The following is a 216,175-nucleotide window of genomic DNA, read 5'->3' on the forward strand; positions in this document are numbered from 1 at the left end:
GGTACGCTTCGAAGCAGCTTAGCCAGTGCTCGAATGATGCAGTGGCGTCGGCTGCCTGTGGGTCCAGTTCCAGGCGATCAGGCTTGAGCGATTAATTCATCTTAGTAGTTTAATTTATTAAATTGATGTGCCATCAATGAACACACGACGAGTGGTGAACGTAAATGACGCTTTAATAAACTAAACAGAAAGCCTCCTGGCCTCGGATCCCGAATTGAGGCAGCGGTGGAGACCAGCCACCTTTATACCGAGCCCGAGGGGAGGCGGAGCCAGCAGGCAGTGGTTTACCACATTACATGTAATACAGTGGCAGTTTACCACAATACACATATTATATACTACAGTGGTTCAGAGCCAGCAGGGTCAAAGCCAGTCATGTAACAATACAACAGTACAATACAATACAGTGGTTTACCACAGGTGCTGAGCTAGTGGGGGCGGGGGTGCGGGGGGGGGGGGGTGTGTGTGTGTGTGTGTGCAGGGAGCAGTGTGATGTGTGTGGGAGAGTTTAAAAGTATTTGGGGAACTCTGTCGATTTCAGTAAATCTGGTAACCCCGACCCACTCTCCTCAACTGCATACTCCCAAATGAGTGGAGACATAAGAGATCAAACGCCTTCGCAGAAAGCGTTACCATTTAACAGCTGACATATTCATTAACTGTCGTGACTAAAAACACCGACTGCCACAGAAGAGGCAGAAGCTACTTGTCAAGTTTGATAATTTTATGCATCAATCCAAATTCTGTATCAAATTTAATTGGTTATGTACTTCATCCAACACACACTGCACCCCCACCCAACGCACACACTGCACCCCCACCAAACACACACACACTGCACCCACACCCAACACAACACACTGCACCCACACCAACACACACACACTGCACCCCCACCAACACACACACTGCACCCCCACCCAACACACACAAACTGCACCCCCACCAAACACACACACACTGCACCCCCACCCAACACACACACTGCACCCCCACCAAACACACACACACTGCACCCACACCCAACACAACACACTGCACCCACACCAACACACACACACTGCACCCCCACCCAACACACACACACTGCACCCCCACCCAACACACACAAACTGCACCCCCACCAAACACACACACACTGCACCCCCACCCAACACACACTGCACCCCCACCCAACACACACACTGCACCCCAACACAACACAACACACTGCACCCCCACCCAACACACACACATTGCACCCCCACCCAACACACACACTGCACCGCCACCCAACACACACAATGCACCCCCACCCAACACACACACTGCACCCCAACACAAAACACACTGCACCCCCACCCAACAGACAAACATTGCACCCCCACCCAACACACACTGCACCCCAACAGAACACACACTGCACCCCTACCCAACACACACATTGCTCCCCCACCCAACACACACACTGCACCCCCACCCAACACACACACTGCACCCCCACCCAACACACACACACTGCACCCCCACCCAACACACACACACTGCACCCCCACCCAACAGACACACACTGCACCCCCACCCAACACACACACTGCACCCCAACACAACACAACACACTGCACCCCCACCCAACACACACACACTGCACCCCCACCCAACACACACACACTGCACCCCCACCCAACACACACACACTGCACCCCCACCCAACACACACACTGCACCCCCACCCAACACACACACTGCACCCCAACACAACACAACACACTGCACCCCCACCCAACACACACACTGCACCCACACCCAACACACACACTGCACCCCAACACAACACAACACACTGCACCCCCACCCAACACACACACTGCACCCCAACACAAAACAACACACTGCACCCCCACCCAACAGACAAACATTGCACCCCCACCCAACACACACACTGCACCCCAACACAACACACACTGCACCCCTACCCAACACACACACTGCTCCCCCACCCAACACACACACTGCACCCCCACCCAACACACACACACTGCACCCCCACCCAACACACACACACTGCACCCCCACCCAACAGACACACACTGCACCCCCACCCAACACACACACTGCACCCCAACACAACACAACACACTGCACCCCCACCCAACACACACACTGCACCCCCACCCAACACACACACACTGCACCCCCACCCAACACACACACTGCACCCCCACCCAACACACACTGCACCCCAACACAACACAACACACTGCACCCCCACCCAACACACACACTGCACCCACACCCAACACACACACTGCACCCCAACACAACACAACACACTGCACCCCCACCCAACAGACACACACTGCACCCCCACCCAACACACACACTGCACCCCAACACAAAACAACACACTGCACCCCCACCCAACAGACAAACATTGCACCCCCACCCAACACACACACTGCACCCCAACACAACACACACTGCACCCCTACCCAACACACACACTGCACCCCAACACAACACAACACACTGCACCCCCACCCAACACACACTGCATTACAACACAACACAACACACTGCACCCCCACCCAACACACACACTGCACCCCCACCCAACAGACACACACTGCACCCCCACCCAACACACACACTGCACCCCAACACAACACAACACACTGCACCCCCACCCAACACACACACACTGCACCCCCACCCAACACACACACTGCACCCCCACCCAACACACACACTGCACCCCCACCCAACACACACACACTGCAACCCCACCCAACACACACACAATGCACCCTCACTCAACACACACACTGCACCCCCACCCAACACACACATTGCATCCCCACCCAACACACACACACTGCACCCCCACCCATCACGCACACACTGTACCCCCACCAAACACACACACACACTGTACCCCCACCCAACACGCACACTGTTCCCCCACCAAACACACACACACTGTACCCCCACCAAACACACACACACTGCACCCCCATCCAACACACACACACTGCACCCCCACCCAACACGCACACACTGTACCCCCACCAAACACACACACACACTGTACCCCCACCCAACACGCAAACACTGTACCCCCACCAAACACACACACACTACCCCCACAAAACACACACACACTGTACCCCCACCAAACACACACACTGCACCTCCACCAAACACACACACACTGCACCCCCACCCAACACATACACACTGCACCCCCACCTAACACACACACACACTGTACCCCCACCAAACACACACACACACACTGTACCCCCACCAAACACACACACACACACTGCACCCCCACTCAACACACACACTGCACCCCCACCAAACACACACACACTGCACCCCTACCCAACACATACACACTGCACCCCCACCTAACACACACACACACTGTACCCCCACCAAACACACACACACACTGTACCCCATCAAACACACACAACTGTACCCCCACCCAACACGCACACTGTACCCCCACCAAACACACTGCACCCCCATCAAACACACACACTGCACCCCTACCAAACAAACACACACTGCACCCCCACAAAACACAACACACTGCACTCCCACCCAACACACACACACAGCACCCCTACACAACACACACACACTGCACCCCCACCCAACACGCTGCACCCCCAGAAAACACAACACACAGCACTCCCACCCAACACACAGACACTGCACCCCACCCAACACACACACACTGCACCCCCACCCAACACACACACACTGCACCCCCACCCAACACACACACACTGCACCCCCACCCAACACACACACTGCACCACCACCCAACAGACACACTGCACCCACACCAACACACAATCACTGCACCCCCACCAAACACACACACACTGCACCCCCACACAACACACACACACTGCACCCCCACCCAACACACACACTGCACCCCCACCAAACACACACACACTGCACCCCCACCCAACACACACACACTGCATCCCCACCAAACACACACACACTGCACCCCCACCCAACACACACACACTGCACCCCCACCAAACACACACACACACACTGCACCCCCACTCAACACACACACTGCACCCCCACCAAACACACACACACTGCACCCCTACCCAACACACACACACTGCACCCCCACCTAACACACACACACACTGTACCCCCACCAAACACACACACACAGTACCCCCACCAAACACACACACACACTGTACCCCATCAAACACACACAACTGTACCCCCACCCAACACACACACTGTACCCCCACCAAACACACTGCACCCCCATCAAACACACACACTGCACCCCTACCAAACAAACACACACTGCACCCCCACAAAACACAACACACTGCACTCCCACCCAACACACACACACAGCACCCCTACACAACACACACACACTGCAACCCCACCCAACACACACTGCACCCCCAGAAAACACAACACACAGCACTCCCACCCAACACACACACAGCACCCCCGCCCATCACACACACTGCACTCCCACTCAACACACACACACTGCACCCCCACCCAACACACAGACACTGCACCCCACCCAACACACACACACTGCACCCCCAGCCAACACACACACACTGCACCCCCACCCAACACACACACACTGCACCACCATCCAACACACACACTGCACCCACACCAACACACACTGCACCCCCACCAAACAAACACACACTGCACCCCCACCCAACACACACACACTGCACCCCCACCCAACACACACACTGCACCCCCACCAAACACACACACACTGCACCCCCACCCAACACACACACACTGCACCCCCACCAAACACACACACACTGCACCCCCACCCAACACACACACACACTGCACCCCCACCAAACACACACACTGCACCCCCACCCAACACACACACATTGCACCCCTACCAAACACACACTGCATCCCTACCAAACATACACACACTGTACCCCCATCAAACACACACACACTGTACCCCCACCAAACACACACACTACACCCCCAACCAACACACATACACCCCCACCAAACGCACACACACTGCACCCCTACCAAACACACACACTGCATCCCTACCAAACATACACACACTGTACCCCCACCCAACACACATACACCCCCACCAAACACACACACACTGCACCCATCAAACACACAGACACTGCACCCCCACCCAACACACACATTGCACCCCCACTCAACACACACACACTGCACCCACACCAAACACACACACACTGCTCCCCTACCGAACACATACACACTGCATCCCCACCTAACACACACACACTGCACCCCCACCCAACACACACGCACTGCACCCCCATCCAACACAACACACTGCACCCCCACCCAACACACACTGCACCCCCACCCAACACAACACACTGCACCCCCACCCAACACACACGCACTGCACCCCCACCCAACACAACACACTGCACCCCCACCCAACACACACACTGCACCCCCACCCAACAGACACACACTGCACCCTCACCCAACACACACTGCACCCCCACCCAACACACACACGCTGCAACCCCACCCAACACACACACAATGCACCCTCACTCAACACACACACTGCACCCCCACCCAACACACACACATTGCATCCCCACCCAACACACACACTGCACCCCCACCCATCACGCACACACTGTACCCACACCAAACACACACACACACTGTACCCCACCCAACACGCACACTGTTCCCCCACCAAACACACACACACTGTACCCCCACAAAACACACACACACTGCACCCCCATCCAACACACACACACTGCACCCCCACCCAACACGCACACACTGTACCCCCACCAAACTCACACACACACACACACACTGTACCCCCACCCAACACGCAAACACTGTGCCCCCACCAAACACACACACACTACCCCCACAAAACACACACACTGTACCCCCACCAAACACACACACTGCAACACCACCAAACACACACACACTGCACCCCCTCCCAACACACACACTGCACCCCCCACCAAACACACACACTGCACCCCCATCCAACACACACACACTGCACCCCTACCCAACACATACACACTGCACCCCCACCTAACACACACACACACTGTACCCCCACCAAACACACACACTGTACCCCCACCAAACACACACACGCACACTGCACCCCCACTCAACACACACACACTGCACCCCCACCAAACGCACACACTGCACCCCTACCCAACACATACACACTGCACCCCCACCTAACACACACACACACTGTACCCCATCAAACACACAGAACTGTACCCCCACCCAACACGCACACTGTACCCCGACCAAACACACTGCACCCCCATCAAACACACACACTGCACCCCTACCAAACACACACTGCACCCCCACAAAACACAACACACTGCACTCCCGCCCAACACACACACACAGCACCCCTACACAACACACATACACTGCACCCCCACCCAACACACACTGCACCCCCAGAAAACACAACACACAGCACTCCCACCCAACACACACACAGCACCCCCACTCAACACACACACACTGCACCCCCACCCAACACACAGACACTGCACCCCACCCAACACACACACTGTACCCCCACCAAACACACACACACTGCACCCCCACCCAACACACACACACTGCACCCCCACCAAACACACACACACTGCACCCCCACCCAACACACACACACTGCACCCCCACCAAACACACTCACACTGCACCCCCACCCAACACACACACACTGCACCCCCACCAAACACACACACACTGCACCCCCACCCAACACACACACACTGCACCCCTACCAAACACACACACACTGTACCCCCATCAAACACACACACTGTACCCCCACCAAACACACACACACTACACCCCCACCCAACACACATACACCCCCACCAAACGCACACACACTGCACCCCTACCAAACACACACACTGCATCCCTACCAAACATACACACACTGTACCCCCATCAAACACACACACACTGTACCCCCACCAAACACACACACACTACACCCCCACCCAACACACATACACCCCCACCAAACACACACACACTGCACCCCCATCAAACACACAGACACTGCACCCCCACCCAACACACACATTGCACCCCCACCCAACACACACATTGCACCCCCACTCAACACACACACACTGCACCCACACCAAACACACACACACTGCACCCCTACCGAACACATACACACTGCACCCCCACCTAACACACACACACACTGTATCCCCACCAAACACACACACACAGTTTCCCCACCAAACACACACACACTGCACCCCCACCCAACATACACACTGCACCTCCACTCAACACACACTGCACCCCCACCCAACATAACACACTGCACCCCCACCCAACAAACACACACTGCACCCCCACCCAACATAACACACTGCATCCCCACCCAACACACACACTGCACCGCCACCCAACACACACACTGCACCCCCACCCAACACGCACACACTGTACCACTGCACCACCACTCAACAAACACATCTCGATCACCCCATCCCACAAACATAACCACCCCACCGCACCCCACAAACACTCTCACACACTGCACTCCTGCCCAAAACCACCATACACGCAAACAGTAGCCCCACTCCACAGATACACAAGCACACACACACTGCGCCCCTACCCCACACACACAGCAGCCCCACCCAACATATACTGAAATACTGCATCCCCTCAGGTTTAGCTCAGTGGGCTAGACAGCTGGTTTGTGATGCAGAGGCCAGCAGCGCAGGTCCAATTCCCGTACCGCCAGAGGTTATTCATAAAATATAATAATCTTCATTGTCACAAGTAGGCTTACATTAACACTGCAATGAAGTTAGTGTGAAAAGCCCCTAGTCGCCACATTCCGGCGCCTGTTTGGATACACAGAGGGAGAATTCAGAATGTCTAATCCACCTAACAGCACGTCTTTCGGGACTTGTGGGAGGAAATCGGAGCACCCGGAGGAAACCCACGCAGACTCGGGGATAACGTGCAGACTCCGCACAGACAGTGACCCAAGTTGGGAATCGAACCTGTGACCCTGGCGCTGTGAAGCAACAGTGCTAACCACTGTGCTACCGTGCCGCCCCAGTCCCGCCTTCTCAACTTTGCCCCTCGCCTGAGTTGAGATGATCCTCAGATTAAATCACCAGCAGTCAGCCCTGGGGGAAAGCAGCCTATTCTCATCTGGGACTACTTTACCTTAACTTAACCCCTCCTGACAAAAACAAACACACAGCAACCCCCCCCCCCCCCCAACAAACACACACACGTTGCACACCCATCCCACACACACTGCACCTCAAAGAGAACACATACACAGCACCGCCACCCCACAAATAGTGCAACACCTACCCACAAACACACACGCACATCATATCCACCCCACAAACACACACAGACTGCACCCCCACCCAACAAACACACAGGCACACAGACTGCAGACCCACCCCATAAAGAAACACGCACACCACGACCCACAAACGCACATGCATATCACCCTCACCCACAAACACACCCATGCACATCACCCTCACCCACAAACACACGTGCACATCAGCCCCACCCCACAAACTACACACAGCAGCCCCTCCCCAAAATAGACACAACGCTCAACTCCCCCCCACACACACTGTGACCATCCCCACAAACACAACACCCCAACCCACGAACACACACATAACACCCTCACTCCACAAACACACACATCACCCCCAGCCCACAAACACACACACACACATCACCCCCTCACTACAAGCACCCCCCCACCACTCAAAAATACCCCACCCCCACCCCACAAAGACATGACCACACCCCACAAAAATATGACCCCACCCCAAACACACCCCCCACCCCCACCCCACAAACACATATACACATCACCCCAACCCAAACACACACAAATCACTCCCACCCCACAAACTACACACAGCAGCCCTCTCCAAAAACACAAAACACTCAACCCTCACCCCACAAACACACACACAGACTGCACCCTCCTCCAACAAACACTCAGGCACATCAACCCCACCCACAAACACACACATCACCCCCCACCCCACAAACACACACGCACATCACCCCCACCCCACAAACACACACACAGACTGCACCCTCCTCCAACAAACACACACGCACATCACCCCCACCCCACAAACACACATGCATTTCACCCCCACCCACAAACACACACATCACCCCCACCCCTCAAACACACACGCACATCACTCCCACCTACAAACACACACGCACATCACCCCCACCCACAAACACACACATCACCCCCACCCACAAACAAACATATCACCCCCCACCCCACAAACACACATACACATCACCCCCACCCACAAACAAACTCACCACCCCCACCCACAAACATACTCGCACATCACCCCCACCCACAAACACATCACCCCCCACCCCACAAACACATCACCCCACCCACAAACACATCACCCCCACCCACAAATATACTCACACATCACCCCCACCCACAAACACATCACCCCCACCCACAAACATACTCGCACATCACCCCCGCCACAAAAACACACACATCACCCCTACCCACAAACACATCACCCCCACCCACAAACATACTCGCACATCACCCCTACCCACAAACACACACATCACCCCCACCTAAACACACACACATCACCCCCACCCACAAACACACGCATATCACCCCCACGCACAAATACACACGCACATTATCCCCACCCACAAACACACATGCACATCACCCCCACCCATAAACACACATGCACATCAACCCCCCCACAAACACAGACGCACATCATCCCACCCACAAACACACATGCACATCACCCCCACCCATAAACACACACGCACATCACTCCCACCTACAAACACACACCCACCACCACAAACAACCCCCACCCCACAAATACACACACAGACCACGCAACCACAAACATCCCCCACCCTAAGAACGTACACACAGCTCCCCACCTCACAAACACCCTAATAAACCACCCCCACCCCACAAACACACACACATACAACCCACACCCGACAACCACACACTGTGCTCCCACCTCGCAAAAACACATCACCCCACCCCAGAAACATACACACATACCACACCGCCACGACCAACACCCACCACACAAACACACACAAAATGCAATCCTACCGCACACACCCCCTACCCACAGACATAGAACCACACACAACACCCTACCACAAACAACCCCAACCCTACAAACACGCATATCACCCCACCCCTGCGACACACACACACATCACACCCACCCCACCACCCCCACTCCACAAACACACACACACACCATCCCCACCCCACAAACACACATCACCCTCACCCCACAAACACACTCCACCCCCACCCCACAAACACACCACCACAAACTACCCCTACCCCACAAACTCACATACAGAACCCCCACCCCACCATAAGACGAGAAGACATAGGAGCAGAATTAATCCACTCGGCCCATCGAGTCTGCTCCGCCATTCAATCATGGCTGATATTTTTCTCATCCCCATTCTCCTGCCTTTTCCCCATAACCCCTGATCCCCTTATTGATCAAGAACCTATCTATCTCTATCTTAAAGACACTCAGTGATTTAGCCTCCACAGCCTTCTGCGGCAAAGAGTTCCACAGATTCACCACCCTCTGCCTGAAGAAATTACTCCTCATCTCTGTTTTAAAGGATCGTCCCATTAGTCTGAGATGGTGTCCGCTGGTTCTATCACCCGCACCCCACAAACACACCCCGCAAACACACACTGCACCCCTACCCACAAACACACAGCACGCAACCCGCTCCACATGCACACACACCACCCACAAATACACACACATCACCCCCCACCCCACAAACACACATACACATCAACCCCACCCAACAAACATACACATAAACTCACCCACCCCAAAAACAGACACACACCACCCCGACCCCACAGACACACACACACAAACACACATCACCCTCACCCCACAAACATGCACACATCACCCCCACTCCAGACATACATACACACGCACATCACCCCACCCCACAAACACACACACCACCCCCACCCCACAAACACACAACCACCCCCACCCCACAAACACACACACACCACCCCGACTCCACAGGCACACACACACAAACACACATCACCCTCACCCCACAAACATGCACACATCACCCCCACTCCAGACATACATACACACGCACATCACCCCACCCCACAAACACACACACACCACCCCCACCCCACAAACACACAACCACCCCCACCCCACAAACACACACACACCGCCCCGACTCCACAGGCACACACACACAAACACACATCACCCTCACCCCACAAACATGCACACATCACCCCCACTCCAGACATACATACACACACACATCACCCCACCCCACAAACACAAACACACCACCCCCACCCCACAAACACACAACCACCCCCACCCCACAAACACACACACACCACCCCGGCCCACAGGCACACACACAAACACACATCACCCTCACCCCACAAACATGCACACATCACCCCCACTCCAGACATACACACACACACACCACCCCACCCCACAAACACACACCGCCCCACCCCACAAACACACACACCATCCCACAAACACACCACTCCCACCCCACAAACACACCGCCCCACCCCACAAACACACACACACACACCGCCCCCACCCCACAAACACACACACACCACCCCCACCCCACAAACACACACACCCCACCCCCACCCCACAAACACACGAACCCCACCCCAAAAACACACCCCACCTCACCAAGAACTCCCACCCCACAAACACGGACACATCACCCCCAACCCACGAACATACACACACGCACACATTACCCCACAAACATACACACACACACACACATTACCCCACATACACACACTGCACCTCCTCCCCACAAACGCACAGCACTCAACCCACTCCACACACACACACCACCTCCACCCACAAACACACATACACACTGCATCCCACTCCCTAACACACACACACGCTGCACCCTCACCCCACAAACACACACACACTGCACCCCAGCCCTACAGCCTCTATGCTGCCTTTCACATCGGACTCAGCAGCTCCTCCACACTCTGAGAGATTGTCGCCTCAGCACAGTTCCTAGTCCAGAATCATGTGCCCTGCTGCTTCAGCATTGCAAACTACTTGGAGCAGAGCTGCAGTTACGTTTCAAATGATCCCAAGTCGAACAGCTTTTGGGGAGGGAGGAAGATCCCCGTGTTGTTTTGGTTACAATGCTGTCACTGGTAAATTTCAGCACTTGTCTCTGAACACATGTAGGAAGCACATAGCTTGTTAAATATTCTTCATGAAAATACTTCCCCTTGATATTGCATAAACCTGTTTCTATGCAGTGTGAGCATTTCATGAAATGGAGTTATCAGCTCAGGAAACGTGTTGCCTGTAACCAGAGGTTGGAGAATAATTGTACCCAATGTCTGTGAGCAAGCCCAGGCAACTAGTCGTATTCATTACTTCAGGATGTTACTAGAGTGTTGTGTTCTGCTGCTTCGGATAACACAGGCTGCTACTTGATGCAGTCTTAACTAAAGGATGCTCCAGACGCTGAAATGAGTTCAACGTGTTTATTGAACTATTAACAGTTTTCAAATGAGTTTGACTCTCTGCTAATCTAACTGTAGTAACTCAGTCTAACTGTACCAGCTTGCTCTAAACCACGTGCTGGGGTGTGATGCTGCTGGTCAACCCTGTCTAACTCTCTAGATGTCTGTCAGTGGAAAGAGGCAGGGTGTGAGTGCCTCATCCCTTTTACAGTGTTTATGTCATGCCCCCTTGTGGTGATGCCACCTCTGAGTGTCCAGACTGCACATTGGCTGTGTCCTATTCTAAGTGTTCATTGGTTGCACGTTTGCATATCATGACATCTCCCCTTTTTTTTTAGATGTATATACATGTGAATGCGTCTGTCTAATGTGACTGACTGAGGAATACAAAACAGAACAAACAAAACAAATGCTCATAAGTCCAGTCTCTGAGGCTTGCGTCTGATCCTCGTCGACCGCTGGAGAGGTGGTGGAGGGGATGACGGTGTCTTGACAGGCGAGTGGGAGGCACGACTGGTGGCCTCGTGGTTCGAGGTGTCTGGAGGTGGCAATTCGACATGTGGAAATGGAGGGGAATGTGGTTGTGGGCAAGCAACCTTTCGCAGTGCCCTTCGATTCCATCGCACAATAGAGCCATCAGCCATACGTATGACATAGGATCTGGGCGCGGCCTGTCGAACAACGACAGCCGGAGCAGACCACCCACCATTCGGTATCTTGATCCTGGCCGTGTCTGCCGGGGATAGCACGTCCAGATCGGTGGCATGTGCGTCATAGCCCTGCTTCTGGCTGTCGCGAAGCTGCTGCATCTTCTGCAGCACTGGGAGGTGATCAAGTTTGGGCAGCTGTATGGCTGGAAACGTCGTCCGCAGGTCCCTGTTCATCGGGATTTGATCTGGCGGCATGCCAGTGGACAAGTGAGTTGCCCGGTACGCAAGTACATATGAACATAAGAACATAAGAACTAAGAACAGGAGTAGGCCATCTGGCCCCTCGAGCCTGCTCCACCATTTAATGAGATCATGGCTGATCTTTGTGGACTCAGCTCCACTCTCCGGCTCGTACACCATATCCCCGAATCCCTTTATTCTTTAGAAAGGTACCTATCTTTTTCTTAAAAACGTTTAAAGAAGGAGCCTCAACTGCTTCACTGGGCAAGGAATTCCAGAGATTCACAACCCTTTGGGTGAAGAAGTTCCTCCTACACTCCGTCCTAAATCTACTTCCCCTTATTTTGAGGCTATGTCCCCTAGTTCTGCTTTCCCCGACCAGTGGAAACAACCTGCCCGCATCTATCCTATCTATTCCCTTCATAATTTTATATGTTTCAATAAGATCCCCCCGCATCCTACTAAACTCCAATGAGTACAGTCCCAGTCTACTCAACCTCTCTTCATAATCTAATTCCCTCAACTCTGGGATCAACCTAGTGAATCTCCTCTGCACTCCCTCCAGTGCCAATATGTCCTTTCTCAGGTAAGGAGACCAAAACTGAACACAATACTCCAGATGCGGCCTCACCAACACCCTATACAATTGCAGCATAACCTCCCTAGTCTTGAACTCCATCCCGCTAGCAATGAATGACAAAACTCGATTAGCCTTCTTAATCACCTGTTGCACCTGCACACTAACTTTTTGCGACTCGTGCACCAGCACACCCAGGTCCCTCTGCACAGCAGCATGTTTTAACATCTTACCGTTTAAATAATAATCCATTCTGCTGTTATTCCTCCCAAAATGGATAGCCTCACACTTGGCAACATTGAATTCCATCTGCCAGACCCTAGCCCATTCACCTAACCTATCCAAATCCTTCTGCAGACTCCCGGTATCCTCTGCACTTTTTGCTTTACCACTCATCTTAGTGTCGTCTGCAAACTTTGACACATTGCACTTGGTCCCCAACTCCAAATCATCGATGTAAATTGTGAACAACTGCGGGCCCAACACTGATCCTTGAGGGACCCCACTAGTTACAGGTTGCCAACCAGAGAAACACCCATTTATCCCCACTCTCTGCTTTCTGTTAGTTAACCAATCCTCTACCCATGCTACCACTTTACCCTCAATGCCATGCATCTTTAGTTTATGCAGCAACCTTTTGTGTGGCACCTTGTCAAAAGTTTTCTGGAAATCCAGATATACCACATCCATTGGCTCCCCGTTATCTACTGCACTGGTAACGTCCTCAAAACATTCTACCAAATTAGTCAGACACGACCTACCCTTTGTGAACCCATGCTGCGTCTGCCCAATGGGACAATTTCCCTCCAGGTGCCCCGCTATTTCCTCCTTAATGATAAGATTCCAGCATTTTCCCTACAACCGAAGTTAAGCTTACCGGCCTATAATTACCCGCTTTCTGCCGACCTCCTTTTTAAACAGTGGTGTCACGTTTGCTACTTTCCAATCCTCTGGGACCACCCCAGAGTCTAGTGAATTTGGATAAATTATCACTAGTGCGTTTACAATTTCCCTAGCCATCTCTTTTAACACTCTGGGATGCATCCCATCAGGGCCAGGAGTCTTGTCTACCTTTAGCCCAATTAGCTTGCCCAATACTGCCTCCTTAGTGATTACAATCATCTCAAGGTCCTCATCTATCATATCTTTATTTCCATCAGTCACTGGCATGTTATTTGAGTTCTCCACTGTGAAGACTGACCCAAAAAACCTGTTCAGCTCCTCAGCCATTTCCCCGTCTCCTATTGTTAAATCTCCCTTCTCATCTTCCAAAGGACCAATATTTACCTTAGCCACTCTTTTTTGTCTTATATATTTGTAGAAGCTTTTACTATCTGCTTTTATGTTCTGAGCCAGTTTACTTTCATAGTCTACCTTACTCTTCTTTATGGCTTTTTTAGTAGCTTTCTGTTGTCCCCTAAAGACGTCCCAGTCCTCTAGTCTCCCACTAATTTTTGCCACTTTGTATGTTTTTTCCTTCAATTTGATACTCTCCCTCACCTCCTTAGATATCCACGGTCGATTTTTCCCCTTTCTACCGTCTTTCTTTTTTGTTGGTATGAACCTTTTCTGAACACTGTGAAAGATCGCTCAGAAGGTTCTCCACTGTTCCTCAACTGCTTCACCATGAAGTCTTTGCTCCCAGTCTACCTTAGCTAGTTCTTCTCTCATCCCATTGTAATCGCCTTTGTTTAAGCACAAAACACTAGTGTTTGATTTTACTTTGTCATCCTCCAACTGTATTTTAAATTCCACCAAATTGTGGTCGCTCCTTCCAAGAGGATCCCAAACTATGAGATCATTAATCAATCCTGCCTCATCACACAGGACCAGATCTAGGACCGCTTGTTCCCTTGTAGGTTCCATTACATACTGTTCCAGGAAATTATCCCGGGCACATTCTATAAACTCCTCCTCAAGGCTGCCTTTACCAACCTGGTTAAACCAATCGATGGGCAGATTAAAATCTCCCATGATAACCGCTGTACCATTTCTACATGCATCCGTTATTTCTTTGCTTATTGCCTGCCCTACCATCCTGTTACTATTTGGTGGCCTATAGACTACTCCTATCAGTGACCTTTTCGCCTTACTATTCCTGATTTCCACCCAAATTGATTCAACCTTGTCTTCCATAGCACCAATATCATCCCTTACTATTGCCCGGATGCCATCCTTAAACAACAAAGCTACACCACCGCCCTGACCGTCCATTCTATCCTTTCATATAGTCTGATACCCTTGGATATTTAACTCCCAGTCGTGACCATCTTTTAACCATGTTTCAGTAATGGCCACTAAATCATAGTCATTCACGATGATTTGCGCCATCAACTAATTTTCCTTATTTCGTATACTACGAGCATTCAGGTAAAGTACACTTCTGCAGGTTTTTATGTCTTTGTTTTGAATCCTAACACCTTGATCAGTAACTTTTCGCAATTTATTTTTCCTCTTACCCTTTCTCCTAATTTTCCTTGCCTTTGAACCCATATCTCTACATAATAACCTGTCACGTAACCTGCTGCCTTGATCTCCATTAACCATTATACTGTCCATAGCTTTACATTTCCCTTCCCCCCAACTTGCTAGTTTAAAGTCCTTGTGACCAACCTATTTATCCTATTCGCTAGAACACTGGTCCCAGAATGGTTCAGGTGAAGACCGTCCCAACGGTACAGGTCCCTCCTGCCCCAGTACTGATGCCAATGCCCCATGAAATGGAATCCCTCTTTCCCGCACCACTCCTTTAGCCATGTGTTAACTTCCCTAATTTTCTCAACCCAATGCCAATTGGCACGTTGCTCGGGTAGTAATCCAGAGATTATAACCCTGGAGGACCTGCTCTTTAATTTAGTCCCTAGTGTTTGATAATCCCCAAACAGGTCCTCTTTCCTAGTCTTACCTATGTTGTTAGTCCCAACGTGGACCACAACAACTGGATCCTCCCCCTCCCTCTCCAAAATCCTTTCAAGCCGATCAGAGATGTCCCTCACCCTGGCACCGGGCAGGCAACATACCATGCGGGACTCTCGATCTAGCTTACAAAGGATGCCATCAATCCCCCTAATTATAGACTCCCCTACAACTACCACTTGTCTTTTTGCTCCCCCCTCTTGAATGGCTTCCTGTACCACGGTGCAGTGGTCAGTCAACGCATCCTCCCTACAGCCCTCTTCCTCATCCACACAGGGAGCAAGTACCTCATACCTGCTGGACAAGGTCAAGGGCTGAGGCTCCTCAACTCCTAAACTCAGGATCCCCCTACCTGCCTCCCTTGCAGTCACACCACTCTGTCCCTGACCATTGTCCGAATTAACAGTACTTATTCTACCGGGTGTGACTGCCTCCTGAAACAAAGTGTGCAAGGTGTATGTCGGAAGCGGAGTCCGAGACCTTGCGGATGAACTGCTTAACGATGTGCACCTCTTTTTCGACTTTGCCATTGGACTGCGGATAGTGTGGACTGGAGGTGATATGCCTGAAATTATAGCTCTTGGCAAACGTGGACCATTCTCGACTGTGGAAGCACGGGCCATTGTCACTCATGACGGTGTTCGGGATGCCATGCCGTGAGAATGTCTCTTTACACGCTTTGATGATGGTCTGTGAGGTGAGGTCTGGCAGCTCCAGTAACTCAGGATAGTTCAAAAAGTAATCGATGATTAAGATATAGTCGCGACCATTCGCGTGGAATAGGTCAATGCCAACCTTGGACCACGGAGAGGTCTCTCGACCATGTGGTTGGAGCGTCTCCTTGCTCTGCGCTGGTTGGAACCTCTGACAGGTTTTGCAGTTCAGGACCATGTCCGTGATGTCCTGGTTGATGCCGGGCCAGTAGACAGCTTGCTGGGCCCTGCGTCTGCACTTTTCATTGCCCAGGTGTCCCTCATGAATCTGCCGCAGCACCATGCTCTGGAGACGTAGCGGGATGACTATCCTGCCCAGTTTGAGCAGGATGCCGTCGATCAGCGTCAGATCGCACTTGACGTTGTAGAATTGAGGGCATTGCCCTTTCTGCCAGCCATTGCTGAAGTTGTGGATGACTCGCTGCAACAGGGGGTCTTTGGCTGTCTCTTCTCGGATGAGAACGATCTTCTCATCTGTTGCCGGGAGAGTGCTTGCACACAGTTGTACCTGCAATTCAATGTGCTGGATGATCTCCAGTGGTTCACTGGGTGAGTTGACGGAGCGGGACAATGCATCGGCGATAATGAGCTCCTTCCCAGGGGTGTACACCAAATTGAAATTATACCTCTGGAGTTTGAGCAGAATTCTCTGCAAACGAGGTGTCATGTCATTCAGGTCCTTTTGAATGATGTGGACCAGAAGCCTTTGGTCCGTCTCAACAGTAAATGTTGGCAAGCCGTAGTCATAATCATGAAATTTGAGGACGCCGGTGAGAAGACCTAAACACTCCTTCTCAATCTGCGCATATCTGGTCTCAGTGGGTGTCATTGCCCGTGACGCGGATGCTACTGGTACCCAGGATGACGTGTCGTCTCTTGGAAGCAACACCGCCCCAATGCCATCCTGACTCGCATCTGCGGATATCTTGGTCTCTCGGTCTGGGTCAAAGAATGCAAGGATGGGTGCAGTGGTGAGCGTGGCTTTCAGCTCCAGCCACTCTGTTCGGTGCTCCGCCTTCCACTCAAAGATGGTTGATTTTTTCACCAGGTTGCGTAGGGCCGTGGTGTGTGTGGCCAAATTCGAGGTGAACTTGCCAAGGAAATTGACCATTCCCAGGAAGCGCAGTACTGCCTTCTTGTCCTCGGGGACTTTCATTGCCTCGATGGCTTTCATTTTGTCTGTGTCCGGGCGCACACCGTGTTGCAAAATCTGATCGTCCTGGAAGTTCAGCGTGGATGTCCCAAAACAGCACTTGGACCTGTTTAGCTTGAGGCCATGTTCATGTATGCGTCGGAATACTTTCTTGAGTCGCGACACATGTTCCTCTGGGGTTGTGGACCAGATTATGATATCGTCAATGTAGATCTGTCCCATGATGCGATGGAAAATCTCTGATGCCGAGATGATGCCAAATGGCATTCGGTTGTAGCAGAATGTGCCAAAAGGCGTGTTGAAGGTGCAGAGCCTTCTGCTGGATTCTTCAAGTTGGATTTGCCAAACACCTTGGGATGCGTCCAATTTTGTGAAGAAGCGAGCGGGTGCCATCTCACTTGTGATTTCTTCCCTCTTCGGGATGGGGTAATGTTCCCGCATAATGTTTTTGTTTAGATCCTTTGGGTCAATGTGGATGCGTAGGTTTCCCCAAAGGCTTCTTTACGCACACCATCGAGCTGACCCAGTCGGTTGGTTCAGTGACCTTGGAGATGATGCCTTTTTGTTGTAGACTCATGAGCTCTGCCTTCAGGCGCTCTCTCAGTGGAGCAGGGACACGTCGTGATGAGTGGACCACTGGCTTGGCATCAGGCCGCAGTAGAATCTTGTACTCGTACGGCAGCGTGCCCATCCCGCTAAATACATCTGGGTACTGGGTTAGGATGTTGTCGATGCTGGCCTGAAGATCCAAATGGGACGGTGTCGTGGTGTAGACCCTTTGAATGAGGTTCAGTTGCTTGCAGGCGTGCACACCTAGCAGGGACGCCCTGTCTGGTTTAACAATCTCGAAGCGTAAGCTTGTTTGTGTGTCGGCTAGACACCTGCAGATGGCAGGACCCCAGTGCCTTGGTTGCGTTTCCATTGTAGTCCAGGAGTTTGCAGGCAGCTGGAAGGATTGTGGGGGGGCTTCTTGATTCTCTTGAAATCCACCTGCAAAATCAGGAGGCACCTGTGTCCAGTTTGAACTGGATGGGGCAGTGGTTGACCTTCATCACTGCATGCTGTTCATCCTCGGAATCCACGGCCAGGATTGATTGGACTCGCGATGTGTCCGGTGTGGCGTATTCGCACTTCGTAATAATGCCCACTCGGTAAGTGTTGTCCAGGTATTCATCACCTGGACCCGTCGCACTGCCTGGATGCGAGTCATGCATTCGGTGTTGCACACTTCTGATGCGCCGCTGTCGGAATTGGGAGCGCTGGTTCCTGACTGGTGGTGCAGATCTGCACAGGGCTGCATAGTGGTTTGGTTTCTCAGTTTAAACAGCGTTTGCCTCTTACAGGGCAGTTTTTTTAAAAATGGGCGGTGCCGCAGTTCGCACACGTCATGACGCTCAGTGCGTCGTTGCGCATGCGCGGTGCGGTTCTCGGCCGTTTCGTGTTCCCGATCGCATTGCACATGCGTCGGGCCCCGGGAAGAGCGCGCAAAATGGCCGCTTTCATCAATGTTGAGGCGCTGCATCCGGGAGATGACCTGAACACTCTCCACCTCGTGGGAGGCTTGTTTTTCACTTTCCATTTTGTACTGTGAATAGCGATTTTTAGTGTGCTCATGCACAGTACACGTTTCAATCGCGACTGGCAGGGTCATGTGCTTGATTTTCAACAATTGCTCTCGCAGAGGATCAGAGTGGTCTCCAAAAACGATTTGGTCTCTGATCATGGAGTCAGTGATATCACCAAAGTTGCAGGATCGCGCTAGCAGTCTAAGATTAGTTAGATAGGAGGTGAAGGATTCATCTTTACCTTGCATCCTCTGTTTGAAGATGTAGCGCTTGAAGATTTTGTTGGTGTCCACCTCGCAGTGGCTGTCGAATTTGTCCAGGATGGTTTGGGACTTTGTTTTGTCCTGCCTTTTGGAAAAGTGAAAGGAGTTGAAGATCTCTATCGCATGGTCACCCGCAGTGGTGAGTAGAAGAGCTATCTTCCGTGCATAGGTCACGCCATTGAGGTCAGATGCTTCCACATATAGTTGAAATTTCTGCTTGAATGATCGTGAGTTGGCACTAAGATTGCCGGTGGTCCTGAGTTAATGAGGAGCCTGAATCTTGTATATTGTGCCTGTATGCAGTAGCTGGTTGTCACGGATCTTGCTGAGTTGAACTAAATAGATTGAACAGTCACTCCTGGTATCATGTTGTGTTATGCTGCTTCGGATAACACTGGCTGCTACTTGATGCAGTCTTAACTAAAGGATGCTCCAGACTCTGAAATGAGTTCAACGTGTTTATTGAACTATTAACACAGTTCTCAAATGAGTTCGACTCTCTGCTAATCTAACTGTAGTAACTCAGTCTAACTGTACCAGCTTGCTCTAAGCCACGTGCTGGGGTGTGATGCTGCTGGTCAACCCTGTCTAACTCTCTCGATGTCTGTCTGTGGAAAGAGGCAGGGTGTGAGTGCCTCATCCCTTTTATAATGTTTATGTCATGCCCCCTTGCGGTGATGCCACCTCTGAGTGTCCTGACTGCCCATTGACCATGTCCTATTCTGAGGGTTCATTGGCTGCATGTTTGCATATCATGACAGAGATTGTCTCCGAAGGTAAGAGAGGGAATTTGAGCATCATGTTTCCTTTCAGAGAACATAAAACAGGTGGGAGACAGCTCATGTGTGCAAGTCAGGGAGACACAAGGGTGAGGACACCGTTTCGCAATTCTCAAGTGCTGAAGTACAAGTCACACATGTTCCATTATTTTGTGCTGGGTGGTGAGCCCCCTAACCAGCGCTCCAAATGTGACTGGAAACATTTTTAGGGGGAAAAGTTTGAGGGCCAGGAGGAGCAAGAACAATCTTAATCAGTGGGCAGCACGGTAGCATTGTGGATAGCACAATTGCTTCACAGCTCCAGGGTCCAAGGCTCGATTCCGGCTTGGGTCACTGTCTGTGCGGAGTCTGCACATCCTCCCCGTGTGTGCGTGGGTTTCCTCCGGGTCCTCCGGTTTCCTCCCACAGTCCAAAGATGTGCAAGTTAGGTGAATTGGCCATGATAAATTGCCCTTTGTGTCCAAAATTGCCCTTAATGTTGGGTGGGGTTACTGGGTTATGGGGATAGGGTGGAGGTGTTGACCTTGGGTAGGGTGCTCTTTCCAAGAGCCGGTGCAGACCCGATGGGACGAATGGCCTCCTTCTGCACTGTAAATTCTATGATAAATTCTATGATAATGGTTCCATTAGAAACTCATGTCCCGGGGCATCACGGTGGCGCAGTGGTTAGCACTACTGCCTCACGGCGCCGAGGTCCCAGGTTCAATCCCGGCTCTGGGTCACTGTCCGTGTGGAGTTTGCACATTCTCCCCGTGTTTGCGTGGGTTTCGCCCCCACAACCCAAAGATGTGCAGGGTAGGTGGATTGGCCACGCTAAATTGCCCCTTAATTGGAAAAAATGAATTGGGTACTCTAAATTTATTTTTAAAAAATTCATGTCCCTTGGGTAAGCCGGATGTCTCCCACCCCCAGTGCACCTCCTCACTCCATTTACTGTCCCCAGGTGGCTCAGTCCGGTGAGGGAGCTGTCGGATTTTCAATTCCCCAAGCTGAAGCTCGCTGTCTGATTTCCAATGAGGCTCAAACTTGAACATGCTACGGGCAGTCGGCTGTATTTATCAACTGATACGCCACTGAACTTACACCCGCTTTGGCGAAGTTGCACAATGTGCTTTTCGATGTCCACGTTGGGATAGTGTCGAGGTGATGGCGTAAACACAATAGCTTCCCAGCAACACGAAGCCCAGGGAAGGGAGGTGCTGTTGGAGAAACTATTGTGAATTGTTACAATACTTTCTGTTGTGCACGTATACTGAAGCCGCAGTGCAGCAGTGGAAAGTCCCGAATTGGGATTATACCTTGGTTTCCTGGCTGGTGCGGTTCAGAAACACGTCAAAAAGCTACACTTACGCACTGAGCAATCTGGGAGAGCCTTTCTTCTCTAGGAGACAATGACAGAAATTGTGAGAGGTCATGTAGAGCACACATACTTTAGTGTACCATTAACCTGTGCTGGTAAATTAATGTCTTAAACTCAATATTGATCATTTTAATATGACACAAAACATGTCGGGAATATTACCATAGCAACTGCAAAAGAAAATCACTTGTTTGATGTGAATGGCTTATTTACTGAAACTCTCCCAAGGCTACAAGGCTATATTTTGACAAAATATACCTTGCATAGCATGTTGCTATCAATTGGAATTAAGAGCTGGGTTGATTACTGCAAGGCCACGAAAGGTCAAACCATTGAAGACTGAGTAATCAGTCTGAGAGTCGGTGGCTGCTATCGTCTGGCGTTGCCTGCAGATTCAACCTTGCCCGCCTACTATCCCTGTTCTTAGCTTTTACCATGACAATTGAATGCAACAGAATATCTCAAGTGATTAAAGATGCCTCATTATTTTTAGCGGTACAATTTAACAATTCAGAGAAATAATCTACATTATTTAAATAATCCGATTATTACAATGTAAACAAATAATGCCCGGTTTGTTCAAGAGTGTGGTTGACAACTGTCCAGAATGAAGCCTTTTAACATTACTGTAATAATCAACAACCTCCCAGTCTCACATTTTACCAATTTACGAGGATGAGAAGTGCAAACACCTTTTCTCCTTGGAAAGAACCGGTGTGTTATTTCCCCCAGAAAATTGGTGAAAATAACTAAAAATGTGTGTGTCTGCAACTATTTTGAGAACAAGACCCACCTCCCCCCCCTCGGGCACTTGCGCATATTGGATTAGGTTTTTTCTCTCCTGAAGACACTCACATACTGGTTTGGTAGCATAGTGGTTAGCACTGTTGCTTCACAGCACCAGGGACCCGGGTTCGATTCCCGGCTTGTGTCACAGGCTGTGTGGAGTCTGCACGTTTTCCCTGTCTGTGTGGGTTTTCTCCGGTGCTCCGGTTTCCTTCCACAAGTCCCAAAAGACGTGCTGTTAGGTGGCTTGGACATTCTGAATTCTCCCTCTGTGTACCTGAACAGACGCCGGAATGTGGCAACTAGGGGATTTTCACAGTAATTTCATTGCAGTGTTAATGTAAACCTACTTGTGACAATAAAGATTATTATTATCAAAGTACTGCGAAACGGGTGATGGCAAATCAGCTGCGAGCTTTAAATCTCTCTCGATTTTTACTTCAATGGGTGATAATTGTAAACCGAGCTGCTGTTGTTTTGCTTTCACCATTTTCACACTGTCACATGGAATTGAGACCTGCACACCTCTTTGCGGATTAAGAATGATCAGGTGGAGAAGCCCTGATTGTTTACCCTTCCTCTCAGTTTATGGACACTGAAACCAAAAGCTGCCATGCCTGAGAACAGAGCAAACCCTGAATCAAACCTGGGACAGGTATAGTCTGCTTTGCCCAGCACAACAGCAGGTGATGTCTTTACCTATTGAACCGCTGGGATGGCAAGAAAGCCATGCATAATGCAAGTAGTTTCTTCATGGAAATGATTTCTTGATAATGATCTGTTGATGATAGAATCATAGAATTTCTACAGTGCAGAAGGAAGCCATTTGGCCCATCAAGTCTGCGCCAACCCTTGGAAACCGTACCCTACCTAGGCCCACGCCCCAAACCTATCCCCGTAACCCAGTAACCCCACCTAAGCTTTTGAACGCGAAGGGGCAATTTAGCATGTCCAATCCACCTAACCTGCACATCTTTGAACTGTGGGAGGGAACCAGAGCACCCGGAGGAAAACCACACAGACACGGGGAGAAAATGCAAACTCCACACAGTCATCCAAGGCTGGAATTGAACCCGGGTCCATGGGGCTGTGAGGCAGCAGTGCTAACTGCTGTGCCACCGTGCCGCCCCAATATTAGTGAACATGTATTTAATATGGCTGTCTGACATTCTGCAGTCCCTTATTTTTAGGCATTAACCCCATATGACATCTAATTAACACTTGCAATAAACTAGGACTGAGGAACATCACATGAATGTCTTTGGACATTAGTATCATAGTAGTGACTTTTAAGCTCCAACATGATCTTTATTTATCTCACAAAGCTGGAATAATCTGGTATTAAGTAATTAATAAAGTGTTGTAAACTATTACTGGAAAACTATTTGCTACAAAAATGTTAGCCTGTAAAATCATCTCTTCATTGAAGTCTGGTTGAACTTTTAGTTTAATATATTCAGATATTTCCTTTAAATACTCGGCAGCATTGCCACACCTGGAGGATCCAAAACGGAAAGATGTCTCTCTCACCTTCTGGTTTTTGGTGCACTGAAAGACAAACAGAAACCTGCCAATGCTTCCAAAGTTTAACACTTACTACAACAATTCTGGGTCAACAAGTGTGTATTATTTTCTGCATTTAACTTTGACCACCTATGAGGGACAGAAGTCCAACTTGGAGAGCTGTGAGAGGGTTTTGCCACCTGAATTCTGTGCTGACAGAAGTGGGTGTCGACGGATGGACTCGTAGCCCGCAGATGTTTGTGAAATGTAATATGTTTGCGATCCATGCAAACAACCGTCAATTTGCCAGTTGTCACAGCCGTTTGTGTCTGAGCCCAGATCCAAGTGTGCACATGGAGGGTTTCTGGTCCTTTTAATGCCACATTGCACCCTGGGAGGTTGACATTTGAAACCTAAGGTATTCATGTGCAATTTGCTCCACATTCCCACAAGTGTCACTTCTGAAAATAGAACTTGTTTTGGTGGTCAGGTTGAAGGACCTGTGACTGAATAGTTCAACATAGATGGCCTCAGTAAAATGTCTAAAGGAGAAAGAAAGAAGGTTTGAGGAAAGTACCTTCTGTACACAGTGCTGTCATATTCTCTCTCTCTCAGCAAAACAAAAGAAAAATGAATCTTTATTTTTGTGCAGTACTTATGGCCTTTCGGAGACCAGCACTTTCAGGTTTCCACTTCCTTCAGTACTATTTTAGGATACCAGGGGTGCAATCACACAGATTTCCATGGCCGTAGCATATTTTACCAATGCAGTAGAGATTTGCCTTTAATCTTGTTTATTTGATAGATATAGACCAGCTCTTGAGCTGCGATTTATCAATCTTATTGAATACTCACTGCATTGTCCAACAAGTCAAAAAACTTTCTAATTTGAACCGCTCATATTGATTTGCACTCTGTTCTTCTTTCAAACCCTGAAACTATTCTTCCTGCAAATTTTAAATATTTGTATTAAATTTGGTTTATGATAAAGTGAACTTTAAATAAATAATAAAGTGCATTTCTTCACCACAAGTAGCATGGTTGAATCTATAAATTATTTTTTTTAAGAAAAGAAGCCATTTGCTTGGCAGTTCCAGTCACAGAAATTTGCAATGTCGCTTGGTGTTGTATAATAAGGATACCATCTGTCAATGTCTAATTATATTCCAACCTGCCATCAATTATACAGTAGGTTTGTCAGGCATCCAGTGACACTATTCCTGAAGCACTACTGCCCCCCAGTGGTAATGCAGCATTATTACATGTTACATGGCAGTTACAGAAAGCAGCAGTCTCGAATGGTTAACTTTCATATATTCCTGAAATCACTTTGATTACCAAAGAATTTAGAGAGTTAAATATGAAAGGCGTTTTTTTCTGCATAAATTTAAATTGGTGCATCTAACCACTTAACCACCAACAGTACCCTGGAATGAAATTATTATCAATGGTGTCTAATTTTCAGTTACAAATCCAAAATTATACTAGATTTATCAACGTTTCAGCTTTGCAGAATAGCAATACAGTGCTACCTCTTGCATTGCAAGAAGGGCAGAATTAATCAGGAAGAGGTTCAATTAGTTGAATATTGTCTAATGCTTGATTTCCTTCTGCTGAGGGATTACGGATGGCTTATATCTTTTATTTTCTTCTGTTTGTTCCCTTGCCTGTCACATGGTGAAATGAAAATGAAATGAAAATTGCTTATTGTCACAAGTAGGCTTCAAATGAAGTTACTGTGAAAAGCCCCTAGTCGCCACATTCCGGCACCTGTTCGGGGAGGCTGGTAGCGGGAATTGGACCCACGCTGCTGGCTGCTTGGTGTGCTTTAAAAGCCAGCTATTTAGCCCTGTGCTAAACCAGCCCCGTGTCCCACCAATCCCGTGTCATTTTTAAAGAATATATATGTTTATTCAAAGTTTCCAACAAAATTTTTATCAAACCCCCCCCATAACAAAAAGAAAGAAAGACAACAGTCAAAAATTATACAAAACTTATACATTGGGTTTCCCCCATATGACATTCAAAGGTACCCATAGGGAAGCCCCCCCCACCCACCCAAATTGCCCCCCTGAAAGAGACACCCCCCCCCCCCTTGGGATGCTGCTGCTGACCTCCTCCTAATGCTCCGCGAGATAGTCTAGGAACGGTTGCCACCGCCTGAAGAACCCCTGCACAGACCCTCGTAAGGCAAACTTTATCCTCTCCAGTTTAATGAACCCTGCCATGTCATTTATCCAGGCTTCCACACTGGGGGGCTTCGTGTCTCCATAATAGCAAGATCCTCCGCCGGGCTACCAGGGACGCAAAGACCAGGATACCTGCCTCTTTCGCCTCCTGCACTCCCGGCTCATCCGTTACCCCAAATAGTGCCAACCCCCAACTCGGCTTGACCTGGACTTTCACCACCTTGGACATAGTCCTCGCGAAACCCCTCCAAAACCCATCCAGTGCCGGGCACGACCAGAACATGTGGACGTGATTCGCCGGGCTTCCCGAGCACCTCCTACATCTGTCCTCCACCCCAAAGAACCTACTCAACCTCGCCCCTGTCATATGCGCTCTGTGAGTAACCTTGAATTGTATTAGGCTGAGCCTGGTGCAAGAGGAGGGAGAATTAACCCTACTCAGGGCATCAGCCCACAGATCCTCATCTATCTCCTCCCCAAGCTCCTCCTCTCACTTGCCCTTTAACTCCTCTACCGAGGCCTCCTCCTCTTCTTTCAGCTCCTGGTAGATCGCTGAAACCCTGCCTTCTCCAACCCATACTCCCGAAATCACCCTGTCCTGAGTCCCCTGTGCCGGGAGCAGCAGGAATTCCCTCACCTGCCACCTCACAAACGCCCTCACTTGCATATACTTGAGAGCATTTCCCGGGGATAACCCAAACTTCTCCTCCAGCGTCCCTAGGCTCGCAAACGTCCCATCTATAAACAGGTCCCCCATTCTTCTAATCCCTGCCCGATGCCAGCTCCGAAACCCCCCATCCATCCTTCCCGGGACGAACCGATGGTTCTCCCGAATCGGGGACCAAACCGAGGCTCCCACCTCGCCCCTGTGTCGTCTCCACTATCCCCAGATCTTCAACGTCACCGCCACCACCGGACTGGTGGTGTACCTTGTCGGCAAGAACGGCAGCGGTGCCGTCGCCAGCGCCCTCAGGCTCGTGCTACACAGGACGCCATCTCCAACCTCTTCCACGCCGCCCCCTCTCCCTCCATTACCCACTTACGGATCATCGCCACGTTGGCTGCCCAATAGTAGCCGCACAGATTCGGCAGAGCCAGCCCCCCCCCCTGTCCCTACCCCGCTCCAGAAACACCCTCTTTACCCTCAGGGTCTTATTTGCCCGCAAAAAACCCATGACGCTCCTACCTACCCGTTTGAAAAAGGCCTTGGGAATCATAATGGGAAGGCACTGGAACACAAAGAGAAACCTCGGGAGGACCATCATTTTAACCGACTGCACCCTACCCGCTAGCGAGAGTGGCAGCACATCCCATCTTTTGAAATCCTCCTCCATCTGCTCCACCAACTGCGTCAAATTGAGCTTGTGCAGGCCCCCTCAACTCCCAGCCACCTGGATCCCTAAGTACCGAAAGCTCCTTTCCGCCCTCTTCAACGGTAGGTCGTCTATCCCCTTTCCCTGGTCCCCTTGATGCACCACAAAGAGCTCACTTTTCCCTCCATTGAGCTTATACCCCGAGAAGTCCCCAAACTCCCTTAGGATCCATATGACCTCCGCCCTCCCCTCCACTGGATCTGCCACATACAGCAACAGGTCGTCCGCATATAGCGACACCCGATGTTCCTCTCCCCCTCGGACCAGTCCCGTCCATTTCCTGGACTCCCTTAGTGCCATGGCCAGAGGCTCAATTGCCAATGCAAACAACAAGGGGGACAGGGGGCACCCCTGCCTCGTCCCTCGGTACAGCCGAAAGTACTCCGACCTCCGCCGATTCGTAGCCACACTCGCCACCGGGGCTCTATATAGCAATCTGACCCAGCTGATGAACCCCTCCCCGAACCCAAACCTCCGCAGCACTTCCCAAAGATACTCCCACTCCACCCGGTTGAAGGCCTTCTCCGCGTCCATAGCTGCCACTACCTCCGCTTCTCCCTCCACCGAGGGCATCATAATCACTTTGAGGAGCCTCCGCACATTGGTGTTTAGCTGCCTGCCCTTTACAAATCCCGTCTGGTCCTCATGAATCACCCCGGGACACAGTCCTCAATTCTCGTAGCCAGCACTTTTACCAGCAACTTAGCATCCACATTGAGGAGCGAGATCGGTCTATACGACCCACGTTTCAGTGGGTCCTTGTCCCGCTTCAGGATCAGAGAGATCAGCGCCTCGGACATTATCGGGGGCAAGGTCCCCTCCTCCCTTGCCTTATTGAAAGTCCTCACTAGCAACGGGCCTAGCAGGTCCACGTATTTCCTGTAAAACACGACCGGGAACCCATCTGGCCCCGGGGCCTTCCCCGCCTGAATGCTCCCCAATCCTTTAACCAGCTCCTCCAGCCCAATCAGCGCCTCCAAACCAGCCACCTCCTCCTCCTCCACCCTCGGGAACCTCAGCTGATCCAAAAATCGGCGCATTCCCCTCTTCCCCCGCTGGGGGCTCAGATCTGTACAGATCCCCATAGAAGTCCCTAAATACCTTGTTTGTTCTCACCGCACTCCACACCGTATTCCCCCCGCTATCCTTAACTCCACCTATCTCCCTCGCTGCCTCCCTCTTACGAAGCTGGTGTGCCAGCATCCGACTCGCCTTCTCCCCATACTCATACGTCGCCCCCTGCGCTTTCCTCCAGTGTGCCTCTGCTTTCCCTGTGGTCAACAGGTCGAACTCCGTCTGGAGGTTCCGCCGCTCCGAGTAGTCGCTCCTCGGGGGCCTCTGCATATCTCCTGTCCACCCTTAAGATCTCCCCCACCAACCTCTCCCTCTCCCTGCCCTCTCTCTTCTCCCTGTGGGCCCTGATGGAGATTAACTCTCCCCTGACCACCGCCACCAGACTACCCCCACCTGCACCTCCCCGTTGTCATTGGCCTCCAAATATCTTTCAATGCACCCCCGCACCCGCCCGCACACCTCCTCATCCGCCAATAATCCCACATCAAGACGCCACAGCGGGCGCTGGTCCCTCTCCTCTCCTAACTCCAGCTCCACCCAATGCAGGGTGTGGTCTGAGATGGCTATGGCTGAATACTCCGTTCCCTCCACTTTCGGGATTAGCGCCCTACTCAAAATTTAAAAATCTATCCGGGAGTAGGTTCTATGGACGTGGGAAAAGAATGAAAATTCCCTGGCCAGGGGCCTGACAAGCCTCCATGGATCCACTCCCCCCATCTGGTCCATAAACCCCCTAAGCACCTTGGCCGCAGCTGGCCTCTTACCCGTCTTGGACCGAGAGCGATCCAGTGCTGGGTCCAGCACCGTGTTGAAATCCCCCCCCATTATCAAGCTTCCTACCTCCAGGTCCGGAATCCAACCCAGCATGCGTTTCATAAATCCGGCATCATCCCAGTTCGGGGCATATACGTTTACCAGTACCACCCACACTCCCTGCAACCTCACGCTCACCATCACATATCGACCTCCATTATCCACTACAATATTCATTGCCTCAAACGACACCCGCTTCCCCACCAGTATTGCAACCCCTCTGTTCTTCGCATCCAGCCCTGAATGGAATACCTGTCCTACCCATCCCTTTCTCAGCCTAACCTGATCTGCCACCTTCAAATGTGTCTCCTGGAGCATAACCACATCTGCCTTCAGTCCCTTTAAGTGCGCAAACACCCGGGCACTCTTGACCGGCCCGTTCAGGCCCCTCACATTCCAAGTTATCAGCCGAATTGGGGGGCTGCTCACCCCCCCCCCCCCCCTTGCCGACTAGCCATCTCCTTTTCTAGGCCAGCCACGTGCCCGCGCCTCCCGCACCCTCCAGTCCCCCAGACAGCGGACCCCCGCCCCGACCACCTCTCCTACTTCCAGCTCCCCTTTGGCCAATGCAGCAGCAACCCTATATCCCCCTCTCCACCCCCCCCCCTCCCCTCCCCCCGCTAGATCCACATCTAGCCCTTTTGCTCCCCCCATAACACTCCTGCTGACCCTGGCCTCTCCCGCCATTCCATCGACCCCCCCCAGTGTGAGCATCCCCCCTCCCCCTCCCTGGCAGTCAGTGTGCGCTCCTCTCCAGCACCGTCCATCCCCCACCCCGGCCCCCACCCCCGTCCTTCCCTAGCGCGTGAAAAAGCTTGTGCTTTCCTGAGCTGGCCCCGCCCCCTCTGACGCAGCTCCTTTTGCGGCCTTACCCCAATTCCCCATCCCTGGGCCTCCACTTCCTTCCTTCGTGGGGGTCTGCCCCTCCAACACCGACGCCCACACTCTCCCCATCAAATCCCTTCACCCATCCCCATCCAGCACCCAACCAAAGGAACATTCCCTGTACGTGATAAGCACCATATACACAGTAAACATCCCCCCACAACAAACCCTCAATTTGAGTCCAACTTTTCAGTCCGTATATAGCTCCATACCTCATCATGCGTTTCGAAATAGTGGTGCCGATCCTGGAACGTGACCCACAATCGCGCTGGCTGCAGCATACCGAACTTCACCCCCTTCCGATGGAGCACCGCCTTAGCCCGATTGAAACCAGCTTTCTTCTTAGCCACCTCTGCACTCCAATCCTGGTAGATTCGGATCTCCGTGTTCTCCCACCTGCTGCTCCGTTCTTTCTTGGCCCATCTCAGGACACACTCTGTCCATAAAGCGGTGAAACCTCACCATACAGCCCTTGGCGGCTCGTTGGCCTTGGGTCTCCTTGCTAGGACCCGGTGAGCCCCATCTAGCTCCAGGGGCCTCGGGAAGGCTCCAGCGCCTATCAGCTAATTGAGCATCGTGCTCACATATGCCCCGGCATCGGGCCCCTCCACTCCTTCAGGGAGACCCAGAATCCGAAGATTCTTCCTCCTCGACCTATTCTCCAGGTCCTCAAATCTTTCCGCCCACCTTTTGTGCAGCGCCTCGTGCGCCTCCACCTTCACGGCCAGGCCCAAGATCTCGTCCTCGTTCTCCGAGGCTTTTTGCCGCACCTCCCGGATCGCCGCCCCTTGGGCCTTCTGGGTCTCCACTAGCTTCTCGATCGCCACCTTCATTGGCGCCAGCATTTTTTTTTTCAGCTCCTGAAAGCAGCGTTTAAGAAACCCCTGCTGCTCCTGCGACCACTGCGCCCATGCTGCTTGGTCTCCACCCGCCGCCATCTTGTTTTTTCTCCCTCTCACTTTTCGCTGCTCCAAGCTCACTTTTTTCACCGCTCCACTCCTGGTCCAATCCATATAATGTCTGGGGGACCTTGCTGTTACCTTCCCACACTGGAAGCCGTCGAACAATTGCCGTTGGGGCCCCTCTAGAGAGCCCAAAAGTCCGTTCCCGGCGGGAGCTGCCGAACGTGCGACCTACCTAGGCATAGCCGCAACCGGAAGTCCCCAATCCCGTATCATTGACCTCCTCTTGGGTACTTTGCCTCTGCCCACCCAAACCCAACTCATCGCTTGCAATCTGCGTTCTGACTCATAGATTAAACCCTCAAATTCCCTCAGCCTTTGTGATCGCCAAAGGGTCCTTCAAGACACCCATGTGCCTGCTCAGGAGCAGATATCCCAAGTGCTGCGTGCTCCTCTTTCTCCTGCCTTCCCACCCACTGGTCATTATCATCTCCGTCAACCTACACGAGTGTTCTCTGGCAGGCTGCTCTTAATTATTTTTCAGTAAAAATCCCATTACTGTAGTGCGGTGAATTAAATTTTTCTGAAATCCCACGTTTCCATGACATAGCCATCACCAAGATTTTTGTAACCAACCCCAACACCCCAACCTATTTTCACCCTCTTTCTCCTGAGGGTTTGATTTGAGCTGAGTTCTGATCCTAATGTGCAGCCACCCACTTTGACCATTCTTCATGGGAGAGCATCAACTGTGAGTGTTGAGAAGAAGCAGGATACCTTCCTGGTTTCATCCAGCAGGTGCACAAGACAACGTTTTACAGGAGTCACTGCAAAACAGGAGCGAGAATACGGCCTGATTTTCCAGCATGAACATGACCAGCTGAATGGCCTCCTTAACAGTTTTATGATTCTATTTTGATCCCCCTACCAAGCCCAGCAGTGATGGAAGGACCTATTACCACGTCAACAGAAATGAGCAACCTCCGTAATTCTCATTAAAAGGTGACTCCTGCTAGAATGTGCGAGATCAGGCTGTGAAGCTTTCAAATAATCGTTTGGCCTATTCCGACTCACTGGGGGTCACACATGCCCCGCTGAACTGCATCTTAGCCCTGCGTGTGACGAAGCCTCAACCTCTCTGTGATTTCAGCCCATGATTCCCATTCATAAAAACGAATGGGAGTGGGCTGCATGTGATCTATGCTCCCAGTGGCTAAGGGAGTGCGAATTCAAAAATTCAACCCTTATGATGTATGGCTCATAAGCATTCAAACAAAATAGTTTCAAGAATCCCAGGATTGTGGTGCATTACCTTTGAATTATCCTCTGCCTCAGCCATCCATCTGGCACTCTTCTCCCTCCAGCATCTGCCCACTGCCCCGCCCTGCCGCACCAAGAGCCCACTTGTGAACCATGGCAATCCCAGTAATGGCTTGGGAGCCCACCTATAATATTCAAACAACAACACCCTCAGAACTTGGGACTAAGGCAAGCTGCTGGATGGAGGTCCCATCCTTTCACTCATCTAGTGGCACATTTCCAGGACTGCAGCTTCTGGGCTGGGTATTTTGTTGTTCTTCACGGTTGAGAATGGAATTCCTGAGAACACACAGCCTGGAAATTATTCTTGTTAGTGGTATTAGAGGGATCCTTAATGTATTCTCATAGAATCATAGAATTTACAGGGCAGAAGGAGGCCATTCAGCCCATCTGTCTGCACCAGCCCTTGGAAAGAGCACCCATCTTAAACCCACACCTCCACCTTATCCCAGTAACCCCACCTATCCTTTTTTTTTGGACACTAAGGGCAATTTAGCATGGCCAGTCCACCTAACCTGCACAGCTTTGGGCTGTGGGTGGAAACCGGGGCACATGGAGGAAACCCACACAGATACGGGGAGAACGTACAGACTCCGCAGAGACAGTGACCCAAGCCGGGAATCGAACCTGGGACCCTGGAGCTGTGAAGCAACATTGCTAACCACATGCCGCCCTATTCTAGCGACTTTCCTTCGCCCTCTATTTCAGTGGAGGTAATAGTTTTTTCAGAACGAGTGAACTGTCTCTTTTAAATCAATAGGAGGAATAACATGAGGATGTATTGTGAGATTGCCTGTTATCCAAGTTAAAGTTGTGAGCGTGCTGTTTATTTATTGTGATTCTATGTAAATTCCTAGAATTGATCAATGGTGTGGATAATGCAGCAGGAGGATTGTTTGTTTTAATGCTAAATGAGGTTGTGGTACCTCTAACTTATTTAATGCTACAGTTTAGCAGAGATTAAACAGTAGCTCCACTGGCACACAGTATTTAATGCATTGGGAGCGTTGAAGGGTCTGGGGCAAGACTTCACCAATTAATTGCAATGTTATGGTGGCCTCGTTGCAGGACGTCCTGTAGAGACAAGCTCTTTTTAGAGATGAGGGCCCACTTCAATAAAGAATGTTGCTGGACTAGCAATCCAGAGACCCAGGGTAATGATCTGGGAACCCGGGTTCGAATCCCACCACGGAAGGTGGTGGAATTTAAACTCAATAAAATATCTGGAATTAAAAGTCTAATGATGACCATGAAACCATTGTCGATTGTCGTTAAAAAAACATCTGGTTCACTCATGTCCTTTAGGGAAGGAAATCTGCCATCCTTACCTGGTCTGGCCTACATGTGACTCCAGACTCACAGTAATGTGGTTGACTCTTAATGCCCTCTGAAATGGCCTAGCAAGCCACTCAGTTGTATTCAACCACTACAGGAACACAAAAAAGAAATGATACCGGACGGACCGCCCATCATCGACTCAAGCACCAGAAACAACAATAGCAAACCCAGCCCTGCCGACCATGCAAATTCCTCCGTACTAACATCTGGGGGTTTGTGCCAAAGTTGGGAGAGCTGTCTCACAGACTAATTAAGCAACAGCCTGACATAGTCATACTCACAGAATCATACCTTACAGGCAATGTACGAGACACCATTATCACTATTCCTGGGTAAGTCCTGTCTCACTGGCAAGACAGACCTAGCAGAGGTGGCAGCACAGTAGTAATCAGTCGGGAGGGAGATGCCCTGGGAGTCCTCAACATCAACTCTGGGCCCTATGAAGTCTCATGGCTTCAGGTTAAACATGGGCAAGGAAACCTGATTACCATGTACCATCCACCATCAGCTAATGAATCAGTATTCCTCCATGTTGAACACCACTTGGAGAAAGCACTGAGGGTGGCAAGGGTGTAGAATATACTCAGCGTGGGGGATTTCAATGTCCACCACCAAGGGTGGCTCGGTAGTACCACAAACTCTAAAGGACATAGCTGCTAGACTGGACTGCAGCAGGTGGTGAGGGAACCAACAAGAGGGAAAAACATCCTTGACCTCATCCTCACCAATCTGCCTGCTGCAGATGCATCTGTCCATGACAGTATCGGTAGAAGTGACCACTGCACAGTCCTTGTGGAGACAAAGCCCTATTTTCACACTGAGGATACTCTCCATCGTGTTGTGTGGCACTGCCACGGTGCTAAATGGGATAGACTTTGAACAGATCAGACAACTCAAGACTGGGCATCCATGAGGCGCTGTGGGCCATCAGCAGCAGCAGAATTGTACTCAAGCACAATCTGCAACCTAATGGCCCAGCATATCCCCCACTTTACCATTATCACCAAGCCAGGGGATCAACCCTTGTTCTTTAAAAATAAAAAAATTTTGAGTACCCAATTATTTTTTTACAATTAAGAGGCAATTTAGTGTGGCCAATTCACCTAACCAGCACATCTTTTTGGGTTGTGGGGGTGAGACCCATGCAGACAGGGGGAGAATATTCAAACTCCACATGGACAGTGACCTGGGGCCGGGATCGAATCCGGCGCCATGGCGCGGCGAGGCAGCAGTGCTAACCAGTGCGCCACCGTGCTGCTCTCCAACCCTGGTTCAATGAAGAGTGTAGGACAGCATGCTAGGAGCAACACCAGGCACACCTAAAAATGAGGTGTCAACCTGGCGAAGCTACAGCGCAGCATAAGCAGCAAGTAATAGACAGAGCTAAGCGATTCCACAACGAATGCATCAGATCTAAGCTCTGCAGTCCTACCATATCCAGGTGTGAAAGGTGGTCGATAATTAAATAACTTACTGGAGGAAGAGGCTCCACAAATATCTCCATCCTCAATGATGGAGGAGCCCAGCACACCTGTGCAAAGGTCAAGGCTGAAGTATTCACAACAATCTTCAGCCGGAAGTGCTGTGGATGATCCATCTCAGGCTCCTCCGGAGGTGCCCAGCATCACAGTCTTCAACCAATATGATTCACTCCATGTGATATCAAGAAATGGCAGAAGGCACTGGATACTGAAATGGCTATGGGCCCTGACAATATTCGGGCAATAGTACTGAACCCCCCCCCAGCCAAGCTGTTCCAATACAGCTACAACACTGGCATCTACCCAGCCATGTGGAAAATTGCCCAGGTGTGTCCTGTACACAAGAAACAGGACAAATCCAACCCAGCCAATTACCGCCCTATCAGTCTACTCCGGTGTTTTTCAAACTTTTTTTCCGGGGACCCATTTTTATCAACCAGCCATTTCTGGGACACATTCCGGCACACTTTCACGACCCATGCCAGCCGACTGTCGCAACCCATGCTGGCCGACTTTTGTGACCCACCATTTTTGCTTACATTTAATGCGACAAGCCAGCTTGGTCCTCACACTCTCACTTGCTTTGGCATTCAAAGAACGAAGAACAATACAGGAACAAGCCCTTCGGCCCTCCAAGCCTGTGCCGATCGTGTGTTCTATCTAGACCAACCGCCTGTATCCTTCTATACCCAGTCTGTTCATGTGCCTATCCAGATAAGTCGTAAAGGTCGCTAACGTATCTGCCTCAACCACCTCACTTGGTAGTGCATTCCAGGCCACCACCACCCTCTGCCTAAAAACCTTCCCCTGCACATCTCCACAGAACCTTCCCCCCTCACCTTGAACTTGTGCCCCATTGTAATTGTCATTTCCGCCCTGGAAAAAAGCCTCCAACTGTTCACCCTATCTATACCCCTAATACTTTTATAAACTTCTATCAGGTCGCCCCTCAGCCTCCGTCTCTCTAGGGAGAACAATCCCAGTTTATTCAATCTCTCCTCATAGCTAATACCCTCCATACCAGGAAACATGCTGGTAAACCTTTTCTGTACTCTCTCCAAAGCCTCCACGTCCTTCTGGTAGTGTGGTCGACTACAGTACTGTGTCCAATTCTGGACACAGTGGGCGCGATTCTCCGCTCCCGCGCCGGTTGGGAGAATCGCCTGGCGCGCCATTTTCCACGCGACATTGGTCCGACGCCCTCCCCGCGATTCACCCAAGCGGCCAGAACGGCCCCGTCGTGTTCTGTGCGGTGCCAGCCGGAAAATCGCCCGAGACACCCAAAATGCCGATTCTCCACTATCCCCGCTATTCTCCGGCCCGGATGTGCCGAGCGGCCTGCCCAATACGACGGGTTCCCACCGGCGCCGTCTACACCTGGTCGCTGCTGGCGGGAACAGCGTGGGAACGCTGGGGGGAACGGCCTGTGGGGGGGGGGGTTCCTGCACCGGGGGGGCCTCAAATGCGGTCTGGCCCGCGATAGGTGCCCACCGATCGGCGGGCCGGCCTCTCTGAAGGAGGACCTCCTTTCCTCCGCGCCCCGCAAGATCCATCTGACATCTTCTTGCGGGGCGGCCTCGGGGAGGACGGCAACCACGCATGCGCGGGTTGGCGCCGGCCAACCCGCGCATGCGCAGGTGACGCCAGTTACACAGCACCACTTTTACGCGGCGCCAATGCCCGGCACGTGCTGACAACGCTGCTTTCGCGACACGCCCCCCGAGTTCCTCGCGGCCCCGCTCCGAGCCCATTTTCGGGCCTTGAATCGATCGCGATCGGGGCCGTTTTGCGCCGTCATAGAATCATAGATGTTTACAAGCATAGAAACAGGCCCTTCGCCCATCTTGTCCATGCCGCCCAGTTTCTATCATTAAGCTAGTCCCACTTGCCCGCATTTGGCCTGTATCCCTCTATACCCACCCTGCCCATTTAACTGTCTATCTGTTTTTTAAAGGAAAAAACTATAGTCATAGATGTTTACAGCCCATGCTGTAAACATAATTTGCAAACTTTTACGCATGCCAGATGCTTTCTTTACCACCATTTCCACCTGTGCTGCCTCTTTTAAGGATCTGTGGACCTGCACGCTCAGATCCCCCTATGTGTCTATAGTCCTGATAGTTCTGCCATTTATTTTATAGCTCCCACCTGAATTGGATCTCCCAAAATGCATCACCTCGCATTTGTCCGGATTCAATTCCATCTGCCATTTCTCCGCCCAATTTCGCAGACTATCTATATCCTGTTGTATTCTCTGATAATCTTCATCGCCATTCGCAACTCCAGCAATCTTAGTATCATCTGCAAACTTGCTAATCAGACCAGCTTTGTTTTTTTCCAAGTCATTTATATATATTGCAAACAACAGAGGTCCCAGAACTGATCCCTGCGGAACACCACTAGTTACAGGCTTCCATTCGGAAAAACACTCTTCCACTGCTATCCTCTATGGCCAAGCCAGTTCTAAATCTATCTAACTAGTTCACCCCTGACCCCGTGTGACCCCAGCCAGCCACGAGGGATCTTGTCAAGTGCTTTACTAAAGTCCATGTAGACAACATCCACAGACCTTACCTCATCAATCATTTTTGGCACCTCAAAAAACTCAATTAAATTAGTGAGACATGACCTCCCTTGTACAAAACCATGCTGTCTGTCGCTAATAAGACCATTCACTTCCAAATGTGCATAGATCCTATCTCTGAGAATCTTTTCCAACAATTTCACTATCACTGACGTCAAGCTCACTGGCCTATAATTACCCGGGTTATCCTTGCTACCCTTCTTAAATAACAGGACAACATTCGCTATACTCCAATCTTCTGGAATCTCACCTGTGGCCAACGAGGAAACAAACATTTTTGTTAGAGGCCCAGCGATTTCATCTCTTGTCTCCCTCAGTAATCTGGGATAGATGCTATCTGCCCCTGGGGATTTGTCTACCTTAATGTTTTTTTAACACATTTAACACTTCCTCCCTCGTAATAATGACTTGTTCTAAAGTGTTTACATATCCCTCTGAGACACCACCAACCAACGTGTCCCTATCCATTGTGAATACCGATGCAAAATACTCATTAAGGATCTCACCTACTTCCTTTGGTTCTACGCATAATTTCCCTCCTTTGTCCTTGGGTGGACCAACTCTTTCTCTAGCTACCCTCTTGTTCCTAATATACGTATAAAATGCCTTGTGATTCTCCTTAATCCTGTCTGCCAAGGACATTTCATGACACCTTTTTGCCCTCCTAACTCTTGTTTGAGCTCTTTTCTACTTTCCCTGTATTCTTCAAGTGCTTCATTTGTTTTTAGTTGCCTGGACCTCATGTATGCATCATTTTTCTTTTTGACTAGACTCGCAATTTCCCTGGTCATCCACGGTTCCTGAATCCTGCCTTTCCTTTTTACCGGCACATGCCTGTCCTGCACTCCCATCAACTGCTCCTTAAAAGATTCCCACAGGCCAAATGTGGATTTACCCTCAATCAGCCTCTCCCAAAAAAAAGCCTCCAAATCCTGCCTAATCTGGTTGTAGTTAGCCTTCCCGCAATTTAGCACCATAACCCAAGGACATCCTCAATAGACCATTCAGTCCCTCGAGTCTGCTTCTCTATCGAAAAGACCATTCAGTTCCTCGAGCCTGCAGCACCAACCAATAGACTATTCAGTCCTTCGAGCCTGCTTCTCTATTGAAAAGACCGTTCAGTCCCCCAAGCCTGCTCCACCATCCAATAGACCATTCAGTCCCTCGAGCCTGCTTCTCTATCGAAAAGACCATTCAGTTCCTCGAGCCTGCAGCACCAACCAATAGACTAGTCAGTTTTCGAGCCTGCTTCTCTATCGAAAAGACCGTTCAGTCCCCCAAGCTTGCTCCACCATCCAATAGACCATTCAGTCCCTTGAGCCTGCTTCACCATCCAATAGGCCATTCAGTCCCTTGAGCCTCCTCCACCATCCAAATGATTGCAGTTGATCTTCTGCCTCAACTCCACTTTCCTTCCCACTCATACATATCAGGTCAAAATTGTCTCTCAGATGGAGCATCCACAAACCTCTGGGATTGAACAGATTAAAATTCCAAAGACTCATACCCCTTGAAGTGAAGAAATTTGCCCTCATCTCAGTTCTCATTGATCGTCCCGTCATCCTGAGGCTGTGCATTCATGTTCCAGATTCCCCAGCCAGGGAAGACAACTTCTCAATGTCTACCCTGTCAAAATCCTTCTGAATCTTGGCTGTTTCAAAGAGACCACCTCTCATTCTTCTAAATTCAGAGAGAAGAAACCCGGTTTACTCAGCCTTTCATCATAGGGAAACCCATTCATCCCTGGAAGCAATCTAGTTATCCTTTGCTGCATTGCCTCCTTAGAAATACTCTCTCGATCTTCATCCAATTAATATAGGGCGGGATTTTCTGGCCGTTCATGCTAGCTTGATGTTATGGTCCCACCGACGGTGCACCTCCGGTATGGGTTTCGCGACGGAGAGTGGTACATTCAATGGAAAACCCATTGACAATGGCAGTACAAGAAGTCACCCTCCGCCGCTGTTGAATACGCCGCAGAGGGTAAGGAAAGTCCTGCTCCTTGATTGTAAATAACTGAGGCAGTAGCTTTTTGAAAATGATCCATTTATCTCAACTCTGCTTCCTGTCCTTAATCTATCCTCTATCCAGAATATATAATACATTACTTCCATCTGCATGAGCTCTTATCTTACATATTAACCTTATGAAATGCCTTTTGGAAATCCAAGTATATAAAATCTACTAGTTCTCCTTCATTTGACAGCATGTCTTTTGTTTTTGCAATAACAAACATGCTCCAACTCTCACATACACATACATTGAAATGTTCACACACGCACGCCATAAGTTTCAAAGCGAGAGGATAGATTAAGTAGTTTTTGTCAACTCCAATAATAGTCTGTGGTATAAGGATTATGTAGATTAATGGCTGAACAACAGCATTTTAGTGATTCAAACAGCAGCTCCGAAGGTGGCCAAATATTTGCATGGCTGTATTGTACAAATTCCAAAGCCATTAAAAATATTTTTCCAGAAGAACCCATCAGCAAAGTTTCAGGGTTTAATGGTCTTTCAAAATTCTGTGTTGCAGTGATTTAAAGATGTTGACAAATAATTTAATTTTTTTTTGCTAGGCAGAAGCTGCTGCGTTGATTCCTAAAACACTGTCTGTGGCATGTTGTTGATCAACCAACAGGCAGAGCTCAAACTTGCAGGATGGATGGAGAGAGAGAGAGAGAGTGCAGTCAGGGACCTTCTTCTTCTGTTTTCAGCTAGTTTCTTTTTCTGGTCTGGAGGAAAAATAGTTTCTTAAAAGCATAAAATAGGGTTAATTGTCTTGTCTCATGATCCCCTCATCAACCGACCAGTTACCCAAACATGGTCATAGCAAGTTAATTCTAGGTCCATGGTTTAGGCCTGATAGATTGTGGCTGGATGAGTTCCCTTCTCAGCCACAGTCCATTATCCAAAGTGATTACATCAAATGGCTTGATCCGCACCCTGCTGAATATACAGTTTGGATGTTTTGTGAATGGATCTGGGGATGTGGCCATTCACATTCCCCTGGAGTGAATATCTTTGATGATGGGTTCTTCTAGAAAGCCTGACTCCATTTTTAATTTGGAATTTGTAAGTTACAGTCATGCAGATATTCGGCCATCTTAGGAGCTGCGGTTTAAGTCACTGAAATGCTGCTGTGCTGTCTTACAAAACTCAATCAGTGGTTCAGCCCAACAAACAAATAAGTCACTTGCAGCTTTAAAACAAGATAGTCAATTAATTTAATCTGTCCATACAAAATGCATAGGTATATTGTTGTAGGTCATTTTTATCAATACTGGGAAAAATAACCACGAGTTGCTCGCAAAGTAAGCAAACTGTACAACTGCAAATATTAGTTAGGATACGTGCACATCAATAGTTTCAGATGCATACTCAACAGCTTATGGTTTTCTCCTGCCATTAGTCGTGTGTTGTTGTTTTGCCTTTTCACACAAAGACCTAACAGACTCTAAGCAACAGTAGCTAAGGTGTAGATTTCCACGTCACCCGATAGACTGCCTACATTAGATTAGTGGATGGCAATCACAAAGGTTTGGCTCACAGGAGAGAAAGGTGACTTTCTTTTGATAGTTTTATGTTCAGGACCTGATAGAATCTCTCAAATATTTATTGTTCAGGCCAAACTTAAAATGTTTGCCAAAAGATGTTGATATCGTTATTGTATTGGAATAAAGTAACCGGCCTTGTTGCTATGGTTTGGTGGAGCAGTTAACGATTCATTCTGGATTAGGACTCATTTAATACAAGTTGCAATCTTACCAGCCGCTGAGGATTCGATTATAACGCTAAGTTACATCAGCTTAATGATGATTGACTTTCAGCCATGGAAAGAACTGTCCGTATATTTGATGAAATGCAGAGACTTTGCTTTGAGGTTCGACAATTGACAGAAAGAGAAAGTTTTCTGCTGCCAATCGACCTACACCTTAATCCGTATACATGTCGATCTGCCACAATGGCCATTAACAGTACAGGTATTTTTACAAATCCATATGCAATTGAGGTTCTGCAGAGCAAGAAAAAGGAACTTGTAGCAGGAATTATCAACACTGATCATCTTCTGGACTGGTTGGTTGAGAATTGTATCATTTCAGCAGATAAGAGATTTGCTGTATTAAGCTACAAGACACGAGAGGAAAAGAATTCCAGAGTTCTGGATATGTTGGTTTCTTGTGGCGAGAGAGCCTGCAGACTGTTCTTCTATCCTTGCCTCAAGTATGTGGAACCAGCTCTGTATAATCACATAAGAAGCTATGTCAGTAGTGTGTCTGGTGGCTTTGGAAAAGCCAAGAGACAGTTGGTGGGATACCTTTTGGAAAAAGATAAGGATGAAATCCCCAGGGACAGCCGAAAAGCGTCAGAGGAATTCATACAGGACATAACGCCTAAAAAGAACCCACATCAGCTACTAAAAGGAGCTGCTAGATCTCAACCCAACCAAGTTGAAATCACCGAGCTCTACCAAGCTGCAGCATTAGGAGATCTTGCCAGTCTGGATAGAGCTTTTGGAAACAGTGATGTAAATGGCACCAATGCTTCCAATGAAACCCTGTTGCACATTGCTGCTGCTCATGGGCATGTTGCAATTATTGAATATTTATTAAATAAAGGAGCAAAGGTAGAGGTGAGGGATAACAGACAACAATCACCCCTCCACCGGGCTGCAGTGGAAGGGCATTTAGCTGCAGCTAAAATGCTTCTCCAAGCTGGAGCACATATCTATGCTTTGGATAAAGAATCCAGAAGTCCATTGCACTTAGCTGCAGCCAACAGTCATTTCTCCATGGTGAAGTTGATGTTGAAAGAAGAAGCCAGAAACCAGAAGAGTAAGAAATCTTTTTTGCACATGGCTGCACTCAGAGACGAAAGTAAATTCGCGCAAATCCTTCTCAAATATGGAGCTCCAGTTGACACTAAGGATGAGAAGAACAGGACCCCGCTGTTTCATGCTATTTCCCAAAGACATCTCAATACTGTGAAAGTACTGCTGGAGTCTGGAGCCAAGGTCAATGTTGATTTGATTCATGTAGCATTTGATAGTAATGATCAATTCCTGATAAAGCTGCTCTTGGAGCATGTCAGTGAAATTAACTCTGCTGTCTTGGTCAGTGCACTCTTTAAAGCAGTTCAGAAAAATCTATACAGAACTGTGGGCATTATCATTGAACAAGGCATCGACATCAACACCAGAAATGGAATGCAATACACCCCTTTACTGTTAGCAGCAGAACTTGGCCATGCTGAATCTGTCGATATCCTGATAAATAAAGGTGCACGTTTAGATGAAAGGATACCGAATATGGACAGTGCATTACACCTTGCAGTCCAAACTGGTTCACTTTCTGTTGCAAAGCTGTTGATGGACCAGGGCATGGATGCAAACATAATTGGCTCTGGCAACCAAACACCCTTACATGTTGCATCCTTTCATAACCAACGACCAATGATAGAAACTTTGATAGGAGGAGGTTCAAAAGTCAATGCTGTCACTAAAGAAGCAGTTACACCTTTACATATTGCTTCACAAAGAGGTAACAGAGAGACAGCTGAGTGCCTCATCCAGAATAAAGCAAATGTGAATGCCAAAGACAAGTGTATGAAAACACCTTTGCACCTGGCTGCTCTAGTTGGAGATGTCTCTATTGCAGATCTACTTCTGTCAAACCAGGCAGATCCTAATGCAGTAAATATAGAGAAGAAGACCCCCCTCCATTTGGCTGCGAATGAAGGCCATTTGGACGTTGTATCTTTGATGTTAACCAGAAGGGCCAAGTTTGCTGCAAAGGATATGGATGGGAATACTCCAATGCACTATGCAGCCAGCAATTGCCATAGCATTGTTGTCAAAGCTCTTTTATTGGCTGGAAAAAATAAAAACACAGATGTTAAGAATGTTTGGCGGAAAACACCATTGCATATAGCAGCAGAACATGGTGACGAGGACCTGGTAGAGTTGCTGTTGATTAGTGGAGCTGCCATTAATGCCTTAGATAACACCAAAGACACACCTCTGCATTGTGCTTGCAAATCAGGGAACCTTAACACTTCCCAAAAACTAATCAACTGGTCTGAAGGTGAAAAACCCAAGTTTCAGTCAACAAATAGTTTAAGAAAGACCCCTCTTCAAGTTACAGAAAGTGGAGATACAGATAACCACCGTCAAATAGCAACATTATTGAAAAAGAAAATGTTGTTAACTAGATAAGAAACAAAATCCCAATTGCCTGATGGCTTAGTTGGTCACTGCATTAGTGTGGACCTCAGATACATGGACCAGTATCATCCCAGTTTCACGTTTGTGCTGTCTGGAGTTAACAAGCTGCAGTATGCTGGAGCTCGTGGTTGTGGGGTGTCAGTTTGGGAAGCATGCGATGGAGGGTGTTAGCGTTCATGCTTCTATTTGCTATCCAGTGACCCTTTTTCAAAAATGCATGGTATAAACTTTGAGTGAGGACAAGATGAGACTCAAGCTGCTGCGACCTACCTCCAATTTATCTAGTTAACCAGCGCTCACTATTACGACTCACACTTGAAAAATGGTCACTTCGGCGAGGTACCAAATGGCTCCTGACATTTTTGAAACTTAGCCTGGCAGTGGTTTTAGAGGAATAGGGGAAGAAATTGGGAATAAAAAGCACAAAGCTCATTCTAAAGCTGTATAATTTATTGTAGTCCCCAAGTAACAAACAAAGAAAAAAACAGCAAAATTATCAATTGTAAAAGCACATGAAAAAAACTGAACTCTGGTCACCTCTACCTCCTTTTGTGAGCAATGCAGTGATGCATTATGTGTGAAACTAAATCACAGTGTTGTTTGATTAGAATTCATTACTGCTGTTTGCCTTTGTTTACTTTCTCATGACAGGAATCCATATTTAAATGTGTATTTTATATTTACTTTTTATGCCTTTGAAATTTGAAAATCTGTACAAAACAGTTAGTTGGCAATACAGCACCAGTGAGCGTACATCATATTTGGACTATCATTGGAAACTGACACCATTTGACAAAAATTCCATTTACTGATTTGTCCTCTCAAACCAATCAATAAAATTAATTGTCAGAATATGTAACAAAACTACTTGATAAGAACGTTACTTTTCTAATAAGCTTCTTACAATTAGGTTGCTCAATCAAGCAATTTACAAATCAGATGAACAAATATTTTGAGTATTTTTCCCTTTAGTTAAGTGTCTCCAAAAATAGTATTGAAGTGGTTGATACATGATATGAATAGTTAATGTAGTTTTGCTATCCAGCTCCATGAACTCTGTTCTTTGAAAAGTATTATTTCCATTCTGAAATAAATGTTGTATATTTTGCAATGGCAATGAATGCATTGTGGCTTTTATTTTAACTATGCTCAAAAGATTTTTATTCATGTTTTGTAACTTTTTTGGGAACCCCCACAGTTGTGGCAACTTGGTCATTATCATAGAATCCCTACAGTGCAGAAGGAGGCCATTCAGCCCATCAAGTCTGCACAGACCCTTTGAAAGAGCACTCTCCCCATGTCCACTTCCCCCGACCTCCCCACCCTATACCCATAACCCCACAACCTAAACTGCAGATCCCTGGACACTAAGGGACAATTTATCATAGCCAATTCACCTAACCCACACGTCTTTGGGTTGTGGGAGGAAATCGGAGCACCCGGAGGAAACTTACCCAGACACAGGTAGAACGTATACACTTCACACAGAGAGTGACCCAAGGCCGGAATTGAACGTGGTTCCTGGTGCTGTGAGGCAGCAGTGTTAACCACTGTGCCACCCAATGTTTAGTTTTCATTCTTTGCTTTAAAAGTAATAATGAAAAATTATGTTTAATTGGAGAACTTTAGAACATACATGGTAAATACCACTGGCAGACATGTAAAATTGAGAGTATTTATGACTAATGTATAATTACTCTGTATACAGAAATGCCCTATTGGTGATCCATTTTAGTGAATCTTAGTTGCATGTTGTAGTTTTAATGGGACATAAAATGTATTTTTGCTTCAAACTTACCCCTAAACCGAACACAGTAGTGCAATTTTTTTGTGGTGCAAGGGTAGCAAGGAGAGTGTTGTGGTTTTCTTTCATTTCAACCCTGAAACCCACTGAGGTTCACCTTTAGAACTTAACAACATTAAATCTATCCTCACAGCACCTTTGAATCACAGAAACGCATCTGTTTTAAGTTACACAACTAAAGATCTTTTGAAGTATTGGTAAGAACACATTAAAGTGTGGAATGAGGAAAAAAAACTATCTGGCAAATCAAACCCGCTTCTCGCAAAAGATCAAAGGTAATTTATTTAAATCCCGAACAAAACATAAATTTCAAAAGGACTTTCAAAAATGTCCTGAAGATATCCTGAAGGATATCAAACAAAACTCTGGGCATCAATCTAACATCTCAGTCTCCAGTTTGATCCTCTATGTGGCAGTTACAGGGTTGCAAGAGGAAATCAGGCTGTTTATCAAATGTCTTTTGTGATCCCTGACTCTACTTTTCCCATTGACAACATAGTGCTTATGTTAAAGTTGTTGGCGTATATGCATCTAAATGTGTTAATTGATAAACTGAAAACTGTTTCCTCAGTCGACTTCTCTATCCTTGCCCAATGTCTTGCATCATCAATCACTAACTGCATGTGATCATGTATTGGAACGCATGATGAAAAAGCAAGTTATGAGAGACCGCTTTGTGACTCAAAATTCTAAGCAATATGCATTGAATGTTCACATTTGATAGTGGGCAAAATTCTCTGCTTCTGAGACTATATTCTCCCTCCTGAGCTGAATTGCACCTGCAGATCAGGAAGCGATTCCCAATCCTTCACCATGCAAAAATCTGCATCGTGAGGATTGTAAGGAATTCCAGGGGAATCCCGCTATTGGCCACTTTGAGTGGGTGGCCCAAGAGCGAGGTTCCGCGGCTAGCCCCCCCACCCCCCCCCTCCGCATCGCAATTCAACCCTCACCGCTGGATTTTCTGGATCTCCCCCCCCAACCTTCTCCCATGTATGGGGTGACCCGAACCGCACATCCCCCACCCACAGAGACCTCCTAAATAAGCATACACCCTTCCAGAGTCACCCTAAATAAAGAGACCCCTACAGACCCTCCAGAAAAGAGACCCCTGTTAGGAAGTCCCCCAGAAAAGAGACACCTGGCAGGAAGCCTCCCCCCGAAAAGAGACCCCTGTCAGGAAGCCCCCCAGAAAAAAGACGCCTGTCTGGAAGCTCGAGAGCAGTCTAGACAGTCTCAAACACAGGAAGCACCACCTGTCAATTCCTGGAAAGAGAAACCAGTCAGCTGTGTTTAAACCCCTCAGTTCCTTGAGCTGCAAGCCATTCATTCAGTTCCCTAACTATACTGTGATAGATATCTCCCCCCCATACACACATACACACACACACACACACAGCTGTCATCTTTGTTTCATTCATCTTCCTTCACAGTTGAGTAAATTTGAAGTGCTCTAACTGCAATATTTATAAACATCAACCTCTTCAAACCGAGTTAAGTGCTTTCCAATCACCTCCCTTCCCACTTGAGTGATTTTGAAGTGGTCAGCTGGAAATTGACAGCACGTAACTCGTATTGGGGGGGGGGGGGGTGGCTCTCGGATGGATTTTGGGGGCAACTCCCTTAAGAGGTTACCCCCTTGGCCCATCCTCCACATCAGGATCATGCTTATCCATACCTGTAGTAATTCTCGCCCATGTCATTTCTGACCCAGAGGACCGGAGAGTCACATGGGCCCGAAGAATATGGTGCCTGCCCCCCCCCCCTAAGTGGATGGAAATTAGTCATTAAGACCCATTTACAACCTCTCACTGGCGCATGGGCGCAAACCTTGATCCCGATGCCAGCAGAGGGCTGAAGCATCGGAAATGGATCGATGCTGTTTTCTCCCCGATGCTGGATTCTCCGCTTCACCGGGAATTCCGCTACTAGCAACACGAAACGGAGAATTTAGCTTGGTATATTTTGTACTTTCTAATGGAACTTTATTAGTTTATGGATTGTGAGTTAGTTGAATATGATGGTTTAGTTACCTATAATTAAACTATTGTTCAAAAAGTACAACATTTCTGGGCATCAATAGAGAACTGTAGTTCTGGTGAAATGGACCTCGGTTGTGACAATACCTTTTGTGAAATTTTACTGCAATTCTCATAGATGAGAAAGATGGGAAAAATCAAGACAGTTTACCATAAAACTAAATCAAGTAAATTGAATCAATAAATAGAAAATGCCAGTCCTGTAGGGTTCATGGAAAAGTATATTTAAGTCAGACTTGTGGAGGTCACATGTACAGATCTAGTTACTTAGTATAAGGCAGTATATCACAATACTTGCAAAGCAGTTCAGCAGCAGAGCACCTGAAACCTCAGAAAATAGCACTGATCCCATTTAATGGGGATTTACATGGCACAGTAGCAATGTGGTTAGCACTGTTGTTTCACAGCGCCAGGGACCAATTCCCAGCTTGGGTCACTGTCTGTGTGGAGTCTGCACGTTCTCCCCGTGACCGCGTGAGTTTCCTCTGGGCACTCTGGTTTCCTCCCATAAGTCCCAAAAGTCTTGTTAGGTGAATTGGACGCTCTGAATTCTACCTGTGTACCCGAACAGACGATGGAGTGTGGCAATTAGGAGATTTTCACAGTAACTTCATTGCAGTGTTACTGTAAGCCTACTTATGACACTAATAAAGATTATTATTCGAGTTACGATGGACAATTCAGAGAATTCCCATGAAAATTCAGCCTCTATATATTTTTTGCAAACAAAATGACCAGGCAATTTTATTTAAATAACTCAGAAAAACATAAGTCTAATATAGTTGACAAAGTGTTACTAAATAACCTGTACTTACTAATTCCTTCATTATCAGTTTACCAGAATGGATATTGTCCTTACAGTTAAATCACATTTGCCCTGTTTACATTCATGCCTGTGAAAGAATAAATATTATCATTTTTTTCTTGAATGATTCTGTAGATGACTTTAGAGGTATTGGACACTAAGGGGCAATTTAGCATGGCCAATCCACCTAATGTGCACATATTTGGACTGTGGGAGGAAACTGGAGCACTCGGAGGAAACCCATGCAGACACGGGGAGAAAGTGCAAACACCACAGTCACCCGAGGTCAGAATTGAACCCGGGACACTGGAGCTGTGAGGCAGCAGTGCTAACCACTGTGCCACCATAACGGCCATAAGGAATGGACTTGTGGGAATTAACAGAAATAAATACCTAGTGCCCTCTGACAATGACAAAACATGAAGCAGCAGTCCACACAACTACAAAGACCATTTGTTTCCAAGACAGTATGTGAACAATATTTCTTCCCAAGGACAATCCCACAGTGGAACAATCTGCCAAAGGAAATAGCAACAGCTCCATCACTTGAATCTTCCAAGACCCATCTTTAGATTATTTCCACTTAAAAGTTTTAATTATCAGGACTAGCACAATAGCAGATCATGCCTGGTTTAGCCCGCACTACCCATATAAGTATTGGTGAAATAAGGGTCTGCGATGCCCACACAACCAAAGCATTAGCTATACCCCTTACTCCCCAAACCCCACTTCATAGGTTCCCCCACACCTCCCACCACTTTCAGACACACCATCTGATTTCAGTGGTGGATGGGGGTGGATGATGTTACCAGGCTGGTGTCATGATATGCAGACACACACATAATGATATACAGACAAGCAGTTAATGGACACAGAGAACAGGACATGAACAATAAGCAGGCAGGACACTCGGGAGAGGGGGGGGGGCGGGGTCAGACTATAAAAGACACTAGGCACTCACACTCCACCTCTTTCCACTGATGAACATCTAGAGAGTCAGTCAAAGGTGTTGTTACAATCTCACACCTCCACCGCGTGGCTAAGAGCTAGTCTGGTTCAGTCAGAGTAACCACACTTAAGTTAGCAGAGAGTCAAACTCACAGAGAACTGTGCTAACAGTTCAATAAACCTGATTGAACTAACTTCAAGGTCTGGAGTATCTTTCTGATCTAAACTGCATCCAGTTGCAGCCAGTGTTAGACCAGTGTACCGAACACGACACCAGAAGACTACTAATTTAAGGTGGCTTACCTCAGTCCGTTCCGTGGCGACCAGCACATGTATCTTGGCACCATGGAAAAGATTCAGGCTCCTCACCAGCTCAGGACCTCCGGCAATCTCAGTGCCAACTGGCGGATATTCAAGCAAAAGTTTCTGCTGTATATCGAAGCCTCAGACCTCGAGGGTGCGTCTCGTGCAAGAAAGATCGCGCTTCTCCTCTCAGCAGCAGGTGATCAAGCCATCGAACTCTTCAACTCATTTAACTTCACTGAAGGCCAGGACAAGACAAAGTTTCAGACCATCCTGGTCAAGTTCGATAGTCACTGTGAAGTGGACACCAATGAAATCTTCGAGCGCTACATATTCAAACAACGTCTTCAAGGTAAAGATGAATCTTTCAATGCCTTCTTTTTTTATTTTTTTATTTTTATTTTAAAAAATATTTTATTGAAAATTTTTGGCCAACCATCACAGTACATTGTGTATCCTTTACACAATAATATAACAGTATAAATAACAATGACCTGTTTTATAAACAAAGACTAAATATATAACAAAAACGAAAACGAAAACTAAATGGCAACTGCCTTGTCTCAGATAAACACTCTCCAAAAATATGATTTAACAGTCCAATATACAATTATTTATAGCAACGACCTATACATATTATACATATATATTAACAACCCTGAGAGTCCTTCTGGTTCCTCCCCCCCCCCCCCCCCCCCCCCCGGGCTGCTGCTGCTACCTTCTTTTCCATTCTCTCTATCTTTCTGTGAGGTATTCGACGAACGGTTGCCACCGCCTGGTGAACCCTTGAGCCGATCCCCTTAGGACGAACTTAATCCGTTCCAGCTTTATAAACCCTGCCATGTCATTTATCCAGGTCTCCACCCCCGGGGGCTTGGCTTCCTTCCACATCAACAGTATCCTGCGCCGGGCTACTAGGGACGCAAAGGCCAAAACATCGGCCTCTCTCGCCTCCTGCACTCCCGGCTCTTGTGCAACCCCAAATATAGCCAACCCCCAGCTTGGTTCGACCTGGACCCCCACTACTTTCGAAAGCACCTTTGTCACCCCCACCCAGAACCCCTGTAGTGTCGGACATGACCAGAACATGTGGGTGTGATTCGCTGGGCTTCTCGAGCATCTCGCACACATATCCTCTACCCCAAAAAATTTACTGAGCCGTGCTCCAGTCATATGCGCCCTGTGTAACACCTTAAATTGAATCAGGCTTAGCCTGGCACACGAGGACGATGAGTTTACCCTACTTAGGGCATCCGCCCACAGCCCCGCCTCAATCTCCTCCCCCAGCTCTTCTTCCCATTTCCCTTTCAGCTCATCTACCATAATCTCCCCCTCGTCCCTCATTTCCCTATATATATCTGACACCTTACCGTCCCCCACCCATGTCTTTGAGATCACTCTGTCCTGCACCTCATGCGTCGGGAGCTGCGGGAATTCCCTCACCTGTTGCCTCGCAAAAGCCCTCAGTTGCATATACCGGCATGCATTCCCTTGGGGCAACCCATATTTCTCGGTCAGCGCTCCCAGACTTGCGACCTTCCCATCCACAAACAGATCTTTCAGTTGCGTTACTCCTGCTCTTTGCCATATTCCAAATCCCCCATCCATTCTCCCCGGGGCAAACCTATGGTTATTTCTTATCGGGGACCCCACCAAGGCTCCCGTCTTTCCCCTATGCCGTCTCCACTGTCCCCAAATTTTCAAAGTCGCCACCACCACCCGGCTTGTGGTGTATTTCTTCGGTGAGAACGGCAATGGGGCCGTCACCATAGCTTGTAGGCTAGTCCCCCTACAGGACGCCCTCTCCAATCTCTTCCACGCCGCTCCCTCCTCTTCTCCCATCCACTTACTCACCATTGAGATATTGGCGGCCCAGTAGTACTCACTTAGGCTCGGTAGTGCCAGCCCCCCCCTATCCCTACTACGCTGTAAGAATCCCTTCCTCACTCTCGGGGTCTTCCCGGCCCACACAAAACTCATGATACTCTTTTCGATCCTTTTGAAAAAAGCCTTCGTGATCACCACCGGGAGGCACTGAAACACAAAGAGGAATCTCGGGAGGACTACCATTTTAACCGCCTGCACCCTCCCTGCCAGTGACAGGGATACCATGTCCCATCTCTTGAAGTCCTCCTCCATTTGTTCCACCAATCGCGTTAAATTTAACCTATGCAATGTACCCTAATTCTTGGCTATCTGGATCCCCAAGTAACGAAAGTCCCTTGTTACCTTCCTCAGCGGAAAGTCCTCTATTTCTCTGCTCTGCTCCCCTGGATGCACCACAAACAACTCACTTTTCCCCATGTTCAGTTTATATCCTGAGAATTCTCCAAACTCCCGAAGTGTCCGCATTATCTCTGGCATCCCCTCCGCCGGGTCCGCTACATATAACAACAAATCATCCGCATACAGAGATACCCGGTGTTCTTCTCCTCCTCTAAGTACTCCCCTCCACTTCTTGGAACCCCTCAATGCTATTGCCAGGGGCTCAATCGCCAGTGCAAACAATAATGGGGACAGAGGGCATCCCTGCCTTGTCCCTCTATGGAGCCGAATGTATACAGAGCCCCGTCCATTCGTGACCACACTCGCCACTGGGGCCCTATACAACAGCTGCACCCATCCAACATACTCATCTCCAAAACCAAATCTCCTCAGCACCTCCCACAGATAATCCCACTCCACTCTATCAAATGCTTTCTCGGCATCCATCGCCACCACTATCTCCGCTTCCCCCTCTGGTGGGGGCATCATCATTACCCCTAGCAGCCTCCGTATATTCGTATTCAGCTGTCTCCCCTTCACAAACCCAGTTTGGTCCTCATGGACCACCCTCGGGACACAATCCTCTATCCTCATTGCCATTACCTTGGCCAGAATCTTAGCGTCTACATTTAGGAGGGAAATAGGTCTATAGGACCCGCATTGCAGCGGGTCCTTTTCCTTCTTTAGAAGCGATATCGTTGCCTCAGACATAGTCGGGGGCAGCTGTCCCTTTTCCTTTGCCTCATTAAAGGTCCTCATCAGTAGCGGGGCGAGCAAGTCCACATATTTCCTGTAAAATTCAACTGGGAATCCACCCGGTCCCGGAGCCTTCCCCGCCTGCATGCTCCTAATTCCTTTCACTACTTCCTCTATTTCAATCTGTGCTCCCAGTCCCACCCTTTCCTGCTCCTCCACCTTGGGAAATTCCAGCCGGTCCAGAAAGCCCATCATTCTCTCCCTCCCATCCGGGGGTTGAGCTTCGTATAATTTTTTATAAAATGCCTTGAACACTCCATTCACTCTCTCCGCTCCCCGCTCCATCTCTCCTTCCTCATCCCTCACTCCCCCTATTTCCCTCGCTGCTCCCCTTTTCCTCAATTGGTGGGCCAGCAACCTGCTCGCCTTCTCCCCATATTCGTACTGTACACCCTGTGCCTTCCTCCACTGTGCCTCTGCAGTACCCGTTGTCAGCAAGTCAAATTCTACGTGTAGCCTTTGCCTTTCCCTGTACAGTCCCTCCTCCGGTGCCTCCGCATATTGTCTGTCCACCCTCAGAAGTTCTTGCAGCAACCGCTCCCGTTCCCTACTCTCCTGCTTTCCTTTATGTGCCCTTATTGATATCAGCTCCCCTCTAACCACTGCCTTCAGCGCCTCCCAGACCACTCCCACCTGGACCTCCCCATTATCATTGAGTTCCAAGTACTTTTCAATGCACCCCCTCACCCTTAGACACACCCCCTCATCTGCCATTAGTCCCATGTCCATTCTCCAGGGTGGGCGCCCTTCTGTTTCCTCCCCTATCTCCAAGTCCACCCAATGTGGAGCGTGATCCGAAATGGCTATAGCCGTATACTCCGTTCCCCTCACCTTCGGGATCAACGCCCTTCCCAAAACAAAAAAGTCTATTCGCGAATAGACTTTGTGGACATAGGAGAAAAACGAAAACTCCTTACTCCTAGGTCTGCTAAATCTCCACGAGTCTACTCCTCCCATCTGCTCCGTAAAATCTTTAAGCACCTTGGCTGCTGCCGGCCTCCTTCCAGTCCTGGACCTCGACCTGTCCAGCCCTGGTTCCAACACCGTATTGAAATCTCCCCCCATTACCAACTTTCCCACCTCTAGGTCCGGGATGCGTCCTAGCATACGCCTCATAAAATTGGCATCATCCCAGTTCGGGGCATACGTTTACCAAAACCACCGTCTCCCCCTGAAGTTTGCCACTCACCATCACGTATCTGCCCCCGCTATCCGCCACTATAGTCTTTGCCTCAAACATTACCCGCTTCCCCACTAATATAGCCACCCCCCTGTTTTTCACATCTAGCCCCGAATGGAACACCTGCCCCACCCAACCTTTGCGTAGTCTCACCTGGTCTATCAGTTTCAAGTGCGTTTCCTGTAACATAACCACGTCTGCCTTAAGTTTCTTAAGGTGTGCGAGTACCCGTGCCCTCTTTATCGGCCCGTTCAGCCCTCTCACGTTCCACGCGATCAGCCGGGTTGGGGGGCTTTTTACCCCCCCCCCCCCTTGTCGATTAGCCATCCCCTTTTTCCAGCTCCTCACCCGGCTCCCACGCAGCTGTGTCCCCCCCAGGCGGTGCCCCCCCGCCCATCCCACCCCATGCCAGCTCCCCCCTCTCCCCAGCAGCAGCAGCCCAATAATTCCCCCCTCCCAGCCCCCCGCTAGATCCCCCACTAGCTTAGTTACACCCCCCATGTTGCTCCCAGAAGTCAGCAAACTCTGGCCGACCTCGGCTTCCCCCCGTGACCTCGGCTCGCACCGTGCGACGCCCCCTCCTTCCTGCTTCCCTATTCCCGCCATGATTATCATAGCGCGGGAACCGAGCCCGCGCTTCCCCCTTGGCCCCGCCCCCAATGGCCAACGCCTCCTTTCCTCCCCCCACCACCTCCTGTGGAAGAGAGAAAAGTTACCACATCGCAGGATTAATAACATAAAACTCCTCTTTCCCCCCTTTTTACCCCCCTCTTCGCCCCCCATACTCGCCCCACCACTTTGTTTCAAACGTTCTTTTTTTAATAACCCGCTCATTCCAATTTTTCTTCCACGATAAAAGTCCACGCCTCATCCGCCGTCTCAAAGTAGTGGTGCCTCCCTTGATATGTGACCCACAGTCTTGCCGGTTGCAGCATTCCGAATTTTATCTTCTTTTTGTGAAGCACCGCCTTGGCCCGATTAAAGCTCGCCCTCCTTCTCGCCACCTCCGCACTCCAGTCTTGGTATACGCGGATCACCGCGTTCTCCGACTTACTGCTCCGAGTTTTCTTTGCCCATCTAAGGACCATCTCTCTATCCTTAAAACGGAGGAATCTCACCACTATGGCTCTAGGAATTTCTCCTGCTCTCGGTCCTCACGCCATCACTCGGTATGCTCCCTCCACCTCCAGCGGACCCGCCGGGGCCTCCGCTCCCATTAACGAGTGGAGCATCGTGCTCACATATGCCCCGACGTCCGCTCCCTCCGCACCTTCAGGAAGACCAAGAATCCTTAGGTTGCTCCTCCTCGCGTTGTTCTCCAGCGCCTCCAGCCTTTCCACACATCGTTTATGGTGTGCCTCATGCATCTCCGTCTTCACCACCAGGCCCTGTATGTCGTCCTCATTCTCGGCAGCCTTTGCCTTCACGACCCGAAGCTCCCGCTCCTGGGTCTTTTGCTCCTCCTTTAGCCCTTCGATCGCCTGTCATATCGGGGCCAACAGCTCCTTCTTCATTTCCTTTTTGAGTTGTTCCACGCAGCGTTTCAAAAACTCGTGTTGTTCGGGGCCCCATATTAAACTGCCACCTTCCGACGCCATCTTGGTTTTTGCTTGCCTTCCTTGCCGCTGCTCTAAAGGATCCACCGCAATCCGGCCACCTTCCTCTCCTTTTTTCATCCGTATCCAGGGGGGATTCCCTTCTGGTTCACCGCACAGTACTTTTAGCCGTTAAAATTGCCGTTGGGGCTCTTATTAAGAGCCCAAAAGTCCGTTCCACCGGGAGCTGCCGAAACGTGCGACTCAGCTGGTCATCGCCGCACCCGGAAGTCTTTCAATGCCTTCGTAACTAGCCTCTGCCTGCTAGCGCTGTCCTGCAACTTTGGTGATATTGCTGACTCCATGATTAGAGACCAAATCGTGTTTGGAGTTCACGCTGATCCTGAGAGAGCAGCTCTTAAAAATCAAGCATATGACCCTGCCAGTCGAGATTGAAACATATACAGTGCATGAGCATGCAAAAAAATCGGTATTCCCAATACAAATCGGCTGAAAATGAGAAACTTGCCTCCCACGAGGCAGTGAGTGTGCAGGGCCATCTCCCGGACACAGCGCCTCAGCATTGAAGACAGCAGCCATTTTGCGCGCTTTTCCCAGAGCCCCAAGCGTGCGCGATGCGAACTGGATAACGAAGCGGCCAACACCCACACTGCGCAGGTGCAGACATCTGCCAACTGCACTGCGCATGTGCAACGATGTACACCGCGTCACGACGCCGACGTCATGACGTGCCCGAACTGTGGCAACGCCCACATAAAGGGACACTGCCCTGCAAGAGGCAGGCGATGTTTAAACTGCGGGAAGCCTGGACACTATGCAGCCTTGTGCAGGTCTGCACCACCAGTCAGAGCCAGCGCTCACAATTCCAACGACGGCGCGTCCAGAATGTGCAATGACGATTACAAGATCCTGATCCTGGCAGTACAACGGATCCAGAGGACGAGTGCCTGGAGTCCCCCTACCGAGTGGGCATCATTACCACATGTGAACATGCCACACCTAACTCATCTCGCATTCAGTCCATCCTCGCTGTGGATTTGGAGGACGAATGGCGTGCGGTGATGCAGGTCAACCGCTGCTCCATCCAGTTCAAGCTGGATACAGGTTCGTCTGCCAACCTCCTGTCACAGGCAGACTCTAAACACATCAAGAAGCCCCCCCAAGGTCCTTCCAGCAGCCTGCCAGCTCCTGGACTATAACGGTAATGCCATCACGGCATTGGGGTCCTGCCATCTACTCGTCTCCAACCGGAGTACCCATGCATGGCTAAGGTTTGAAATTGTCAAGCCGGACAGGGCATCCCTACTGGGCGTGCATGCCTGTAAAAAAGCTAAACCTGGTGCAGCGGGTTTATTCAACGACATCCTCCAACGTGGATCTTCAAGCTGACATTGACGACATCCTCGCTCGGTATCCAGATATGTTTGACGGGATGGGCACTTTGCCATATCGGTACAAGATCGTACTGCGACCTGATGCCAAGCCAGTGGTCCATGCACCATGCCGGATCCCAGTTCCGCTGAAGGAGCGCCTGAAGGAACAGCTCAAGGAGCTGCAGCAGCAGGGGATCATTTCCAGGGTAACCGAACCAACTGACTGGGTCAGCTCGATGGTGGTGGTTAAAAAACCCTCTGGAGACCTGCGCATCTGCATTGATCCCAAAGGGAACAGGACATGACCAATAAGCAGGCAGGACACTCGGGTGGGATCTGACTATAAAAGACACGAGGCGCTCACACTCCGCCTCTTTCCACTGATGAACATCTAGAGAGTCAGTCAAGGGTGTTGTTACAACCTCACACCTCCACCACGTGGCTAAGAGCTAGTCTGGTTCAGTCAGAGTAACCACATTACACTTAGGTTAGCAGAGTCGAACTCAGAGAACTGATTGAACTAACTTCAAGGTCTGGAGTATCTTTCTGATCTAAGCTGCATCCAGTGTTAGACCAGTGTACCTTACACGACAGCTGGCATTTTCTCCTCAGCAGTCCCTGGTGATGTCATGGAGCAGCTGGCAATTTGAAGCCTCTGTGACTCCCATACAAGATGACAGCAGATTAGGGAGATACAAGTCCACTATCTGTGGGTGATCCATGCCCCCATTCTGGGAGGGAGGCAGGGGTAATCCTGCAGTCCACAGCAATGTTAATACTGAGAGCTGTTTTAGTGTTGTCAAGTTTGTTATAAGAAGCCCTTGGACAGTTTTGTTTTTGTCAGTTGGCGAGGTTGATATGTGCACTTGCGTCTGAGAAAACTTAGAACGAAATCTTTAAACTTGCAAATAATTCAACACACAACTAACCTACGGCCTAACCTCATCACGTGACAGACTGGTTTCAGATGTCACGCGTGGAAGTGCCGACCCTAACCCGAGGATGCCGGGAATACGGAGGACTGGATGAGCAAGGTGGATGCCGGGAAGGCGGAGGACCGGCTTGGTGTGTTGATGGGAGCAGATGGCTCGCAATGAAGAAAAGCAGCTGGGGAACCTGAACCGACTGTGGCTGCAGAGGGAGAAGGAGGGTAAAGGAAGCCGCTCCATCTCTCATCTGTTGATCGATGTGGATGTCTGTGTAATGTGGCTGGGTGACGACGAGCTGCGGATCCCCAGAACAGCTTCGTGACTCGCCTTTTTGGGCTACTTTGCCGGCGCAGCCAGAAGGAAGTTTGTTGAGGGCCATTTGAGACTGGGAGACGTTGGCATTATAATTCAGCCAAAATTCGTGAAGCGTTCTCAATGTTATCCTTAACTGCATAGTCTGGTTTGATTTGCGTGACCGGTCACCACTATTAGTGTGTATATAATTTAGCGATTTACCGACAACTCAGCAAGTTAACTGCATTCGAGTGCTGTAGCTCAACATTTGCCGTATCAAATATTTGCTTAAGAAATTCACCCTTCTTTCAACGTGCAATTTTATGCGATACGAGCTATCTGCAGCGTTCTGTGCCTTTTCTTTGACCACGACTGTATGGCCCAATCTCAGTGCTTCGCAAACAATGAAAAGCGGCACGGTAGCAGTGGTTAGCACTGTTGCACCACAGCACCAGGGTCCCAGGTTCGATTCCCAGCTTGGGTCACTGTCTGTGCAGCGTGTAACCCACTTTGACATCACCTAACATCACTTAAACTCTTTTTTCCAGCTCTTAGTTATCAGCTCTAGATACTTGAACTTAATGTGTATTACCAAAATTGGAAGGTATGGTGCCATTTTTAGTGGCTGCTGTACTCACCCGTATAATCACTAATCTACGGTATCTTTAGGTTCAGCAAAATACTTTTATTATTCTCGCCTTTGTTTCAAGAGCTCCCCCCTATGTCTGTAATTTCCTCCAGCCCCACAACCCTCAGAACCTTGCGCTCCTCTGGCCTCATAGATTCTCAATGTTCTGTGTTCCACCATTTTCAACTATAATAATAATCGCTTATTGTCAAAAGTAGTCTTCAGTGAAGTTACTGTGAAAAGCCCCTAGGCCCTGAGCTCCAAAATTTGCTCACTAAATCACTCTTCCTCTGTCTCCTGCATAGAATCATAGAATTTACTGTGCAGAAGGAGGCCATTTGGCCCATCGAGTCTGCACCGGCCCTTGGATAGAGCATCCCACCCAAACCCCCCACCTCCACTCTATCCCAGTAACCCCACCTTTTTTGGACACTAAGGGCAATTTAGCATTGCCAAACCACCTAACCTGTACATCTTTGGACTGCGGGAGGAAACCGGAGCACCCGGAGGAAACCCTCGCAGACACGGGGGCAACATGCTGACTCGCAGACAGTGACCCAAGCCAGGAATCGAACGTGGGACCCTGGAGCTGTGAAGCAACTGTGCTAACCACTGTGCTGCCCCATGAAGATTGTGTTGATCTTAGTGTTGTATATTTAAGTGTATCAACGGCATTAGTCACGTACTACAGTTTTTAATCACTTTGTTTTTGCTAATAGAAGGTCGGCTGAGAGAGATACATCAAAACAGACCCAAACTGGTGAGTAACGAAACCATTTTTTCCTGATGTCTGAAGTTGCAGTTTTATAATGGAGCAACCTATTTGGCTAGGAAAGTAAACCAAGGTTCCTGTGGTCCTGCTAATGCAATAACCTTCTACAGGTGCTGAATATTGCCATCTCTTATTTAACAACAAGACTCAAATGCTGGTTGCTTTTTCAGTTTTGGCGTTTGGGTTTCTGAATTTTAACTTTTGTTCAGCTTTTCTTCATATCTGAGCAACTTGGTAGTAGTTGGGGCAGAAGGGGGTTGTAAATTGTGTTGTATAACACTGTGCCATGATGCAGTACAGAGCAATAAAAGTCATCCTCCATTGTCCCAACTTTGCAGCCCTAACATCTGACAGTGCCACAATAGTAAATTTATTAAGAAGGTGCTTTACAAAAGCTTAGGCACAGGGAGGTGGTTGTGATTGCACATGCTCCTCTTATTACACCATACTCCACTTTAGAAATTAAATGTGTACATTAATTCTGTACCAATTTTTTTTTTTTAATGTATTTCCTCCATGCAAGATCCAAACTACATTTGTATTCAATGGCTGAGATGCGTGTTTCTTTCCTGCTGTCCTATTTCAAACAAATACAATGTATTAAAAAAAGGGAGAAACTTGCCTTTGTGTGACACCACAACCTCCGTATGTTCCACAGTTAAATTATTTTTGAAGTATATTCACTGTTTGTAATGATTCTTTATCTAATTTTGTTTGAAATAGACACGGCATGCCAAGTGAGCGCATGCAGAAAATCTTCAGAAATGGCTGTTAGTGGTACTGCAAAGTTGACAAGAAGGTTCCTGTTTTGGGGCAGGGATCTGCTGCAGAATTCATCTCTTAAGTGCCGTAGCAAAAGCCAAAGTGATATATTTTAGATTTCAATTAGCAGTGTGTATAATCTTGCTGTCCGTGTTAATGCTGCGGTTTATTCATATTTATGACTTAGTAACAAACTTTATAGGAAAGTTAATTGATTCAAGTCTGAATTCATACCTACTGAAAAGTATGTTTTCATTGCTAATAAAATAAGGCTTTTCCCTGAAACCAAGCAATACAATGCATGAAGAAATGGGCATTGCAAGTTAGCTTCCAGTGACCACTGGTGTCACTAGTGGTGATTTGAATTTGTTGTCTCTTATTTCTAGTCATCCTTGAATTCAGCTGTTGAAGTGAAAAAATGGATTCCAAGCATCAAGACCGAAATTGAGTATTACCTTCAGGTGAGTAATTCAGTTTATGAAAGGGGCACTGATAATGTTGGAAGTTCAGGAGAAAGAAATTCCCCTGCTCAGCAATATCAACCCATTTTTTGTGGTGAAAATTCAGGTTTTCAGTCAAAAATGACTTTTCTTCAGAATTGTATCAAGGGAATTTCTTAGTAATGGATCCTCCTGTAAGAAAACAATATATAGGAAGATTTGTGCTGTATAAGTATTTTTTTGTTAACCAATTTATTTTTATTAAAGATATTTTGTTAGGGTTTGTTACGGATGTAACATTGGGTGTGCTCATTTATTTTATGTATGTTTCTCGGTAGATAGTTTTAACAGGGAACAGTGGTTTAGCACACTGGGCTAAATAGCTGGCTTTTAAAGCAGACCCAGGCAGGCCAGCAGCATGATTCAATTCTCGTACCAGCCTCCCCGAACAGGTGCCGGAATGTGGCGACTAGGGGCTTTTCACAGTAACTTCATTGAAGCCTACTTGTGACAAGCGATTTACATTCATTTCAAAGAGGGTTGATGAGAGTAATTCTGTGGGGGTAATGGGCATGGATTTCCAAAGGGCATTTGATACAATGCTATACAATAGACTTATGAGCAAAGTTAGTCCTCGTGGGAATAAAAGTGACCATGAGACATAGGAGCGGAAGTAAGGCCATTCGGCCCATCGAACCCACTCCACCATTCAATCATGGCTGATTTCAACTCCATTTACCTGCTCTCTCTCCATAGCCCTTAATTCCTCGAGAAATCAAGAATTCATCAACTTCTGTCTGAAAGACACTCAGCGTCCCGGCCTCCACCTCCCTCTGGCAATGAATTCCACAGACCCACCACTCTCTGGCTGAAGAAATTTCTCCTCATCTCTGTTCTAAAGTGACTCCCTTTTATTTTAAGGCTGTGCCCCCGGGTCCTAGTCTCCCCTGCTAATGGAAACAACTTCCCTACGTCCACCCTATCTAAGCCATTCATTATCTTGTAAGTTTCTATTAGATCTCCCCTCAACCTCCTAAACTCCAATGAATATAATCCCTGGATCCTCAGACGTTCATCGTATGTTAGGCCTACCATTCCTGGGATCATCCACGTGAATCTCCGCTGGACCTGCTCCAGTACCAGTATGTCCTTCCTGAGGTGTGGGGCCCAAAATTGCTCACCGTATTCTAAATGGGGCCTAACTAATGCTTTATAAAGCTTCAGAAGTACACCCCTGCTTTTATATTCCAAGCCTCTTGAGATAAATGACAACATTGCATTTGCTTTCTTAATTACGGACTCAACCTGCAAGTTTACCTTTAGAGAATCCTGGACTAGGACTCCCAAGTCCCTTTGCACTTCAGCATTGAATTTTGTCACCGTTTAGAAAATAGTCCATGCCTCTATTCTTTTTTCCAAAGTGCAAGACCTCGCACTTGCCCACGTTGAATTTTATCAGTCATTTCTTGGACCACTCTCCTAAACTGTCTAAATCTTTCTGCAGCCTCCCCACCTCCTCCATACTACCCTTCCACCTATCTTTGTATCATCGGCAAACTTGGCCAGAATGCCCCCAGTCCCATCATCTAGATCGTTAATATATAAAGAGAACAGCTGTGGCCCCAACACTGAACCCTGCGGGACACCACTCGTCACCGGTTGCCATTCCGAAAAAGAAACGTTTATCCCAACTTTCTGCCTGACAGCCAATCGTCAATCCATGTTAGTACCTTGCCTCGAATACCATGGGCCCTTATTTTACTCAGCAGTCTCCCGTGAGGCACCTTATCAAAGGCCTTTTGGAAGTCAAGATAGATAACATCCATTGGCTCTCCTTGGTCTAACCTATTTGTTATCTCTTCAAAGAACTCTAACGGGTTTGTCAGGCACGACCTCCCCTTACTAAATCCATGCTGACTTGTCCTAATCTGACCCTGCACTTCCAAGAATTTAGAAATCTCATCCTTAACAATGGATTCTAGAATCCTGCCAACAACCGAGATTAGGCTAATTGGCCTATAATTTTCCATCTTTTTCCTTGTTCCCTTTTTGAACAGGGGGTTACAACAGCGATTTTCCAATCCTCTGGGACTTTCCCTGACTCCAGTGACTTTTGAAAGATCATAACTAACGCCTCCACTATTTCTTCAGCTATCTCCTTTAGAACTCTAGGATGTAGCCCATTTGGGCCTGGAGATTTATCAATTTTTAGACCTCTTAGTTTCTCTAGCACTTTCTCCTTTGTGATGGCTACCATATTCAACTCTGCCCCCTGACTCTCCTGAATTGCTGGGATATTACTCATGTCTTCTACTGTGAAGACTGACGCAAAGTACTTATTTAGTTCCTCAGCTATTTCCTTGTCTCCCATCACTAGATTACCAGCATCATTTTGGAGTGGCCCAATGTTTACTTTTGCCTCCCGTTTGTTTTTAATGTATTTAAAGAAACTTTTACTATCATTCCTAATGTTACTGGCTAGCCTACCTTCATAATTGATCCTCTCTTTCCTTATTTCTCTCTTTGTTATCCTCTGTTTGTTTTTGTAGCCTTCCCAATCTTCTGACTTCCCACTACTCTTTGCCACATTATAGGCATTCTCTTTTGCTTTGATGCATTCCCTAACTTCCTTTGTCAGCCATGGCTGCCTAATCCCCCCTCTGATAACCTTTCTTTTCTTTGGGATGAACCTCTGTACTGTGTCCTCAATTACTCCCAGAAACTCCTGCCATTGCTGTTCTACTGTCTTTCCCACTAGGCTCTGCTCCCAGTCGATTTTCGTCAGTTCCTCCCTCATGCCCCTGCAGTTACCTTTATTTAACTGTAACACCTTTACATCTGATTCTATCTTCTTTCTTTCAAATTGGAGATTGAATTCTACCATATTATGATCACTGCCTCCTAAGTGTTCCCTTACTTTAAGATCTTTAATCAAGTCTGGCTCATTACATAACACTAAGTCCAGAATGGCCTGTCCCCTCGTGGGCTCCATCACAAGCTGTTCCAAAAAGCCCTCGTGTAAACATTCAATGAATTCCCTTTCCTTGGGTCCACTGGCAGCATTATTTACCCAGTCCGCCTGCATATTGAAGTCCCCCATGATCACTGTGACCTTGCCTTTCTGACAGGCACTTTCAATTTCGTGGTGCATTTTGTGCCCCTGGTCCTGACCACTGTTAGGAGGCCTGTACATAACTCCCATTATGTTTTTTTGCCTTTGTGGTTCCTCAACTCTACCCACACAGACTCCACATCATCTGACCCTATGTCATTTAGTGCTATTGATTTAATGTCATTCCTAATTAACAAGGCAACCCCGCCCCCTCTGCCCACCTCCCTCTCTTTTCGATAGGTTGTGAATCCCTGGATGTTTAAATGCCAGTCCTGAACGCCCTGCAACCATGTCTCTGTGATGCCTACCACATCATACCTGCCAGTCACAATCTGGGCCACAAGCTCATCTACCTTGTTCCGTACACTGCGTCCATTTAAATATAGCACCTTTAATTCTCTATTGACCGTCCCTTTTTGTTTTCTTAGTGTGGTGGACCTTGGTTTACTGAGCCTTTCCATACACTATGTCATATTTTGTGGGATGGGGACTATCGTAACCTCTCCTGAGTTCTGTCTTTTCGTGCTTTTTTGTATTCCTAAGCAGCTACGCTTCCCACTGATTACTTCACCTCTTGGTTCCCTGACTTTCCCTTCTCTCTCTCTCACTCTCTCTCTCTCTCTCTCTCTCTCTCTCTCTCTCTCTCTCTCTCTCTCTCTCTCTCTCTCTCTCTCTCTCTCTCTCTCTCTCTCTCTCTTTCCCCCCCCAATCTCTAGTTTAAAGTCCTATTGACCACCCTATTTACTCTTTTCGCCAGAATACTGGTCCCAGCTCGGTTCAGGTGGAGACCATCCCAACGGTATAGGTCCCCCTGTCCCAAAACTGATGCCAGTGTCCCATGAAAAGGAACCCCTCTTTCCCACACCACTCTTTCAGCCACGTGTTAACTTCCCTTATTCTTGCCTCCCTATGCCAATTTGCACGTGGCTCGGGCAGTAATCCGGAGATTATGACCCTTGAGGACCTGTTTTTTAATTTGAATCCTAGCTTTTTATAATCTCGAAACAGGTCCTCTTTTCTAGACTTGCCTATGCTGTTGGTACCGACATGGACCACAACAACTGGATCCTCCCCCTCCCTCTCCAGTATCCTTTCAAGCCGGTCAGAGTACAGTAGCAACATGAATACAAAATTGGCTTAGTGACAGTTCACAGTAGTGATGAGGGGTTGTTTTTTTTTTCGGACTGGAAGAATGTTTATAGTGGACGTCGCCATGCGTTGGCGTTAGGACCCTGCTCTTCTTGCCACATATTAGACAAGGGAGAAACTGTTCTCATTGGTGTAAGAATTTATAGGGCAGCACGGTAGCACAAGTGGATAGCACTGTGGCTTCACAGCGCCAGGGTCCCAGGTTCGATTCCCTGCTGGGTCACTGACTGTGTGGAGTCTGCACGTTCTCCCCGTGTCTGCGTGGGTTTCCTCCGGGTGCTCCGGTTTCCTCCCACGGTCCAAAGACGTGCAGGTTAGGTGGATTGGCCATGATAAATTGTCCTTGGTGCCGGAAAAAAAAAAACGTTAGATGGGGTTATTGGGTTGCGAGGATAGGGTGGAAGTGAGGGCTTAAGTGGGCCAGTGCAGAGTTGATGGGCCGAATGGCCTCCTTCTGCACTGTATGTTCTATGTAATCGAGAACCAGAGTGCACGGATTTAAGGTAATTGGCTGAAGAGCAATGGAAACATGAAAATATTTTTCAGTGTGTGGTTGGGTTTTGGAAATGCACTGCCTGCGAGTGTGATGGGGGCTGGTTCAATGGAGGCATTCAAGAGGGAATTGGATCATCTGAAAAGGGAGAAGGTGGGAGTGGCACTTGGTGATTTGTGCTTTCAAAGAACAATCACCGACATGGAAGGCTGAATGGCCTCTTTGCTATAACTTCTATGAATCGCATTACAATGATACAATAAAGAGGAAATATTTTCTCTGCTTCACAGCAATCACAATTATCCCATTACTCAGAAAGGAAGATAAAGGAATTCCAGGATTATATTGAAAAACTTCAGAAGGAGTATCAGCGTTACTTGTGGAAGCTGCGTCAGTTAGACCCTTCCCACAAGGAGCACCCTTGGAAACCCCGTGCTTACACGCGGAAAAGACCACCTAACTCTGCACCACAGACCATCAACCAACCGGGTATTCAAAGTTATATCTGGGGGTAATTTATAGCTAAGCAGCAATTGGACCTCTGGTGGACTGTAGATATAATAATGTAAATATTCTCTTAATGGGGCATTAATTCAATTTTAAATCCTCGTCCTGAACTTCCAATTCTTCATGGTTCACCCTGGGCGGAATTCTCTCCCCCCCCCCCAAACGCTGGGTGGGAGAATCGCCCGGGCGCCGCGCGAGTCCCGCCACACCGTCCCAACGCCCGCCCGCGATTCTCTTCTCTTCCCCCCCCCCCCCCCCCCCCCGGCGCGAATCATGGCTGGCCGCTGGGAGAATCACCGCTTGCCGTTGGTAATGGGCGAGCGGCGATTCTCCGGCCCAGATGCCAGCACGACAGGTTCCCGCCGGTGCCATCCACACCTGGTCGCTGCCGGCGGGAATGCTGTGGGGGCGGCCTGCGGGGGGCGAGGGGGGTTCCTGCACCGGGGTGGGGGGGGCTCAAAAGGGGTCTGGCCCGTGATCGGTGCCCACCGATCGGCGGGCCGGTGCCTCTGAAGGAGGACCTCCGCTGCCCCGCAAGATCGATCTGCCATCTTCTTGCTGGGCGGCTGCGGGGAGGACGGCAACCACGTGGCGTCTCATTTACGCGGCGCCAAGGCCCGGCGCGCGTAAATGACGCGGCGCCGCTCCTAGCCCCCCCCCCCCCTGGGGGCGGGAGAATAGGGGGCTGGGAATGGCCTCCGACGCCGGAGTGAAACACTCCGGTTTTCACTCCGGCGTCGGGACTTAGTCTCCCGATGGGAGAATTACTGCAGGTTTTGCTATTTCTGCAACTTGCTGCAGCTTTATTCCTTCATCACCCTTTTGTACTTCACTCTGGCCTGTCATGAATCTCTCTCTTGCCTGAAATGTGTTCCTCCCGACTCAAATATTGGTGTAGCTTTCAGCAACTCTCTGCAATTCCCTTCATTTAGAATTGCATCCTAGGGGCTTTTCACAGGAACTTCATTGAAGCCTACTTGTGACAATAAGCAATTATTATTATTCTGCCTCTCTCCTTAACTCGTGTTCCGAACCTATTTAAAGCCCATTTGGACAACTAATTTTACATTAATGCTTCTTTATCTCTCCTCACCTGCGTTAATGCAGTTTGGTGTCCCTTAGACTTCCATTGCTGAAAGCAAAGCAAAATACTCTGGATGATAGAAATCTGAAATGAAACTAGAAAAATCTGGAAATACTCATCAGGTCTGGCAACATCTGTGGAGAGAGGAACAGGGTTAACATTTTGGATTGAGGAGTTGATATTAACAAAAGAATCATAACTGGAAACACGTTGACAGTTTATTTTTTCTTGCATGAACTGGGAGGAAGCATGAATTCAATCCTGGAAGACCCACTTGATCTTTTTCTGGCACTTAGAAGGTCCTCCAGCTAATCCAATGTAATTTAATGCCAACCTAATTGTAGATATTCCTGCTATACAGTGTAATTTCATTAATTGTTATAAAACTATGCCACAGATAATCCCCTTCAGTTTTCCATTTAATAACATTATTTATTCAAAAACACCTTTTAAAATTAATATGTTAATATACCTCAAAATATTGATTTTTCTCACCTTTTCTTCTATTCAATTATGATCGCCACCATTGAACCGTAGCCCCTTGTTTAGATTTCCTCAAAATAATTTTTGAACACTGCTCATTGTCAGTTTATATAGATTCAAATTGACTTTTATACCAAATCTTGCATATTTTATGTAAAATGTTGGAAAAGTGATTTTGCCACAAATATATGAACTAAACATTTGTAATCCCAGTACGTTGTTTAATCCTTATAGCTTCCATTTTTATAAAGCTCTGTTAGCCAATTTTACCATCTGAAAATTTAAATCCAGTAATTAGATTATTAGTCAGATGGACTAGTGTTCTCCTTTAGTAAGTTAAGGTTTTGTTATTTGCAGCTACTTCGCACAGTTTGAAACGATTATGTACACCTCCTTCAAATGAATCTTACGATGGGACTCCAGAGTATGACTCTGGCAAGAAAACTGATGAAGGAAGGGAAAGGAGCCGCCTCAGCCGACAGATACCAGATGCTGTCACCTATGACTGTTTAATGGTTAATTCCAAGTTTCAGGACCAGCCCCTCACTTTTAATCCTGCTAGAATTTCACCAAGATTTTCGATGCACTCAACTCTGAAAAATACAGTTGGAGAAGACTCCCAAAATATGACCAAAATTCTTTTGTCTAAGCTACCAAACTTAGAAACTTCATCTTCCTTTGGAACCAAAACAGACTTGAACAGAGAGATAGAAGAAATACAAGCCTCCAAGAGGACCGAAGATTCACAAGAATCTATTTTGCTGAATAAAAGCTGTGGAATTCTGGGATTGTCTTGCTATTCTTCAGATGAAGATACATAAGTGACCAGGAGCAACTGATTTATATTCTGTACTCTAAATATCTGCAATTTTGTTTCAAGTACTGTTTTTTCTAAATGTATATACATGCTACATTATCAAAATTTAAGGGTTCCTTTGCAGCTTTGTGTTAAATGTATAGAGCTTTGTATGGTTGTTGAATTTCGCTTTCATATTGAGCAAGCAATATATCAAACTAACACTGCCAGCCACTTCCGACATTCATGGTTGGCATGAATTTAAATAATTTAGAAATAAAAATGCCCTTCATTTCAAATACTTGTTGAATATGGTTTACTTTCTGTCATTAATGTGTACGGCATGTATGAAAGCCATTGGTATCTCGTGCCACTGGTGAAGCACTGTTCCATACATGTTTTTGCATTCTCCCTGCAACTGAACTGCTGGTACACATGCTGATACATCAACTTCTTAAGTCTAGGAAATGGCTTTTTTGTTGTTGTAATTTACTAATTTGGATCAATTCACACCTTACCTGAATGGCAAAGCGTTCAAATAGATTTAATATGACCCATCTGACAATGAGAAATTGGAATTTGGGCATGCTCTTTTGGTAATCTGATACCTGATTCTGGCAGCAGCTCTGAAGTTTTGCTTGACTTTGCCAACATCCTAACCCAGATTTTGAAAATTTTCTTTGTAAAACAAATTAACATATAAGCATGATCTTCTTTCTCTCCAGGTTCCATTTTTTATGTTGGTGATCAAAGCTCTCCATGTTTCATGGTCTTTGACTGCAGCCAACACCTTGGTAATGTTCTCAAATCTTACACTGACAACTTAAGGAACAGAACAGTTGGATTTCCTCCTTTGTCTCCCTCTTGCTCTGCTACCCTCAATTTTACCACTCACCACCGGATACAGTATTCTGTTTTATCTCCCCTAACTACTTGCCCTTAGAATTGTGGTTGCCTGTTGGTTATTGTCTGCAAAAGATCTTGTGTATCTACTTTCCTCAAAACGTCCTCATTAGATTTGTGTGTTGTCCAGAAACCACATTCTGTTGCTTTTAATTTATCTTGCTTGTATTCCAACTTTTGCATTCATATAGTAAAGTTTACCAGATACTTTTGTAATTACATTCTGCTTTCCATAGACATGTTATTTCCAAAGGGGCCTGACATTGTTGCGAAGGTTTGCTTTTAAAATTTTATGCATGCCCTGATGTCTTGATCACTTTTCCCATCGGATATTATTAGGCTACCTATATAAGAACATGATTCAACTTGGTTTATTTCTTTCAATTCCACTATTATTTTGTAACCAGCTGTGTTTATTTGATTTAACCATGCATACTGTTTTGCTGTAATTTAATGATCTATATCTGTTACTATTTGTTACAACTAGATCGAGGCGTCTTTGTAGATTTTTCCTCTCTACCATAGAATCACTACAGTGCAGAAGGAGGCCATTCAGCCCATCAAGTCTGCACCGACCTTCTGAAAGCACCCAACTAGGCCCATATCTCCACACTATCCACGGTAGCACAGTGGTTAGCACTGTTGCTTCACAGTGCCAGGGACGCAGGTTCGATTCCCGGCTTGGGTCACCGTCTGTGAGGAGTTTGCATGTACTCCCAGTGTCTGTGTTGGTTTGCTCCGGGCCCTCCGGTTTCCTCCCACAACTCCGGAAAGACGTGCTTCTTGGGTGAATTGGACATTCTGAATCCTCCCTCACTGTACCCAAACAGCTGCTGGAATGTGGCGACTAGGGGATTTTCACAGTAACTTCATTGAAAACTTGGGACATAATGATTATTACTACCCTGGCAACTCCAACTAACCTTTTGAAAAATGAAATGAAATGAAAATCGCTTATTGTCACAAGTAGGCTTCAAATGAAGTTAATTTAGCATGGCCAATCCACCTAAACCGCACATTTTTGGACTGTGGGAAGAAACTGGAGCACCCGGAGGAAACCCACGCAGACACGGGGAGAAGCAAGACTGGAATTGAACCTGGGTCCCTGGCACTGAGACCGAGCCACCGTGCTGCACGGTAGCATAGTGGTTAGCACAATTGCTTCACAGCTCCAGCGTCCCAGGTTTGATTCCAGGCTTGGGTCACTGTCTCTGCGGAGTCTATGTTCTCCCTGTGTCTGCGTGGGTTGCCTCCGGGTGCTCCGGTTTCATCCCACAGTCCAAAGATGTGCAGGTTAGGTGGGTTGGCCTTGCTAAATTGCCCTTAGTGTCCAGAATTGCCCTTAGTGTAGGGTGGGGTTACTGGGTTATGTGGGCCTGGGTAGGGTGCTCTTTCCAAGAGCCGGTGCAGACTCGATGGGCCGAATGGCCTCCTGTACTGTAAATTCTATGATTACTGTCATCTGAATACCTGAGATTATTTATATTCTGTCAATCTACTGAAATTCCTGGTAACGCTAATAGCTGTCATTTAATTACTTTACTCTAAAGATTGAAAAGACCTGGTGACAGAAGACAACCCCTTGTTGCACTCTTTTTGTAGCTATCCGATCATGTTGTTCATTATCTATTCTGACTGCCGTTTTCTCCCATTTTGGCCCAGTCTAAATTCAGAAGCAATATTAATCTTTCCATTAAACCTTTTCATTCAATGTTCAAGTTATGTAATATTCTTGACGGGCTGGTTTAGCACACTGGGCTAAATCGCTGGCTTTTAAAGCAGACCAAGGCAGGCCAGCAGCACGGTTCGATTCCCGTACCAGCCTCCCCGAACAGGTGCCGGAATGTGGCAACTAGGGGCTTTTCACAGTAACTTCATTTGAAGCCTACTTGTGACAATAAGCGATTTTCATTTCATTTTCATATTGAAAACATCTGGTCCTGCCTCACGCCTGTCAAATTCCTTGGTACAATCTGTAAAACATTGGGGATTATTGTCCTTAACACGTTGCATTTTTTGTTCTTTTGCCCACATTTGTGCACTCATGAGGATTCATAGATTTATTTTGATCTATGTTACTTACAAAGGTCTTCCAGATTTAACCCAGAGTAGTGCACTTTGTTGCAGTTGAAAGCACGGTTAGTTGAGCAATACAGTTTGTTGGGATTTTTGAATGGATTCTGGGGCAAAACGCCCAGTTATAAACATAATCCTTGCCGTCAATGGAAAATTCGAGCGTGTGTTTTTGGTGTAACCAAAGTGCTGTCCACGAGCAGGACTTTAAATCAGGCATTGAACCCGAACGATGCCGTTGAGATGTTGTAGGGGGCGGCAGGCGAGCGAGCGGAAGTGCTGGGTTGATGCCGGAAACGGCGTTGTTGGTACAATATGGCGGAGGAAGTGGATGTGGATATTGAAGGAGATGGAGCAGAGCTGAGCCTGGGGTAAGAGGAGGGACGGGGGAGGGAGGGGTGTGAGGCGCTGCTCCCGGAGAGGGGACACGAGGCCAGCTTGTCGCCGCTGAAGCCGCCCAGGGGAAAGGGATCCGGCTGGGGTTGTTTATTTCTCACTTGTCAGATCATTTACTTTGTAAAACATTTTTGTCTTCACTGGAAGGAGGGGGACAATCACTATCCAATGTGCGCTGCTGCCTTTATAAGCGACACACTTTGCAACCTTTTATTCAGATTAACGAATGTGTGTTTTAATATTTGCAATAGTCAAACCTACAGGAAGATGTTTGGCTGACCCCAAAGCTAATGAATGAAGTACGTACATCCTGAGGATAGTCTTGCGCACTGCGAGTTGCCTCACGCAAAAAATATTTCAGTGTCGAGATATTCTGTTTTTATTGGTGGCCGTGGGGTCCTGGTCAGGGTACCGGGAGATCTCTACTGACGTTCTTGTAAGGAATTTCAGGGGAGCATTTATATCCACTTGAGACAGTTTGCAGTGCCGCAGTTCATCTGACTGCAAGGCCGAACTAATAAATGTGTTAAAGTCCCTTCGGAGTCTGAGGCGAAAGTGCTGTCGCTCACCCAAGGATAAAGGCAAGAAGGCAGGCAAGGGAACAAAATACGGCAGTAAGGTTGAAACAAAATAAATACATCTGGAATCGTAGAATGGTTACAACACAGTAAGAGGGCATTTTACCCATCCTGTGAGTGCTATCCCTCTGAAAGAACAGTTCATCTAATGCTATTCCCCTGCCTCTTCCTTGTAGCCCTGCAAATATTTCCTTTTCAGATAGTGATCCAACTTCCTTTTGAAAACCTTAATTGACCTACCTCCACCACACAGGTCTGTAACCACTCCATGCATGAAATGTTTTTTTCCTAATGTTGCTGTTGCTTCTTTTACCTTAAGTCTGTGCCCCTTCTTCCAATGGGAACAGTTTCTCCATATCTACTCTGTCCAGACTCCTCATGATTTTGAATACCTTCATCAAATCTCCTCCCCTCTCAAGGAAAACTCTCAACTTCTCCAATTTCGACTACATAAATGAAGTTCCGCATCTCTGAAACGATTCTCTAGAATCTTTTCTGCGCCCGCTTGATTGCTACCCCTTCTACAAACATTAAATCCCTCCACAGTGACAGCCATGTGTACCATCACCAAGGTTCCTTCGGCAGCACCTTCCAAACTCACGGCCACTACCATCTAGAAGGACAACTTGAGATACTTGGGGGCACCACTGCCTGGAAGTTCCCCTCCAAGTGGAGCCCATCATCCCGACTTGGAAATATATCGCCATTCGTTCACTGTCGCTGGTCAAAATCCTGGAACTCCCTCCCTAACAGCACTATGGGTGTATCTATACATCAAGGATGCAGCGGTTCACGATGAAGCTCGCCACTACCTTATGAAGGGCAATTAAGGATGGGCAGTAAGTGCTGGCCTAGCCAGCAACACCCACATCCATAAATTAAAAATAGAAAAAAGCCCTCTGATGGCTTATGCCTCTGCTACTGTTGCTAGGAGATCTGCTGTGATGATGCGTCGTGTTTGTCCTCCACCACCCTCACACATTCACTGTAGATCATCTGTAACCACTCTGAGATCCATCACTCAACTACTCGGTTGACTGCTGCCCTCCAGATTGCCCTCTAGTACAGAGCTCTGTAACTTTTCAACTCTAACCAAATGGCTGAAGTACTAATATTTCTGAATATCACTTTTTAGAGGTTTCGCTTTTGTAATTTCAAATATCTTCATTTGTCATAGCCGGGAGGCAAAATTTTTACCATACATCTCAGCACCCATATTTCAAAGGCCTCTATTCACTTCAACAGATCTTTATTTAATGATAATCACTTATTGTCGACAAGTAGGCTTCAATAAAGTTACTGTGAAAAGCCCCTAGTCGCCACATTTCGGCGCCTGTTCGGGGAGGCCGATACGCGAATTGAACCCGCGCTGCTGGCATTGTTCTGCATTACAAGCCAGCTGTTTAGCCCACTGTGCTAAGCTAAACCAGATTTATTGTCCAGGTTTCTGAGACAGTCAGGAAAGTAGTATATGTTGCAAGCTTGAATTTTCTTTTTTTTAAATAAATGTTTTATTGAAGTTTTTCCAGTGAGTGTTTTTACATAACAAAAATAGAAATACAGATAGTAATTTAAAAAAAAAACAATAAACATAGCCCAAAGCTTACAATGAAACTACTTCCACAACAGAATTTAAAACATTTTTTTTAAAAAACAGAACAAGGTGGGTTTTGGCTCCATGGCCCACTCACATTATATCAACAGTGCCCCCACCACTGAACCCCCTCCCTCCCCCCCCCCCGTCCCCAGGATACTGCTGCTGCTGACACTTACTGCTCCCCTAGAAAGTCAAGGAAAGGTTGCCACCGCCGTGAGAACCCCATCAAGGACCCTTTCAAGGCGAACTTTATTCGCTCCAGGCTGAGGAACCCCGCCATATCGCTAACCCAGGTCTCCACACTCGGGGGTTTTGAGTCCCTCCACATTAACAGAATCCGTCTCCGGGCTACCAGTGAGGCAAAGGCCAGTACCTCGGCCTCTTTCGCTTCCTGCACTCCCGGATCCTCCGCCACCCCAAATGTCGCTACTGCTGGGCTGGCCTTCACCCGAGTGTCCAAAACCCTAGACATCACCCTTGCAAACCCCTGCCAGAATCCTTTAAGCGCCGGGCTTGCCCAAAACATATGGGCATGATTCGCTGGACTCCTCGCACACCTCCTGTCCTCCACCCCAAAAAAACCTACTCATTCTTGCTGCTGTTATATGCGCCCGATGCACCACCTTAAACTGGATTAATCCGAGCCTGGCACATGATGAGGAGTTCACCCTGCTCAGGGCATCGGCCCACAGGCCCTCATCCAGCTCCTCACCCAGCTCCTCCCACTTATCCTTCAACTCCCCCACTGAGGCTTCCTCCACCTCCTGCAGCTCCTGATATATGTCCGACACCTTCCCCTCCCCTACCCAGACTCCAGACACCACCCTATCCTGGATCCTACGTGGGGGTCAGCCGTGGGAATGTCCCCACCTGTTTTGTAAGGAAGTCCCGAACCTGAAGGTACCTGAACGCATTCCCCGGGGGCAGGCCGAACCTCACCTCCAGCGCCTGCATGCTGGGGAAAACCCCGTCTACAAACAGGTCTATGCTCCAAGAATACCCTTTTGACTCGCGGGGTTTTATTCGCCCACACAAATCCCGTAACAATCCTATTCACCCGCTTAAAGAAGGACTTGGGGATGAAAATGGGGAGGCACTGAAATACGAAGAGGAACCTGGGGAGAACCGTCATCTTCACAGTCTGCACCCGTCCCGCCAAGGAAAGCGGGAGCACATCCCACCTTTTAAACTCTCCCTCCATCTGCTCCACTAGCCGGGTTAAGTTGAGCCTGTGCCGGGCATCCCAGTTCCTGGCCACTTGTATCCCCAAGTACCGAAAGCTCCTCTCCCACTATCCTGAGCGGGAGCTCCCTCAGTCTTTCCTCCTGGCCCCTACCGTGGACCACGAACAGCTCACTCTTCCCCACGTTCAACTTATACCCCGAGAACCTCCCGAAGTCCCCCAGGATCCGCATGACCGCCCCTATCCCCTCTAACGGGTCCGAAATATACCACAGCAGGTCATCCGCGTAGAGGGAGACCCGGTGCTCCTCCCCTCCACGCACCAGCCCCCTCCAATCCCCCGAAGGCCTGAGCGCAATGGCCAACGGCTCAATTGCCAGGGCAACCAGCAACGGGGACAGGGTACACCCCTATCTCGTCCCCTGGTGCAGCCTGAAATATTCCGATCTTAGCCGGTTTGTGGACACACTCGCTACAGGGGCCTGATACAGCAGCTTGACCCACCCTATAAATCCCTCCCCGAGGGCATCATGATAATATTCAGGAGCCTCCTCACGTTCGCGTTCAGCTGCCTGCCCTTAACAAAACCCGTCTGGTCCTCCCCAATCACTCCCGGGACACAGTCCTCTATTCTGGTGGCCAGAATTTTTGCCAACAGCTTGGCATCCACGTTCAGGAGCGATTTCGGCCTGTAGGACCCACACTGAAGCGGATCCTTCTCCTTCTTCAGGATAAGCGAGATCAATGCCTTTCTCCTTTGCCTCATTGAAGGTTCTCATCAGGAGCGGGCTTAGCAGCTCCGAGAACTTCTTATCGAATTCTACAGGGAAACCGTCCGGGCCCGGGGCCTTGCCCGTCTGCATGCCTGCCAGCCCCCTGACTACCTCCTCCAACCCAATCGGGGCGCCCAGTCCCTCCACCCTCTCTGCTTCCACCCTTGGGAACCTCAACCGGTCCATGAACGGCCTCATCCCTTCTCCCCTCCCCGGGGGGTTCCGACTTGTATAACCTTCCGTAGAACTCCTTCATTGACCCTCTCTGGGCTCAGCACCATGTTGCCTTCACTATCCTGCACTCCCCCAATCTCTTTGGCCGCCTCCCTCCTGCGCAGCTGGTGCGCCAGCATCCTACTCGCCTTCTCCCCATACTCATAAACTGCCCCCCTTCGCTTTCCTCAGCTGCGCCTCCGCCTTCCCCCTGGACAGCAAGTCAAACTCCGCCTGTAATTTCCGGCACTCGTTCAACAGCCCCCCCTCTGGGGCCTCCGTGTACCTCCTATCTACCCCGAGTATCTCTCCCACCAGTCTGTCCCTCTCCGCCCTCTCCTCCTTCTCTATGGGACCTAATGGAGAGTAACTCTCCCCTAATGACCGCCTTCAGAGCCTCCCAAACCACTGCCACCATCACCTGTCCTGTGTCATTCGCTCCCACACAATTCTCAATACTCCTCCTTATCCGCCCGCACACACCTCTTTGTCCGCCAGCAGCCCCACATCCAGTCGCCAGAGAGGGTGCTGACCTTGTTCTGCCCCCAGTCGCAGGTCCACCCAATGCGGGGCCATGGTCCGAGACCGCAATGGCCGAGTATTCTACCCCCTCCACCCCCGGGATTAACGCCCTACTCAACACAAAGAAGTCTATTCGCGAATAGACTCTATGGATATGGGAGAAAAAGGAAAACACCTTCGTCCTTGGTCGCTTAAACCTCCAGGGATCCACTCCCCCCATCTGGCCCATGAACTCCCACAAGGCCCTGGCCGCCGCCGGCCTCTTTCCCGTTGTGGACTTGGTACGATCCAAGCTCGGATCCAAGACCGTATTAAAGTCCGCTCCCATAATCAGATGACTTATCTCCAAGTCCGGGATCTTACCCAACACGCGCCTCATAAAGTCCGCATCATCCCAGTTCGGGGCATTTACATTCACTAACACCACCCGGGCCCCCTGCAGCTTGCCACTCACCATTATATACCTGCCCCCCTTGTCCGCCACGATGCTCCCCGCCTCAAACAGCATTCGTTTACTGACCAAAATGGCCACTCCTCTGGTCTTTGAGTCTAAACCCGAGTGAAACACCTGTCCCACCCATCCTTTCCTTAGCCTTGTCTGGTCCGCGAGCTTTAAGTGCATCTCTTGCAACATGGCCACGTCCGCCTTCAACCCCTCCAAATGCGAGAACACGCGGGACCGCATCCCGCCGACTAGCCATCTCCCTTTTTCGGCCAACCGCATGCCCCCGCCTCCTTCCTCCAGCTCTCCCCCCGGCGGCACCTCCATCCATACCCCTCACCTGGCGGCGCCCCTTCAGTCAGCAAAGCAGCAACCCCCCCCCCCCCCCCCCCCCCAGCAAGCAACCGCTTAGCTCTGGTTTCCCCCCCATTGTGCTTCCATGAGTCAGCTCACCCATGCTGACCCCGGTCGCTCACACCTCTATATACCAACCCTCAACTTGTTGCCTCCTTTGGGCCACCCTACCCCCCTCCCCCGCAGGGTAGAGGGGTAATCGCCATCTGGGACCTCCCCGTGCGCCGGACAGCCCGTCCTGGGCGTTTCCCGCCCTCTAGCACCGAACACCTGGAAAACAAACAACAAAACCCCCAACCAAACTAGGGCAGACATGCCCATAAACCTATGCTTTACCCGCCGTCCTCCCCTCGGTCCCTCCCCACTCGCACATTTCACCCCCATACAACAGTCCCTTAGTTCAGGTCCAGCTTCTCCTGCCTGATGAACGACCATGCCTCGTCTGGGGTATCAAAATAGTAGTGCCTGTCCTGGTATGTTACCCACAGTCTCGCCGGGTGCAGGAGCCCAAACTTCACCCCGTTACCGTGGAGGACCGCCTTCGCCCGGTTAAAACCTGCACGCCTCCTCGCCAGCTCAGCTCCCAGGTCCTGGTAAATTTGGATCTCGCCATTCTCCCACTTCTCCGCTCTTTCTTTGCCCACCGCAGGAATCGCTCCCGGTCTGCCAACGCTGAAACCATATCACCATCGCCCTCGATGGCTCGTTGACCCTCGGCTTTCTGGCGAGAACCCTGTGCGCCCCATCCAGCTCCAAGGGCCGCGGGAAGGCCCCCGCGCCCTTCAGCATCCCCAGCATTGTGGCCACGTACGTGCTCGCGTCCGCCCCATCCGCTCCTTCAGGAAGGCGCAGGATCCTGTTGCTAACTTTTGGTTGGCTCTTAATTCGTGATTTGCTCTGTTTGTGAAACCTTTGCTCTAGAGTCGCCATGTATCTTTATGATACCGCCACTAGGTTCAAGTTCAAGTGATGATCAATAACTCAGCACACCAATTAGTAAGATTCAAATCAAAACACATTTATTATACACAGTAAATCACTACTTATGCATAAACTCCACTTTCTAGACTATTTCTATCACTAAAAGGCCTATACTGAGCTTCGGATTGGCCCACCAGGTCAGGGGAACAAATGGCCTTTCGTTCAGGTCCTGAGTCTGCAGGATTCAAAAGCTGGTACGGACTTGTAGCTAGGAGTGCCTATCTCGTAGCGAGCGTTGACTTGATACTTACTTGGTTGGCGTGGCCGCCGGACAGTTCACTCTCAGGGGTTGCTTCACGTTGCTGAGTGACCCTGCCCAAGAAGGACGATTTGAACTTGGGCTTCACTTTATAGTCCCCAGGTGCTTCCCGCCCTTCGGGGCGGACCCCGTACCTGGTTCCAAGTGATTGGACGGCGTTCCGATCATTTGGATCGATTTCTCCAATACTGGAGCTGTTCCCTGATCGCTGGGCGGTCCCTAAATGTCCGTTGGCCTTCCTTTGTCTTGGCTCCTGCTGGTGCCGAGGAGTCTGGCTTGGCTTTATTCACCTTAACTGCTGCAATTGTGCCTTGGAATTGCTCATTACTATCAGATGGCTGCTGGTTTCAGTGGTGTCTGTTTTTTTACAGGTTTCAATACACATGATTTCTGTACTTGCTAGTCTTTGCCTGTGTTGGCTGAATTTCCCTTCAGTCTTTGCGGTTCTCCATTTTAAGTCGGGAAGTGGCCAACCCAGTTGGCTACAATCCGCAGATTGTGGCTCCGAGACCTGCACTCAAGGTCATCCAGCCTCTCCTGCCATCTCTTATGGAGTGCCTCGTGCGCTTCCACTTTCACTGCCAGGCCCAGGATCTCGTCCTCGTTCTCCGCCACCTTCTTCCTCACCTCCTTGATCTCCTTCTCCTGCGCCTTCTGGGTCACCACAATTCTTTCCATGGAGGCCAGCATCTCCGTTTTCAGCTCCATGAAGCAGTGTTTAAGGAGCTCCTGCTGTTCTCTGGCCCACTGGGCCCACACCTCCCAATCTTCTCTGGCCGCCATTTTGTCCTCCCGGACCTTCTCAACCTTCTTCCCCGGGTTTGCGCGTCTGCCGGCTCCGCTCCTGGTCCTCTCCATGCACCAGCGCGGGGGGGGGGGGGGGAAGAGTCTCCCACGTCTGTTCCCACACCGGTCCCTCCTGTTAATTGCCGGCGCCGCTCCTTTTAGCGGCTCAAAACACCGATCCCGGCGGGAACTGCCGTTTGTGTGACCTAGCAGGTCATGTCCGCTACCGGAAGTCTTGAATTTTCATATTAACATGCCCTTTATCTTCACAAAATTAATTCTGGTTATCTCTATCCTTCCAACTTCTGCATCACATCTGCCATCCTCTGTTATCATTTGTCCTAAATAGGCAGACTTATTTACTTGTTCTAGCGCGACACCATCCACTTCAGTCTTCAGCCTAGACATTATAGGAAGGCACTAAAAATTAAAGTGTGGTGCCCTGAACCGGATGCAATACTCCAGTTGAGATGGCACCAGCGTTTAACATAACATTTTTGCTTTTGTTCTCTATACTCTATAATAAAACACAGGATGCTGTATGCTTTATCACAGCTCTCTCAACCCGTCCAGCCACTTTTGATGATTTACGCACATCTATGGTCAGGTCCCTGTGCTTCTGCACCCACTTTAAAATGTACCCTTTTATATTGTCTCTGCATTCTTCCTACCATAATGAATCACTTCACATTTCTCTGCATTCAATTTTATCTGCCACCCCTCCTTCCACCAACTTATCTTTTGAAGTTCAGTTCACAATGCTTCCAAGTTTTGTAAGATCTGCACATTTTGAAAATTGAGGGTTGGCCACGTTAAATTGCCCCTTAATTGGAAAAAATGAATTCGGTTCCCTAAATTTTTTTTTTTTAAAAGGTATGGATAACGTAGACGTGGAGCTGATGCTTCCTCTTGTGGGGCATTCGAAAACGTGGTCTCCTCTATATCGGAGAGACCAAACGCAGACTGGGTGATCGCTTTGCTGAGCACCTTGGTCTGTGCGCAGTCAGGACCCTGACCTTCCCTTTGCTTGCCATTTTAACAAAAGATCCTGCTCCCATGCACACATGTCTGTGCTTGGCCTGCTGCAATGTTTCAGTGAAGCTCAATGCAAACTGGAGGAACAACATCTCATCTTCCGGTTAGGCACGCTACAGCCTTCCGGTCTCAACATCGAATTCAACAACTTCAGATGATTAGCTTTACTCCACCTAGACCCATTTGTTTTCATCCCATTTCATTTCAACTGTCTTGTACCATTTCTTTCTTTCTTGTCTTTCCTAATATATATTTAACACCCCCCCCCAATCTTATCCACATTTCCTTACCCCTTCTCCCCTTTGCTTTCCCTTCCCCTCCCCCACATTTCCATCTGTCACAGTTTAGCCTCTGATGTTAGTTTCTCTGCTGTTTGGCCTCTCACACCTTTTGTTCTCTTTGGGGACTGTCATTAGCACTCTTTCCCCTTAGTTTCTGTGGCCATTAGCACCCCGCTTCCCAGGGTTTCTGTGGCTATGACTCATCTTTCATTCTCACTCCACAGTATAAATATTCCCCACATTCTCTGACTGTTAGCTTTGACAAAGAGTCATCGGACTCGAAGGTTAGCTCTTTTCGCTCCCTACAGATGCTGCCAGACCTGCTGAGATTTTCCAGCATTTTCTCTTTCGTTTCAGATTCCAGCATCTGCAGTAATTTGCTTTTCTTCTAAAACGAGAGGTCATTATCTTCGAATAAGAGGTAGCAAATTTAAAGCAGATTTGAGGATAAACTACTTCTCCCAAAGGGTTGTGAATCTGTGGAATTCGCTACCCCAGAATGCGGTGGATGCTGGGACAATGAGTAAATTTAAGGAGGAGTTAGACAGATTTTTAATTGGTAATGGGTTGAAGGGTTATGGAGAAGGGGCAGGATGGTGGAGTTGAGGCCAGGATGGGATCAGCCATGATCACATTGAGGGTGTTAGACTTGGGAGGCTAAATTACCTGCTCACAGTCCTAGGTCATGTGTTCTAGGGAGGAGATGCTCTGGCTGATTTCTCAATCCAGCTCTTGGTCTGTAACATTGCAGGTAGCAGATGAGGAACATATCAGCCATGATAGAATGGCGGAGCAGACTCGATGGGCTGACTGGCCTAATTCTGCTCTTATATGTTATGAACTTATGAAGTCGTCCGCATATAGGGACACTTGATGTTCCACTCCACCACCTCTCTTCTCCACTCCATCGAAGCCCGAAGCGCCATTGCCAATGGTTCAATTGCCTGTGCAAAAAACAATGGGGAAAGTGGACATCCCTGCCTTGTTCCCTGGTGCAAACAAAAATATCCCAAACTTGTTGAGTTAGTGCAAACACTTGCCATGGGGGCCCTGTACATTAACCTAATACAGCCAATAAACTCCGGCCCAAAACCAAACCACCCCAACACCTCGAAAAGATACCCCCACTCAACCCGATCAAAGCATTCTCCCCCGATCAAAGCATTCTCCGCATCCATAGATATTATCACCTCCGTTTCTTGACCCATCAGGGTCATCATCACCACATTTAACAATCTCCTAATATTAGACGATAACTGTCGCCCCATCACAAACCCTGTCTAGTACTCTGCTATCACCCCCAGCACACAATCCTCTGGACGCGTTCCCAATACCGTGGCCATCGACTTCGCATCCATGTTTAACAGCAATATCGGTCGCTAAGAATCGCACCCCTCTGGATCCTTGTCCTTCTTTAAAATAAGCAAAATCAAAGCTTTTGCCAACGTGGGCGGGAGCTGACCCCTGGCTAACGAGCCATTGAGCATTTCCATTAGATGAGGCCCAAACTCCGCTGGGAATCCAGACCCGGAGCCTTCCCAGACAGCAATAAACCAATGCACCTCATCACCTCGAACAAAGGCACCTCATCACCTCCTCCAGCCCAGGTGGTGCCCCCAGCCCTTGCACTTTCCCTCTTCCACCACCAGGAAATCCAAGCAATCCAGAAACTGCTTCATGTTTGAGATTCCGCCCTTCCCCCTCTGGGGATGGGGGGTTACAGCCCCGATAAAAGGCCTAAAACACTACGTTCACCTTCTCTGCACCAGAGACCACCCTGCCCCCAGCGACACCCACATCCGTAAATGAATTTTTAAAAAAATTACAATTTTCCATTCTTCAAGCACCATTCTTGAGTTTGAGAAAGATTGGAAAATTATGGCCAGTGCCTCTGCAATTTTCACGCTTGTGTCTTGGATGCATCTCATTCAGTCTTCATACTGCACTTCTGTATAATTCAGAATATATAGCAAATGTCAAGCTGCGTCTGGTTTTTTGGGAACTGAGCTTTGTTATTTTATCGTATTGTCAAGTTCACATGCAGAAAACTGGGATTTCTTGTCAAAACTCAAGGCCGGAGGTAGATAGCTTCAGACACAATGATAAGTAAGAGTGTTGCCTATTAATTTGGCTCTGTTTAATTACGTTTGCTCAAGAGTCGCCAGGTATCTTTCGACACTGCCACAAGGTCTAGAACCGAATACTGATCAAAGACTCGATACACTAGTTAGTAAGTTCAAAGCAATGCTCATTTATTTATACACAGTCAAATCTACTCATGCATAAAGCTCTACAACCTAAACTATCACTATTACTAAAGCCTATACTTAGCTTCGGGTGCCCACTCAGTCAGAGGAACAATGGCCGTTGCTCGGTTCTGAGGCTGCTGGGTTGAGCTGTTTACAGGATAGCAACTAGGAGCGTCTATCTCGTAGCGTGCGTTGACTTGGAACTTACTTGGTCTGGCGTAGCTGCTAGGCTGGTCTCTCTTCGCTGAGAGCCAAGGCCAAAGAAGAAAGATTCTCCCTTGGGGAATACCTTTTATACCTAAAAGGGCTTCGCGCACTTTTGGGCGGGCCTTGAACTTGGCCTCAATTAATTGGGCCTTTCCCAATTATTCTTATCGGTCTTCCTCCAATAGAGGGATGGGTTCCCTGGTTGCTGGGCGTGTCCTAGATGGCTGTTGGTTTGCTTTGTTTGAGTCTCCTCTGGCGCCGGGGTGTCTGCCTTGACATTGTTTTTCTAAATGTTTCCCTTTTGTCCCCGGAGATAGCTCATTAGTATGTAGATGGCTTAGCAGTTTCTGTCCTGTCTGAGAGCTAAGGCTCTAATCAACAGAGAGACCTTGCACCTGCTTGTTTCTCAGTATTGTCCAATTTTCCCTGCATTCTTTGCAAGTGTCCATTTTGTAATCGGGACTTGGCCATCCCAGGTGGCTACACTCCCTCGTTGTGATCCTCAATGCAAAGCGTGAAGGATCACACTACTGCGTCGTCTTCATCCTCTGACCAAACGGGGCACCCATTCTTAGGCTCTACGCTGTCCTATCCTGTGCAACACAATTTTACCTAAACCATTTTAAATACACTCATTATTATAAAACTCTACGGGGCACTATGACATTAATACATACATGCATTACAGAAAAATAAAAAACTGGAACCTCTAGCTATTCTCAATAAACTATCCTCATTCAAACAATCTAAAAATAATCTATACATCTTGACCTGTACAAAATAGCAGCACACAAATTTCTCTGGCCGGGCAGTCAGACACAGAGGTTTACATCTCTTTATTCCACAGAATACATAAAGAAAAATGGATGCACTTTAATTCGTCCCAGTGGGTTTGGGGGTCTGGTGAAATCTGAAAATGGGGGACCTAAACCTGTATACGGGGTGCGAGAGCGATATGCTCTCTTTCGCCATTTCCTAACTCTAAATGTTTGCACGACACTGCAAAGTATCACCAGCACCAAGAATGCTTCGACTACACATGAGAGTGAGTACCAGGTGATAAACATATCACACCAGGTTGGGGTATTGCTAGCTGTCGCGGGGCTAGTTATCTCGGGGTTCCGTGTATTGCAGGGGTGGGAATCATTTACGGTTTGTGAGGTAGGGGTCAGGGGGGTAGCGTCCGTGCGCAACTGAAGGGATCCCGCTAAGATCCATGTGAACACTAAGGCTGTCTTCATCTTTGTCGGTCTTCTTCTTTGTCTTCCTCTGGGAATCCTGAGGTTCCGGAGTTCTGTGAACACAAGCATAATTTCTGTTATTATCTTGCTTAATATCTCGTATGTCTGTCTGTCTGTCCTTTACTGCCAATTTCCCTTTATAATTGGTCACCATCTGTGACTCCCTATTTTTTTAAAACCGAATGTTGGGACAAGACATCTAAGAAAAATACTGCCATACTGCGAGCCGTCTCGCAGCCTGTGTGATTTACCATCCCAGTGTTTGAGGATGTAAATAGCATACGGAAGCAACCTAAGGGTTGCCAAAACCAAACAAAAGAATTTTGAACGTAACGAGCCAAAATGGGCTGCATATGGGCCGCGGCGGGTAAGAAATAGGTGGAATCCCCGGGTACAACGGTGATCAATGCCGTTTGTGCACTACCCGAGCGTAGCTGACCAGAGGGGGGGTCCTCAGGCAAGGCAGGGACCAATGCCGTTTCTCCACTGCCTGAGCAACTGTCAAGAACGGATAAGAATGTGGTCATCGTGGGGGCTTCCTCTTGAACCAGGAGAGTAGCTATCAGTCGTGTCTGTCGACAAACTAGTTCCTCTGAACGGTTGTCTGGAGACAAACTTGTTCCATTAACCGCCAGGGGGCGTTAAAGGAGTGGTGACGTGGGGCCGTGAAAGGTTTCAAGTTTACAAACAACACTTAACATTAACACTGACAAACAAACATACAACAAACATGGTGCAGGTTCCATCAGAATACAGGACATCGTAAATCACATTTGCACTGGGGTGTAACTAGCATATGGAGGCAGTGTAGTATGACCGAAGAAGAGCGGAAGGAGGGGTGAAACAAAATGAAGTGGCATTGCTGAGGCATCGCTGCCATGAGAAGTGGTGGGTAAGCGCTCACAGTTTGCATGGGGCAGCTGGGACCTTGCAGCTGCTGTGGGTGGTGTTCTCTTTCATATCTGGGGGCTAGTCTAGCTGGTGGGGGTCTCCTGCAATCTCGGGCGAAGTGTCCTGACTGCCCACAGTTGAAACATGACCCCTGGGGCACGTAAGGTGGAGCAGGCTCTCTGGTGCATTGCTCCCTTGGGTATAGTTCCCTGGGTGGGGGGTTGGGCTGTTGGTGTCGTTGCTGGTTCGGGGGGGGGGCATTGGTGGGCTGGTTCCGTTGCTGTTTCAGGGGGCTTGACATTCTTGTGCGTAATGTCCTAACTGTCCACAATTGTAGCATTCCTGGGATTTAGGCTGCGGTGGGCTGTTCCTGCCCTCATTTCCCCATACAGGGTTCTGGTGTGCTTTAAATGGGTTCATCTCTGCCTGCTCTTCATCGGGTGTTATAAATGCGGTTTTTCCTGTAATTGATTGCTCCCAAGCGTGGGACAATCTCTTCAAAACACATTTTTCATTCTGGGCCTCATCTGAGGGGTCATAATTTGTGCATGCTTTTCATCCTGCTTCTGTGGCATGGGAGACTAGAATTCGGGTCCATTTGGCCATATTATCTGGGGACAAATGGGCGCGGGCTAACTCTCCGAAAACTGCAGTGAAGTGAATCCACAAGCGTCCAGCAAACACTGGGGTGCTCTGTCTTTTGCCTACACTTATTTAGGCCTTCTACGGGGTCTCCTCTGTTAAAGCCGATCGCATCGAGGATCGCTGTGTGCATCTCTTGGAGTGTGCCTCCTCCTACATTCTGTGGTCAGGAAGGGCTGCCACGAGTGAAGGGTCGAGGCTTAAAACCGTGAGCTTCACTTGCTCCTTTTCGTCCAGGCCGTACAGGGTAGCCTGTTGTTTGACTTTCGCGAAAAATTGGTGGGGGTCTGATGTGGGAAGGAACGGTGTAATTTTTCCACACGCGTTCCGTAATTGGGTCACGGTTAACGGGGTTGTATAAAGGAAATCTGCTTCTCCTTCTCCTGCGGCCCTGCGGTGTGTGGTTACAGGGTTCATGGGGGGGTGTTCTGCCAGTTTGGTTGGGGGTTGGGGTGCTCTCCTTTTCTGGGGTTTTTCCTGCGTATATGTCCCATGTACGTATCTATGGGTAGTCTCGTTCAATTCCTGCCAGTCGGGGCCGTTTTCTTGATCTAATTGTGGTCCAAATGTGCTTTGAAACCCATTTTGAATGGAAAGCAGAGATTGCAATTCAGCAATTTGCTTCCGGCACTTTGCATGGTCTACGGAGCTCTGCCTTTGTTCCGTCGTGGAAGTATGGAGTGCTCGTTGGGCTGCTTTTAAATCATTGCACTGTTTCTGCAATTTCTCCACTTGCTGTTCTGTCTCTTGCCTTACCAAGACCGCACGTTGCGTGTCCTGGTAGGCCTTATATTGCGTCTGAAAACTGTTCAAATGCGCGAGACAAGGCTGATGTGCCCCCTTGGCATCATCCACCTCTCTGTCCCATGCTGCTAACTGCTCTTTTAAATCTCTATTCTCCTTCTCTACCTCGCTCATGTCTACCTCACTACTTCTGTCTCTCTCTCCTCTATCTCTCTACGGAGCATCCTAACGACCTCCTCTGTGCCTCGCAATTGTGCCAAGCAGGACACGATTGTCATCGGCTTGCGAGCTTTCCCTAAGCTCTTCTTGTGGATCTCTGACAGGTTCTCCCACCAAGTATGTCCTATACTCCCGGGACCTGTTTCCTCATTAGTGCAGAATTCACTCCAAAGAGGCCATCCTTTCCCTTTGAGATATTTCCTGATCTCATCTTCCCAAACGGGACACTGTCCTACTCTACTGGCCACTGCGACCTCAAATTCCTGGGGGTTCATAAGGTGTTCCATTGCCTTTATTGCCATTTGCTCTATCTAGGTCCTCTACTGAATTTGGAACAGGGGGTGATAAAGTGGTGATGTAAACACGAGTACGGCTTACGCTAATTTCCGGCCTACAAAACTCCCGACAGTTTTACGCAACAAAATCTCTCAGGTTTACCGTATATCCCTGTTAGTACGCATGCATTAACACACTTCCGAATCTCAGAGGCTTGATCAGTACTGTTCTTACACTTGTGGTTTTTCTGTTTCCAATTGGATTCTCAATTCAAATTTTGGGTTCTCTCGGAGTGGTTAGGCCACTTCTAAGTCGAATCCCACCGGAGTCACCAGTAAATGTTGCTCTCTTTGGTGTTGTCTCTTAATTTGGCTCTGTTTAATTACGTTTGCTCAAGAGTCGCCAGGTATCTTTTGACACCGCCACAAGGTTCAGAACCAAATACTGATCAAAGACTCGATACACCAGTTAGTAAGTTCAAAGCAATGCTCATTTATTTACACACAGTCAAATCTACTCATGCATAAAACTCTACAACCTAAACTATCACTATTACTAAAGCCTATACTTAGCTTCGGGTGCCCACTCAGTCAGAGGAACAATGGCCGTTGCTCGGTTCTGAGGCTGCTGGATTGTGCTGTTTATAGGATAGCAACTAGGAGCGTCTATCTCGTAGCGTGCGTTGACTTGGAACTTACTTGGTCTGGCGTAGCTGCTAGGCTGGTCTCTCTTCCCTGAGAGCCAAGGCCAAAGAAGAAAGATTCTCCCTTGGGGAATACCTTTTATACCTAAAAGGGCTTCGCGCGCTTTTGGGCGGGCCTTGAACTTGGCCTCAATTAATTGGGCCTTTCCCAATTATTCTTATCGGTCTTCCTCCAATAGAGGGGTGGGTTCCCTGGTTGCTGGGCGTGTCCTAGATGGCCGTTGGTTTGCTTTGATTGAGTCTCCTCTGGCGCCGGGGTGTCTGCCTTGACATTGTTTTTCTAAATGTTTCCCTTTTGTCCCCGGAGATGGCTCATTAGTATGTAGATGGCTTAGCAGTTTCTGTCCTGTCTGAGAGCTAAGGCTCTAATCAACAGACAGACCTTGCACCTGCTTGTTTCTCAGTACTGTCCAATTTTTCCTGCATTCTTTGCAAGTGTCCATTTTGTAATCGGGACGTGGCCATCCCAGACGGCTGCAAGAGCTAGATAGAAAAATGTATCCCCTCGCCTAGCCTTAATTTAGGATTGTTTTTTCACTATGTCAAGGATATGGGTTCACAGGTTTAAGATTTGGGCAAGAGATGCACGGGGATGTCAGGAAGACCTATCTATGCAGCAAGTGGTACTGACTGGAACTCGTTTCCCACAAAGGTTGTGGAAGTGGAGGCAATCAATGATTTCAAAAGAATGGGCACTTAATGGAAATAAACTTGCAGAGTTACAATGATAGAGCAGGGAAATGGGAGTGACTGGATTGCTCTAGAGAGAGCTGGCATGGACTCAGTAGGCTGAATGGCCTTCAGTAACACCCTTCTGGCTCTCCTTCTGGTTCACAGACCCCAGAAAGATGGGAATTTTTGTTCATTTAATAAAAATTGATTTGAATAATCTTTGTTCGTGTGTCAATGTTGAAGTGATCCAAAACTGCTGCTGATGCCCTATTTTTGCATCATCAATGACTCCTCTAATGTGTGCAGTAGCCTGTAAATTACCACACAGACCACTCTCAAGTCTCCTGCTTTAACTTGCGACATGTAAATAGCCGTACCTTCAGCTGTTAAGGCTTGAAGCTCTGGAATTGCAGAAGGTTAAGAGTGGCATTCACAAATTGGAGCCATGACTGATTCCACATCGTGTACAATCCCCTCCAACCTCCCAATTCGGGAAGTAATTTCAAGGAAAAATAAAGTAGCATTTTTATTTATGGAAAATTTTAATTACAATTTATATTGATGTATAGTTGAATTTAGGTGACATATTGAAATTTTGGTTAGTGGTTATCAAGGTTTATTGGAAATTGTACACCACCGTATAAATTTGGTTTAACTACCTTTGCTTGCTTGCAAAATAAAGTTAGCACGTTAAATTTGGAAGATGTGTACTATGGCACTCACAAATTGCGATAGTTAACTGTATAATAAATACGAGAGAAACTTTAATGCGCCACCGCACCCCCCTCCCAAACCAGGTGGGTTTGGGTCAGATGGGCAGCTAAGAATGTTTAAAATTTCAAACTCTCATGTGGCCACTTCTGATTTTAATGGAAGCGTAATGGAGTGGGAATGTGTTGGGGAGGGATATTTTAATGAAACTACATACCTCAGAATTTATCTTTCTTGTAGCTTTAACCCTAGCGAGCTGGGTTTCCTGGTGCTCGGGAAACTGGTAGCTAACATGAGGAGAGGAAGATTATATACTTTCTGAGCATTGTTTGTGGGCTGGCAGGAGTGCTTCCTCCTGGCTCCCCAAGCCAAATTGCTTCCTTCCCAGCGATCACTATCTCTTCTCTCATGACTAGACCTCTTCACAATTAGCTGGCACCCCACAGGAGGCAGTGGTGTGGTTGTTTTGTCACGGGACTGGTAATCCAGACACCTGGGGTAATGCTCTGGGGGCCTGGGTCCAAACCCCACCGTGGTCGAAGTTGAAATTTGAATTCAATAAAAAACTGAAATTAAAAATCTAATGATGACCATGAAACCATTGTTGATTGTCAAAAAAAAAAATCTGGTTTCCTAATGTCCTTTAGGAAAGGAAATCCACCACCCTTACCTGGTCTGGTCGACATGTGACTCCAGATCCACCGTATTGTGGTTGACTCTGAAATGGCCTAGGGAAGGGTAATAAATAATGAATTTTTAAAAATGTGCCCCCAATCTGTCTTTGCTACCTCACAATAACCATCGACCTACCAGTCATGCCATACCTACACTCCTTGCAATCTCTACCTTAGCAACAGGATGCCAACATGGTTAAAGGATGGTCATGACTGGGAGTTAAATATCCGAGGGTATCAAACTATTCGGAAGGACAGAGTGGATGGTAAGGGAGGTGGTGTAGCTCTGCTATTTAAGGATGACATCCGGTCAATAGTAAAGGATGACATCGGTGCTATGGAGGATAAGGATGAATCCATTTGGAAATCAGGAATAGTAAGGTGAAAAAGTTACTGATAGGAGTAGTCTATAGGCTACCAAATAGTAACATTATGGTGGGGCAGGCAATAAACAAAGAAATAACTGATGCATGTAGAAATGGTACAGCAGTTATCATGGGGGATTTTAATCTACATGTCGATTGGTTTAACCAGGTCGGTCAAGGCAGCCTTGAGGAGGAGTTTGTAGAATGTATCCACGATAGTTTCCTAGAACAGTATGTAATGGAACCTACGAGGGAACAAACGGTCCTAGATCTGGTCCTGTGTAATGAGACAGGATTGATTAATGATCTCATAGTTAGGGATCCGCTTGGAAGGAGCGATCATAATATGGTGGAATTTAAAATACAGATGGAGGGTGAGAGGGTAAAATCAAACACTAGTATTTTGTGCTTAAACAAAGGACATTACAATGGGATGAGAGAAGAGCTAGCTACGGTAGACTGGGAGACTATGGTGAAACAGTTGAGGAATAATGGAGAACCTTCCAAGCGATTTTTCACAGTGCTCAGCAAAGGTTTATACCAACAAAAAGGAAGGACGGTAGAACGAGGGAAAATCGACCGTGGATATCTAAGGAAATAAGGGAGAGTATCAAATTGAAGGAAAAAGCATACAAAGTGGCAAAATTAGTGGGAGACTAGAGGACTGAGAAATCTTTAGGGGGCAACAGAAAGCTACTAAAAAAGTATAAAGAAGAGTAAGATAGATTATGAGAGTAAACTTGCTCAAAATATAAAAACAGATAGTTAAAGTTTCTACAAATATATAAAACAAAAAAGAGTGGCTAAGGTAGATATTGGCCCTTTAGAGGATGAGAAGGGAGATTTAATAATGGGAGATGAGGACATGGCTGAGGAACTGAACAAGTTTTTTGGGTCGGTCTTCACAGTGGAAGACACAAATAACATGCCAGTGACTGATAGAAATGAGGCTATGACAGGTGAGGACCTTGAGATGATTGTTATCACTAAGGAGGTAGTGATAGGCAAGCTAATGGGGCTAAAGGTAGACAAGTCTCCTGGCCCTGATGGGATCCATCCCAGAGTGCTAAAAGAGATGGCTAGGGAAATTGCAAATGCACTAGTGATAATTTACCAAAATTCACTAGACTCTGGGATGGGCCCGGCGGATTGGAAATTAGCAAACGTGACACCACTGTTTAAAAAAGGAGGTAGGCAGAAAGCGGGTAATTATAGGCCAGTTAGCTTAACTTCGGTCGTAGGGAAGATGCTTGAATCTATCATCAAGAAAGAAATAGCGAGGCATCGGGATGGAAATTGTCCCATTGGGCAGACGCAGCATGGGTTCATAAAGGGCAGGTCCTGCCTAACTAATTTAGTGGAATTTTTTGAGGACATTGCCAATGCGGTAGATAACGGGGAGCCAATGGATATGGTATATCTGGATTTCCAGAAAGCTTTTGACGAGGTGCCACACAAAAGGTTGCTGCATAAGATAAAGATGCATGGCATTGAGTGTAAAGTAGTAGCATGGATGGAGGATTTACTAATTAATAGAAAGTAAAGAGTGGGGATTAATGGGTGTTTCTCTGGTTGGCAATCAATAGCTAGTGGTGTCCCTCAGGGATCAGTGTTAGGCCCATAATTGTTCACAATTTACAGAGATGATTTGGATTTGGGGACCAAGTGCAATGTGTCCAAGTTTGCAGACGACACTAAGATGAGTGGTAAAGCAAAAAGTGCAGAGGATACTGGAAGTCCGCAGAGGGATTTGGATTGGTTAAGTGAATGGGCTAGGGTCTGGCAGATGGAATACAATGTTGACAAATGTGAGGTTATCCATTTTGGTAGGAATAACAGCAAAAGGGATTATTATTTAAATGATAAAATATTAAAACATGCGGCTGTGCAGAGAGACCTGTGTGTGCTAGTGCACGAGTCACAAAAAAGTTGGTTTATAGGTGCAACAGGTGATTAAGAAGGCAAATGGAGTTCTGTCCTTCATTGCTAGAGGGATGGAGTTTAAGACTAGGGAGGTTATGCTGCAATTGTATAAGCTGTTAGTGAGGCCACACCTGGAGTATTGTGTTCAGTTTTGGTCTCCTTACCTGAGAAAGGATGTACTGGTGCTGGAGGGTGTGCAGAGGAGATTCACTAGGTTAATCCCAGAGCTGAAGGGGATGGATTACGAGGAGAGGTTGAGTAGACTGGGACTGTACTCTATGGAATTTAGAAGGATGCGGGGAGATCTTATAGAAACATATAAAATTATGAAGGGAATAGATAGGATAGATGCGGGCAGGTTGTTTCCATTGGAGGGTGAAAGCAGAACTAGGGGGCATAGCCTCAAAATAAGGGGAAGTAGATTTAGGACGGAGTGTAGGAGGAACTTCTTCACCCAAAGGGTTGTGAATCTCTGGAATTCCTTGCCCAGTGAAGCAGTTGAGGCTCCTTCATTTAATGTTTTTAAGATAAAGATAGATAGTTTTTTGAAGAATAAAGGGATTAAGGGTTCTGGTGTTCGGGACGGAAAGTGGAGCTGAGTCCACAAAAGATCAGCTATGATCTCATTGAATGGCGGAGCAGGCTCGAGGGGCCAGATGGCCTACTCCTGCACCTAGTTCTTATGTTCTTATGTAACCTGTACCAGGAACCCAGTCAGTCAGGCCTCCAGGCGGGGATCCAGTTTGAAATAACCAGCTACCCACATTCCCATAGCATTTAGGGAATCCCGGTCCTCTGACCAAAAATCTGCCCTCCAGTCTTGCCCACCCAGTTAATCTTGCCCCAGTAAAGATAGGAGACTAATTCTTTGATTATAGGATTAATTATATTGTGGTTCTGAATCAATCAAAAAACTATTTATTTATGTTTGAAGTGAGGATTGTGGCACAGTTCCTGGTTTCCTGCAGGACCATTACCTCGATTCTTCCTGGAGGAGTAACAATGGATTTTTGGTAAGTCCTAAAACCCAGCAATTTTAAATTTGTCGAATTTATTAAATATAAAAATATAATTTCCTGTGAAGGTTTTCAACAATGGGTTGCATTGCAGCATTCACCAAACCAAATGATCAAATTCTGCAATTAAGCTTACACACCGAGTTCATTAATTTTGATACAAATTTGAGTCACCCTTTCCGGTTTAATGGCACCAGTTGCTCCTGTAAGCAGGCTAAAGTCTCTTTTTGGGGGGGAGTTTTCTCCAGTGCCATATCTATTTGTTTAATAAGGCAATGAATGCAAGGATGTCTCATGTTTTTGACTGATAATTGATGTATTTTGTGTGTGCGCTTCATTAATCTTCAAGTGGCTTCCAGTGCCAGCACATATTGAACCTCCAGATGTCTGAAGGGAAAACATCCTCTTCAAAAAAATACCACCGGCTGACTGCTAACAAAGCACTCCCATTGACATAGAACCTCAAAGTAAAACCCATGGACCCATCTGAAATCCTGTAGCCCCTACTGGAACACAATCCACAGCAGATAAACTGATGACCTCTTATTTGCATACCTCTTGGTTGACTGCAAACACCATCAACAGCAACCTGGTAACAGACCTGAATGGTGAAGTCCCAGGAAGCCACAGCGCCATCCACCATGCCACCGCGCCGCCCAACTGGGGTGAAGAGGCATTTGTCATCCTCTCAAATATGACCCATCTTGGCCACTCAACTTTACATGTGAGGCCTACCCCTATGGCACTGGGCGGGGTGGGGTTCTGGCCCCTAGATGGGCAGATATCTTGGAGCACTCCATTTCTTTCGCATCCAGAGCTCTGCTATGCCCAGATAGAAAAAGAAGGCGTCACGGATGTTTGTTGTTAAGAGTGCACGGCGGCCAGCACCGCCGCTTCACAGCGCCAGGAAGCGGGGCTCGACTCCCGGCTTGGGTCACCGTCAGCGCGGAGTCCGCACGCCCCCCCCCCCCCCGGGCATAAGTATAAGTGTTTATTAATTATTGAGACCGTCTAACAGATCATGTTATTTGCAGTCTATGGAAAACGTACAGCAATTCTGGTGCTTTTATCTATGTCAGATACTTGTTTAAATTAACTTACCTAAGTACTTTTTAAAAACCCACCATTAAAAGAAACCTTTTTTGTCCAATGTATTTCTGTGGAACATTGGAGCAGGAAAGTGGGCCCTTTATCTTCTGAAGCCTGTTAGTCAACACTTAAGTATAGCTGCTCTGCACCTTAAATGCATTTACCTGCATTTAATCCATGTTCCTGATACTCTTACCTTGTGAGGATCTATTGATTCTTAAAAATGTCAATTGACCCACAGCATTCACACTGGCTTTTGAACAATGGAATTCAGGTTTACACTACCCTTTGCATTTCCTCATTTCACTCCAAAATAGCCTAGCTTTCATGTTGAGATTCCGTTCCTTAATTTTGGATTTCTCCCTACCCCTGCCCGGAGAGGAAACCGTTTAAATCTGCCCTTGAATCCCATCATCATTTTAAATATTTCAACTTTAAATATTTTTATCTTCTAAATGTTAGGGGAACATGAGTCCAATATATGCCAACTGTCCTCATAATTTAGCTCATTAAGCTTTGAGAAAGTGGTGAATGGATTCTAAAATGTGATAGATGTCGATAACAACTCACACTTAGATGAGTGCATTTTATGATCGCACGGGACATCCCAAATTGCGAGTAAAGTAGTTTTGCAATATTGTTACTGTTGTAATGGAGGAAAGCACAGGCATAGATTTCTGCACATCAAGCTCCCAGAAACAATATTGAAATGAATGATCAAATTATTTGGTGTTGATTGCAGGGGAAACATTCTGAGTTTGTTGTTTTCATTGTTCTTTCTTTTCACAGTCCTGGACTTTGGATAGCTCTCTCAGTGAAGAGAATAGAGCAGCTATTGAGAAAATGTTACAGGAGGAAGAGTATCCTTTCATTGGTGGTGTTATTATACAGGTTCATTACCACTGTAGTCAGATGTAGTTCTGTGTGCAGATAATCTTTCTCTCTCAGTACAGCTCAGCCTCTCTGTCTCTCCAATTTGAAACTTTGAGCGCGATCTAACGGAAAAGTTTCTAAGTGTCATTTGTGGCGGGTTTTGCTGGGAGTTCCCCTCCGCTATTCAATGACCCTTGGCAGTGCCACTCTGGCACCTGGGCACCCTTACTCTGGCACCCTGGCAGTACCCATGCTGTCTTGACACTTCTGAGCACTCCTCTTCGCTATTCAGAGTCCTCTTTTGCCCTTCCCTGATACCATCACCCTGCTCTGCTGGGAAGAGCTACCAGCTCACCCCTTTCCAGTTTTCAACTCCTTCCCCTTTGGCCCTCCGTCTACCAAGGTGCAGCTATCCTTGTTGATCTTCGCAGTAGCTGCCACTGCTTCTAATACTTCTAATAATAATGCAGTCTCTCACCCAAGTTGTCAGGTTGAGTGCTAGTCTAGTAGGGTAGTTGAGGGGCTCGCGAGGGAATCGCGGCTGGGGTGGTGGGGGTCGGTTGCACAGTGGTTTACGATTTTTCCAGTTATCATTTCCTGTGTGGCTATCCAGGTAAGTAAGTTGGAACTGTCCAAAGTCTCCAACTTGAACTCTAACTTTTGCGGAGGGTCACAGAAAATTATCTGTTCAAAGCTCAAGACTTCCCGGGAAAATTTCATGGAGTCAGTGCGTTGGAATGTGCACGGGCTGCTGAAACACATCTTGATGGTGGTACATCCAGACTCAACTATCTGGAGACGAGAAGATCTGGACCTTTCAGTTTGATACATTTTGTCTGTTTCTCTCTCCACAGGTGCTGCCTGATCTGCTGCATATTTTCAGCATTTCCTGTTTTCATGTCATATTTCCAGCATCTGCAGTATTTTGCTTTTGTCCACAGTATATTAGTTGGTTCGAACAGGTTTCCTATCTGTTTACCATATCTTCAAAAGGACTATTTAGCAGTCTTATTTTCTGTTTCTCTTCATCCTTGTTAGTTTTCTTATTCCTCCTTTTTCTGAAGAGATTGACTCCTTGTTTGCAGTATGGTTTCCTGGACATTCTTGTCCGGCATTACTTCGCTCAAGTCGTTAGTCCTGATATGAAAGTTTGGGCAGTGAATTTTCTCAGGAAATTTCACAGCTGGGGAAATTTTAGCCAGGTCCAATCCCGTGAACCCACACTTTTCCAACAGGAATTGCTAGGTAACAGTCTAGGTTGAGCACCCTAGTTTACTTTCTCCTTCCTAATCTAAGAGCGTTAATACTAATTTATCACCTCCAACCTGTTCTAGTTGGGATCGGCTATCTCAGTACAGACTGGGAATTAAAATCTAGGATCTTCCTGATCAACATGGTTACCCTCTATTCTGCTGGGCTATCAGAAGTGTAACCTTTCTTACTAAGGTGGATCTGTGAAGAATTCATGAAATTTAAAAAAATCAAGCAGATGTGGATCAAACCGATAATAGTTCCCAAATACAATTTGTATGACTTCAAATTGTAATCTCTCCTATCCTGGAACAGTATTTCTTCAAAACGTAATTCATTCTTTTTTGTGTGTTCCTTAACCATTTGATAGATACTACCTAACAGGCAAAAAGCATTCACAAGGCAGCTGGTCTGATCACCAAGAGAGAGAAAAAATATCTGTGAAAAGGTGAATTGACATGTACAGTAAATGATCCATATATTAATATTTAAGGCATATGATGTACTGCATTTCAAATAAACTTTAACCAAAACTTGTATTTTTTTAAGGTGCTTAATAAATTACAATAACACCAAAAATATATTGCAATTAATAACGTGGGGAATGAAAATATCTGTATTCAAGATCAGTTAAGATGAAATGAGGATCTCCCTGGTGGATCAGTGCTTTCATTAGTGAACATTTAAGGCACATCGACCAGGGAAGTTCCAGGTTCATACTATGCTCCATGATAGATTAGCTGCTCTCAGATGGGGAGGTTATAATTACTGTGATGCTCCATATTACAGAGGGGAACATCACTCGTGTTTTGCTTTTGGTAGCCTTTCTTGCCTGGAGTGTAAATTTGTGGATATTAGGAAGGGACAGGATTGAGCTTGGCTCTGAAGTCTTCTGCACATGCTTATATCAACTGCGCAGGATGTTATTTGAATTATGGCCATTAGGGTGAGGTAGAGGAAGGTACCCAGTGCCGTTTAATCAGTGCATTCAGGCACAATAGAAAGGGAAGAATGTTGAGTGGAATTCTTTAAAACCTGAGCTCCAGAACCTGTTGTATTAGTTTCCACATATTTGTGTGGATGGTTGGAGTATTACTATTTGCAGGAATTACTTTGTACAAGTTCACATGGTACCAGTTAAATCCTTGTTTTGTAGAGTATGTGAAAGCGCCCAATGATTTCTTTATCTATTAAGTGAAGGAAGATATAAATTCATAGTTGTTTATAACACAGAAGGAAGCCATTCAGCTTATGGCTGTGCTGGCTCTCTGCAAGGTCAAGTCACCTCAAAAACAGCTTCTTCCCCACTGTCACCAGACTCCTAAATGACCCTCTTATGGACTGACCTCATTAACACTACACCCTGTATGCTTCATCCGATGCCAGTGCTTATGTAGTTACATTGTATATGTTGTGTTGCCCTATTATGTATTTTCTTTTGTTCCCTTTTCTTCCCATGTATTTAATGACCGTTGAGCTGCTCGCAGAAAAATACTTTTCACTGTACCTCGGTACACGTGACAATAAACAAATCCAATCCAATCCAATCCACCTACACCCACTCCCCTGCTCTTCTCTGTAGCTCTGCAAATAATTTTTCCTCAGATGATCATTCCAATTCTCAGAAGTCCAGTGTTTGATTTTCTTCTTGACATTCCCTGTGTGCAAACTTCTTCTATATTACACTTAGTGTCATGCCTGTGCCACCACCTTCTGACGGGTGAGTAGTAATGCTGACTGTGACAAAGTACACATGGAACGCTTCACTGATCCAGTTAAAAATAAGCATTTTGCTTTGGTTTGGCTGACTGTCCGAACTTGGCTGTACAAGAGCAGTGTAAGGCGAACTGCAAAAATTGCTTAGTATCTTTGCTGTTTCCTCACAGAGAAATAACTTGCGATTGGAAATTTTGCAATGCAGTGGATTGTGAGCATAAGTCCATGTTATATTGCTCAATACACTTATTCTCAGGTGTCATCATGCCAACCTATTGTAGAAAACTTGCTATATCTTCCCCACTGTCCCACCTATATGTCCCAGTTTCTTTGACTTTTTTTCCTGTAAAGCTATTGCATAGTTTCTGATTCTGGCTGATTGCTCAAGAAATTTAATGTGTGTGCACTAACTAGTGTTGAAAAAACATTATTAATCAACAAACTTGGGACAAGGTACTTGGTGACTTTGAGTGTACAAATAACACAAATGCATTCATCCATTCCTGTCCCATTGCTTAATCTTTATTCTGTGCTTTCTTTCTGCGCTAATTGTAGTTTTATGCTATTCTCCACCTACTTTATTAGCTCACTGGTAATCTATATGCCAAAAATGCACATGATATTTTTGGAATAATTTCCTTTATTAAAGGAAGAAAGGGGTGAAAGTAAAAACCTAATTAATTTAAGATTTAACACAAAATTAAAAGTCGACTTTGTGACCAAGTGTTAAGAAAAAAAATATTTTTAGCAGAGGTATGGAAAGGATTATGTCCTTGTGCCTGTAAATTAGTTAATTAGTACTCACTGTTGCTTTCTGTAATTGAACATTTTTTTAGATTAAATTGTTCTGTTACTTGTTTAAGCAGCAGCATGTTTGGTTCGCTGTACACAGGTACCTTTATTAAAGAATTAATCTTTGGATGTAGGCAACAACCTCATATATGGGCAACATGTTCAGCAAAGGTCAGTGTTTAATTAAAGAGGAAAATTATTATAAGCTCAATTGATGCCTGTCAGTAAGTTCGAAAAGTTGAGTACTTATAGGCAACTTTGCAATCAAGGGACAGTAACCAGTTAAAATTCAGGAGCTAATGGTAGCTGCTTAATCACAGAACAGCGACATAAATAAGCTCTATTCTCTCTTTTTGACTGCGATCTGTGTGACATGCTGCCAGTGAGAGGAAGTAAACAGCAATTTCACCATGCAGATTAGTAAGCTACTTATATTTTTTTTTACTGCTTCCTTCAAACTTATATGGATGTGTACTTCATTTTAAAACACTGCAATAATGTTTGTTTACCAAACAAAAGTAGTGTTCTACTTTATACCCACATCAAATAGACTCAGAAACAAATAATTTTACTGGAAACTTTAAAACTCATACAACTGAAATTAACATAAGGTCAGTAAGGTACAAAAGTATATGTTGTGCAATTTAATCTCATGTGAAATTGCAGCAGCCGTTGATATTTTACTGGTGTGAAATATTTCAGGTTATTGGATTGGATTTGTTTATTGTCATGTGTGCCGAGGTACAGTGAAAAGTATTTTTCAGTGAGCAGCTCAAACAGATCATTTAGTACATAAAAATAAAATAAAAATAAAATACATAATAAGGCAACACAAGGTCCACAATGTAAATACATAGACACCAGCATCGGGTGAAGCATACAGGAGTGTAATATTAACCAGGTCAGTCCACAAGAGGGTCGTTTAGGAGTCTGGTAACAGCGAGGAAGAAGCTGTTTTTGAGTCTTTTCGTGAATGTTCTCAGACTTTTGTATCTCCTGCCGATGGAAGAAGTTGGAAGTGTGAGTAAGCGGGTGGGAGGGATCTTGGATTATGGTTTTCGTTTCAGAGAAGCATTTACTTCAGCTGCACAATGATGGATTGTCAAAGTCTGTGTGCCACATCACAGGTGGTGGATGTAGATACTCTGAGTTCCTGATCTCACCTGCAGAACCCTTGAAAGGTGCTGATTGGAGGCTACCCATCTCTGCAGAGCAGGAGCAAGACATTTAGTACTGCTTTTACCCATCTCATGTTAACTGGTTTCAGAATTCACTAGAAGGGAGGAGAAGGCCTATTAAGTTATCAGTAATTCCATTGAAGATTTTGATGTAAAAAAAACTTACTAACAATTTATTAGGCAAGTAACACCAGTTGCAGCTGAAATGATGATTTGTACAGAAATAATAAATGATGTATTTAATTGTGAAGCTAATAATTTACTGCTTTGTTTTCTGTTGCAAAAGCTCTTTATTATTTTGTCTCTACCCATTGACTTTCATTCCTGTTTTACCAGTATTCGTCAAAGGAAAGCTGTGAAAAGCAAGTATGTGTGATTTATTCTATTTCATGTATTTGTTTAGAAGCTCTGTTTTATCCAAGGTGATTGATTTGTAATATATTGATTTTGTTTCCAATATCTGCTTACATACCCTGTTAAATTTGTTCATTTGTCCAGTACATGTCCTCTGTTGTGCCCAATTCTGGATGCCACATGTTAAGAAGAACAAGAGGGCTTTGTAAAGGGCACAGAAGAGATTTACTAGAATTATTCCAGGGATGAGGGGTTAAAGTTATGTGGGTAGAGTTGAGAAGCTGGAGCTGTTCTTTCTAGAGCAGCAATGATAAGAGGAGATTTGATAGAGATGTTTAAAACCAAGGAGGATTTAGATAAGTAAATGAAAAAATACTTGATAATCAGAGAGTATATAAGCAAGGTGATTGACAAAAGAACCAGAGACAAGATGAAGAAAACTTTTTTTTGCGTGACAAGCAGTTAGAATTTGGAGTGCACATCCTGATAGGGTGGGTGGATACAGGTTCCATAGTAACCTTTATAAGAAAACTGAATAAATACTTGAAGGGGAAACAGATTACAGCGATATGGGGAAAAAGACAGGAAAATTAGCAGTTCCCTGTAGGAGGTACCTTTGCCTGTACTGACCCGATCCTCCAGCAGAACTAGACCTGCTTGTAGCAGATGAGCATCATCTATACTCCTAACCCTTGCATCTATCTTGGTATTGTCTGAAAAATTACAGATCATTCCCCAAAACCTACACCTAAATTATCAATTAAAATAGTACATAATTCTAACATCAATTCTTGTGGGACATCAATTTCCAAGCAGATCCATTTACCACCACTCTCTGCCTACAGGCTTTCAGCCAATCCTCAATCCACAGCAGCAATTTACTACTAATTTCACAACATCCCATTTCGAAAGAAGCCTCTTATCAAAAGTTTTCTGAAAGTCTAGGTAAATAATATAACAATATTCTTCATCCGCTATCCTGGTGACTTCTTCAAAAAATTCAATCAAGTTGATAAGATACAACATTCTTTCCTGAAAGCTGTGTTGGGCTTCTCTGGTCTTCTGCCTAAATGGTCATATGTTGCTGCACCCCTCATGATTACCTCGAACATCTTACCTATTACTAATCTCAAGCTGATGGACTTTTTGTATCCTCATAATAATACTAGTCTAATAATCTTTATTAGTGTCAGAAGTAGGCTTACATTAGCACTGCAATGAAGTTACTGTGAAAATCCTCCAGTCGCCACACTTCCGCGTCTGTTCGGGTATACTGAGGGAGAATTCAGAATGTCTAATTCACCTAACAAGCATGTCTTTCGGGACCTGTGGGAGGAAACCGGAGCACCCGGGGCGAACCCATGCAGACATTGGGAGAACGTGCAGCCACCTCACAGGCAGTGACTCAAGTCGGGAATTGAACCTGGATTGGATTGGATTGGATTTGTTTATTGTCACGTGTACCGAGGTGCAGTGAAAAGTATTTTTCTGCGAGCAGCTCAACAGATCATTAAGTACATGAGAAGAAAAGGGAATAAAAGAAAATACATAATAGGGCAGCACAACATATACAATGTAACTACATAAGCACTGGCATCAGATGAAGCATACAGGGTGTAGTGTTAATGAAATCAGTCCATAAGAGGGTCATTTAGGAGTCTGGTGACGGTGGGGAAGAAGCTGTTTTTGAGTATGTTCGTGCGTGTTCTCAGACTTCTGTATCTCCTGCCCGATGGAAGAAGTTGGAAGAGTGAGTAAGCCGGGTGGGAGGGATCTTTGATTATATTGCCCGCTTTCCCCAGGCAGCGGGAGGTGTAGATGGAGTCAATGGATGGGAGGCAGGTTCGTGTGATGGACTGGGCGGTGTTCACGACTCTCTGAAGTTTCTTGTGGTCCTGGGCCGAGCAGTTGCCATACCAGGCTGTGATGCAGCCTGATAGGATGCTTTCTATGGTGCATCTGTAAAAGTTGGTAAGAGTCAATGTGGACATGCCGAATTTCCTTAGTTTCCTGAGGAAGTATAGGCGCTGTTGTGCTTCCTTGGTGGTAGCGTCGACGTGGGTGGACCAGGACAGATTTTTGGAGATGTGCACCCCCAGGAATTTGAAACTGCTAACCATCTCCACCTCGGCCCCGTTGATGCTGACAGGGGTGTGTACAGTACTTTGCTTCCGGAAGTCAATTACCAGCTCTTTAGTTTTGCTGGCATTGAGGGAGAGATTGTTGTCGCTACACCACTCCACTAGGTTCTCTATCTCCCTCCTGTATTCGGACTCATCGTTATTCGAGATCCGGTCCACTATGGTCGTATCGTCAGCAAAGTTGGAACCAGGTTTTGACACGCAGTCGTGTGTGTACAGGGAGTAGAGTAGGGGGCTAAGTACGCAGCCTTGCGGGGCGCCGGTGTTGAGGACTATTGTGGAGGAGGTGTTGATGTTCATTCTTACTGATTGTGGTCTGTTGGTCAGAAAATCGAGGATCCAGTTGCAGAGTGGGGAGCCAAGTCCTAGGTTTTGGAGCTTTGATATGAGCTTGGCTGGGATTATGGTGTTGAAGGCGGAGTTTTATTCAATAAATAGGAGTCTAATGTAGGAGTCCTTGTTTTCGAGATGCTCTAGGGATGAGTGTAGGGCCAGGGAAATGGTGTCTGATGTGGACCGGTTGCAGCGGTATGCGAATTGCAGTGGATAAGAACTAGGAACAGGAGTAGGCCATCTGGCCCCTCGAGCCTGCTCCGCCATTTAATCAGATCATGGCTGATCTTTGTGGACTCAGCTCCACTCTCCGGCCCTTACACCATATCCCCGAATCCCTTTATTCTTTAGAAAGGCATCTATCTTTTTCTTAAAAACGTTTAAAGAAGGAGCCTCAACTGCTTCACTGGGCAAGGAATTCCAGAGATTCACAACCCTTTGGGTGAAGAAGTTCCTCCTACACCCCGTCCTAAATCTACCTCCCCTTATTTTGAGGCTATGCCCCCTAGCTCTGCTTTCCCCGACCAGTGGAAACAACCTGCCCGCATTTATCCTATCTACTCCCTTCATAATTTTATATGTCTCAATAAGATCCCCCCGCATCCTTCTAAACTCCAATGAGTACAGTCCCAGTCTACTCAACCTCTCGTCATAATCTAATCCCCTCAACTCTGGGATCAACCTAGTGAATCTCCTCTGCACTCCCTCCAGTGCCAATATGTCCTTTCTCAGGTAAGGAGACCAAAACTGAACACAATACTCCAGATGCGGCCTCACCAACACCCTATACAATTGCAGCATAACCTCATTAGTCTTGAACTCCACCCCTCTAGCAATGAAAGACAAAACTCGATGAGCCTTCTTAATCACCTGTTGCACCTGCACACCAACTTTTTGCGACTCGTGCACCAGCACACCCAGGTCCCTCTGCACAGCAACATGTTTTAACATCTTACCGTTTAAATAATAATCCATTCTGCTGTTATTCCTCCCAAAATGGATAGTCTCACACTTGGCAACATTGAATTCCATCTGCCAGACCCTAGCCCATTCACCTAACCTATCCAAATCCTTCTGCAGACTTCCGGTATCCTCTGCCCTTTTTGCTTTACCACATCTTAGTGTCGTCTGCAAACTTTGACACATTGCACTTGGTCCCCAACTCCAAATCGTCTATGTAAATTGTGAACAACTGCGGGCCCAACACTGATCCTTGAGGGACCCCACGAGTTACAGGTTGCCAACCAGAGAAACACCCATTTATCCCCACTCTCTGCTTTCTGTTAGTTAACCAATCCTCTACCCATGCTACCACTTTACCCTCAATGCCATGCATCTTTAGTTTATGCAGCAACCTTTTGTGTGGCACCTTGTCAAAAGCTTTCTGGAAATCCGGATATACCACATCCATTGGCTCCCCGTTATCTACTGCACTGGTAACGTCCTCAAAAAATTCTACCAAATTAGTCAGACACGACCTACCCTTTGTGCACCCATGCTGCGTCTGCCCAATGGAACAATTTCCCTCCAGGTGCCCCGCTATTTCCTCCTTAATGATAGATTCCAGCATTTTACCTACAACCGAAGTTAAGCTTACCGGCCTATAATGATCCGCTTTCTGCCGACCTCCTTTTTTAAACAGTGGTGTCACGTTTGCTACTTTCCAATCCTCTGGGACCACCCCAGAGTCTAGTGAATTTTTATAAATTATCACTAGTGCGTTTACAATTTCCCTAGCCATCTCTTTTAACACTCTGGGATGCATCCCATCAAGGCCAGGAGACTTGTCTAACTTTAGCCCCATTAGCTTGCCCAATACTGCCTCCTTAGTGATTACAATCATCTCAAGGTCCTCACCTATCATATCCTTATTTCCATCAGTCACTGGCATGTTATTTGTGTCCTCCACTGTGAAGACTGACCCAAAAAACCTGTTCAGCTCCTCAGCCATTTCCCCGTCTCCTATTATTAAATCTCCCTTCTCATCTTCCAAAGGACCAATATTTACCTTAGCCACTCTTTTTTGTCTTATATATTTGTAGAAGCTTTTACTATCTGCTTTAATGTTCTGAGCCAGTTTACTTTCATAGTCTACCTTACTCTTCTTTATGGCTTTTTTAGTAGCTTTCTGTTGTCCGCTAAAGACTTCCCAGTCCTCTAGTCTCCCACTAATTTTTGCCACTTTGTATGTTTTTTCCTTCAATTTGATACTCCCCCTCACCTCCTTAGATATCCACGGTCGATTTCTCCCCTTTCTACCGTCTTTCTTTTTTGTCGGTATGAACCTTTTCTGAACACTGTGAAAGATCGTTCGGAAGGTTCTCCACTGTTCCTCAACTGCTTCACCGTGAAGTCTTTGCTCCCAGTCTACCTTAGCTAGTTCTTCTCTCATCCCATTGTAATTGCCTTTGTTTAAGCACAAAACACTAGTGTTTGATTTTACATTGTCATCCTCCAACTGTATTTTAAATTCCACCAAATTGTGGTCGCTCCTTCCAAGAGGATCCCGAACTATGAGATCATTAATCAATCCTGCTTCATTACACAGGACCGCTTGTTCCCTTGTAGGTTCCATTACATACTGTTCCAGGAAATTATCCCGGGCACATTCTATAAACTCCTCCTCAAGGCTGCCTTTACCAACCTGGTTAAACCAATCGATATGCAGATTAAAATCTCCCATGATAACCGCTGTACCATTTCTACATGCATCCGTTATTTCTTTGCTTATTGCCTGCCCTACCATCCTGTTACTATTTGGTGGCCTATAGACTACTCCTATCAGTGACCTTTACGCCTTACTATTCCTGATTTCCACCCAAATTGATTCAACCTTGTCCTCCATAGCACCAATATCATCCCTTACTATTGCCCGGATGCCATCCTTAAACAACAAAGCTACACCACTGCCCTTACCGTCCATTCTATCCTTTCGTATAGTCTGATACCCTTGGATATTTAACTCCCAGTCGTGACCATCTTTTAACCATGTTTCAGTAATGGCCACTAAATCATGGCGTTCTGGGAATATGGAGGTGATGCGCTTCATGATCAACCTCTCGAAGCACTTCGTTACGACTGAAGTCAGGGCCACTGGTCGGCAGTCATTGAGGCACGTTGCCTGGTTCTTCTTTGGTACCGGTATGATGGTGGTCTTCTTGAAGCAGGTGGGGACCTGGGAGTGGAGTAGGGACAGGTTAAAGATGTCGGTGAATACCTCTTCCAGCTGGTCCGCGCAGGCTCTGAGTGCACAGCACTATGATCCCTGGCACTATGAAGCAACAGTGCTAACCACTATGCTATTGTGCCAGTCCTCTTTCTTAAAAATATTAGCTCGCTATGTGAGCATATAGGAACTAATTGCAGTTGAATTAAATCTGCAAATAACGTAAGAATCTTATTTCTTCCCTGAGCTAAAGATATTCCTTCTTTCCAGTTTGGTCTGTGAGTACAGACATGATGATATTCATACTTTTAGCTATATTGGGTATAATGGACACTATTTGCATTGGTTTAACTTTATTGCTATTAACCCCATGTTAGAAGCTTGAGCATGAAATCCAAACTGCTGCTCCATTTGCAGTATTGAGGCAGTGCTGCACTGTCAGATGAGACTGCGCTCTCTGCTAGACATAAAGACCCCTGGCACTATTTGGAAGGGAGGCAGAGGAATTATCCCAATGTCCTGACTGATATCTGGGGCGAGATTCTCCGACCCCCCGCCGGGTCGGAGAATCGCCGGGGGCTGGCGTGAATCCCGCCCCCGACGGTTGCCGAATTCTCCGCCATTGGAGATTTGGCGGGGGCGGGAATCGCACCGCGCCGGTTGGTCGGCCCCCCCCCCCCCCGCGATTCTCCGGCCCAGATGGGCTGAAGTCCTGCCGCTAAAATGCCTGTCCCGCCGGCGTAGATTAAACCACCTACCTTACCGGCGGGACAAGGCGGCGTGGGCCCGGGGGGGTGCCCCCACGGTGGCCTGGCCCGCGATGGGGTCCCACCGATCCGCGGGCGGGCCTGTGCCGTGGGGGCACTCTTTCCCTTCCGCCTTCGCCACGGTCTCCACCATGGCGGAGGCGGAAGAGACTCCCTCCACTGCGCATGCGCGGGAATGCTGTCAGCGGCCGCTAACGCTCCCGCGCATGCGCCGCACGGAGATGTAATTTCCGTGCCACCTGACGGGGCACCAAAGGCCTTTTCCGCCAGCTGGCGGGGCGGAAATTCGTCCGGCGCGGGCCTAGCCCCTTAAGGCTGGGGCTCGGCCCCCAAAGATGCGATGCCCGACTGATTTGCGCCGTTTTGGGCGCCAGTCGGCAGGCATCGCGCCGTTTCAGGAGAATTTCGCCCCTGGTCACCATCAGACTACAGTTTGTTTCCTGTGTCGAATTGCCCTCCGTATTTCCTCCAATCCAATAGTGACAACAATTCAAAGGTATTTCATTGGCTATGAGGTGCTTTGGGATGTCCTGAGGTCATGATAGGTGCAATGTAAATGCAAGTTTGACTTCCTTTTCTTTCAAGAAATAAAGCAGTAGTACTGGTTCATTAATCTCTTCAGCTAAATTCTACCTCTGCTTAAAAAAGCAACACTGTCTTCCAGTTAAAATAAAACATTCTTTACACATCATTTGACAGAACGTGGAAGAGCAACCCTTCGTGTATTGATGCCTCTCTCACTGATCGTTTCTGTACCACTACATTTAAAAAAAAAAAATCTTTTTATTGGCTTTTCTCATATTTATAAACAGTTGTAAACAGTTGTTACTTATATACATTACATTTATCTTGCCCGCTCCTTTGGTTCTTCATCTTTTTTTTTCCCCTGGCTTACTCCTTGTTTCTGGCCTCGAACAGGTTTTGGAACAGGCCGACAAACTGCCCCCAAGTATCCAGGAAACCTTCCTCTCACCCTCGGGTGGCGTACTTAATCTGCTCCAGGTGGAGAAATTCCGAGAGGTCAGCGAGCCAGTCTGCAGTTTTGGGCGGTGCTGCCGATCGCCAGCGAGCAGGATTCTCCAGCGTGCGATTAGGGAAGCGAAAGCAAGGACATTGGCCCCCTTCCCCATGTGTAACTCTGGCTGCTCCGATACCCCGAAGAATGCCACTATTGGGCTTGGCTTCACCCTCACCCCCACAACCTTGGACATCGCCTCGGAGAAATCTGTCCAGAACCCAGCAACCTTGGGGCAAGCCCAAAACATGTGGGTGTGGTTGGCCGGGCCCCTCTGGCACCGTTCACATTTGTCCTCCACCTCCAGGAAGAACCTGTTCATTCAGGTTCTGGTCAGGTGCGCTCTGTGCACCACTTTGAGCTGCATTAGGCTTAGCCTTGCGCAGGAGGAGGTGGAGTTCACCCTGCTCAGTGCTTCGCTCCAGAATCCCCATCCCACCTCTGTCCCCAGTTCATCCTCCCATTTTTGTCTGGTCCCGTCCGTGGTGTTCGGGCTCTGTCCAGTAGCTGTCCGTATATTTTCCCACATAGCCCCCTCTTCTCGCTGCTTGTGCCTATCAGGTCCTCTAGTAGTGTGCTTTCTGGGGCCCCGGGGTACCCTACTGTCTCTTTGCGGAGGAAGTGCTTTATTTGGAGGTGTCTCAATTACTGTCCTTTTGCTAGTTTCCAGTTCCTCGTCAGATCGTCCAGTGCCGCCAATCTGTGCCCTACGTAGAAGTCCCCGACTAACAGTGTGCCCCCGTCCCGCCTCCATCTTTTGAAGGTGGAATCTAGCATGGCTGGGGGGAATCTGTGATTGCTGCAGATGGGGGCCATATGGGACATTTTGGTTATCCCGAAGTGCTGTCTCTACTGGGTCCACGTTCTCAGTGTGGCCGCTACCACTGGGCTTGTTGTGCACCTTGTTGAGGAGGATGGGAGTGCTGCTGTGGCCAGGGCCCGGAGGATTGTTCCTTTACAGGATGCCTCCTCCATTTGTACCCAATCTGTGTCGGGTTCTTGTACCCATCCTCTCACTTTTTCTACCGTTGCTGTCCAGTGGTAGTATTGTAGTCTCCGTAGAGCCAGGCCCCCTCTGACTTTCCCACTTTGCAGTGTCGGTTTGGGAATTCTCGGGTTCTTGCACCCCCACACAAATGCCATGATTAGCCTGACTGTGTTTTGGAAAAAGGCCTTGGGGATGAAGATCGGGATGGATCTAAACAGGAAGAGGAACCTTGGCAGTACGTTCATCTTGACCGTCTGCACGCTTCCCGTCAGGGAGAGTGGGAGTGAGCCCCACCGCTGAAGGTTTTTTCTTACTTCCTGCACCAGGCTGGTCAGGTTCCACTTGTGGATCCGTGTCCAGTCTCTGGCTATTTGGATGCCTAGGTAACGGAATCTGTTTGGGCCGTTTTGAACGTGAGCCCCTTCAGCTCTGACCCTCCCCCTTTTGGGTTCACTGGGAAAGCCTCGCTTTTGCCCAGGTTATGTTTGTAGCCCGAGAAGGTTCCAAACTCTTTCAGTATTTGCAGTATTGCCTTCAGTCCCTCCTGTGGCTTCGAGACATAGAGGAGCAGGTCATCTGCATAGAGTGAGACTCTGTGCTCTCTGTCTCCTCTCCAGATTCCCTTCCAGCTTTTTGCGTCCCGCAGGGCTATCGCCAGGGGTTCCATCGCTAGCGCGAACAAGAGTGGGGACAGAGGGCAGCCCTGTCTTGTTCCTCTCTGTAGCTGGAAGTATTCAGACCTGGTGGTATTCTTTGGGAGCAGTGTACAGGAACCTCACCCAGGCGGTGAATCCCGCTCCTAGCCCATACTGTTCCAGTATCTCGAGGCGGTAGATCCATTCGACTCTGTCAAAGGCCTTTTCTGCGTCCAGGGAGACAATCACCTCGGGTGTTTTCTCCCCGGGGGGGGATCATTATCACATTCAGCAGCCGCCTGATGTTCGCTGTGAGCTGCCTACCCTTGACAAAGCCCTCTACGGCCACCTCTGGTACGCAGCCCTCCAGCCTTTTGGCCAGGACCTTTGCGAGTATTTGCGCATCCATGTTCAGCAGTGAAATGGGTCTGTATGATCCACATTCCGTCAGCTCTTTATCTTTTTTGGGTATTATTGAGATTGTGGCCTGCGCTACCGTTGGGGGCAGCGTGCGTCCTGCCAGTGAGTCCGCGAACATGTTCCTTAGGTATGGGGCCAGGACTAGTGCAAATTTTTTGTAGAAGTCCGCCGGGAACCCGTCGGGTCCCGGTGCCTTCCCCGCCTGCATGGAGCTGATGCTCTCCATGATTTCCCCCAGGTCTATTGGTGCTTCCAGCTCCCCCCGTCTGTCTTCCCCCACCACTGGCAGTTCCAGTCTGTCTACGAACTGTTTCATTCCAGCATCCCCGTCGGGGGGCTCGGAGGTGTACAGTCTCCGGTAGAAGGTCTCAAATGCCCGATTGACCTCCTTTGGCTCTGTTACCAGTCTGCCTTTGCTATCCTTAACCTGCGCTATTTCCCTCGTGGCTGCCTGCTTTCTCAGCTGGTGAGCCAACAGGCAGCCAGCCTTGTCTCCGTGTTCGTTGAAGGTCCCCCGTGTCTGGCGGAGTTGGTACACTGCTTTCCTAGTGGATAGCAGGTTAAAGTCCATTTGCAGCTTTTTCCTCTCCGCCAGCAGCTCTACGGTCGGGGCCTCGGAGTATTTTCTATCGACTTCCAGAATGGAGTCGACAAGCTGTTGCCTGGCCACCCTCTCTTCCCTGTCTCTACTTGCCTTGTAGGCTATGATCTATCCTCTGATCACGGCCTTCAGTGCCTCCCAGAACGTGGAGGGTGAGACCTCTCCATTTTGGTTGTTACTAACGTAATCGCCTATGGCCTGCAATATTTTTTGGCAGAAAGCCTTGTCAGCCAGGAGGTCCGTGTCCAGCCTCCATGTGGGGCGCTGGGCACGGCCTGTCTCCAACCTCACATCCATATAGTGTGGAGCGTGGTCGGAGATAACGATCGCGGAGTAGTCCGTTCCCGTGATCCCTGGAAGCACCGGTTTCCCCACTGCAAAGAAGTCGATACGGGTGTATACCTTGTGCACCTGCGAAAAGAACGAGACCTTTTCTCCCGGGTGCAGGAACCTCCATGTGTCCACCGCCTGTTCCATGAAGGCCCCTAGCTCCCGAGCCATGCCAGACGTTTTCCCCGTTCTGGGGTTTGATCGGTCGGTCAGTGAGTCCATCACGCAGTTAAAGTTGCCCCCCCTAATCAGTCGGTGTGTGTCAAGGTCGGGGATTTCCGCCATGGTCTTCTTTATTATCATAGAATTTACAGTGCAGAAGGAGGCCATTCGGCCCATCGGGTCTGCACCGGCTCTTGGAAAGAGCACCCTACCCAAGGTCAACACCTCCACCCTATCCCCATAACCCAACCCAACACTAAGGGCAATTTTGGACACCAAGGGCAATTTATCATGGCCAATCCACCTAACCTGCACATCTTTGGACTGTGGGAGGAAACCGGAGCACCCGGAGGAAACCCACGCACACACGGGGAGGATGTGCAGACTCCGCACAGACAGTGACCCAAGCCGGAATCGAACCTGGGACCCTGGAGCTGTGAAGCAATTGTGCTAACCACTATGCTACCGTGCTGCCCTGACTTCTGAGTCGTCCCAGTTGGGAGTGTACACATTTACCAGTAGGACAGGTGCCCCTTCCAGGACACCGCTGACCATGACGTACCTTCCCCCTCGGTCCGTAACTGTCTTGGTTCCCGTAAACCTCGTCCTGTTGCTAATTAATATTGCTTACCCCCCTAGCCCTCGTCCCGTAGCATGAGTGGTACGTCTGTCCCAACGAGCCCTTCTTTACCAGCAGTCAGTCCTCCCTCAGGTGCGTGTCTTGTAGGTATAATGTCTGCTTTTGGGCTTCTTAGGTGGGCGAACACTCTGGATCTTTTCACTGGGCCGTTGAGTCCCCTTACATTCCAGGTAACAATCCTGGTGGGGGGTTTCTGACCCCCCCCCCCCCCCCCGGTCCTGTGGGATCACCCATACTTACCTGGTGGACGCGGCCCTGCACTGCGGGGTTTCCCTTTGCTAGGGGGCCGTCCAAAATTGCCAGGGTCACCGCTCTCACCATGGGGTCGGGCTCCAGCGCTCAGGGGTTTCCCTTTGCCCAGGGGGCACCCTAAGTGGCCACCAGCTGTGTGTACGCCACACGGGTGCGCCCCTGCGCTCTGGGGTCTCCCTCCGCCCTCATGCCCTCGAGTGACTGTTAGCGGCGCCCTCATGATTGCTCGCCCTGCTCCCTGCCCGCCGAGGCCTATATCTGTACTGCTTCACCCTTCATTTTGATTCTCTTTTGTTCTGCGTTCTCCCCCAGACTCCTCTTCTCCCCCCCCCCCCCCCCCCAGCCCCTGTCCCTTTGTTCCCCCCCTGCGTTCTCCCCCCCCTCCCCCTTCTGCCCCCCTCCTTGTGCCAGACGCTCCCCCTCCCCTGAGAGGGGCGCCGTGACCCTCCTTCATTCCTGCCCTCCCGTGCTGGCCCTCCTCGCTAGTACGGTGGCCCTCCTCCCAGTATTTGCCCAGTTTTGGCCCTGTTTAAACTTTCTCCTACTGGCCCTGGTCTTGCCCTCCTCCTGTTTGCTTTCCTCACCCTCATCGCCCTCGCTCACTCACTCACCCCCCCCCCCCCCATTGCATTGAGCGAGGAGACAAGCTCTGAGACAAGACAGCACAGGCCCACGCAAGGCATAACGCACATGTGCACAGTTCATGAGTCCATTGTCCTTGTTGCGGTTTGTCCTCCACTCTTTGTTCTGGTTTTCCCTTCCTTTTCCGTCCCCATGTCTTTCATTGCGGTTGCATGTGCTCCTCCCCCAGCTTGTTCGCTCTAACGAACTCATCAGCCGCCGCTGGGGTGTTAAAATACAGCTCTTTCCCCTCAAATGTTACCCAGAGTTTGGCCGGGAATAACATCCCAAATTTTACCTTGCTTTTGTGCAGTGCTGATTTCGCCTTGTTGAATTCAGCCCTTTTCTGTACCACTAAATTAACGTTCTTGAGAAACAATGAAGTGTTGCAGTAATTCCAAACAGAACAGATAAACATCTGCTGCTCTGCATCGTTACCATTAGTGATCAATTTGGCAAACTTTCAGCAGAGGTTTCAGGATGGCCTATTCCCTATTGCTTCAGGGTGTTAACTAATTTTGGATATCTGATGCAGCACACTTAACATTGGATACTTGAAAACTTCATGTTCCTGGACCTTAACCTGACCTAATCCCCATATTATAATTATCGTTGAAGCTGTATGTTATCAGATTTATGCCAAACAGCATAACCAGGCATGATTCTACTTATGTACATTAGCAACAAGAAAATCGGAAAAGTAAGGCTCCTGTGATGTTGAGTAACATTGATCTACCGCTAAGCAAAATATGATTCCTGAATTGCAACATTTTAGGAGAATTTGCTTCAATTTCAAGCACTAGCTTCTTTTACATCTTGATTGGAAAGGAAAATTAGGGAGCCACAGATTTAAGATTTTCCCTTTTTGTCACCATGGCGTTTTTAAAAAAGTGAACATATGGGTAGAAAAGAGGCAACATTAAATATCTATTAAATTAAATGGCTCCCATTCTGGGTAAATTTAAAGACACACTTTGCTTTTCATCGAAATATGAGCTAGATTAGACCTGAATTGTTTACATCTTTGAAACACATTAACAAGAAAATATATACATACTCAATGTGTTAATCACATACAAGAAAGTTAACCTGAATGGAATGCAACTACTGTGGAAAGATGCCAGGCCCTTTATACCACCTTATGGTCACCTTATGGGAAAATATAATTGTATTTTACATCAATAAATCACCAAAATAATAATTATTTGAAAGATAGAAAAGGTTATAGTAATCAGCAAAGGACATAATAATTTGCCGTTTCTTCAATAAAATTCCAACACTTGACCATGTTATAAAATATTTTCAGAAAATGTTTTCTAATTTATAACGTATTGCTGCAGTGGACAAAACTAAATTTAAAAAATCAAATGCTTGATTAAATTTGCATGAATTATTCACATTTTTCTGTTGATGGAAGTGGAGAGATTCGAACAGCCAACTCCACTGCCACAAGGAAGTGTGCCACGTGCTTCTGCAAACTGACGTTCTTGTGGCATTTGTTATGTCTGCACACCATTGTGCTGTAACTGCTTCACAGCACCAGGGTCCCAAGTTCGATTCCCAGCTTGGGTCACTGTCTGTCCAGAGTCTGCACGTTCTCCTTGTGTCTATGTGGGTTTCCTCCAGGTGCTCCGGTTTCCTCCCACAAGTTCCGAAAGACGTGCTTGTTAGGTGAATTGGACATTCTGAATTCTCCCTCTGTGTTCCCGGTTTGACAGTAGGAAATTGGCACCGAGAAGTCAAGTCATTCAGAAGAGGAAATATTTGTATGCGTCAGATGTTTAATGTATGGTACTTAGATGTATAAAATTACTTCTATGGTCTCTTATTAAGTTGTTTATACTTAATAAGTGTGCCTATAATTAGTATAACTGCATACTTCTGAGCTCTTTAAATTGCTTTATTACTGTAAATGCAATAATACTTCAAATATACCATTCTCCCTGCTTTTCTTACAAAATGGAAATAGTAGAATATTTTTTAACTTGCAACATAATGTTGCTAACTTTTGCCTTAGTTTAATTGCTCTGTTTTATCACCTTTGCTCTTGAGTCGCCAGGTATCTTTCTGATACCGCCACGTGGTTCAAGTCCGAGTAATGATCAATAATCCAATACACCGCTTAGTAAGATTTAAATCAAAGCACATTTATTATACACAGTAATCACTACTCACGTATAAATTCTACGTCTAAGCTACTTCTACGACTAACAGGTCAATACTTAACTTGGAACTGGCCCACCAGGTCAGGGAAACGAATGGCCTTTCGTTCGGGTTCTGAGCCTGCAGGATTCAAAGTTGGTACAGATTGGTAGCTAGGAGCGCCTATCTCGTAGCGAGCGTTGAAGTAAGACTTACTAGATATCAGCGATGGCTGGACCGGTCACTGTCAAGGGTTAGTTCGCGTTGCTGAGTGACCCGGTCAAGCAGAGAAGCAGAGGGCCGATTTGAACTTGGGCTTGATTCTTATAGTCCCCAGGGGCTTCCCGCCTTTCGGGGCGGACCCTGTACCTGGTTCTAGGTGATTGGACTTTGTCCCAATCACTTGGTTCGATTTTCTCCAATGCTGGAGCGGTTCCCTGATCGATGGACGGTCTTGAGGTGGTCGTTCACCTCCCATTGTGTAGGCTTCTGCTGGCGCCACGGAGTCTGGTTTGGCTTTATGTGTCTAAATGTTGCTCATTGTTCCCGGGGATTGCTCATTAATATGCAGATGGCTGGTGTTTTGTTATGCTGATGGTTGCCGGTATCGATCTTGTCTGGCCTTTCCAGAGGTAAATACGCACTCAACCTGCAGCTGCTCGTTTGTGTCCTGTTTGCTGACTTTCCCATCAGCCTTTGCCATTCGCCATTTTAAATCGGGAGTTAGCCATTTTAACTGGCTACGATAAAAACAAAAAAGAAGCATTTCTGAAATCAGAATTGAAAAAGAAATGAGAATTTGTGAGATAGGTTGAATGTAGATTTGAAATATTGGGCACAATTCTTCCCAAAAATAACTAAGTGTCATCTCTGGCGGGAAAAGCGATACGATTCCCTCGGGGTGGGTAGGCATGATCCCCCCACTTAGTCATGATTTTCACTGGCATTGAGTGGGGCATGACCGAAAGATGCCAGCAGGTCCGGCTCCTCAGAGATTGGGTGGGAGCATTGCTCATCACCTGAAGATTCATCGTTAAGCTGACTTTGAATATTTCAATTAATTTAAGTGAATAGTAATCAGGGGCGTGAACCTGATTACGTCTGCTGGGAGGGCCTGGAAACATTATGAACTCTTTGGCGCCTGGTGCAAATTCGTTTCAAGCCTCTTCTGGAATTCTGCCAGGATTTGCGCTGTGCGCAACGTGGCCGGCAAATCGCCCCATAATTGTTCATTTCACGTTATCTGTCAACCTGAAAGAAGACCCATATATAGGGCTGGATGCTCCACCAGCAGGATGCTCCGTTTTGCCGGCAGCCCGGGGGTTTCCTGACGGCGTGGGGCTGCCCCACAGTGGGAAACCCCATTGACCGGCCGGCGTAACGGAGAATCCCGCCGGCGGGGTGAAACAGAAATGTGGCGGGGCGGAGAATCCAGCCCTTGATCTCTAGAAACAACTGCATTTTATTGATTGTGAGATTCTGATGAACTGCTTTATTTACAGTTTTTAAAATTTGTGTTAGCATGCTACAAAATGGCAATTGCATTTTTAAAGAGAGTTACCTTATTTTAATTCTAATAATTTATGTAATCATTAACATAGCTTCAATTTTCACCCTAGGACTCCTGGAACAGCAAGCAATTCTTGGCCAGCACGGTGGACACCCAAGGAGAAAGACCTTTTTGAGCAAGGGCTGGTAAGCGATTGAAGGAACTATTAATCCAAATGATAGCTTTTACTCAGGCTCGATTCTAGTCTGTTTTGACCTCCAGGACAACAACTGGGCCTGGCCCTACTATGGACATCAGTGATTAGAGAATTAAGAGCCGAAGATTCGACTAGGGTTCTTGCTCCTGATCATTACATTGGTGACGAGTGCATATGTGTGGACCCTGGGTGATTATATAATTTGGCTTTGCTTTGATGATGTTCTTCATGGTCTTGTAAACTCTTAACACTCATGGTTTGGCAAATACATTAAGAATTGGCAATATATTGGAGAGCTGTCAGTACCAGTGAAGCCATGCCAGCAAACATCAGTGATTTGGGGAGAATGGAGATAATTTGTCACAAAGTTAATTTTCCAATAATATAGAACAAGATGTTTTTGTAGCCCAACGTTTGCACAGATTGTTCTGTATTTCATAACTTGCCACATGTAACAACTATATTTTGCTTACATTGCAAATAAAGTGTAGGTTTTGAGAAAGAATGAGGGGCAGTTCGATTACTGGTATATTTTTATTGACACAAAAAATAGGCAATAGATTTTTTTGAATTGTTGAAAACATGAGTGCAACACTAGGTTAGCTCTCTGTCCTTGGGGTTGAATCCATTGACATTGACATTGGCAGCACGGTAGCACAAGTGGCTAGCACTGTGGCTTCACAGGTCCAGGGTCCCAGGTTCGATTCCCCTCTGGGTCACTGTCTGTGCACGTTATCCCCGTGTCTGTGTGGGTTTCCTCCGGGTGCTCCGGTTTCCTCCCGCAGTCCAAAGACGTGCAGGTTAGGTGGATTGGCCATGCTAAATTGCCCTTAGTGTCCAAAAAGGTTAGGTGGGGTTATTGGCTTACGGGGATAGGGTGGAAGTGAGGGCGTAGCAGTCTGGAGCTGCTATCTGGAGTTGGTTTAGCACAGGGCTAAAGAGCTGGCTTTTAAAGCAGACTAAGGCAGGCCAGCAGCACGGTTCAATTCCCGTACCAGCCTCCCCGAACAGGCGCCGGAATGTGGCGACTAGGGGCTTTTCACAGTAACTTCATTTGAAGCCTACTTGTGACAATAAACAATTTTCATTTTTTTTCATTTAAGTGGGTTGGTGCAGACTCGATGCGTCGAATGGCCTCCTTCTGCACTGTATGTTCTATGTTTATGAATGAAAATCTCCTCTCTCGGAGACTTCCGGTGGCGGCTATGAAGGAGTAAGTTGCACATTTGGTGGCTCCCGCTCGGGTCGGACTTTTGGACTTTTTCCCCCGATTTCTACCGGACGTGAACTGTAAAACTGAAGACAGAGGCAATTGTGTACTGAATTCCCACATCGGTGCATGGAGAGAGGGCCTAGAAGTGCTCGTAAAGGCAGAAACCGAAAGACAGAGAAGGCTTGGGCTGAAGCTGCAGCGGGAGACAGCATGGTGGAGGACCGGACCTCTCTGGATTGTCGACCCAGCGGTCAACGAAGCATTGATGCAAGTTATTCAGGAAGGCTTTGCTGAGCAGAAACGGGACTGCTTAGACCCGGTAAAAGAGTTGATTGAGCGGCTGGAGCTTAGATTGGCCGCCCAAGATCGGGCGATCCAGAAGGTGGAGAACGCACTGGTTGAGCAGGAGGAACATCAAACTGCAGTGGAGTTGGAGGTGGGGATGCTGAGAGACCAGCAGAAGAAGCTCCTGGAGAAGGTGGAGGACCTAGAGAACGCCGGCAGAACTTGAGAATAGTTGAGCTCCCGGAGGGGTCCGAAGGAGCGGACGCTGGGGCATACATCGCAGGTATGTTTGAGAAGCTGCTGGGGGATGTGGCATTCTCCCGACCCTTGGAGGTGGACAGGGCTCACAGAGCACTCGCGAGGAAGCCGCGAATGGGAGATCCCCCGAGGGCAATGCTGGTGAGATTCCACAGGTACTTGGATAAGGAGCACATTTTACAGTGGGCCAAGCAGACACGGAGCTGTAAGTGGGACAATAGTGTCCTGTGGGTTTACCAAGACCTGAGTGTGGAGGTGGCCAGGAGAAGAGCAGGCTTGACCCAGATTAGGTTGATCCTTTTTAAGAAAAAGGTGAAGTTCAGACTGTTGTATCCGGCCCGTCTCTGGGTCACGTACGAGGAACAGCACTTTTATTTTGAGTCGCCTGAGGACGCGCTGGACTTCGTGAAAAGGAAAGGCCTGGTGGTGGACTGAGAACTTTTGAACTTTGCTGCAACGTTCATGTTTGGTTTTTTTCTTTCTCTGTTCTTTTTTTAAAAAGTTTCTCGTTTTTCGTTTTGTGGAAGCTGTTTGTAATGCCTTCTGTATTGATTTGGGACCAGTGGCAGAGCTGAGTGAGTTAAGGTTTTCATTTGCACTGTTGGGAGATGGAGGTGTGCTTGTTTAGATTTTGGTGTTTTTCTGTCGGGCAATTGTGTAGGGATTGTTTGATGTTGGAGTATGTTTGTATGAGTGGTGGGGAAGGAACAATAGGTGGGAGACTATACGGCGCCAGGGATGGGGGCCACCAAGCTAGCTGGGCAGGCTAGCTCACGGAAGCGCAGTGGGGTGTGTGCATATGTTCGGTTTATCAAAGGGGTTGGGTTACAGAGTGTTGATACTGGGAGGGGAGGGGGGGGGGAAATGTTCTGCTGACTAGGGAGGGACTTGGGCCAAGGGACAGAGAGGAGGTTGGGGGCGGAGGCTGCCTGGAGGCGGGCCGGTGGAGGCGCAGAGCATGGGCTGGAGGCGGGCCCAAAAAAGGGGATGGCTGAACGGGGAAGGGGGGCAATGACCCCCCCCCAACTAAGCTGATCACCTGGAATGTTCGAGAGTTAAATGGGCCGGTCAAGAGGGCATCTTGTTCGCGCATCTTAGGGGACTAAAGGCGGACGTGGTAATGTTGCAGGAGACGCACCTTAGAGTAACTGACCAGATTAGATTGAGGAAAGGCTGAGTCAGTCAGGTCTTTCCCAGGTAAGGGAGGGAGATGGCTTTTGCACTCTGTTTATAGTTTCATGTACATTGTTTATTGTGTTGTTATAATACCAAAACATACCTCAATAAAATGTTTATTAAAAAATAAAATTTCCTCTCTGTCATATAAAGATCCTGCATTAAGTTACTGAAGCATCTCCAGTCAGTTCATAGTGGCTGTATGTGCACAGCACAAATAGTTCTCAAATTGGCGCTAACTTGTTACACAGGGGTCACAAGTATTGCTGTATAGGAAAATTGCAGCAGAGAATCATCTTCAGAAACTGAAGTTAAGGCATAGTTGTTGAGATTTTAATTTGACCCTTGCTGTACTCAACTCCCCAACAATAAAGAAATCACAATGCATAAATTCTGATTTTGGAAAACCTGAATGGCGTGTTCTTTCTCATGCCAAAGGGAAAGACAGCAGAATTAACTATAGTAGGAATTATCCAAGAACATAGATTTGTATTGTACAATTTACATTTATTTTAAACATTTATTAGGTCAGAATACAGACCTAAATGTTTTCGTCATTTTGGATAACAAAGACTTTTGTCAAAAATAAGAGACCTGGGAAAAGGGCTGGATTATTTTCAACACCACTTGTAACACTGACCAATCAGATAATGTGTCAATTGAATCAACCCATTGATATGTTAAACCTATTTGATAGTATAGCTAATTTTGTGGGAGTCATGCTGTTCTGCAGCTGACTGATGAAAACTGCAGGAGGTTGGTGATCACATTTCAATGATTATAATGGTTAGATGTATTACCGTTACCTTTACGACCACCGCCACTTAAGCCAGAAAATATTAGCATTGGTGGGCTCTTGGTGACCTGGTAGCAGCACAAACTATTCATTTTAGCAGTGCATTAATGTTGCACTGTTTGCTTTAAGCAATCCATTTTACCGGGTAACTGTCCGTGTCTGCGTGGGTCTCACCCCCATAACCCAAAGATGTGCCGGCTATGTGAATTGGCCATGCTAAATTGCCCCTTAATTGGGAAAAAAAAGAATTGGGCACTCTAAATTTAATTTTAAAAAGCAATCCATTTTATGAACAGATGCACATATGAACATACAAATTAGAGGCAGGTATTGGCCATGGGGGCCCTTGAGCCTGCTCTGCCATTGATAAAATCACAATTGATCTGATTATAGCCTCAAATCTACTTTCCTGTCGACTCCCCATGCCCTTTGACTCCCTTATCAATCAAGAATTCATCTAAAACCAAAACAGAAAATGCTGGATAAATTCAGCAGGTCTGGCAGCATCTATGGAGAGAGAAACACAGTTAACGTTTCAAGTCCATATAACCCTTTCACCCATTAGGCTACACTTCTTTGAACAGCTTCTAATGCAATTAAATCCTTTCTTAAGTTAGGAGACCAAAACTGTACACCGTACTCCAGATGTGGTCTCACCAGTACCCTGTACAACTTTAGCAAAGCTTCCCTCTTTTTGCATACGATTACCCTTGTAATAAACCAGAACATTCTATCTGCTTTCCTAATCACTTGTTATTCCTGCATACTAACTGTTTGAGATTCATGTATTAGAGCACCCAGATTCTGTATGTGTATAACTTCAGAGGCGCAAGAAAGAAATGTGCATATGACTAATTAAGTTTTCAAATTGAAGTCTTTGAGATAATCACATAACTTGTGAATCAGGCACTTACACTGCTGTCTCATTCTATTGTGACACCATCACCTGCATTTCTTGATAGTGGCAGAAAGCATTTTGTCAGTTTTTGTGTTGTCGTCTAAAACTTTGAACTTAATCTATTACAATTCAATAAATATTACAGGATGAATGCAAAATATATTGGATCTCAATGTAGTCAGTATATTTTAGCAAACTTAGCTTTGTCAATTTCAGATTAGAGTCATAAATTAACTGGACATCCATATTTATCAGTAACTGTTATTACTTTAATAACAAGCAAGTTTTAATAAAAAGGAAAATGCTGTGATTAAGTGTGATTATCAAAAGATTCTTGTCTTATGTGTTAATATGTATTGATTCTACCAGCACTTTCCTCCGAATTGTATTTCATTTTCAATGCCAATGATAATTTTAATAACCATTAAAAAGGCCTAGAAAGGTGTTTTCCTGAAGGCCCTGCAGATATACGAGGCTAAAGTATTGGCCTAGATACATAGAAGATAGGAGCAGGAGGAGGCCTTTTGGCCCTTCGAGCCTGCTCTGCCATTCATCACGATCATGGCCTAATCCAGCTTTCTCCCCATCGCCTTTGATCCCATTCTCACCAAGTGCTATATCTAGCTGCCTCTTGAATATATTTAATGATTTAGCATCAACTACTTCCTGTGGTAATGAATTCTACAGGCTCACCACTCTTTGGGTGAAGAAATATCTCCTCATCTCTGTCAGAAACGGTTTACCCTGAATCCTCAGACTGTGACCCCTGGTTCTGGACACACCCATCATTGGTAACATCTTCCCTGCATCTACCCTGTCTAATCCTGTTAGAATTTTATAAGTCTCTAAGAGATCCCCCCTCATTCTTCTGAACTCCAGCGAGAACAATCCCAACCTAGTCAATCTCTCATCATATGACAGTCCTGCCATCCCTGGAATCAGTCTGGTAAACCTTTGCTGCACTCCCTAGAGAGCAAGAACATCCTTCCTCAGAGAAGGAGACCAAAACTGCACACAATACTCCAGGTGTGGCCTCACCAAGGCCCTGTATAAATGCAGCAACGCATCCCTGCTTCCATACTCAAAACCTCTCGCAATGAAGGCCAACATACCAATAGCCTTCTTTACCTAAGCCTGCTGCACCTGCATGCTTACCTTCAGCAACTGGTGCACAAGGACACCCAGGTCCCGCTGCAGACTCCCCTTTTCCAATTTACAACCATTCAGGTAGTAATCTGCCTTCCTGTTTTTGCTTCCAAAGTGAATAACCTCACACGTATCCAAATTATACTGCATCTGCCATTGATTTGCCCACTCGCCCATCCTGTCCAGACGGATACACAGCAGTCCTATCAAATCTAACCCCCAAGTGTACATTCTATTATAATTAGTACATATTGGAGCAGTCATTGCTAAATGTAATAGATTTATTGAGTATTCAAGCCAAATATCTATTTTGGTATCATGTCTAGTTTAACATTATTTTAAATGTTTTTAATGGTATATGCATGAGAACAAAATAGGTGAATCTTTTACATTAATACAATTTGGAAATTTTTGAATTAATAACAAAATGTCAGGTTTTATTTCATTTTTATAACAAACTTCCCTTGTTAATTTTGGAGGCTCTAGTAGGTGTGATGGGGAATTAGTTTCTTCAATGACCCACAAATGTAAATTACTCCTGTAAAATTGATGCCTACTTTAGGTCAAACTGTTATTCTTGTATTACACTTAGGAAAATAAAGGTCGTTTTAAGATAGTTATATTTTTACTGATAAACACTAGGAATAAGATATAGTTTAAATTTAATGTTTCTGTGTAAGAGAAGGTAAAACCTATAGTTAGGTTCATGCTGGACAAAGGTGTTTGTATGTGTGGCCTTTGGTTTCAGTTCCAACTGTGTTTCTATTGTGCTTATAGAGGGTCACGGCATGAGAGTAAATAAAAGGCAGAAGCATGTGGGCATTGCTTAGCTACAGTGGCCTTTTCAAGATAGGAAGGCTTTTAAGTTTTAGCTGAATTTGTTTGCAGTTGAAGATAGGTCACCGAGGAGTGAATATGTCTAAAATCTGCCAGGAGACGAAAAACTGGACAGGACAGGACAAGGTAGCTGCAAAAAGGCAGACTTCCCAAAGTACCAGATACAATCCAGACATCCAGGGAGTAGGGACAGAAAGAATGTCTTAAGAAACTGAAATTAAGAGAACAAGTACCAAGCTATTGCTCAGGGAAACATACAGCAATCAGCTATACAATCTGTGCAGATTTATTTTCCATTTTTCACTTCTTCCCCCCACACCCCCTTCGCACTCCTGCGATGAACAGCTCCTCAAACACGGTCACAAACATCCCCCACCTTTTCTCAAGCCCCCCTGCAGAGACCCTTAACTCAGTCTTTATCTTCTCCAACCACAGGAAGTCGTACAGGTCACCCAACCAAGCCGCTACCCCCAGTGGCGATGCCGACCGCCACTCCAGTAAAATTGTAAAATTCGCCGCCGTGTAATCAGAGAGGCGAAGGCCACGACATCGGCCCTCCTCCTCTCCATGACCTCCGGCTTCTCTGTAACCCCAAATATTGCACCAAAGGGTCTGGGTCCACCTCCTCCACTATCCTGGCTAAAATCACGAACACTGCAGCCCAGAATCTTCCCAATTTTTTGCAAAGTTTGATGCCATCTTAATAGAGTCTAGGAATCTATAGTGAAGGCAATTGTGAACTGCTTGTACAACAGTCAAGACAAAGAAATCCTGACGGGTAAGTGGTAAAATCTAGACATGCGATTCTTTGCTAAAAGAGGAATGGAAGCTTTGTTTAAAAGAATCATTTGGAAAACCAGGGCTGGATTTTGGAATGCAAACTGCTGATAGAAAGCAGTTTTGTGAAAAGAGATTTTAAAGCATGTTTTCTAGGAGTGGAGTTTGGAAATTCTCATGTGACAAAAACGCATGGGATTAGAGGTGGTATATTGAGATGGATAGAAACCTGGTTGGCAGGCAGGAAACAAAGAGTAGGAATAAACTGGCCTTTTTCCAAATGGCAGGCAGTGACTAGTGGGGTACCACACCGCAGGGATCGCTGCTGGCACACAAGCTAATCACAATATGTATTAATGATTTTGATGAGGGAACAAAATGTAATATCTTCAAATCTTCAGATGCTACAAAGCTGGGTGGGAAGTTGAGCTGCGAGGAGGATGCAGAGATCTTCAAGTGTGATTAATGACTGTGTCATTAGATCTGTCTATTGAGTTGGATGATCAGCCATGATAGGTTGAGTGAGTTGGCAAATGAATGACAGGATAACTTGGATAAATGTGAGGTTATCCACTTTAGTAGCAAAAACGGGAAGGCAGATTATTATCTGACTGGCCATAAATTGGGAGAGGAAGGAGAAAGAAGGTTCACCAGACAGATTACTGGGATGGCCGGACTGACGTATGAGGAGATGTTGAGTTGTTTAGGATTGCATTCACTGGAATTGAGATGAATGAGGGGGGATCTCATTGAAACCTATAAAATTTGAACAGGACTAGATAGGGTAGATGCAAGAAGGATGTTCCCATTGGTGGGAGTGTTCAGAACCAGGGGTCAAAGTCTGAGGATATAGGGTAGCCCGTTTAGGGTGAGATGAGAAGAAATATCTTCAGCCAAAGGGTGGTTAGGCTGTGGAACTCGTTACCACAAAGTAGTTGAGTCCCAAACATTGTGGACGCATTTACGAGCCACATCGCTCCCCATAGGCGCGTGACGTGGCCGGTAGATCCCAGGTGAGGCCTCCCGCGGCTTCCTAACAGCCACGACACCTCGCGGGATCTACCCAAGTCCCACGTGACGTTGGGATCAGGAGCCCGGCCACACTGGGCGGGACCAAGCCTCACTTGCGTTAGGTAGGCCTTAAACCTACTTAAGGCCTACTTGATCGGGATCTACCAGCCTCCCCAGGGAGACTCCAGCTGGGCACTGTTCAGTACTGGTCCACTGGTCTACACAAACGTGGACCAGGTATCCAAGGCCATGGTGGCACTGCAAAGCCGGCATGAGCACTGTCAGGGTGGTAGTGCAAGAGTGCCCATGCCAGGGTGCACTGATGAGGGTCAGGGCCTGAGGGGGGGGCATGCCCATGGAAGGAGGGTGGAGGAGGGTATGAAGGGTGGGAAGATGCAGGGTAGGTCAGAGAGGGCCTCTGGGAGGTTGGGGGAGGTGACAGGTGGGGGTCCTGGAAGGGGAGGTCTGTAAGAGGGTGGGGGGGGCTTAAGGGAGTGGTGCCCAGGGACCCCGTAGCGAGATGTCCTCACTTGGGGGGGAGAGGGGGGGGAGGGGAAGGGAAGGCATGGGGTAATGCCAGTGTGTGTGGGGGGTGACATTGCCCATGGATGGGAGTGTGGGAGACTTAGCAATCAGGGCACCCTTTCAAAATGGCGGCCCGATTTCTGAGTTCAGTTCCCCAGTGATGAAACAATTATTGTATGGGCTAAATCGGTGAGAAACTTCCCAGGGTCCAAACAGATGACTGTGTCATTAGATCTGTTTATTGAGTTGGATGATCAGCCATGATCAGAAGAAATGGCACAGCAGGCTCAAAGGGCCGAATGGCCTCCTCCTGCTCCTATTTTCTATGCTTCTACCTGGGAGGATTTTGAGGACAAATCCATAGACATTTTGTTGGGTTCAGAGTGGAGAGTATATTTGACCACAGTCAACTTGTGTGTTTAAAGGGACCTTGTGTTACTGAGACCATTGTAGCTTAAGATATATTTTGTAATATGTGTTAACCTTAACATCTGTGTGCATTTGTTAAGTTAAGGAGGGGCAAAGGAGTATTGTATCATAATATAACTTTTCATGCTTAATAAATGTTTTTGTTCTTTTTGTTAAAACTAATTAACGGTCCTGTGAATCTTCCTCCACGTGTTCTGAAAAAGAAGGTAAAAATTATGTGGCAGGATTCTCCGTTGGCCGAAGCCGGAATCGGGTAAAACGATTGGGCGGAGAATTCGGTGTCAGCCGAAAATAGAGGTTGGCGCCAACCGCCAAACGGAATGCTATGCTCCGGTCCCTCGACAGCGGCATGAATATGTTATACGCCGCACAGGGCGTGGGCATGCAAATTGTACAGTAAAGGCTGTTGGGATATTATTAACGGGCCCGACCTGACATTTTCCGGGCCTGACATTTTCGGGGCAGCACGGTAGCCTTGTGGATAGCACAATTGCTTCACAGCTCCAGGGTCCCAGGTTCGATTCTGGCTTGGGTCACTGTCTGTGCGGAGTCTGCACATCCTCCCCGTGTGTGCGTGGGTTTCTTCCGGGTGCTCCGGTTTCCTCCCACAGTCCAAAGATGTGCGGCTTAGGTGGATTGGCCATGATAAATTGCCCTTAGTGTCCAAAATTGCCCTTAGTTTTGGGTGGGGTTACTGGGTTATGGGGATAGGGTGGTGGTGTTGACCTTGGGTAGGGTGCTCTTTCCAAGAGCCAGTGCAGACTCGATGGGCTGAATGGCCTCCTTCTGCTCTGTAAATTCTATAATAATCTAACCCCGATGTTAGGGCCGTCCACGATGTTCCACCTCCGCCAGGAGGAATTACCGATGGCGAGGTTGACTTGTGGTATTTCAAATCGGGACACTATAGTGTGCTGACAATTGTGCCGCTGGCTGCGGAGCATCTGTCAGGGCTGGGGGGAGTAGCAGGGGGCGGCTAGTCGTTGGGCCATGGGTTAAGGGTGGTCGGGCACATACTACCATTGCTGCAGCCTGCAAAGCAGCCATGCGGTTGCGCATGCCGCTGAGTGCCCACTGGGAACTTAGCGTCATGTGTCATATGGGTGCCCCCCCCCCCCTCCCAAGGCAACATCTACGTGGCGCTGGTGCTAGCCCATTAACGGGACCAGAATTACTCTGGGACTGGCACCGCTTTCGTCCACGTAGAACCCTCGCGATTCAGTCTCGGTGTTAGCACTCTCAAATGGAGAATTTGCCTCACGGTCTTTTGAGCCGGGGTTCCGTTCTGGGATCTTCCCGTCCAGATGTGGCATCAGCTGGGTTTGGAACATTACTCAGAAAATCTGCAACTTTGCCCCCCAAATAATTTTCCAGATCCAGAAAGAGTTGTGCTTAAATCAGAATTGAAGTATGCTACAGTCAAATTGATTTCAGATTTCTTTAGTATCAATTTGAAGTGTTTTTATCTGCCAAGTCACACACCCCGTGAAGAGAGCGGAATTTACATTTTCAGAGGTCCCGCGCTACCCCATGTCACCCCCCACCCCCTAGTGATGTTGAGCCCTGCCCATAATAAACTCGAGTCCCACCCCAACTGACATCAAAGCCCTTCTAACTCCGCCGACTCTCAGCTCACACAATGCAAGGCACATAAATCCAAAATCAATGTTTGACAGAGTGCTGCAGTGCTCTTCAACTCATGACAATAACAAGTCTACTGTTGCGAGAGAGAATTGACTGACACCAAAAAATGCAGTAAATTCAACATTCAAAAACAACAAGAAGATGTTGGTTGTTGCCCAGCCCCCTCACTATCAGCCCTGCCTACCTGACCTCTGGCTCTGGTTGAGTCGGCCCGTTCCCGCTGGCCGCTGCTTCCCAATTCCCTGAGACGCTGACACAGATGCCTGCCTTGCCTTCTTCACACCACCCGGCTGCTGCTCTGCTCAACTCACTCGGGTGGTCAAGCCTTGAGCCTCAACGACTAGCTGGTTGTTGGCTATCTGGCCTGGTGGTCCCTGATATTTGTGCTTGGTTTCCCTCCCTCTCTGGAGGTCAAGAGCCACCCCAATGCTCCCCTCGGCAGCCTTTGGCCAGCACCGCTTCCTCACCTCGATGAAGGCTTTGCAGCTCGCACCCCGATGTTAGGTCAGCGACCTAATTTTTTGCCTCGGGCTGTTCGCCGGACCAAATGCCAGAAACCTGGCTGCTGCTTTGCATCTTTACTCAATGAAAGTTCAGAAACTTCTCACGAATTCAGGAGATCCGTGTCTGAACTGCTCTAAGTCTCCATGACCTCTCAATGTCTGGTAAACTGTTTTCTCATTCTAAAGGGGAGCCCACCAATCAGAACTTGATGTTGGACCCGGGTTCGATCCCGGCCCCGGGTTACTGTCTGTGTGGAGTTTGCACGTTCTCCCCGTGTCTGCGTGAGTCTTACCCCCACAACCCAAAAAGATGTGCAGATAGGTGAATTGGCCACACTAAATTGCCCCTTAATTGAAAAAAAAAAGGATTGGGTACTCTAAATTTATATTTTTTTAAAAACGTGATGTGCTATATTGCCTGCTGATGGGTTCAAGAAATTTGAACGAGCATATTAGCAAATTTAGAGCTACCAAGCTCTGATTGGTGTTCCCATGGTGTTCCCATCACAACAGTTACCTCTCCATATCGGGGCCCCCCCATTTGACAGGGCACTGCGCTGGAGTAATGTGTGTTACATTGAAAGTCCGCCTCTGCCCGTGAATACTACTTCAAAATACAGGTATTAGGGAAATGAAGTGGTGAATGCTGAGGCTGCTTTACAGCTAACAGTGTAAGTCATGTCACAGAGTGGGTAGCAGGCTGTATTCATACAGGCCACAATATCCAACTGTCCAAATGTTTTAGACTGCCCATGGCACAACACAAAAGCATCAGCCAAAGCATACTTCACTTTATTACAATAATAAGGTTTAGTCCCATCCTCAGGAGCATATCATTCTTTCTATGGCAGCTGTGTCTTGTTTGTGTGTTTTTCTTCCATTTCCCATATAGCTGCCTTTATGTAGCTTGACATGACTGGCACTAATTTAGATTGTCAAGTTTGTGCTCGTCATATCAAATTATCGGCATCTGTGTGCTGAGGATCTCTGTTCCGTCTGGTCGGAATAATGCCTTTACAGATGACACAGACAGAAGACTTTATATTCCATCAGTCCTGCCTGGATATGACACCCCAGAGTGAAAGGGCAATGTGCTAACCTATTGTACCATCCTGTCCCTTTATTAAGTCTGATGAAAACTGCAGCTTAAGCTCTGCACCACAATTTTTGTTGGATGTGCTTTTAATCGTACATTAAGCATGAATTATAAAACCAAATTTGTTTTACTTTCAGGCCCAATTTGGTCGAAGGTGGACAAAGATTGCAAAGCTCATTGAATCACGGACTGTGCTGCAAGTGAAAAGTTATGCCAGACAATATTTTAAGAGCAAGGTGAACTTGGGCAAAGATAACTTTGTTTTTCCTTACTGTCGTTTTTGGCTCCTCTTAAAGGTATTGCTGGGGTATTATCCCATGAATGCAGCAGCCTTCCAGTATCACGCATGTGCAAGTATTCTTCATGTATTGAGAAAAGACAACATGTGGGCAGACACTTGAAGCATAGTGGCATCAAAGTGGGCCAAATGTGCCCCAGCTAATAAGAGTTGAATGTGGGATTGTCAGAATTAATGTTAAACTGCGTGGCCATGCAACTGGCTTAAAGCCTTGTTCTTTGATAAGTAATGTGTGGGCATAGTTGTGCAAAAAAAATTAAAGGACCCGAGCACTGGGGAAAAAAATGAGCCATGCAGAACAACTAATTTTTAACGGGAATATTGGCCGAAACCCTAATTCAATGCTTCTCACCTTTGTCTGGATCCACTGCAGCCTGTTGAAGCAGCCCCTGCTGTCATGGCTGAGAGCAATTAGCTTCGCACAAATTGATCTGGCACTTGTGATTCCTGGTCTGTATGAACTATTCCCACACTATCAGTACATTTACCAGCTAAGTCATTACCAAAGCTCCACTGCACCAGGAAAGTGGTTATGTAACAAGCATGATGGTGTCAAATAGGAATTTAGATCTTAGCAACTCTTTGGGTGGATATCACTTCTGGCTCTATCCCATTCATTTATTTTATAAATCTTCCTTTGTTGAAGCATGTACTGATACTTTAAAAAATGTATAATCTGCATTTCTTAATTCAAAGTGAAATAATTCAAGTCATCATTCACTTTTATTGTTCTAAATTCCCACTGTCTTGTTTATATTAATTCATGTTATTGTATAATTCAAATGTTTTTAGTACAAAATCAACATGAATCACATACATTATTTAACCTATGTGTCACAAAAAAATCTTTATCAGTATGATATTACTCTTATTCAAAACTATTAATTTGACTATTAATAACAGCTGTGGGGTTTTCATTTGAGGCTTACTTTATCACATGCCACTTATGAAAGTGACACTGGTCACAGCAGATATGCCATTGAAAATGCTAGATATATAAGCCAAATATATTGGGAAATTTTAACCTCCAAATTAGGTGGATTGGTGTCGCTGTTGTCTGCAGTCCTTTGATTTGAGGATGATGTTTACTTAGGGTTGTGGGTTTCTGTCCTAGGTCTTCATCGGCTGATTTTTGACCTGCAGATCTTTGGGCACATGGGGCAGGACATCCAATGAGGTAGTGGGATCTGAAATGCAGGATTTGATTCCTTGTCTTTTCTTCTCTGCTGCCATTAATGTGTTTGGACTCGAAACGTGATGGACAGGTTGTTGCCATTTTGAACAGATGGTAGCACACTCGTCCCAGTCATTTATCTCAATGCTGCAGCACTTCAAGGAGAGCTTCAGAGCGTATGGTAGCGTTTTCTTTGTCCATCCTTGAAACACTGGCCATTTGATAGTTAAGAAAACAGGACCTGGTAGGGGAGACACTTTTCAGCCACTGGACAGTGCCCAGTCCTTCGTACTTGACTTTGCAAAGATTTTACCTGAATGCTTGTGGAGCTGGCTTCAAGAAGAACATCAGCATTTGTTCAGTGGTCCTCCCATTGAATCCAAGGGACACAGTGGAGGCATTGCTGATGAGATTTCTCTAGCACTCTTACCTGTTGCCGATACACAGTTCACGTCTCACTGTAGTACAAAGGTGTGGTGACAACAACTGCTCTGTTATCTTGCAGGTGTCTTTGTTGTCAAGCACTCGCTGCCGTAGTTTGTAGAAAGCAAAGCTGGCCTCAGTTTTTTGTGTCCTTCATCTGTTTAATTCCCCCATGGATACAAACAGAGGGTACTGGGGGTAGAACATAGACATAGAACATACAGCGCAGAAGAAGGTAATTCGGCCCATCGTGTCTGCACCGACCCATTTAAGCCCTCACGTCCACCCAATCCCTGTAGCCCAATAACCCCTCCTAACGTTGTTTGGCCATTAAGGGCAATTTACCATGGCCAATCCACCTAACCAGCACATTTTTGGACTGTGGGAGGAAACCAGAGCACCCGGAGGAAACGCACGCAGACACGGGGAGAACGTGCAAACTCGGCAAAGACAGTGACCCAGCAGGGAATACAACCTGGGACCCTGTCGCTGTGCAGCCACAGTGCTATCCACTTGTGCAACCGTGCTGACCTTAGATAGCCAGGATAGTATCGGCTGTCACTGTAGATTCACATGTTGATCCAGTGTTGGATCTCCTCATCGATGGTGCCCTTTTGAGAGAGTTGGCTGCTCAACATAATCCAGGATTTCTCCTTCATACATGGGATTACTTGGCTGACCAAGTCATAGAATAGAATTTACAGTGCAGAAGGAGGCCATTCGGCCCATCGAGTCTGCACCGGCCCTTGGAAAGAGGACCCCACCCAAGCCCCACACCTCCACCCTATCCCAACAACCCAGTAACCCCACCCAACCCTTTTGGACACTAAGGGCAATTTAGCATGGCCACTCCACCTAACCTGCACATCTTTGGACTGTGGGAGGAAACCAGAGCAACCGGAGGAAACCCATGCAGACACAGGGAGAACGTGCAGACTCCGCACAGACAGTGACCCAAGGAGGGAATTGAACCTGGGACCCTGGAGCTGTGAAGCAACCGTGCTAACCACTGTGCTACCGTGCTGCCCAAAGTCTGGTTTGATATGTTTTGTTTTAGCAACAGGCAAGGATTGACCGAATCTCTTATGTGCAGAATTGAAGAGACAAAATGGATTGCAAATCTTGTGCAGAGTGGGCAAAGAGACAGCAGTTATCCACAAACTGGATATCATGAATATCAGTGCACGATGACAACTGAGGTTAAAGAGTTCTTTATCTCAGCAGTATTCAATATCTGCACCAGACCATAGTTGATCTTTGATAAGGTGAATACCCACTGCCAGGTAGATTGCAAATAGTATTGGAGCTAACATGCAGCCTTGCTTAATACTAGTCCGGATCTTAAGAGTGAACTGTTTTAGATCCCACACTCACGACAGTTGCAGTCATACCATCATGAAGGATTGTAATGAAGTTTCTTGGATAACTAAATCTTTGGAGCACAATCCACAAAACCTCACAATTTACTGAGTCAATGTTTTGGTCATGTTGATGAATGTAATGAAAAGTTCCTGGTGTAGTTTTCTAAATTTTATTTGGATTTACGTGGCAATAAAGACAATGCTAGAGGTTCCTCTGGAAGACCTAAAGCCACACTGCGTCTCTGGAAGGATTTCCTCAGTCACAGGAAGTAGGCAATTCAGGAGAATGTATGTCAGGATTTTCACTGCTGTGGACAAGAGGGAAATACGTCAATAGTTTCCACAGCAAGAGGGAGGCATTGTGGTATTGTCACTGGACTAGTAATCCAAAGACCCAGAGAACTCTGGGGGTCCCAGGTTTAAATCCTGCCACTGCAGATGGTGAAATTTGAATTCAATAAAACGTCTGGAATTAAAAGTCTAGTAATGACCATAAAACCGTTGTCGATTGTCGTAGAAACCCATCTGGTTCACTAATGTCCTTTAGGAAAGGAAATCTGTCATCCTTACCTGGTCTGGCCCATATGTGACTTCAGACCCACAGTAATGTGGTTGACTCTTAACTGCCCCTGAAGGGCAATTAGGGATGGGCAATGCCCACGTCCCATGAACAAATACAAAAAAAAGTCGAAGGGAAGTTTATCATCCTCAAAAATCCATCGGATGAGTGCATGGAGTCTGGATGTGAGCAAAAGCCCAACAACTTTGAAGACCTCAGCTGGAATACCATCACAGCCTCAAACTTTGTTGTTGTTCATCCATTTGATTGCTTGTTGCAGCTCTCCCATCGGTGTTGGTTTCCCGATGATTTCTAGCACCTGGTACTGGATCTGGATAATATCAGCTGCCACTGTAGATTCACGGTCGTTATGGATTGTTGAAAATGTTCATTCCAGCATTGATGGATGGCATTGTCATCCTTAAGAAGAGAGACACTATCCTGTGAGCCATGGGGTTTATGTCTGTTTGACCTTGATCGATAGGGCAGTGCTGTTCAAACTTTATTGCCCAGAACCATTTTTCACCAACCGGCCAACTTTCGTGACCCACACTGCTCCAACTTCACGACTGAATTTTTTGCTTGCCTTTAATGCGACAGGTGAGCTGCAGGTCCTCACGATCTCACTTGCTTTGTCATTCAGTGTTACATTTCTGCTAAGGGCATCAGCTAATGATTTAAATTCACGCTGAATCCTTTGAAAATAATCAAGAGGTTTGCCCTCGAACTCGCCATTCTTAGTCTTCAAATGCTTTTGAAGTTTTGAGGGTTTAATCTTTCATATGCCAGTACTTCCCTGCACATAATGCACATGGGCATTGCATTCTGATTTGCAGTGGCACAATTAATAAAGCCATAATTAATAAAGCCTAGAAATCATCTTTGTACTGCTTTGTTTCTGATTTCAGCAAACTTTTTATTCTCCTCCATTTTCACATTTTCTCCCACATTTACATCCCTCAACAATGAACAATAATCAGCAAGATATGTCAGTCCCCATAATAACAACAACGATCCCATCTACCCACCAACCCCCAAACCTCAACCCGCATGTTTACATAGATTTCAGCTTCTTAATGGGTTGTTCATGAGAGACCCTGGAGCTCACACCTGCACTGCTTTGTCCTGCCACGGAGTCTCCCGAGAAGCTCTCTAGCAGATCCAATTGAGAGATCCTGGCCTGTTTGTGTCTCTGCCCTCTCTTCCTTATTACAAACTGATCCATCTTCAGTTCTTCACACACTCCTGTTGCTTACTTGCTGGCAGCTGCAAAATGAAGGAATCTCTCCTCCAGGATTTTGCAGCCAAAGTACTGTTTGCGTGACGTCAGTGTGCATGCCAGGCATGTGACCTGCTCTCTCTCTCTTCTGGTGCGAAGACTGCTGTTTTTAAAAATAATTTGGTCCTGGGACAGCATTCTGACATCAGGAGGAGACGGTACTGGGACAGCGTGCTGACATCAGGAGGAGACGATACTGGGACAGCGCGCTGACATCAGGAGGTGGCAGTGTGCCACATTGGGCCTGTGCACTGCCGGATCTACCTGAGGGGGCATGCATGTGGACGGCATTCTCTTTTTATTAAACAGCACATGGCGTCCCGTGAATTTATTTGTGAAGACTTTTAACTTATAATACGCTACTATAGTGACACGATTGCAGAGGTTTCAAACGTTCACACAGATTTTGCATGTTGGCACTTAAATTCCACTTGCCCTGACCTAGAGGAGAATGACCCATAATTTATTTTCTGTGCTTGCTGCAAGTGCCTTCTTGGATCTCAGTTTGAAGAACAAACAAATTGCAGCAATCCCTGTTTATGTAGCTATCACATAATTCCTCCTCCCTGTGATGGTGTAGGCATTGAAGTACTTATGGAAGCCAGTGAACTGGTGCTGACTGCCAACATAGTGACCCGCCATTCTCACCCCTCACACAAACTTCACTCGGCCACTCTCCGTGTCCTTCACAGGCCCCGAGCTCCAACAGTCCGCTGCCGAAGTACCCCCCCCCCCCTGCCTCCTCCTATTGATCAGCGGAATAATAGACGTCGGATGTGACGTTGGGGAAGCTAATCAGCCATTGGATAATATGGGTGCCAAGCAGATGGAGCAAGGCAGAATGTTGTGGCTACTGGCAGACGTGGGCAGCATTCTCAACCTAAAACCGGTCGCAGCTGATCGGTTCTTCTCCCGCGCCATGACCGATCTCTCCGCGACCCTCCCGACACCTGGCCGCAACCCACCGCGGGTCACGACCTTGAGTTTGAAAAACCCTGCTATAGGGCACGATTCACCCAAATGGGAACAAAGTCCCATAGTGATCGCGTTTAGCCGCGTGTTTCCCGGCACTCGCAGTGCCAAGAAACACATGGCTATTCAACGTGACTCGTGTTGTATAATGGGTCCAAACAGGGAATGCGTGGCTGAGGCCACACATAGCCTGGTTTGTACAGTGGGAAGCTTCGCTTGCCGGAATTCCCCAGTGTAGCGAGATGGCGTCCCTTTCTCCGAGGCCCCTGAAGCGATTCCCGACTGCCCCCCCCCCACCCGAACGCATTATGGGAGGGCCCTCGTACCCCTGGCCCGATCGCGTGCGCAAAATCAGCCAGCTTGGCACCTTGGCAGTGCCAATCTGGCACCATGGCAGTGCCATTCTGGCACCCAGGTGGCAGTGCCAGAGTATCCAGGTGGTACCAGCAGCGCCAGGGTACCAGTCTGCCCAAAGGGTATTGTTGCTACCCTAGTGTGTCTTTATTCCGTATGTGGTGGACAAATAACTGCAAGTCGACTTTGTTATAATCAAATAGTATTTATTCACACTCTCACGATGTGATAGTTAATCAATCACAACATCAACACAAAGTTATTCTACAGAGTACTAAAAGTTCACACTAAACTTTAACTTAACTTTAGAGTGACTAGCAAGTACCAGACAGATATTGGCCTTTATCTGTGTGCTGAATCATGTAGTCCACAAGGTTTGATCCTTGGTCTGATCTGGCTCTGGTCTTCCTTCTGTTGGTGGCGTGATGGTCCTCCGCGTGGTGGTCAGTGAAGATCACCGTTGTTTCGTTGCTGCTGCAGAGAGAGCGATTCTAACGTGGTGCTGCACCTTTTGTAACTTATTGGTTTCGCGCCGTTTTGGGCAGTCCCTGGGCGATTACCAATCAATTGATCAGGGTTCGATCACCCTGATCGATCAAGTCCAACCAGGGGCTGCCACATTGATTTTGTGACGTGTGCTCGGCCTGTCTGTAGGTGTTGGGGCACATAGGCCCTTCCAAATAAGGAATGCAGATGCTGTTGTGTCTGGTAGACATTCGTGATTGAGAGTATGTTTCCATTGTCCCTGAGATGGCCTGAAGATGGCCTTTTTCCTGTGTATTGGAGAGTCTAGGCTGCAGCTTGCTTATCAATGTGTATTTAAGCTGCAGCCTGCTTGTCCTTGAACTTGGCCAATTCTCCCACCATAGCGAGGCATTGCGGGAGCGAGGTCCCCCGGCTTTCATCGGCCACGCTGCACTGCAGTGCAGATGGCCCTGGTTACTTCAAAAGGCTTCACATAAGATTATTGTATTATATCACGATGGTCAGCATACTGTTAGATCTCTATGGCTTTCTCTCCCGAACACTAGTCCTTTATCTTCCAGATTTGCCTTCATACATGAGCTGTTGGAATGTTGCATTCTTGATTTGCGACCTTGCATTGACTTGCTAGGCAATGAAGGCGGCTCATTTAGGTTCCTGGTGGTCACAAATTTCTGCATAGTTTTTGTTGAACCAGTCATGATGGCAATGATACTCAAACCCAATGGTCTGGAGGATTGGGGTAGGGTGAGACGTGTTGGCCATTTAAAAATAATAAGGCATCAAAACTATATGTTTAACCTATTGTTAGCTGGGTTTCATGAGTGTCAGGAATCCCTGCACTGAAGGAAAGCAAGGGCAGCTTCAGTTAAAATTAAATGCCTTTACAGCACCACTTGTGGGCCAAGACGAGTGAGAATGCTTCCCCTTGAAACTGTAAGATTGTCTGCACCCTTGTCGTTGGTCACTACTGAGTTTACCCACCGCCGCCACCACTCTGCCCCTCTCAGAAGAGGGGATAGGATTTCTCTCCGCACTCAAGATCCAGAACCCTTCCTCCCTCATGCTCCCAAGAAAGAAGCAGCAGGTCTATTACTGCTCTTACAGCATGTCGCTTCTTCCTGCGTGTTCTGTGCTGAACAGGGAGATGAGCTTGACCATCGGAGCGACTCCTTGATGAGGAACCTGTTGGAGGCTCAAAGCTCTACAGAGGAACAGAGTCAGCCAAGTTAAGGGAATATCAATGATGGTCTTCAGGATCATCATCAATACCTTTGTTTTTAGTGTTAAATCCAGAATAAAGTTCAGAATGGAAAAAGGTAATCGAGCTATAATTGAGGATCTTGCAATCACGTTGTAAACTAAACGTTATGGGGCACCGTGGTCCCAAGACTTGTAGTTTAGTCTCAGAGTCCAAGCCTGTAAGATAGATGGATTTGATTGGATTCGACTCAACTACAGTAATTCTAGGGCAAATTCTATACATCTTTTCCAAAACAAAAGAGGCTTCCATTTTCACAAGACAGAGTTGGAATTGGAAAGTACAAAGAAGCCAGATCATTGTTGCAGTATATTTGTTACAACCGAGCGGTCCGACACACGCAATAACCTCACAGTAATATATCCAATTTATTATTGGGCGGCTAATACATCGATGGTTAGGAAGTGGTTAGTTGGGGAAGGGGTCGGTGTGGGAGCGAGTGGAGGCAGCATCTTGTAAGGGCCCGGTACTCCACAAGCCCAGTGGTACCTCCTGTCTACCCATATATTGGATTCCCTACCTGTACTCTTTGTTGCCATGCCCACCCCCCCCCCCCCCCCCCCCCCGCCCCTTCTGCTGACGGTTAGTTTTCCTTGAAGAAGTCGATGAACGGCTGCCATCTCCGAGTGAACCCCTGAATTGAACCTCTTAAGGCGAACTTTATCTTTAGTCTGAGAAACCCTGCCATGTCACTAACCCACACTCCTGAGTTTGGAGGCTCCGAGTCCCTCCACCCCAGCAAAATTCGTCTCCGGGCCATCAACGGCGGCCTCTTTCCCCCGCCCCCCCCCGGCATCCGGATCTTCCGACATTCCAAATATTGCCATCTCTGGACTTGGAGTAACCCTCCCTTCCAGGACCTCTGACATGACATCTGAGAATCCCTGCCAAAATCCCCTCAGCTTCAGACACACCCAAAACATGTGTACGTGATTCGCCCACACCGCCCACATCTGTCCTCTACCTCCTCGAAAAACCTACTCATCCGGGCCACAGTCATATGAGCCCTTCCCCTCCCCAACCCCTGTTTTTGACATCACCTTACCCTGTAGTCCCACTTAGAGGGAGGCGAGGGAAGCTTGGAACCAGCCCCCCCCCCCCCCGAGCAAACCGGTGGTTATCACACCGACTCCCCCTCCAGTCTCATGTGCTGCCTCCATTGCCCCCACACTCTCAGGGCTGCCACTACCACTGGGCTTGTGGAGTACCGGGCCCTTACAAGATGCCGCCTCCACTCGCTCCCACACTGACCCCTCCCCCACTACCCACTTCCTAACCATCGATATATTAAACGCCCAATAATAATTAATAAAGTTCGGAAGGGCCAAGCCCCCATCCCCGCGTCCCCGTTCCAGAAGGATCTTCTTCACCCTCGGGACTTTCCCAGCCCATATAAAACCCAAGATCGCCGCATTCATCTTCCTAAATAATGCCTTGGGGATGAAGATTAGAAGACACTGAAACACAAACAGCAATCTCGGGAGGACTGTCATCTTCGCAGTCTGTACCCTCCCCGCCAATGACAGCGGGAGCACGTCCCACCTGCGGAAGTCCCCTTTCATTTGTTCAATCGCCCTGCCCAAATGTAACTTATGGAGCTGAGCCCAGTCCCTTGCCACCTGAATGCCCAGGTACCTAAAACTCCTTCCCAACGCTTTAAACGGCATCTCCCTCAGTCTCCTCTCCTGCCCCCTTGCCTGGATCGTGAAGACCTCGCTCTTGCTCATATTTAATTTGTAACCTGAGAACTGATCAAATTCCTCCAATATCCCCATAATTCCTGCAATTCCCCCCAACGGGTCCGTTATGTAAAGAAGCAAATCGTCCGCATAGAGCGAGACCCTATGCTCCACCCCCCTCTCACTATCCCCGCCAAATGTTTGATGACCTAAGCGCCATTGCCAAAGGCTCTATGGCCAGGGCAAACAGTAGTGGGAAGAGTGGACACCCCTGCCTTGTCCCCCTACACAGACTAAAATACTCAGACCAAACCCGGTTGGTCCTTGCATTCGCCACCGGTGCCTGATAAAGCAGCCGGACACAGTCCACGAATCCCTGCCCGAACCCAAACCTTCCCAGGACATCCCACAGGTACTTCCATTCTACCCGATCAAAGGCTTTTTCTGCATCCATGACCACCACCACCTTGAACCCGGCCCCTCCGCTGGCATCATTATCACGTTTAGGAGCCGTCTAATATTGGACGTCAGGTGACATCCCTTCACAAATCCCCTCTGGTCCTCCCCTATTACCCCCAGGACACAATCCTCTATGCGCGTGGCCAAGATCTTTGGCAGCAATTTCACATCTACATTTAAAAGGGAGATCGGCCTATACGATCCACAGCTCTCTGGATCCTTATCCCGCTTCAAAATAAGCAAAATTGATGCCTGCGATAACGTTGGGGGGAGCACTCCCAGCTCCTTAGTTAAAAACCTTCACCAGGAGCAGCCCCAGCAACCTGGAAAACCTTTTATAGATCCATCAGGTCCCGGGCCTTACCCGATTGCATCGCCCCCAACCCGTCTCTCACCACCCAAGTCTAATTGGGGCTCCCAAGCCTTCCACCAACTCATCTATCCTCGGGAACTCCAGCCGCCCCCAAGAATCGCTTCGTACCCTCCTCCCCGGCTGGGGGTTCCGATTTATATAATCTACTGTAAAGTTGCCGAAACACATCGTTCACCCCTGCTGGAACCACCACCACCTTCCCCCCTGTATCCTTTACTTTCCCAATCTTTCTTGCCGCCTCCTGGTTCCTCAGCTGATGCGCCAGCATCCTGTTGGCTTTTTCCCCATATTCATAGACCGCCCCCTTAACCCTCCTCAGCTGTCCCTCCGCCTTACCTGTGGACAGGAGCCCAAATTCCAGTTGTAGTCTCTTGACGCTCCTTCAGAAGCCCGTCATCCGGAGATTCCGCATACCTTCTGTCCACCTGTAAAATTTCACCTACCAGTCTGCCCAACTCCGCCCTTTCAGCCTTCTCCCTATGGCCCCAAATTGAAATGAGTTCCCCCCTGATAACTGCCTTCAGTGCCTCCCACACCACTCCAGCCGAGATCTCACCCGTATCATTGATCCTTATGTATCCCCGAATGGCCTCCCTCACCCGCTCGCACACCTCATCCTCCGCTAGCAGCCCTAACCTCCAGTGCAGCCGTTGGGCCTTCCCTTTGCTAACCCCCCCCCAATGCGCTCTATGAACCCCCGCAGCTCCTTTGCCATTGCTGACACCTTTCCAGCCCTGGAATCGACCGATCCAGCCTTGGATCCAGGACCGTGTTGTAATCTCTCCTCCCCCCCCCCCCCCCCCCCCCCCCCCCCATAATCAGTTGATGTGAATCCAGGTCCGGGATCTTCCCTAGCACCCTCCTAACAAACTCAACATCATCCCAGTTTGGAGCATATATATTCACCAATACCACGGCCATTCCCTCCAGCTTCCCACTAACCACAATGAATCTACCCCCCGGATCCGCCTCTTATCTTCCCCTCATCGAATGCCACCCGTTTATTGACCAGGATTGCCACCCTCCTAGTTTTAAAGTTCAATCGCGAATGGAACTCCTGCCCGACCCATCCCTTCCTCAACCTAATCTGGTCCCCCACCTTAAGATGTGTATCCTGCAACATGGCAACATCTGCCTTCAGTTGCCTCAAATTGGAAGCGCACCAACTGGCCCATTCAGTCCACGAACATTCCAGCGACCAGCCTGGTCGCCGCCCCCCCCCCCCCCCCCCCCCCCCCCCCGCCCCGCTGGACAACCATAACCTCTCCAAGGCCATTCATTGGCCCATGCTCCGTACCTTTCCTGGCCCGCCCTCAGGCCACTACCATCATCAATCCTCCTCCTCCACCACCACCTTGAAAGTCTCCTCCCATCAGCAGTCTAGCCCCCTCTCCCCCCACCCCCTCCCCCTACCAATCCCCCCCCCCCCTCACATCGGTCTTCAGCTCACCCCCCACTCTGTTTCCGTGAACTAGCCCTCCCAGCTAGCCTGGCAGCCCCTGCCCCCTCGCATCTTACCCCCGCTGGTCCCCCCCCCCCCGTTCTTAGTTCAAACAATCAACACAAAGGCAAGAAGCAAAAAAAAAACCAATCCCTCCCAAGGTCCGAGCACAAAGGCCCACCCCTCCTCCCTTAACAAAGTACTCTATACTAACCTAACCCCAAACAGAACCGAAAAAATGAAAAGAAACAAACAGAACCTCCGATATAAGTCCGAACATCGCAAATAATAAGTTAAAAGTTTTACAAAGCATAGCTCGGTTCTCCGCAGTCATAGTTCAAGGTCCTCCTTCTCCTATCAGTCTATTCTCTTTCATAAAGTCTACTGCATCCTCTGCCGAGCCAAAGTACAGTTCCCGACCCTCAGGTCACCCATAGGCGAGCCGGGTACAGCAGTCCAAACTTTATGCCCTTCTTATACAGGGCCGATTTCACCTTAGTAAAGCTCACCACCCTCTTTGTGAGCTCTGCTCCCAGGTCCTGGTACACCCGGATCTCGACATCTTCCCACGTACACCGCTTCATCTGCCTGGCCCACCTCATAATACGTTCCTTGTCTTGGAACCGATGCAGTCGTACCACCATCGCCCTCGGGGGCTCACCCCCCTGGGACTTGCGCATTAGCGCCCTGTGGGCCCGGTCCACCTCCAACGGTCTGTCGAACACACCTTCTCCAAGCAGCTTCTCCAACATCTTCCCCACAAACACGCCAGCATCCGATCCTTATCGTCCCTCCAGCAGACCCACGATGCAAATGTTCTGCCTCTGTGAACGGTTCTCTAAGTCTTCCACTTTCTCCAGCAGTAGCTTCTGCTGGTCTTGCAGCATCCCAATCACTGCTGCCATCGAGGTGGACTGCTCCTCCTGCTCCCCTGCCTGCTCCTCCAGCCTCTGGATTGCCTGTCCTTGGGCCACCAGTCTCACCTCCATGCAGTCAACCACCGCCCTAATCGAGTCCACCACCCGGGCCAGGTCCTCTGCACACTCCTTACGTTGTTGGGTGAACTTCTCATTTAGGAAGCTCACCAACTGGGCCGATGACCACTGAGCTGGCGGGGCCGGACCCTGCGCATCTGCCAGTTCCACACTCGATATCTGCTCCTCACTCGCCGCCACCTTCTGGTTCCTCCTTTTCCGATTTTTTTTCTGGGCCCCAGCTCCATAAACTAGGGGACCCCTCCTTCTGTTCACGCGTCTACACCTTTACGTTCCAAAATTCCTGCAACAATGCAGCGTAAAAGCCACAAAAAGATCACCATGAGCGGGAGCTTCCAAATCTGCGACCTTTCACTCCATGGCCGCCACCGGCAGTCTGGGAAAACTGTGTTTATATGGATTGTGGTTGCAAGTGATTATGGTGCAAGCTGTTGAGAAATAGGGAGCATCCGTGTAAGAGACGAGAGATTTGTGTCATTGGTGTGAAGTTTATATATATATTTTTTAATTCCATAGGCAAAAAATGAAAAATCCGTGGAAGAGGCGAGTATCTGGACTGCCAAAACAACACTTGTGTCTGGAAATGGAGCCAACCTTTTGAAGATAGGATCAGGGCATCACAGCTCTATTTCATCACAAGGTCAGGCTTATCCCACTGTCAATGCTGTTAAAATTGAACATATGTCTGACGATGAAGATGTGGATGTCATGGATGAAACAGATAGTGACAGTGATGGCCGTCAGGAGCAGAAAGGAACAGAAACTCAATCTGATTCAAAGATAGATGAACCCGAGGTGACTACTTATTGTTACAGTGTTTCAGGAGTAGATCAATCCTTGGTTATTTCTCCCACTTCTGCTGTGGCCTTGCAAAACTGTTCACAGATGTCAGACATACAGGAAATGTCCAAGCACGATGAGACACCTAGTAATAACATCGATAATTTGAAGTCCATGATTGATGACAGCCAAGAAAATGAAACATTGGTAAAAACAGCCAATGTAGACTTTGTAGGCTACAGCAAATGTGGACATCCTCTGGAGACAACTAATGAAGGATTAGTAGAGCAAATACCAGATTTTCTAGAGTTCAAGCAATTAGAAGAAAAAGAGAAAATCCATAATGATATCTGTGCGTACGGTTTGTCGGTTTGTGAAATGGAAGTGGGTGAAGAAAACTGTGATAGTGAAGAAGGGGAGATACTGAAACCCCCGGCACAAGAAGTAATATTAGACAAAAACATGATCACAGAAGATGAAAAACAAGCTATCCCTGAATTCTTTGAAGGGCGATCATCAAAAACACCAGAACGCTTTCTGAAAATTCGCAACTATATCTTGGATCAGTGGTAAGAAAAAGCAGTGTTCTAAGCCTAATTACAAAATGTTTGACAACATATCTGATGAAGTATTCACATTTTAAGATACTTGATTATTTTGCTATAGCTATGATTCTGTACTAAATCAAAAGGATAATTGGAATTTGGTTTTAAATTAGCCAGAGTGTTTGAGCTGAGAACTGAGGGGAGGAGGGGGAATTTGAGAGCCCCTGAAATCAGGTGTGTGGTGTGCAATATTCCCGTGCTCATTCGACGTGAAACAGAGAGCACACAAAGTAGATGTTGTCTGCTACTTATAATGGCTGTAACGAGCAGTCAGCACTGAACATGTTGCTGAGTGGTTTGAAGCAAGCACTACGTCCAGCATAATTTCCAAAGATTTGACCTACATTCATAAACTTATGCAAGCATCAGTATTTTCAGAAACTCAGCAAGAACCATTAATAGACAACTGAATGGCAAATTGAGCGATGATGCTTTTAAATGCACTGATGTGGGGGGGGGGGGGGGGGGGGGGGGGAAGTGACATTGGTTGTGGTGTCATTGGGGCCCTTGTGCTGCTCATCCCGCATGTTCAACTGTATGTGTTTTACGTGGGGATGTTAATTAGAGGGTTGAAGTCCAAAATGGAAAATTGGGCACAGAATCAATGTTAGAGACTAATAACGTCATGATCTCTACCTATTCTGAATATTCTGGCAAACACATGTAATGCCCACATTAACACCCAGGACAACATGATGTTTGTTGTGGACGTGTGTGGCAATACTGTGGATGTCATTTTCTCCTTAATCAACACTTCTAGTGCTGAAACTCCCAGGCTATAGAGCCAAATTTGGTGGGCATAAATCTATTTAAATAATGCTATTTCATTCCTCAATTAGAAGTGCTTTCCAGATTTTTCTGAAAGATTATGCATATTAGGAATTAGTTTTTAAAATGTAACTTTGTGATTAGGTGTTGTCACAGACAAATAACTAATCATACCCTTCATATCAACTTGTAAAAAAGAATGGTGGAAAGCTTTCATGTAGCTTCCATCATAGCTGATATCGCTGAGCACACCAGGGTACTGTCAGCTTTGAACATCTCTTATTTTTCTCTCAGTTTTCCTGGGTCATGCACCTGCAGGCAAACAAAATTGGGGCAAGGGGGTTGGTGGGAGGTGGTGGAGAGAGCCGCTCAAGCCTGTCATCTCCTACTGTGTGATACTCAGCACTGCACCAAGGTTGCAATATGCTTTGCTTATTTTCCATTGTTAGTTTTGTAAATGCATTTAGTTTTACTAGTGGTACTATCAGGGTGGTATGGTGGCACAGCGGTTAGCACTGCTGCATCACAGTGCCAGTGACCTGGGATCTATTCCTGCCTTGGGTGACTGTGTAGAGTTTGTACTTTCTCCCCGTGTCTGTGCGGGTTTCCTCCAGGTGTTCCAGTTTCCACGTACAGTTCAAAGATGTGCAGGTTAGGTTGATTTTCCATGCTAGATTACCCCTTAGTGTATATGTGTATGTGCAGGTTACGGGGATAGGGAGGGGAGTGGACCTAGGCAAGGTGCTCTTTCAGAGGGTCGATGCAGACCCGATGGGCCGAATGGCCTCCTTCTGCACTGTAGGAATTCTAATTACTCTAATCATTCAAACCTGCCTACCTTCTCCTTATAAAGGTAATTTGATGCACCATGCATTCAAATAGTACCTGTATCTATCCACTTTTAAATAGATCTTTGCCCAGATGCTATGCACCCACAGTGCAGATTTATTTATTTTTTATTTTCCATCTCAGTGAAGTGGTTCCTATTTGTTTAGTACTTCCCAGGCAGCTGGCCAAAGATTGGATATACATCAGCAGGTGGAAAACCCTTGTTATGCGGGCATGTTTCTACCTAGGCCATGCTTCTTCGCCTCTGCATTTGCAGACCCATTTTTATGGACTAATATAAAATGGAACGTGCCCTCTCTTGTTCATTTGTTTCCATATAAAAGAGAAGGTTGCAATACTCAAATGGGCAAAATGCAGCAGCTAATAATTTATCATATTTGACACATCTGACTTTTTTTTTTAAACCCTGTCTCTAGTGTCCCAATAACAAAAATGTCTGACAGTCACAAATTGCAGTATGATGGCTTGTGCTTTGTTCCGGCAGGGAGAAGTCTAAACCCAAATACCTGAATAAAACATCAGTGCGCCCAGGACTGAAAAATTGTGGCGATGTGAATTGCATTGGACGGATACACACATACCTGGAACTAATTGGAGCTATAAATTTTGGCTGTGGTGAGCTTATCGGAAGTTTTAGTTGGAAGATAAAGCTTTTTTTTCAAATTCTCAATTTCAATATATTCACTGTCCAGTTGTATTATAATAATGGGCTATGGTCTTTACAGAGAAAATCCCATGTGTAAAATGAACATTATGAGAACTAGTTTTGATTTTCTTTATAAAACCATTTGGCATCATTTCAATAGTTAAAATAATTTCAAATTGTCAGACCAAGTTTTCCTGGTAATCTGAATAGCTGATTTGTTTCTCTTGTCTTTTTAATTTTGTTTTTAACTATCATTAATTCCATTTCTTTTATAATCCTTTTCCTTTCTATTACTTTCAGACACAGAAAATCCTTCTATCCGAGTGTCATTGCTATTGTATTTTATGTTTCCTTTGGGTGGTGCTGTAACTCCTTTTTAGACATGCTCCTCAAACTGGGTTGATCTGTGTGGCAATGATGAAGTGTAATTCTGCACAGTGCACCAAGTGTCAGGAACTGGTAACTACTTTAGTGCTTGCAAAAGGGAGTAGAAAAAAATTCAAACAACAAATGCATAAACGGAAAATAGAAATGCTCGAACGGTACCGCTGAGCTATGACAAATCGTCACTTCTAAATATTACCATATTTTCATATATAAAGGATAGAAGTCAAGGATTCTTCTCCTGTACTAGCCCTCAATGTAAAGTTGATCCTTAAAACATGGAGCTTGTTTTTTACAGGGTCAAATAATGCATCAGTGTCAGATTAGCTATGTCTTTAAGGCTTCAGACTGCCTTGTGAGTTGACAAATATAAAACCAAAACTGGCAGCTCACAGCAATGGAGCTGTTAGCTAATTGAATTACAAAGCCTTGCTTTATTGCAATATTGATTCAATATCTACAGAGTTTTTCTCTATTTAAATATAATTCAAGTAAAAATCCAAAATCCTAAGTGTTTTTCATTCATGATTTTTCTTGCACAATTTAAATTAGTTATGTAATAGCCCTTTTAATTTCTGTCATGCTGTGGTATCTTTTATTACCAGCTACTTCCTTCATGATTCCAGCAGCTCAGGAAAACTGTTTCACATAGATTTTGCCACTTTTATCAGCATTATTCCTTCTAACTCTCAATCTTGTTCCTAATTAGTTATCTATCAGATTCATTTAAAGATATTAGCTGACAGACATGAACAGGCATTACTGAGTATTCGATGTACATAAGAGCGGAAGGTAGGAGCAGAGTAGGCCATTCGGACCATTGAGCCATTTTGTAAGATCATGGCTAATCTTGGCCACATCATATCCCTCAACCTCCAAAAATCGACCATTCTCTGGCTTGAACATATTCAACAACAGATTCGAGAACCGGGGCAAACATCCTCCCAGTATTGACCCTGTCAAACTTCTTAAGAAGTTTACATGTTTAAATGAGATCCCCTCTCATTCTTCTACACATTCGGGAATATAATTAGGCAATCTCACCTTGTAGAACAATTCCCCACTCCCAGGAAGCAGCCTGGTGAATCTTTGCTGCAATTCATCTAAGTATATTCTTCCTTGGATAAGGAGACCAAAACTGTACACGAATAATCTCAACAAGGTCTATATAATTACAGTAAAATTTCTTTACTTTTATACTCCAATCCTTTTGTAATAATGGTTAACTCCCCACTCCCGTTGTAAAGCTAACTGGCCTTTTATAATTCCTTTTTTGCTTCCTTTTTCTCTGAACTGGTGGGGTTATGTTTGCTACTTATCAACATGCAGGAACTGTTTTAGCATCGAGGAAAATCTTGAAGATCCAAACCAATGCCCCCACTATCTCTTTAGCCACCACTTCTTAAAACCCTAGGTCATCAGATCCAAGTATTTCTTATCTTTTAGTACCATCAATGTCTTCAGTACAGGCAGCACAGTGGTTAGCACTGCTTCCCCACAGTGCCAGGGATCAGGGTTCAATTCTGGCTTCGGGTGATTGTCTGTGTGGAGTTTGCACGTTCTCCCCGTGTCTGCGTGGGTTTCCTCCGGGTGTTCCTATTCCCTCCTCACAGTCCAAAAATGTGCAGGTTAGGTGGATTGGCCATGCTAATTTGCCCCTTCATGTCCAAAGATGTGCAGGTTAGGTGGAGTTATGGGGATAGGGTCGGGAGAGTGGGCCTAGGTAGAGTGCTCTTTCAGAGGGTCGGTGCAGACTTGATGAGCCGAATGGCCTTCTTCTGCATTGTAAGAATTCTACAATTCTATTATTTCTTTACTAATGCTGATATCCTTAAGTTCCTCATTTACAGTGGACTTTTGATTTCCCAATACTTCTGGAACTGGTTGTTTGCGTATAAAGCCGGATATGAAGTTTTTGTTTAATATCTCTTCCATTTCCTTATACCCCATTTTAATTTCTCTAGCCTCTGCCTCTAACGTACCCATGTTTACTCTTGCTAATCTTTTTATGTTATGCATATCTACAAAGCTTTTAGTATCTGTTTATTTGTTTCCAGCTCATTTATTCTCATATCCTCATAGTCATAGAGGTTTACAGCATGGCAACAAGCCCTTCGGCCCAACTTGGCCATGCCGCCCAGTTTTTACCACCAAATTAGTCTCAATTGCCCGCATTTGGCCCATATCCCTCCATACCCATTTTACCTATATAACTGTTTACCTGCTTTTTAAAAGACAAAATTGTACCCGCCTCTACTACTGCCTCTGGCAGCTATTTTTTCTTAATTTCTTGGCCATCCTTTGCCTAGTTTTAAACTCATTCCAATCCTCAGGGTCAATACACTTTTCGGTAACATTTAAATTAGTAATATCTTTACCATCTCCTGTTTGCCACAGTTGGACCACTTTTCCAGTGGTCATATACCTTTTAAGGAATGTATATAGGGGCTGGTTTAGCACAGTGGGCTAAACCACTGTACCGGCCTCCCCAAACAGGCACCAGAATGTGGCGACTAGGGGCTTTTCACAGTAACTTTATTGAAGCTTACTTGTGACAATAAGCGATTATTATTATTATGAATTAATGTTTGCCATTGCATATGTGCCCTCATATGTTTTATTCTACTTTTTCAAATCATTGAAACAGCTTTCCCTTACCCTGATTCTCATATCTAAGTTATTTGCTTTGTTCAGATTTAAGAATGTGATTTTGCACTGAACTAAACCACTCTCAAACGCCAAATAAAATTCTACCATATTTTGATCACTTGTCCCTAGAGGTTCCTTTACTATAATTTTATTAATTAACCCTGCCTTATTTGCACAATACATATCAAAAATAGTCTTCTCCCTTGTTGTTGCATGACATACTGAGCCCATAATCTATTTTGAATGCATTCCATGAACTCATCCTCCACACTGTTATTGCAAATTTTATTTGAGCAGTCTATATAAAGGTTGAATTTCCCATGAATACTGTGTTGTTATTTTGTGGATTGGGGGAAGAAATGTTTAAACTGGAGATTTGATAATTTTATACTCTTGTCCCATAATTGCTCAAGTCAAATCCATTTATTCTTAATAACTATTCCTCTCATCGTGTCCCACCCCAAGGTTTCAGGAGTTTGAGACCTGCTTCTGACACCAGTGAACCTCAGCTGGTACAGAATATTGTGATGAGTTATAGTGATGAAATATTTGTACTTTTTTTAATGGTTAATAAATCAGAATGCTATACAGTACAATTATTAAAAACTCAGTCACCAAAATGCCATCAGAAATAGGATCTTCATAGCTGACTGGAACCATCTATTTGCTTAGTGATTGCTTCCATAAATATTAGCTTTTTTTTCCAACAGTTTTCTTCACCAGTTTTTCTCCCCATCCTTCTCACCTGAAGGCATTGTATCCTTGCTGGGGTAAGGTTCCATGGTAAACTAATGCTACGCCTATGTGACTATTATTCCTACATGGTGCTTGACATTGATCATGTGCTGTTTGACATCATAGCTAACATTCTCACTTAATAACCAACTTCAATAGGTAACATTCAAGAATTGGAGCTGGGGGGATGGGCTACTGGTTACTTAATTAGCACTTGAAAATTATACAGCATTGTAAGCTGATTCTATTTGGTATTTGATAGATTATTTTGACCACTGAATCCATAAAATGGACCGTGAATCTGAAGCAGTAAACTTAAACAATAATTTGTGGTTGACATTATCTTTGAGCTTTCAGACAGATCAAAATCTGAATATGGTGTTATAGTATTTCACTATATGGTTAATGGATTTTTGGTAAAGTTTACTCTCTTTTTTCTCCACAGAACAGGCAATATATCATCGGCCAAGACCTGCAGACCGAACACGTAATAAAGAGGAAGGAAAGGACAGCGTACAGACATATTTGCTTGCTCAAAGATTACAGTCAATGGTAAGTTGAATATATGTAATAACTGCAGTATAACGCTGCAGCCGCCTTTTGCACTGCAGTTGTTAAAATGTAATAAAGTTCTGAAATATCTTTTCATAAAATCATTGAATTTTACCACATGGAAGCCATTCAATTTATTGCTGCCTTCTCCCATCCCTCTCACCTCCATTGTCCACTAAGTGCTTGATAATTCCACAGTAAGTTGGATATATTAACCTAGAAAAAGTAAAGTGCAAAAATGTAATTCATGACTAATTAAGTAGGGCCAGCATGGAGCAGTAGACACCTGAACCAAGTATTAGCATTTGAGTTGTGTTTTTAATACGTCTGTCATTGTTTAGGTCTTTACTGACCTGACCCTGTGAAGACATGGGGCGGAGAATCGGCGGGGGCTGGCGTGAATCCCGCTCCTGCCGGTTGCCGAATTCTCCGGCACCGGATACTCGGCGGGGGTGGGAATCGCGCCGCGCCGGTTGGCGCCCCCCCCCCCCCCCCCCCCCCCCCCGCGATTCTCCGGCCCGCGATGGGCCGTAGTCCCGCTGCTGGAATGCCTGTCCCGCCGGCGAGAATCAAACCACCTCTCTTAGCTGCGGGACAAGGCGGCGCGGGCGGGCTCCGGGGTCCTGGGGGGGGCCCCCACAGTGGCTTGGCCCGCGATCGGGGCCCACCGATCCGCGGGCAGACCTGTGCCGTGGGGGCACTCTTTACCTTCCGCCTTCGCCATGGTCTCCACTATGGCGGAGGCGGAAGAGACCCCCTCCACTGCGCATGCGCAGGGATGCCGTGAGCGGACACTCCCGCGCATGCGCCGCACGGCAAAGTCATTTCTGCGCCAGCTGGCGGGGCACCAAAGGCCTTTCCCGCCAGCTGGTGGGGCGGAAATCAGTCCACCGCGGGCCTAGCCCCTCAAGGTGAGGGCTCGGCCCCTCAAGATGCGGAGAATTCCGCACCTTTGGGGCGGCGCGATGCCGAACTGATTTGCGCCGTTTTTGTCGCCGGTCGGCAGACATCGTGCCGATTGCGGAGAATCCCACCCTAGATTTGTAGAAAACCAGACTGAAGGGTGCCAATTGGCCCATTGTGTCACGGCAAACTCATCAATTGAAGCAACTTGCATTAATTCCATTCCCCTGGCATTTCCCCCATAACTTTCACATTCTTCTTTTTCGAATATTTATTCAATTAACCTTTATTAATCTTTGACTCAATATTCAGATGTGGTCAAATATTCTATATTCTAAAAACATTCTCCATTAAAATTATTTATTCTAACACACACCATAATGCACCTTTTAACACAACAGCCACGATTTGAGTCTGTGTTTATTTAGATTCACAAGTACATTTTTTTTTAAACAAACAATTTTTAATGAGGTATTTTTGGCATAACCAACAATCACAGTACAAAAACAATAGAGTACAAAAAACAGTAATCAAAAAGCAACCGCCGACATCCGTCCCTCCAAGGCCACCCATTTAACCCCCTACTCTATACTACCCTAACCCCCCCCCCCCGCTGACGATTAATTCTCTGCAAAGAAGTCAATGAATGGTTGCCACCTCCGGGGGAACCCTGACACCGACCCTCTCAAGGTGAACTTGATGTTTTCCAGGCCGAGAAAGCTCGCCATGTCGGTTAATCAGGCCTCTGACTTCGGAGGCCTAGACTCCCTCCAAGCCAGTAATATCCGTCACCGGGCTACCAAGGAGGAAAAGGCCAGAAAATCTGCCGCTCTCTCCTCTTGAACACCCGGGTCTTCCAACACCCCAAAGATCGCTACCCCTGGACTCATTTCCACCCTGTCTTCAATACCCTGGACATGACATCCGCGAACCCCTGCCAATATCCCCTAATTTTTGGGCATGCCCAGAACATGTGGACATGGTTCGCTGGTCCACCCGCACACCTGACACACTTGTCTTCCACCCCAAAAAATCTACTCATCTGGGCCGCTGTCATGTGCGCCCGGTGCACCACCTTAAATTGGATCAAGCTGAGCCTTGCGCATGTAGCGGTCGCATGGACCCTGCTCAGCGCCTCCGCCCATAGGTCGTCTTCCATCTCACCCCCCAGTTCCTTCTCCCACTTATGCTTCAGCTCTTCTATATGCGTCTCCTCTGCCACCATTAATTCTTTGTAGATGTCCAAGACGCTCCCCTCCCCCACCCATCCTCTAGACACTACCCTATCTTGAATCCCACTTAGTGGCAGGTGTGGGAAGGATGCCTGCGCAGAAAGTCCCGCACCTGAAGATATCTAAAATCATTCCCTGCTGCCAACCCGAACTTCTCATCCAGCGCCCTCAAGCTGGGAAACTCCCTTCCAGAAACAGATCCCCCATCTTCTCAATTCCCGCCCTTTGCCATACCCGAAATCCCCCATATAGGCTCCCAGGAGCGAACCGATGGTTGTCACATATTGGGGACCAAACCGATGCACCCACTGCACCAACGTACCTCCTCCACTGACCCCCAGATCCTCAGGGCCGCCACCACCACGAGACTGGCAGAATATCTCGCCGGCAGGAACAGCAGTGGTGCCGTTATCAGCGCCCCCAAGCTGGTGCCCCTGCATGAGGCTGCATCCATCCGCTCCCAAGCCATCCCCGTCCCCACTACCCACTTCCTTATCATCGCAATATTGGCTGCCCAGTAATAATTATTAAAATTTGGCAGGACCAGCCCCCCCACCCCCCAATTCCTCTCGAGCGTCACTTTTTTCACCCGTGGGGACTTACCCGCCCAAACAAAGGCCAAAATAATTTTGTTGATCCTCTTAAAAAAGGACCGCGGGATGAAAATCGGGAGGCATTGGAACACACATAAAAATCTCGGCAATATCGTCATGTAACTGTCTGCACCCACCCCGCCAGTGACAGCGGGAGCGCATCCCACCTCCGAAACTCGCTCCTCATCTGCCCAACCAGCCGGGACAAGTTCAACTTGTGTAACCGGCCCCAGTCGCACGCCACTTGTATCCCCAGATATCTAAAATTGTCTCCCACTAACCTGAATGGTAACTCCCCCAGCTGGCCTTTCTGACCCATTGCCTGGACTACAAACATCGCATCGTCGTCATATTCAACTTGTATCTCGAAAACCGGCCAAATTCCCCCAGAATCGCCATAATCTCCCTCATCCCTGCCCCTGGATCTGCTACATATAGGAGTAAATCATCCGCAGAAAGCGATATCCTATGCTTCTCTCCTTCCCCCCCCCCCCCCCCCCCCCCCCCCCCCCCCACGCAACCAGCCCTTTCCAGCCCCTAGAAGCTCTCAGAGCAATTGCCAGCGGCTCTATGGCTAACGCAAACAGCAGTGGGGAGAGGGGAAATCCCTGTCTTGTCCCCCGGTGCAGCCTAAAATAGTCCGAGGTCATCTTATTCGTCCTTACACTGGCTTCCGGGGCCTGGTACAACAGCCTGAACCAGTCGATAAAGCCCCTACCAAACCCAAACCGTCCCAGCACCTCCCATAGATAGTCCCACTCTACCCGGTCAAACGCCTTCTCCGCGTCCATGGCCACAACTACCTCAACTTCCCTTCTCTCCGGGGGCATCATAATCACATTAAGCAGCCGTCTTATATTGGCTACCAACTGCCTACCCTTGACAAATCCGGTTTGGTCCTCCATAATCACCTTCGGCACACAATCTTCAATCCTGGAGGCCAACACCTTCGCCAGCAACTTAGTGTCCACATTAAGCAACGAGATCGGCCTCTAGGACCCACATAGCTCTGGGTTCTTGACCCGCTTCAATATTAACGAGATGGTGGCCTGTGACATCAACGGGGGCAGCAGCCCTCTATCCCTCGCCACATTAAAAACCTTAACCAGCAACGGCCCTAATATCCCCGAACATTTCTTGTAAAATTCCACCGGGAACTCATCTGGCCCCGGAGCTTTACCCGACTGCATCGCCTTCAAGCACCTCAGATATTTCTTCGGCCCTAATCGGAGCCCCCAACTCGCCCACCAGCTCCCTACCCACCCTTGGGAAAGTCAACCCGTCCAGAAAGCGTTTCATCTCCTCGGGCCCCGTGGGGGTTTCCGAGCAATAGAGTCCGCTCTAAAAGTCCCTAAACGCCCTGTTTAGCCCAGCCGAGTCCCCTACCAGGTTCCCATCTCCGTCGACCACCTTATCAATTCCCCTGGCCACCTCCCTCTTCCTCAACTGCTGTGCTAGCATTCTGCTGGCCTTCTCTCCATATTCAGTCAGCGCCCCCTCGCCTTTCTAAGCTGCTCCACTGCCTTGCCCGTGGACAGTACCCCAAACTCAGCCTGCAGCCTCCGGCGCTCCCTTAACAGTTCCGCCCCTGGGGTTACCTCATACCTCCTATCTACCCGTAGGATCTCCTTGATCAGTCGGTCCGCCTCTGCCCTGTCCGTCCTGTCCCTATGAGTTCGGATTGAAATCAGCTCCCCTCACACCACTGCCTTCAGCGCCTCCCAGACCACCGCTGCTGCGACTTCCCCTGTGTCGTTGACCTGCAGGTAGTCCTGCATGCACTTCCCTGCTCTCTCACACACCGCCTCGTCCGCCAACAAGCCCACGTCCAATCGCCACTGCGGGCGTTGGAAGCTCTCCTCACTGGCCTGCATTCCACCCAGTGTGGGGCATGGTCCGAAATAGTGATGGCCAAGTACCCATTGTCCACCACCCCCGCCAGCAGATCCCTACTCAAAATGAAAAAATCGATCCGGGAATACACTTTATGTACATGCAAGTAGAAAGAATACTCCCTAGCCATCGGCTGCCTAAACCTCCATGGGTCAATCCCCCCCCCCCCCCCCCCCCCCCCCATCTGCTCCATAAACCCTATCAGCTCCTTTTCCATCGCTGGCACCCTCCCCATTTTCGAGCACGACTGGTCCAGGCCGGGGTCGATAACCGTATTAAAATCCCCTCCCATCACCAGCTTGTGCGAGTCCAGATCCGGTATCTTCCCCAGCACCCTCTTGACGAATTCAACATCGTCCCAGTTCGGCGCATAGACATTAACCAGTACCACCTTCCTCCCCTCCAGCTTACCGCTCACCATAACATAACGGTATCCCCCCCCCGTCCGAAACTGTACTGCCCGCCTGGAATTGCACCCGCTTATTAATTAAAATCACCACCCCTCTTGTCTTGGTATCCAGCCCCGAATGGAAGACCTGACTGACCCAGCCCTTCCTCAGCCTAACTTGATCCGCCACTCTCAGGTATGTCTCCTGCAACATCACCACGTCCGCCTTCAGAGCCCTCAGGTGCGTGAACACATGGGCCCTCTTGACCGGCCCATTCAGCCCTCTAACGTACCAGGTGATCAACCTGGTTGGGGGGCACCGCCACAGGTACATTTTTTTATTCTTTCAAGGAATTGTGACCATTGCTGGCAAGACCAGAATTTGTTGCCCGTCCCTTGGCCTTGAGATGGTGGTGTTGAGCTGCCGCCTCGAACTGCATTCCATCTGGTATAAGTACACTCACGGTGAGGGAGGGAGATTTTTTTTAACCCAGTGATAGTGAAGAAATGGCAATATAGTTCCAAGTCAGGACAGTGTGCAGCTTGGAGGGGAATTTGCAAGTGGAGGTGTTCTTCTAAGTCTGCTGCTCTTGTCCTAGGTTGTGGATGTCACGTTTTGGAAAGTGCTGTTAAAGGATACTTGATGAGTTTCAGCAGAGCATCTTGTCTGTGTTAAACACATAGCCATTGCCTCCGCAAGAGCTCAAGTAATTTAAACATTGTGGGATCTACTTTAGTTGAACACAGTCTATTGTTAGCAAGGCAGATCTCACTCAAAGGCTCCACACTCTGGAAGCATCATTCAGGCCACCAATGTGTTTGTTTAATTTTCATAGTTGTCCTTCTGTATCTGCTGTCTCTTTGGGTGGTTTCAGAAACACTTCTTTCTGAAAAGTATCACTTTGCAGAAATGTGTCTTAGACCATAAAACTTTGTCATCTGATTTACACCCCCATGCATATGTGGCCAAAAGAGCGAATCAGATTTTCAAAAATACTTTTTCAGCAATGGGAGCGTCCACGCTAATATCTGTCTCACCCAGTCACTCTTTGAAACTTCTAATAACTAGCCTTACTTTAGCCTTATAAACCCATCTGCAAGGATTACTTCATTACAAATCCATCCATCCGGCAAAGCTGTTTGCTCCTTATCTTAACCTCAGAATGCCCTCCCAAGGACAATAAGGGATGGGTGAAAATGAAATGAAATGAAAATCGCTTATTGTCACAAGTAGGCTTCAAATGAAGTTACTGTGAAAAGCCCCTAGTCGCCACATTCCGGCGCCTGTTCGGGGAGGCTGGTATGGGAATCGAACCGAGCTGCTGGCCTGCCTTGGTCTGCTTTCAAAGCCAGCGATTTAGCCGTGTGCTGGGTAATAAATACTGGCCTAGCCAGCAAATCGTGAACAAAAAACCCCCTCAAAATTCTTTCCAACTATCTAATTCTCTTTGTTTTGCCGCTCCTATTAGTTTGTTCTTGTTTGTTGGCAACCACCAAAACGGAATGATCATGATGAATTCTGCTTCTAGTTCTGTTCTGAGATAATGCTGTAGCCTTTTTTTAATTGTCTTATCTACTCAGGTTATGGATGTTACTTGCACTTTTATGTTTATTGGGAGTAATACTGCGAGATCTCTCTCTCGCACTATTAGATGGTCTTTCTCCAGTATGTAAGCACTTTCTGATGCAAGTCAATTCCTGGCCCACAATCAGTACTTACCCTGCACTTTCCTGCTGTCCACTCTTTCACTCCATTCTGCCAGTCCATGGAATGAAAGAGAAAACACTGGAAAATCTCAGCAGGTCTGGCAGCATCTTTAGGGAGAAAAAAGAGCTAACGTTTCGAGTCTAATGACTCTTTGTCAAAGCTAACAGACAGAGAAAGTGGGAAATATACTACGGAGTGAGAATGAAAGATGGGTCATAGCCACAGAAACCCAGGGAAACGGGGTGCTAATAGCCACAGAAACCAAGGGGAAAGAGTGCTAATGGCGGTCCCCAGAGAGAACAAAAGGTGTGAAAGGCCAAACAGCAGAGAACTAACATCAGAGCCATGGAGTCCGCTTCTTGGCCATCACTCTGAACATTCAACCAATATTTAAATTCAGTAAGAAGTCTTACAGCACCAGGTTAAAGTCCAACAGGTTTGCTTCAAATCCAAATGTTGGACTTTAACCTGGTATTGTAAGACTTCTTACTGTGCTCACCCCAGTCCAACGCCGGCATCTCCACAATATTTAAATTGGCCAGTAGCTTTTCCCAGACATTCCACGTTTTTCACATACCTCCATTGACTAGATCTTTCTGGAATATATGTTACTTGAGTACCCACTCTGGGCAAACTGGCCTTTGGATTTAATAACTCTGTCACACCCTGGAGTCCTGATGGCACTGAAAGAGGCCATTTGTCCTGTCGAATTCATGTTAGTTCTCTGTAGAGCTATTCAATCAGTCATTCCCCATGCGAATATTGTAGCATACTATAGCATATAACCTTATAGCTATATAAATTTATTTCCTTCATGTGCCCCTTCCAGTTTCCTTTCAAAATCATTCATCATTTACACTTCCATCGCTCCTACTGGCAATGAGTTCCAGATCATTACTTCTCCATGCATTAAAAAACTCTTCTTCACATCTTGCTGAAAACCTTAAATGTGTGTCTGCTAGTCCTTGTTCCATCAGTTAATGGGAACATTTTTTCTTTGTCCACCTCTATCTTACCCTGCCATAATCGTGTACATCCCTTTCATATTTTCCCTCAACCAACTTTGCTGCAAGGACAACCCCATCTTGTCCAACCTAGCTTTGGAGCTAAATTTCCTCATCGCTAGAACCATTCTGGCAAATCTCCTCCGAGTTCTCTCGCAAGAACCATCACATCCTTCCTAATGTGTGGTTACCAGAACTGGATTTAATATTGTATTTGGGGCCTCACTAGAGCTTTACAAAGGTTCAGAAAAACATCTGTGTTTTTCCTCGCAATACCACTATTTATGATTTCCAAAATCCTATAAGCTTTGTTAATTATTCACAAGATGTCCTTCCACCTTCAAAGATCAGTGCACATGACTCTATGTCCCTCTGTCCAATACACTCTTTAGAATTGTGCCGATAGGCCTGTATTGCCTCTCCCTAATCCTTCTGCCAAAATGCATCACCTCACACTGCTCTGTGTTAAATTCCACCTGCCATTTGTCTGTTGATTCTGCTAGCCTATCTACCTATGTTCTATTGCAGTTGATCGGTATCATCCTCACTGTATGCCATATCCCCAAGTTTGGTATAATCAGATAATCAGCACATTTTGAAATTTTACTCTGTATTACAATATTAAAGTCAATTTTTAAAACATCAGCCATGGGATGTGAGCGTCGCTGGCTGGGCCAGCATTTATTGTCCATTTAAGAGTCAACCACATTGCTGGTGGTTCTGGAGACACGTGTAGGTCAGACCAGGAAAGGATGGCAGATTTCCTTCCATAAAGAACATGAGGGAACCGGATGGGCTTTTATGACAATCAACAACAGTTTCATGGTCATCAACAGACTTTTGATTTCAGATTTTTATTGAGTTCAAATTCCACCATCTGCCCTGGTGGGATTCAAACTCAGGTCTCCAGAACATTACGCTGGGTCTCTAGATTACTAGTCCAGCAGCAATACCATTATGCCACTGCCTCAATATAGGTATCAAAAGAGCACTGGACTGAGTATTAACCCGTGGCTACATCCTCCAGTCTGAAAAGCAACCATTTACTATGACTCGTTTTTTTCTATCCTTAAACCAATTTTCTCCCCTTTACCGCAATTCTAACATTATCTCAATTGATATTCAGGTAAAGTTCCCCAACCCACCCCCTCCCTATTCCTCATTATAGTTCTAGCACATCTAGCGATATCCCTGGAGATTTACTCCTCCATCTCTCTTTCGCTATTTGCGGTCCTACAGAATACCCCCAGGAATGTGAGCAACACTTTATTTTCTACTCAACTCAAACCAAATTGATTCTGTCTTTGGCCCTACAAGGCCATTCTCCCTTTCCTACATCATGATGTCCTCCCTAATCAGTACTTTACCCCATCTTCGATTTTTTACTTCAATGTCCTTTCTAAACACTTTGGGTGGAATTTTTTGAAAAAAATGATAAAGTATAATTTTCGGCAAGCAAATCGGTGCGATTCCCACCAGGCCCGGCGGCACAATCCAGATCGGAATCTTCAGGCACGTTGAATTTTTTTTTGACCCCATGAGAAAAAATGAGTATGAATCCCACCAGGGTGTTTGGTTCACCCACACTGGAGGTCATATGAGCACTTCAAAGAAGGGGGGCTACATTTAAACAGCTCCACAGCAGTTGATCTGATTCAAACCAGGAGGATGGCAGCAAGGATACCAGCTCCTAGATTTAAGGAGGGGGTCCTCAGCCATCTGCTGGGTGCCATGGAGGAGAGGCGAGCCACAATATATCATCGGGCTGGCAGGACACCCACCAACAAGGTCACGAATCCTGCATGGGAGATGGTGGCAGCACTGTTCAGTCATTCAGTACTTCCCCTCACTCATTGACCTATTGGCCCTGGAAGCAGCCATTACTACACCTTATATGGCAGCCACCGCTTACTCACATCTCAGGCACCCTTCATCTCCATTGCCCCTTGTCACTGCCCTCGCATTGTCAGAGTCAACCATCTAGCCTCCTGTCTAGTTGTCCCCTCCCTTATTCTCTTCTGACAGGTGTTTCTGTGGTCAACCATTCCTCATGGGCAGGGTCAGCTGGACAGTAATGTCCACCTTGGGGGCTAATCGATCCTCTTTGCTGGAGTCCGGCACATATGCAGACACAGTCCCTCTCAATTCCTTGTACTCAGGCATTTATCCTTGAACCTTTTTTCACCCCAATCCTTAACTTTGAGAATTTGGGCAGCTGACATTGTAAGGGTTAACACTTGATGACCAATTAGTCTGACGAGCCTGAATCTCGGCAATGTTAAATTACTTTCTGCATCCGGGATAGGCAAGGTTAATAGGCACCCTTCTTACTCAGGCTGCAAAATTCTGAGATCTCCTTACTGTCAGGCCTTTACGCTTAAGACTCCTGGACAGCCACTCCATAAAACCTTTACGCATACCTCAATCCCAAACACCCCTGCCTGGGCACCATGTTGCCTTCTCTTTCTGGGTCTCATCCATCCAACCCATTAGACCCGCCTGTTTCATTCTTCCCCCCCCCCCCCCCCACCACATGTGCCCGAACCCACAGCCACACCATACCCCCAGGCCTCAATCAGCTGATTAACACCACACTCTTAAGAATCTTTTGAATAACACAGACAGCAGACTGACACAGCGTTCTATGAGAACTTTTGATACAACACAGGCAGTAGATTTCAAGAACACGCACGCCAGCCGTGACCCCCATTGCAGAAGCCCCTGAATCAAGTGCCCCTCCCAACCTTCTCTGAAGCTGGCCAGTGGACTCTGTTCACTTGGACTTCCTGGTGCTAGATGGAGAGGAGTGCTCACCTCCTTCCTCCCTCTTGGAAGTCAATGTGCCTGGTTCCGGTAATAATAGTAATTCGCACACTTGTGACATCGCGCCGGTGGGTGAGAACATTATTCATTGAGGTCTGAAGATTCAACTTTAGTCTCACATTCAAATTGATACAATACCTGGGCGTGAACCTGATCACGTCATCGGGTAATGCCCGGGAAGATCGTACTCTGAAATCTCGCCAGCGCAAACCACGTTTTTGGCCTCTCCCGATGTTTTGCACCCATTACGGGATTTTCACCCATTGATAAAGCACCTGCTAAATCCCACCTTTGTATCCTTGAATATTAATCACACAGTCCTTGTCATTTTTAAGCTATGTTTCTGTTATTGCCGTGATACCATATTCCCAAACGACTATTTGTACTTGTAGCTTGCCAACCTTATTCACTACAATTTGTATGCTTACTTACATTCATCCTAAACCTGTCGTTGCGTCCCTCTTAGTCTGACCCTGTCTAATGATGCGGACTATATCCTTCAACCATTTGGAGTGAATTTTTTGCATGAACTGCCCATGCGAGGTTGGTTGTCAACTTGCAGTCTGGTTGTTTAGCTAATATTTTATTGCAGTATTTCATCAATCACCGAGTGATGTCTTTTACTGGATCCATTGCTGAAAGGACTTTCAACTGCGGTACTGCATGACCATGATGTTCATATTTTCACAGATGGCTTTGAATTTCCAATTGCAAATTCCTCCCCTGTTATTGGTCAGAAATGTTGTGGTGCCACATATATGTTCCCTAGTTGTTTCTCCCTGATTTTATCTTTAATAACCTTGACTAAGTATTTTTATAGAAATAAATTAAATCTAGTCACAAGGTATGCAAAATGTAAAATGAAAATATTTCTGAATTTGTCCCGTACCTTCAGATCCAAGGCAATTACCTCTTAATGTAATTGGTGATCTCTGTGTGTTATCATCACCAAACCAATGACACCTCAGATACTGAAACAGTCCAAGTCTATATGCAGCAAGATCTGGACAATATTCAGGCTTGGACAGATAAGTTACAAATAACATTCAAACTGCACTCAAAATGTTGGGAGCTGTTTGAGGGTGAGTGAGATGAGGGGATTGTTGGCTAGGGGATTGCCATTGTATTTGTTGTTATTGTTAATTATTTGTTGTTGTAAATATTGTGAAAATGTGAAAAGGGAGGAGAATAAAAATATTTATTTAAAAAAAACATTCAAATTGCACACGTACCAGGCAATGACCATCTCCAGCAAGAGAGAATTAAAAATCTACCCATCGCATTCAGTGGCGTTACCATCGCTGAATCCCCCACTATCGACATCGTGGAGGTTTCCATTGACCAGAAACTGAAGTCGACCAGCTATTTAAATACTGAGACTGTAACAGCAGGTCAGAGGCTGGGAATTCTGCAGGGAGTAACTCACTTCTGACTCCCCAAAGTCTATCCATCATGTACATGGCTCAAGTCAGGAGTGATGGAACACTCTCCGCTTGCTTGAATGATTGCAACTTCAAAAATAGTCGGAAGTTCAACACCATTCCGGACAAAGCAGCCCAATTGATTGGCACCCAATCCACCACTTTAAACATTCACTCCCTCCACCAGAGAATTAAGGGAACATTTCAACTCATCTCTTCCACATACTGTTGAAGTTGATACAATACTGCACAGTTAAGAGTCCAAGATTAACAGATTAATCACAGGATTAAAACTGCTTGTAACCTGTAGTATTTGTTAAAATGCATCACTATCTTCATAGATGGAGAATCCCTACAGTGCAGAAGGAGATCATTCAGCCCATTGAGTATGAACTGACCTTCTGAAAGAGCACTCTACCTAGGCCTACTCCCCCACCCTATCCCCTTAACCCCAATTAACGTTTTTGGACACTAAGGGGCAATTTAGCACAGCCAATCAACCTAACCTGCACATCTTTGGACTGTGGGAGGAAACCAGAGCTCCCTGAGGAAACCTATGCAGACACAGAGAGAATGTGCAAACTCCACACAGACAGTTACTGAAGGTTGGATTTGAACCCGGGTCCCTGGCACTGTGAGGTAGCAGTACTAACCACTGTGCCACCATGCAGCTCTATGACCATATATTTTTCAATTGGACCAGAGGGTAATCATATCCTGGTAATTTACCCTTGCTGTCTGATATTTTCCACATTGGCTAGTAGGGTTGTAGTTCGCTGTCCATAACAGACAATTAACCTTAGCTAAAGAAGAAAGGCTACTGAGGAGATTAAAATCATAATTCTGGGAAGGTACATACTTAGCTGTAAACCATCAGCATTTGTTTCGCAAATGATTATATGCATAGGTAACGCTTTGGCTATCACTATCCACTGACAACTTTTATTTGGTGTAGCGTACCAGAAGACGACGTGTGCGAGACCCTTGGGGAAACTGGCGTGATGCAAAGGATCTGGAAGGGCAAACATTTGAGGTACTTAGATAGAAAAGTCTCAAAAAGAACTAACAGCTTTGAAACCAAAATCCACCAGGGTCTGTGGTGCACTATTGCATTGGCTTGCCAGTTATTTATAATGTACTGTAACTATTGCTCTCATTAGCCTTAGTTTTATTCGCTCTAATTCTGTCACCTTTGCTCACGAGTCGCCAGGTATCTTTCTGATACCGTCACATGGTTCAAGCTCTAGTTATGATTCATAAGACAGCACACCGCTTAGTAAATGTTAAATCAACGGTCATTTATTATATATACAGCAATAAATACTTATACAATAATCCTACTTTCTAGACTACTACCTACCACTACAGGCCAATACTTAACTTTGGGAATGGCCCACCATGTCAGGGAAACGAATGGCTTATCGAATTGGGTCTGGCCTGCGGGATTCAAAGGCTGATACAGGTCGATGGCTAGGAGTCTATCGGGTAGCGATCGCTGGAGTCAAACTTACGATTTCTTGTCGATGGTTCTTGCAAAGGTTGCGAGCAGGAGAAGAAGGGAGAGAAGGGTCGATCTGAACTTGGCCCCTTACTCTTATAGTTCCCAGGGGCTTCCCGCCTCTTCAGGCGGACCTTGACCCTGGTCCCAAGTGATTGGACTTGGTCCCAATCACTGGTTTGATATGCTCAAATAATGGGGCGATTCCTTGATCGGGGGGGTGGTCGTTCACTTTTCTTTGTCTCGGCCACTGCTGGCGCCGAGAGGCCTGGATCGGCTTTCAATTGCTAATTTGTTGCAATTATTCCCGGGGATCGCCGATTAAACTGCAGGTGGCTGGGTTGATGTGCTGCTAATGGTTGCAGGTATCGATCTGGGCTGACTTCCCCCGAGCCGAATACACTGTTCTGTCTGCAGCTGTCCGTTTGTGCCCTGTTGGCTGATTTTCCCATCAGCCTTTTCAGTTAGCCATTTTACATCGGGTTTTGGCCAAATTAATCGGGAATCAGCCATTTTAGGTGGCTACACTATTTAGCTCAGTTGGCTGGATAGCTGGTTCGTGATGCAGAGCGACACCAACAGCACGGGTTCAATTCCCCTTTTGCTAATGTTACTCATGAAGGCCCCGCCTGATCACCTTGCCCCTCAACTGAGATGTGATGACCCTCAGGTTAAATCACCACCAGTCAGCTCTCATTCAAAGGGGAGAGCAGCCTGTGGTCCTTGGGGACTGTGGTAACATTTTTACTTTTTTTTCTGTAACTATAAAAAATGGAAAATAAGTTTATTTTTAATATCTGCAATTTGAAGAAAGTAATGAGCTAGCTCAAGGCAAGAATCTAAATCAATACAAAGTTTAGAGAAAATGTATTTAGTATTAAAAACCGAGAATTGTGGTGGAAAATCAGGCAGTGAATTTGAGGAGGACACCATAAAGATATTCCTCTTACAAAATGGTATCTGCTATCGAGTGTCGTGGCTTCAGTGCTGTCAGTTACTCCTCATCTCAGACAGCTGCACTTACTAACTCCCTATTTTATTGTACTTGATTATTTTTCCCAATTCTTAACAGCTTTCTGGAGTAGAGAATTCCACATGCTCACCACTCTCGGTGAAGAAATGTCTCCTCATCTCAGTCGTAAATGGCTAACCCCGTATCCTTAGACTGATTGTAACCTCAAATCTGCATCGCACCTACCCTGTTATCACCCCATTGCATACAAATAATCTATCCATTTCTGCCTTAAAAATATTCAAAGACTCTCCTTCGGTCATCTTTTCAGGAAGCGAGTTCCAAAGATTCACCACCCTCTGAGAGAATTTCTTTTTGCTTCATCGATATTTTAAATGCGTGGCCCCTTATGTTTAATCAGTGACCCTTAGTTCTAGATTCTCCCACACGAGGAAACATCTTCTCCACATCTACCTTATCAAGACTCTTCAGGATCTTGTATGTTTTAATTGAGTCTCTTACTCTTCTAAACTCCAACACATACACACCTAGCCTGCCAGTCTTTCCTCATAAGACATCTTGGGCTGGATTCTCCGTTCCTGAGACTAATCATTGACGCCGGGGTAGGATTCGTGGACTTTCACGACTGCAAAACTGGTGCCGAACCTGAACCGATTAAATGTCTGTGGAGGGGCTAGCACTAGCTCCACGTGGAAAACAATCGATTCCAATGAAATGAAAATGAAAATCGCTTATTGTCACAAGTAGGCTTCAAATGAAGTTACTGTGAAAAGCCCCTAGTCGCCACATTCCGGCGCCTGTTCGGGGAGGCTGTTACGGGAACAGGCGCCGGAATGTGCAGGATTCTCCGGGTCTGTGATTGACACTCGGGAGGCTGACAAGCTGCAGCCGCATATACACATTACAATCCCCACACATATTCATCCCAGCCAACAAGATGGCACTGGTTGTACTGGAGCGCGCCCATACATCTGATGAGTGGGCTGGGCCAGAGGGCACTTCGAGAGATGGCCTGCAGGGACACCTATATGACCCGTGGCCCCAAGTTCACAGTGGGTTGTCAGCGGCGTGCGCAGCTGCATGGCTGCCTTTCTGGCTGAAGCAATGGTGTTTCTTGCCCACCCGCCCCGACCCCACAGCCCACCTCCTGACCACTGCCTGCTACGCCCCCGGCCCTGGCAGAAGCCCTCCGGCCAGCGGCACAACTATCAGCAAACTATGGTAATGTTGAACTTTCCGTATCTCCTCTCTCTCAGCAGCCATGTCGCCGGTTTCGCGACTTTTAAAAGCACAAGTGAACCATGGCGTCGGGAACTCAGCCCATCGGAGGCAGTGAGGCCCTGGAAAATACCGGGTCAGGCCCGCTAATGCTATGCAAACGGTATTTACTGTACGTGCATTCCGGACCGCTGTCAAGGTGTCGGAGAATTGCGATTTGGTGTCAAATCGGCACCCACCATGATTTTGCTGGCAGAACCTATTCTCCACCCAAATGCGCTTCCCGATTTCAGCGTCAGTCAACACCAAATCCTGCCCTTTGGGCGTGATTCTCCGACCTCCCGCCGGGTCAGAGAATTGCCGGGGGCTGGCGTGAATCTCGCCCCCGCCGTGTCCCGAATTCTCCGCCACCAGAGAATCGGCGGGTCGGGAATCGCGCCGGTCGGCGGGCTCACCCGGCAATTCTCCGGCCCGCGATGGGCCGAAGTCCCGCCGCTGTCAACCCTCACCAGCCGGCGTGGATTGAACCACCTACCTTACCGGCGGGGACAGATGGCACGGGTGGGGTCCTGGGGGGGCATGGGGCGATCTGGCCCCGGGGGGTGCCCCCACGGTAGCCTGGCCCGCGATCGGGCCTGTTCCGTGGGGGCACTCTTTTTCTTCACCTGTGAAGAGAAACTGAATATGATGAAAGGTCACAACCGGGAACATTAACTCTTGTTTCTTCGAGGCAGCTCGGTGGTGCAGTGGTTAGCACTGCTGTCTCATGGCACTGAGGACCCGGGTTTGGTCCCGGCCCTGGGTCACTGTCTGTGTGGAGTTTGCGCATTCGCCCCATTCCTGCGTGGGTCTCACCCCCACAACACAAAAGTATGTGCAGGGAAGGTGAATTGGCCACACTAAATTGCCCCTTATTGGAAAAAAAGAATTGGGTACTCTAAATATAAAAAATACTCTTGTTTCTTCAGTGCTTTAGAAGTGAATCTTCTTGGCACAGGTTTAAGAGTAAAGCTGTTTGGTGATGATTCTGCTGTTGAAATCCATTTATAATGCCTGTGAAATGGAGCAGCCCTTCCATGCTTCCAACAAGACTTAGGAAACAGCTGGTCTTGGGCTGGAACATGGTAATAGCAATTGATTTATTTGATGTGTTTTAGTCTTAATGCAATCTCAGGTAATTTAGGGATATAAAAATTATCTTCTGCAGCATAACCAGGTTAATTCCATGAATGGATTATCATACCTTTCCTGACCAGTGTACTCTAATGGTCTTCGGACCTGGGGGATGTGGTGGGGGGGTGGGGTTCAAGTTTACAAAGGTTTCTTTTGGCAAGGACCTCTTTTCAGATTTACCTTCTTCCTTGTCCACTCACAGAGAGGCAATTTGTTCCATTAGTGCTGTGTAATAGTACATGAACGTTGCTTGGTTGACCGGTCATCCTATTTTAGCTTCCATTTCCATGCAACTGCTCAACTTTCCCTATTAAGGTCAGGGTGTCGGGAATTCAGGCCATTGACCCAATGGTTGTCAAAATGTGGTCTGTGAGAATTCTCCAGGTGATTCGCAGGCTGGTCCAAAATGCAAGCCATTGACTTGCAATGCCACAGTCAAGGCAATACAAGAGATAGCCCAGAATCATCATCCAGCCACTTGTAACATCACACAACCCGATTGGCTTCCACGTACACGGCATGAGTCGCCATTAGTGTGAGCAACAACAATGAAGTCTTATAGGCAATATTTATGTTATTGTTAATATTCCTTGGTTAATATACATGTACTAGTTCCTCAGAAGATTATTGTGATGAGTTTATAACATGAGAATATTTCAAACAAACCTGGGCCGGAATTCTCCGGCCATTTGCTGACGGCGGGATTCTCTGCTCCTGCCAGCAGCCCACCACAGCAGGTTTCCCAGTGTTGTGGGGTGGCTTCAATGGGAATTTACAGCAGCAGGAACCAAGAATCGTGCCACTGTTCTCTGGTTGTATTGATGTTTATAATCTGAAAATGTCGATACTTTTGTTTCTGGCATTAATTAATAATTTACTTGTGATATTTAATTTTAAAAAGTTAATGCACATAGTTATTGCACTTAGTGGCCAATCAAAAGCAAAATATTTAAAGTTCCCAGTAATTATGATAAGCATTTTAGGGGTGGCAATCAAAGGTAGATGGGTTAGGATCATGAGGTGGTCTTCAGGGTCCTTACCCTGCCTGAGTGGTCCATGGAATAAAATATTTGAGAACTAATTGTCTTCCTACATGTTGCTTATTGGTGTTTGCAGTTCTCCGCTAGGTTACCTGTCACGCTACTAACTTCGAACCTCAGCAAATATCACTGGATAATTTGAAAACCTTTTGTGAATTTCTAGCACCTCACTGCCGAAGAACTGGCCAGGAGACATGAGGAAGAGTTAAACAAACCTCCAAAACCAGCAAGAGGCCCTCGGCAGTCAAAAAGGTATGAACTCTTCAAGAACTATAGTAGCATGTTCACTTCAAAATCGCAAAACTGAGGTATTGATTTGAGAAAACCTGATCATGATATTTTCTTTTTGCATGTTAAGTTTGGCTTTGTGTTTGACCTGTGTAAATGGTTAGAGATGTGGCACATCCTAAGGTTAATCTTAATTAGTTATTTGTGTTGCCAGTTGTCAAGGGTAACAGTCACTCCATGTTTCTTCCAGGATATTTTTGTTACATTAACACTTTGAGGGCATGTGGAAAACATTTATCAAAATGTTTTGGACGTCACGGTGGCACAGTAGTTAGCACTGCTGCCTCACAGCGGCAGGGACCCAGGTTCAATTTGAACCTTTGGTGACTGTGTGGAGTTTGCACGTTCTCCCCGTGTCTGCGTGGGTTTCCTCCGGATGCTCCTGTTTCCTCCCACAATCTAAAGATGTGCAGGTTAGGTGGATTGGCCACGCTAAATTGCCCCTTAGTGTCCAAAAGTTAGATGGGATTACGGGGTTATGGGAATAGGGCAAGGGAGTGGACCTGGGTAACGTGCTGTTTCAGAGGGTCGATGCAGACTCGATGGGCCAAATGGACTCCTTCTACACTGTAGGGATTCTATGAAAATGCTCAAAATTATTCTTGGTGATTTCTTGTAATTTGGGAGGAAGATTGGCTGGGATCCAAATCCTGTGGTCAATTAAAAAATGTTTAAAAGCCTTATTAGAGTCTCGTAGATGTGATGGAGGTGGCTAAAAATTGGAAAGATTTAACCTTTGTTAGGCTCAAAGCTATGTGCAATCATAGCAAGTGTTATGGCCGGAGTTCTCCCATTGTTGCGATTCACCTTTCCTGCCAGCAGTGTACCCACGCCCGTGGAGTTCCCGGTGGCGTCGGGTGGTTACAATGGGAAATCCCTTTGACAAGCGGCAGGAAGATAGAATCCCGCCACCAGCAAACGGCATGCCACCAAGAACCTCACGGCTGGGAACCGGAGAATCCCACCCTATGTTTTTGTCTATGACCCAAATTGCAGCTGTTTCTGTTGGAACACTTGAAATGAAGCAATATAAATTAACTAACAGATCCAATTTTAATTCCATCCACCTGGTAGAGTCAAAAATTCTAGCAGTGAACTTGCGAACTTATTTCCTATCCACAGCCAAGTTTTCCTTGGTGCTTTCATGGGAGCTGAGCGAACTCAGAAGGAGCTCTAGTGAATTCATGACGTACCTAAATAGTTAATGTAATTTCAGTGGCCTACAGGGTGAAGCATCAGTGGAGGTGCCTGACAGTGCCTCAGAAGATGGCCAAAATGTTGGAAGGGCAAGAGAAACAGGGCTGTTGTTTCGGGTTGCACCAGAATCAGGGGCGTCATTCTCCGACACCCCACCGGGTCGGAGAATCGCCGGGGGCTGGCGTGAATCCCACCCCCGCCGGTTGCCAAAGTCTCCTGCACCGGAGATTCGGCGGGGGCGGGAATCGCGCCGGTTGGCGGGCCCCCCCGCTCGATTCTCCGGCCCGAATGGGCCGAAGACCCGCCGATAAATTGCCTGTCCCGCCGGCGTGGATTAAACCACCTTTTGAACGGCGGGACAACAAGGCGGCGTCGGCAGGCTCCAGGGTCCTGGGGGGGCGCGGGGCGATCTGGCCCCGGGGGGTGCCCCCACGGTGGCCTGGCCCGCGATCGGGGCCCACTGATCCGCAGGCGGGCCTGTGCCGTGGGGGCACTCTTCCCTTCTGCTTCCGCCACGGTCTCCACCATGGCGGAGGCGGAAGAGACTCGCTCCACTGCGCATGCGTGGGAAACTGTCAGCGGCCACTGACGCTCCCGCGCATGCGCCGCCCCGAGATGTCATTTCCGCGCCAGCTGGCGGGGCAACAAAGGCCGTTTCCGCCAGCTGGCGGGGCGGAAATTCCTCCGGCGTCGGCCTAGCCCCTCAATGTTGGGGTTCGGCCCCCAAAGGTGCGGAGCATTCCGCACCTTTGGGGCGGCGCGATGCCCGTCTGGCGCCGTTTTGGGCGCCAGTCGGCGGACATCGCGCCTTTTCGGGAGAATTCCGCCCCAGATGAGCTGTGGCGCGGTATGGCAGGGCAGCATCTGCCTCCATTTTCTCCCCTCTCCATGATTGCAGTATTCCCCTCCCAATAATCTATCTGTTTCCTGGCTTGGAGCCTGCAAATTGCATCACGATGGCCTTTCAGGGTCTGCAGGTGTACATATTTATGACAATGAGGCCTAGCCCTTGCACTGGGAAATAGCTGGATGTCCAGAACTCGATCAAATTCAGACCTCTTTTTAAATGTTGCTTTTTCCCCCCTCACTGTTGCTTATTCTTTCAGTGACCTGATCATTTTCTCTCCTTAGCTCTTTTGACCCTTTCCAGCTGATCCCATGCCACTGCTTCAGTGAAGAGAAACCGGTATGAGTCTTATCTGTCGTCTTTTTGCTTTTAGCTTTTGCTTTTAATTTGTTGTGCTTCATTTTTAAAATTCTTGTGTACCTCTTGGTAAATGTAATTTTCATTTCAGGAGCCATTTCAAGTGAAGGTAGCTTCAGAGGCATTGCTGGTGATGGACATGGTGAGCCAAGAGAGAAGTTATTTCTTTTTCACCTTGCAGCACATGTATGCATGGCTACTTGCAAAATTACGTAACATTGGAATGGAAATTATATTTCCCAGAATAATAGCAGAATAGATGGGCGGGTTTCTCCGGTCTCCCAGCCACATGATTCCCGGCAGCTGGATGCGATGCACCTTTCGCTAGTAAGGGGATACTCTGCTCCCGCCGCAGTCAATTGGAATTCCCATTGAATCCACTCCATGCTACTGGGAAATCCACAGACGGGAGTAGGTTTCCAGTGCATCCAGAGAATCCCACCGCCAGCGAACGGATGGAGAATTCCGGCCTATTATTGCCATAAGCGCTTAAAAATTACAACAGATGTGTTAAAAGTAAAATACAGATGTCAGTATCCTAAAATTCATTATAATGCAAAATAAGTTCATAAACTCTTAATCTTTTTTAAGCTGCAATATTTATAAAAATGCTTTCAATGCGTTAAATGTCAGCCCTTCTCCTGTAATTAGTGAATGTTTGGTCTGTAAATTGTTTAAGAAAGAAATATCTTAAAAGTTGAAGACAATAGCTCAAACGTTATCATCTTAATATATGAAATAAAATGCTTCTTAGGTAATGCATTTTGTGAACAAAACTAAAGTATGAAGCTTTTAAGAGACAAAATATGTGTATGTAAAGTTCATGGGAGCGAAGCTCAAGTTGTCCAATGTACATTAAGTAGAATGGTCCTCTCAGTAACACTTCAAACATTTGTGCCAATTGCTGATGGTACCTGTGAGTAGATTGTGTTGTTGAATGTAACAGCAGCTGGTGACTCTTATTCTTAATAGAAGAGAATCAGCAAGACTTCAGTGTAGAAAAAGGTGCCTTACAAAAGACTATGTGCAGTATAATAATTCTGACTATAGCTCATGCAATCGATCACTCATCTCTTTGAGTTCAAAATGAACCCACTAAAATGGCAAGTTGATTTCCTTCCAGCATTCTCCCTTGGTGATTCATAAAAACGGAGTAGTTAAGGTGAAATTCTACCCACTGGTTTCTTAGAACTAGTGTAACAAATTCACTTTTGAGGAAAAAATTCAAATGATGGAAACAACTTTTTTCCCCATGACTTGGAAGATATACTCAGTCCTTAAAAGGTTAAGTGTAATTTGGATTCCTAGATATTGCAAATAACACCAAAGTTGTGAGTATGTTGGTTGGCAGTGTCTTTGATTATATTAAGGCCCATTTGTGGCTGTGAATTACGTTAATTTCAGTGGAATTAAATTGCAAGTAAAGAGCATAAACACTGGTGCAGACCAGTTGGGCTGAACAGCCTATTTTTGCACAACCAACTCTTTCAAACTGATTTGTTTGGCGAAGGATTCTTAAGATGTACTTTGAGTCACAATGTTATTCAGATAATGATGAAAACAGACAGTCTCTTCCGAAAATATAAGTCCGAATCAAATCCAGGTTGACTGGTTCCATGCAAAATATATTATGTGAACCTTCAAACATATGTTGTGCATTTGCGCTTTTTGTATTCAGTCTTCTACAGGGTTTTAAAAATTTATTTTGTTACATCCTTGTAGCAAGCCACGCATACGGATTTTGTTTTCTATTAAAGTTGTCCCTCCATTTTAAGCAGTATTGAGCTTAAGACAATCCTGTGATTAACAACAAGTAATTAATTCTCCACATTGTTCCCTCCCTGTATCTCCTCCAAGATGTGACAGTGGTTTGTCTATGAATTTGTAATGTGTGGAGTTGCATATATAAACCTGCAAATGCTACACAACTAACATTCAAAAAAACCTCTCCAAAGGATGCCTGTTTATGGAAGAATGAGTACACTCTAAATAAAGGAAAAAGTCCTACTGGTTTTATGATATACTTATATCAATTATTCATTGCTCACCCCCCCCCCCCACCCCCCCAGCTAAATAGTCACTGGCAGCTGCAGTAATTGCTTTAAAGGCAAGACTTCTGCCCCTTTCTCAGGGCGATTTCCCACCATCGGAGATCTATCAGCCAATCGGATGGCCGGCAACCCTAGTCCCAGCAGCACCAACTAGGGGTGGTAGCCACTACTGGGAAGACAGGCAGTCCCCCTATAGAATCATAGAATCCCTACAATGCGGAAGGAGACCATTCAGCCAATCGAGAGTCTGCACTGACCTCCGAAGGAGGACCTCACCCAGGCCCTCGACCTATCCCCGGAACCCCACCTAACCTATTTTTTTGGACACCTAAGGGGCAATTTAGCGTGGCCAATCCATCTAACCTGCACATCTTTCGACTGCGGGAGGAAACCGGAGCACCCAGGGTAAACCAATAGGGACATACCACCACAGATGCAAACTCCACACAGGCAGTCATGCAAGATCAGAATTGAACCCGGGTCCCTGGCTCTGTGAAGCACCATGATAACCATTATGCCACTGTATGCAAAGAGCCCAGGTAAATCTGCTGTCAGGGTCTCGATAAGTTTGTTGGAGGGCTGGGTTTGATAGGCAGGTGGGGTGGCGGAGGGTAGAGGGGGATTGCCTCCAATTGGCCCAGGGGACCCTCAGAAGAGTCCACAACCAACACCAGCCCATGCTACTAAAGCTACTGGGCTTGCTGTATGGCATGGGCCTTCTACCGCAGCAAGTGGTATGAGGCCCTTAACTGGCCATTAATTGGTCACAAGAGACTCTATAGGCCCAAGGATGGAGGGACTGCCCAACGCCACCTTCTCCCCATAACATTTAAATTGGGTTGGAAGTGGATGGATAGACATCAAGAAAGCCACCTACTGGTGGGGAGCATAAAATCTTGTCCAATACTTCTGCAACTTGCTATAACCACAGCATTATGTATAAATGTGCGGTAATTTGTTGAATACATGAGTTTTCTGAATGCTGTTAGAAGTAATAATCCTGCATCCTTCATGTTTAGCATGCACATGTGTCAATGGCAGAAGTGATTGGCCTGTTAGGTGGGCGATATTCATCAGGGAAAAAAGTATTAGAGGTAAGTAAAATTTTGGATTAGTTTTACCTTCCCCTTCTCCCTCCTCCCTTTCATTTCATTTGCCAAGGAAATAAGTTAGGTTATTTGGATCCACTTTAATTTATTGCATCACTTAAAACAGCAGCGTGTAAACAGATTTTTTTTAAACATTAACATTGGCAGAAAAGTTCATACTTCATTTAAAATTCAAGTTGTATGACAAATAAATGAAAAACACATAGCTGAAATAGGAATGTTAAATTAACAGATTGTCAGCAATAGGAAAACTGTTCTGATGGTAAATTTTTCTTGACATCCTAGTGAAAGAATGTCTGAATAAAAGATTCTTTCCTCTTTACAGATCTGTGTCGCAGAGCCATGTAATAGCTTAAGCACAGGATTACAGTGTGAGATGGACCCAGTATCACAAACACAGGCATCAGAAGCCCTAGCTGGAAGAGGTTATAGCATTGTTGGATGGTACCATTCACATCCTGCATTTGATCCGAATCCATCCTTAAGGGATATTGACACTCAGGCTAAATATCAGGTACAAACTCAGTGAAGGTCCAGAATTAAAAAGTACCATTCATGCCTGAAAGATTTTAAAAAGAAACTACTTAAGTACATTTTTCATGTATGTTCAGACACTGGCTACAAAACACAACACTCAATCATACTCAATCATTCTCATTATGAACACCCCACCAACCATACCACCACAGATGCCCCGATTTTTAATTTTAAAACAAAAACAACCCCCCCCCCCCCCCCCCCACACACACACACCCACACCCACAGATGGTTACAAATGCTTGAAGAAGGAGATGAACAGCCTCCACCTCGAGTTGAACCCCTCCTCCGAACCCCTAACATCAAACTTTATCTGCCCCAAATGTAAAAATTCTGACAGGGTCACTCACCCACGCCATTGCCATTGATGGCTCCGGAGCCCGCCACTCTAGTCAATTCCTCCTCTGGGTTAGTGGGAAGGCAAAGGCCAACACTTCAGCCTCCCTCGCTGCCTGCACTCCCAGATCTTCTAATGCCCCAAATATCGCCACCCACAGGCTTGGGGCCACCTTTATCCCTAAAATCTTCGAAAAGGACTCCCAAAATCCCGACAATTTCGGACAGGACCAGAACATATGTGTGTGGTTCACCGGCCCTTCAAACACTATTCGCATCTGTCCTCCACCTCTGGAAAGAACCCACTCATACGCCTCTTTGACATATGTTCTCTGTGCACCACCTTAAATTGAATTAAGCTCAATCTCGCTCATGAGGAGGTCAGGTTTATCCTACACAAGGCCTCACTCCACAATCCTCACTCAAATGCACCACCCAGCTCCTCCTCCCACTTTCACTTTATCTCCTCCAGTGAGGCCTTCTCCCTCTCCATTAACTGCCCATAAATATCAGAGATCTTACACTCCCATATCTCATCTTCAGAAACAAACTTTTCCAGCAATGAAGGGGCGGTAACCACGGAAATGTGGCCAGCACCTTCCTCACAAAATTCCAAACCCTCAAGTTAAGAACCCATTCCCCCTCAGAAACTGAAACTTTCCTACCAGTTGCCCCAGCTCTGCAAATCTACCCATCACAAACAAGTCCCTAAACCTCTCTACCCCTCCCATTCCCAAACCCTGGGCGGGACTCTCCACTCCCACGCCGAAGTGGCCGCGCCGTCGTGAACGCCGTCGAGGTACACGACGGCGCGGAACGGCCCCGGTCCCGACCGATTCAGGCCCTGACAATGGGCCAGGATCGGGGCCGCGTCATCTACACGTGCCAGGCCTTGTCGCCCGCGCCGCATAACGGGCGTCATCCGCGCATACGCGGGTTGGCCGGCGCCAAGCCGCGCATGCGTGGTTGCCGTCCTCTCTAAATCCGCCCCGCAAGAAGATGGGGGACGGATCTTGCGGGGCCGCGGAAGGAAGGACGTCCTCCTTCAGAGAGGAAGGCCCGACGATCGGTGGGCACCGATCCGCGGGCCACCCCACATTCCAGGTGAAGCCCGGTGCAGGATCCCCCCTCGCCCCCCCCACAGGCCGCCCCCCCAGCGTTCACGCACCGCCCACGACTGCAGCGACCAGGTGTGGACGGCGCCGGGGGGAACCCGCCGTTTTGACCTGGCCGCTCGGCCCATCCGGGCCTCAGAATAGCGGGGGTGCCGGAGAATCGCCATTTTGGGTGTCTCCGGCCTGCGGCCCGCGAAACTCGACCGGGCCGTTCCTGCCGCTTGGGAGAATCGCGAGAGGGCATCGGACCGGCGTCCCTGGAAATATTGGCGGCCCAGGCGATTCTCCCAACCGGCGTGGGAGTGGAGAATCGCGCCCCCTGTATGTCGAATCCAACCCACTAGAATAAATTTATGATTTCCACAAATCAGCGCCCACAACGACATTCTCTCTGGTTTAAAATGTTGCATAAACTGATTCCAAACTCTTAACAAGGCAACCACCCCTGGACTCGTCGAGTATTTGGCCGGTGAAAATGAAAGCAGAGCCATCACCAGTGCCCTCAGACGTGAGGCTTCCGCCATCCGCTCTCAAACCGACCCTCCCTCCATTACCCATTTCCGAACCTTCTCAGGCGGCACAGTAGCACAGTGGTTGGCACTGTTGCTTCACAGCACCAGGGTGCCAGGTTCGATTCCCAGATTGGGTCACTGTCTGTGCGGAGTCTGCACCTTGGTCCTGTGTCTGCGTGGGTTTCCTCCGGGTGCTACGGTTTCCTCCCACAAGTCCCGAAAGACGTGCGGTTGGGTGAATTTGACATTCTAAATTCTCCCTATGTACCCGAACAGGTGCCGGAATGTGGCGACTAGGGGATTTTCACAGTAACTTCAGTGTTAATGTAAGCTTACTTGTGACAATAAAGATTATTATTATTATTACATCACCGCCCAATAATAATTAATCAAATTCAACAACACCAAACCCCATCCTACCCCCGATCGCCTGTCCCTCTGCAAAATCACCTTCTGGATCCGAGTCACCTAACAAAGGCCGAAACTATCCCATTTACCCTCCCAAAAAAGATTGTCAGGAAAATCGTGAGTTCCTGGAAAATAAAATAAATAATTTGGTAGGATTGTCATTTTCACGGTTTGGACCCGCCCTGCAGCATGCCACCTCTTTAAATCCTCCTTCACCCTTCTACCAAGTTGACCACATTCAACTTGTGTAACTGAACCCAGCTATGTATCACCCCCATTCCCAAATACCCAAAACACGACCTAAGCAACCAGAACAGCAACTTCTCCAGGCCTCTGCCTTATCCCTGGTACTCACCAGAAACGCCTCATTCTTTCCATCATTTAGTTTATACCCCGAAAAAGAGCAAAATTTACTCAGCATCTCCATTATATTGCAATCTGGTCCGTCACATATAACAATAAGTCATCCGCATATGGGGACATTCAGTGTTCCATACCCCCCCTAGCTATTCCCTTCCACTCCGTCGATGCCCTAAGTGCAATTGGCAGTGCCTCAAATGTCAACACAAAAAGTACCAGGAAGCGTGGACAGCCCTGCCCTGTACCCCTGTGCAACCGAAAATACCCCAAACTTGTTGTGTTAATGTGAACACTAGCTGTGGGGGCCCTGTACAACTCCTAATCCAAGCAATGAAACCCCGGTCCAAACCCAAAGCGACCCAGTATCTCGGAAAAATACTCTATTCAACCCAGTCAAATGTCTTCTCTGCATCCATGGAAATTACTACCTCTTGTTTCCTGATCAGTCGGGGGCATCATCACCACATTCAATATCCTACTTATATCGGTTGACAACTGTGGCCCTTCACAAATCCCGTCTGGTCAACAACTGTCACACTCAGCAAACGATTCTCCAAGCGTGTTGCCAGCACCTTAGCCAACAACGTCGCAACCGCACTTAGTAATAATATCGGTCGATAAGAACGGCACTCCTCTGAATCCTTATCCTTTTTCAAAACGAGCAAAATGGAAGTTTGTGCCAATGTATGTGGAAGCTTCCCCGGGCTAATGAATCATTGAATATTTCCATTGGATAAGGCCCCAGCTCTGTCGCGAACGTTTTATAAAATTCCGTTGGGAATTCGTCCCGGTCCGGAGCCTTCCCAGTTTTGCCCAATCGCCCTGGAAACCGCTGCAATCTCAGCTGGTGTGCAAACAACCTACTGGCCTTCTTCCCATCCTCATAAAACGCCCTCCCCACCCAACGCAACTGGCCAACCGCCTTCCCGGTCAATAACAGTTTAAACTCCATCTGGAGCTTTTTCCTCTCAACAACTCCTCCTCTGGGGTGGCAAAATACTGCCGAAATGGCCTCCACCAATCTCTGTCTTTCCATCATCCCCACATTCTCCTTATGCATCTTGATTGAGATTAGCTCCCTTCTAATTACTGCTTCAATGCTTCCCAGAATGTGGAGGGAGAGACCTCCTTGTTCTTATTGAATTCAACATATGTGGCCAAAGCTGCACCAATCCTCTCACATGCCTCCTTGTCCGCCAACAGTACCACATTTAATCTCCACGGCGATCGCTAAGTTCCCCCTTCACGCACAGATCCACAAAATGTGGCGAGTGGTCTGATATGACAGTTGCCGAATATTCCGATCTTACCACTCCTGAAAGCAGTGCCTTATCCATCATTTAAAAAGTCAATACAGGAGTATACCCAGTGTAAATCCGGAACCCTCGCCAACACCTTGATAAATTCCACAACATCTCAGTTGGAATGTACACATCCACAGGAAGCCCCTCCAACCTTCCACTCACCATCATGTATCTTCCCCCTGGTTCTCCCACTATGCCATTCACCAAGAAAGCCACCCTGTTGTCAACAAGCACCATGATTCCACTGTCTTCGTATCCAACCCCGAATGGGATACTTGTCCCACCCACCCTTTCCTCAACCTCATTTGGTACTTAACCCTCAAGTGAGTCTCCTGCAGAAAGACCACTTCTGCCGTCAAACTTTTTAAATGGGCGAACACCTGAGATTTTATAATAGGCCTATTCAGTACCCTCACATTCCATGAGACCAGTCTGGTTGGGGCACTCCAAACCACATCTCCCCCTCCCCCAATCAGCTATACCCTACTCCTAATGGACTTCCCCTTCCTGCGCCGCACGGGTCCATAAGGTCCAAAGCATGCCCTTTGCTCGACACACTCCTCGTCTCGTAACTCTTCAACTTTACCCACCTGAGGAGAAGTCCTAATCCTTCTATTTTACCACTTTTCCACCTGCACCACCCCTGGAAAGCGGGAAAGAAGGGCCAAAAAATACAGTCCTCAGGCAGGAGCCACCTTGTGTGCGATCACTCACTTCACGTCCGCCACCGGAAGTTGTCAAGTTTATCTTTAGTATTTAGCATTACTGTGGGTTTTGGCAGAGCCATTTAAATTTCATGAGAATGGAGAGCTTTTGCAATTACTCAGTGGCTGGCCAGCTGCACAGCCAATGGCACTGCCACAATTTGTTTTTTAATGTTTTAATTCTGGAGTCCACCAGAGCCATATTCTGCACCTTCTCCAGCCTTTGTCGCAGGTGCAGGACTCAAGGTGTGCAGAAAATATTGAAATGGTCCTGATTCCATAAAACTGGCAATGCTCACACAAAAATCCTTCCAATAGGCATAACTTGTTCTCAGCTGCACTTCCACCAACCTTAATAGTCAAACAGACGATATCGCTCCTCGTATCTATTTGATATTGTGTCTGATAAACCTATGATGGGTTATTTTCGATCCAAAATTGGTTTAAGATGTGAATGTACAGCAAGCTGAATATTCAAGCTTATGTTTGTAGTTTATAGCATAGTGCACTAGTTACCACTGATTGTCCAGCACAAAAACACTTGTAATGATGGTTTGATTCTACAATCATCGTTACTCAGTGGACTTTGTCCAATAACTAGAATTGTATGTAATAAAATGTGTGAAATGACTCCCACTTTCTTACAATGCTCAAGTCTAATTACTGGTTCCAATGCATTTCAGAATTATTTTTCACGTGGAGGAGCTCAGTTCGTTGGGATGATCATCAGTCCATACAATAGAAGTAACTCCCTGCCTTATTCCCAGGTCACGTGTCTTATAGTTAGTGAAGAGCTCAGCGTAGATGGCCGCTTCCGTAAGTATGGGGTAATTGAAAATGTTTCACTCTCAAAGTTTTTCAGGCAGGCAAGGCAATATATGCCTCAAATGCTAAACTCCCCAATCAATGGAAATAGTTTCTCTTTATCTACCACATCTATTCCTCTTAATATGTTGAAAACCTTGATCAAGTCACCCCCTAACCTTCTAAATCCCAAGGAATACAATCCTACTTTGTGTAATCTCAAACTTTAACCCTTAGAGTCCAGGTAACATTCTGGTAAACCTACACCACATCCCCTTCAACATAATATACCCTTCCTCAGCTGTGATGCCCAGAACCCCTTGAAGTACTCCAGGCATGCTAAATTGTTAACACATAAGGTGTAAAATGTATTATAAATGATAATAACAGATCTTTGCAGTAACCAACTTGTCACATCCTGCCAATTAAATTACATTATTCCTACTCTATGGGTGCAATTTAACAGCCGTTTTGCATCTGGTGCAGATCCAGACGCGCCAGATAAATAGCGGGAGAAGCCAAAATCGGGATCCGTCCGGGCGCGAATCAGTTCACAACCTAACTGGTCCACTCCTGGTGGCGGGTTCCAGATCCCGCCCAGACATAGCGAGACACCAATTAAGACCATTCTCCATCTCATTCTGTGTATTCTGTTCTGGACTTATGGGCCCCCGGTGTTCCTGTGGCCCGGTCCTCGGACAGGGTGGTGATGGAAGATCTGATACCGATACTACAGGAGGAGGGGCGGCGGCCCGGCTGAAGAGGGGGAGGTGGTTTTCGCCTTCTCTTCCTCCTCCGCTATGCTCCATGTCGGTGCGACCTTCCAATGTTTGGCTCATTAAGCGGCTTTCCGCTGATGCAGGTCCACTGTAGAGGGCTGCAGGGGGGGTCGTTTTTGCACCGTTGGCAGTGTGTTGCTTTCTTTTTTGTCTGGCATCTGTGTGCTTGTCTGCTGTGACCCCTCTCGCTTTTATGGCGTTGATCCTTTGTTTTTTGCTTTGGTTTTTGTCCTTGGCTTCAGCATGTTTAACCCGTGGTGGTGTGCCAGCTACATGAAGCACTCACCACACCAGCAACAAAGGCATCAGCAATCTGCGGAAACATTTCTTCAATGGTGTCAGCAGGTGGCTCATTTGGAACAATGTTGTGCACCAGGTCCTGTAGCATCTTCTTCAAACTGGATTGCCTTCTGGACTCGTACGTTCCCCTGGTGTTCCAGGACCCAGGTATCTTAGAAAGAATTGTCCTTGGTTCCAACTACAGAAAAGGAAGGAAATAGCAACAGCAGCCTCCAGGCATCTGGTGTGTGACTGGTGACTTTGTTGTCTTGCTGCCTGTTTTGTGTTCTCCTTCGGTGGTTGCTCTGTATTTGTTTGGTTTGTAATGTGCCAGACCTGTTCTGGGCTGAACTGTGCCCCTCTTGGTTGGGGTGGAATGTTTTTCTCTCTCTCCTCCATTGTGCCCCATGTTGGACTGGCCTTCTCCGCTGGGCTGGGTTGGTGTGCCTTTCCGCTGATGAAGGTCGGGGCGGGGGTTGTGGTGAGTGCCAAGTGATTGGTGTCCTCATTGCATTGTTTTTTGTATTTTTGATACTGTCAATAAGCTAAAATATTTGCAGGTTGCATTTGCTGCTTGATCCTGCTGGTGGCTGCAGATGCCTGGAGGCTGCTGTTGCTGTTTCCTTTCTTTTCTGTAGCCGGGACGAAGGACAATTGTTTCCAAGATACCTGGGTCCTGGAACACCAGGTTCAGGGGAACGTACAAGTCCAGAAGGCAATCCAGTTTGAAGCAAGAAGACGCTGCGGGACCTGGTGCACAACATTAATCCAAATAAGCCACCTGCTAACACCATTGAAGAAATGCTTCTGCAGATTGCTGATGCTTTTGTTGCTGGTGTGGTGATTGCTCCATGTAACTGGCACGTCACCACGCGTTAAACACACTAAAGTCAAGGATGTTCAACTGCACTTGACTTCAGCTAGTGGAATATGTGGATGCCAGGATTTGGTTCCAGTGAGATTGGGCCATGTGAAAGGCCTTGCACAGCTGCGGCTTCTGGACGGAGAATGACACTGATATGTGGAATAAGTCACACATTGATGGACAGATCATTTCTACAACAAAGTTCTGGACATGGTAAAACATTCTCAGACTTATCCACAGTATGTGTTGAGGAACCTGTGAGGGTGGGGATTCGGGTGAGGTGGAGACCGCTGTCATCTCACTGGTGGCAGGCACCGGGTCGGCCTCCAGTGCACCCTCCTCCCGGATGGTGCCCGTAGGACCTTGGGAGGTCTCCATGGCATGGAGGGGTAGCTGGAGTGAACTCCAGAGGCCTCTGCTTCATCCAACTCTGCTGGTCCTTGGCGCTCCCCTGTTGTCTGCACCATGGTGTTGACACCCTCAGCGATGCTCATTCGTGACCGGGACATGCTCCAGAGAGCCTAAACAGTGTATACCTGCGCTGGGCCATGCTGTGCAGTGCTTCGGCAATATCCAACGATAACCTTTCCCAGAGGTTCGGTATCTGACTGGGACTTGCTGAGTCCTGGGATCCAGCAGACCTCAGACTGTTGACACCCTTGGATGTTCCTGCCTCCACCTAATGTGCATCAGCATCTGTGTGGTGCTCACCAAATTGTGCCCCAGAAGCCTGTCCAAGCATGTCATGCACCGAGGTGCATGTATCTGTGCTGGTGGAGAGTGGGGTTGACAGCTGTGATGCCTCGATGGTGATATCCTCGAAGCTGTCCTCCAAGGTGATCTCTTGGGGGGCAGTGACTCCGGATGGCTGTGTCCCATCAGATGGAGATCCTGAGGGAGAAGGGACATGTGGCCAGAAAAAGGGAAGGATCAATTTGTCTGACATGAACAACTCACTTGAGGCAGGTCATCTGGACGAAGGGGCAGTGGATCCTCACCTCTGCGGCGAAGACCAACCTCACTGTCGGAGACTGCTCTCTCCTTGGCCAACACCGTGAACCCCAGGTCTCTGATGTCTGGAACTCCGCTACCCATCTGGGCCCTTTCCCGCCTATATGGGCTAACTTCTCCTGTGGGGACAGAGAGAGGGCATTGTGAGGCGCCACTTGATGCACTAGGGAGGTCTATGGCAGGTGGCATGTGTGGGCACGACACCTGGGCATGGAGGGTTGTGCCGGTGGATGCCAGGGTGTGCTAGGGCACAAGTGCATGATCAGATGTGGTGAGGGTGCGAGTTCCCATTCATTGACCTGTTTTTTTTTGGGGGGGTTGGGGAACCTGATGCCAGGGGGCCGGTGTTAACATAGCCTTGTGGCCCGGTGGAGGTGGAGGACATTTTACGGCGTCCTCTTTGTCACGCTGCCTGAACTAAAAGCCACTACCTCCCAGGTGGCATTGGCGGCCCTGCTGCTGTTCCTCCTACCACCTTGAGGAGAACAGGGTATCCCGTCTCATCTCCACAGCGGCCCAAAGCCTGGCCAGGTCAGCATCCCAGAAGCATGGAACAGGTCTGCATCCCTGAAGCATGGAACAGGTCTGCATGGTGCCATGCTTGTGTGCTGACTGGGAGTGAGTTTGGAGGGAATGTTTAAAAGCAGCTCCCCTTTGTCAGCGAGAAGCTGTGGTCACAGGTCTAGTGAATCAGCTGGTGGGGCAGCCAGTACCGGCGTGAAGTTTGTGGGGGATCATTTAACTGCCATTAAATACGGGCTGCAGTCTCACCAGGTCGGCTACCAGGAAATACCCAGGAAGTGGCCTTCAATATGACACTTGAAGCTTTTTCCATTAAATCGTCCCCCATATCTGCTGTTGCTTAGCCAATTTTCTAACTATGTCAATAATTTGTCTTCATTTCCATGGACTTTAACATTAGCTAACAGGAGGAACTTTATCAAATCTTCCTGATATAATTAAATCCATAGACATTTCCTGTCCACAACAATAATCACCCTCCAAAACATTCTATTAGGTTTGTCAGGCACAATCTACTTTTCACAAATTGCTAAGTGACAGGTGCAATTTTCCAGCTTAAAGAAATGGTTTGTGAATTGAGAGAACTTTGGCAGTAAGAGTTAGAGCATCTGCAAAGTTCTACCTACTTCTCTTAAAATGCCAGGTTGGAAACTGACTGGTCCTGGTGATTTGTTACCTTTTAGTAACATTATTTTCTTTATTGCTATTAATTTGCTTACAAACTTTGGTAAGTTCGTATCTCTGACTTAATATTACTTTCCTTAGATTGTGATAAAGATCTATTTTTCAATTAATGTAGCTATGAAAACAAACATCCTCTCAGTTTAATTTAAGGAAACTTCTGTAATAGAAGATTTCCAATAAAGTTGGCAGATAATGCTGAATGTCGAGCCATTATTAAACCTGTGTTTTCTTTTAACACAGGACTTCCATATAAGTGTGAATTGAATCAATTGAATGAAGAACCGCTTTGGGTGCAAATGATAGACAAAGCTCGTTGGATAATGGAGAAGTACAAACTATCCCTTAGGCAAGTAATAAAATACGGTTTGTTGATTTAGCAAAGGAATTTCATCATCCACTTGTAGAAGAATTGTGCTAATTTTACTGTCCTGCTTCTAGTGGCTGTCTTAATTGACAATGACCACCCCACTTTATGCAGCAGAATTATTTAAAACTCACCTCCTCTGCGGGACTCCCAGAACCTGGCACATCATAATTGAAGGTTCTTTAATTTTTCTGCCTCCGTAGATAGTTCAGGCAGTGCCCTATTGGGCCACCCCCTCCACCAACACCCCTACTCCCTCCCTCCTCACCACCCTCCTTTCCCCTCTCTCCCCACCACCCCTTTCCTTTCCCTTCTGTTGGTACAGAGGCGAGGGTATCTGGTCCCTCCAGCGCTAAGTTTAGTGCTTGTACCATTTGCTTTTTATAGAAATGTGTTGTGAATTGTTTTAATAATCAGAGTATCCACCCCCTCTCCCTGTACAATGGTACTGAGGGGAGGGTACCCTGTTTCTCCAACACAAAATTAGTGTTTGTACCAGTTGGCCTTGTATATATTTTTACTGTTTTAATAAAAAGATATATTACTGTTCTTTGTGCACCTCCTAAATTCAGCAATATGCTTAATTGAAGCTATCTCTTTCACTCTGAAAGCACCAATGCCTATATCCAGAGATTTGTTCCCTCCATTGGCTTAATCTGTGAGCATTTATTTTGCTTATCTTCTCATATTCAGACTTTATCTAGAAGTTTTTTTATGCATATATCTTGCTGATGCGCTCTTAGTTACCTAGGTTTGCACCTGTAGAAACCATGGACAATTTACAGCACAGAAGGAGGCTATTATGTCCATTGTGCCTATCCTGTTGGAAAGAAGACTTTCCTTCTCTGGCTATGACATTTTAAATGCTTACCCCAGTGTTCTTGAAATACGATGATAGTTTCACCTTTTACCACCCTTTTAGGTACTGAACACCAGACCCTTACTACCCACTGAAAGAAAACAAATTCTTCTCAACTCCCCTTTAATTCCCCCGCCAATTATTTTAAATCTCTGACCCTGGTTATTAACCTCTCTGCTAAGGAAAATATGTCTATCCTGTCCATCCTAGTCCCTTCATATTATACACCTGAATTAAACCTCCTCTGATCCAAAGAAAACATCCCAGCCTATCCAATCTTTTCTCATAACTAAAATTTTCCATTCATGGTAACACCCTTTTAAAATCTCCTCTGTAACCTATCGAGTGTGATCAAATCCTTCCTGTAATGTGGTAACCAGAATAGTACTCTAGTTGTGGCGTAAATAGTGATATATGGCATAACTGCATAATCTCACTGCTCTTATGTGTCTGCTAATAAAGAAAAATATCCTTTATGCCTTCCTAACTGGCTTATCTACATGCCCTACGTCTTCGGGAATCTATGGATATGCACTCAACGACCCTATTGTTCCTTTCAGCATCCTACCACTTATTGTGTATTCCCCTACCTTGTTTGCCCTCCCCAAATTCATTACGTTACACTTCTCCAGACTGAATTCCATTTCCCTTTGTCCTGCCCTCCAGTATACTTCTCATTATCAACCTTGTGGCCAATTTTTGTATTATCTGCAAACATCTTAATCACTGTTATGTTTCAGTCTAAATTATTGATATATACCACAAAGTGTACGAGCTCTGTGGAATCCTACAGGAACAAACGTCCAGTCACAAAAACATCCATCGACACTTAGCCTTTGCATTCTGCCACTGAGCCAACTTTGGACCCAACTTATCACTTCTATCCTAGGGTTACTGTACGTTTCTAACAAGTAAGTCATGTGTGACCTTGTCAAAAGCCTTGCTATATAATCCATGCTACTTTCGTCAAGCTTCCTTGATCCCTCCTTAAAAATTTCAATCAAGTTAGTCCAACACGACCTTCTCTTAAAAACAAATTGATGTCAAGTGCCCTTGATTAATCCATGCCTTTCTAAATGACAATTTATACTGTCACTCAGAATATTTTTCAATAATCTTCCCACGACCAAGGTTAGGCTGACTGGCCTGTCATTACTTGGTCTGTCATTTCTTTCCTTTTTAAGCAGTGGTATAACATTAGCAATCCTCCAACCCTCTGGCATCACTTCTAAAACCAGAGAGGTTTGATAAAGGATAGTCAAAGCCTCCGCCGTTTCGTCCCTTGTTTCTCTTAGCACCTGGGATACATTTCGATCCATGTGAGGCAATTTATTTACTTTCCAAAAATGCTAAACCCCTTAATATTTTCTTTTCATTATGGTTGTTTATTTCTGATGGTTGTAGAGACCCATATTTAGGAATTTACTTGGTTGAGATGAAGTTGATTGTTTGCCACATGCCAATTAAAACTGGAATAAACTTGTGCAATCCATTTGATGCATATAACATTGTATGCCAACTGCAGTCACAGGTTGATGCTGCATTCTTGGATCGAAACAACAAAATCCACCACTGAGTTCAGGGAGGTACATTGATTACCAGTTAATTACAGAGGGCCATTTGACCCATCTTAATTCATCCAAAGGGTCCTAACGTCTCCCCATTTCAGAAACAAATTGCTTTTTAAAGTATTCCAAGATTTTCAATTAACATGGTCCGAGAGCATGGGCCTCTACCAACCTACCCCATCCCACAGCATTGCCCCCCACCCAGTTATCAAAATCCATGACGAGGACTGGCACAGCATGGACCATTTTCCACTTGGGAGCCTACTGTCAATAAGGGCAAACGTCGACAATGAGGTTCAAAGCTACTTTCTGTGAGCCAGCACAGCCTTGTGTCACCTGAGGAAGAGAGTGTTTGAAGACAGGACCTCAGAACCAGAATCAAACTCATGGTCTACAGAGCAGTGATGATACCCACCCTCCTATATGCTTCAGAGACATGGACTGTGTTCAGTAGGCACCTCAAAATCCTGGAGAAGTGCCACCAGCGTTACCTGCGCAAGATCCTGCAAATTAATTGGCAAGATAGGTGAACCAAAGTCAGTGATATTGCTCAGGTCAACATCCCCAGCATCGAAGCATTGACAACGCTTAATCAGCTCTGTTGGTTTGCCCACATCAACCACCTGCCTGACACGTGATTCCCAAAATAAGTGCTCTACTCGGAGCTTCGACATTGCAAGCGAGCCCCAGGAGGGCACTGGATGTCACACATTCGACTCCTCAGTCACCTGAGAACTAATCTTTAGTATGGAATCAAGTTATTCTGGACTCTGAGGGACTGCCTAAAGATGAAGACGGCACTGTATGATTTGATCACTATTTCCTTTAACTTGTATTCTACTATTCGACCTATGTAATTCTACATTTTTCTAACTTTATTGATTGCTGCTGCTAATAGATTGGACATGTTTAGCATTGAGAATACTATTCCCCTGGGTTTCTTTTGACTTCATCCTTGGCTATTTTGGTATCATTCTTGGAGTATATTTGCTGCTTTTTACTTCCTATGTGTGGTCCACTTGAGCTGGCCCTTCCACGCAGATTGATCAGACAGTGGGCGAGATTCTCCACTCCCGCGCCGGTTGGGAGAATCGCCTGGGCCGCCAGAATTTCCCGGGACGCCAGCCCGACGCCCTCCCGCGATTCTCCCAAGCGGCGGGAACGGCCCGGTCGAGTTCTGCGGGCCGCAGGCCGGAGAATCGCCGGAGACACCCAAAATGGCGATTCTCCGGCACCCCCGCTATTCTCAGGCCCGGATGGGCCGAGCGGCCAGGCCAAAACGGCAGGTTCCCCCCAGCGCCGTCCACACATGGTCGCTGCCGTCGGGAACAGCGCGCGAACGCTGGGGGGGGGGGGGGCGAGGGGGAATCCTGCACCGGGGGGTACCTCAAATGTGGGGTGGCCCGCGATCGGTGCCCACCGATCGTCGGGCCGTCCTCTCTGAAGGAGGACCTCCTTCCTTCCGCGGCCCCGCAAGATCCGTCTGCCATCTTGCGGGGCGGACTTAGAGAGGACGGCAACCACGCATGCACGGGTTGGCGCCGGCCAACCCGCGCATGCGCGGGTGACGCCAGTTATGCGGCGCCGGCCACTTCATCTGTGCGGCGCCGCTTTATGCGGCGACAAGGCCTGGCGCGTGTAGATGACGCGGCCCCGATCCTAGCCCTTGTCGGGGCCTGACTCGTTTGGGATCGGGGCCGTTTCGCGCCGTCGTGAACCTCGACGGCGTGGGCAATTCGGCGCGGGAGTGGAGAATCTCGCCCAAGATCTTCCTCTTTTCGAATGAGCATTCATTAGCCTATTTCCAATTTGTCGGTACCTCTCCCTCATGATGATTGTCAATGTCTACCAATCTTCTCTCTAGTCTCTTTCAACACTCTGAATTACATAATTTCTGTGGATTTATTTATTGTCAGTCCTTTTAGTCTGGGAGGACTGTTAGTTCATGGATGCTAATTCCTTGCTTTTACTTGTGTTAACTCCATTTGGGTAGGGGATGTGGTTCATGACTTTCTTTGTGAACACCTGGAGGAAATAATTATTCAGAATGTTTGCAATCTTGTGTTGTCTTCAGTTTCAAGCCCACTTCCATTTTTTAGGGTTGTCACCTTTTGCACCTCGCCCTTTTGCTGCTGATGTACTGAATCTTTTTTTCACTATGACTGTTAAATTTTCCATTGCATGTTTTATTCCAAGGTGTCTCTTTCTCTTTTGATTTTCATTAGACACCTTTCAGCATCTTCCTTTTGCCACCTCATTGACTGCTTTCTCGTATAGGATTCATAGAGGTTGCTTTCCTCTTCATTTAACTTTTAATATGATAATTCTTGATCTGAACTTCTTGCTTTTTGGAATATATTTAGGAATGTCCAATATAATTCCTTTAAAGGTGTTCTCTGCTAAATTGTCATTGATCAACATATTCCAATTAAGTTCCCTTCCCCTCTAAATTACTTTAATGTGATCCTTAAACATATTGACACCTCCGAAATCCATGCCCATCTTTTCCAGATCTCCTATCAGGATTCCACCCCTGTTGCAATACTGCAATGACATCCTTTGTGATTGTGACAAAGGTAAACTATTCCTTCTCTTCCCACTCAACAGGCCTCTAGCCTTTGACATAGTTCACTACACAATCCTCCTCCAATGCCTCTCTACTGGCCATCCTTTTGTGTAGCACTGCAATTGCCTGATTCCAATCTAACTTGTCTAATTATAGACAGAACATTGCCTACAGTGGCTTCTCTTGGGCGGCACGATGGCACAGTGGTTAGCACTGCTGCCTCACAGTCCCAGCTTGGGCAGCACGGTAGCACAAGTGGATAGCACTGTGGCTTCACAGCGCCAGGGTACTAGGTTCGATTGCCCACTGGGTCACTGTCTGTGCGGAGTCGGCACGTTCTCCCCGTATCTGCGTGGGTTTCCTCCAGGTGCTCCGGTTTCCTCCCACAGTCCAAAGATGTGCAGGTTAGGTGGATTGGCCATGATAAATTGCCCTTAGTGACCAAAAGGATTAGGAGGGGTTATTGGGTTACGGAGATAGGGTGGAAGTGAGGGCTTAAGTGGGTCGGTGCAGACTCGATGGGCCGAATGGCCTCTTTCTGCGCTGTATGTTCTATGTTCTATGACTGCCTGTATGGAGTTTGCACATTCTCCCTGTGTCTGCGTGGGTTTCCTCCGGGTGCTCCGGTTTCCTCCCACAGTCCAAAGATGTGCAGGTTAGGTGGATTGGCCATGCTAAAATTACCCCTTAGTGTTCAAAGATGTGCAGGGTAGTTTTGGGGATATTACGGGGAAGTGGGTTTGGGTGGAGTGCTCTTTCGAGTGTTGGTGCAGACTCGATGGGCCTCCTTCTGCACTGTAGGAATTCTATGATTCTTCCTATTTCAAGACTGTTGCCTCTGGTGTCCCCCAAGGATCTATTCTTGGTCCCCTCTTATTTTTCATCTATATGCTGCCACAAAAACAGTGTTAGTTTTCATGTATTCTAATGACAGCACGGTAGCACAAGTGATTAGCACTGTGGCTTCACAGCGCCAGGGTCCCAGGTTCGATTCCCCGCTGGGTCACTGTCTGTGCGGAGTTTGCACGTTCTCCCCGTGTCCGCGTGGGTTTCCTCCGGGTGCTCCGGTTTCCTCCCACAGTCCAAAGACGTGCAGGTTAGGTGGATTGGCCATGCTAAATTACCCGTAGTGTCCATAAGGGTTGGGAGGGGTTATTGGGTTGCGGGGATAAGGTGGAAGTGAGGGATTAATGTGGGTCGGTGCAGACTCGATGGGCCGAATGGCCTCCTTCTGCACTGTATGTTCTATGTAATCTATGACACTCAACAACCAGAGTGTTCACAACCTTGGTATCATATTTAATCTCTGAGGTGAGCTTCTGACCACACCTCCACAACATCAATATGACTAATTGTTTCTACCATCATAACAATGATTATCTGCTGCTAAAACCTTCATTCATACCTTTGTCACCCCTAGACTTGACTTTCTAACAGGCCCCTGGCCAGCCTCCCACATTCTACATTTTGAAAATTTGAGTTCATCCAAAGCTCTGCTGCCCATGTCCTCGCTCACCTCAAGTCCTACTCACCCCCCTTTTTCCCTAACCTACATTGGTTCTCGGTCAAGCAATGATTTTATTTTAAATTCTCATTCTTGTTTTTAAAATCCTCCATGGCCTCACCCCTTCCTATCTGTAATTTTTCTCTAAACCCACAACCCTCCCAAGATACCTGCGCTCTTCTAATTCTGATCTCTTTTGCATTCCAGATTTGAATTGCTGCACCATTGTTGGCTGTGCTTTTAGCCGCCTGGACCCTAAGCTCTGGAATTCATACCCTAACCATCTTCCCTTGATCTCTCTTTACCCCTATAATACATTCCTTAAAACCTACCTCTTTGACCAAGCTTAATATCACCATATGCAGCTGGGGATCCAATTTGCTTTATAATTCTTAAAAAACCTTGGGAAATTTTATTACACAAGGTTACAATATAAATGCAAGTTTTTTTTGTTGTTTTGCATTTTGCCCTTTAAAAAATATTTTTATTCTCTTTTTTCACATTTTCTCCCAAATTTGCACCCACCAACAATAAACAATAATCAATAATGAATATAATGTCAATCCCCATATCAATAACAACGATCCCATCCTCCCACCAAACCCCAAACATTAGCCCGCATGTTAACATAAACAAATGACAAAAAGGAATCAGGAATCACCCATAGTCACCATTAACACACACAGTCCCCCTCCCCCCAACCCTCCCAACCACTCCCAACTAATATTCGATGTTATCCAGTTCTTGAAAGTGCATAATGAATAATGCCCATGAATTGTAGAACCCCTCCATCCTTCCCGTCAGTTCAAACATAACCGTCTCAAGAGTCAAGTATTCTAACAGGTCCCCCCGCCAGGCCAGGGCACAGGGTGGAGAGGTTGCTCTCCATCCTATCAGGATTTGCCTTCGGGCGATCAACGAGGCGAAGGCTACAACATCTGCCTCCGCACCCGTTTCCAACCCCGGCTGGTCCGACACCTCGAATATGGCCTCCCGAGGGCCCGGGTCCAGTTTCACGTGCACCACTCTAGAGATTACCCTAAAAACCTCCTTCCAGTAATCCTCCAGCTTTGGACAGGACCAAAACATATGAAAGTGATTTGCGGGGCCCCCAACGTTCACTCACATCTTCTACCCCTTCAAAGCATCGGCTTATCCTTGTGAGGTGTGCTCTATATACCACCTTCAGCTGTATCAGCCCCAACCTTGCGCATGAGGTGGAGGCGTTCACTCTCCGGAGCACCTCACACCATCCTGTGTATTTTTAACCCCCCTTGATTCGGGTTGCTGAAAATTAGCTGGGAAATGAAGCACCCTGTTGCAACAACTATGATCTTAAATAGGGTCTTAATAAATTGTGCACTCGGGAATTGTGGAGTTCAGAATTTAGAGGAAAGTCTTAATAGCACTCATAGCTTCTACAAATCATGAATTATTAGTTCTTTCTTCTTTGTAGCAAAATCTGTGTTCCACAGTTCCCTACTGAGTATCCTATTTTTATAGCACCAATGTGGCCAGTAAAGTAGTTCATTTTAACCACAGGAGCACTTTTAAATAAATGATTACGCCAAATGTACAAGACATGTAGCCAGGATTCATGCAGTGTCTACGATCAATTGAAATAATCAGCCAAGCCACCCACAATGTATTTAAAGATTTAGTATTTGCAGACAAGTTTTCATATCCGTCTTGTAGAAGCCCCAACCTGCTCAGTCTTTCCCAATAATTGTGGTTTCTCAGTTCTGGTGCCATTCTTATAAATCTTTTTTTTCCCAATTTCTCCATTGCCTCGCTGGCCTTTTTGATCGATTGGAGACCAGAACTGTGCTCAGTATTCTAAGATCTGACCAGGATTTAACACAGCTTCACTACTTTTAAAATAAGTCTCAGTGTTTCTCTTAGCATTTCTAACTAGTCTGGGATACATGTGATCTGTTCACCTGCATCCCTAGATCTCTTTTCTCTTCAGTCCCTTATTTTTCCTACCTAAGTGTACCACTTCATATTTATCTATGTTAAAGACCATGGGCGTCATTCTCCGACCCCCCGCCGGGTTGGAGAATCGCCGGGGGCTGCCGTGAATCCCGCCCCCGTCGGTTGCCGAAGTCTCCGGTACCGGATATTCGACGGGGGTGGGAATCGGGCCACGCCGGTTGGCGGGCCCCCCCACTCGATTCTCCGGCCCGGATGGGCCGAAGTCGCGCCGATAAATTGCCTGTCCCGCCGGCGTGGATTAAACCACCTTTTGAACGGCGGGACAAGGCGGCGTGGGCGGGCTCCGGGGTCCTGGGGGGGGGCGCAGGGCGATCTGGCCCCGGGGAGTGCCCCCATGGTGGCCTGGCCCGCAATCGGGGCCCACCGATCCGCGGGCGGGCCTGTGCCGTAGGGGCACTCTTTCCCTTCCGCCTCCGCCACGGTCTCCACCATGGCGGAGGCGGAAGAGACTCCCTCCACTGCGCATGCGTGGGAAACTGTCAGCGGCTGCTGACGCTCCCGCGCATGCGCCGCCCGGGGATGTCATTTCCGCGCCAGCTAGCGGGGCAACAAAGGCCGTTTCCGCCAGCTGGCGGGGCGGAAATTCCTCCGGCGTCGGCCTAGCCCCTCAATGTTGGGGCTCAGCCCCCAAAGATGCGGAGCATTCCGCACCTTTGGGGCGGCGCAATGCCCGTCTGATTGGCGCCGTTTTGGGCGCCAGTCGGCGGACATCGCGCCGTTTCGGGAGAATTTCACCCCATTTTCTGCTTAACAGCCCTGTCTTCAAGTTTTCAAATTTCTTCTTGGAGTGACTAACTAACCACAGAGTCCTCATAGAATCCCTACAGTGTAGAAGGAGGCCATTCAACCTGTCGAGTCTGCACCAACTCTCTGGAAGGGCATGTTACCTAGGCCTTATCGCCCACCCTATCTCTGTAACCTGACCTAGGGTCAATTTAGTGTAGCCGATCCACCTAGCCATTTTTGGACTTTGGGGGGAAACCCACGCAGAAATGAGGAGAACATACAAACTCCACCCGAAGTCGGAATCGAACCCGGATTTCTGGCGCTGTGAGGCAGCAGTGCTAACCATTGTGCCACCATGCCGCCCCTGGTGTGGTACAACAGCACAATTTAGATTGGCAGAAGGAGCTTTGTTGAGATTGCAAAATTTTGCTTTTTGATTAATTCTCAAAGCTTGAATCATAAAAATGATAATGATTATTATTATCACTCATGCCTAAAACTCATGCCTAAAAATTCATCAAAATGCTCAGCAGTGCAAACAATAAATGCAATGTACCTTTTGAAAAAATATCAGCCGATTCATAGCACCGTGACATTTTCTTAGCTATCTTATGGTAAAAATGCCAGATGAAAACATTTTAAAGCAAAGCTATTACCTTTTATTACCTAACATCTTCAGACTGTATCTGTCATTCTGGTGTCATATAGAGATCTTCAATGTGTTAATGATTTTGGATGTGCACTGTAAAACTGTCGGACCTGCCAACATGAATGGTACCATCTCCAATATAGTAACAGCCACTGGTTTATTTTTGTCCCAAAAATTATAAGATTACAGCCTTTTAATATTTTATAGCTTCTTCATAAATCAATGTAAGCTAATCCTGAGTCTGAGCCTTGTAAGCCGCATATGTGCTTGAATATGTGCAGAAGTAGTGTGACAACTCCATTCCACTGTGATAGAAGCAAGCAGAGCAACCACATCTTTCTACTCCACAGAAACTGCTGGGTAAAAAGCAACAGCAGCATGAGTCTCCTATTAGCCATGTGAAGTCAAACATCAGAAGATAACATTTTGTAACTCGTGTAAAATTCCCATAATCAGCAAAATAATGTAACTAACCAATATTATCACTTAAATATTCCACAAATTTGACAGAAAAAACTTTTTCAGATATCCTTTTGTTCATTTATTTTTTACAAAATAGAATGTTATTTAGTTTTGACCAAACAAATCACAAAATATGTGACCTGTGCTCTGCATTTCAAACTGAACACTGATTCCAATCCACTTCAATCTAGTGCAGTGATGTTGTAGTTTGACTAACCACATATAATAAACAGCATCCCACTAAAGTAACTGTGAAAAGAAAACTGTTTAGGAAAAACAGCAGACTTTTGTATCACCAATTGATGCCTCATTGGAGCAATCCAGAGCTGTTGTGGTGATAACATATTGGAACCTAAGAGACCTTGAGAGAGATAAAATCAGTCACTTAGACCATGTTCATCAGCAAGAACATATAATTACTCAAACCAATATTAAATCACTTCCTGCAGCTATAGTCTGCTACCAGTCATGGATAAAAAGATTTCTTTGGAATGAGCATTGCTGAGTTAGCATCCAACGCAGTGGGCGGGGGGGGGTGGGGGGTCATCTTCATGATGGCTATGTTTATTTGCCATGCTTCTTTATTACCTAAGATCTTGATTAAGTAACTAAAGATTGATAAGTGAGGTATGGCATTGAACTTCGACATTTTGCAAGTCTAAATGGCTGAGGCATTGTAAATTGTCTAAACATTTGTCCTTCCACCAGAGTCGGAGAATCGCTGGGGGGTGGCGTGAATCCCGCCCCCGCTGGCTGCCGAATTCTCCGGCGCCGGGGATTTGGCGGGGGCGGGAATCGCGCCGTGCCGGTCGGCGGCCGCTGACAGCGCCCCCCCCCCCCCCCCCCGGCGATTCTCTGGCCCACAATGGGCCAAGTGGCTGCCCGTTTTCGGCGGGTTCCGCCGGCGTATGTTACGACAGGTAGTTACTGGCGGCCTTCGGGGTGGGGGGGGGATCTGGCCCTGGGGGGTGCCCCCATGGTGGCCTGGCCCGCGATCGGAGCCCACCGATCCGCGGGTGGGCCTGTGCCGTCAGGGCACTCTATTCCTCCACGCCGGCTGGTGTACCGGTCCGCGATGGCCGGTGCGGAGGTGAAGCCCCCCCCCTGCTCATGCGCTGGGATGACGCCAGCACACGCTAGCGCTCCCGCGCATGCGCCAACTCGTGCCGGCCGGCGGAGACCCTTCGCCGCCTGTTGGGTATAACTGCTAAATTTATAAACAAATGCTAATGTATCCAGTTAGTGATGCCTACCTGGATTGAGTTGCAAAGAGACAAGACAAGCAGTTGCTGTTGAAACTCTAGCCCTTCACCTGCTGAAACTATCAATTAATGTAATATAGAGAAAACTGAAGCACTGATTCTCCAACCCACATGAACACGGCTTCCTACTGGGATGGTAGCACTTTATGGTGTCATAAGCAATTCTCATAAGAATGTTGCAGATTTACTAACATTTTATACAGTTTTGCAGCTTTCTATGACACATGGAAACTCCCCAATCCCATTCACTATCCTGACTAGGAAATATATTGCTGTTCCTTCACTGTGGTTGGATCAAAATCCTGGAATTCCTTCTCTAACAGCACTGTGGGTGTACCTACAGCACATGGGACGCAGCTGTTCAGGAAGGCACTCACCACCACCTTCTAAAGGGCAATTGGGGATGGACAATGGATGCTGACCTAGCCAGCAAAGCCCACGTCCCATGAATGAATACTTGCTGTCTGCCCAGGGAAATCATGCATTTTTTTCAGTTGGCTAATAGTTAATGACTGTCCTTTGAGGAAGGTGGATAAGAATAATCCCTATTTGTTGCTAGCTCAAATGTAATAAATCAGATGATGTGAATTGTATTGATTTGATAACTGAACCAAACATATTGTACGGTCCTATAAGAAAGAACATGTATTTATATCATATCTTTCACTATCCTAAGTACTTCATACCAAGTTAAATATTTTTAAAGTGTCATTGTTGTATGGAAATATGGCATCCAATTTGCACACACAATTTCTAACAATCAGTAGTGAATTATATGAGCATATAATCTGCGTTTAGTGATGTTGGTTGAGAGATAAATATTGGGCTCTCATTCCTCATTTTCTCCATTGGCATTCACAAGTAGTCACACAGGTTTCTGAAGTTTGTTGAGATGGGAGGTTTCTCCAAATCCAGTTATTGACTGTAACCAAGTCATCCTGTAGGCTCCTTCTCACAACACAGCAAACGACATGAATCAAATGGATTCCACTCCATTCATTTCCTAATCACGTATGATAACCGGGGTGGAATCATGCGAGTCTGTGCTCACTTCATGGCAGCTGCCACGATGATTTTATATTGTGTCAGTTGTCCATCACCCTACTGTTTTTCACTGCATAGAAAGTTGTTATATTTGAATATGAGGGCTACTCACTACATGTTTTCCTTATCACTTTTTGAAATCCAGGCACAGCTGTAGAACACAACTAGCGTAAGATAGTTGACTTAACTAGAGCCCCATCAGACATCCTATTGGAGACCTCAAAGAACAATTCTGTTACGGACAGGAATGAGAGAGACCTGAAACCCCCGTTCCTTTCCCTTCCGAGCTGTAATCAGTGCATTTTTGAAAAGGAAGGTTTGCCTGCTTCTTAACCCCTGAGTGTATGGTCAGTTTGAATAACAGCAGCACACATTTTTGTGGGTTCAAGTAAAGAGGATTATTTATTCAAACGTTAACCCCGAAAACCTAATGCTGCGCCATTCACCACTCACACAAGCACTTGAGGAAAATACAGCTAAAGAGGATGGTTCACTTTTACAAGTTATAAACAATTGAATAGTTTGTAAGTTATGTGATTGACTCATCTTGATATAGGCCTGGTGAAGAAGAAATTATTTTCCACTCTTGAAGTTTAGCTAGAAGAATTCAATAACAAGTCATATTCAAAGTTGTTGCAGGATTCCCTTGAAGAGATAGATTTTTCAACAAATCATGAAATTAGTTGCATGTAGACTTATTACTAGGAGGTCGGTTTTCTGTACTAGTACACTTGAAAGTGCTTGAAGACCTGATAATGTTGCATTTCCAGTCTTAAAGCATAGATGTTGCTGCCTTTGCTGAGGCTGCTGCAGTTCCTTGCTCTGTTATTTGCAGATTGGCTGGTTTCTTCCTGGTGCTTGGAGTCGTAAGATTTGTTATCTGAAGGGGGTTTCAATCAGGTGACCACGTGATCAATACTTCTATTATCCACCCAGAATGATTTGAAGTTCAAAGCCATTGCTACACAATGAGGGATGGATGGTGGACATTCATACGTACACATGATTTAACTTGTTTCTGCAGCTCTCTGTTATCAAGCTCGGAGATAGTGGGTCTTCGAGTCCATTGATTTGGAGTTGTGGGTAAGTCTGCATGCAATAGAAGGTGTGAATTCCACAAATGTTTTTCATCTTGGTATGCCCATTCAAGGAGGCCACCCCAACTATTGTCATTCAAGTAGGAAGTTTCTGGAGATTTGAGATACTTCTGAGTCTGTGCAGAATTGCAAAAGTCACTTTCAGTCACCTTAGCCTCATTTTTATTTTTTAAAAAAAAGGAAGTTCAAGGACATTCTATACTGAATACAGTCCTTGTTTAAAGTTATAAATATGATTGTGTCTTTGCTGGGCATGATGATTGAAATACCGGACCAAGTCTGGTAGCATCCTGCAGTACGGATAAAAAGAGATGTTCAATAAAATTGTATTGTGCTATATACTACATACCTTTTGTTCTGCTGTAGGAGCATTGCACAGATGAACCATTAGAATAAAACCTTCATGACGAGTGAGAGAACACTCTTTGTGATCAGTTTCCCTCTTGTGTGCCAACTTCCCCTGTTGGAAGAGTGGAAGTATGGGGACTTCAGCTTACATTATATTTGATTTGGGAATGCTTGAAAACCTCAAGACTCTGCCAAGATTCTTCTCCCAGCCATCTTTCTGTGACCCACTGTTTATTTGGCTCTTTTGGCTTCAGATTAATGCATCTCTCCTTTAAGCTGCCAGAAACCCTTACAAATCTCATAATTGGCAATCTGCCCTTTCTTGCTGCCAGCTCACCTCAACCATGAAAACTGGGTCATAGAAATTGGGAGAACTCCCTGTGGCACCATTGTTCTCACTCTATTCAGCTCCAGTTAGTTTCCTTATGGGAGCTGAAATTGACCCCAAGTAAAGTAAAGCAGAATTTGTAGTAGAACAATTTGTGCATAGAGCGAAAACAATAATTTAATCAGCCTAAGGATACTTCTGTACTTTATTCTTTAACTAGATCATCAATTATATTTTAGGTGTTCATGCAATCTTTGTAGCAACAAAAGAGGATATTCCTTAAAAGAGATCTGTTCACAAGACACATACGGTGTGAAACCCACAGGGAAACCAGTTTATAATTTGTAATTGATCATTCCTGAGTTTAGTTGCCCGACAATTGGTGACAGCGCCTTAAGTTGTGGAATTCCCTTCCTAAATCTCTCGAACTTCTTTCTTCTCTTTCTGGCTTCCTCCCATAAGTCCCAAAATACTTGCTGTTAGGTGAATTGGACATTTTGAATTCTCCCTCTGTGTACCCGAATAGGCGTTGGAATGCGACTAGGGGCTTTTCACAGTAACTTCATTGCAGTGTTACTGCAAGCCTACTTGTGACAAAGATTATTATTATTAATTATTATTATTAGACCTTCTTTGACCAAACCTCTCTTCTCCTGTCCAAATACTTCCTTGGTTGATGTATCAAATTTTGATTGCTAATGTTTGTCTTGGGGTATTTTATAATGGGCCATAACGTCTGAGCTCCAGGGCGACATACATGGTGCTTCTGAATAATCATGGAGCTTCTGAATAATCATTGTACATATGAGACTCTTTCTCTCCCTGCCCCCCCCCCCAAACTAACCAAAGTCCTCAGCAAACCCTCCCTCTCCCACCACCCACCCCAAGCCAGGACAGGCTGAAACCCCCACACCACCCTCTGCCAAATGGCCAAACCACCCCCAGGTGGTCAAAGTTATAACTACTTAGCTGACAAACCTACCTTCTCTGTGGCATGAAAGTGGCTGGACCTGTAAACTCACATGATTTGCAGCAGCCAGGGCCATAAAATGGGGTGTGGCCTCCTTCTGTCCAACTCCGCTCCACTGCATAGTTCTCACGCAGCCTGAGTCGGATGGTCAGGCGTGACACCATTGAAAAAATGTCAAGGTAAGGAAGTAGACGTGGAGTGACAATCAGATTCTGATTGCCACTCTGTGGATGTTCAGGCCATAATGTTAAAGATGCCACATAAATTCAAGTTGTTGTTGTTATATGAATGACATCTTGGTTTTGCAATCCTTTTGCAGCTTTTCATTTCATCTGCTAACCATCTGAGCTCATCCAAAGAACACTTTCCTTCACTGGCTAATAATCAGTCTTCTGGTTTTCCAGGAATGTTAGTGACCACCCTTGGGACTTTAGGTTTATTCCTTATATTTTAAATACTCCTAGATTCAATACAAATTCTATGGCTTTTCAGTTTTCACTTTGTAGACTGGTCTAACCGGGATTTGCCCCCCCCCCCCCCCCGCTCAAATGCTATGCCAGAAAAAATGTAGCGAAGTCTGCCCTTCCAACAACCTCTTATATCTCTTGACATATGTGATAAATAATGAATGATAACTTATATTCTATAGTAATTATGGAACAGTTGAATGCATCAAAGCACAAGGAACAAGCAAAGTATTGTATTTGCATGTCTGTTTTCATTGAAGTGTTGCCTTTTCTTGGAACTTGAAACCCTTACTATGGCTATGTTTATTTTCGGCAAGTTCGTGATAAAACCTTAAAACGAGGCTACTTTCAAAAATCTCTGGTGCTTCTCAGTAAACTTCCCTATGTTCAAATGGCTTTTATTCTCTGCTGTTTATGTATTCTTGCAAAAAAATAATGTAGTTGCTGGCTCGGTGATTTTATCCAAGAAGAAATTGGAAAGCTTCACCCCTGGTCTCTGCTGAGTTTGCATGTCTCAGTGAGATAATGATGGGGTTTGTACAATTAGCTTCCATATCCCTCAGTGATGAACAAAAAAGTCAGCCAGAGTTCCTGCTTGTGATTGCTAGATAGTGACTCTGCAGTCAGCTACTTCACTCAATACCACGGTTCACAGATGGATTACAGAATTATGGGTGTGGTCATTCCTGGAGCTGTACCCAACAAGGAATTAATGCCTGTAGAAAAGTGAAAGTAAATTAGTAAAAGAGATAAAATCCACACACTGATGATTTTTTAATATGTTAATGTGCTATGAAATGTTACTTAAAACAAAAATAAATGCTGGAAATGCATAAAAGCTTGATTATCTGATCAGGAAAGTTATGGTAATGTTCCAGCTGTAATCATTCTTTAATATATGTTTAACTTTTGAAGTCAAGAGAAATAAACTGTTTTCTTGCCGCCCTGTGTGTAATAATATCAGAGTCCTACGTGATATACTCAGTAGAATATTATAACCTTAGAAATGCTACAGTACAACTAATAGCATTTACTATTTTGTTCTCTTCTGTTAACAGTAGTGTCCCAATGCTTCGCATGTTTCACAGAGATTCCAATTTGACATGTGTACAGAAGGTAGGTTTATGTGAAACACTGTAGTGTTATCCACTTATACGTGCATGTTTCTATTCATATAATGTATATGGAGATAATGCCTGTATCTGAAATCAAAAAGTATCACAAATTGCTTGATCAGACTTCTGTGTTCATGCATGTGAGCATTTTGGAAATTCATGACATACCCCTCCCACCCACTTTTTAAACAACTATATGTCTATTTTTGATCATTGCAGTGTTAATGTAAGTCTACTTGTGATAATAAAGATTATTATTATGGGAGATCGATAATGAAGTTAAGAGCCCATGGGATCCAAGGAAATTTGGCAAATTGAATCCAGAATTGCCAAAGTGGCAGGAAGCAGTGGGTGATGGTTGAGGAGTGTTTTTCTGACTGGAAAAACAGTCAAACACTCCAACAGTGCAGTGTACAAACCCCAATTTAAACCCCAGAAAAACCACCCTCAACAAGCCGAGGCAAAAGCCCAAGCCCCCACCAAATTACAAAAATCCCACAAAAAATATGATACAGATGAACTTAATGAAATGAAAAGAAATGAAAATCGCTTATTGTCACAAGGAGGCTTCAAATGAAGTTACTGTGAAAAGCCCCTAGTCGCCACATTCCAGCACCTGTTTGGGGAGGCTGTTACGGGAATTGAACCGTGCTGCTGGCCTGCCTTGGTCTGCTTTCAAAGCCAGCGATTTAACCCTGTGCTAAACAGCCCCTGGACAAAGAACAAACAACAAATTCCATTGTCCTTTAGTTCACCCCTCCAGTCCATGTTCTTGACGAACTCATTTGCATCCACCGGTGCATCAAAGTAATAGACTCTGTCCTTAAAGGTCACCCAAAGGCGAGCCAAGTACACACACCAAACCTCACATTGCTCTTGTACAATGGGCCTTGGCCTTATTAAACACCACATGACTTCTCACCAACTCTGCCCCAAGGTCCTGATATGTTCTGATGGCATGGCCCTCTCATCTACAGTCTTGGAAGTCCTTCGCTAACGTTAGGACCCACTCCTTACCAGGTATCGATGCAACCTTACTATGATCACCCGTGGTGGCTCCCCAGATTTGGGCTTCTGCCTCAGCAACCAATGGGCCTGGTCCAACTCAGGAGGAGTCGGAAAGACCCCCTCCCCCATCAACTTTTCGAACATCTTTAACATATAGTCCATGGAGTTTGAGCCCTCCAGGCCCTCCAGCATCAAAACAACTCTTACAGTTTGCCGTCTGGAGCAATTCTCCAGATCGTCAACCTTGTCCTTTAGCACTTTACGCTCCTCAGCCAGAAACGCCATCTCGGCCTCCAGAGACAATCCGATCACAATGGTCAGAGAGCGCCACCTCCACCTTCTGTATCGTCGGCCTTGTACTTCTATCTGCTGGATTTGTCCATGCCGCTCGAATTGGGGCCAAAGTCCCCTCCATTACCTCCTCTAGATCCTCAGTGATCGCCTGTCGCTGCTTTTTAAATTTGTCGGTCAAGAAGCTAACCAACATTTCCTTTGACCACTGAGGGGTCAACAACACAGCAAAAACCTTCAACATTTTCCCTCTCGTTGAGGTTCAAGGAACATCTGAGTCTGACGACTTCTGCCTTGTGTTATAATTACTGGACATTATTCGTATGAGGGGATCTTCTTCCATTGAACTACACTAATTTCTTCTAAAAGAAACACCCATAAACCGGGCAAAAAGGGCCGAAAAACCAAATACCCTGGCAGGAGCTCACCATATAGCCGCCACCGGAAGTCCATGATCTGTATATGTGATTATATACGACATAGTGGCACAGTGGTTAGCACTGCCTCACAGCACCAGGGATCCGGGTTCAAATCAGGCCTCGGATGACTGTCTGTGTGGAGTTTTCACTTTCTCCCCATGTCTGTGTGGGTTTCCTCCGGGTGCTCCGGTTTACTCCCACAGTCCAAAGATGGGCAGTTAGGTAAATTCTTTTCTCTCCTTACAGATGTTGCCAGACCTGCAGAGATCTTCCAGCATTTTCTCTTTTGGTAAATTCTATGATTGTTTCTGCTGGGTTGCTGGCAACATAAATCTTGAAAGTTTGTAATGCCAGTACTGTTTATTAAAGTAAAGAAAAGTCAAATGTATACAAACAGGACAGTTAAAGGATATGAATTATCACACACACAGTTTATGTAAAACGTATCCCTTATGCTAAAATATATTTATGATGCCTGAAGTCCTTAAGATTACCCGGTTTCCCCAAACAACATCCAAAGTAAATAAATCTATAAGCTACACCAGTTTATAGTTGGCACACAATGGGGGATGATAATTAAGTCTGGAAAATATAATTTCCTGGTCCAGAAAATATATTTAAACTGCCTTTACGAAGGTTTTCTGCACTGCCTTGGCTCTGAGGCTTAGAGGCTATTGGCTGTAAAATGTGGTTTTCAGGCTTGATGGCCGGAAACTGGTTTGTCTGCTTCTGCCTGCTCGATAGATTTCTACCTGTTGCTGGACATCTCGCATCTCCCTCTTATATTTTATTAAATTTGTTTTACTGCTATTGCTAGGCAAGTTTGTGACAACATGTGACCCTCCACTGGACCCGCATAATTGATGTGTATTCTCTTCCATGGATGCAATGGTGGAGTGTTCCTCAGTTTTGCACAAGATTGGCATTGCCCAATTTTCTCTTTAATTGGAGCATCTAATCCTGGCCACCAAAAATAACTGTGTGCCAATTTCTTTAACCTTACCGCACCAAGATGTTCCTCATGCAGTTGGCCAAGGACTCTACTACGTAGGCAGGGAGGAACAATCACATGGATTCCCCCAAACTCCATGTGATGTAGGGCTTGACGTCTGGATTTTCCTATGAACATCTGACATTCCATTTTGTACCAAGCCCATCACCTTTCCATCACTAGATCAATTTTTTTTATATCTTGATGAAGTCACAGGTGACCAGTGATAAATACAAAATATTGACTAAGTGTTCTTCTGGGTCATGTTTGACTTGTACCGTCAGTCTTGATAAAGCATCAGCATTTGGATGTTGCTCTGACTTTAATACTGTATATCACAATGACCATTTTTGCGATCTATTAGCTGTTAAAGAAGTTATACCCTTATATGGCCCGAAAATTGTAGTCAAGAGTTGATGATCCATCAACAGGTGAAATGATAGGGTGGCTGACACAGTGGTTAGCACAGCTGCCTCACTGTGGCGAGATCCTAGGTTCGATCCCGGCTCTGGGTCACTGTCCGTGTGGAGTTTGCACATTCTCCCCGTGTTTGCGTGAATTTCGCCCTCACAACCCAAAGATGTGCAGGCTAGGTGGATTGGCCATGCTAAATTGCCCCTTAATTGGAAAAAAATGAATTGGGTACTCTAAATTTTTTTTTTTTTTAAATAATAGGGTTAGCACTGCTGCCTCACGGCACTGAGGACCCGGGTTCAATCCCGGCCCAGGTCACTGTCTGTGTGGAGTTTGCAAATTCTCCCTGCTGGGTGGGTCTCACCCCGCCAACCCAAAGATGTGCAAGGCAGGTGAATTGGCCACACTAAAATTGGCCCTCAATTGGAAAAAAAGAATCGGGCATGTTAAATTTATATTGAAAAAAACTAAATGATGCCCATAAAGTTAATGGTGGAAGCTTTTCAAATCCTATAGGATGAGGCACGGCAAACGAATTGCAACCTAATTTTGGATTATAATGAAGCAACAGCTCTGACTTCAGTAAAGCTTCTTTCACTTCATTGTTTGCATTTTCACAATCTTCTGACCAGTTCCATAACTGTTTGACACATTGCAACATGTGTAAAGGCTTTAATTGTGTTGCTAAATTAGGTACAAATTTACCATTTCATTGTTAAATCCTAAAAATGACCTTAATTGTGCCACATTTTGAGGATGTGCTTCTAAGATTGCTGACATTTCCTTCACTTCTTTGTGTCAGCATCTTTGTCAATAATATGACCACGGTAATTTATGGATGACTTGAAAAAGTCACACTTCCCTTTTAACTCTCAGGTTGTGACTCTGTAAATGTTTCAGGGTAGCTTCCAAATTTGTCAAGTGAACCAGTGATGAGGATGCCATCTAAATAACATAGTACTCCATTAAACCCACCTAGAATTTGATACGTGGATCTTTGAAAAGATCCAGATGTTATTTCAAAAGTAAGGCTTCTCTAATGAAAGAGACCTTTGTGTGTTATGATGGTGAGTAGTGGCTGCGATTCAGCAGCCACATTCATCCGCAGAGTTGCCTGTGAAAAATCAATTTTACTGAATTTCTATTCTTCAGAAAGTCCAGCAAACGGTCCTGAATCAGCGGCAGTGAATAATGATCTATGCACAAAATTAGCGTAATAATAGTTTTAAAGTCTCCACAAATTCTCGCTGAGCCATCCCGTTTTAATACAGGAATGGTTGGTGTTGCCCAATCAGTTATAACAACAGATTTAATGATTCCTGTCCTTACAATTCTATCTAGTTCTTCAACTTTTGATCTGATGGTGTATGTTATTGTTCTAGCTTTGAGATATTTCGGTGTGCTGTCTGGCATGATTTTTAAATGCACTTCAACGTCAGTCACAGAGCCTAGTGAATCTTCGAAAAGTCGTTGCAAGTTGCCCTTTGAACCACTGATTGATTGATTGTTTCCCAGTTAAGCCTAATCTTAAAGAACCATGTTCTGCCAAATAGAGCAGGAAAACTTCCACGGACAACATGAAGAGGCAACTCTGCCCATTTGCTTCTACTTTCACCATAATGCACTACCTCTTTGGTGTATATCCTTAGGATCATACACTCATTGGTGTATGTCCTTAGGATCATAATGGGCGGCTTTAAAGGAAAAGTCCTCAGCATTTTTTGATAAATTGTCTCGGGTATTAGTGATACTTCTGTACCCGTATGCACTTCCATTTTAATTTCATGACCTTCAAGTTTTGGATATGCCCAAAAAATGTTGATCACCTGCACTGAAAAACACCTAGCTTTAGTTCTTGCTGGAGCTTGGTTTCGCTGTCTTTTGTGTGGTTTTGAGCTTCATCCACTGGGTTGTTTAACAGTATGATTCTTCTTGGCACTTTCTTGGTGGAGGAGAATGTTTCTGAGCCTAACACGCCTTAACAATGTGGCACTTCTTACCATAGTTCTTGCACGTATTTGATTTACTCCAGCATTCCCCCACTGAGTGTTCAACCTGTGTACAATGGTGATATGACTGCACGTTTGCAGCCTTGTTTCTTGGGGTATCCATTTGGTGGATCTTCGCTCCAGCCCTTATCTGCGGAGCTTCGCATAGCAAGCTCCATAGATGTGTTGTTACAAATTCACAATATCTAGCTAATCTTCATAAAGACACTATTAAAAGTAAAATTATTTCACCTTCTTCCTGACTACAGTAGTGGAATTGGAACTCTCTAAGATTTTCATTAATTCACTAAACAATTTGTCTCCTGATTTTACTGGGTGAACAATATTCTGTAACAGCTTAAATGTTTTACAACCAACTGATCTGAGAAATGTTGTGACCTTTAGGTCCTCCGTTGTCTGATTAACTAGTAATAATAATTGGAGTTTTTCTTCATATGAATTCCATGTTTCATAATCCTCATCAAACTTGCCCATGGCGCCTGTATTTCTTGCCTTTTTGGAATCCGGTTCCTCTGGCCTACACTTCTTCCCTTCCGACTGTGTTGGAAAGTCTCAAAAACAATTCCTTGAACATGCCTTTTTGCCTGAGTATTTCAACTTTTCACTTAAGTAGTGACCCATGCAGAGTCGACAGACTTCAAAATCTGCAAAGAGAAAAGGTTTGGAGATGCCCGCACTCTGGATTCTTGTAAAACACGATGAGAAGTTTATTAAGGGTGTTGCCGAATACAATCAAGATGCTGATCTGCTCAAAGACTCTGCTGACGTTACTACATATCACGTGATTGATGGCCAGTCGGAATGTATTCCCATACACGTAACACTTAGTTAAAAACTCAAATGTCAAATCTTGTTTTAATGATGCTTCTGTGAAGCACCTTGGGATGTTTTACTGAAATAGTGTAAGTTGTTGGTTGCGCCCTTGAAAATAAAAAAATGTTGCAAACCTATCCATTTGGAGTACAAAATGTTAAAGTTAGCCTGAATCTCAAAAAATTAAACATTTTCCACCTTCAGTATTTACATTTCCTGCTTTAGGCTTTAAAATAATACTTTTTCTTCCACCTCAAAATATAGTGAAGGAATGGTGTCTGTACGTAACATTTAAGATATAAAACCAGTGAATTGGGGTTGCTTCGTATGCCATAGGCTAAGAATCAGTTGTCAATTGGGGGCTTTGTCTCCTTTTTTCATTTTAAATCTTTTAGCTTTTGCTAGCTTTCTGTTTCAGCATGCAAATGTAACACAAATAGTTTGATCTCTTAGAATGCAGAGTGAGGGTTTACTTTGTTGGATTCAGTCATTATTTAACATACACTGATCACATGTGTTATTTGGGCAGTATTTAAAATGTTTCACTTTCAACCTCTTGTTGTATTGTAGCTGCTTGAATCCATGAGGAAAACATTGGAAAATAAGTGGAATGCCGCAGTCACTGAAGAGTTTCTGACCCAGATTGAAGATTTATTCCTTGCAAGTTATAACATTGAAGACAGGAACAATACGTTTGAAACTATTTCTAAGCTTCCAGTAGAACCAGGCAATTAATTTGTTGTATGTGTATTTCCAAGATCCGAGTGTCTGACGTTACACTTTCAAAAATGTAACTTTGCACAGAAAAATCTAATGACATTGTCAGTAGAATCACCAGAAATTGTGCAGTAGGGAAGCCAGAGATATTTTCAGTACAATTTGACCAGTTATTTTTTAAAAAGGAAATTAAATACAAGAAATCTTGTGTTAGCTAAAAGGAAAGTCTAGGGAATTGCTTTCTTCCCAAGTGCTCCCTTTTTCATAGAATAAAATAACAATCCTCCCTGGCAATTTCTTTAACTTTTTATATAAAGTGTGCAATTTTCTTGCCATCATGGAGCCAATTGAGTCAGGTAATTTCCGCACAGAGATTATTGAGAAATGGCTCAATTGGAAACAGCAAATGCTGTGATTTCAAACTGGTTTGAGTGGCTCTCTGAAATTGCTTAACCTTGGGATATCAGCAGAGAACTCTACATCCAAATCTGTCATGTGACTTCTCAGGGTTAGCCAACTTTCACACTTTGATGTTGAGCCCACTGCTCTGAGATGTTCCCAGTTATTAACTGAAGCATCATAGCAGGGACAAACTTCCACAGCTTGGGTCTCTACAGCTTCAAGGGGATAATTGTTTTTTCCAAACAAAGTTGGATTAAGTAATGGTAAAATTATTATCTCTGCTTCTACAAGTCTTTCCTTCCTTTTAGTTAGATAGCACAGCTGAAATAATTAAACAAAAGCTTACAAAACAATGTTGCTCTAGGAATTGTCCTGTTGTACTCTAAATAGTTATATTCTTTCAGTGCAAGACAGAGGATACTGTTTTATAGTCATAGATTTAGTGTAGAAGGAGGTCATTAGGCCCATCGAGTCTACACCAGCCCTTGGAAAGAGCACCCTATCCAAGCCCACACCTCCACCATATCCCAGTAACCCCACCCAACCTTTTTGGACACTAAGGTCAATTTAGCATGGCCAATCCACCTAACCAGCACATCTTTGGACTGTGGGGGGAAACCGGAGCACCCGGAGGAAACCCACGCAGGCACGGGGAGAACATGCAGACTCCGCACAGACAGTGACCCAAGCTGGGAATCGAACCTGGGACCCTGGAGCTTTGAAGCAACTGTGCTACCATGCTGCCCTGACATAATGTGTGACAATTGGAATTATGAACCTCAGGCTTCCGCTTTATTGTAGCATGGGGATTTTGCTGTTGATAGCTGGAGTGTCAGCAGAGAAACAGGTTTCATTTCTACTCCAAATGTTTTGAAGGGACAGCTAGCTATCTGCTTATTCCAGACTGATCATCATTCCTGCTTTCCTCCTCATAAACAAATACAAGCCATCATGATGTTCCTTTTCTTTTTCCTTGTCCATTTCTCTGCTTGAGAAGGAAGGAATAATAACATTTGAGATAATGTTAAAATAAAGATGAGCGTTCTAGGTAGGTGAAAACATTGAAGTAATAGATTTTGCAGAGAGTATATACAGTGTTTGATATTAAAGTTAGGTGGCATGACACCTGCCAATTTATAGATAAATAAAAGCTAAATACAGTGATGCTGGAAATCTGAAATAAATAAACAGAAAATGCTGTGAAAACTCAGCAGATCTCATACCATCCATGGCAGCATTTATAGATGAAACCTGGAGTTAAAACAATTCATTACATGATGGAAAAAAATATTTTTTTTCCCATGTAAAGTATCCAGTGTAGTGAGTGAGAGAGCTTTCCCTGAAATCACAGGATAGTTTTTAGATTCTAAACGTCTTCCATAGTTGTTCAGATATCTGCATTTTTAAAAAATCTGTTGGGGGTCTTACTCTACTGGACTTTGAAATTATTATTTATTATTGGATACCGCATACACTAGCTGCATAATTTCTTGGTAAACCTACAGTAATTATGTCGCACTTAGTAATCAAGCTGTCTGGTGGCAGTGGCTGTCTATGCAGTCCAGTTATTAACACCAAAATCTTCTGTCCTCCTACAAATAGCCTTGCCGAAAATGAAACATAAAACAAGTGATTTAAAGACTGCCGTTTTGGATTCTGGAGATTAATCATTTTTTTATTTGGAATCTCTTTGGATTCCAGGTGCTGACCAATACTTTTAATTTGCATTCTAGCACTGGGCCTGGGCAGCAGTATTTAGCAGAAGGTAGGTTACTTCTGTGGCAGCAGAATGAAGATAGATTCTTCAAATCCATCATCTGTGTGGTTCTATTCTGACAGAACTACAGTGATGATCTCCACATGGCTGCATTTGGACTGGAAGTTTGGAATATTGCTCGTAAAAAGAATTTGATTGCATATTATAAAAGTATTTCAGGACATTGTATGTTACCTTTGTACCAACCCTAGCAAAATCTTATTTATGTACTGGCAACTACTGAAATGTTACCTAATTAGTTTCCTTCAGGTTTTTTTGTAAAATTAAATTCTGAAATCCAAAGAAATACTAGTGTGTAAAAGGGGAAACTTTTTATTCATTATGTGACTTTGATTTGGACCATAGGAGTGTCTTCTAACTATTGATTCCAAAGTATATCAGCATAGTATACTAGCAATATAGAACAATATTACTTTCGAAGTAAGACTTTCCGAGAGGTCAGGTTCAACAAAACAAAATTGACAGATATTTCCATGGTCCCGGCATTAACCCCATACTATAACCCCAGATAATTTCCTCATTAAGGATGTTGGGATGCCTCTTTCTATTGGGTGTACAGGCCTCTCAAGATATGCTGAGTTCCATGTCGCAGGAATTTCCAACATTGGCAGTCCTTTGTTCTGTTTTCTCCATATAGCTAGTCTTTGAAGAGGGCAGAACCTGCATATTTTATAAAGCCCAATAGATATGCCCAGCATTGGTTGGGAAACAGCCATTCTGGGAGCTGTGTTATTTCCCAGCCGTTCCACCAAACTTATCGTAGAATGTCTGAAGAATTTCAGCACATGAACATACAACTGCTAAATGGTTATTTGCAGCGAGCTGATGGAGTTAGGCTACTTAGAGCAATCAAAGGAATACGCATAAGATAATAAAACTTAGGCATAACATTTTTAAGTATATAAATGAGCATAAACTTAGTGATTTAAAAGTAAATTATTTATATATCCTATTCCTGACATGATTTAAGTAGCGCTATTTAAACAACATGGCAAATATAGAACTGAATTATTCCATGTTGAATACATTCTGTAAGAAACACTTCAAATATTTGTAGCAATTATTTAAACAATCAATAAAATAAAAGCTTCCACATATTGGTTGATAGGTTGTTTTGCATAGCACAATCTCCCAGTTCAGAAACTTTAGAAGCAAGTCCTGCCTCACTCTTGTGATTTATGACATGATAAACACGATTGTGTTAGTCTTACAACAAGTCAGAGTTAATCCATTCTTTTCAGTATTCTAAAGTACAGACTTCAGATTAGTTGAAAGCTGTCAATGCAAACTTAATTGAAGAGTTGAGGTTGATCCAGAATACTACCATGAGATGATTTAACAACCTTAAAAAGCTACTTGATTAATGGAAATTCACAGCCAATTAGGTAGATTCAGTCACAGCTATTTGCCACCTCTCTAGAAATCATGCAGCAGTAGCAGTGGTAAACACAAATCTAGCACAGGCAGAACTGTCGCTTCATAGTACCTAAATTGAATATTGCTGAAAAGAGCCATGTTGCCAAAGCTTTTCATCTTGCACTAATCAGGACAAATACAGGAATGCCAAATTTCAAATGATCACAACAATTTATAGCCCAGGAGGAAAGGGGTGCTGCTTCGTTGGCAAGCCACTCTGATTAGGTGAGTTATGGCCATGGAGAGAGCCATGCTACTGGTTAATTCAAGAAAGATGCAAGACTTGAATGTATTCCTTTCTTTTGCAGAAAATGGGACCCTACCTATGCCGTTTTTAGCAAGCTTAAATAAGCCATGTTATGAGCTCAACTGATTATCATAACTTGGTTGTTAGTATACCATTAGCGCACTCAGGATTGTTCAGCAAGTGCTGCCCGATCATAGATCACACCTAACAGCAGATGTTTTGTTTTGGTTTTACAAGCACAGGCTGGTTGAGTACAGTCTGCAGCTTTAGGAACACGCTGCTTGATTTGTTCAGTCGTTGGGATGTCCTACCACTGCATAGCAGCAGTCCAAAAGGGCTTGCGTAATCTAGTCAAATTTTTGAGATACTTTGTCTTACCGGGGTAATTTGAGATAGATCAGGCGCATTTCTGGTCCACAAGTAGTGGCCTTTGGGCCATTTGCAAGTTTTCATAATACACAGCGAACAGTGGCCCAATCAGGATTGCATTGTCCTGCAAGCTAGCTTTGATATCTATTTTGGCATCAATCTTGCAAACATTGAGGGTCCTATATAAAAGATTGTTATTCAGGCCAATCTTATAGTGCATGGAGCTATTTGAATCACAATTGGCCAATGAAGGTAGGCTTACGATAGAGAGTAGAGCAGATACCGTTAGCTGAATTCTCAATTAACATGTCGACGAAAGAGAGCATGTTAAACTGCTCCACTTCGCAAGACATTGGTGTGAGAGATGGAGCTCATTCTGGTGTCTAAGGAAATCCATTGTAGATTCAAAGATTGCAAACATATCACCTATGTTTTTAAGATTATCAGCTGACGTGGCTTGTTTACATTTGCTGAAATTTATATATTAACATACATTCCCACTCAAGGACATGTTCGCTGCAAACAAAATAAATATCTTCAAGTCTTGCACCTTTTATGAACTACCCGGTAGTATGGGGAGCCTAAAGTTCCCCATTGCTTTTCTCATAGCAATGTCTTGATCAGTCAGAATCAACTTGCCGTTGCTCCTGCGGTATATAATGGAAAAATGAACAAGACACAAGAAACCCATATTTCAAAAAACTCTTTCAAATTACAGTAAATGAGCTACTTCCCCTCAGGTGCTTGATCATAGCATGAGCCTATAGATTTAGATCCAAAAATCACAATCAAAGGAATGAAACTTCCTTTACTACTGTTTGATCTAGGCAGCAATTTATGGGAGCGTCTGTGAATCAGATAGAAATGGTGTTGGTAGATCAAACAGCAGCTTAAACTTCAGTCATAAGTTCTTGTCCTTCGAACTGTACTGAATTATATGATACATTATTTCTTAATTATACGTTCCATGAACATTGTCCTGCATTTATTTATTTTTTGTCTGTCGGTTTTTGGTTCGGAAGGTCACAGTGCAATGTTTAAGTAGGTTTTAGTTAAAGGTCAAGATATAATGTGTGTGTTGATGATATTGGCTGCATGGTAACACATTGTAAATTATACTTTCCTAGAACAATATCTACATTATTTTTCATTTATTAAAGTTATTTGAACGTCTACTTGTGAGGTTAAAGAAAGTCAAAGTATGTACAGTACATGTGATCGCATTTGTATATGCTGCTTTTTGACTTCAAAAATGTAGTTTAGTCCATCTTGTTAAAGTCTTGTTGTAAGTAAAGGTTTTGAGAGTTGCAGTTTTAAAACATAAGATTAATAAATGATCAGTTTTGTACAGTAATAACGTAGGTTCTCCAATGTGGTTCATATTTTTATCAAGCCACAATAACTGCCAATGGACAGTGTTTATTGTCTGTATATATTGTTCTTTCTGTACTGTGGTGATCTGTAACTCAAAAAATAAGATGAGTGAATTAAAAAAAGTTTGATCATTTTTATACTGTTGATATTAAGTTTTGTTTACAGTACTAATTAGGATCTTGATGGTTCAAAAGATGCTGGAGCAGGACATCTTGATGCATGCCCAGTGGCTTTTCCTACACGGATAAGCCCAAAATGTTTTGATGCTGGACATGTGAGCCAATAGTGAAAGCAACAGGGTACCTGGGACCTTGGTGAATGACAGGATCATTGGTCTGTCTTAATGAGATGAGTTTATCAGCACAAAAAGAGGCCCTTAGACCCATCGTGTTTGCGTCACCATCAAACATCTATCCTTTTAAATTAAATTTAGAGTACCCAATTATTTTTTTTCCAATTAAGGGGCAATTTAGCGTGGCCAATCCACCTAACCTGCACATCTTTGCGTTGAGGGTGAAACCCACACAGACATGGGGAGAATGTGCAAACTGCACATGGACAGTGGCCCAGGGCCAGGATTCGAACCCAGGTCCTCAGTGCCGCAGTCCCAGTGCTAACCACTGTGTCACATGCCGCCCCCACTCGGCACTTCTGGTTGAAGGTTGTTGCGAATGCCTGTCTTTTGCATGTGTGTGCTGGAATCTTGCAACACTTTCCAGCCAGCCGACCATCAAATGCCCATGTTGACTTTCTCATTGGACTCTGACTTTGGGACTCTGGAACTCACGTGGACCAACATTCATTTTCTTTGTAGTCCTTTTACTCTATCCCCCCTTTACTGTGTCAATAGAGTGGGACGTTGCTAACATTCCTTTTCATAGGTTTTGAATGCGTACAATAATTTAATCTACTGAGTTAATCCTAGCTCTGATTGGCTGTGGAATTCTGTGTAAAATTGCATCACATAAAAACCGAAGTGTTGGGAAACTACGCCACCACTTATTTAAAGAATAATGAATCAAAACACCGATTTACAGACAAAGTGATAAGAGGGAAGCAGTGCTGTTTGAA

The 216,175-nt window shown here is 46.6% G+C and overlaps 3 protein-coding genes across 5 annotated transcripts; all 3 read left to right on the forward strand.

Moving 5' to 3' along the window:
* Positions 1–42,786: 42,786 nt before the first annotated feature.
* On the forward strand, positions 42,787–46,362 carry caiap (CARD- and ANK-containing Inflammasome Adaptor Protein). Its single transcript, XM_072512867.1, has one exon. It carries the CDS (start codon positions 42,976–42,978, stop codon positions 45,355–45,357), a length of 2,382 nt encoding a protein of 793 aa, XP_072368968.1. The 5' UTR covers positions 42,787–42,975; the 3' UTR covers positions 45,358–46,362.
* A 13,015-nt stretch (positions 46,363–59,377) lies between these two features.
* Positions 59,378–70,143, forward strand: LOC140426350 (uncharacterized). The gene is made up of 5 exons (XM_072511003.1): positions 59,378–59,545; positions 60,966–61,006; positions 62,167–62,241; positions 67,265–67,463; positions 69,406–70,143. Exons 1-5 carry the CDS (start codon positions 59,479–59,481, stop codon positions 69,867–69,869), a joined length of 846 nt encoding a protein of 281 aa, XP_072367104.1. The 5' UTR covers positions 59,378–59,478; the 3' UTR covers positions 69,870–70,143.
* Positions 70,144–72,685: 2,542 nt separating this feature from the next.
* mysm1 (Myb-like, SWIRM and MPN domains 1) lies at positions 72,686–215,238 on the forward strand. Of its 3 annotated transcripts, XM_072510999.1 has the most exons (21): positions 72,687–73,191; positions 94,671–94,749; positions 96,631–96,701; positions 98,336–98,413; positions 101,988–102,017; positions 117,838–117,913; positions 130,656–130,754; positions 144,146–144,978; positions 147,116–147,246; positions 151,491–151,597; positions 156,740–156,802; positions 164,518–164,595; positions 169,628–169,716; positions 172,081–172,135; positions 172,245–172,295; positions 175,224–175,298; positions 175,639–175,827; positions 181,273–181,405; positions 185,774–185,879; positions 202,801–202,858; positions 209,373–215,238. In XM_072510999.1, the coding sequence occupies exons 1-21, from the start codon at positions 73,136–73,138 to the stop codon at positions 209,535–209,537; spliced, it is 2,622 nt and encodes an 873-aa protein (XP_072367100.1). In that variant the 5' UTR covers positions 72,687–73,135; the 3' UTR covers positions 209,538–215,238. The 3 variants fall into 3 exon arrangements, with proteins under 3 accessions (XP_072367101.1, XP_072367100.1, XP_072367102.1); XM_072511000.1 differs by lacking the exon at positions 101,988–102,017 and having other exon boundaries at positions 72,686–73,191; XM_072511001.1 differs by lacking the exon at positions 156,740–156,802 and having other exon boundaries at positions 72,690–73,191.
* The last annotated feature ends 937 nt before the right edge of the window (positions 215,239–216,175 follow it).

Source organism: Scyliorhinus torazame, chromosome 7 (assembly GCF_047496885.1).
Source record: "Scyliorhinus torazame isolate Kashiwa2021f chromosome 7, sScyTor2.1, whole genome shotgun sequence".
Lineage (NCBI taxonomy): Eukaryota > Metazoa > Chordata > Chondrichthyes > Carcharhiniformes > Scyliorhinidae > Scyliorhinus > Scyliorhinus torazame.

Bases quoted from the DNA above. Each gene is read 5' to 3' on its own strand.
- caiap (XM_072512867.1), top strand. From the start codon at position 42,976: ATGGAAAGAACTGTCCGTATATTTGATGAAATGCAGAGACTTTGCTTT.
- LOC140426350 (XM_072511003.1), top strand. From the start codon at position 59,479: ATGGCTCGCAATGAAGAAAAGCAGCTGGGGAACCTGAACCGACTGTGG. The intron at 61,007-62,166 runs GTGAGTAACGAA...TCTTATTTCTAG, and splicing joins ATCAAAACAGACCCAAACTG to TCATCCTTGAATTCAGCTGT. The intron at 62,242-67,264 runs GTGAGTAATTCA...TCTGCTTCACAG, and splicing joins AAATTGAGTATTACCTTCAG to CAATCACAATTATCCCATTA.
- mysm1 (XM_072510999.1), top strand. From the start codon at position 73,136: ATGGCGGAGGAAGTGGATGTGGATATTGAAGGAGATGGAGCAGAGCTG. The intron at 102,018-117,837 runs GTATGTGTGATT...TTTTCACCCTAG, and splicing joins AGGAAAGCTGTGAAAAGCAA to GACTCCTGGAACAGCAAGCA. The intron at 169,717-172,080 runs GTATGAACTCTT...TTCTCTCCTTAG, and splicing joins GGCCCTCGGCAGTCAAAAAG to CTCTTTTGACCCTTTCCAGC.